General features: G+C 39.3%; 1 protein-coding gene and 3 long non-coding RNA genes across 14 annotated transcripts; 2 read left to right on the forward strand and 2 right to left on the reverse strand.

Annotated features, from left to right (window-relative positions):
• Nucleotides 1–8,380: 8,380 nt before the first annotated feature.
• Nucleotides 8,381–23,620, forward strand: LOC106038397 (uncharacterized). Of its 2 annotated transcripts, none has more exons than XR_010829664.1 (3): nucleotides 8,381–8,528; nucleotides 14,909–15,024; nucleotides 16,536–23,620. It is a non-coding gene; the product is annotated as an uncharacterized lncRNA (long non-coding RNA). The 2 variants fall into 2 exon arrangements; XR_007157709.2 differs by lacking the exon at nucleotides 8,381–8,528 and adding an exon at nucleotides 14,093–14,685.
• A 17,090-nt stretch (nucleotides 23,621–40,710) lies between these two features.
• On the reverse strand, nucleotides 40,711–230,673 carry NOL4 (nucleolar protein 4). Of its 6 annotated transcripts, none has more exons than XM_013184980.3 (12): nucleotides 230,291–230,673; nucleotides 197,809–197,958; nucleotides 187,445–187,556; nucleotides 186,821–186,933; nucleotides 182,678–182,810; nucleotides 124,736–125,019; nucleotides 91,588–91,767; nucleotides 90,644–90,835; nucleotides 78,443–78,556; nucleotides 53,856–54,036; nucleotides 49,686–49,766; nucleotides 40,711–41,359 (listed from the first exon to the last, which is right to left on the reverse strand). In XM_013184980.3, exons 1-12 carry the CDS (start codon nucleotides 230,498–230,500, stop codon nucleotides 41,166–41,168), a joined length of 1,944 nt encoding a protein of 647 aa, XP_013040434.2. In that variant the 5' UTR covers nucleotides 230,501–230,673; the 3' UTR covers nucleotides 40,711–41,165. The 6 variants fall into 6 exon arrangements, with proteins under 6 accessions (XP_013040434.2, XP_013040433.2, XP_047902530.1 ...); XM_013184979.3 differs by having other exon boundaries at nucleotides 230,234–230,673; XM_048046573.2 differs by lacking the exon at nucleotides 230,291–230,673 and adding an exon at nucleotides 229,377–229,643.
• LOC125179839 (uncharacterized) lies at nucleotides 115,885–117,034 on the reverse strand. Its single transcript, XR_007157696.2, has 3 exons — nucleotides 116,780–117,034; nucleotides 116,423–116,566; nucleotides 115,885–116,314 (listed from the first exon to the last, which is right to left on the reverse strand). It is a non-coding gene; the product is annotated as an uncharacterized lncRNA (long non-coding RNA).
• LOC106038388 (uncharacterized) lies at nucleotides 230,304–240,324 on the forward strand. 5 transcript variants are annotated; one of them, XR_010829666.1, is made up of 4 exons: nucleotides 230,304–230,440; nucleotides 231,573–231,796; nucleotides 236,213–236,377; nucleotides 237,044–240,319. It is a non-coding gene; the product is annotated as an uncharacterized lncRNA (long non-coding RNA). The 5 variants fall into 5 exon arrangements; XR_007157693.2 differs by lacking the exon at nucleotides 230,304–230,440 and adding an exon at nucleotides 230,821–231,103 and having other exon boundaries at nucleotides 231,475–231,796; XR_007157694.2 differs by lacking the exon at nucleotides 230,304–230,440 and adding an exon at nucleotides 230,821–231,103 and having other exon boundaries at nucleotides 231,535–231,796.
• The last annotated feature ends 3,469 nt before the right edge of the window (nucleotides 240,325–243,793 follow it).

Below are 243,793 nucleotides of genomic sequence, written 5' to 3' on the forward strand. Positions count from 1 at the left end.
GGCTTTGTCTCCACCACTCCTTCACTCTCTGCCCCTGCTCCCCGTGGGGTCCCTCCCACGGGATGCCGTCCTTCCCGAACTGAGCCTGCGGGGGCTGCCCACAGGCAGCAGCTCTTCAAGCACTGCTCCCACACGGCTCCGTACCACGGGGTCCATCCCCCAGGAGCAAACTGCTCCAGCACGGGTCCCCCACGGGCGGCAGCTCCCCCCAGACCCCTGCTCCTGCGTGGGCTCCTCTCCACGGGCTGCAGCTCCGGCCCGGGGCCTGCTCCTGCGGGGGCTCTCCATGGGCCGCAGCCTCCTCCAGGCCACATCCACCTGCTCCACCGGGGGCTCCTCCACGGGCTGCAGCGTGGAGATCTGCTCCGTGTGGGACCCATGGGCTGCAGGGGGACAGCCTGCTCCACCAGGGGCCTCTCCACAGGCCGCAGGGGAGCTTCTGCTGCGTGCCTGGAGCACCTCCTGACCTCGTGCTGCACTGACATTGGGGTCTGCAGGGCTGGCTCTCACCCCTCTCTCTCCCAGCTGCTGTTGCATAGAAGGTTTTTTTGTTTGTTTGTTTGTGGATATTTTTTGTTGTTGTTTTGTTTTGTTTTGTTTTCTCTTCCTTAAATCTGCTCTCCCAGAGGCCCAACCAGCATCATTCCCTGGCTTGGCTCTGTGCAGTGGCGGGTCCCTTTGGAGCCTGCTGGAGCTGGCTCTGATCTGACACGGGGCAGCTGCTGGGCTCTGCTCACAGAGGCCCTCCCTGCAGCCCCCCGCTACCAAACCCTAGCCATGTAAACACAATACAGGACTATCCTTTACTCTTGTGTTTATTTTGGACTCTTTACTGTATTCTGGTCTTTGAAAAGGATTCTTCAGTATATGACAACGTGTGTGAGCCCTGTACCAGCTTTGTTTGATCTGTTTATGCAATTTTGTGTCCTCAAAGCTGTCAGATGGAAAAATACATCAAAGAATTAAAAAAAAAATCATTTCCTTCTAACATTAAATTAAAATTTTATTACAATAAAGAAAATAGTATTATTCTTGTAGTTATTAGTAATTAATGATCGCTATATATAAGCAGAAATCTTACTAGTTATTAGTTCTCATTGTCTACCTTTCCTCCTGTTTTTCACTATTTAGCTTTTGAATATTCTTCTTCTGCTTGTTTCTCAATAAAAAATAAATAACATAAAAAATAATATAAAAAGCTGCATATGCAATCTCACATGTCCCAACAGAATAGTTATGCTTGACCTATGTGAACTATGTGCAAGCACATATTCACCATTTCTGCGAAAGGAACGTTCGGTGAAGAAAGAAAAAGAAAGCTTCCTTTGATGAACATACCATTTCTGGGTTTTCTTAGGACAGTTGCTCAAGTTACATATGGCAATAAATCTGCTCTCCTGGTCATTAAACAATCTGTCAATCTTGGTCAACAAATTTTACACCAAAATTACTGATTCCAGTGGTGCCCTGTCCGCATCCCGGTTCCATACTGGAGTCACATATTTGCCCTGCCTGTGATTCTTTTTTTTCATTGAAAGGAAATGTTGGTTTTCAAAAGGGTCAGAAACTACCACTTGGGCCTTTGAAAACACCTGGTTGTGAGGAGGATTCCAAGGTGTGATCAGTATGCTTAAGAGGTAACTATGGGTAGTGCTCAGGTGATATTTCTGGTAAAAATCATCAGTTTGAACACTGTATATACTGTATCAAAGAGAAGTAATCTGAATAATGCTTGTAAAATTGAGTTTGTTTAAGATTTTGTTGTTAAAATTGAAAATCCACAGGTCAGCGATCTGTAAATTTCAATAAAACTTGCTCTGAAGTAACAAAAAGGCACAGAACTTTAGGACTGAAATAATTTAACTTAAAATTCTGTTTGCATCACCGCATCACTGTGATTGTTAATAATTCCAAATCTGTCTCTCCTGAAGCACATTTCTGAATGAGGCTAACATCCTCATTATTTCTTCCTCTTTTTGATGCCTTGTCTTGGCTATGGGAGAGGCGGCTGGATTCCAAGAAATTATTTAATTGGAGGTGAAATATATAAAGCAATCTTGTCTGGATAATCACCTGGTTTTTTATGTTTGTTTTTCTGTTTTGTTTGGTTTTGTTTGTTTGTTTGTTTTTTCCAGTTCACTGTACATAATCTAACTTGGGCTTCCCGAGTTTATCAAGCCATTTGGAATTAAAATTTCAGAATAGAAATAACTTCTCAAAATCAGAGGTAATTCTGATGGAGTTCTGACCTTATCAATAAATATCCAAAGGGTGAGAGGTGTTTCATTACTTTACTAGATTTTATGCATTTCTTTTCATAACGGTAATGATCTGTACATACTTAACATAGCTAGTTTAATAGAAAATAAAAGTGGATGGGTTATTCTGGAAAGAAAATGTCAATTCTTCATATTTTGTTTGAAATATTTGTCTGCCTACATTTCCCCGTTATTAAACTTTAAGTGCATATTGCACTTAAATTAATATTGCACATTATTAACCCTGATTGTTTTTATCCTTTCTGAGAATCATACTGAACTCTCAAAAATATAACTTAACTTTCATGAACACCACAGTTTCACCACTGTTTGTGTACCTACACTATCTATGAATAAAAAAAAGGATTTTTTTTTTCTCCCTGAAAACTGAGTAACAGCACATCAGTTTAATACATATTGGTCCAAGGTAAAATTAGAAAGCACAAAGACTGAGTTAAAAAGGTTGTATTACCCTTCCATTAAATTTAATAGACTGAATTTAACAAATTATTGTCTCTTTTATTGGCAATAGACTGTCTTGTTTAGATTTAAATTGGAATGTAGAGATTGTATTATACCTTTAACTACTAAAACCCACCAAGTCTGGTGTCTGTAACTAATGAATAGCTCTGAAAAATTGGTGAGAAATTGCCAGGTAACTGTAGAATGATTAAAAATAGAAAACATAAAAAAAAAAAAAAAGACTCTGAAAGTTCATGGTATCTAAATACTGAAAGTAGTTAAAGAAGTGACTTGTACATGGATCATTAGGTCACGCTATTGGATGAAGGTGTAACAAAATCTAGTGGTTGGAAGCTAAATGGGGCAATTTAAAATACATATTTTTAACAATGTCAGGAAACTGATAAATGGTAAAGAGCTTCCTACCTGTCAAGAGTTGTGGTGGATTCACCACCAGCACAAATGTATAAGTCATAACTGACAGAACATTTCATTAGATCTTATCTATTTCAAAAACTACAAATGAAGAGGCAGGGGTGTCATGGGAAAAGCAGTCTCAACTGGGGGAAATTTTACTTGATTTAATACACTGCCAATTTACACCATCTTCAGATTCACATATTGGGGGGGGGGGGGTGGGGAGGACACATAGCTAGGCAAACAATATGGAAGTAACCCACTTTCCTTCCTTTTTCCTTACAGCAAAAAATCTTTGGTCTCTCCTTAATCTCAAATTACTTTTATTTTTTTATTACTATTTTTATTATTGTTATGCTCAGACCCTCCCTATTCCTTCCATGCTTATTGCTCCGATGAGGTTCACCCATGGCCACAGTCCCTCAGGGATGCCCCTCACCCCAGGCTGCAGTCCCTCGGGGTTGTCCATACTCTAGCATGGGTCACCTCCTGGCCCCAAAAATGTCTCCTTTCCTGTGGCTCACTCCCTGATTGTCTTCCCACGTGTCTCCTGCTCCCTTGTAGCTGCTTTTTTCTTACATTTCAGCAGAGACACCAAGTACTTCTTCGACATGGAAGTTTTGGTGGGTAATCGCTCACACCAATTTCAGTGCTGGATGGACCCAGCTGTTGCCTGACCAGGGCAACTCATGGCCTACTCCAGTGCAGGACACACTGCAGCCCCCTGCTACCAAAATGCAGTGAGTTGTGTTCAGTTCATCAGGTATGTGATTAGCTTTTATTTTTCATAGATAGAGTAGCTTAGGACCGTAGGCTTTGTAAGAAAACCCTTGCCCCCCCGTGCCTAGAGCAAGGCAGGCAGGGCAGATGACATCTTTAGAGCTCTCAAACAGCCCACATTATGTGACTTATGCTGCCAAATGCTTTCTGGTACCAGAGAATAAAGTCCTGTTTGGAAACACCAGGTTTTTATGATCTTAGGAGAATTATTTTCAGCTACTTTGTCAGCATGTTCTATAATGACAAGAAAGCATATCCCATTATATATGTTATGTATATATTTATATATATATAAAGCTTATTTTCTCTAAAATTGAAAGATACGTTTCCATTGACTTCAAACATTCCCTACTTGGCTTGATTTCAGGAATGTGCTAATTCAGAAACTCTTCACTCAATCTCAGTCTTTAAATACTCACTGATAAAGGCACCCACTTAAAATAAGTTCCTATTTCAGCAGGGTAGTTATGCCAGTATGTAAACATAAACACATGCATTTAAGTGGCTCATTTTTCTCAAAAACACAGTTGACCTTCTAAATTTGTAACTACAAAGTAGAAATTACATTCTCTAAGTTTCTGAAATAAACTCTTTTTTGAAACTCAGATGCTACACTTCTGCAATCAACACTGCCATTGAGTACCAGTAGGTGTCAAGATTTGCCCTTGAAACATAACCTTCTATCAGGTGCTAACTAACAGAAGTACAAGAACACTCTGAACACGGGAGAAAGAAACCTACTGGTGACATTTGTTACTGATGATGTGGGAACCTGATAGATGATTTAATTTGAGAGTGCAAATTCAATTCCTGACCCACATGTCACTACACAGAAGGTTTATGTAATTATCATTAGTGTGTTGTTATTTATCCATGTGTAGATCCTGCTGACTTTTTATTACTCGCTGCTAATGTTGTCATTAAAAATGCATGCCAATTAACATAATTTCAAATGGAGATGAAAAAAATCTGATTTTGCTTTACATTTCTTTTTTTTTTTTTTTTTCCCCCCCCCGGTATTTGTGAAACAACAGTCTAGATAGACAATGGCTAGAGAGATAGTAACCAAGTCTGGTAATTATCTTACCTCTGTAGGTAAAGATGGCAAGCTCCTTGTTTCATACGCTGTCACCACTACTTCACCAGTCAGTTCTTTTTTTTTTTCCTTTTTTTTTTTTTTTTGAAAAACAAACCCCAGCACAGATGGCATATCCTGTTGCAGCATTGCTGTTTCAGGCCCTTCATGAATCACTTGAGTAGGTAATAGAGCATCTGTCAATTTTATTATACTGGATTTATTGAAACCAGGGAATTAGTAAAATATAAGTATGCATTAGTCTCTATTTGACACTTTATTGTAAGTACTCATGTATCCAAGATGGCAAATTCAGATGTGTTTCCTAAAACTTTATATACACCTATTTTTTCCTATTTCACTTGACTGAAAAGACTTAATGCTCACAATTTTATGAGTCTCTGTTTCTTATGATAGGTAAAAGCTTTGACATTTCTTTTTAGATCAACTTTTCAGAACCTTATACAGAGCACAGTTTTCATGTAAGCTTTGAGATGAAAATGGCAAGTCAGGAGTGATCTTAGCAGGGAGCTGACCCTGTACCACCAATTTTAGCACTAGAAAACTCTCACTCTGCCCAGGAGAAACCCATTCCCTGGAACTGCTGCTGCCTGTCTTGTTCTGTGAGGCAGGCCCAGTCCCAAGGGCTCCCAGATGTCTGAAGGAGTTAAGGACCAAATGTCAGAAATGTTGAAATGAACTGGTTGGTGATTGGGTCCCCAAGGCAAGTCAGTAGGTTGTTCAAATCTCTGTTTCTTGCTAAACGACCGTATCTATAAACAGCTATTTCAGTAAAAACATTCACTCACACTTAGTGTGTATAGCACCTTTTCTTAATACTATCTTCTCTTTTTTTGCCTTCTTTTTTTGAGCAGAAGGGAAAACAGATCAAGCAAGGTCACATTTTATTTTTTTTTCCCAAAACTCACACTCTTGGTTCAATATAATATAAATATATATTAATTAATATAATAAATTAACAATAATATAAATAAAATTTAGGAATAAATGTGTTGACACTGTTTTCTTTGACTCTTTTGTTTGTATACTTACACACTGTAGGTAGTAAGTTTGCGATTACTGATTTGAAGAGAATAAAACAAATAACTTTCCTAATTTTGAGATGTACACCTTGTAGAAGGTACTCTGTCAGATCCAACAAACATCATTCCACCAAAATCTAATGTTTTATCTGGCCAGTTTGATCTCGTAAAACCCATTTCTGATATTGCCATCCGGTGAAATATCAGTCACCTTAAAGCTTTGCATTCCTTTGGTAGCATTTTTATTGCAAATGAATTATAAACTTCTTGGAAGTTAGATCGTAAGCATTTCAGTCTTTATCTTTTTCTAATTATTATTTCTTTTAAGTGTCCCTTTCACCAGTCACATCTGAAGAACCTTTCAGTGTTTTAATTTTCTTTCCTGATTTCAGTGGTGAAGCTGTCCCAGAACTGAAGCTAACTGATTGGGAGCAAGATACTGAAACATAACCTCAGCCATATGGAGCGCAAGTGAAACATGATATTGATGGAGATCATCTGAGTAACTGGGAAAAGGAAATGCTGCCACGGTGAATATTTTTTGCTTGTTTGTATGCATGTTAAGCTATTGAATGACTTTATAGGGAAGATTTGTCATGTATTTCAATACAAAAAGATTTCCAGTGTTGGAAATGAGCTTTTACAAATGTCATTGGAAAAAAGAAAATTCTTCTCATTAAGTGGATTCATAACAAGTATCTTCTCTAAGTGGAAGTTCCTGTACTTATAAAGGATGTGTATTAGCTGTAGACCTATAATGCTGACTGAAGCACAGTGACATTAGCCAAAGATGTATAACATCCTGTAGTGTATTATCTGATAGTAAATGTTGTAGTTCTTCTGATAGCAACACAGTCAGGGCTTTAAATCATTACTCTCCTCAGTATGAGGAAAGCTGATGCAATGATGAAGATGATATGGAAAATGTTCCATTACTGTGGTAGAAGAAGACCAGAAGACATTATTGTGTGGCTGGCATGTTCACACTGGAATGTTTAGGGGAAAAGAGTGGTTGTCTGCCAGCCAGAATTTAAGGACAGGAGAGTTAGAAGTTGATCAGAAGAAAGGACTGAAATGAGGTGCCCTGTGCAGACCAGTGAACCTTTGGTAATGTTTCAGGCTGGGAGGTCGAAGGAGCAACAGATGGGATTTGCAGCTACATAAAAAAAATAATTAGGATTTAACATATTTGTCCTCTAGAAATGTTTATAAATTCTTTGCCTGTGAAGGACCACCTGTTTCTTCCTATCTGGGACAGCAGCACCAGTATATAGGCTGTGCCTAGGAGAAAACATTCCTACCAAAAGTTCAATCAGTTTTAATGTTATTTTTATACTGCTTTTGATGAGGAGAACTAAATCACTTCAAAAAAAACTCATACCGATTACAATTTAATTGGACATATTTATTTTGGAATGCAAAGCATTTATCAGAAGTGGAACAACTGATATGTATGTACTGTGATCAATCAAATGCTAATTATAACTGCAGTAGCTTCCTATTTCAGAGGTCAAATACTAGAAAAAAAACTCGGTAGCTTTTATGAAATATATTCACTGATAGAGAAGTCTGGGATTTTTGGTGGTTTGTCTTGAGATTTGTTTTAATTCCCAGCTTTAAATAAAGATCAGATACAGCAGCTTCATAAGAGAGCTCTATGGGAGTAGGTTTATGTGTTAATTTACAAAATTATCCATGAATAATTTAGGACAAACATTAGATTAGGAGAAGTGGAGCTTTATCTTCTAATAATAAAATTAAAGAAAAATTAAGAAACAGGTAAGTTTATTTCTTGACTCAGCGAAGCAATTTTCATGTGACGGATTAGTCCTATTTAATCAGAACAGTGAGCAGCTGGATAAATCCTAGCTAGAAGAATATTAGGTCATTTGTTAGCCCTTCAGCCAATTACAGCTGCAGCTGCTCTATGGTATTTTTTTTTTTTTCTCATCATTGAGCTTCTTTTTTTTTTTTTTTTCTTCCTTGAAAATACTAGCTGATGAGCCCTCAATAGATAAAAATGTAGGGCACAGAGATCTTGCAGCATCAGGGTGCTGATGGATAAAACATGGTCCTTCCCATCACCAGTGCAGTGTCAGCGAAACCTGTTCATGGAACTGGAGAGCCGCTACTCTTAGTTCTTAATTCTTAGTTCTTCGATCTGAGGATTTATTTATTTATTTATTTATTTTTACCATTCGTACTGGCATTATAATGGTCATGTAGCTATTTTTTGTAGCTGCAGCACTAGTTTCTCCTCCCGGGCCGCCCCGCCTTGGCTGGCCGTGTTTTGTGCCCTGTCCTCCTGCCCTTCCTGCAGCTTACAGGGAGCTGCTGGTGCTAGTGCAAGAGCAGACCATTGCTGAGCCTCTGTGGCAGCAGCTGGAGTTTATGGGATATTTAGGTGGCAAATTATACCTTACGCTTTATTGACTAGTTCTGTCTAGTACGGCGCCTTTGTGCTACAGTACGTCCCCTGGGTTACTCCGCAAGGTAATAATAGTATGTGCTCTATCTTGTACATGTTAATTTTAAATTATGTTTACACAGTGTACGAACGTGAATCAATTGAAGCTTGACATTCCTATTTCAGGGTAGGAATAGCTAGTCAATATGAACTGATATTATGGATTGGGCTGTTTGCATGTCTGTTACGCAAACCGTACAGGTAATGAACATCAATATCCAGGAGGCTGCTCAAATGTTTTACAGTCAGAAGCATGGAGAGTTCACTGAATGTGGAAGGCAGTCTTCCATGCTGGAAGGCAGCTGCCAATATTTTGGTACAATAGAGTCATCTGTAATCTAAAGTATATATAAAAAAATGAAATGTGAAATACTCTGTCTTAACAGGAAAACATGAACATATGCTTAACGTTACACTTCTGACATGCGGTGTCTCACACTCCAAAGTGGCATTTTCTTCTTTTTCTTTTTCTTTTTTTTTTTTTCGTACATTGGATGCAGAGCTGGTGTTACACTTATGGGATTTATTTCAAGGCAGAAGCAAAGGCATGGTGGAGTGTCTGTTCTGGCTGTACTGCAGCTGTCTTGCACTGCCACCTCCTCTGACTCCAGTGGATGTTTTCCTGTCCTCAGTGGTCTGAGGTCCCAAGCGGTTGCTCCAGTTCTTGCCTTTAAAACTTGGTGTGAACAGGTATATGCTCCACGGAAATAATTAGGATTGGACAGCAATTAGGAATGGATAATATGTCATTATTCTAAATCAGGATTACTAAGCATTTACTTCACCTTAATTATAGTATTTGTAAAAGAAGAGACCAAATGTATGGCTAATAGGAGAAAATTAAGACTAATCATAAGCCAATTGTTAGCTTCGTAAACATGGCCTCTGAAGAAGACGTGGGGCACTGCTGGGCTGCCTGGGAGCTTAGCAGGGATGGAGCTGTGACTCTGAAAGCTGTCACAGGGCGCCGTGCTCGCCGAGGCATGGCGTACCAGCATTAGTTGGTGCTTTCTTACTAGTGGCAGACAGACTGCTGACGGGTGATTGCAGTGCAGGCACCAAGTCTGTTGTTTGCAACGAGTAAAGCCCTCTGTTTTCCTTCTCTTTTTCCCCCAGTCTGTGAAAATGTCTGCACATGCCCCGAGCAGACATGAGCTTTCTTCACTGATGCCATTTTACTGGAAGCTACATAGCCGTGTCAATGTCTTGCCAACCCAAAGCAACAAAAAAATCTGCTTCTCAGCAATGCCTGTTAGCTTGGGCCCACCATTTGCAAACCAGCATTTGCAAGCATGTCTAGCTTTCATTCTGAGCTTGCTTGCTTCTAGCCAATTCCAAATACAGGCAGAATAAGGTAATGACAGAACATAAAAAGCCGTGTAGACACAACCAATGATTTCCTCATGTTGTTTTTTGTTTGTTTGTTTTTTTGTTTAAAAAACAACAACAACAACAACAAAAAACCCATGATGTTCTTTTAACACATCAAATTCAGAGTGAGTGATTAAGTTAAAATCAAGCAAATGGATGAGTTGGCTCCCCCTGTTCACAACAGGAGTCCTCCCAGAAAGGCTGCTTGATTAGGGAACCTCGTACAAAATCCGTCATCCTCAGGCTATGGTTTTTCTGAATCTAAGATGGCAGTTTATGTTCTTGTGATGAACTTCCCATTGCTTGCAAATAGACAGGCTAATGTGGTTCCAGGGGCAGGATACCAGGAGACCGATTTTTGTTTTGGTGCCAGTATGCAAAGTATAATAATGAAGTGTTATATGCACACTAAGCTGCATAGTGGCTGTACCTCTGTATATGCTAGAAAACGGAGCTACCTACTTGGGAGCAAAAAGCTTTTTCCTCCATTCACAAGATGAGGAAACCCTGCGCCTGTGTAACATAGCTGGGGGTGCTGATGTAAAATAACCAGCATTTATTCTTGTCTTCCTTTAAATAAATTAAGTTAGAAATTCAGAATGGTGGTGTGAATATCTGAATTCATAGACACAAATGCTAATATTGTTCCACATTGCCTAACTTGGTTATTAATCTTTTTTGGAAGATTAGGGAAAAAGCATTTTGATTTTTATACAATGTGCTATGATGAACCTGAAGAATACCAAAGACATTTTGAATTCTCCCTTGACACAATTTCATCTAAATGAATCCTAGAGTTTTTATATTTAAAATCTGAACTCTGCTTTCTTTTCTACTTTCAAGCTGTCTCATGAATACAGTTAATTTGTCCTACCCTGTGAGTTTCTCGAAAGATTGTATTGTAGAATTATTAAATATAAATATGTTTGCCTTATCAGGCTTATCAAAATAGTGCAGGAGGAGGTTTTGATCTTTCCTGAAGAATAAGGAATTGCTGTTTGGAAGTTGAATAATTTTCTCAAGTTTAGGGATAAGTTTATTGGTTTTAGAGTGAGGTGGTATTTTAGTTAGTTAGCCACTGTTGTAGTGATTAGTTACTCTATACCAAACATATTTTCTTGTTTAGCACAGCTTAACTCTTTTTATCTGTATGTTAAAATAGTTTCTTCTCAAGTCCCCCCTCGCTACAAGAAGGACTTAGAGGTGCTCGAGAGAGTCCAGAGAAGGTCGACGAAGCTGGTGAGGGGTCTGGAGAACAAGTCTTACAAGGAGCGGCTGAGGGAGCTGGGATTGTTCAGTCTGGAAAGAGGAGGCTCAGGGGTGACCTTATCGCTCTCTATAGGTACATTAAAGGAGGCTGTAGCGAGGTGGGGGTTGGTCTATTTTCCCACATGCCTGCTGACAGGACAAGGGGGAATGGGCTAAAGTTGCACCAGGGGAGGTTTAGGTGGGATATTAGCAAAAACTTCTTTACTGAAAGGGTTGTTAGGCATTGGAATGGGCTGCCCAGGGAAATGATTGAGTCACCATCCCTGGAGGTCTTTAAAAGATGTTTAGATGTTGAACTTAGTGATATGGTTTAGTGAAGGACTTGTTAGTGTTAGGTCAGAGGTTGGACTAGATGATCTTGGAGGTTTCTTCCAGCCTAGATGATTCTGTGATTCTGTGATTCTGTGAAGTCACTGCACTTGAAAGGTGTTGGCTGCTTCAGCAAAATGCTCCCTACAGGCTTGATGTCCATGTTCCCTATTACCTGCAGGATCATCTCATCAGAAGACCCACAGTGGTTACAATAGTCTGGGGTGATTTCTTTTTCCAATACTTTACCAGACATTTCATTAGAAAACAGTACTAAGCTTTGAGCCACGTCTTTCTCAAAACATCAAAACCAAAATGAAGTTGCTAGCAATATTTTTAACACTTCTTCTTTTTTCCTTTCTTTTGGTGGCTTGAATGTGCTGGTGACAATTCCAAAATACTATATTTGTGCATTTCAAGCAATTCTGCACTTATGCAGTGTGACTTTGCCCAAGAATGTAAAAACAGATAAAAGGTGGCTTATGGCCTTTTGTGTAAAAATCTGGCATTTAGCAGGTTAAATTGAGTTTTGTATGCATCTGTTCCTTCACTGGACTGACAGAAAGGAATATTCTACAAGGTCCATAACTTGGGTAATAATCGCTTTGAGAAAGAGATCATAAGCTACGCAGTCTTACTATATATAAATTCACAGCTATGAGGAACCTCTTGTTTTTAATAATTGGGTTACAAAAAAAAGAGGTTAAGAGTTGCTAGATGTATACCAATCAATTCTCTCATACTTTGCATGAGATTCAGATCAGTAGTTCTATAACTACTTTTTGAAAAGGGCAAAAATGTATATCCACCAGTTCTGCTGCTTGGATGTTCAGGGAAGATGAGGATATATGTATATATATATACTGTCTTTGAACTGGCAGTTCCCCAAGAGTCGGCACTTGGAGTTGTGAATAGATGAAACAGTCTCAGATTTTGTGTGGTGTATTTGTGTGCTTAACTCATCTCTGTCATGTTTATCTCATGCAGATTGCACTGAAAGCAGTTGCTGCTCACGTATATGTTCCTTTTTTCCACCATTATGTATGCAATGTGTGCATGTGCTGAGTTTTGGAGAACAGGTGGGAATGACACAGCCATGTGTTACAAGTATATTCATAGATTTTGAAGCCAAGAGGGAGAACTACAAGAGTCTAATCTAGCCTCTTATATAATGCTTTTCTGTATATGCCTACAACATCCCATTTGGTTGATAACAACCCATTTTGACTTGAACATTTTTTTCCTTAGCTGTGTTAATCAGCAGTCCTCAACACTGAGGAACCGACCTTGTTTCTCCTGAGATAATAAACTGGTTGAAGCGGGGGAGGAGGGGGGATGAATTTTTTAAAGTTGTCCACCGCATCAGTTGCTGCGTTCCTCTCCAGGCCCAAGCAGTCTGTCACTGAACACTTGCTCCTTGTAGTCTGCACAGCTGTAGGTCTTTCCTTCAAATTTCTTGCCATTTTGTTTTCATTTTCTTCAGCACTCTAGTAACAGGCTTCCTACATTTCACTTACTGCCACATTTTCTTTTACCCTCTGAGCTGATGATCCAGTCTTTGTTCCTCTAAAGATTTTGCTTCTGCTTCAAATTTTCAGCTGCAACTCTGTTTCCTTTCCCTCTGTTCTTTGTGTCCAACCTCTGTTCCTGCCCCCCCACCCCAGCCTTAGTTTTATACATCAAAGGAGGAAAAAAATGTCTTCTGTATCTGTGTTTCTTTAAATAGTCCATATCTTTGGCCATTTTCATGTGGCTTCCTCTTTCAGTGATGTAGCTTAGTCAGTGTTTTCTTGCAGTTATGTCTAATTCCTCTTTTTGTAATGACTTTCCTTGCATTTGCAGATAAGCGTTTTAGGATGCACCCCTGCAGAGCACTTTCAGTTAATTGCCTTCCCAGGGAACTCTTCCTCCTGCAGATCTGGCTGGGCCGACTGCCCCACCTGGCTGCATCATCTCTCCTTCTCTCCTGCTTTCTGCTTTCCTTCATCTGCTGATAGATTCGATGCCCATTGTCACCCCACGTGCTAAAAAGGAGTTTACCCTGGCAGCTGGCCTCTTCCCCGAGCTCTCCTGCAGTTCCAGTCCTACTTCGTTCCACTGCATGGTGTTGCATGATCAGTATTTTGAAAGAAATTTCTTCACTCTTGATTTGTCTTTTCTTTCTTTCTCTCTGCTCATGCAGATGGAGAGGCAGGCCTGTCAGCACCATGAGATGATAAACTCATTGCTTTGTTACTGGTTGTGGAGAGCTAAAAACAGATGCAAAACATTTTTCCTAGAAGACACTCAAAATAAGCAGTAATGTGTGTCATTACAAAAATTACTGGTGATGGCACTTTCTTGCCTCCTAAGCAACACGGAGCATGAGACTTGTCAGAGAGTTGTTTCTTTACTAGGAGGAATGAAGAACATATTCCGCACCCTGGATGTGTTTGTGTTTCAGGGGCGGAAGAGCATCCTGAAACCTTCCTGGTATGAGGGTGCTGGGGCCAGCCACTAGAAGGCAACGTGATCACACAAACAGCCAAATGTTACACTCCCTCAGAACTAGTTAAGCTGAAGCCTGCACTTCTGCTCAATGAAATCGCTTTTTGTCACTCATATCTGTAGGGGTTCTATTAAAAACATGGAGTTTACTACTGCAGTGGTTGTGGCACCATGATGTTTGAGAGGCAGAGCATGAGAAAAGGCTGCGGCCACTGCTAGCATTCAGGCATTTCTGTGTTGTGCTTCAACAGCATTTACTGTATTTGTCAGCTGTGTTTGCAAACTGGGCTGATAGCAATTTATTGGAAAATAGTTAAATGCAAATAACAGTCTCTTGATAATCGCTACCGGTTTCTTAGACCTGAAGCTCCATATGACTGTGTGAAGGGGATTTGCTCTGCCAGCTTGCTTCTGTGGACGATTAGTAACAAACAACTTGTCTCTGTCAGGAATTTAATGCTGCCAAAGCACAGTTAATATATCCATATGTCTGGGTGGATACATGACTACAAAATAGATGCAGTGCTCCTGTTTCACCTTTTCCCTTTCATCTCTCTTGTAGCTGAAAGACCCAACAGATGGTCCTTTCTGTGTTTGTGTGTTAAAACTGGCATAAAGCTGTCTCTAAGTTTTTTCTGCCTTTTAATTCTAAGAAAACATCTAAATGGAGGAAGTTTGCTCTGTGGATCAAAAGAACGGAGCCCAATTAGCATGGCTTTCTGCTCTCGGAGTGCCGCCTCAAACTAAGTATCATACGTCTTTTAAATGGACCTTCTTGATCTTTTATCACCTGTTTTTTTCATTTGTTTGCTTGTTTTATTTGTTTTTTTTCCTAGCATTCACCTTGAATTCCACTCTTGTTGCTGTAATTATTTTGTTCTTACTCTGGCTTTTGTCTTACACGTGAATAACAAGCACCTTTGCATTTATTCCTTTTTACTTGCTCGTATTTTTTGTGCAACCTCTTCAGGCACCTGCCACCAGCTGAAGGCTGGAAGAGCAGCCACCACGTCGCTCCCAGCATGTCTTGCTCAACTGTGTGCAGGGGAGGGAAAGAAACCAGAGGGGGAAGAATTATGGCAGCAGGTAAGCGATACCCCATCCCCGGTAATCCTCCTGCTTTTGGTAAGTTTGCGGATCCAGACAAGTGTATTTAGTGCAGAATCTAATAAGGCACCAATATTTAATTAAACCTGATAGGAAGGGGAATGATAAAATAATCGTTTCCAGCTTTGAGAGTAGAACCTCACCTGTTACATCCAGGACACACAGTTCCCTTGACTTTGCTGACTGTACCTAACAAAAATCTGGCTTTTGCACAGTTTCAGCCTCTGGAGGACAAAAAGCCCTGTCCTACACTATGCCTTTGGCTCCTCAGAAATGACTCATTACTGTTCTGCACTATTTCAAAGTGCTCTACAAGGGACAGGCAGTTGGATGTTGTGCCGTAGTCATTTTTTCTCATTACCATTGTGCCTTTGTGTCTGGGGTTTCTGTGTGCATGTGACAAGAACCATCCATAAATCGGAAATCTAATTAGGGAGATTTCTACGTCTCCTGGCTCAGCAGCATGCTCTGGAGAGAGGGACAGGGCAAATCTTCCCAGCCAAAGGACAAAGTGGTGCTGGCACCCCTCTGCTAATCCCTGTGGCCAGGGTGGGCAGGGAAGGCAGGGTTACCTGTTCACCCACCGCCCAGCTGGGAGCCAGCTCAGGGCTTTGCTCAAGCAGGTGCAGAACCTGTTGTTTATTTAACAAGGCTGGCGGCAGCTGCTGCTACCGCTCCAGAGCAATCAAAGGATGTGTTGTTCGGTAGGAGGTTGCCAGGTGCCGGCTGTCCTATATGCTGTGACAAGCAGGGCAAAATTTCATGTAAACACCTGCCAGCATCCCAGGCAAACCTGTACTAACGGGCTATTATGTACCTGCCATTAAGCCATTTGTGGGTTTAGCTGACAGCAACATGTGCACACCAGCTATCGCAGCAAGCGCTCGAAGAGATAAGATATGGCCCCGTTTCCTTAACTCCAGCAGATGCAAGGCCAGGATGTTTGAAAAAGACCAACAGCCCCTCCAAACTTCACCCTCTTAAACACACAGCACCCAGTCCGTAGGTGGGCTGACTGGTGCTACTCTTGCTGACATCAGGAGAAAGGCATAAGACAGTCAACACGGTGCAGGCCTGCCAAACACTGCCTAATTTTTCCATGCTGTGTTGTTTTTCTCCCTGGGAATCTGGGTTTTGGATGGGCTATCTGGCCTCCATGTACATGGCAGGCATGCTTGTAGGTTGGGCACATAATTGATTTGCGTATATGATCTCTGTTCTTTTAACTGAGATTGGTACAATTAGTGTCATTAGTCACAAATGCCCCCCTGGAAAGAACAGGTGCTACTAGAGGAAAAATCAGGTCTTTGAAATATTTACAGGCGTATCTTATGATGATTAACACACTTCTGAGAATGTGTATGATGGCTAGTGTTACATTCGCTTTATGAGACACCCAGATATTCTGCTGCAGCAGTCCTCTTAGAGTGTAACTCAAGGAAAGGGGCCAAAAAGAGTTACAGGCTGTGCCTTCTTTGTGTGATTCACAGCATCACAGAATGATTGAGGTTGAAAGGGACCTCTGGAGGCCATCTGCTCCAACCCCCTGCTCAGGCAGGGCCACCCAGAGCAGGGTGCCCAGGACCACATCCAGGTGGCTTTTGAAGATCTCCAAGGAGGGACACTCAGCCAAAGATCAGAAGAAGTAGTCCCCCAGAGCTCCTCTGCACAGCGTCTGTCACCAACAGCCCTCAAGGGACCACTGACCAGCCAGAAGTAGCTGAAGCACGGCAGCACTCAATCATTCGTGCTGTAAGCCCGGCAGCAATGCTGGAGGAGTGGGTGGGAGGCCTGGGCACTGGCCTGGCTACTTGCATGCCCCTCAGCTTGCAGTGATGCAACCAATAATAACAGCGTTAATCACACCACAAGGAGGCTCTTCGCTTCACTGTCGTGCATTGTGCCTTAAGAGTTTATTTTTCCTGTCTGCTTAAGTATAAATGGGCGGTCAGCTTCATGAAGTTTGAGACAGTCACTGGGAACGACTCTTTCCTGAACTTGCTTTCCATATGCAGTGTATGTTTGCAAGAGCAGTTATTATATATGCATTTTTCTTCCTTATTGAAAGTAAAACCTGCAGTCTCTTGCCCCCTGCAGTTTTTAGTGAATATTGTACATAAATGATTTATTTCTTTCTTTAGAAAGGGCTTTGCTCTGCACGGCATCTGTCATCTTGGGATTTCCCCCTCCCCCTCTTGCAGAAACATAGCTTGAAGCTGTTTGGCTCAGTCTGAGCACAACTCAGTGTCGGCTGTATTAATTCCATCAAGCTTCATGTACTCCTTAACATTCTCTTTCATCTGTCTAGGACCTTCATTAATATGCACCATTTGTGATTAAGGTAGCACTTACAGGACTATCACAGGATAATTTGCAGATTACTACACTTCGGAAATACTGCCCTGTCATTCACCTATGAAATACAACTTTTGACAGATAAAGAATAACAATCAAACACCACATTAATTTCCTTTAAAATAATTTAAAAAGACTTTTTGAATCACTTCTTAGTTTTAATTAAGAAAAGTCATGCTAACGATTCCATTCTGATATATAATCTTTTTCATTTGCTGTGGCAGGGAAATTCCCCCTTGCCAAAGGTACAAGATTTCAACTGAAAGTCAAGGCAGGCAGTATGTAAATTAAAATGGGCCAAAAAAGCTGACCTATAAAAGTCAATAACTCAGTTGGAGGGTAAGGTTTCTTGCTGGTAGCCCTTCCTAAGGAGAGAAATATCTGTGTCACACTAGTAAGTACAGAGTTGCAAGTGTTAGTAAATGCTGTGAATTGTGATTATTATTTTCATTTTTTTTAAACAAAGTTCAAAGAAGTGTTCTGAAAAAGAGCCCCCGGGTGAATTTCTGTGTAAAGGCCAAGAAAATGCAGTTGCTGGCATGAGATAGAAGACAAAAATAATATGGGTAACAGGATAGAGAAACTTTGGAAGTAGATGGTGTATCAAAGAGAAGAACAACAGAGGTCGATAAGGAAGAAGATTAAAGTAGAATAGGAAAAGCAATCAGAGGAGGTCTCAAGTGAGAGCTGTTGGAGGGTGAACTACATAGCGCAGAGAGGAAAGTCTTTGAATCGTTAAATACACCTCAAAGTGCAGTCATGCCTTTTCTGACGGTCAAAACTGCACCCACTGAAGTGAGTACAAAGGTTTCAACTGATGCAGAACTGATCCTACAAAGACCCTCAGCAGCATCACTGTTGGAAATGGCAAGTGTCACCAGCTGGGGCTCTGCAGATGACAAAGACAAGCTGGAAAATGTTACCGACACAAAGCACATGCAGCTCAGCTGTGTGTGGCTCCCAGGAATACCCTTTTTTAGGAATGCTTTTACCAGAGGACCTATAGCCAACCACAGGGTGCTGGGACTCCTATGGGGGGATGAGGAGGTATGTGGGGCAGCTCATCACAAACATGTGAAATGCTTTGGTGTACAATCACATCTGGATGTCTTGCAGAGAGAGACATCAAAAAGAGTGGGAGGCTTATCAGCACATCAAAGTGGAAGGTGGTGGTAATATGCCTGCACTGAGTTTGGAAGCATGATCACTTGTTTAGTGAGCAGGAACACAGAGAAACCAAATTTATTTCAGCCTAAAATAGTATATATACATATTCTAGTTATTTAGCAATACAGTTCAATGATATGTGGAGGTCAGAGCAAAGTATGAGGGCTGGGATATGGGAGCACATTGATGAGAACAGAGTTTTCAGGCATGTGGTGGTAAGAATCACAGTTGAACCAAGAAACCAAGGAAAAAGGAGCTTCATACGAGGAGAAGATCCCTTGTTTACAGGATTATTTCTTTTTCTGCCTGTTATGCCTATCAAAGGATAACCCTGGCTTTACAGAATGGCCTTTCTCCTCTGCTGGAGGGTGGATGGCTGCAAGGTTGGGAGGAAGCATTAGCTCAGGACTCCCAAGGATGTTGAGACCTAGCCCTTGAACCAATCGGTGGGAAAGTTAAAACATATTGGACAGACAGACAAGTTCAAGGACACTGGGCTGGAGAAGAAAAGAGAACAAAACAAAACTGACCAAAAGGATGAGATTAGCTATGGACAATGGACAAAAGCGTGGCTCAGCTGGAATCCTGCAGGCCTGTGCTGAATTGCAATTTAAATGTCTTCTCCTGCATGTGGACAGGCAGGTGACTTCTCTCACTGCTGCTAGTGAGAGACGGGCTGGAGATGTGCTTTGTGCTGCGCCTGTGCACAGTGATGTATTGGGCAGGGACGTATTTGCAGGGGCCCAGCCTATGTGGCTGAGGGGTTAGGAGAAAGGAGGGAAAGCAAAACAAATATAACATGAGAAGTAGAAAAAGCAAGATGTTGAAAGTAAGGAAGAACAAAAGTAATGCAAATCCTCCTCTCAGACCAGTAATTCTTGGGGAATTACTTCTCCTGCCCTTAACCCCAAATGTGTGCACTTCTGTAAAATATCATTTATGGGGCAATTCCATCATTTTTATAAAGATGGTGTAATTTGCATATCACATTTGGATTATGTTACTTATTTGCATACCAATCCCACTTAGCTTCTCCTCCTGCATTTCAAAATTTCAGACGTTATCACTGTAAGCAAATATTGAACATTTAGTAACTACTGGCTTCTCTATTTAATCAAGGGACCACGTAGTATTTGTTAATGGCAAGAATATTAGCAAATAGTTAATGGATGTGCAGAAATAGCAGAAGACAACAGGTAATGTTTTCAGAGTGAAAGCTAGGCGTGGTTTTAGTCTTCAAAAAGAGTATAGTAGCCAGTAAGTGGTGCTGATGGAGAGAATTACGATATCGATAGGCCCCCACTTCAAAAGCTACTGGTTGGGAGAAGGAAGGGGGCAGAGAAGGAAGTGGATTTAAGAATTTGCTTTCCACAGGTAAAATGAGCATCTTGAAGGGGAACCAAGGAGTAGAGCAGGGTTATGAACGCTTATTTCTCTTTATGAGGATGATGACCAGCCCAAAGAGGGGAAGTGAGTATGTTGTCACAGATTCCTGTGTGGGAAAGGAGCACACCGCTGGGCTGCAGGGTCGGAGGGCCTCTGTGGAGCTTGAGACAGTAGGTAGGAACCGATCACGAATTGTATACTCTTGACTGTAGAATTGTGTATTCTTGTAGTATGAATTTATTTAATTTTCTCCTTCCTTGCTTCCTTCCTTGCTTCCTTCCTTCCTTCCTTCCTTCCTTCTTTCTCTTGCAGCATTGTTGAAAGCAGTATCCATTCTTAGGGTTGCTTTCTGCCTCAGAAAAGAAAGCATGTTGTAGAATGGAAGTAACACGGATGTCTCAGGTGGTTCTAGGCAGCTCCTCTGTGAATCACTCAATTTCCCACTCGGAACTGGGGCGTATGATGGCAAAGGATGATCTGATGAGAAATGTAGAGACACACCTTCACTCTTTTCCTATCAAATTCTTCTCTCATAAGCCTTCCCTTCCCTGTCCTCTTCTCTGGTTACTCTGTCATCTGTTTTATCCCCTTTTTTATTCCTAGCTCAGGTCTCATACATGAAGCCTCATCTTCTTCAGAATAGTAAAAAGGGATTAAAGAAGCAAGGGGGTTGAGGAAGCAAAATGCAAGCCAGAGATTGAAGGTGTGCCATATTGGTTGTCTTAAGTGTAGTGTTCTCATTCAATGAAATTAACTGTACATTCCCATAATTAATTATCTTTTCTTGCAGTTACATCAATTAGCATGTAACACAGATAAAAGGAAGAGGCAGTGGTTGGTTTTTTGCCTTCAGCAGCCGGCAGTGCAATATGTTAAACCATCAAGTGCTATATGTGCTGCAGATCATTTCTCCCTTTGAAAAAAATGTGCCTGCCATTAAGGCACTAGCAAAGAAAAACGAGCCAGGAGTTTAAGGCAAAGGGGCAGTGCTTCAAATGTACATTTTATGCTGCTAAAGAGATCCACAGTACTGTGACCAAAATCCCATTAAATGGAACACTTTCTATTTAAATCATCCCATGACATGTTTCTGGTATTACAGTACCAGAGAGGCACATAACTGTCAGGCTTAGAGACTGCTCTTCTTTTCTTCCCTGAATGGCTCTGCAGGCTCAGACTGTCACTTCCAGTTCAGGATCTCAGGCTAAGTACTAAACTTCTGGGCTGAACAATGCCTCGCCTCTGTCTGCCTTAACTTGCATACCCAGCAAGAAATTAACAACTTCCTTCTCAAGTGAGGAAACCCAAAACCGCTCAAGGGAAGCTGCCACACAGTTTCCCCTTCTATCAGCCCTGCTTTATGTCCCTCATGGGGTGGACACTAGCATGGTGTTACTGGGGGGGTGCATTGCCTGCCCTTCGTGGGCAGTGTTAACCTGGCCAGCAGTGAGTGATCAGGAATAACTCAGATGAGAAGCTGTTGGTTGCTGCTTTTGCAGTCACCCTCTGGGTGTTTGAGGCATGCTGTGGCTTCTGATGTGCACAAACAATAGTTTCTCACCACACAGGGCAGCAAACTGCAGCGAGTTACAATTAAAGTCAGTGCTCACCCGCTATTACCATCCGACATTATCTGAAATACCACACTTAGCTTTCTTTCAAGGGCTGATCTCAGCGTCTTGGATACACTTAATGCTGATTCACATTAAATGCTTGCTGTTAAATGCTTTTAATAGTCCCAAGTGCTGTGTGTAGAGAATGGAGAGTGCAGGACTTGGTTCAGAGGAACAGAGAAACAGATGTTTAACTAAATCTTAAAAAAACCTGTCATCCCAAGCTCCTCAATTATTGATGATGCTACAAACAATAAACTTGAAATGGTGAACTAATGTCCAGGAGTTTTATTCTGTTCACTGAGAAGCTAACATACTTTTTAATACATTCTTTATAGGAAGGACAGCCTTTTTTTCACCCAGTTCAAGTGCTTCGGTTAATCTTCACTTCTACAATGTAGACAGCTGTAACATTATTATCATATTCACCTAGATTATACATTTAGAATGTTTCTACATTTCTACAGTATGTAGAAAACTCATTAAAATGTGGGATTCCTTATAGAAACAGTTTATCTGAATAGCGGTAGCCAGTTGGTCAACCAGAGCTGTTGTTTTAATTAGAATATTTTTCATTTTTTATGTTGTCTTCAATTTTTTATGTCTTGCAGTTGGATATTGAACTTTTCTTTTGCTGCGCACTTGGTCAGCCACCCTAGCCCTGGTTTTCTTGCTTCATCCCAGAATATTAGCAGCACTACAGAAGGGAGTAACTTGGAGGTACCTATTCAGTCTCTAGCTAAAGAGATTTGACTCCCTTCCTGCACTTTACAGTGGACATCATGGTTACTCATTAAACTGGTATCCTTCTTGAAAGTCTCAGAAAGGACAAAGACCTGAAACATCAGGAAAATACTGGCTCCAAGGGTACTGATTTTCCAGGTCAGTCCTTAGGCACATTGACTGGGCAATTCAGAAGTCCAAATTAATGTTCCTCTGTTGTGTGTGTAAATATTATTCTAGCATCCTTCATAGTGCTTGCTATGTGAGAGGTAAATCTGGCAAAACTCTCTCCAAATACACAACCCAAAATAAATTCAGAGAAATAATATATTGAAAGGGAAGGGCATGTTAAAATATGATATCTGTCAGGTAATGGAGCCCATACTTTGTTGCAAATATTTTTTAAATAATTTTTCTGGCTAGTATTACTATTTATCAAAGCTCTCCTTTGCTTAAGTAAGGGCTTGCTGCCTCACAGCCTGTCTGCTTGGTCCTGCAGTGCAGCCATTATACTGAATTTATGACACAATGGTAATTAATGTGCCAAACCCAACCAGCTGATGTTAAAAAAAAAAAAAAAAAAAGGAAAGGAAAGAAAAAGAAAACAAAAAAAAACCAACCAAACCCAAGAAACAAAACCAGTGGCTTGTGCCTAACAATGCAGAATTAGATGGTAGAGAGGAACGGGGGACCTTTATTCAAGCTCTAATATTCACTGAACTGGCAGGGACACTGGAAATGAATGGCAGCGTAAGTAGCACGTTGAATAAATCTCTCCTCCAAGTTTGCTCTGTTGTAAGGACGCTTCTCAACGTATAGTGTCGCCCCAGCGTAAGGCACACAGAGAACCAAATGCTTACTCAGAGTGAACAAAAGCTCGTCTCCCGCTGCAGCTTAATGCTGTAACTTTTATTAGCAGCAAGTGACAGCAGTTTAGCCTCCCTTCCTTTTTCTAGATGATTACATTCTTAAGCCGATTGACTGTGTTGACTAAAGGCAGCTGTTGATCCACACTCTTTCCTCTTACACACACAATGGCACATGAAGAAAAGAAACACCAGATTTTGTGTGTTCAGGATAAGCTTCAGATTTTGATTGCCTGAACAGAAGTGAAAAATTGGTTGCTACATCTCAGGAGGCACTGTGTCCTCAGACCTGGCCAAAGCAGGGGAGCTGTCACGGGTCTGGGAGCCCAGAGCTGAGCCTCCCTCCCGAGGCCCCAGGCATGGGGCAGGGGAGCGTGGTTACGGTTTGGATCTGGCCAGATCTGGCACACTAAGTCACCAATGTAATACAGGGAAAATGTTGTCAAGAAAAGGGAGAATTTGGTGAGTCAGATGCATGAACAGCCTGCAGCCTTTATGCAGAGTTAAATGTAGATGTGTAAATGGAAATGATTTTCTTGTTTTCAGTAGAGGCTGTAAGTACCAAGTTCTATTTCCACCCCACAAGCCCCAGCAGGTCCTTTGCTCCATGCTCAGAGGACGCACAGGATGTCCAATGTGGCAGATAACTTTTTGCTAAGATACGGGGATGCGATGGCAGTGCATGAGGATGTGGATGGTGTGGAACTAACTCACTGCACTGAACTTGAAAGCAATCCTCTGAGCTTGTTTATAGCACTACTACAGGGCATGGCACTGGGAAAGTGTTTCTGTAACTGCTAAATAGCTGAAAAGCTGGTGCTTGTAGAGAAACTCCATTTTAAGTAACTTGTTTGTGTGAATAGGCACATAACTTTACCCAGGATTACAACAGTGACATGTCAGCTGTAATTACCCAATTAAGCTTTTTTTCAAGGAAAAGCATGTCTCAGATATCACCTTCTCTTGTGTAAATTAATGAGGAAAAAAAAAAAAAGACCTTCTGCAAGGATTTAGTAGATAAATTTTCTAGCTCAGAATCTGTAATGCATGGCAAATACATCAGATAAAGGTATCACAAGAGTCTGATCTCTCAAGAAGGCTCCTAACACTGTCTTATCTCAGGTGAGGGGCAATTTGCTGCTGAAAGGAACATCCGAAAGCAATTCCTCATTTGCAAAAAGAAAATACAAGTGAAGAAAAAGTGCTTTGTTGTTTGTTTCTTTGTTTTTGGCATGCACAAAGCAGTGAGGCAAGCTGGCTGCAGTAAAAGGGGACCACAAAACTCAGACAAAACTGACAAAACTGTTATTTGCTTAGGAGCCTCTCTAGCTAATACAAAACAAACACTTGTAGGTGAAATCCAACTGAAAGCAGCCAAATTGTGATCACAGGTTTTAAAGAGGTGGTTGTGTGGTAAAAAAATATTTTGACATTTCAAACTGGAGTTCTCAAAAATGGTTAAAGCAAAGGTACTTTTCTAGCTGGGAAACTATGCTATCTGTGTTACTGCTTTGGAACTTGCTGAAGGAAAACATCCCTTTTGTTATGCCCCTTATTACTAGGAGAGAGATAAAATAATAAGCGATGAATGCTGGCATCCTTACTATCCTTTTCTCCTCTCTCTATATGTATATCTAAGCTCCCATTCATATCTGTGTGACATAAGATGATTTATGCAGCTGAAGTAGTGCCCAGACATACCACTAGTAAACTGCTGGAAAAGCTGCTTGATTCTGCCTTGTGCAGTGTGAAAATGGATTTATGCACAGCGGAAGGACTTAACAGGGATGACAATTTGATAACTGACATTGCTACGGTAATTTAATAAGAGGAGAAAACCTAGACTAGATCTCAAAAGCTTGAGTAGACATAGATAATAGCTCACTGGTAAACCATATCCTGAGGAACAAAACTGCTGCTAGTGTGCTGTCAGATAGGGAAATTCTATTCAGTAATGAAACAAGACACATTAGTGAAGCAGATGGCTTTCAAGGTGGTGACAGAAATAGGAGTGTGTGTCTGTTAGAATAAAATGCTTGAAAGGGTCAGAGCCCAATGGAGTTTGCACTGAGAAATGGAAAGAGGCTTTATATTTTGTGATTATGTCAAAAAGTTTTTTGTTTCAGAAACATTTTGGAAAATTCTGCACCCATTGATGGAGTGGTGTGGTAAAATATAGCCTTTTAAGTTCAACCCACCAGTGCCTGCCTATTATTCACACCAGGTCTGCTTCCTGTATTTGTTTATATGAGTATTTTTGCCCCAACAAAGGACAGATGATATATGGTGAGAATGTCTGTAAGTCTAAACAATCCTGACGATGACAACCATATAAAAGGGCTTAAAGCTCAGTTCTACGTCTTCTCTTCACAGCACCTTCAGCCCATCCCTGGTGTCTTCCGGATAGTCCACCAGCTGTTTTTCTATCTCAATTAAAAAGAAAGTCAAGCTTACCTACAGTGGCCTGTGTAGAATATCTGTTCAAGCTGCTTCTCAATCACAGTTCAGGTGGAAACACTTAGAGACCTGCTGCTCCACCTGGACTGTCACAAGTCCATGGGACCAGATAGGATCCACCTGAGGTTGCTGAGGGAGTTGGTGGATGTGATTGCTGGGCTGCTTTCCATCATCTATCACTGGTCTTATTCATCTGGAGAGGTCTTCGATGACTGGAGACTTCTTAATGTGACGCGTATCTATAAGAAGGGTCATAAGGAGGACCCGGGGAACTACAGGCCTGTCAGCCTGACCTCAGTGCCAGGAAAGGTGATGGAACAGGTCATCTTGAATGCATTCACACAACGTATACGGGTCCACCAGGGGATCAGGCCCATGGGTTCATGAAAGGCAAGTCCTGCCTGACCAACCTCATCTCCTTCTATGACAAGGTGACCCAGATGGTGGATGAGGGAAAGGCTGTTGGTGTATTCTACCTAGACTTCAGCAAGGCATTTAACATGGTTTCCCACAGTATTCTCCTGGAGAAGCTGGCAGCCCATGGCTTGAACAGGTACACTCCTTGCTGGGTTAAAAATTGGCTGGACGGTCAGGCCCAGAGGGTGGTGGTGAATGGAGTGAAATCTAGCTGGCAGCCAGTCACCAGTGGTGTTCCCCAGGGGTCGGTGTTGGAGCCCATTCTCTTTAACATCTTTATTGATGATTTGGATGAAGGAATTGAGTGCACCCTCAGTAAGTTTGCAGATGACACCAAGTTGGGGGCAAGTGTCGATCTGCCAGAGGGTAGGAAGGCCCTACAGAGGGACCTGGACAGGTTGGGTCAATGGGCAGAGGCCAATGGGATGAGGTTCAACATGGCTAAGTGCCAGGTCCTGCACTTTGGCCACAACAACCGCACGCAATGCTACAGGCTTGGGCAGAGTGGCTGGAAAGCTGTGCAGAGAAAAAGGATCTGGGGGTGCTGATTGATTCTTGCCTGAACACGAGCCAGCAGTGTGCCCAGCTGGCCAAGAAGGCCAATGGCATCCTGGCTTGGATCAGGAATAGTATAGCCAGCAGGACCAGGGAGGTGATTGTCCCCCGGTACTCTGCACTGGTGAGGCCTCACCTTGAGTACTTTGTTCAGTTTTGGGCCCCTCAGTACAAGAAGGACATCAAGGCCCTGGAGCATGTCCAGAGAAGGGCTATGAAGCTGGTGAAGGGCCTGGAACACAAGTCTTCAAGAGGAGTGGCTAAGGGCACTGGGGTTGTTTAGTCTGGAGAAGAGGAGGCTCAAGGGAGACCTTATTGCTCTCTACAACTACCTGAACGGAAGGTGTGGGGAGCTGGGGTTCAGCCTCTTCTCGCAGGTAACTAGGGATAGGACTAGAGGGAATGGCCTCAAGTTGCGCCGGGGGAGGTTTATGTTGAAAATTAGGAGACACTTCTTCTCAGAAAGAGTAGTCAGGCATTGGAATGGGTTTCCCAGGGAGGTGGTGGAGTCACCTTCCCTCCAGGTGTTTAAGGAAAGTTTGAATGTGGTGCTTGGGGACATGGTTTAGTGGGTGACATTGGTGGTAGGGGGATGGTTGGACCAGATGATCTTGGAGGGTGTCTTACATGATTGCTCTGCTCTCTTAACTGCAACAAAAAAGAAATGAAATAGAGCTTCAACTGAAGCTAAATCCCAAAACAAAGTGACTTCTAAGGATGTCAAGGCACAGAAGCTGAGTGTGAAATGCTAACCTGAGACAGACTTACCTGGGCTGTACCTGCCCCTTGCAAACACTGTGGCACTGGATCAACCACTGTTCCTTTCCCCCAACCCCATTTCTAAGTCACAGTAATTGTGTTGTCTATATGTGGATGTACTATAATCACCTCAATGAGAAACAAAATCCCGGTTTAAACAAAAGTACCTATTTCATCATTCATAAAGAGCTGTATCTATTTATTTTGGTTATCTCTACCAGTAGGTGTCATGGTACAGCAACCTGTGAAAATTCTCGGTTTAGTAGGGGATGAAGTAGTTAAATAAACACTAACTGTTTTGAAATTTTATTTAACTTACTGCATGTCGGTGGTTAAAATGGTGGTTAATATTGTCAGATGGTATGACACAGACATTAGACCCCTTGTTTTTGGATTAAAGCCTTTGTCGTTACCCAAAAATTTCTTTTTGACACCTGTGTGATATACCCCTTTCCCTCATTCCAGAAGCCATACCTGCCATTCGGTGGGACACACAAATGATGAGGTGGGCAAGTAACTGAGGAGTACCCTCCGCTGAAGAAATTCATGATAACTTCTCCTTTGAAGAACAAAATTCAAAATGAATGCCACACACATTTGCTACATCTAAGAGCAAATTGTTTAGATATTTTTGTCACGTGCCAAGCCACACTCACAGCCCTGTCCATTTTTGCGATGATCCCCATCTCATCCTTCCAGGAAAACAAAACAAACAAACAGAAAAACCTGTCTGATGTGAGAAATTAATTAAAAGTAATGGTAGTGTGTCAGATGGGCAATAAGGTGTCTGGGCTAACTAGAATCATCCCCACTCAGTAACATTGTGGTGCTCCAATGGAGTAGCAGTTATAAATGTATGAACATCGTAGAAAAGTATGACTGTAAGTGGATGTCTCACTTTACCTCTGCTCTTTCCTCCTGCTAAGAGAATGATGAAACAAACAAACACCTTTAAATAAGTGAAGATCTTATTAATATCCACATTCCAGAGTGGGGTAAATGACCAGAAAGTGGGAGAAATGTTTTAGCATAGACACACCTGCATTCACTGAGATAAGCTGTGACAAATTACAGCCTGACACAATCATTCTTTCACCTTCAACACACGAGGCCTGAAGAGCAGTAGGCACTCTCAGCTCCCACAAACTTCCAAGTGAGCTGAGGGCAGGAATGCCAGATAGGGCGTTCAGTTTTCAAGGCTTTGCCTGTGCAGACATGTTGCATTTTCAGTGTAATAAAGTGTTTGATCAGATTGCTGACCTGATGACTTCTCCTGATTATGTCTCTTGCTACCAATAAAAACACGTTAAAATGTTGTTGTTTTGCATTTATTAGTCCATAAACATTGTGGTTAAAATAACAAACACATTACATGAAAGGGACTGTTACCCTTCAGCAAGGGAAGGAAAAAAAAACAGGAGCATAACATATTAGAAATTTATAAGCCCTCCTTCACCTATCCTTGTTTCATGTTCTCAGCAAAGTTCTTGCTGTAAGTTCCAGGAGTATGTGAATCCTTTTTAGGTATTTTAGATTATTTTTGCAGCCCATCGTCTGAAGCTACAACTGTGTTTTTAAGGTAGTTGTGTTTACAACTGAATTGAAAGGCTTAGTATGAGAAAATAAATGGAGTCTTAAAAAACTGATTCCTCAGAACAGATTAAAAAAAATAAAATAAAATAAAGCCTTTCTTTTTTTGAAAACCCTACCGAATATAGTAACGAAGCCAAACAAGAGTGTGAGAGCAAATATGCCATGAGGTTAAGTAGGCACCATGGAAGAGCACAAGGGTTAACCACTAGGAGCCTATGTCAAGCATAAGCCTATGTCAAGGGCCCTAGTTAACCACGAGGAGACTTCTAGTCAAGCAAGACTTGACTAAGATCTCTAGCTATAACTCACCAAGTGCTTACACAGAAACCCTTCTGCTCCTGGCTTGGAGAGGCTGATCACCTGAGGCAAGTGTGCACCTAAGACTTGCTTGAGTGTCAGATGTGACAGCACTGCAATAAGCACTGCCATCTACAGAACAGAATAAAAACTGCTTAATCTTCTTTAAAGATAAAACTTCTCTAGTTTGACAAGCGTGGGTTGTACATAGCACTCCTCCACTTTGTTTCATTGGCATTATTGAAGGAAAAGTAGCTAGACAAGATTGCTACATTATACTGGTATCATCTCAGATACTGCTTTGGGGGGAAGTCAGGTCTCTGTTGAAGTCCTACCATAAGGGTTAATTGTCTTTATTCTGAGAAAAGAGACAGAAGCCATTCTTGGAAGTATTTACCTTAAATCCTTGTCCTAACTACCCAAGTGTTTCTCAAAGATAGAGGAAAACAGCTACCCTCTTCTGGGTACCTTTCAGGGGACTGATTTTCAAAACTGCTGCTGCTTAGCAGCTTGCAAAAACTCACGTGTGGTTGTTCGGTGCCAGACTGGGCACATTTTTTCACATGTCTGTAGTGTGTCCTCAATTTCAAACCAATATTCTCACATCAATCAAAAGTGAAATATTCACAAGGAAAAGCCACCATAGCGTACCTTCTTGTCACAAATAACAACCACTTCAGTGCAGTTTACCATTTATTAGTGCTTGTGCTCAGTCTACTACTCAGCAACTAAATTTTGCAAGTGAATATTGGCAAAATAGATCGCAGGTATCAGTGGATGAATATAAGGTCTCTGGCTCCCAGACTAAATGTTTATCCTTTTTTGTACTGAAGGAGAATCAGAATAATGAAAGAACTTTTTCCCTTCATCTTAGAGCTGTCAGCTTCCTAGAAAGCAACACATATCAGGATATTTGGTACTGGCCTCCAGCTCATCTGTGATCACTGAAAGAACTGTTATAACATGGGAGAGGAGTAAGAGTAAAAGGAGATCAAAGAAAGAAATTGGACAGATACTTGGAGCGGATGGTCACCTAACAAGTAAGGAGAAGGTTAAGGCAGAGGCATTAAATGTCTTTTTTGCCTCAGTTTTTAATATTAATGATAGATCTTGGGCTGCCCACTCCTCTGAGTTGGAGTACCATGACTGGGGGAGCAATGATTTTTCCGCTCGTGGCCACCTAAATTGTAAGGGACCAGCTGCATCAGTTGAATGTTTGTAAGTCTATGGGGCCTGACAGGATTCACCCCAGAGTGCTGAAGGAGTTAGTGGATGTCACAGCTGGACCCCTCTCAACAATATACTGAATGTCTGGAGTCTGGGGAAGTCCCAGCTGACTGGAAGCTAGCCAGCGTTATACCCATCTACAAGAAGGGCATGAGAGTAGACCCAGGAACCTAGAGACCTGTCGGTCTAACCTCAATCCCTGGAAGAGTTATGGAGAAAATTATCCTGGGTGCTACTGAATGGCATTCAAAGAACAAAGCTGTTATTAGGCATAGTCAGCATGGGTTCATGAAGGGGAAGTCCTGCCTTAGTAATTTGATGTCTTTTTATGATAAGGTCACCTGCTTGGTGGATGAAGGGAAGATGGTAGATGTAATCTTTCTGGATTTTAGTAAGGTCCATGATACTGTCCCTCACAGCATCCTTCTGGAAATATCGTCCAACTGTGCATTGAACAGGTTCACACTACGTTGGGTGATAAACCCACTGAATGGTAGGACTCAAAGTTTGAGTAAATGGAGCTACCGCTGGGTAAATGGAGCTACCTCTGGCTGACACCTAGTCACTAGCAGTGTTCCCCAGGACTCAATTCTAGTGCTAGTTCAGTTCAACATGTTTATTAATGATCTGGATAATGGAGTTGACTTTACCTTTAACAAGTTTGCTGATATACTAATCTGGGAGGTGCTGTTGACTCCCTGGAGGAATGAAAGGCTTTTCAGAGGGATCTAAATACCTTGGAAAACTGGGCAAGCATTGATGGCATGAAGTGCAACAAAGGAAAATGTCAGGTTCTGCACCTGGGAGAGAGCAATGCCAGATACAGGTACAGCCTGGGAGTTGAGTGGCTGGGGAGCAGCTCAGCAGAAAGGGCTCTGCGGATGCTGGTGGCTGAAGGCTCAGCATGAGCCAGCAGTGTGCCCTGGCAGCCAAGAGGGCAAACCATGTTTTGGGGTGTATTAAACACAGCATGGCCAGATGGTCAGAAGAGGAAATTCTCCCACTATATTTAGTGTTGGTGTGACTTCGTCTTGAATATTGTGTGCAGTTCTGGGCTCCATGATATAAAAAAGATATACAGGCCCTTGAAAGTATCCAGAGGAGGGCAACAAAGATGGTAAAGGGGTTGAAAGACATGTCCTGTGAGGAGAAGCTGAGGACACTTGGGTTGTGTAGTCTGGAGGAAAGAAGGCTGAGAGGTGACCCCCCCTGCTCCTTGCAGCTTCCTGAGGAGGGGAAGCAGAGGGATGTGACTGCCTATGCTCCATGGTGACTGGTGTCAGGATGTGTGGGAATGGCACAGAGCTGCACTGGGGAGGTTCAGGCTGGACATTAGGAAAAATGTCCTTATCGTGAGGGTAGTCAAACACTGGAACAGGCTTCCTGGACTGGTGATTGATGCCCCATGCCTATCAGTGTTCAAGAGGCATTTGGACAATGCCCTCATTAATATGCTTTAACCTTTGTTTAGCCCTGAAATGGTCAGACAGTTGGACTAGATGTTCTTTGTAGGTCCCTTCCAACTGAACTATTCTATTGTATTCTATTCTATTCTATTCTATTCTATTCTATTCTATTCTATTCTATTCTATTCTATTCTATTCTATTCTATTCTATTCTATTCTATTCTATTCTATTCTATTCTATTCTATTCTATTCTATTCTATTCTATTCTACTCTACTCTACTCTACTATCTACTCTACTCTACTCTACTCTACTCTGCACTATTCAACAATCAATGCTGTATTTCATCCAGATAAATGATGTGATTTCCTTAGTTCAATATTTTCTTAATATTTTAGTTAATTTTATGACTGGAACTCCAACGAGTCATAAGGGCATCCTGTTCATGGGGCTTACCAAGTCTTAATCAGGTAAAGCTAGAAGACGTAGGTTACTGCTTCTCATGTTTATAAATATATTCTAAGCTTAGAGTTGCTCTCTGTTCAAGTGCCATCTCTTTTCCCAGTCAGGAGTGGCCCTGATCCATTGATGTTATTCATAGCCTGGGACTGGATCTGCAATATTTGAACTGTAGGTAATTCTTTCTAATAGCTGACCAACAGAAATTCAGTAAACAAAAGAGTGACAAATAGACTAAGTAGTGCCCACCCAAAATGTGTCAAGCTGAGTCATGACTCAAGTAACTGAAGGCAAACAGATCTGGATCTGAAGAGTGCTGTCCGGGCTTAGCTCTTATTGGGGCACCTAGTACCTACTGATCTTTCATTGTACTGTGTCATTCACACAGTATTACTATAACAATAACTTAATATTGGTGGGGAGCAATAAAGGTTAATAATAATAAAAAAAAGTATCCCTCAGTATCCTTATTCAGCTCTAAGAAGAAAAAAAGAAAGCCACCTTTATTAGTGACAAGGATGGGCAGTCTCTTTTTTAACCAGAGGAGACTCATTTTCACTTCTTTACATCATAAAAAATGTACCAAATAGAATGACGTGCATCCACCATTAATAATCACATTTCTCTCTCAATTTTTTGAAAATTGAATTCTCTTTCAAGTCCTAAAATATCAGTATGAAGTCTCACTGGCAGTGATGTAGGGACCTCTGCCTCTGGAAGATCTTCTAAAATATTACTGAAACATCCCCAGACTTCCCACAATACCTTAGCCACAGCATTTCATGGAAATTTTCCACAAACTCTTCAGCCCCAAAAATATTAGAAATGCAATGACTAGACAAAAAGAGATCAGGAAAGAAAGCTTTTCTATAGCAGCATACAGTGATCCTAACAGCATACTCTGACACATATTGGAATAATGGGTCGAGGTATTGATACTAGGATCTAAAGGATTTGATATTTAAGACACTAAACTTTAGTCAATAACTATGTGGTAGTTTTTGAATCGAGCTTGATTTCAAGCCCTTCATCAGCATAATGTTTGTAAGGTAACAGAGTGACAAAGCAATTGGCATGGACAGTAGACAGGCATGTGCTATCTTCTGTGACCCACTTGTCCATATTAAAAGGTGGACTTCCTCTGTACAGATTTGCCCACACAGCAGTAGAAATCTGGACTCCTTATACTGTAAAAAAACTCTCATCTGAACTGCTGAAGAGTTTCTTCCCTCCCCCCTATTTCTTCTTTCCTAAATTCCCTCGTCTTTTCTTCACTGTTTCTTCCTACTCCACTAATAATAATTTAAAAAGGAGCAATCATATGATTCTGTACTTCAGCACAGAGATTATTAAGGTTTTCTGAATGTGTACCACAACTATATGTAGGACATTAAAGACTGCTATTAGTCTGTAATTTATTTTTAATAGTTAAATGTTTTTATTGAAAAGTGTTTGAAAAAAAAAAAAGTTTTAAAAATTAGCCTGTGCTAATTATTAGAGAACAGATCTGCAAGTGAAGCTTGCTTTGTAGCTTGCAATTTTCAAGTATCAAGGGCAGCAAATGAATGCCAATAAAGCTTCCTGCTGGCTAGGGCAGTAAGAACTTTTCTCAGCTAGAAGCCATTCCTCCATATAACAAATCCTTCCCTCCCTGCTACAGAAGATGAGAGAAAATAAATAGGTCAAACTTGTGGCGCTACAGCACTCTGAATTTGCAAGCACAAATAAAATTCATTTTAAAAAGTCAAACAGAGATGTTGGAAATAATAATAATAATAATATAAAAAATGCTTATGCTTTATTAAATAAATAAATAAATAAAATCCTAGTGCTTTTCCTGCTATGAGTGTTTTGCTATGTTGTGACTGAAAAAAAAAAAAAAAAAAAACCAAGAACTGATTAGCAACCCTACAATAATAAAACAGCATCCTTGCAGGAAAAAGCAAAAATTTATGTGATTTAAGTTTCCAGGGAAGCTTTAAAAAAAGAACTTCAATTAAAAATATTTTCTACAAAACCTTGAAAACTCTAACACTGTTTCTTTTTTAATTAGCTCCTGTGATCCGTCCCCTCGCTGAGTCAGTGGTTACTTAGACTCTCAGGCAAAACATGGACAATCCTATCTACACACAATAGGTAGACCAGATCCTTCTCTCAACTCTCCTTACACCATAATTTTAAAGTCGGCTTACCACAGCAAAGCTATACTTACAAAATAAATTATATATGTAGTCACAATAATTAGAACTCTTTTCTATTGTGTTTCCAGACATTCGTTGTTAGAACCGGGAACAAAAAACTTTGCATAAAAAAATCTTTCTTCATACTCAGGGAAATTAACTGAATTAGGTGGTGCAACATAAAGTTTCTATTCATAAAGCAGCTGTTAATTTTACAGTCTTCCCAGCTCCTTTGTGCTCCATTTTTTTTCAGCAGTGTAAGAGAGATTTAAATGGGTTATTTGGTTTAGAGTATAAAACCATTTCTGCATCCTCTTCCCCAACATTTGATCCAGTCCTGAGGACAGCTTACTAGAAAAACAGAATTCAATCTTTGGACTTTACATTCTGTACTTGGCACATCTGGAACACTGCTTATTGGGACAGGATATTGGAAAGGAGTCAAGGGACCTGGCTCAGGCGTTCACAGATTGCATGGCCTCAAGCAACTCGCCTGCCTTTTCTGCCTGTTTTTTTCCTCCTACGCATTGGTATCCATGTAGATAGGAGTGCTTTCAGGCCAACATGATGTCTCACTATGTTTGGAAAGAGTATAGCACAATGGATTCCTGATTTTGGCCAATACTCTCATATTCCAAATGACGTAGACATCCTATGGGTCAGGAAGTTCATGAGCCTCTGTGCTGGGTCTGGCTGGGATGGAGTTAACTTTCCTTGGAGACCAACTTTTTACATGGGCAGCTAGTAATAGGACAAGGAGGAACGGTTTAAAACTAAAAGAGAGGAGATTTAGATTAGAGGTTAGGAGTAAATTCTGTACTATGAGGGTGGGTGAGGCACTGAACAGGTTGCCCAGAGAAGCTGTGGATGCCCCATCCCTGGATGTGTTCAAGGCCAGGCTGTATGGGGCTTTGAGCAACCTGGTCTGGGGGGAGATGTCCCTGCCCATAGTGGAGTGTGAGGGGTGGAATTATATGATCTTTAAGGTTCCTTCCAACCCATGATGTTCTGTTCTTCGCAGCAGCCCATATGGTGCTGTGCTTTGGATTTGTGGCTAAAAATGCATCAGATGTAGCATATGAACATTTTAGCTATTGCTGAACAGTGTCTAGAAAGCATCAAGACTTTCTCTGTTTCCCACTGTGACCCACCCACAGCAAGTAGGTGGGCAAGGGGTGGGCTGGGAGAGGACAACTGGGTCAGCTGAACTGTAGTGTCCAAAGAGATATTCCATACCATATAATGCCAATCTCAGCAATAAGACCAAGAGGAAGCTTTTCCAGAGTAGTCATCGCTCAGGGACTAGTCTGCTGATCAGAGGTGGTGAGTGATTTCCTTTCCATCATTTTTTTTTGTTCTTTTTTTTTCTTCAATTATTAAACACTACCCACTTTTTTTATTTTCTCTCTTTCTCTCTTTTTCTCTCTTTCTCTCTCTTTTTCTTTTTTCTTTTCTTTTCTTTTTCTTTTCTTTTCTTTTCTTTTCTTTTCTTTTCTTTTCTTTTCTTTTCTTTTCTTTTCTTTTCTTTTCTTTTCTTTTCTTTTCTTTTCTTTTCTTTTCTTTTCTTTTCTTTTCTTTTCTTTTCTTTTCTTTTCTTTTCTTTTCTTTTCTTCTTTTCTTTTCTTCTTTTCTCTTTCTTTTCTTTTCTTTTCTTTTCTTTTCTTTTCTTTTCTTTTCTTTTCTTTTCTTTTCTTTTCTTTTCTTTTCTTTTCTTTTCTTTTCTTTTCTTTTCTTTTCTTTTCTTTTCTTTTCTTTTCTTTTCTTTTCTTTTCTTTCTTTTCTTCTTTTCTTTTCTTCTTTTCTCTTTTCTTTCTTTTCTTTTCTTTTCTTTTCTTTTCTTTTCTTTTCTTTTCTTTTCTTTTCTTTTCTTTTCTTTTCTTTTCTTTTCTTTTCTTTTCTTTTCTTTTCTTTTCTTTTCTTTTCTTTTCTTTTCTTTTCTTTTCTTTTCTTTTCTTTTCTTTTCTTTTCTTTTCTTCTTTTCTTTTTTCTCTCTCGATTTTGCCCTTCTTATTCTTTCCCTCATCCTGCTGGGAGGAGTGAGAGAGCAACAAACAGGGTGGGATTATACCTGCAGCCAGGGACAACCTATGATAGCCTCAAATTGTTGAAGGTCATGGGCATATATTTAGAAGACATTTCTTTATGATTGCTCTGTTCTTCTGTATTGCTATTTTTGCTACATCTTTATGTGTTCTATTTATTGTCAGAGCCAGGATACAAGGGTAAGTGAAAGATCAGTCTTGTCCAGTGCAGCCATTTTATATTCTTCTATACTTACTCCAGTAACCAGTCAATTGCTTGATTTGTGCCATTATTTCACAATTCATTTTCATGTGCTGGTAACTGTTTTTCAATAGTGGTTGCTGTCGGGGCTAAATTCTGACTCCAGCCTCTATTTAGATCTGCTGTACATAGAAAAAAAAATATACATCTTCCCTATGAATGTCTGCAGAGCCTCTCAGAGTCAAATTGAGAGGTGTTTTAACAAGTTTATAGTAAGTTTTTAACACAGGGATAGGAACTTGAGAAAAACAAATTTTCTTCGTGTTTCAGTGTTTCACAAAACTTACCTCCCCTTAAAAGGTAGTCAGCAAGTACACAGATCATTACAACAAGAATATCTAATTCCTTCAGTATAGTTGCTTTCTGATTATTTTTATAGCTATGATCATGTACATGCTCATCTATTTTTCCTCGCTCAGAAGATTCTCCATAAGGGATGGACAGCTTTTGAACTGTCAAACACTTGCTTACCCATGCACTGGTTTTCTGGAGCTTCTGATACTCATGATCATCGTGACTGTTACGGTGGTGTTCTTTGATGACAAGGAGCAAGGTGCCAACCTGGAAGAATCCATTTGACCCCAGATCTCTTTTCATGAATTCTGGCTCCAGTTTCTCCGCTGACAATGTCAAATACAGTAAATAAATCCAGTAAGTTACCAAACTGGTGGGATTGTCTACTACCCACAACTTAAGGTTGTTTCTAAAACTGCTACCCACAGTTGCTTGTCCTATCAATGAAAACCACCCTTTCCAGAAACTCCCTGGAAGACTGAAGGTCTTACAGGACTGCTCCCAAGGAACCTGAAGGATAGCTGGGAAGATGTAAGGCCGTGTCAAGGCAGACCAACACCTACAGCCCGCACTGATGAGGTGTACTGAGGCATGCATTAATTGAAGGACTGGTACAATAATGATACTGAATGTAAGGATAATGCTTTTGTGAAGGCAGTCTTAGACAGGAATACTCAGGGATGTGCCTGTACTGGAAGGGATTGACCTTACCCTAACAGCAAAATTTATTTAGCCTGAGGTGAGTAGGCATTGGTTACAGAAGATGTGGATAGGGAAAAGAAATAACTCTGAATTTATTTCTGAATAGCTGACTCAGCCTGTGGCTCAAGAGAGTTCTTCCCCACCTGAGCCCTTTCTTCCTTAGGAGGCTCAAGGCAGGCAGAGAGTAGATGGCTCTGAGAGCTATATTAGATCCAAGAGGGCAAACTTAATTGTGATGTCTGGTTTATATCTGCACACACAGAAGTGGACTGAGATTTATTGTCTCTCCCTCACTGGATGGGATTGAATTTCAGTATACTCATAGAACAGAAAGTTAAAATTATAGCTGAATCCGTGATTGCTTTAAAGAGGAGATGAAAAAAAAATGTACTCAGAGGTGGAAGCAGCTATAGAGTAAAAATCCCATTAGCTTGCTGGAATATGGCACAGATAAACCACTTGAGGGCTGAAAGCTAAGTATCTCTTTGAGCATTTAGAGACAGATGTAAATTGCTCCTATAATTGAGGAAGGCCTTAAAATTTTCAAAGAAGACAGCCAGAAGAGGATGTGGTATAGAAGTCACACTTGGGGAACTATTAAGGTAAGTTAAGGGTGGAGCAGGAAAAAGGAAAGACTAGCAACAGGCATTGAAGGTCACATGGTGATCTGCAACTTTCTTACTTTTCTCTCAAGAGAAGGAAGGATTGGTGGAGAGGAAAGAGGAGTCAGATGGTAGAACACTGATCTAAATCTCTTACCCCCTCTTCCTCTAGCCTATTGTCCTTATCTAGATTTAGCAGGGTGGCTTAAAAAGCAGTGAGGCTGCCCAGCTGAGAAGCATTCCTGGCTGGCAAACAGCCTCTTGGAAAAAACTGCTGGTTGCTGCTTAACTGGCAGCTTGAGGCATACTGGCCCTGCAAAACAGAACTAAGGAAACTTGGAAACCTAAGCACAGTTTTCACCCTTCTTCTCTGAGGAAAATGTGTGCCAGAGCTGTTCTTTGGCTGAAGACAACACAGCAGCGTGGCACAAGGTACCTGCTTCATCCCCTCCTGACAAGCAAGAGACAGAATAAGATGTAGTTATCTGAACGTGGAAGAGAGGAAAAAGGCACTTGGTTCCTAAAAGACTTTTGAATGCCCGTAGAGACAGAAGTAGAGGGAACCACACTTCTGTGGTGTAGATGAGCTACAGGATTTCACAAGCATGGTGAGATCTAAGAAGCAAATGCATCTGTCAAATGATGGGTAACAGTTAATAAGAAATTGCAACAGCATTCTCATATCCAAGAATAAGTGCCTTTAAAAAGGCACCCAATAGATATTTAAACATAAATGCAGAGTAGCAAAATGGTGTTGCCTCCAGCCAACTTACTGCTATAAAATGTTAGTGACTCAGATCTCATGATTTATGGACCACACGCTTCTGCTCTTATTGAGGAAATTCCTCATTAAAACAAAGCTTCAGCTAGATAAGCCTACTGGATTTACTCAATAATTTTGAGAAATGAGCTTTGGCTGTCTGCATGAATTGGACTGGAAATCTCTTTTTCCTGTTTAAAGAGAATAATATTTACAGCTTTAAATGCTATGTCAATTTGAATGTTATAATGTTTCACAATCATGTATTTAAACACAGAAATCTGTTTATTTACCCAAACAAAACAGAGGAAATGATTCCAGCCCTCAGGTTTTGAATTCTCATTTAAATATGTGAACATCAGTCCACAACTTAGAGATGTTTGTGTATCTATGTACCTCCAAAATACTCATATTTCATAGGCTTTTTCACATTAATATTCACCAACAGTATCACAAAAGTTCTTTTTCTTTTACATAACTGTAAGCAACAGTAATTCTAGAAACACTAGAGAAAAAAAAGCATAGCAATGTCCACAGTTACAAGAAAAAGTGCACATTACTTGGTCACAATCACAGTCATTACTTGGAAAACTATATGTAACAAGTAGATATAAAATATCACTGATGCCTTAAACTCATTGTCAAAAATGGAATTACATAAAATTTTGTACATGAAATAAGGCAAATTTAGGAATGCACAAGAAACTTGTTATTCAACAAAAGCTAAACAACAGAACAGATAGTACAGTAAGCATAAACTAAAGTACCTCTTCTATATACTTAAAAATAAGCCTGCCGTAGTGCACAAAGAAAACACCATTAATGTGTAATCAATATTATAAAATAAGAAATAGAGGGGTTGGGAAGAGTGGGGGAGGGGAGAGAAAAGTTTTATTATAGTTGCAGCTGCATCCATTTACATTTTTGTACATTTTTTTAGCTAGGCCTGGGAATTATACAAATCATACCAGAAGTGTCAGTGACCTTCCTCCATTAGAATTTTGTTTAAATTAAGGAAAACAAAATAAATACACACGAGTGCAAATTTTCAGATTGTCACTTGCAACCTCTTAACATTCACCATCTACATCCAATCACAACTAGAGGGACTTGTATAGGACAGCAGCAGTGATCATGGAGTTAGATGAGCTCACCATAAGAAATCAATTTCTCTTTTTATTTTTTTCTCAATGATATGTCTTTTTTTTAAAAAACCCTCAACTCTTTATTAATTGCTAATAAAGCTGCAATATATTACAGAATGGAGTTGAGAATGGTATGAATGCAGGAAATGCATGCTTCCTTTGGAAGGTATTCCATAGATGACAATTTACAGTACATGGGGGAAGAATTATCCAGCATCAAGAGTTACTCGTTGTAGAAAGAATATGAAGTTGGGTAAAAGGGCACAGTCAGGGGTTCAAGAGAGGAAGGGGGGACTTACAATAGCTCCTCAAAACATTTTCAGGACCAGTGAAAAAGTTTACCAAAGTAAAAATGAAAAATCTTGAATGAAAACAAAAATCTTTTGTTTTGTTTTTTATAAAAATTACATTTTTTTAAAATACAAGATCCTTTTAATTGCAATTGTGCCCTGTAGCAACAGGACATTTGGCAACGTTTTGCCATATACTGCAGCTTTAAGTCCAATGAGTCAGTATCACATTCCACTAATATTGCACTTGGATCTTGAACTATTTTTTTAAAAACCATCACAGCATCTTCTGTTTCCTCCACTTGTTAGAACGAGTTAATTTCTAGCCACTTTTTCGATATTTATGCTGACACACTAAAACAAAAGCAATAGGCTGGACACAGTAAAGTACCTCAGAAATACCAGAGGTCGAAGTTCACTTGAAGCACCTTAACACATCACTTTATGGATCAAGAACAGTGTGGCATTATGGTAATTAACTCTCCTAAAAGACTGTGCAGTAACTGAAGTGTGTGCTCTGCGAAATCAAAATGTCATTAGTGGAAACTCTGAGATAAGACCAGGCCAGTGTGTAGTTCACATGACTCAGTTCTGCTGCAAAATAAGGTTTTCCAGTTCATCTGCAGAACGCAATAAAAATGCGGCTGATTCTCGATACCCTGCCACAAGCTGCCTCACTGCGTTTATCTCAGTCGGACTCAGCTGGGGTCTAGAGCTTGTACTACTGGAGGATCCAGAGCTGGTTGCTAACTGCCTCTTCATACTGAGATCTGTTGGACCTGCAGATAACAAAGGAAAAGATGAGAAGGTTCAGATCCCTCTGCCAAAGACATTTCACCGCCACAGGTTTGTAGATACAAAACCACAGCAGCAAAACCTGCTCTCAGCTGAGTGCCGGTAAGAAGCAGCACATATGAGCAACAACTGTTCAGTTACCATTCCCTTGACAGGAACCACAGTGATTTATTTTTACATACGACAGAAGCCCCTAAAATTCAGCTGACATAACACAAGTCCACTGCCAGCCTCTGAGGGGTATCCCAACAGTGTTATCTGTATGCCCCCCAAAACTGCCCGGGGATCTGATGCTGGTGAGCAGGCAGAAAGCTCATCTCCTGCGCACCCCCCAGCTCCAGCTGCCGTCATAGCCCTCATGGCAATCTGCACACTTTTTTTTTTTCTTTTTTTTTTTTTTATCCCAGAGTATCAAGCTTACGCTCTCTAGATATCTATTTTCACAGCTTTTTGAGCTTCAATTAGCACATGGCCAGATTGTGAATCACTTACTGAGGTAGATAAATGGTCTTTCACTTAAATAGTCCTTATGCCATGTGATCTTTTAAATAGCCCTTGTGATCTTTTATTTAAATCGTTATTTGTGAACGATAGGAGGTCAGTGGGAATCTGGTGGGTTTAGTAAGTAATACACTACCATTTTTTTTGTGGGCTGCATACAGCTGGCAATATTTTGCAAGGATCTTGTAAGGTCTGAACACTGACAAGAGAATCTGCAGCAATCACCATGTTGCATTGGCAGCTTCCTTGCTGTACCACTATGTCTAGCACTTCTCATCAAAGAATATTCTCCAGACCATGTATGCTGCCTGCAGAAGACAGAACTCCTGAGGGCAATCTGCAGATTACTGCCATTGACTAAACCACCTGCTATCTTGAAGTTCAGCTTTGTGGGGAATTTCCCTGGTAGCATGACCACAGTTATTATCTAAGACATACGGTGCTTTGATGAGGTGTTTGCATTTTCCACTTAACACAATACATTTTTTTCTGCCTGGAGATTTGGACAGGAAGAATTGGATTCAGGACTTTTTTAACATGGAAGGATACAGATGGTAAGTATACCTATGAAGCAGTTCATTATGTGGAAATCTGGAGGAACACTGTTTATTCATTTTGACAGCGTAGCAAATCTATACTTCTGGCAGGCAGAAGATCAGCCTGACCTGATCTTAATCTTAATACTCTCCTGAAAACTGGGATCAAGTTATCCCCAGCAATGTATTTTGCTTTCCTATGAGATAAATCTAACTGTTGACTTTCATCTGGAAAATGTGTTTCAGTGCCAAAAGTTTTCCCAGGATTGGCACCACTGTGGATAGACTTCCTAAAGAGACTGGGATAATTTTATAATTTAGCATATTCAACTACCAAACACACCAATTTATACTCCAGAGACCCTCCTAAATAATTCCATCAGAATCACAACATACAAAAACATTTGCTAGCTTAAGTGCTAGTGGAAAGAGTTGCACTGATTTCTAGAAGCTGAAAATCCGGTCATAAACATTACCTATTTTTCTTTTATGTTTATGCAACTATACATCTGAGACCACAAAGGATGTCAAGACTGCCATGTCCCCACATGCACTGAAGTTAATGAAAATCTCCCCCCCGAGTGAATGAAAGTAGAGCTGGATCTATGAAAAGAAACTACTCAAAGAGAAAGGGTCCTCTTAGATCTTCCTATTTCCCACTACGCAACTAGCATGAACACCACTTAGCCTTACAACTGTATTATCCAGTTTTACACTGGCGTAAATGAACAGACTTTAAATGACTTCCAGTGTACAAAGGATAAATAAAAGGACAATCATCCTACATGAATTTGTTTCAGTGTGACCACACACTGCTGGGAAATGATCACGGTGTGAAGAAGCTCAGAGGATGCTTCCAAATAAAACCTTAACCTGGCACAGGCAAGAGGGGTATACACATCATAAAGGCAGCTGGACTGAATGGTTGTAATAAGCCATTAAAGACTTTTATATTTATTGAGGCAGCAGTGGAAGAGCTACCACTGACATATTGAGGGCACTGTGCTCCAGGTGAACCTGCTTTAACTTTTATGCTCTTTCCTTGATTCTCATTCATGTCAGAGCCAAAAACACACACACAATATAGGGCACAACAGAGCTGCTGTGGCAGAGTGCATCTTTTTCTGAAAGGAAACTGTAGGGTTTTTTTTTTGTTTGTTTTTCCTTTGTAATCCATATTTTTAAGTGGTTGAACAGAATATTATTTCACTCATAATTTGAAAATGTATAGAAGCATTCTTGCTTACACTTGTGAGGTTTTCTTTATAAAAATAAAAGACACACAGTAAAAGCACCACTCTGAAAGGAAAACTAGGTGAAGACCAGATGTCCAGCATGCATAAGTCTGTGTGATTCCTCACAAGGCTATAGAGTCACACTGATGTACTCAAACTGAAAGACTGGCCCTCTATTCCTAGAAGTGGTGATTTAACTATCATGAAGAAAGTGTGGTTTTTTGTTTGTTTGTTTGTTTATTTTGTTTTCATCTCTTTGGAATATGTTTATTTGAATCTCTGAAGGAACTGGAAATAGTTTTGTGCAAGTGCAGCTAAGAATTGAGACAAATGTGTGGTTTGCATTCACAAAAAAAACATCAGGGCCCAAAACTTCTCTTGGTCTGGGAGACTTCTGTTGCATACTGAGCTCTTGTATACATAAGAAATGTGAAATCTCAGATTTTAACATAGCCCTTATACTTCAAACTATTTGTTATTTCTTTTATTTCTATATAGTAGGAAAATAGGATTTCATTCACTCTGCAACTCCTACCTTAAGTTCTTAACAAGTAACAGTGTTGTTCCCCTTCCCCTCAAAGAAAAGCCCCCTGAGCAATAAAGCAAAGAAATCCAGACATACAGAAATGTGTTCTTGGCTATGGCTTTAGGATAGTGAATATGCCAGTGCCTTCCCAGGCAGAGAAGCTGCATGGGCTGGCAGAAAGCTGAACAGAAAGAGGACAAGCCATGCTCGATGTGGGGATAAGGATTTCAGTTCTTTTAATTTTGTTACGTGACCCCTACGCCTCACCTCCAAAGCTTGTTTATGACAGGACAAGCTTTATATCTGGGACAATACCTTACTCAGAGACTCACCACATGATATATTATACTGAATTCAGCTTTTAATAGCTATGATAGACACTTACTGGCAATATTACTGATTATTAAAGGCTGCTTAGACTGCTTTCTACTAAAAATGCTTTAGCCTTATCTGTAGCTTCATCAGTCATACCTGGTCCTTCAGGAGATAAGGAATAAATGCATCTTATTCTTCTAGTATAGATTTCCCTGTTTTTGTGCAAATCAGCTATTGAAAGACATGAACCTAAAGCATACTAATAAATATCCACCACGTTTCTTTATCCAGGCAAATAAATCACAGCTATTCTGAATGCTTCTTAAAATAACTGGTTACTGTGGACACTTCATATACCTCTGTCTCCAGAAGCCATCACTACAGATGAATAAATCTGGAGAAAGCCGAACAGCTTATACCCTGTTTCTTTTAATGACTGTCCTTACTTTAAGCGGAAGTATTTTCTTCATATGTTTAACAGTATTTATTGAACAGCCAGTCTTCACAGGAACAAGCGAATGTATCTTTAAACAGAAGGAAAGCCTAATCCGATTTTTTGGCAATAAATTTTGCAGTGTTGGGTTCCTCCAAGGTGATACTGCATGACTTAATGTATTGTTTCCCATCCTAGAGTACTTCAGGACAATTAAAATCCTGAATGCAAACATTATCAGGTTCCACAGTGTTCAAGCAAAGATTAAGCGTACATTGCAAAGGTGAAGACAGAATATTTTTAATTATTTTTCTTCGTGCATACTGTTATAACTCATAAGTGTCACCTCCCAATTTTTATAGCTTCACAACGTTCTCTTAAACTGTGGATTAAACACATTCCTGAGACAGATCCTTTCTTTTATACTGTTTCTGAAGACTGAGGTACTGTTCCTCTGCCTCTTGGACAAGCCACCTGATTGATGCTTTAGCTCAGGAATACTTCACATTCACCACCTCTGTCCAGTAACATAGACCTAATTTCCCTTGTGAGGTGAAATGGTTCTTGTTGGAACCAAATCAAGCTGAACAGGAAAACTCTAAAAACCCACTCTCCGTGTGCTAGACAATCATTTATCAAATAAGCTGCTGGTAGTATCTGCCATTAAATACGCTGTGGCACAAATGGCTTTCCTGTAAATTGCAAGACTTAAATGGAGCTAGTTATAGTCTCACACACTACTCATTAGCAACATGATTTATATCAAATTCCAAAATATGGGTCAGACATGGATGTACTGTACTGATAGTTCAGACAGTACCAACTCTCTCAGCAAAAATCCCTTAAGAATTGTGTGTTGTCACTGGATAGCTACCAGTCTTATAATTAACAACTGCTGAAATAAATGAATAAGAAATATGCCAATGACTCTCAGAATGGTTACCACTATTGCATACAATAAATGAGAATAGAAAAAATATTTTTTAAGCTGTATGTGTTTAAGCATCTAACCTTTCTCTCAGCAAAGATATAAAAAAACATTGAAACCTATTTATAGCAAAATAGGAGCATAGAATCATTAAGGTTGGAAATGACTTCCAAGATCATCTGGTCCAATGATCCCCCAACCACCAATATCACCCACTAAACCATGTCCCCAAGCACCATGTTCAACCTTTCCTTAAACACCCGGAGGGAAGGTGACTCCACCACCTCTCTGGGAAACCCGTTTCAATGCCTGACTGCTCTTTCTGAGAAGAAATGTCTGCTAATTTCCAACATGAACCTCCCCTGGCACAACTTGAGGCCATTCCCTCTAGTCCTATCCCTAGTTACCTGCGAGAAGAGGTCAACACCCAGCTCCCCACACCTTTCTTTCAGTTAGCTGTAGAGAGCAATCAGGTCTCCCCTGAGCCTCCTCTTCTCTTAGGGACATAGTTTAGTGGGTGACATTGGTGTTAGGGTGATGGTCAGTCCAGATAATCTTGAAGGTCTTTTCCAACCTTAATGTTTCAATGATTCTGTGATTCTAGACTAAACAACCCCAGTTCCCTCAGCCGCTCCTCACAGGACTTGTGTTCGAGGCCCTTTACCAATTTCATAGCCCTTCTCTGGGCATGCTGCAGGGCCTCGATGCCCTTCTTGTACTGAGGGGCCCAAAGCTGAACGCAGTACTCGAGGTGCGATCTCACCAGAGCAGAGTACAGGGGAATGATCACCTCCCTGGTCCTGCTGGCTATACTATTCCTGATACAAGCCAGGATGCCGTTGGCCTTCTTGGCCAGCTGGGCACACTGCTGGCTCATGTTCAGGCAAGCATCAACCAGCACCCAGAGATCCTTTTCCTCTGCACAGCTTTCTAGCCACTCTGCCCCAAGCCTGTAGCATTGCATGGAAATACATTTGCCCGTGCTTTGAAATCTCTCATGCGTCTTTCTATGCCATCCATTCTCCTCTCCCCCCCTTTTTTTTTCCTATGAGTGGCTTTAGAAGAAGTGAATATTGTACTTGATTCTCATCTACTCCAATAAAATTAAGTAGAAACAACTATCAAAGCATGTTACTTTTCCCAAATCAGATGTATTTATTATTGCAGGAATGTTTTATTTTGATATTATGCATCTGTCAATGTTTCTTGTTCTTCTCCTGCCTCCAAACAGAACAGATGTGCCTAAAACTATTGTTTTATGTGCCAAGCGATCTCAGATCAAGTAAACAATGACTAATGAATTGGACCTTTTAAGCTTCTTTCTCCCTCCTACACCTTTCCCTCTGGGAAACACATTTTCAGCTAATTTAAATAGCAGAAATATGTGTACATATATATATAATATGTATATTGCCTGAGGAAAGAGATGTGAAAACACAGAAATGCCTATAGCCACTGAGCATCATGCATTTTCAACAATCAGCAAACACATTGCTTTTCAATGAAAGGATTACATGGCATACACCCATCTGGCTTGAATGACTGTCTACTGAACTTTGTGCTAAGGTAGAAAAGTAAGATATTGTCCAATTAAGCCACAGATATTTCATCCCAGTTCCTATGGTGGGAGCAGAATAATACTTGCGTATACCATGTGGCCAATAATTTGAAGAGGAGGAGGAGGAAGGGGGGACAGAAATGTGGGGATGATCTTAATAAAAAATTCAGCAAGTATTTCACAGAGGGAAACTACCACTTTTGCCACAACATAGGTCAAATCATTTAATTTCTCCCAACAACACATTTTGTTGTTTTTTGAAATGGGAATAACACACTCTGCCAGGTTCCTAACGCCATCAGTCTTGTTTTGTCTCTTCATGCTCCAGGCTCCACCTGTACTAGAAATAAGCTGTTTTGTCTTTTATTTCTATCTCCACTTTGATGTCTGCAGGATAGCACTGAGAACACAGAAAACTGTGCAGTAGTACAGTAGTATGAAAAGCTGGAGAGAGCAACCTCAAGGTAAATACTGTTCACCCCCTACATTAAGGCCATCCATGTCGTGGTGAATATGCAGCAGTTAAAGAATTAGCTGCATACTGGATATGCTCTGCTGGACTCTTTACTGTTTTTCTCCTACTTTATTGCCAAGAAGCCTCTACTGAATGTTCAAGATTTTACAGAAGGTTACAACTTCGCCAAATTTGAGCCCATTTTCTCAGAGCAGGAAAAGTCCCCAGATGCATGGCAGCTTCCCCTACCAAGCATGTTCCTGGGACATTTCACAGAGGTGCTGGAGCTCCTCATATACACATCGGATAAATGACATGCATTCCCAATAACCTTTGGTTAAATTGCTTTTAATGAAACAACTTCAGAAATATTCACCCTGCAGCTAACTTCTGGATGGAAAACTTCAATTCAAATAGTTAAAGCTTGTCAAAGTTATAAACAAGGAAAATAAGAATGCATAATGGGAAGATTGGAAAAGAAAAGACGTAACAGCAATTTTCTCTCGCATGCCTCATGTTACCATGAAGGTTGCATTATAAAACTGTCAAATTTGAGACATAGATGCCTGTGAATTCTCTCATCACTGTTACCAGCAACATCACCCTCTAAAAACTGTTACACCTGACCATCCCCTGCATTTCAGTACATGAATGCATACAGGCTTGGCGAGGCACACGGAAATTGCACCCTGCACCCAGATACTGTAACCTCACAAAAGAGAGTCTACATAACAATTTCAGCTGTGATAAGTACCCGCAATTCCTACACATGACTTCCCTGTTGCCTATACTAGTGTCAAACACACTCTCTTTGCATGTGTGCAAATGTAGTGTGGGTTAAAGGGAAGGAAGCAGGTGGGGCTTATACCCCTCAGCATTCTGTGAGCAATGCTTGGAACAGCACATGCTTCTGTATAACGTTATAGCTGATAAATTTAACAGCCCTGTTCGTCATGCACACAGTATGTTCTACTTTTATCTAACCTTTCAGCCCACCTAATGCACCTGTATCCCACTGAGCCGACAAGCCCTGTGGCAATTGCGTGCATCTCTGACCTAAACTGCACAAAAGAGCAGTGAAATAACTACTTTCTACTGTCATATGAAGAACTGGACTGAAGTGCTCAGCCTTGCTCTCCCTGCCCCAGAGCAGCACAGCCAGGCTGAACATTGAGGTTCAGCAGCCTTCATCCTAGGTCCTTTCCAACCTTGTGTTTCTATGACTCTATAATTCTTCATCTTCATTAGGGATGCACTGCACTGCTCAGAATGAACGTAGCTGCCCCGCTCATGCAGACCTCTGCTGGTCCAGTAGCTACACCACAGTAACTTCAGTTTTGGAGCACAACATGGTCTAGAAAGAATCGAGGGATCAGTGAGCAAAATTAACTGTGTGAACCAACATTTGTGCCAGGGATTGCAATTAATTAGACTGTTTATTAGTAACAAACAGTGACAGAGGTTAAGTTGGACTGTGTACAAGATATAGTGGGGGCTTCCCATTCTGCAAAAGTCCTGCAGCCTGGGCTAGTTGGTTGATGTGGTAGATTCTGCAGGATCCTGAAGAACCAGAAAGGCCCATTTGGACGTGGACGGAGTGGAGAATGGCCTCGGGACCAGAGTCCTCCTGGTGCAGCAGGGAGACGTGAGCAGTGTGACAGGAGTCCAGCAGCTACTGGCTGTGCAACAGGGATATGTTGTCCCCACAGGGACAGGCCACACTCTTCAGGCCTGCTTGTGGGAAAGGGGGCTACAAAAACAGCCTGTCAGGGCTCGGGATTTGCTTGCAGTGTGAATTTATTGGGACTCACTGGGAGGACTCACCTGAGTTGGAAGGGGACTGGACGTTTGTGGTGCCTGGGATGCAGTGCTGACTCGCGGCTGTGGTAGAGGGCGGCTGCAGATCTGTGTAGAGAAAAGGGGACAGAACAGCTGCTTTGTCATGTCATGATACAAGGGAGTGTCTGACAAGGCCAGTCTGCCATTCAGTCTGAAACACAATCTCTCTTTTTACACATACAAAGGGAAATGACTGACATTTCTGCCTAGAAAACCAGAGGACAACGCAGAAGGAACAGCCCACAGATCAGCTCCAGGAGGCCCTTCAAAGGCAGCAGAAACACACTGCACATCCTCTTACAGAAAATGGACCTCAGGAAACAAAGTAGCTGTGGAGAACCAGGCTCAGACAAGCCAGCCCTGACAGCTGGTAGTCACCAGGAGAGCGTGGACTATGACCTGTTAGACAGAAACACCTGGGGGGATCCCACTTCTGCCAGGAGAGGCTGAGGCAGCAGCAGGCAGGGACTCTGACGGCTCACGATGGCAACAAGAGATTTTGCTCCCAGCAGAGCAGTCTGTTGCCTGTACTCATCTTCCTGTCCCTGAGCTGGGCGTCCGTCCAGGCTCATGCCAGGTACGGTGGAATGGGGCCAGCTGAAGCCTTTGTGGCTGGCTGGGGGCTGGCAAGCAAATGTCATTTGCACTCACCCCACCCTTGGGCTTTTCTTTTCACCTCTGTAGCAGGAACTGCCTCAGCCTTAAAAAATTAGAGCCATGGAAATCCATGCTTCTCAATAAGCTGTTCTCCTTGAACGTCTACATCGTCAAGGGCTACTTGCCCAGAGGCCTCTCCTCAGCCTGTATACAGGCTGACAGAGGCTCTGTCAACCCATAGATTTCTTGCAGATGGGGTGAAGCTTTCAAGTTGAGCTGGCTAGGCCTAGATGTTTTAAACACAGGGGAAAAAGGACCTTAATGGTTAAAGACCAAGCCTTTTCCTGCCTTTTTTTTGTCTGTTTTTTGTTTGTTTGTTTGTTTGTTTTGTTTTTCCCCTGACTACAAGAAAGGAAGGGTCACTGTACAAGCTGTTGCATTCTGCTAGCTCATATTGAGCAGTTGCATGAAGGCTCACCCCATACAGTTGTGTAAGGAGATAATTATGGTTCTGTAATTGGCCATGTGGAAAGACAGACTGAGGAGGGAAGCACTGCAAGAGCAGGCACAGAGAGGTCCCTGAGCCAGACCTACAGAACCGTTGGGTGAGCAGATACCTAAGTATTTCAGATGGGAGCGGAGTAGAGATGAACTTTATAGGGGAGGAAATAACCAAAGTAAATGAGTCACAGCATTTAAAACACACACATCAGTTGGATTACTAGATAGGAGAGCTATTGGACATGGTCATTATATTACTGTGGGGAAATGTCCAGAAATAAAAATTCAAACAGCAAGATTTAGCTGTCTTTTGCAACTTCTCTTCCTTTTTCCTGTCTTAGCAGATATGTAAACCAGATTGTATTTGTTTATACACACATCCTGACTGAGGTGTATATTTATCTTTACACTAGGTGAATGTTTGTAAAGGTGATAAAAGCATTTGATGAGTTACTAAATTGAAGAGGAAATGCATTCTTAAAATCACTTCTTAGGTCCTGAAAACAATTCACAAAGAACTATCCTGTGTATGTTTGGAACGAGAGTCCCTGAAACATAATAATGACTGCAAACAACTACCCTGTGAGGTCCCTGTGAGGAGGGAAGTTGTTACCCCTCTCAACTGCAACTCCACCCACAAATGAAAAAACAAATATCCAGGGACATGTCAGAGATGATGGTCAAATCCCTAGGAACTGGCCCCCAAATCCTCCCATTTGTCCAATAGGGAAACCAGCTAATGGAGCCAGAGTACTTTACACTCAATAGCCCAGAGTAAATCAGTTTAGCTACTGGTTGCTTTTGTGTCAATGAGACTAAGAAATTGACGGAGTTCCCATTCCACAACTTCCGTAAGGAACTTCGTGAAATGGCAGGTGGGTCACAAATGAGTGGCCAGCTAGACTGTTAGCATCACCAACTGGTTTCCAAATGCTAGCACGTAGACTTTTGGCTTGTGCATCTCATGTGCTTTGGATCCTATGAGATCCCTATGGAGAAGACGTACACCTTTGCACAATGCTTCAACAATGCATAACCACATGGAAGAGGTGCAGTGATTTACTAGTCTCCCAAAGTAAAAAAAAAAAAAAAAAAAAAAGTACAGACAGGATTATTTTCCAGTGCAAGTAGGGAAAGGCAAGGAAGAAAAAATGTTTTGGCATACATCAGTATGCAAACCATCAGCATCCTCTGGTCCCTTCACCCCAGCGGTGCTATGCAGAGGAGTACAGTGCACTGCACTGTTACCTGGCTGCATTAGTTGTGCATCATCTGGTAGTTGTGGGATAACCACTGTTTGTCCTACAAAACCCGTCTTGAACTTTAATCATGACAAAAGCACTAGAGTCCTCTGCATTAAAGATATGAAGAAAATGTTGCTTCTAATCAGAAAGCAAAACTAATTTTTGATGTCAAATTTGTACCTCATTTTCAAAAATTGAAGTGCATATTGAAGAGACACAAAATACTTTTGTCTAAATCCTACAATCCACTGAAAAGTAGGAGTTACAAAAATGTGTCCTGTATAAAAGGTTTGAAGGGAAGAAGAAGGATTCAAAACAGTTGTGATTCCTTCACAGTTTAGGATTATGTAAAAAAGGGCAATTCTGATGGCTTCTGCTGACAAACAAGTCATATGGGAAGCTTAATCCTGCTCTTACTTGGATGAAAGAGCAAACACCAACTGTTTTCAGCAGGAACTGATTAGGACATTCTCTGACCACAGTGTAAAAGGCAATTTGAAAGTTCTTGTACATTTTCCCAGGAAAACAGATTTCCATGGCTGTCTTACTCTTATTAAAATGTTTGATCAGAGATCATATTCAATATCTCAGAAGTGTTTTTCATGCATGTAGAAACAACTGTAATCATCTCTTTAAGTCAAAGAATTTTGAAAACTAAAATATTATCTTTTTCTAAGCCTATAGAAAATTTTATGTAAGTCATTCACAGAGGTGAAGGTCGCCAGTACACCATACACCACTAACGCTTTGCAGGCTGCAACCCTGGTAGCATTCTGAAAATTGCTTAGCATGTTGAAAATTGAGGGTGTAGATGAACAATTATTGTCTTGCCAAAGCCAGTCCATGTACCTGAAGCATCACACTCCTCAACCAGTGAGGAATCAGCCAGGACAACAACCCAGGGATTTCTCTGTCCTCTGAGACACTTTTTAAATACTGTTCTTGGAGGCAAGAGGCCCTCAGTCTTCCAGAGCAATCACTTTTCTCTGACAGACAGACAATACTCTTCCTATCAGAGTGGGTAAACCATTTCCTTTGCTCTGAATTTGTATGAAATCAGTAACGGGCACCATTTCAAACAAATGATACAATTCACATACATTTGTTTGTTTGCTAATGTAAGAAAGGAATATTATTTAAACAAATGATCCTTTTTGTTTCTGAGGTGTTTATTGTTTTTTTTTTTGTTGCTGTTTTGTTTTGCTTTTTGTTTTGTTTATTTTGTTTTTCAGATGGGCATATAACCTCACGGTGACACATAATTACTTGCACCATTTTTAGCATAGTGTATAAATAGATGTGCTGATTTCTCATTTAACACTTGTCATGCGAGATCCTTATCTGGTGTAAATTAAAGCATCCAGAGAAACCACGTGAGAAATCCAGGCCAATTCATTTCCTTCACAAAATATGGAGCTCAGTGTTTTCAAACTCCAGTCACAAAGATACTAATGGCCTCCTTTTGTGATCAGTAAAGGAGAGGACAATAATAACAGGGTATGTCCCCATAAAGTCATGCAAATCTGCAGAAGATCTAACCCAGCTTTTTTTTTTTTTGATGTTCTGCTTTGTTAGGGACTTCAGGTTCAGTCTCACCCTATTGTGAATCAGTCCCTTGAAACCGAAATGAGACTAGCATGCAGTGAACAAGCATTTTGCTCAGCAGTCACTGTTTGCAGGATTGTGTCCCTGCTCATTATCTGATAATAGCCCATGGATATCGAACCCCTCGGACTAGCTTTCTGTACAGCAGGGGAAATGTACACATGAGCACATATACGCACAGGCATATTTTGTAAGGAAGGAAACTCACCACTGCTAGAAGCATCGTTGAGATTTAGCAGCCCACCTCCGAGCCCTCTGTAACTATGGTAACTGTAGGTCCCATTTCCATTGATGTACAACACCTCCTGTGTGCTGGAAACAGCTGATGTTGAGTAAGTGACCTGGGCTGGCTCCTGTTTGTACTGTTTGTCAGCTGAAGCAGCCTCATCCTGCAAAAACAATGAAAGGTTTTGAATTATTGTCACATTTTGTCTTGCATGAGAGGGTCTTTTCCCTTGTTAAGACTTCCCATCCATTGCTTTCATAAAATTTTAATACATGTCAATCAAGCACATATGTGTCTGTGATAGAATATCAGCTGAAAAAATACAAAGTAAAAACGCAAGAATACGTTTCCCATAAATTTGAGACCTTTTTTTTTTTTTTTTTTTTTTTTGTGCTCCACTAGCCAATAACGCTGTTTCTCAAAGAGGAAGAGGCATCCTCTCATACTGAAGAGCTCAGTCTCCCGCAAAATCCAACTCTGTGTAGATATAGCATGGAAAAGGATAGAAGGAAGCCGTTGTTTTCTGACTACGGGTGTGACCCTTCTGAGTCAAAGAACCATCTCTTTCTCAGTAAAACAAACCAATACAGAATGCACCAACTCCTTTTCTTCATGTACCAGCCTCAGAAATGACAGAAGGAAAAGAGGAACAGAATGCAACCACATTTCCCGTGTTTGCAGAAGGCTGAATGAGCAACCATCCACACAAGGATGGTACTTACCACACAAGTGGTAAGGATGCCTCTGCAAACATGGTTTGTAAGTATTTGTAGCCTCGTGTATAGGCAGTGACTGTACACTATGAGTTCCTCTCATGCTCCTTATTTACCTCGTAGATGATAGCAAAATATTGAACAGGATTTAGCACAACAGCCCCACAACTTTCCCCTACAGGAAATCCCATTTCAGAAGAAAGTGTATATTTCTCCATCTATGTTTGCTGTATCTACTGCTGAGAGCACCACACCTCCACTCATGATCACAGAATGCCCCAGTAGCAACTTTAGTTATGACACTGGTGGAAGGGTGGGGGGGGGAAGGGAAAAACATTAGAAAAAAAAAGATTTAATGTGTTTTAGTAGTTGGAAACAAGGAAAACAATCAGTGAATGACTGCTCAGCCCACTGAGGGATTTAAGCGTCAGAATTTCTGATTTAGCTTGCAATTGTATTTGAGCTTCTTTGTTTCTTTTTAACTTGTAGACTTTTTTTTTTTTTAATAAGCCTGACTCTACTCATTATGTGATGAAAATATATGTCAGTAGTTTCGAATAAAATGGTTGTATGGATCATCATATTTATAAAACACAGGTAAGATTTTTTTGAAGACATTTTCAGAGTATTCAACTGAACAACAATCTGTATCATCTCCCCCTTTTTGTAAGATTCTGTACTACCTCTTTATTGTTGCTAAATATACCAAAGTTACTAAAAATGATATAAAATATTACAAACCTTTATATATATATATATAATAACAATGTATATACCAACACAGAAGGATCAAATAGTTCAAACAGTGCCCAGATTGTGTCAAATTAAACATGTTTTGAAGTAATTTTCCCATTACCATTAGTCAGTTCCATCTCTCAAATAAGATGTCACCAACTTTTCTGAGATGAAGATATCCCTGTCTCTTTTATTGGCTAAAAAGACTTGGGCTCAAGTGAGATGACTCATGAAATGGAACATATATTATTAACATAAACTTTTAATATTTAATACAGAATACTGAACCATCACATAATTAATTCCATAAACAATCAGAATGGGGTCTATTGAGCACTAATATGAGTGGAGGCTAAGCTCTGCATTTTTTAGAGAGCTGGCCAAACTGGTCTCCTTTGTGTTTTCTTAAACAATAATAGACTTAAACAAAGAGCTAAAATTGCAATGCTTTTTTTTTTTTTTTTGGCCAGGAATTCAACTTTAATATCATATGCCTTTAATCTCCAAATGCCATTATAAAAGAAAAAGTATTATTTTCTATGAGAAAAAAATTATAAGCTCTACAGTAAAGTTCTGTCTTCACGACCAAGCTGAAATCTTCATCCAAATCCTTAACACTGTCAAGGCTGAGATGTCTTCTACCCTTATTTCTAAAACTAGATGACATTTCATGCCGTAGACTCACTCAGGGCCTCATTTTATTGTCATAAAGAGCAGCAAGGGATTTTCACCAAATTTATCAAGGACTGGACTGTGTTCAAAGGGTACAGTGCAAAGAGGACTAACTCCCAGAAGCTGCCAAAATATCTAACTGCACGTACACCATCTGACCCATCTTTAGCAAGAAATGTACTGATGTCTCCAGAAGAATCACTGTACAGCCACGTAGTGCCAGCCCATGGCTCAACAGAATATCTCAGGCCCTGTTTCTTTATCCAACTTTCTGGGACCCACAGATTTGCTGGGCTCCAGAGGCCCTCTAGCCATTCAAGTGAAAACACAGCAGTGAGTTTATTGCAGAGCTGGTGCACTGAGCTTATAGCTGAGCACAGCAGAGTCGGGCCAGAGGGCACAGCAAGGATGCAGCACATTGATGTGCACCAGCCTGGCTGCTGGAGCACGTGGCTGAGGTAGGAGACCTGAGTTCTGGCTTCTTGTGGCAAGACACAGTGAAGAGGAGTCAAATTTGGGATGCAAGGTCTTTGCTAGCTGTGGCAAGGAAGGGACCTGAACTCAGTGCTACCATCTCCTAGCAACCAGGCTAAAAGCGAAATTGCGGTGGGAGTCATAGCTGAAGCTGTGCCACTTGCCGAGTGCAAAGAAATGCACAATTCATGGGCAGAGAGTTAGCAAACAGAAAGGGAGCATGACTCAGTTCCCTTGCAGAGACGTGCTGCCTGGGGAGGCTTCCAGCCCTGCTCCCTTCCCTGTAAATACCTCTCATTCCGCATCTCCCTAGCACAAGATTCACAAGCTGCTCTGAGATTGGGAGCCCAGGACTTTGTATCAAACCAGTCACAGCCCTGTGAAACACCATGGCGTGCCCTGTGGTGGGGCTTGGGGTGTAATCCTGGGGAAGGAGCTCCCTAGGGCCATGAAATGGTTCGAGGAGAATGCTGAGCATGGGACTCTTGGTTCTGCGTATGAGCTCTGATTTCCTGCCCAATTACAAAAGATGCCTTCCTCTAAACATTGCATATATTTTTAAAGAGCATGCCAATCAGCTGTATTCAAACGATGAATAGGGCACCATACATTTCAGACCTGAAATCTGGACCTTTCCTAAGTGCTTAGCTCAGTGCTTCAGGACGTATAAATGTAGAAGCAGGGTAGGATTTTGGATGACCTTTTTCTGAGCAGGCTCAGGTGTTAGCCCTACCAGCAGGATGATGAACCATTAGCCTGGTAACAGGGGGGTTGGTTGTCACCTCTCATACACTCCTCTGGGATTTAGACATTTTTCAGGAATCTTTTGTACTTAAAAGGCAAAAGTTCATACTTTCGCCTTGTAGCCATGCTGAGGATAAAGAAGTCAAGCTCTCTTTCTCTTGGGTAGGGAGAACATGAATATCATGCTCATTTTTACATACCCAAGATTTATTCTGCACAGATTAATGCTCTTCTTTCTTTTCATCTTAATTGTTTTTGCTTTTAAATTGTTGTAGAAATCAAACTGTTGTTCCAGAACTGAGATTTTTCAATCATTCTGTGTTACTTGTTCAGCACTTTCTTTTGACAAATGCTTTCCCCTTACATTACATTTGTATTAGAAAGGCTTAATAATTGATTTTAAATTTGATTTTTAAAAAACATTTTAATTCCATAATAATCAGCGACAATTAACTAACCTTTTATTAATATGTTTAACTTATCTGGAACACATATTGTTGCAATTCATAACAATTTTTTAAAACTTTCCAAGTGTTAACTAACCATTTTAAAACTGTTTATAATTTACCTTTAATAAGGAGTATGAACAAGAAGAAGATAAAACATTTGTCCATCTAGAATTTGACTTATACCATCTTCATTTTGTATACGGCAATGGAAATAAGTCATCCTTCTAATAATATTTCTCTTCTGACTTTATTTTGGAGGAAAGGTAAGTTAGGTCTTGAGCATATCATCTGGAAAATGATGGAAATCACAGAAATGCAAGAATACCTTTTAGCTACCAAAGCATGCTAAAATGCAAAGTTATCTGTTCACTTGAAAAAGTGGCAGCATGAAGTACATACTGTGATCTACAACTTGGTATATATCAGTGATATCTACATTTTACTTTTACGCCCAAGTCTGTACCAGGAGAACACAATTCTTTTTTTTTTCCTTAAAAGATATAATAGATGTATTTATTTATTTATTCATTTATTTATCATGGTAGAGATTAAAAAAACTTCTAAAGACAGTAAATAATCAGAAACTATTTCATGAACTATTAACATAACCTGTATACCAAGGAAACCCTACTCTGACATATTCTGAGCAGCTAAGGAATAGTTTAAAGGAAAATACCGTCCACAGCAATGCAGATGCTAGTGCAGAACACCACATTTGTGCTACAAAGAGCAAGGCTCACTGGCAGCATCCCAGCCTCCCACTCTTCATGCCAAAGGAAGTACAGTATAGTCATTTCTTTTCAAGAAATCTGTTCGTTATGGAAGCAACTCTAACAATGCCAAAGCTCCTTTTTTTTGTTCCCTGTCTCCCTCACCACCAACAAAATAATAAAATAAAGTAATATCTTGTTAAAATAAGAAGCCCTGGCAAATCAATGCTACTCTGAATTTTGATCCCATAAATACAGAAACATCAGAAATTCTGTGCACTCCCATCAAGAACAAACACTGCTGTTGCTTTGGCTCTTGGTCCACTGTTATCAATAAGCACATAATCACATGGACAATGCTGGCTGACCAAAAAGGTAACAGAACTTCAAGAATATAAATGGTAATGTTCCAAATATGGCAGAGATGGTAACATGCATTTGACTTACTGCTTTCATGAAGTGCACTGTCTACCAGATCAATAGATTAACAGCTCTCAGAATACCAGCTTTTAACTGCCCTATGTCAAGGTGATTTTTTTTCCCCACTCAGTTAGAAAAGAGAGAAACAAGGAAACACATTTTTGCCTCATGTTGCCTGACATTTCCTTTCTGAATATGCTAAAATGCCTAACGTGGATTGCTTTTTGTTCTTCTCAATAAATACTGCTCTTACAAGACGAATTTGAGGCTAGAAAAACTCAAATGCAGATTAGTCTTCAAACAGATAGGCAAGTCAGGGACCCTGTATTTGCATACAGTCCTCCATTTTTTTCAGCATAGGAAAATCAATTTATTCACGTGAAAAAACAAAACATGCTTTCATGTGCTTTAATTTTTTTTCAGCCTCAATATCTTGTAATGTGGCTTTAGAAGAAAGTAGATAATGCTTCATATATTTTTCCCATTTGGGCCACACCAATTTATTCCTGTGATTTTTGATTCAAAAGTGAAATAAATAGAAATACATGATAAAACTGTGTAGCACTTTTCAAAGCATACCCAATTAATCCTCACAATACTCTTGTCAGATGGGACTTTTATCACTGTTTTTCAGATGGTGAGATTCTGGCAACAAAGGCAACCTTAAGCTAGCATTACTTAACATGGAAATGCTTGAGTTCTGTAACCATATCAATGTAAAGTGCTTCTCTTTGTGTAACTTACTTATTTTTTTTAATAATGTGAAGAAACTCCAAAGTTTAATCATGGGGACACCCTGCTGAATCTGCAGGAGCTGTGGGGCTGGGAGATTTCTGCATGCCTCAGCAGCTGCCAGGTGAAGAGGCCATGAGCATCCATCTGCATGGAGTAGGGCATTTGAAGGAGGGTAAGCCATGGAATTCCCATGCAGGGTCAGGAGGGTGGCCCCTTCTTGGAGACCCAGAAACAGCACCTGTTTTCCCTTCTCACGACATGATAACATATACCTTGTATGCTGTCTCTTCAAACTTCTTTCATACTGTGTCTTCCAAATGCCCTGACTCCTCATCCCATCCTCCTTGCTTCTCCAGTTTCATTTTCTACCCTCCATCTCAGTTTTAGTCTTCTTGTTTTATTAAACCCTAATCACACCTTTTCAAACAAATCTCTTGCTCCCTGATACCTGAGTAGCTTCACGTACTCAAGTCCTTTCATTTCCTAGTTTGTATTTCATCAGTGTCACATGCACCGATGGTCCCATCCAAAATTTTCCCTCTTTCCTGGGACTCAATTCAGTCTCCTAATCCTCTGTAGTGTCAAGACCAAACAGAGAGAGCCTTTTTATGAAATGGTAAACATATTTAAGAATCAAACTACCCTTAAAGGACAAATTTTTCCTCATTCTTGAAAATGGATGAAGTTTTCTCTGAAAGAGTTTAATAGATGGGACACATACAGAACAGTAAAAGTAACCCCTGGGAGCTGGAGGTCATGAAGTTATTGTCAAACTGCATACTTGGTACTATAATGGAAAGTGTCAGGTAATCTTAATAGATGATGATACTACCAACTGCTTTGATGACACACATTGTTCTGACTGAACACTGCACCTTTTATTAGCTTTAAATGCATTAAAATAATTCTCTAGGCTTTGACACACCTTTTAATTTTATGACCAATATCCTGGAAGCCCAGACACCTAAATACTATTTTGGCACATCACAGTAGAGTAAATTTTCCTTTAACATGGCAATAAGGCTGTGGACTCACTGTGCTTAGCAATGATGGAAATGGCATTTCCATAAATGATGGATGTGCGTGTTTCTTTTAGTTTTGGTTTCCACTGCACATTCTCCCCGCCCCAAGTTGTTAAGGTTTGTGTTGGGATTCCTGTCCACTACATAAAACCTGCTCAGGATTGGGGATCCCTAAACAAAATTTAAGACACACACAGTTCACTGAGTTTAAAATCCAAATGAAGCTTCATGGTAGTCCTTTTCATTGGCTGACCTTCATATTTAAGGTACTGAATACTTATAGTCCTTTAAAAGAACAACATTTTTTTTTTTTTTAACATGTAGGAGGTACTTTTACAACTGTGATCTAAGCATGGAGCCAAAGCACAGCTTGTAGAAATAGGTAACACCTTTTCCTAGACCAGGAGAAGAACTTCTATGCCCAAAAGATGATCTATTAAAAGATATTACCTTCCCCAGAAATCCTTATTTCTCTTAGAGCACAACAAGAAAAAGCCAGATGTTCAGTTGAAGACAGCACGGTTTCAGAATTTACAATAAGAAAATTGCTGGTACAGGTTTCTGTCCGCAGGCATCCCAATCAATTTGTGTGAAGAAAAGTTAATTTGTTTACTTTGTTGCATACCTCAAAACTATTTTGAATGAAGTCCTACAAAATTTCCAGTCCACATATTTAGGTATTATTAATCCAAAATTAACATCTACCTGAGATTTCAGCTTACCATAACAGACCTACAGCTGAAACCCGAAAATTGAATTGCCAGAATCTTTATAGTCTGTTTAGGAAAACATTTAAAACACACCATACATGTGTTTTATCTGAGGGGCAAAATTATTCAAGGCAGATACTTATGCTGAGTATTTCTCCACCTCTCAGGCTGGTCACAGTACTCTTTAAAATGATGAATCAACTGAGAGTCCTGTAACCTGTTGTCCAAAATCATCATGACAAATAGATTCAAAAAATAATTGCGCCTCTGGACAGATTCCTTCCACTTTAAATCTAGTCGTCCTTCATAAAAGACATTCCAGATCTTTGTCAGAGGATAAAGCAATAGAATTATGGATGAGGTCTAAGCACAGCCAGGAGAGAGACTCCTGTGTTTTTCCCCAGAAGTAGTGAGAATAAATTTATGGCTAAAATCAAACACAAAGACAAGTCCAAATAATCTCACAGGACTCATGCCAGATATTCTTTACACTGGGAAGTGTTTTGACAATTCAGCAGTGGACTTACCGGTGAAATCAAGAGGACTCTAAATACTGTTCTCGTGCATACACCCTATTTCTTCTCTTGAAAGGAACATATTTCTATTTCCATCCTCCGTATTCAAATCTAAACTATATTTTTCCTGACCATTCTCCCTGACCACTCATTTTCTTCACTTTTACATACTTAAGACAAGTATGTAAAAAACTTATGAAAAGGCTTGTTCTTAGGAAATATTCTGGCACAGACATAACATCATATGAAAAAGTGCTGGTAGCAAGCAGATGCAAGACTATCAAACACTACTGCCAGAAGTGTTACTAATGATTTTGCTATGAAGTCTGGTATCAAAATGATTTTCTGTGTTTTAGAGACAGAAATGATAAACGCTCTTTTCTTTTCAGATAGCGAGGAAATATTGCATTAGTCTACTTAAGCTAAATCAGCTGTAATACAGAGCCTGGTTATGTACTCAAACTCCTTGTAATAGGAATGGAGTCATGCGGGAACTTGAAAAGCATCTATCAAAATGCTGAGTTAGCTGCCAAAAGTTCAAGGATCTCCAAACTGTCCCCCTGACACAGGCTATAGTGCAAAGAAAGCAAAACACCATGCTACAGTTGCAGATTAGAAGGGCAGTAGGTTCCTTTTGCTTTTAGGTTATTAACACTGGAATGAACTGCCAGCATCAGTTCTGTCACCAGGCATCAAAACTGACACAAGACAGTGTCTGACAAGACATGAAAGCACGAGACTGACATGAAAAAAGAAGATCAAAATAAAAAGGTGCTATTGTGTGGAAAAATGAACCTTAGTCTCCTTATTTCTGACAGAATGACACATTATTTGTAGACTGGAATGGGTATGTTAACCTTAAATAACAGGTTAGTGTTTTCACACAGAAGCATTTGAGTCTGTTTTTTTCCACCACTGCCACTTCACCCGCAGAAAGAAAACTTTTGGAAGTGGTGCTCGGACTGTTACAAGGAACCGTCAGAGAATCACTTTTGTTGGAGTGATAGCAAAGCAGAGGGATCATTTTTCATGGCCTGTCAGCTTTAGCCAGTTCATTGTCTACTGCGATAGCAGAAGAGCAACGTGAGCTTTCAGAGGTCACCTGTGCTGCTGGTTGAGCGTGGAAGCACGGACAAGCTACTGTTATAGTTTAGATAACTGTGATGCAAAGCCACTGAGGAAAGAGAAACTGGGTTCTTCTAAAGGGCCAGGTCTCTCCCTGTTCAAACTGAGAAGAATAGCTTTTACCTTCTTCTGTGGTGCTTGAGGTAAACTCACTGTTCTTTAGCGAAGATCTAGATAGCTGATTTTTCCATATGCTTTCCCCTGGAAACCGTCATGCAAGTTTAATTTATCTATTGCCCCTGATGTTCTCGTCTTAGGCTGCAGTTACCCTTCTTCATAAGACATTTGAGTATTTCCTGATCTATTAAAGAGGGAAATCTGAAACTTGGACATGGCCATGCTTTTATTTGTCTAGTGTTTTAATGTACAAAAAAAAATAGCTAATGGTTTCTCAGCTAACAGTATTAATTGAAAATGGCTCAACATATAAAACAGGGGCGTAGTGCAAGACTGCATAGCACTGCAGTGTATGCACAGCATTGACTTCCTCAATGTAATTTTTAATAACATGTCCAGTGGTGGCTGGCACCAGATTATAAACATTTACAGGCATCTTAACAGGTGGAACTAGATTCAGCTTGATTATGTAAATTGTACTAATGCCTTTGAGTTTTGGCAGAACTCCTCTATGTCTGTGGTATATTTCACAAAATACATATGACATTTATCATGGAGGAAGTCCCCTTCGTTTCAGTTCAGACAAAGGTACCATGCAAAGAGCAGGAAAGCCCTCAGAACTACAATTTTCTGCTTTGTGGAAGAAGATGAGAGAAGTGGAGGCATGTGGGGCTTTTGCTCTATCCCCGTTGTACCAGCAGAGAGAAGAGATTTGATAGGGCCCAGGTCTCACAGATCTTTTTCTTCTCTTAGGACAGGCAGAAACAGAGGCAGATTTTTACTCTGACCTGAAGAACAGCACAGCATGGATCTTGCCTCAGGCCTTATGATAAATTGCCGATTTAGGATTTGTTTTAGCTGTTGACCTTGAGAATCACCATGTCCTTTATATGAATCTCTGCATCAATTCTCAGCCAACATTTTGCTGTAAAGTAAAAGCAGTTTTCTGTAGGAGACTCCATCACCAAGTCCTTCAGCCTGCCACAGAGGATAGGATTAGAAAGAATATGAAATTTGCCTTTCTTGGCCATCTCCCTCAATCTTGCATCCTAAGACAGCTCAAAACATGGGACCAAGGGAGCAAGGGATCAGGGCTTGCTGAGCAAGCTCCTAAGAGACCTCATTTGGTAAGTGCCTGATCCCAAATGTGAAGCACCATGGTCTAGGATGCCCCTGCTAAAATGAGATTAACTGAAAGTCTGAAGAAAATACAGGTAAAACTTCAGTGGAAATGAAGCACGGGTTTCTGACCATGGGGAAAAAATAAAAAAATATATATCTATGTGTCTGTGTATCTCTTAGAGTCCTTTCAAAGCCAACTCCTTTGCAGCAGCTAGCACCTAGAAGAAAATGGCTATGGATCATTTTTGCTTATTCTCATTGACAAGCAGTACAAACACAGAAGCCAGAATACCTGACCTTTCTTCAAAACAGAAACAACATAAACCGCATGAAAACAATGTTATCTTTTGCTATCCCATGAGCAGTTTTGCCTGCAGGTAATGGTGTTGAAGGAATCAATGTACTACTGAAACTGATGTATGATGACAAAGATGTAGCGGTACTTGCTGCTGACCCAGAAGGATGCAAACTGAGAGAAATCCCTCCTTTGCAGCAAACTCTTATTCAGAACAAGCCTAGCCATGCCTCAGGCAACTCCACTTTTATGATCACAATCAAGATTTTTTTTCCTGTGTTTTTCATACTTGTGTGTGCTGTCCTCAAGAAATTACCTCAGTGACACTCTCCTGTAACAAGAGACTTTTCCATTCCCCCTTGCTACCATGCCATTTTATGGTGATTATGATGGGCAACATGTTCAGCCAGGGTAGGTGAACATTACTTCACTGAGTGCAGGAGGACTGTGGCACCAGAGCACCAACAGAGAAAATTTTAAAACTCGTGAATCAAATGTTGAGGGAGGGGGAACAGGGAAAAGTGTGTGGGAGTAGTGGAGCAATGCTAGTGCCAGCTTTGCAGATTTATTACTACAATATCATCACGGTCAACATAATTAAACCTCCCACTATAGGTCTCCTTGTCTGGTGCATTACAACTGATATCACTCCCACCACTGACAGCATATTTTCTTGACACAAAACAGCTTTCCATACACCTGCTAGCTCTAGGGTATGGAAATGCAACTTCTCAAAAAGGTTTTATTGGAAAATTATGGAGTATGATTTGGACTTTTAGAGCTTTTTCCTATTTCTCTTCTGTCCTACACTTTCTTTTAATATTACATATATTAGTCTTTGTGACAGTGGGAACGGACCAAAGCACTTTCTATTAAATCCTAAATGAAATTCTTCTTCATTTAGAAACAGAAGATGATAGCCTAGACATGAAGAGCTTGAAGTCAACATTGAATTAAGTTCCTCAGTTTCACCTAATTAAAAATATCTCTGTGTTCTGCCTTGAAAAGAAAAACAACAAACAAAACCACCACCACCACCAAAAACCAACCCACCAACCAAAAAAAAAAAAAAAAGCCCTGGAGATTCCAGCATATTGCCATATTTACAGTACGGTGTCTCTTCCACAGGTAAATTCTCATGGAAGTTACAGATAGTTGTCTTACAAAAACTTTTTTTTTTTTTGTCTTAAAATAGAGAGTGAACAATTGCTTTCCTGTACGCATTTAATGACCGGTTCTTGTTTTCAACAGTAGGCTCAGATATTTTGAAGTGCTGTGCCCTGTGGTTCACACATTTGATTGGTAACTACTCCATTTCAAATCTTCCTTAAAACTTGTACCATGTTTTTGAAAACCAAAATTCTTTCTATTAATTGAGTACATGATGCCTGTTTTTAAACGCTGCCTCAGGTACATCTTGACTTTTACAGTTAAACAAAAACAACAACAAAGAAAATAGAAAATATATTTTAAAAATCAAAGGTATCTTAAAAAACAACAACAAAAAACGCCATCACTACCAAAAAACAACCGCCCCACCCTGTCTCGAACTATTTAGTAGCAGGAAAATGTTTTACTACTGAAGAAGACCTACTCTAAATTTTTGACTGAACTCGGTGCATATCCTTTGACTTTAGTTGTGTATTTTAAAAGAAGATTCAGTAGATAAGAAACGATGCTTTGGGGTACGGCCTTTGATTCCACAGTCATCAAACCACAGTCACATAAGCAGTAGGAAGAAACAAAGAAATGAACTTTGACCGGTCTTTGGAGGATGCACTGTCTGATTTGCTTCATTAATGGAGACAGTAAAACTGAAGCTTAATATGAAATACCATGAGTAATAAGCATGAAATTTGTGCACTGCAGTACAAATCTGTTCCCCAAATATTCTCATTTCAAGGGAGGATTCATCTGGCACAATGCCTGGGCTGCTGGCCACAGCCTGCCTGGCTGCCTTGCCCTGTGCCTAGCCTCTTTAGCATCTGGTGCTGCTCCCAGGCAATGCACTCAGTTCCTGCTCTCACAGTTGTTTTTTTTTAGTTTTTTTTTTCTTGGAAAAATATGTTTCTAAATATAGTTTAGGGACATCAAGCCCATTGTTGAATTACAAACAAGTTCCTGCTACCAAACAGAAGCAGTCTGTGCATATATTTCCACATACATTTTCTGTGTGAGGAATTGCAGTGTTCTGAGGCATACAACTGAATCTATTGTGCAACTGATGCTTTGAATTTAGGAGTAATTTGTCATTGTTTAAAGTCTTCTAAATCTACTAATTCATTAAGCAAAACCAAAACACACTACTCTTCCCTTGAAAAATAAGTGCTTGCACATGCACACTGGGTTTGCCCTGATTTCATTAAACTGGATCAAATTCTATATGATAACAAGGATTTACTTCCAGAAACATCATCTTCTCTCTCTGCTATAAACAGGAGGGTGTGTGCAGTGAATTCATTAGCTAAACATGGGAAAGGAAAGAAAAAAAAAAGAAAAAAAAAGGATTTTTTTTTTTATTATGTATTTATGCTAGAAACATCAGACAGACTAGAAAAAGCTTCACACTTAATGTCATCTTTTCATGTGAAAGGGAGGGATAATTAAAAATCTCTATATTCCTGGCTTTCAGCATGGGAACAGGAAGAACAAAAGGCCTGATTCCAATCCCTGCATCTTTGGGCCTGAAGAGGAAACATATCTACATTTCCACTGGCTTTTCCTCTTCTATCTGCTTGACAGGAGACAAATATAGAAGACACAGGGAAGACAACTGTTTTGGTCCCTGTTCATTTGCATTCCACCTGCAGTAGAAAAGGGGATAAGGTTGTTTTAAAGTCATTGTCCAAAAAACAACCTGACACTCCATTTCTGAGCCTTCAGATTTACCAGCCTCCAAAACAGTAAACTTACATTGGCATCAACTTTAATTCATACAGCAGCTCTGGGTGTTTAAAATGTTCTCTGAAGTCAGCAGCCTGAAATTCAACCATATATGCTAAGCACGAAGAGCCTGGAAAAATAAAGCTTTTTCTAATTTAACGATCTCTGTATCGAGGTGAAAAATTACGTGCTCACCTTAAGTCCTCAGTGTAAATCCAAGGCATGAAATTATTTGCAATTGCATGCCTTGCACATTATTCCTTTCCAATACATGTAGCAAATTTAACGTAGGTTGTGCTGGAGTGTGGCAGGAGGGGGTTGCCCTGTGATACTCAGCAGTCCCTTCCAGCTGCATCTGCTAATAGCACAACCCTATCCAGCACTGCTGAAATCAGGAATTTTGCCACTGACTTGAAAGGCAGCAGAATTTAAAATTACAATGCATACTGCTTATTTTCTTCCCCTTGACAATATGGCCAGTGCATTGTGGGTAGGAAGCCGAGTTTCCCAATACTGGTACATAATTTGATCTCTTGACAATAATTCACATGCAGCTAAATGGTGCCTGCATAACATTTTGTGCCTCAGTGGTTAAAGCATATCATTTGCAACCACAAAAGCAAACCATAGACCAACTCAGAAGTAAAATAATCATTAGGTGGGGAAATGATGGAAGTGCACCAGGCCTGAAATGCAGACTGGCATGTGAGTATCCAAGGACAGTAGTCTTCTTACCGATCATTTTGAACACAGATAAAATAAGTATTGAAGTACAGAAATTGGTCCAGTCCCTGTTAAATACCAAATCACAAGGAGATACCTGAACACACACAAAAAAACGTATTATTAATAAAGATTTCATATGAGTCATTGAACTCTGCAAGTTAAAGTGACTTTTGTCTTGTGCGGTTTTTAGGATGCCAGTTCCTATTTGGCTGCTTTATATTAAGTGAACCGTCTGTTTCCCTTTGCTCTTTTCTGTTATCTAAGACTCCACAAGCCTCCCATTCTGAAGCAAATATCACTTTGAGTTGGAATTTTTCAGGTCTTATGGAAATACACAGCAGAGAAAGGATGTGGCCCCATCCCTCATCCCTCTGCAGTGCTGACGTTTGTGGTCAGCATCGATGAAGCAACTTTTCTTTCCCATCCTCCAGAGCAACTTATGCTCCATGAAACCCTAGAGGAAGAGTACCCTACTCCACCTCTTAAAAGGATGTATAGCTGACGTGCTCTTCCTGCATACTGAAGAGCTGTGGCAAGGACTCAGTCTCCCTGAAACAAGACCACTTCCTCATGCTTGCTGAATTCGTGGCTTTCTGTCATAGAAGTGCTGCCTCAAAGGGCATTCTCCAGCTTTCCACTAGGAGACATTTCTGCATAACTCCCTTTTCTGTAACCAGTATTGTCCAAATTTGCCCTGGATATGAAAACAGACAACATAAATAACAGAATAAAGAGAGCGTTTAAGAGTCCTACTATTTGTTTCTTCCTTCCTCTTAGGAGCTGCAGTATTCATTGATCAGGAAGGAGAACAACACACAGTGACACAAATGTATATCCTTCTTCCTTCTTTCCTGCTGTCTGAATTGTAATACAGGAAATAACTGCTCAGCATCAAGATTTAAAAGCCGTGAATTAATGGCACAGCTGAAACAGAAATTCTGTCTTCAAATATAAAGGTTTAAAGGTCTTTTTTCCCCTCACTGCCAAAAACCAGGTAGAGTAATCCTGAAATGGAGGTCCATGCCCTCCCTGCAATTCAGATTTTTAATTAGTTTCTTCCAAAACAGTTTTACAATTCCCTGCAATTTGTCTACCAATAATTTCCTTCTCTCTTAATAGAGACACAAACTATTCCTGGTCTGCAACAGCCAGGCTTTTTTATTGTTGTTAATAAAACTGTGCTTGAAGAGTCTTTTGTTAGGTCAACCCCCTTGTTACATACAGAGAAACAACACCAGAAAATGCATGGAGGCAGATCATTAACATCTCCTTACAAACCTCAGTTTCTTTAAAAATGAACATTTAGTAATTAGACATAAATGGAAGGAAACACAGTAGCTGTGATCTCCAAGTGGCAGTATGTGTGTGCATTTATAAATATTCAGATGTATTGTATTAGCACAGAACCTGCATCCAGTCTGCAACTGGCACTTGTATCAAGCTGCTCTATTCAGGTTGCTGCTATGACAACTATCCAGAGGCAAATGTCAGGTCAGCTCCCAGCATATGTGTCTAGGCCATAATTGCATTGTCAGAAACCTAATAGCCACCTACTCTTACTCCTCTAACAGCTAAAAGCAATGTTGTTAAAATTACTAAATGTTGCAATAGTCTTAACCCCTTATTCATATGCTACTAAAGCATTGAAAAGTTTAGATTTGCCTCCCTTTTGTCCCCCAAACTAGAATAGGGGAGAAGAATGTGTTTTTAAAGGGCCTATTTGCAAATTTATGTTCGTTTACATTTCAGTGTAAACCTGGGATCGTTCCACTTTCTCTTCCTTGAGGACTAGGTATTATCTTTTGCTCCACCATGACCATTACAGATTATTGATATTTAATTTGCCTGACTATAAATCACAGTGGGGGGGATCATAGCTGCCCCCTTGCTGAGAAGTTTCTTCAAAACATATTCAATGTTTATCATGTTATCAGCTAAGTTCTAAAGAATTGCTTCATAACATCATAGTGCATCACAGTGACTTGCTCTTATCAACTTGAAAAGCTCAAATAATCAAAGATTCTTTTACTGAGTTCACCTTTTATAATTAAACAGGTAGCTTTCATAGGGCTCAGAAATATCACCACACATTTATCCTAATCTTACTTATCCTAATTTTAAATATCTTTTAACATAACTATATATATATATAATGTTTATATTGAGGGAACTTTTGGAGATACCTCATAGGGAGGGAAATAATGAAAGTGGAGATAAAGATGAAGAAAGTAATATTGCAAAGTTGTCTTGCAGCTATCTCCAAACATGATCTGATATGAAGAATTAAAGTCTGCATATAACTGGTTTGTTCAGTGGAAGGGAAATTGTTTCCCATGTGCACATGGAGTTGTACACATAGCTTAATAGCCTCATTGTATTACCTCTCATTTGCTTTGCAGGTAGTGATAAAGAATTGTTAAATTAAATCAAACTAAACCACTTGTGTGTTTTACAAGAAAAGTATTATTCCATTTGCTCTGTGCAGCAAAGGTATGAGGACATCACCTTTCATAGCCTATAAAGTTGTCTGACTTGTTATTTTCAGCTAGTGTCTGGAATGAAAGGAAACCATACATTCTTTACATTTAGTTTTTTAAAAATTAAAATGCAGTATTTTTTTTCTTATCATGTATGTTCTATAAAGTAATGACTGTCAAGCATTCTGTGGAGAGCCTACTATTTCAAAAAGCACAAGCTTCAGCTGAGAAATGCCTTTGTTAGGATGGGAGATATGTAAGATAGCTTTCATTTTCCTCTGAGCTTAAACTCTCTTTCATCTCAACTTGTAATTTGCTGTGTAACTATAAAAGAATCATACATCGCATATCCTATTACTTAGGGCGTAAGGATAGAAGAAGCGTGTGTAGCTTACTCCTTTAGATATCCAAAAAACTCTGCATGCTATGGTAACCTTTCCATGACACTATTCACTGAAATGGAGGTCAAAACTGCTAGAATAACATGGACCCTCCTCTTTGAGGAAAGAACCCAGTCCATTGGTTTTGCAGTCAAATGAGACCACTATTCTACCTACAAATATAATAATGAATTCTTAAGGGTCCACATTCCTAAGTAGCACAAATCACCAATGAAGCTACATCAATTTTCTAAATGATCTGGCTATCTATCTATAAAGTCTATAAAAAGGCTCATACACTTCTAGAGACATAATATTCTATGATTCAGTTGTTCTACTTTCTGCTATCTATCTTCCCTCCTTTCTCCCAGATGCTCAAATTTTGTCTTGATCCCCCAAACCTTATTTCAGTTAGAAGGAAAATGCTCATTCATAAATTTTGCATCATGACAGCATGTGAAAAGAATCAGTTCTAAGGGACAAAATAATGAAACATAAGGCGCTTGTAATAAAAAATAAAAATAAAAACACCATCCAACCACTTTGTCCCATAAAAGTAAAGACATTTTCTTCCTTGTATTGTTCTATTTGCTTTTCCAAAGGAGGATTTCAACTTTTCATCATCCCTAGGAAAATTAAAAGTGCAGGTGCTTCTCACATGCACATATCAATGTTAATAAACTCCTATTTGCTCGTAGATCTTCCCTTAAAGAATTTTCCTTGTTTTTTTTTTTTTAATTTCAGAAAGAATGGTAACAAGGCTAAACCACCTGCACTTTTTTTTTTTTCCACAGAGTATCTGAACTTTGTTTACATGGCAAAGGCTTAGTAGCAGGGTGCTGAAGAAGTGGCCTCTGTGACCAGAGCCATGCAGTTGCCCCATGACAGATCAGAGCCAGCTCCAGCTGGCTCCAAAGAGACCTGCCACTGGCCAGAGCTGAGCCAGAGAGCTACGCTGGGTGGGCCTCTGGGATTTAAGAAAGGGAAAGAAAATGCTGTGCAACAGCAGCTGGGAGAGAGAGGGGTGAGAGCCAGCCCTGCAGAACCCAGGAGATGCTCCAGGCAGGCAGCAGCAGTTCCCCTGCGGCCTGTGGAGAGGCCCCTGGTGGAGCAGGCTGTCCCCCTGCAGCCCATGGGTCCCACACGGAGCAGATCTCCACGCTGCAGCCCGTGGAGGAGCCCCCGGTGGAGCAGGTGGATGTGGCCTGGAGGAGGCTGCGGCCCATGGAGAGCCCCCGCAGGAGCAGGCCCCGGGCCGGAGCTGCAGCCCGTGGAGAGGAGCCCACGCAGGAGCAGGGGGTCTGGGGGGAGCTGCTGCCCATGTGGGGGACCCGTGCTGGAGCAGTTTGCTCCTGGGGGATGGACCCCGTGGTACGGAGCCGTGTGGGAGCAGTTCTTGAAGAGCTGCTGCCTGTGGGCAGCCCCAGCAGGATCAGTTCAGGAAGGACGGCATCCCGTGGGAGGGACCCCACGGGGAGCAGGGGCAGAGAGGGACCGTGAAGGAGCGGAGGAGATGAAGCGTCAGGGACTGACCCCAGCCCCCATTCCCCGTTCTCCTGAGCTGCTCAGGGGGAGGATGTAGAAGAGGGTGGATGGGGGAGGGAGGGTGGGGGTAGTAGTTTTAGTTTGCTTTTAGTTTCTCACTGCTCTAAACTGTTAGAAATAGGCAATTGATTTTATTAATCTCCCTGTGCTGAGTCTGTTTTGCCTGAGACGATAATTGTTGAGTGATCTCCCTGTCTTTATCTCAATCCTTGGGCCCCTTCCATTGTATTTTCTCCCACTTTCCCTTTGAGAAGGGCAAGTAAAAGAGCAGTTGTGTCAGAGCTCAGCTGCCCAGCAAGATAAAACCACCGTAGTACCCTAGCCCAACGCTGCTGCACACTGTTTTATGATGAGGTTTTATAACAACTACATCATGGAAATAACTTTTCTGAAGAAGCAGAGACTGACAAAGGTTAAACTCTTAAAACAAAACTTTCATTTCTGTGTCATGAAACAGAGCCACAGAGCTGAGGCCTCTGCAGCAGCAGCAGCACATAGAAGAGGCATCCCAATCTCAATTCACTGTCCAGGACAGCAATGTCAGGATGACTTTTTCCGGATTTTTCTGGAACCACTCTCCTTTTGCCCAACCAAGACAATATGGTTTGTAAAGTGAGGGATACAATAAAAGAAGTCATCCTCTTCATGATGTGTAATGAATGTATGTAAAGGGAGGTCTGTACTTTACTTCTACTTAATTTATTTCAAGACTCCCTTACTGATATTGTTCTAGAACCTTCACTGCAGACCAGAATCTTCACTTCAAAGCAACTGGTACATACTGAAAATTGCTAGAGTTGTAATGAGGATCTTGAAGGATTACCCCAAGGGAGCAACCCAAGACACCACTCAGAAGCACAAGAAACCATAAGGACTCAGATAATGCGTCTTCTATTTTTGATTGAAGCATGTAACAAAAGGTCAATCCACTTATTGTTTCTACATTTTTGATCAAATGTGATTAAAAAAAAAAGTCAGTCCTCAAAATTCAAGACTGGAGTTACTCTGTTTTAGAATCTGGACTCCACAGAGATGGTATGGAGAACAACACAAAAGCTCCCTGTTGCCTTTGCACCCTCATTCTTCATATGCACTGTGGAAAATCGACCAAACCCAGGCCAGTGTCTGTAGGCATTTCACATTTTGGCAGTAGTATGAGTAAACCTATACAAATTTCAATATATAAACCTATAAAATTTGTGCAATGGAATAACGTATTTTTAATATCAGGCAGAATTAAAAAGTGGAAGCAACAGAACTCTTCAGTCAGGTAACATATTTCAAATATATAACTTCCAGCACTTAAGCTACAGGCCAATCAACAGAGCTTGATTTCAAGATAATGAAAATGCACTGAAGCTGAAGAGATCACTTGAGTAATATCTAACACAGGCAGCCAAAACACTATCGTCCAAGCTGGTAAACACATTTATATTCCTTACCTAGAAGTCTCTTACCTAGAAGAAACTGACAATGTTTTTACTGTTAGTTTCAAAAACTATGGAAAGATACTATCTCCTTACAGACAATATTACATTGTTTCCAATTATGAAATAAATGGTTGTTATGAAAAAAAAATAATTTTGACAATAAGTAACTGATGCCAGTGAGACCAGCTTCCATAACTTATTTTCAAAATTGGATTTTTGCAGGCAGAATTTTTAAGCCCTTAAAATTTTCCATTATTTTGACTTTTAAGCTGGTTATTTTTGCTGAGCAATAATTGAGATTTTTTTTTAATCAAATCACTATTACTATAGGCAAAGCCATATTTAGTTTGGAAAGTCACATTATTTTACTGATGTACAGACTTGCCTTAGAGACCTACACACAGCATGCTCAGAACTTCCTGCTATGGGACCATGCTGTGCCAGGGAGAGGGGAAGAAACAGAGGAGAAGAAATAATAATAATAAGAAGAAAGAATAAGAGAAATAATAATAAAGAAAGAAAGGGATTTCAAGAAACTGATGAAGTTTTATCTTAATTTCAGGACTGGACATATGACTCATTGTGCTCATAACACAGAGACTCTAATCATCCTAGCACTGGCTAGGTGTCCCTGAGCTATCTGAGTGAGGCAAGGAACGCGAAAGTGGGCTGACACCAACCACATTTGCTAGTGGAGGTGGCTCTATTCAGTGAGGACACTGCAGCTCTTTAAAACACATACTATTCACTCCAGAGAACCTACAAGCCAGAGACAATATACCTGCGGCGGGCACTTTTCAGCAGCATAAATACATAGATATTTTCTGCATATCTGCAGGCAGGGACAGAGAATTAGAGAACGAACAAGTGTGAAAACAAGAGAGTGAACACACAAGGCAGTGTGGCCAGGACCTTCTGATATTCACCCTGGTTTTTAAAAGGATCTGACTGACTGAATTACTGAGTTTCCCTGAAAAGTCCTCCATACATATGCATTAGGTTTTCTATCTATATCTGTAAATGTACGTATGCCATATTCTGAAAAATATATTTCAGAATATTACCCATAAAATATGTATGTATGTTTGTATATCTTCTGAAAGATGGTGATGAGGTTTCAAATTACATCTTGATCTAAGACAGATCTACCCCTCTAGAGGAAAAATAAAAGGCAATCCTTCACTTTGCTGCATGCAATAAAGCATCTTTAATGCAATGCTTCCATTCATGTCTGAGGGGAAGTGCTGAATGAGTGCTCTCACCATACCCTCTTAACAATCTACTTTCCAGAACCATCAAATGTTTGTCCTCTGTTAGAAACTCTCTTGATAAAATTTATGAAGTGGTAATTTTCATTATCTACATCTTTTTTCCCCTTTTCTCCTCCCAAACTTCCACTGAAGGGTCCTTAAAGCCTGAGTCCACCCCATTTGTTTAATGCTCAATATTGAAAATTTACAATTACAAAGCAAAAGTAGAGCTATATTAAGAAGAAAACAAGTTTTCTGTTGGTATGGTTTGGTTTTTAAATTTGTTTTTGTTTTCAAAGCTATAGAACAGTGAAAAAAAAAAAGGAAAGAAAAAAGCAGGGTGAATTGAACCTTCTCGACCTTAGAATCATAGAATCATGGAATTATTAATGTTGGAAAAGACCTCCAAGATCATCTGGTCCAACCATCCCCCTACCATCAATGTCACCCACCACTAAATCATGTCCCTAAGTACCTCATCTACCCTTTCCTTAAACACCTCCAGGGATGGTGGTGAGTCCACCTCTTCCCTGGGCAACCTGTTCCAATGCCTGACTGCTCTTTCTGAGAAGAAATGTCTCCTAATTTCCAACACGAACCTCCCCTGGCACAACTTGAGGCCATTCCCTCTGGCTCTATCGCTAGTTATCTGCGAGAAGAGGCTGAACCCCAGCTCCCCACACCTTCCTTTCAGGAAGTTGTAGAGAGCAATAAGGTCTCCTCTGAGCCTCCTCTTCTCCAGACTAAACAACCCCAGTGCCCTTAGCCACTCCTCTTGAAGACTTGTGTTCCAGGCCCTTCACCAGCTTCATAGCCCTTCTCTGGACGTGCTCCAGGGCCTCGATGTCCTTCTTGTACTGAGGGGCCCAAAACTGAACACAGTACTCAAGGTGAGGCCTCACCAGAGCAGAGTACAGGGGAATGATCACTTCCCTGGTCCTGCTGGCTATACTATTCCTGATACAAGCCAGGATGCCGTTGGCCTTCTTGGCCACCTGGGCACACTGCTGGCTCACGTTCAGGCAAGCATCAACCAGCACCCCCAGATCCTTTTCCTCTGCACAGCTTTCTAGCCACTGTGCCCAAGCCTGTAGCATTGCATGGGGTTGTTGTAACCAAAGTGCAGGAACTTGCTCTATTTAAGAAATAAATCATTGAAAAACTTTCGTTTGGGATATATGTAAGAAAAGTGAATGAAATTTAAAATTAAATAAAAGATAAAAATAATAAAAGATGGATAGAGTCCTTTTTACCTGTAATGGACTGTCCCTGGATACAGGTCTACCTCCCATTTCAGCATGAGAACTGAACACAGTAGTTTGTTTCAAATACCCCAGTCAGATATATTCTGGAATGCTTTGTTCTCAATCTACTTTGTTAATATTATGTACTTGGAATAAATAATTACATTTCAATGGAATTGGGGCTAGAACCAAGGTTTTCTACTTCTTTAATGACAGTCTTAACTACTCCCCCCTTTAGGGTAAGTTTCTTACTGTAGGTTTAATGGAGCTAGCTAACACATTCACATTTTTTTCCAGACAAAGCTATTCAGCAAATTTATCCTGAATTCACAAATAGTTTTGCAAGTACCAAATCTACATCAACTGAGCTAATTTACTGTTTATTGAACCAAATAGCTGGGGCTATTTGCAACTGTCTCCACAATGTTCCTGGAGCTCACTGACAAAAAGAGGAGGGAGCTGAAGGAAGCAGACTCCAATGCCTCTTCTTGGTAGGCAACTTTGCTACTTTAACATCACCTCTGAAAGAAAGATGATCAGTTTGAAGCCATGCTACTGACAAGTTTTGAATTCTGTAAGTAAAAGTAAAGAAACACTTCACCCCTCAATGAAAATCATTACCAAATCCTTCAGTGATAGTAGCACCACAAATAAAAGTAAGAAAAATCCTATTAATATGCTTTCTGACCTCTGTCTACAGCTTTTTCAATGTGCTTGTTTCAACAGCTCTCTGACTCCTTGGAGAGTATTATGGGTTTCTTGTTTAAATCACTCAAAAATTCTGCTTTACCCTGTCTGCACTAAGGAGCCACTATTTTTGTAATTACTGAGGTCAGGTTAGTCTCCAGACAGTGCAATGAAAGTAACTGCTGTTTGGACAAGTCTTTTCTTAGTCTCCTTGGCTAAGGCAAGCACGTTGAGTTTGTAGTTTTCTTTTTTAATTGTTACTTGACAAATCAGAGAAAAATTGACAGCATGTAAAACCTGCACAACCTGAATGAGTACTAAGCCATACTTAACATTACAATGCTTTGACATGTTATTTTTAAATCTTAATGCAAATGTACAGCATTGATGAAAATATTTTTTAAAAAGTATAAAAGCAGAAAAAATATAGCAGTATTCCCTCTCAGATCCTAATTAACAATAATCCAAGTATGGTATTAAGTATCCTTTCTTTAGTTAGGGAAAGACCTGAAAGAAGTCAATGGACTATGTATAAAAAGAAAATGTTCTTTTAAACACTGCATTCCACAAAAAAAAAAAAAAAAAAAAAGGTTCATCTACCATGACTGAGGCATATCTAATGGAAATAAAGCGTAAAAGTTTTTTGCAGTAAAAATGTTAGACATTGACTGTATCCTCAGAGTAACTAAATAATCAAAGTGTAAAACAAGCTACCAGTTTGGCTTTAAAATACTGAAAGAAAACATGTGATTCTTAGCAATTTAAAAACAATGAAATCCTAACACACAATGTAACAGGTGCACAATCACATACAAAAATAAATAAATATTTATACGAGGTTAAAAATCTCACTAGTAAGTCACTTGACAACATTTATGTATAGATATATATATATCTATATCATAATAACTTTTCTTTTTTAGGCAAATAGGTATTTTCAGAAACGTACACAATTTCACCTTACGTTTACAAATACATACAAATATTTGAAAGAGATTATGTGCACAGCTAAACATTCTGACTCATGTATACATGCACATTTTCTGATATCTATGTAACATATATACTGCATGTTCTGTTACCTGTAAGACTAGTAGGCAGATTGCACACTACGTCCTCAAAATCTATAACCATTAAAAAGCAAATATGTAGCATTATCCAGCTGGACTTTAAAAATACACTAGGCACCCTCATACAGCTTATGTAAATATATGTAGACAAAGACATGCTGGCGTATCATTTAAAGAACTACAGCTTTTGTATTTGTCATTACCCTTGCTCGCAAGAAATGTATAAGGGATTGCACCACCCTTCTGCATGGTATCCAATGTAAATGAGTCCAGTGCATTTATAAATATGGATGTGGAAGACCCCCAAGCAAAACAGTACCTGTTGTCTATCCAACCGCATCCTTTTTGCAGCATTTCTGCTTTCACTCTCACAGGCGGAAGCCAGGATACTCTCTGCAACTGCTGAAGTAAGGTGTGAGGGAATAGGTCGTGACTATGAAAGAAAAAAGAAACAGAAATTATTTCTAGCATAATCCACGATATCCTTATCAAAGCACACAAATACCATCACCTAGGCAGGAAAGTCTGCTCATTGAAATGTAGCTTATAGCAACAAAACAGGGAAATGGAACTTGTAAAGATGAAAAATGAAACTAGTTAGATGTTAAAGCTGCAGCTGATCCGCGGATCCATGAGAAGCCCTTTCCCCCCACAGCTCTATTGTCCAGTGTGTTTAGTCTGGCTCATTACGCTGTACTTTGAACAGACAGTGGCATATTCTCTGCGTTCCAGCAGCACCCTGGCCGTCTGATTCTTGTTAAGAAAACTGAGAGGCTTTTTATCCCGTACAGCATGTGACAGAGATGACTATTGGTTTTTTATAGTCATAAAAAACAAACCAAAACAAAACAAAAAAAAAAACAAGTGATAGGACTGAAACATCACTCACAACATAACAGATTGTCAGAACATTTCAGAGGAGTCTCAATCTGTAGTATATGAACATTTGCATTTCTTGCTGCAAAATGACTGATGTGATTAAAATGACTTTTAAAAAATCTGTTTTTCTCTTGATAATGCCAGCCTTCCAACAATGTAGATATTTTGAGGTTCAACTAGATATGGTTCATTTTTCCCATACAAAACCTTTCATTACGAATTTCACAGCATTTACATGCTTTTGGTTAAAGGTGCAATGAATCACAAAAACAAAACAAAAAGAATATTTTATATATTATATGATATATTTTTTGATCTGCTGTCAGTTATGAATTCCAATATGATCTTCCCCACCCATTCATTGAGAAGACTGTTTACACATCTTTTTTCCTAATTACATACCAAACAATCTGGGAGGTGAGGTTCACAATATAAAACTAGTCTTATTCTTTAGTATAAAAAGATATATTAGAACTATCCAGAAAATAAAGAAAATCAGAACAACATCACAGATACAGTTATGTACACATATAATAGCGCACTCCAGAGACTGCAATTTATTAGACCACGTTCTGAACTTCCGTATATTTTCAAAGCTTCATTGACTCAAAAGAACTGTGTGACTTTACAGCTACTGAGGAACTGGCCATATGTGTAGTTTTTTTTTTCTTCTGTTGTTTTGTTTTTGACTGGGTGGGGCTGTGTGTGTGTGTGTGTGTCTGGTTATTTAGGGTTTGTTTGAGTTCCTTTTCTTATTCCCCAAAACATAGTTGTGAACCTGCTGAGAAATGTCATTGAGTTTTGGAAGCAGATTTTGAAGTATTCTGTTCAGCTCTTATACAACCTTAGAACAGATTCATTATATTGGCTCAACTGATTTTATGATTTTCATAATATTCCAGAAACTGTTAGGAGACCATTACTAATATTACATTTTTACCTTTAAAAATTAAAATCCATTTATGGACTTTGAATGTCCTCTGCAGAATGGCAATTGATTATCTCTTGCTGTACCTTCTCTAATGCATGGGACAGCAGTCTGGGACCAGAGGCTGAACTAGCTTTTAGAAATAGACATGGATTTATGGTCTCCATCTCTAGTGCTCTTGGCTTAATTCTCCCCACTCATACAAAACAAGCTCTCTAGCATCAGTAACAGCTGTGTAAGAAAGACAGTCACCAGCAATACTGCAATAAAACATGACATTTGGATTGATTTGACAGAACGAAACCTATTGAACTTGTTTACAGTTCGCACAGCAATGCATTTCCATGCACTTTTGAAAATAAATCATTCAAAAGGTGAAGGACACAGATGTTAAACCCTGGTGTCATTACAAAAGTTAACATTACAGTACATGCAGACACCTTTCTCAGATCTCCAGAGGAGGGAGTAAGCCTTTTAGGGAGGCTTTCACTGACAAAATTATTTTACTTCCCTAGAATGGTGACGTTCTGGTGATGATGATCTGAATATGTTATTGCATCACTTAGCCACGCTAGATTCCTCTCTATATTTGGTGGCCAAGCATCACTATAAATGCCACCATTTTATATATGTTTCAGGTACATCAACTGTTAGCTGCATGGAAGTCTCAGTGTGTTCCTCTAACAGTGGCCACACAATGACGGTCCAGAAAAATGGTGAGTATACACCTGGTTAATTTCTCCAGCTACAGTTACAGCTCAGAGCTACAACCATACATACATACCAGACACATAGAAGGCAATGTATGGGCCCAGAAAATAATGTAATGACAAAAAAGTAAAATGAACTCAATTCCCTAGATTATTTGCTTATGGGAGAGAATGAGTTTATTGAAGTGTTTATTAACATTAAAAATGAGTCACCATTATAACCAAACACTCGTTCCTCTCAAAAAGACTGTAGCAGTTATGTTTGCCACTGAAACATTGAACTCAAAAAATAATACCTGCAAAAATGAATTAAACTCCAAGTAATGGAGTATACTCCTCTTGAAATATGTGTTAACCTGTAATTTCTCACACATCACTGCAGCTGGCTGTTGATATGTTCATGTCAAGAATTATCTAGAATGAACCCTAGGGAGAATGTAATGAATGCATGGTTGAGTCACCTGGGGATTAAAATACTGTAACAATGCACAGGAGGAAAATCATCTGATTAAGGTTCATGCTCTATCAACTCAGCTCAGGCAGAGCCCTAGTCTGGCATTGATTGAGAAGATGAACAGTCTTCTGTCACTAATAGTAGAGCTGTTAAAAAGAAGATTTTCTGGTCCATGAAATGCCATATCTGTGATACGTCAAAAAGATCGATTTTGAAAAGCCTTGCCTAAGAGGGAAAAAACACTTTGAAATAATCTTTTTATTATTATTATTATGTATTTCTAAATAAATTGAAGTCACTGCCCCATCTTCTAAGCTCAAAGGCCCCTTCTGGCTTAGCTTAACTTCCTCATTTTCTATATTTCTGATTATTCATGACCCCTGTCATGACTACCAGCTATAAAGCCAACCCAGTCCCTGTGGGGTTCTGCACATTTCTAAACTCCCTATCCAAGGGTGAGACAGAAAAACCTAGGGAAATGTGACAAAAGCAACATCATTCAATTCTGCAGAAGGGAGCCTGCAGGTCTCAGGCAAACCAGTGTTTTTTAGGCTGCCAGGGTTCTTTCTGCTGATAGCAGAGCTTTGGTTCCTGCATGTTTGAGAGTACAGCAGGAAATGTGGGAGCCATGGAGTCCTTATTTCCAAGGGCTCACAGGCTCCACAAACAATCCCTGGATCCACAACCTGCCCACTGGTCTAGCAGGAAACCAGGTTTCATTTTACTGGACAAATTCATATTTCTTAAAGGGGAGGGGAAAAAAAATTAAAAAAAAATCCTGACCAGCTTTAACTGGCAGAACATACCTACTGTTGTTTGATACATAACATTCACAGCCCCAGCCCCAGACTTGTATTTCTGTCACCTCACAGTGATGTAAATCAGGACATAGCTCTACTGGAACTACCCATGTGTAAAAAAAAAAAAAAAATTATGAACCAAGCCTCTAATCTTTAGTCTATCATCAAAACAAAGAACTCACATGGCAAAATTGTAAGGCAGGATATCATTTTTGTCATTTTGAAACAATGACAGATAGAAAAGAGGCAAGTGGCAATTTTATAGTAATTTTCAGGTGAAGAGATGAATAAAACTTGGATGGAATCTTAAAAAACATCTTAACGCAGACCTTTGCAGAAGACTATACACTTTGGTCCATCACACAGCAGCAGTATACAAAACTCTTCCGTATTTGGAAATGAAACAATGCTTGTGTCTGCACTAAAACAACAGCCACATTTTGAACACATAGTTCTTTGTTTTTGTACTTCTTTTCGGCTGGCACCCAACTCATGTTCAACCCCTAACACAATGTAGGTGAAGAGCATTTTAACAAAACATGTAAGGAAAGTCTGCTAACTTTCATGTACGTGTGGATGCCTCTGTTTCTAACATCTTTTGAAAAGACTGGCATTCAGGAGCTGGTTGAAATTCCCTCAGTAACCCAAAGGAGATGACCAACCACCTCCAGTCCTCTCATATTTGAAACCGCCTTTCAAGGCAGTTTAAATCTGATTCTTGAGACCACCACAGAACCTTAAGATAATGATGATGATGATGACGACAAAGAAACAAGCACACTTAACCACCATACTGGACGGGACATTCTGCATGGTTTTAAGATAAATAATTTTTGTGCAAGTTAATATGAAAACTTCACACAATTAACCCCTTATGTCTTTCTGAAGAAAAAAAAAAAACTATTGGCAAATATATTTTAGCAAATTTCTTCAAGAAAAAACAAATTAGCTGATTTTCCTTTGAAGTCAAATAACCATTGGTCTGCTTTCAAAAACATTAAAACTAATCAAAATATTTCAGAGGAGGTGGTGGTGGTGGTTAGATCTGGCTCTCAATAATTAAAGCTCTTAAAACAAGATTTCTGGAGTGATGGAGTAGTTCTGCAAACTTGTTGATTTTTTCCATACTTGAAATCAGGAATCTTTGGCCAAGATCCTCTAAAAAATAACTCTATTAATATAATCTGTGGTTCCCTAACATAACAGAGGCTGGTACTTTTAATATGCTGAAAAATACCTATTTTGTGGCACACATCAACTATATGCAATATCACCAGGTCTGCTGTTTGAAGTGATGTGCCTTTTCAGTAATGTTATGGGAAACATAAAATGCCCTTTTTGCAATGTTCACATAATTTGTTTCTATATAGAATCAAAAAAAAAAAATAAAAAATAAAAGAAAGTCATTTTCTAATTTCAAATGTGCATTTGTAGTACAAGTCTACCAATTACAGATATAATACAGGGACTATTTTCAGTCTAAACCACTAACTAGGATCAGTGTATTCACCAGAAAGATGTTTCTAACCTGCTGTGTATGCTGTCCTGTGGTTACAAAACTGTTGCCTGTAAAGTTACTGCATTAGCATTTTCTGTTAGGTCTAGTATTTCCTTCTAAATAAAAGCCAAACTTTTCATACAGGAGCTTGGTCTAGGTACTCTGACACACTTTACACAGGTCTGACTCAGTTCTGAAAAAAATCAGCTATCAATTATTTCAAAAAACGGGCACACATGCACACCTGGTAAAACACAAAACTTTATATCCTGGCATTTGTGCATAAATACTCCCTTGTAGTTTAGGTCAATTAACACCGGAATGGAGAATCTTGGCGTATAAGACAGTTGCAAGCACGTAAACACGCAAGCTACTTTCTTTTGTTCATAGAGACTCTAACAACTAATATAAATGTGTGAATGAGGACATATTTTAACTATTACTCAAACATGAAAACAAATTTTCCAAAGCAATTGGCCATCCAAAGGTGAAGATGAATGCCTAAGATGTCTTGCTGGCAATTACTGAGTTTTTCCAGAGGCACCCAAGCAGTCTGCATTCCCCACACTGCAAAGCTCCCTACTGCTTTCCTGCATGTCAGCTTTTCCTTATGCATCATAAACCAGTTCATTGCCAAAATGAAATATTATGCCACAAACCTTTCATAATAACGTATCAAGATCTAAGACAATGTGTGAAAATCCCTAACATATATCTAATAACAGTGTGCAATCCTTAATTAGCAGCTTTTCACAGAAAATTTCCACAATACCTTCTAAGAAAGGGTATGGGTTATCTTCAATGAGATTTTTTTACTCAGTGTAATGCAGTTGTATGGCACAGAACCATCCTACACCGCACAGTTAAAAGGATTCTGAAAAAATTCTGCAGAGTATTTTTAAATTTACACAGTAAAGTATGGTACTGCAGTCTGTTGGATGTAATTTTGTAATTATTTAGAGAACTATGAAATATGAACAACCGGAGTGGCATTTTAACACTTGCAGCAACTGTTTCTGACTGGGTTTTGTTGTATTTTGCTCAGTCTTGCAGCCTGCAGTGAAGCTGCAATAAATACTCAATTGTAACACCTTCTAAGGAATTCAAAGAAACAACTAGAAGTATTTTTTTCCTAAGAGGTAGAGAAGGCTTTTTGAAATGTTCAGTTATAATCATACCACTTTTTAAAAGTTTTCAGCTTTAAAGCACATTTAATTGAAACATTGCATATTGCACATTGATTTGACAGCACCTAAATACCTAACAGATATATATAAACCAACATATCCATATTCCTGTGTTAAGGAATTCCCATAAGTTAAGCAACTGATATTTTTCAGCCAACTACTTTTCTCCTGTTGCTGCTGCCCCTACATATGGAGCCAAGTCCTGGTCCACTTACATAAGAAAGCATTTTCACTTGGGCTAGTGGAAATTTTAATTATTTTTTGTTAATAACAGAAATAAGATACATCTAACTTAATCTGCATAAAACCTGGGTATTTTCGTCCATACTAGTTATCTAGGCTCCTTTTTCATTTCTTTTAAAAGACAGGTATCTCCAGAAGTTGACTCTCAAGACAGCTGGGGATAGTTTCTCAGGAGAGTGTCATCTATGGACTTCACTGATTGCTGAGGGAGCCCCTCAACTAATTTTTCTATCACCTTAACTCTTAGCTAGTAAACATAGGTGAGATTACCTCTATCCTAAATATATATGGTATTTCAGAGTGAAAGAGAACCATAGAAATCATTGGGCTGAACTAACTCTGTTCAAGATAGGTTTGGTTTCAATAGATTGAACTGGGCGCTCTCTTGCAGCAAACAGTTTGGTCATAAAGTTCCAGAGGACCAGAAACAACTGAGTCTGATTTAACATTATTTCCTAATTCAAAACAGTGAACTGGGTCACCTACTCTTAAACTACTGACTGAAGGTAGCTCATCAAGTAACACTGTAGCAGGGGTCATAATATGTCAGAATTACAGTACGAGAGAAAACTGATATACTTAGTACTTTTTTTTTTTTTTCTTCCTGAATTCATTATTTCAATCTTCAATTTCAGTCAGGCTGAAAATGCTTTTTATCCCAGATTTTAATCTTTCCCTAAAATAGTTGTTGGGGAGAGGCAGTGGTGGTGGTGGTTCCTATTTCATAATTTATTGCAATTTTTCAGTAAGAGAGTGAAACAAATGGCAAAGTTACATTCCTGCCTTTTCCTCTCACAGAATGTATAATACCAATTAATATCAGGTTGCAAAGTATTTTTCACTTTTTAAGTTTTCATCCTTTTTTTTTTCCCGCTTATCATGCCTTTTTCCAAAGCTATCTTCTTCACATATACCAAAGTTACTGGAAACAGTGTAAATTCTTCTGCTAGCCATTCTGAAAATTGCTTATATTTGCATCAGTTACTAAAAAGCAAAAGGCATTTGAGATAGTCTTAAAATGTAGTTCTGAAAAATTACTTCAGTATTCATTTAAAAATTGTGGGGAGAGGGGAGGGGGAAGAGGATTATAAACTTTAAAGAAACTGTTTCTTGAAAATTTTCAGGATACGTGAGACCAAGTGCAAAAAGTCACAGTTTGCCAGAGAATAGTTTCTCCCTTTTTAAACAGCTTACTCGTCAGACTTGCATATGCTAACCACTGTTTCACATGGGAGAAACACTTAGAAAGCAAAGTGACAAATCAGGACAGTTTGGGATACAGTACAAAATAACAATTCTGTTACTATTTTTAGATACTCATGCAACTGTTCTTGTGATAATTTTCTTAATGCTTCTCTGCTTAATCAATCAGGATTAGGTTTGTGTACCTGGACCCACAGACCTTCATCTTCCTGAAAATGCTTATGACCTTTACAGTCAACAGAGGCCTGGAGGACTGAAAAGCCAAGTGACTGCAAGGGCAGCTGGACTACTCAAAACTAAATTACTGAAATGAAAACTTCCTCTCTGTAAAGCTAAAACCTACAAAGAGAGACATTTCCAAGAGGCAAATTTCAGAAGACATACCACCCTTTGAAAAGTCCCCACAGAAGTCACTCAATCACAATAAAAAAGCACTCCAACTCACTAGATGCATTTAAAACATCTTGGTCAGCATGTGCACAGTTGCAAATTGTTAAAACACCTCTTACAGCCAATTAGAACAAACAAAACACAGAAGCAGCAAAAGACATCAAGCTTGCTTATTTGTTATTGATAGATAACAATCAATAGGATAGATCCTGTTATTGTTCTCCTCAGCTCCTTCTTACTTAGGAACAGTCTTTAGTCATGGTGTGACTCCTTTCCTCATCGCTGACACATCCAAACATCTTCAGACAATGAAAGCCATTTGTAACTAGCCTTTTCTCTCCAATATATAACAGCAGTAACACTTGGTTCTTTGATAGTATTTCTTTGTATGACAGTAGTGCCTAGCAAGGAGGGTTTACTCTTGTTTAAACAAAACTTTTTATGTTTGAGAGTTTAAGCCTTGATACACACATGGGAAAAAGTGCATATCTGTGCAAAAGGCACTCTAAGGTGCGGTTTCAAATGAAATGCAGAAACTCAGTCTGATGATAGGAGATCCTGAAGATGGAAAGGAGCAGATAGTAGAAAGAAAATTGGATTAAGTTAATTCAACTCCATTTGATCATTTCAAACATTACAATTTTCTGGACTGTAACTAAGTAAGTAAATATCATGTGTACTCAGCAGCTGTCTATTACCTTTTTGATTTTGCCAGTTGGCATTTTTTCACAGATACATAGGCAGGGAAAAGTCTAAAGTACAAATTTTAAAAGATTAGTGATATAAGTCATTTGACTATTTCAGGGAGAAAACTCTTGTTTAGCATACACAGATCACAACCACTTAATGTATAGAAAGGGATTCTCATTAACATCAGTCCTTAAGAGGAGCAATAATTCATTTTTTCTTTTGCTTATGGTCAAATGATGAGAAAAACAAACATTTTCTTTAAGAAATTCTTAAAGTTCTGTGGCACAGCACAAGTGGAAGCATACCCAGAGATCCCATCCAAAATCCAGTGATTTCAGGACTAAACAAATTTCCTTCCCAATGGAAAATTATGAGCAAGATCACAGAATATAGTAAGAGAAGGTTCTCAATAGACCATAAGCAAGAGAGAATAGGAGGAGAAAAGTGATCTTGCAATTCATGAGAAAAACTTTGACAATGCCTTGTTGAGGGATATGGTTGTGCCAGAATGAAAATGCAAGTGGCACAATTACGAGCTGAAGATCAAATGAGGAAAGCATTTTCAATGCAGAAAGGGGATTCCTCAAAAGAATATTTGTAACAAGAATCTATTAAAGCTGTCTTGGATTCCAGACTCCAAGCTGTCATAAGTAGGAGAATAACTGTAAGCATCTCTTAAAAATATTAATAAGAAGAAATATTAGCTAACAACACAAACATTCATGAGACAGAACCTTTCCTATTGCCTCAGAGCTAGAACTAGCCTGTTATGCAGTGAGAACTGTCATTTGGATTACAGATGGCAAATAACTGACAGAAGCAGGCTTCAGGCATGCTTTTTCATCTTTACCATGCAGTCTTACACTAATTAAACTTAGTGTTTACATTTTCTCTTCACTTTGCAATATGATGCTGTAGATAGCTGCACCACTCCGCATAGTCTGAACTGTCACATGCCATCTATGAAATTAATTCTCTTTTTCTCCTGCAACTAGATGCTGGAAACATGGCATTCTGGCCCTGAACAAAATGAAAAACTTGTGTTTAATATCTCTATAGTAAAAGGCACCACCTGTGGAGATTATTATCTGATATCCTATTTTATATAACAACAGTAGCACTATTGCTCCTGAGGAGATCGTTATCCTGTTTTGCCATAGCTGTGTGTAGCACCTGATTCAAATCAACACCGACATGTCCTTTCATGATTGTTTTGAACAAACGTTGTTATCCAGACACAAAGTGATTCTTTTCCACTGTCAAAATGGTGAGTACATTCAAAATAATCATATAGTCAAGTGCCTCAGTCCACGATAGTATTTTTTTTTTCAAATGGCTTATAGTTATGAGCTACCAATAGAGTAATTTAGAAACTAGAAAATAATTAAAAACAAAAAATGGATATGTGTTACATTTCAGAATTATTCAAGACAAACATAAAACACTAGTATTTCTCTTAGGAAGTTAAAAGGGAGCTGCTCCAAAGACTTTGTCTCCTGTTCCTACCTGCGAACAGGGAAGCAGGACAGATTTCCCTTCTGGCCCATGAAAGCTGCAATCTTTGGCATGAACACCTGTGCCTTGTCACTTCTATTCATGGGCAGCAAAGTCAATATTTTAGAGGGTAATTTGTTTGTTTGAAAAGAAATAAAGCCCATCATAAAATGTAATATTATAAATATAGGGAATATTTCTGAGCTATAAAGGTTGCCTATTTGAATCACGTTCCTGGTAATCTCCACTCCTTTTCCCCTTCCAGGAATAAATTTGACCCTGCAACCCTTATTCATACGAAAATAACCTTTGCAAATATGCATAATCCACTAAAGTCAAACCAACCTAGCTTTTACGGGTCAGATTGTAAACCCCTTATTCATACTGAAAAGCAGTTGTGCAAATCTTTCAGATGATTTAAAAAAAAAAAAGTCAGTTTACATAACTGCTCATCAGCATGAGTAATGACAGTAATGACGCCATAAATCGGAACAGTGAGGAGACTTGCTAGCATCAGCTAATTTTATAAGTATTTTAATTTTAAAATACAGCAAAGCAAAAATATTTGGCACTATGAAAGCTGAACTTGATGTTGCTGAATTATTCTCAGCCAGAGTGAATGGATATAATTTGATTCTACTTACTATATCACGGAAAATATTTACTTTCTGTTTTTCCTTCTTTTATTTTGGAAGGCTATACAATTTGACATGTACATCACCAGTCAATCTTTGGCACTTTTATCAGTACAGATGCCCTTTATTCTAACTGTCTATTTTCATCTATGTTTCCATTGTTCAGAAACAACATTATCCCAGTGTTTCAAATAATAAAGCCACACAGTCACAAACACATATAAAATTTTAGTTCCTGCCTCTGCTGTTTGTGATATCCAGTAATGGTCTTACCCTACGATAAACTTGATATTTTGTTCTTTAAACTGTCAGCTACCATTTTAAAACAACATATGGACATAAGTATTCTGCATAGACTGCAGGAAAGAGAAAGACAGAGAGAAAGAGAGAAACAGTAAAATTCAGTCATGCCCAGTATTTTTATGTAATCAATGGGTTTGCAGATGATTCATTAAAATAAAAATGGTATGTTTGATCACTAAATGATATCTATTTGTAATGATGAGGTGATTTCATTGTCATCTAAAGGCCAGAGAGATAGCTAAGACACATCAAGCATAAGGTATGTAGATGCTATTTTTTTTTTTTTTTGCAGTTTTCCTGGGGTTTTGAAATATAAAAGTTATTTAGAGATAATAAATTTGCCAGTTGGTGAGAAGAGCTATCCTTTGCCCATTCTTAAGCTACTGGGTAATATTAAAATACTAATGTCTGAAAGCACTACCATTTGTATACTGTTTTCATGGTCTTTGGTTCAGTTACAATTACTAAAACAGATCAAAATGTAAACTTGATACCTGTGTTTTAAAATCACTGGATGTGTTTTGTATATCTATATATCAACTGAAAGATTTCAAAGGAGTAACCATTACTGATAGCTCGTAGGATAAAATGTGCAAGAAAGAAAAAACAAACCATTGCCAATGCAATGTTACTACACTGGGCATTTGCTTAGATATAGCATTTTTCTAGCAAAATCTATTTTTTATAGACTTCACACAAATGCAGTTAGCAGAGGCATTTTAAAGAAAAATCCATCTTACTTCAAGACTTTGCCAGGAAAAAATCTCTAAGTGTAATCTTGCATAGGAAATAAGTCACTATATAAGCCAGCGTTTGATTTCTCTCCTTATACCTTGTTTTGTTTTTCATTTCTTACAGATCCATACTAGTTTATCTTGTGAATTCTAGTGTCTCAAATAAGTTTTAAACCAGTGAAGAAGGGGAAAAATTTCAGGAAGAATGAAAAAGGGAAAAAAAACAACTCTGACCTGGTATTACCAAAAATAAATAAATAAACAAACCAAAAAAAAAAAAAAAAAGACACTAAGATGAAAACAAAATAGTGTCATGGATTTACATATGGGGTTTTGATGGAAACTAGGGCTGGGTTTTAAATCAAAACTCACCATCTCAAAACCACTTCTTTTCATCCGCCTGCAGGACTTGAGGTAAGTACGTATGCGCTTTCTGGCACGCTCTTGATACTCAGGGAATTGTCGCCTGCATGAGTCAATGATAGCTTGGATCTTTTCTTTTGGCTGCTTAGAGATTGGGACCATTCGGTCCAAGTTTTCATCTACAAACAGCCTGACAAACATCTGTTGGCAAGAGGGAGACAGAGGAGACGGGTTTGGAGGGCTGCTCTCTTCTCTTCCTAGCTTTCTGTCTTGATTACTGATAGGAAGACATTTTTTTCTATCCACGGAATAGCTTTGTAATGGGAAGCCAGAAATATTAAGCAAACAGTTCTTTAAAGGATTATTTGGGGTGTGGGGAGGAGCTAATTTAAGGAAAAAAAAATAAGAACAAGAAAAGAATAGTCTATAGGATACAGAACTTGTGAGATAAACCAGAACAGATTGTGAAAATAGGCACCACTTAAGTTTCATCATTAACAATAAGCTGTGATTGCTACATCATTTTATTGAAGTGAATCTCACTTTTCTTTGTTTGAACAATTGCTTGCGTTTTCATGCATAATTACATACACTGGGAAAGCAATAGCGAACAGCTGACCACTGGAATGGTCTTCTGATAAACTAGCTACAGCCCCTTTCCATCCACTGACTGAACATGCACATCCACACATCCACACACACAGGCACATATACACACACAAAACAAAGCTTTGTTTTCTCCACTGGTAAAGATGGCACTGTGCCTTAAATTCTAAATAAAACACAGTAAATCTGTTATCTGTTGGCAAGAGTTTAATGTGCATTAATATAATAACTGAAAAAGTTCCAACAAATTAAATTAATGTGCCTTTAATATTGTCAAACTTACCATAAATAGCCATGTAAAAGGAGGTAGTAGAGGTAAACAAAGCAACAAGTGCAAGAGGACTTACATTAAAAGCTTTCAGTCGCTCAGCTTCTACCCCATCTGACTCATTAACCTTCTCAGGATCTTCCTGCTCATCATGGTCATCCTCATCTTCATCTCCTCGATTCAAAGACAGATCTTCAGCACCTCTGCCTACACTCTCATTCTTGCCAGAGTCATAGCTTGAATAGCTATGTGCAGGGGACTGAAAATAGATTTAAAAAATAGATATGTATATATCTGCAAAAATTCACCATAGAAATAAGGTCTGCTCATCAAAAATGCTTTATAAACATTTAAATAATTCCATGATTTCTTTTTATTCTTTGTTCAACATTGTGTGCTCACGATCCTTGTAAGAGTAAACAAATCACAATAATATTCATTTCAATACTTTAAAAAAATAAAAAATGTGACCAGATGCAAATTCAGTAAATCAATTAGCAAATTAGCTATGATAATTACAGTTGAGGTACTTGCCATACAGACTCAAATACTATATACAGAAGCTTCTAGGAAATACTAACTTCTTTATATTAGCCAAGATGCAAATAAGGGGCAATAGATTTTCCACAAAACTCCAAAGTGTTAAAAATTACACATTTTAAGGCAAAGCAGATATAAGCAGGAAACGTTGATATTTATTCAATCAGTAAGAAATATTTTCAAGAGCCGCTATATGTTCAAAACATTCAAAATGTGCAGATGATCATGTTCTAGCTTTCACTTGGAAAACCCCAAACCAAATTAGAGATGTGTAGGTTGGTTAATATTATGAATGCTCTGATGAGAAATATGTAGCAAAACCCCTTTTTTCCCCTCATATCAGCATTCAGATTTTTCCCCTGAGCAGAATAGTCAGTTTATTGTATAAATCAGATGACCATCTCATTAAAGTGCTATCCACTTCTGAGACCAAAAAGTTTTCAGTTACCAAAAGAGTCAATACTGTGCATTTCTCTTTGAAATATCAAGACCTCATTTACCTGTTTCCTCAGCATACGCTTCAGACTGAAAAACCACAAAATGACATCAGTAATGAAAAGCTTTCTACAACATAACACTTTAAGATCAAAGCTTTGCACCAGCCACACAAAAGTATCACAGTATTTTCACCAGAGCCATCAGATTCACATTTAGGTAATTCAGAGCTCTATTTTACTTCTATAATATTTTAATCCCTTAATATTTCAAGATATTCCTCTCTTGCTTCAAAGTATACTGTAGTTTACTAACTTCAGAGAGTCCTGTATCAGGTGCTACACAATGAATTTCACATGTATCTCTATTTTTGGTGCCTCTTGTCTAAATGCCACCAACATATATATGTATATATAAAGAGCATAATGTGTCAATCAAGAATATATTTCAAATACACATGGTTAAAGTGATATCTTGATCTACATTCTGAGCCTCCTAAAACTGTCTTTTATTCAGTGTTGTTTTCATCAACCACAGAATGTGGCTGGGCAGTGAGGTAGGAGGGAAAGGCCTACAAAACTGCATTCATCTTTAAGGTATATTTCTTGCTTTATATTCTTACTCCAACTATTTTTTTCTTTTCTATTTTCATTTCCATCTCATCTTCGTCCTCTGTACACCACTGGTTTTGCAGTCACTCCCATTCATTTCCTTGCCTTGCCTTTCCAGCACTCATGCTCCAAGCCTTCCTTATCTATCCTCCCCAGACTATATTCTCACAGAACAAATCCCCTTGAGTTCCACTTTTTAATTTCTAATGCTTCTAACATCAGATCTTGCAGCTTCTCTCTCATCCCCCTTCTTAAGAGTCTCTTCACTCCCTAAACCCTTATAATAGACAAAGGGAGAATGAAAAAACATCAAAAGAAAACAGAAGAGCCAGCCTCTGGATAGAAATATCTTCAACAAGTAGTAAACTCAGCATCACCTCCTCTTCCTACAACTGCACAGTTACAAGGCAAAAAAATTACCAGTGATCCCAGTGTTCAGGATGACAGACATGAGGTGGTGTGGGAAGATGTTCTTGGAGAGCCAGAAAAAAAAAAATGTTCATTTTCTTCTTTGGCACACTGATGTTTTGTTTTCGGAAGATGATGAGTATCTACACTGCTGCCCATTCAGATCACTCTTCCTTGCAGGAGGTGTTGAATTCATTGAATAATTAGGCTTAAGAAGAATACAGTTCCATCCTGATAGGAGATGATGCTTATAACATATCAGGGTATCTAGCATATATGAGCAACAGTATTTAACTTTGCTATTGGCTACCAGAAGGCCAACAGCAGCAGCCTGGTAGCCTGTTATGAAGGAATGAGAGGACTGATTTAAAAAAAAAAAATAATTTTAAAAAATCACATTGTAATTATATACAAATGCTATGCAGTAGAAGATCTGACTTCAGACTGAGACTTGTTCTTTGGTACTTTTTTATTTCACCACTTACTACAGCTATACAGCATGCAGAGATCTCCTAGATAATTTAAAATCCATTTCCTGTGCTAGGCATCACATAAAGTTATAGCAAGCAGAAGCTACTGCCCTGAAGAACCCTACTGTCTGAAACCCTTGTTCTGCAAACACTTGATTTCATATGAGTCATTTCATCAGACTAAATCCAATTAGACTACTCATGTGCATATAGTTAAACAGATGCAAAACTGATTTCAACATGTACATATGTTTGGGCTGGATGCCAAGATCATAAATTATGCACCAGGATTGAGATTTACTTTTGTGAAGGAAAGAAATTCAGGACAAAATGTATTAGCTGTCTCTAGAAAATGCAATACCCTTTTTTTTTTTTTTTAAGAAAACATTGCATAGAGGGCCTTGTCCAATGTTTTCTCCAAAATGTTTATTTCAAGAACATCTTTAACATTTTAAATGAAAATTAGAGAATAGCATGCTCTGCAAAAGTTGCATGGCAGAAGTAGTTATTCACTGGGGATTTGATGACTGTGTGCATTAGCAGAAAAAGTCATGTTTTTGTCATGTTTTTTTTCCTCGCTGGTGGGTCAACAAACTAAGGTTACAAAAATTCAGTTAAGAATAAAACTTCTACATTTTTATATTTATACACAGATGAATATTTAGGCAGAGAAGGAAGAGAACGTTCCTCTCACTTGTGTTGACTCTGCAGTTGTGTGAAAAATGATAAGCATTTTCTTTTGCTACTCTACTAAGCAGCTGCAGTGGTAAACAGAGTAAGACAGCAGAGGCAGAGGACATCTTTTCCTTAGCACTTGTGGCTCTAAGTCTTAGAAGCCTGATGACTTAAGGTTCACAATTTTCAAAAAGGCTGCTCCCACTTTTGCCAGGTAGGTACCATCTCATTCATTTCTCTGCATCCCTCAATACATAAATTTTAAGTTCCTTCAGGGTACTAGACTAGAGAAGTGATCCTAGCTAAAAATCTTCTCCCCACCCCCTGCCCTTTTTTTTTTTTTTTTAAACTCCTTTTGCCAAAACTCCTTTTGCTAGTATGTTTAAGACTTGGTTCCTGTTCACCACCTGAAACTACAAACCTTTGGGTTTGGCAGGAGGGTGTGAGCATGTAGAGGATAGAGGGAATACACACATCTCTTGACAGCAATGCAAGATTAAAGTGATTATGGAGTGGAAGCATTAGATAGACACAAGATGTTCCACACATGAAATCTTTGTGTTTGACAAATGTAGGTAACAAAAGGAAGTGACAGAAAAGTAAAGAGAACTTATTCAAGGAGAACAAACAAGGCCAATGCTAAATCCAGGGTCACTGCCTCCCTGAAAATCATGAAGTTGTCTTAAAAATACTGAGATGTTGACAGATATACTCCGGTCATCTTGTCTTTGTCTTTTTCTGAAGGTTCCAAGTTCACTGTTTCAATTTCTTCTTTGCAATAATAAGCATCAGACTCTTCTACATTACAAAAATCAAAGGCTATTAAAGCCTAATAACCTGGTTTCAGGAGCTTGTAACATGAAATAACCAACATCCTTCTAATAAATAAATAAAGAGGTGATCAGAGGGCTGAACACTTCTCCCATGAAAATAGGTTGAGAGAGTGCAGATTGTTGTGTCTGGAGAAGAGAAGGTTCCAAGGAGACCTTATAGCAGTTTTCCAGTATCTAAAGAGAACCTACAAGAAAGTTCTTTGTCAGGAAGTGTAGTGATAGGACAAGGCTTTAAACTACAAAAGGGGAGATTTAGATTACATATTCAGAAGAAATTCTTCACTCACAGGGTGGTGAGGCACTGGAACAGGCTGCCCAGAAAAGTGGTGGATGCCCCATCCCTGGAAGTGTTCTAAGGCCAGGCCGGATGGTGCTTTGAGCAACCCAGTCTGGTGGGAGGTGTCCCCGCCCATGGTGGAAGGGTTGGAACTGGGTGATCTTTAAGGTCCCTTCCAACTCAAACCATTACATGATTCTATGAAATCACAAGTCAGTAACAATGTAACCTGAAGGAAGTTATCATACCATACAATAAAGACCTGGAAGGACATCACACTATAATCTAGGATATCTTGCTGCCACAGAATAAGGTCTGAACATCATTCCTGACCACCGTTTGTCTGGTAGTTATCTTAAGACTTCCAATGATGGAGTTAATACGCATCTATCTCCCAGATAATGTTAGGTTAATGTTTCACCATCCTCAGAAATACTAAGATATTCTTAACACTTACCTCAGACTTTCATAAACAGTACTAAGCCTGTTTCTTTTTCACCTATCCCATATGGCAATGGACAACATGTACCTGGAGAAAAGAGCATTCTCTTTCTTCCTTACAAGAATCTTTCCGATGTTTGAAGACTCTTATCATGTCCCCTCCCCTCAATCTTCACTTCCTAAAAATTCATTCATTCTCTGAAACTCATGTTTTCCAGATTCTTGACCATTCTTTCTCTTTGGCTGCTGTAAAAGCCCTGTATTCTGTCTGAATTTCTCAAGGAATAACTCCAAAACTCCATGTATTATTCCACGTGAGGCCTTTCTATGAAAAATATATTCATTTATTGCTTGAATAATTTCTATATGCTTGTAGCAGAAAGAACACGTCACTTTGTTTGCAAGATAAAAGAATACCCGATATATGCAATAGATAGTAATGCAGAAACCCAATGTTGCCAATAGAAGTTGTGTTATTAGTTTCAGAGAAATAACACATAAATAATTTAAAACATGAATAAAAGCAGTCTACCAATAGTCCCCCAGTGCCTGGTAGGCTCAGACCCTGGTGTATGGCCATCAGACATGATTTGATGGATGATATCACATGAATTCATTGCACGTGGCTTTTCTCAGCAACTGATATCAAGGGACTCTTGGCTTCTCTGCGTATCTCAGTGAGTGTACAGACAAGGTTGTGGATGACTGGACCAAATGCTACTCGGAGACAAAAAAAATAATCGATGTTGATTGTTATGACCACAAATTGGAAAAATCATGGCTTTGTGATTTTTGATGTTAAAAGGGAAAAAAAGACCCCACCCTTTCAGGGAAAAAGGTCTCTGAAGGAAACCTAGTGTGATTTAAAAAAAAAAAAAAATCTTCATTTTTTACATTTACAGTTTTACATTTAGTTGTATAGTGTGTAATTCTTTCAGTTGCTACATTATACATTCAAAAACTACAGAAATTTGAAGAGATGGCAGACATTAATGCAGGTTTTCATACTGCATGGAAAGGAGAAGCATGAAACAGTATTTACTGGTAGGTAGAGATGAAAACACTCTACTCTCTATACCTAATTCCTTTCTAGAAATCCGTCTCCATATCTGTAAGAATAAATAATAAAAAAATCATAAGTAAATAAAATTTTCATAATATAAAGCTAATGGAGTTCTGCTCATCCCGTCAGTTGGAGTTGTACCTCCAACTTTTTCTTACTTCTCTTTTTACATGTCAGTCTGTGCCACTGAATATACAAAAGACTACAATTTCAGAAAATGCTCTTGCAAATTAGGTGTGCTTTTGCAAATGCATTTTCACTTATGTTTCTGTGTATGCATATTTTCATAGAAATTATTCTACGATACAAAAAAGGATTAGAATATTCTGGTGACACCAGGTTTGATTGTTTTTAAGATTTTTTTTTCTAAAATTGTTAATTAAATTAGAATGTAATTTCAATTTTTCATTTAACTTTAACATTTTTTACTGATTTTATATATGGTGGGTTTTTGAGGAAAGTGACATACTGGTTTTCAGTGAACTCACTGAGTATGAATCATGCATTTTCTTTTTTTTATTTAAATGAAATTAAAAGTTTAAGTTTGTAAGGTTAAAGGAAAACTTATATCCTATGTTTTCCTCTTAAAATCATAATTGATGTGAACATTGGTGTCTTGGAGTTCAACTTCATATCCTACACAAACTGAATTTTGAATACTGCATGGAACTTGCTCACCGGAGTGTTTTTTTTTTGTTTGTTTGTTTTAACATTAAATCATACATACATAATAAATAACACATTAGAAAAAAAATGGTTTGGGCACATATGTGCCTTTTTGGTATTAAAAGAGATGAAATTATGAATCCAAACATTCCCATATTTTTCACCTTAAATCAAACAGGAAAGGAGGAGGCAGAACTGGAAAACTAATGCTCAGCTATTACCCTAAGTAATCCTCTTTGAATTTTTATAGATAGAAGTCCAGCTATGATTTTTCATTAATAATCCATTTTTTTCCAAACTCTTCTTAAAACCTATGCCTTCCTCTCTTCCAGACTTTACTGTTATTACCCTTTTTACATATTCCCTTTAAACCTTCATACTGTATATGTGTAGAACTTTACTGCCCATCATTTTTTTCTCATTACAGAAAAGACTGTGAAGTCTCAAACACAATTCCAATGACTCACCATTTATTTCAAGATCCAATTAACCTCATTTTCTTAAACTTGTCATACATTTGCTCATGTTACCCGTATCTTTGTATCTGACTATAACCATTTTGCTCCCCTTGTTACACCACAATCAGCCTTTCCAGCTTCTTCGTAAATTTCCACCCTTGATAATGGAAAGGCATCACCATATATAATTCTGACATATGTAGCATGAGGACAACAGCATTTTTCATGGAAGAACAGAGAGATGAAATCTTCATAGGTTTGACTCTATAAAACTGTTATTTTGACATGTAAAACGTTTTGGAGTACACTGTGTAAGACATCTTTACACAAAACCTGTATTACACTGAAACGTTAAAAGATTTTTTTCTGTTTGCAGAAAGAAAACAAGTTCCTATTGTAAATAACTGAAAAATAAATATATTTTTTTCCTCCTGGACTATCTTTGACATGGTCTTTGCTCCACACTTACTGTTTTTACAGTATTCACTGAGAGAATAGTAACTATTTCCAAGACCATTCTTCCTCAGTAATTGACCATACTATATCATATTATGTTTGCTATAAAATTTCTTTCAACAGAGGCACATTTATTAGCAAAAAGTAAACTCTCAATTATCAAGACACTTTCATTCCAGAAGGATATATCTGGACAGATAGAAGTTTGGATAAGAAATCTTATCTTTGGAAAGATAAGAAATAATTGAAAGACTCTGAAACAAATATTTCCCGTGGTTTTCTCTTTTAGCTAAAATATGGTCTGTCCTAGGTCTATCTGCACTGGTATTGACCAACATTATTGAAATATAACCCTATGCTCTAGTAGAAATAACCTCAGAAATTAAGTAGAGAGTAAAAACAGATGCAACTGAGAATTCTTACACAAGTAGAAGAATGAAGTATATTTAGAGGCAATAGTTGAAGGAGCTTCTTTCTAATTCATCCAGAACCAATCTCCTCCTACCTGACTCAGCACACTCAGGAAGACTCCTGCTTGGCAAAAAGATGTTTCCCCAGCCATTCTAGAGTAGCAGAATTCCTGGATGATCAGAACAAGGGCGTCAAAACCTCCCCAACCCACCGGTGTCGAGAGTACCAAGGCAGAGCTGATTTAACAGAGCAGGAGACTTGCCTATTTCTCAAAGCTCTTATTTTACAAACTTGTTTTATTAATGACTTCTAGAACTCCTGCTATTGATGCTGGAAGACAGGTATTTTCAGCCAAAAAAAAAAAAAGAAAAGCACTAGTTATATAACCCACAATAACTGGTCATGTTGTACGATGTGGCTGCTGTGTTTTTGGCAAAAATAAAATGTCATTTCTGGGAGTTAAAAAGTCAAAGCTAAATGGTGACAGACTCAAATAAAAGCCTAAATTATTTTTGGCATCATACACCACTATTCTGAAGCTTTAAAAGGATCTCACAGAGTTTCTGTGAATTTGAGAAACAGGGGCTGCCACACAAAAAAGCTCTATTAGAAGCTTCTGGATTTCTGCAAACCAGGAGGCCATACAGGATTTAAACATTCCCTACAGTACTCTCAGAATCAATCCAGAAGATCTAACTGTAGATGTTATACCCTTGTAAGATCCAACCTTACTGGGAAAAAAAAAAAAAAAGAAAAAAAAAAGTCTTGTTTTATTATCAAAGTGAGGAGACTTCATAAGTGGTGTCCTAAGAATAGCACTCGCATACTTTGCATAACATACTGTGAAGCCAAAAGCCTGGAAGCCCCCCCATGAGGTTCTTGTGCTTTTGTGAAAATGCAACAATCAAATATTTTTATTAGAAAACCAACATTTCAAAATTTTTGGTGAAATTTTGACTTTTTGCCAAGAACCTTTACAGTTTTCATTCTGACTCCACAGCCTTCCATTTGTCAGTTGTTGTTTCTGTTTGTTTGTTTTTATAATGAAATATCAACAACTTATATGCAGATAAAAGAAGCTTTTTCTTATGAAATATACTTAAGTGACTACCAAGTTTCACATTACAGGGAGACAGTGAGCATTTGTGACCACCAGTAAGTACTCAAACTTATCCATCATTCTTTGATCAATTGCTAGACAACTGGCTGCTAAAAGCTACAAACTATTTTGTAAAAAGACCAGGCTATTAATTCCTTCTCGTTCTAGATAACTTGACAGTGATCTGTATAATGTAGTCAAATGCATTTAGAAAGTAACTAGGATGGAGAGGAGCTATATAAATCTGAGTATCACCATGACAGTCATAACAATTCAAGCCTCAAGACTCACTCTTCTCTTTGCACCCTGTCCTAAGCTAAATTACAGAAGAATAAAACACAACCGAGTGCATCTGTAGGATTGCAACAGTCAAGGTTCACAGGAACTTTCTTACAGAAGACCATTAGAGCCCCTGAAAAACTCAATCTACCTTCAAAGAGACCTCTTGGTAGACAACAGCACTACTGTCAATGGTAAAAAAAAATATTTCAAACTGCTATGAGATTTCAAAGCAAAAGTACTTACTGCATATTACAGCTGCAGTCATGGCCTCTAAACTTGACCTAGGTATGAAGCTGTCATCAGCAAAAGCAGGAATTGAGATACAGAACTGAAATAATTTCTTGAGTAGCAGTTTATTTGCCCTAAGGTTGCTGTTTTTTTTCTAGGATTTTAGTTTTTAGAAGTACCTGCACACATAGAGATGAAGGAATCAGAAACACAGAAAAGCGGGACTTCATGTCAAAATGGCATCATTGGCTGCTCTTTTTCAGTCCTGAGCACATTGCTGCTGGAAAGCCTAAGTAGAAAAATTTCCTTCCTCACTGCTTACACCAAGGAATACAAACGACATGTAATTTGATGGCTTAGTCACGCGCCCTTTACCAAACATTTACAATGAACTAGAAAATTGCCACAATTTTTTGTTCTTTTTTTCTCCTTCTGTTCATGCCCTGTGATTCAACTTAGACCAGTTTTTCCAAGCTGGAAGGAATTCTCTAGGAATTCTCCAAGGATCTTTCATTCTTTTCTTTCTCTCTTTCGTTCTTATTGCTTTGTTTGCCTCTTGCACTGCTCTCTTCTTTTCCCTCATACTATTTCCCTCATATCTTCGTCCCTAAATTTCTCTCTGCTCCCTCTTGCCACAAAGTTATGTTGTGACATCAAAAGGGTTCAATAGCCCATTTTCTTCTTCAGTTACAAACATGAAACATAAGGTTATTTTCTCAAGCCTCAGAGAATCTACACTGGGAAATTATGTGCTTATTTGTGAATATCCCTTGACATCAAATCTAAGATGGTCAGCTACAAGCATAGCTCTTGCTAAGAGAACTACTGGTGTAGAGAATCTAAGAACTCTGTACCTTCCCCCTCACTCCACCACCTTTACTACGTTTCCTACTCTGCCATAGAAAAAGCTTGCATATGCCTGAGTTGCTATCTGCAGAACAAAATTCCCAAGGAACAAACATATTCAAAAGCGAAAGAGTTCAAATTATATCAGTAATACAGACGATAATATTTTTTTTCCTTGACACTTACTTTCATCCTGCTCTCCTTTTGCTTTCCTGTCCCTGTGTATCACAGGAAAGCTAGAGATGGAAACTATGAGAGGGGTAGGCACACAAAGTTTCAAAAGAAACTTCCAGAAAGTAGCAGCAGAGACAGATGTGGGGATAATAATAGGCAAGGACTGCAGGGCTCATGTGTCACAATAGTAGCAGCAGCAAAGGAGTGGAGCATTCATTTTCTCGAGGTAGAAAGAAAGAAAGCCACAAAGATGAAGGATGCATTTGCCCTTTTCTTCCCAGGACTTTGGCAAAAGAGGTGCTTTTTGAGGGTCAGGAGCTCAGCAACTCCCTATAAAGTCTGCCTAAGACTGCACAGCAGCTGGATGTGTTAAACATGTGATTATATGCTGAGCTGTGGACCTGTATTTTCCAATAAGGAAGGAGGAGCAGCACTTTTGAATTACATTTTTATCCTGATTCATATGAGCAAGAAGGACACAGTGCAGAGAGCAAAAGTATGATATAATGAGGGACTAAAATTGGTGATCAGGACCAGAGAGGAAAACGGTTTAACAATGGTACAAAAAAGGACCAAAAAAGGACCTTTCTTGGTGTGCTTTTGCCAGATTTATTTTAAGTTTTCCCCTTTGCTGGTTCCCCTTCCTACTTCACTCCTATATAGTGACATTTCAGATGTTCTCCCACCTTTCTCCTTTCCAGTCTGACCATGGTAGAGATACAAATGTTTGGGAAAGAGATTAAAAAACAGCTGGTGGACGCAGTGGAGGCAGGAACTCCAACTCACCTGTCTCCATCGTTTGAGACAAATTTAGGCTCTCCCTCCTTCAGTTTGGGCTGATCAGTCACTAGAATCATGTGCCAGAATAGGTTAGAGGAGACACTCCTTTCACTCCTCCTCTTCTGATTATGTGAGTCTGACCAACCATTTACATCTTGAGAAGTACAGATTAGAGGAAAAAAGACAGTAATGGTAACATATTGAGAGACATACTCAAAAATAATAATAATAAAAAATAAAAATCCAATTGATTAATAGCATGCATACAATCCAGTACTGAACAGCCATTTCAACCTGATCTAAGTAATCTTAAATATCTCTCTTTTGGGGAAAGCTAGGAACACAACAGGGACGTTACACAAACCTGTTGCACATGCAACAGAGTAGTATATTGCTTACAGAGGAGTATAGGGACACAATCAGAGAGAAAGAAAGGCTATCTTGTTCTTGCTTTTTGCCTTTATCTGTTTATAGCAGCAAACTTTTTATTCACTGAGCTTTATAAAGTGTCTCTGGAGGTAAATCAGCTGGATTGTATTAGCAACCAGCCCAGGGAGGCAGAGGCTAATTGCCTTAATTATTGCTTGAGAGCCAGGTGGGGAGATTAAGAACTTGAGACCAATCAAAGGGGACAAATGAAGACAGGGCTCCTGAACCAGTGGGAAGTGTTCCTGGTTTGTGATAGCCTGACTGACAGGAGAGCATCTGAGATGTCTGTAGCTGAAGCAGATGGAATAGATTACTGCTTAGTTCCCTACTTATCTGCTGCTCATAAATCTTTTGTCTGATTTATGTGTATGGCTTGTAGTTTGACTCTCCTTGTTTAGAGGAGAAATAAAGCATTTACTGTACCTTGCCAAAAGAAGCATTGTATTAGAGCAAGCCAGATCTATTGCTTGAGGTTAGCACATGACAGCAAGCATAAGAATATTGCAGGAAAACTCCTCATTAGGGCAGTCTCTAGCCTTCATTCCTCCAGGCCAACGTGTCCTTAGCAATTGAACAAAAAAAGCACCAAGAAACAGGAACAACAAAAGAACCTTTCAGTCCTAAAGCCACACTGGCTGTGTTTCTGATAAAAATATGTTCTGTCTTTTTGACAGTAGGGAATGAAGTAAAATGTTATTAAGAGTATTTCACATAACTCTCAAAAGAAAAGGTAATTCCTGATCAAACTGTTCAGGGAACCAATTTTAGCAAACAATATAGCTGTGTGGAAGAACAAATGCTCTTCCCCAGATGAATCAGAGACATCACAGTAGTCTTCTACATCCCTAATAATTAAGTATCTCTATTGGCTTGCATCTTCCGTGGTACCATCCTGAAGAAAACAGAAACTCTTACTGTAACCCATAATTTGGTCTGCTTGAAATAGTACAGCACTTTCTCATTTGTACAAAAATTAGTAAATACATAATACTAAAGCATGCTAAAGCTTTTGGGTGGCCTGATTGTAAAGGAGCCCTGAAAGCAGCCTCTTAAACTCTCAGGTCTGTGAGAATTGTCCTTCTTCCTCCAGGATAACATGACATCATGTAAGCTCCCATAGCATCTGCTGTTTGGAAAGAAAATTGCACACAGCTTTGTCCAGCACAGAAGAACGCTTCTGAACTTGACTCCTCACTCCACTATTCTCTGTGATTTCTTGTAGCTGCATAATCCTTTCTTACTGCAAAATGTTTGTGTCACATTAGTACTTTGAGCTCAGAGGGAACCATACAGCCATCAAGCAGCACAGAGTTTCCAACATGATCTAGTACAGCTGGTCTGCAAAAGCCTAAATTCATTTAGAACAAATAACATTTTTAGCTTCTATTAGTAGAGATATTTTGAGTTGTAAATTCTAGGGACCACCTTGTTACATGCATTCACTCAGTCTTACTAAGCCATTGCACAAGGCTCAACTCTTATCACCATCCAGCAATGGAAAATTCCCTTAGCAGACTAGAAAATCCTATTTGGCAGAACATTTCCTCCAAAAAACACATCCAATCCACAACGTATACAGAGGAAGATCACTGGGATGAAAAACAGCTAGAAGTATAGAAGAAAAATAAATAAATTTATAAATAAAAGACACAGAATAAACAAGAGCAATCAGTGCATATTCTTGTGTTCATATCACAACACAGCAAATGCCTAACTGTGGAACAGTGAATAGCTCTAAGAACTTCTGTGCATCTTGATCCAACCCAAATTATTTAAACTTTGTTCCTTCTCAGTTCAGGAAAAAGGGATTTGATCCTATACCAAGCCAGCTTATCACGTACGGAGAATTAGCTGAAAAGTTCACATCCAGATCTGAGCTGGCCTAAAGCTTTAAAAGTTCGTGTCCATTTCTATTTTTTTTCTTATATTATATGACTATTTCTTTGTCCCTGGCTTCCATAGATGAAACTGGAACAACAGAGAGGAAAACAAAATAGAATATAATTTTTAAAATAAAAATGTCATCCATACATCTAGTTTGAGAAAGTGGCACCCCTCTTATGGTGCAACTGCCTACACTGTGAGCTCACCCATTATCATCATTCACAGAAATCTACTTGAGTTCAACACACGCAGTGTTATGATCTTGTCAGGCTATAAGATCCTTTTGGAACACACATGGGAAACATAACCCTCATCTGTTGCATTTTACTAAACCCAGATACAAGATGCACAGAAAGTGAGAGACTGAGGAATTTTCTGTGAATACCCCTGTCATCATCACTGGAAGTGGCAATGACTCTGCTCTGTGGTGTTGCCAGGCCACAGAATAGGAAACCAGTAAGTAGGAATTAATTATAAACAGTTAAATAAAAGAGTAAGTTTAGTAAAGTTCCCCTCCCTAGTGAGTAACCAGATTTAATGAACCTAAGCAGAACGATGTCTTTTGCATGTGCACTATCTGGGAAACCTTTTCCATTGTGTGCCTGATCTGCCACACACATCCAGTGTGATCAGCTGGCGCTGGCATCCCTGCAGCTCTCTGAACACTCTCCTGAATAAAACTTGCTTTCTGCCTAGTGGGCTGCATCAGAGACAGCTCAGAGCTGACTATATTGAGCAGAAGGTCAGGAGGGATGAAAAAACACCTGTGTACCTGAAGCTGCTTTAGCTGCCAGGATCTATGTACCAAGAAGACATCAAGAGCTTTTACCACAAGATCTTTACTGGTTCCTTATGATTGATCAATTCAACAGTGTATGTGCTAAGGGTTAGGGTACAGTCTGAACTGTGTGGATTTAAAGATAGCTGCATGAAACAGAAAACCAACTCATATGCTCTTCTTGTTTTACTGTTTTTTTGAACACGAGAGTTTTTGAGACAAGTAGAAAACATCTAGTGCCATCTAAATAGGCACTGGACATTAGGAGCCAAGAGTCTCTAAATATAAGAAGTCCTCAATGAAACTGCGATTCCGCTTACCAGAAGGAATTTGTAGGGGGTCTAAAAAGGTTGCAGTGTGTTTATTTTGTAGCTAAGGGATTACAGACGGATTTTCTGAAATCCAAATGAAAACTTCATGGTTCATAAAATGGTCCCCAGATAGGAGGTTTCCTCAAACATGTATGTCTGTGCAGTTTTTAAAGGTATATATGTCATCAAGTTTTAAAATGCTAGAATTTATAAAATAACAAAGTCTACCTGTCTGAAAAGCAACATTTGTAATATTACTTTGTATATTTTGTTTTAATTTCCATATACTAAACTACCTGCTCATCCTCTAGTCAACAAAACAAATACAACAGGATTTCCTTTCACAGACCCTGGGTCTGTAACACCTTTAAACAGGACTCTGAACACAAGGATCTGTTCACATGTGGCATAGGACAATTATTATCCATAGATTCATGCCCAGTGCGCCCCACCAATAAGAACACAGAGTTGGAATCCACATGATGGTCTTAGTCATAGTACCTTTGTTTTCCTTTGCTAAAGTAACACCACACAGGCAATAATAGTATATAGAAATTGTTTTTCTCTCATAAATATGACTTCTTCAGTCTCATCAAGAAATTTGCAACTGCATATTTGTAAATGAGTGCAATGACGTGGGTTCAAGCTACTGATTTTCTTCTGTGCAGTAAAGTTCTTCCAACAATGCCATAACAACAAAGAAAATAGAGGGATTCTGTAGTCATTCTGGCAGTTGTAACTTGTCTCTATGAATCCCATAAAGGAGTAGCGTTTATATCCACTCACTCATTCCTATACCAAAATATCCAATATTATTATTATACTTAGATTAAACATGTTGATCTTCAAAAAGTAGAATGGAAGAAATTTGACATCCTATTGACCTAGACTCCCAAGTTTTCACCAGCATGCCTTCTCCATTTCATTCCATATCTCTCCTGCTTCTTACAGGGAGAGAGCTTGTGGCTTGTTGAGACCTAAGAGAGTACTGTTTGCCCAAGCAGCTTCTACGTCTTGAAATGAAAGACCCTCATGAATGTAGTGCCCTGGATCTTTCTACTTAAGCCAAATGCAGATTTTCATTGAATTTGTAGGAACTTAGCATGGCCAAGATTCCCACCTTATGAAATTAATTTGAAATCTGTCAATAGGTTCAAAGGTTAGGCAGAGACAGACAGACAGAGAGAGCTGAAAACATATCTTTAGAAAATGAAATCAAGGCAATTATCAGCACCCCAACAAACAGATCTTTTCACATTGATAGAATAAACAACACCATATGGGTAGCAAAACAGTATTTTTAGGGGGATAAAACTCCTCCTTGTAACCAAGTTGTAAAAAAATATTTCTTATTTGGGTCATGAGTAAAACAGGAACAGTCTGGCATAAAATTTCTAAAGAACACATCACATCCAAACATATTTTTATGGAAAGTCATGCTCTGAAAAGATCTAACAAGTATTTTGAATTTTTTTGCTCTAGGTAGAATGAATTTCAAAGTGGTGTGTGGGAGGTATCAATGAAGAATCCTATATTTATTAACCACTTCCATAGTGCTTTGAGCATGTATTATTATTTTTTGAGATATATGTATAAGTATTAATATATTATGTGGCATTATTACATAGTTCACTATACTGAAGAGGTCTGGGAGATAATCTTTATTTATTTATTTAACATAATTTAACTTCACAGTTTGATTGAAGGCAAGAAATGTGAAGCGATGGTTATACAAAATCTGTTGAAAGCATGAAATAACTTTCATGAAAATGATTTGATAAGGCGATATTTTTAAAAAGATCCAACTTTCCCAGTAGCTACTTTTATTTATCAAGCCTATGAGAGGTTAAGCAATATATGAAGCAATAAGTCTTCACACAGCCACATTCCCTTTAATGCATTGCCTTTCAATGCTTCTGGAGACATTACATGTGGCAAATGGACCATCCAGTAGTTTTTAATTGCTAATAAATTCTGTGTGATATACTTAATCAAAGTTCCACATGAGTTTTAGGACAGTCTTAGCTTTCTTTAAAAACACACACACACAAACCCAAACAGGTTTACAAGCTGAAAGCAAAAATTTCTACCATTTACCATTCAGCCTTTCGGAAGTCAGCAAAGAAACACAAAATACTCTCCTTAACATTGTTGTCAATGTGAGAAAACTGGAGAAGAGCTTACAACCCTGCTTGCCAAACCACCCCATTTTACTGCCTCAGAATTCTTGATTTGCAAAAAAATTTCCTGCAAGCCATCCTTCAGACAAACTCCAGAGGGAAGAAGAAGGAAGATATTTCTACACTAAATCTACCTCCTTTTACAATGCTTTGCCAAAAGCGGAATTACAAAAAATATCACTGCAATTTGGCAGGTCCACTCTCACCTTGCAAAACAGATGGAGTAAAATCATCCAGTTGTAAGACTTCAAAGACATGGAGTACCTTCTGTTCTGATCCATCACTAACTCCAGACGGTGTTCCTCACCAAGGGCCTCTCACTGAAATCTTGTCACAAGGAAATACTTCCCCTGCCAGCACTCCCAAAACATTTTCTAATATGCTCATGCTAATATCTTAAACAAACAAGTAATACGTATTTATCATCTTGTTATAATAAAGAATATATCATAATTGCACACAAACAATGAAAAGTGTTGAAGCTGAAAATGTCTCTTCTCAAGATGGAGCACTGCACAACTAGGTCTGTCTTTCTCTCTTCTCTTCTCCTCTCCCCTCCTCTCCTATCCTCTCTTCTCCTCTCCTCTCCCCTCCCCTCCCCTCCCCTCCCCTCCTCTCCTCTCCCCTCCTCTCCTCCCCTCCCCTTTCCAACTGCTGCTTAAAACCCTCTAACATTTCCTGTTATTAATCCCTATCCTTATCAGGACCATCGAGCCTTATTTGCCTTGACCACCTCTGCCAGGACCCCCATCCCACAACCTCTGCACAGGAGTCCCAGTGAAGCTCAAGTCTGAGCCCCGAGCTCCAGCTACACCATGGGCAGGTGGGGGTCAGTGTCATCCTGGCTGGTCCTGCCTTGCTGCTTGCCCTTCCCACGCTGAGCAGGAACCTGCCCATCCCCTCTTGCTTGTTGCTAGTTGCTGGGCTGTTGGTGGGACCTGCTATTGCCACCAGCCCTGCCCTACTGGCTGTGGGGTGCTGTGGGGCTGGGCTTGGCCCACAGGGCCCTTGTGCCACAGCCACCCTCAGCTCCCTGGTTGCCTTCCCTGATAGAGGAGCCTTGCTCTTGCTGTCCTCTGACAATGCTGATGTTCAAGTCTGCTCTAGGTACTGATGTGCCATTTGCAGAAATATTTCTCTTCAGTGTTCTGCTGCCAGTCTTGCTTTTGAACTGCTACACACAGGATCTTTTTTTTCCTTGTTCTTTACTTAGAAGAACGGTTGGAATAACTCCCTTAAAAATACCATGTGAAAATATTTTAACAATATAATTATATTTAATTAAAATTATACATTATTAAAATATAGTCTAGTCCCAGCTTCAACAAAATCTGTAGCAATTCTGGTCAGTGAAAATTCTATTAATTGCATTTTGGATGCTACTTACTAAATTAAAATCTCCATAATAGTACACCAGTTTCTCCACGGGTTAAGAATTTTGCGCCCTTTTGATATTTTTTCAAAGGTAAAGCAATGATCTAAAATGTGTGCTCCTGAGATCAGGTAGGAAATCTCCTCTATTCTTGCCAATCTCATCACTTGTTCTAGTCAATAAGTTCTCTTTCTGAACTTTTTTTTTTTTTTTCTGAAATGAACAATGACAAGAAAAGGTCACTGAGCTAAGGCAGTGATAAGATAAGACTTGGGCTGTGAACTGGGTTTAGAAAGGGCAGCTTTTCTGACTCTTCTGTTGGGTTTTGCTTTCATGTGCAGTAGCAGAGGCAACAGGGGAAACTTCTGCTTCTGGCACAAGCATAAGAAGTGATGCTGAAACTCATGAGAACGTCTGTTGGGATAATTCTATATGAAGAGAAGACCACCATACAAAGTGGATCGAGCTGAATTCTCTCAGTAAGTAATCATGCAGCAGATCATGAACTGAGGGAATAAAGGGCCTGCGTGGCAATGGAAATTTCACATCCTGATGACACAAAGCCATTTCAAAGAAGAAGGAAGGAAGCAGAGGTTCATTCTTGTCCTCAGCTCTGTACATTCTTAGTTATTTAAAGTAAAAAATAAAAATAATAATTTAAAAAGCTATTATTTTTCCAATCTTTTTATGTTTTCTATGTTATATGTTTCAGTTAACATTTGCCAAAAAAACAGTGAATGTTATACACAGTGCCCAGCCCCTGTAAAATGAATAAATGATATACACCGCTGCAGGATCTGTTGGTGCCAATATTAAATATGTGTCTGTAGTGGCTAAGTATGTAAGTTTAGAAAATGGTCTGCTGGAAAAAGAATCTGTAATTTAAAGGTGTGCATAAAGGCACACTGTCAAAAGCACTTGCCAGAAATACATGGAAAGTACATATGCTTATTAAGCAGGACATAAATTTAGCATCCTGGAGAGCACTTAGCCAAGCAAGCTATATATATACCTGCATCACGAAATAAAGATTGTATGGTAAGAAGTAATATTTAAGGAGGAAGTCAAACAATTTCTTAGATACAGGTACACACATGCACACGCACACTCATACTTTGTACATAAATTAAAAACCTAGATGTAAAGTCCAATGCTTCAGTAATTTGAACTATTATCTTCATTTTGTCCTTTTTTTTCATAATTAAGCAGAATTTACCTGTCAAATCACACTGCTATATAGCTTCAAACAATCATTGTGACACTTCTGCCATCTCATTATGCTGCAATTCTCTCAGTTTTGGCTGCTTACTCAAGTAATTACTTAGTTCAATCAATGATGCAATCAGCAAAATAATGGCAGTACCTTGTCCAAGTCTGTAAGGCCAGGGCCACTTCTGAAAAACATTTAAAGAAGTTCAGAGGCCAAATCTTCTGTCCTCAGGAATACATCTTAATATAAATATATATATATATATATACACACACACTGTGGCATCAAGGTAAATGGAATTAACTGCAGTTTGTACAAAAATACTCTGAACTCACACAGCTGCCAAGACAGAAGCCTAAAAGAGAAACAGATGACTGCCTTAAAGGCAACAGAGCCCCACTTCTGTTTTAAGATGGGATGAGAGTACTATACAGTGCTGGGAAATATGCCACGATGACAGTGTGAGACACACATCCTTCCAGAGAGGTGCGTGCTGGGCACAGGTTACTCTAGTGTCCCTACAAAGTTACTAAATGCCCGCGTCTATGCAACTGAATCCCATCCTGCCACCTAAACCAGGATGAACTGCCACAGCTGCTAACTTTTTTTATTACGTGAATACACCCTACAGGGAAGGTATATGAATACATTTAATATAAATATATAACTTGAAGGCAAGTAGGGTTTATTCACACAACTATCAATAATATGGTCCATAAAATCTCTTGTATATACATACATATGTTTTCATGATGAAGGCTAGACAGATTTTTCAAAGAATCAGTGAAATTGTCATCCTCACAGTTCTGGCAAAGCATAAATTAACAAATTTTTATTTAAAACTAATTTAAATTTTAGTCATGCTAACAAAACCAGAGGAACCTTTCCAACAACTATTCAATAGAAATTAACTCTGCCTCTACCAAAACTGAACAGCCAACTGTGTCCACCAAAACTGAACAGCAATGTCTGGAGATAAGTATTGGTACTGTGATTAATGTTCAGGAATTGCACACAGGTAACAAATTACTTTTCCAGCTTTCCTATGGATTCTGTTGGCTTTGTGAAAGTCAGTGAATTATGTTCATGCCTGTATTTACTAACGAATAGATGATGATGGAATATACCTGCTTCACAGGAGCAATCCAATATTAAGTTGATTTATTTTTATTGATGTTTTGAGAATACCATACATGTTATGTAAATGCAAAGAATTAAGATACAGGAACCCCTGGCAATTAATATATCAGTTAAGGTATAGATTTCTCATTACTGCTGTATAAAGTTATGCACAGAATTATCTTATTAGAAATAGTATACCCTAAAAATTAAAGTAATTGTATAAGTTATAGATTTTAAATGACAAAAGTAAAAAGTAACACTGTAGCATCATACAAAGGTTAAGGGACGTAATTCTCTACTAGCAAAAGACGATAAGAAGTGAAGCAAAAGTTCACTGACACTGCCTACCTCATATGGGCAGAACAGTTCAAGTAGAGATAACCAAGTGCCTCACAGTGAAATGGTAGATTCAAAAGCCTAAATTCATTTTTAATTTGCTATTTTAGCACATACAGACCTAGATATAAGTTGCTAGCACTGTAAACATCATTAGAGAGCGAGCATTAAATATGTTTAAAAAAATCTAACTATAGAAAAAGAGTGAAAGCAAAGCAGCATACTCCCTGTTAATTTCCTGTGGGAAAAATAAATAAATAAATAAATAAATAAATAAATAAATAAATAGGAAGAGAAAAATAAAGAAGATAAAAGGTGATATCAGCACAGTTTAGAGATAGTCTTAAAAACTACTTACCTCTTATACTAATAAGAATGATCATGGATTGGCATGGTGACTGCAGCAAAAATAAATATTCTGTCCTGGGTTTTATTTCATGGGTGCTGAATTTTATATTCAGCAGGGCAAAGATCTACCACGGTCTGTGAGATATTGACACTGAGACCAGGTTTTTCAAAACCTTATGCCAGGGAACTTGCAGTTTGAGAGACTAAAAGCCTTTTCAGCTTTTACACTTTTGCATATTCATGGATTTTAAGGCCAGAAGAGAAAGTCTGCACTGTATAACATCACCTGATAACTTTTTAACAGGAGGAAATACTTTTCACCCTTTTCCTACATGACAATCATGCCAAATGACTTGCACATGAAGTAGAATAAATGTTTATAAAAAGAACAACTGTCTTACACAGAATATTTTCATGTAATAATCATCTGCTTTCATAGGAATGGTTGTTTACAGTCATTGTAAAAATGGCTTATCTCAATTCCAACCTGATTAAAAAAATAAATGTTTCATCCATTGAGTCTTTTAGTAACTGTCTTCTAAAATAAAAGACAATCTACTAATTGGTAAGAACCAATGAGATCTGTGAAGTTGCCACTTTGCTTTATCTCTAGTAATGTAATTCCATCCTCGTGTAGCAAGTTTTTCAGCTCCTCAGTGTTTTATCACATATTCAAATCCACTATAGCTTCCAAAATCTTTTTTCAATATTATGTAAAGTTGTAAGTGTTTCCTGAAGGCAGAGTGGACATTTAATTGCATTATTGTGTAGAGAGGTGGATTTCAAAAAACATTTGATGAATTACATCACACAGAAACATCAGCCTTGCGAGACAGTCATTGTTAAGGCACATTAACACAAGAAGCATATTCCACAAGATGCCTGCATCTCATTCCTCTGTTCCTCCACCTCCTGTCTAAGACCAAAGGGTACAAGGTGGCACACATGCCCCAGAGTCCTCTGACTTTTTTTCCACTAAACACAGCTATTCCCTCTAAGCAACCACACTGAGGGAAACAGGAAGTTTTAAAACCTTTATTTTAATTGTTCAATACAACTTTTTATACAGGCCCTGTCCCACGGAGTTCCATCTGTAAAAGATTTTTTAAGAGCATATGACTAACTGTACAAAGATGGTGGGATGGGGGTGGGGGTGGACAAAAAAATAAATATCACTGATTCAGTACAAAAGGTCAAAAGAATAGCTATGTGGTCTTCTGAGCACTCGTGGAGCTCATAGTATAACAGACTGAGGACATGTCCAGACTGACGACATGCCATACTGGGGCCATTCATGTTAACCACTAAGGAAATCAACTCACCTTTCCCTGTTTAACTTGCAGATTCTCTTATTCAGCCTGAGTCACAGCACAGCACTGGAGCGCAAAGGCAGAGTGTACAGGGCAGAAATTCCAAAGAGTTCTGCAAAGGATCTTCCTGATGGAGTCAGACAACTCCCAAATGTCATGAGAAACATGAAAGGAGGAAACTATATCATGACCTCTACCCAAGCACTGAATATAAAATAGTCAGAAGCAACATACAAGATCACATTTTGGCTTTAAATAAAATGCAAAGGAAAGACAATCACACACTCTTGTCTACTGGAGCACCTGTACACAAAGGTAAGATGTGTGCCATGGCAGGTGCCTCAACAAGAGGTGTGAGAACATCGTATGCTTTTGATTCATCTGTTTGATGCCTTCATCTTCAAGTCATGGCCACTGGATAGGACTGTTCTCATCAAACAATGGGAAAAAAGGATATATAAATAAATATATATACACATATACATCGAAGTATATATATGTTTTTCTGTGTATGTATGTATATATGAACAGAACAGCATGTATTGTTACCCATCAGATCGAAGGAGTAGCTCATGGCATCTTCATGATGGGAAGAGCTAAGAAAACAGACTGAATAGGTGCAAAAGAACATCTATAATGACAATATGTGACCAAAACAGCTGAGCATATGTATTGGAAATACTTGGTTGTACCTTGTAAAGACCCAAGCAACAGCTGGAGTATACAGAAATACTGTGAGCTCCAAGAAGAAGCAGCTTAGTATGCTAACAGATGCATATAGAATTCATCCAATATTAAAACGTTTTATGTTATGTCACACTTCTACGTTTGGAATGAAAACTCACAACAGTTATAGACCCCTACCTTTGGCAGAATATTTTCATAATTGGTTGTGCTTTCATACTCTGTCATCAGTGCCCAGTGAAAAGTAAATGTCTGTTTATGTAGTTCTCAAATCCATTTTCCAGGATTTTTTTGTGCTTGCAAAAGAATACTGTTCATTAATCTACATAACAGCCAGTGGCTTATTTGTTGCCATGTGTTCTGAAAGATTATTTGATCAATGTCACTTAGTTGTGTTAAATTTACACAGCACACATTTCACAGCTTCCACTGCTTACCTGCAACACCATCCCCTCCCTGCCTCAGTAAATAATGTAGCTGCGTTTTGTCATGTATTTGAAGTATTCAAAATTGGTCACTGTTAGAGGTGAAATGTAAGACAGTATGTTTTGATGAAACGTAGGGCAGACGAAACTCTAAACAAAGTGATAGGGATTACCGGAGGTTGTTGGTTTTGATTCCCTCTTCTTTAGGAAATGAAAGGGACCATCTGGGAAATTCACCTAGCAAATCACTTGCTGCTGCAGGGATCTAGGGCATCAGCGACGACTTCAGTACCTCACTTTTTTCCTGTGGCATGTTACAGCTGCGCCACTGTTGTTTCTTATAAGGCTGAAGGTTATTAATGATAACTTCATGGATGTTGTGGCTTTTAGTGAGCTAAACTGTTGTGGACCCTCTTGGACTAAATGTCTATAACATAGGTTGCCATTTCCAGAGGAGGGGACTCGGTAACTCTGGTGATTCCTTGCAGTCCTCTTTTCTGGTAATTGATATTGTTATCTACATCTACTATTTTGTTCATAAGCACAAACTTTCAGCTAGGTCTTCCTTGGAAAATATAAGCAAGTGGAGGAGAATAGAGGATAATTAACAGAAAAAGGCAAAGCAGTGAAAGGATGGATACAAAACAAGCAACAAAAAGAAAGATAAAAGAGAGCAGAATGATTACATAGTTTTAAAGGTGAATTTTCCTTCTCCCTCTTTCCTTCTTCTATTATTAAAACCACTCTCATGTCACCTTGCAAATCCAGTTCCCTGAATAAGTGAGGATCTAAAAGAAGCATTGAGTGTTCTATTGTGCCTGATTATTCCCAGAAACTGCTATAGAGAGAAAATGAAGAGCACACAAAAGCACGGTATGTTTGAAGGTGTGTCAAATATGTGGCAAGACATTTGACTATTGGCATTTATTCAACAAAAATACAAGATTAGAAAGGGAGATGTCTGTAAGTGCTAATAACAAATATATTTATTTTAAAACCTCAGCAACATGTTGGTATAAAAGTCATTAAAGCAAAAAAAAAAAAAAAAAGGGAAAAAAAATCTTTGACTTCTTTCCTCAGCAGCTGACTTGATTTATAGAAAGGAATTCAATACCATAAGAAAAAATTAGGAATAGAGTTTGGGGATTATCAACTTTTTAAATAACAGTATAATTTTGGAGAAATGCAATGTATAGGAAGTGGCCAATTATCAAGCCATTCATCACAAATCAGTTTTGAGGATCAGTTCTTCAACCTCCGTTATCTGAAAAATAAAAAAGTGACAGTTCATCAGCTGTAAATAATATTAAGACTAAATAGAGTTGCAGTGGGTAGCAATTATTGCTGCCCCATTATATCTTGCTCAATTTACCATCAAAGAGTATTTAATCTTCCAAGAGCAAGATTTGCTCGCAGTCTTTCTCTAGTTGGTAGAGGAGCTGTGATAACAGAAGAAGAAAAAGCTGCTGTGAACCATTTGACCCGGTAGGACTTGAACACAAATTCAATTTCCTTCCTAAGAAAAGAGAAAAGACACACAAAAGCAAGAGTGAGGCACTGAAGATATTATTAATTGTAACAAGGCCCAGCCCTGAAGGTATCTGTCAGGAACAAACCCAAGTCAACAGGAATTTTCCTGAAAGGTACAGACATGGGTTCCCAGGCTGTTGAATTATAAAAAGTGCTTGGCCGTACACAGGGAAAAAAATAATAATTTCATACACCTTACCTCATTGATTGTTGCTGCACTTGATAGCTTTCTCACTTGTCTGAATGGATGTCCAGCCATTAAAAACAAGTTGGACAAAGTCCTGCATCCCCTCCAGGTACAACTGCTTCTGTTTCAGTATGAGGGACCAGTGGCTCCAAAGGTGAGTGAGAATGAAGACAGACAGCTGGATCTATGAGTAATACACATGCAATCTGGAATCAACAGCACCACTGTCTGCTACTTGACCAGAGTGCATTTTTTCCTTTAAAAAAAAAAAAAACTGAGAAAATTTATAAAAGGTCACATTAAAAATTATTGTCTTCCATTCCAGTTACACATTAGCTGGGATTTCATATGCATATGGAGCCAGATTGTATTCTCCATTACAGATATGTAAATCTGGAGTAACATCATCAACTTCAGTTTAATTGTTCTGGATTTACATCATTGTAATGAATGCCCTGCTGGAAACCAATTTCATTTTCAAGAGTTTTCACAGAACATGAAAAACAGCTACTAAATGTACTTCCAGTGGGAGGAATTAGACATAGAACCGATGTTATCATAGACAAAGAGCTTTGATGAATGTGACTGCTAGAGAATCCTAGAGCATTCATATTTTCTGACAAACACTGCACTAATTTTTGCATGCACCTGTAGTTGTTTCTCTTCATAATAATCTGCTTAGACATTTATTATCGGTAACCCCCAAACCAGAAGATTCAAGTCTGGAAAAGACTGTCTTATAAACTTCTTTTTTAAAGGAAAAGGATCCTTAAATTACATCAATTTTTTGGTACCAGAAAGCCTCCCAGTGGCATATAACAATTCTCCTATCAAAGAGCAGAAAAAAAAAAAAAAAGGACTTTTTTTTTTTTCATAGAACTATGTGGTTTTCTCCTATATATACATAGGTTTTTCTCCTATCTTTCAACCAATAAACTGACTTCTGGAGCTAGAAAATTGTGATTTTCTCAACTTTCTCATTTTCTAAATGTAGGGGAAAGGAAACCCACAGTGTCTGATAAAATAGTAAAGCAAAATATAAAAGACTCAGTCTTTACAATGAGACCAACCTATAGAAACCCTATGTATGTAGTACGAATCAATAAGAAAGAGAAAACAGGCTACTTTCTCTCACTCTTGTGTAGATGATTGGGTAGGAAACAATGAGGAGGCGACAAAACTCCTTGCATTCACATTTTGCAATTTTCATTAATTTGTTCCATATGCAGAATAAAAGGGGCCTGTTTCCATTGCAGTCTATCTCCCAAGCAACCGTGGAAAACATTAGTGTGCCTTCTACCTTTGTACAAATCCAAGCATAGCAAAGAAAGAACAATGTGCATAGTTCAACAGAACATTTCAGCCTGCCTTCACACACCAAAGATGTAAGATGCAAGCCAAAAGACATTGTAGTGACAGTGACTGTGCATGCCTCAGATACCCAATGTCAGATGTGATGATGTTCACTGGACATTAGAAATGACCTTTCATATTATTTTACTGACAAAACTGGAGAGAGAGAGAGAAAGAAAGAAACATGCTGAAATTCATTCTACCTCACTCTGGAGAGATGGAGTCTATCTACGGCTAAAGTCACATGCACTTCTGGAAACTGGATTCATGTAGTATCAGATTATAACAGGTTAATCTGTTTATTTTATTATTATTATTATTATTATTATTATTATTATTATTATTATTGTTATTATTATTATTATTTTATTTTATTATTATTATTTTCCCCAGTCAGACCACTTGGATTCATTATGTTTTCTTCAGTAATGGTAGGCCCTAGTAAAACGGATGTTGCAAGATGCTACAGGTGAACTAACCACCAGAGATGACTAAAGTTTTACCTAGAGTGACATGCAGGAACTTCAAATGACTCTTCACTCTGCATCTCACATGTGCTCTGACTTTCAGATCCCAGGCAAGGTTATAGGCTCTAAATGCCATCTTAGACTGGGACCTTTCTTACATATAGCCTGCCAGGCTAACCTGCAGCGGTGTAAATGCATCCAGTGCAATGATAGTTTGGTTTCAATAGCTGGAGACGAACAGCCCTTGGCAGTGGCCTATGACAACAATACTGTTATTCACATTAGGCCAAAGGGGAAAAAAAAAAAAAAAAAAAAAAAAAAAGCTTAAGAAACACTTTAAAAGTCTAGCATTAAAGGAGTAACAGAAAGTAAGAACTTCCATTTAGAAATTCCATGAAAGCTCTGCAGTGTTGTGAGCCACTGTAACTATAATGCTCTGCGCATTAGAATGCAGTATTATAATTGAAGGTCACTGCTTGCAGCAAACATTATTTACTGTTCTCTCCTTTAAAATTGGCTTTCTTTGCAGACTTAGAGAAAAATTACTAATCTTGTATACTTCTCCATGCAGCCAGTTGCACACTCGAGCAAATCATAACTATAACCATTTATTGCAGCTTTTCAATACTTAAAGGGGGATTATAAAAAGATGGACAGCAACTTTTTGCTCAGTCAGATAATGACAGGACATGGGGGGAATGGTTTTAAACTAAAAGAGGGGAGATTTAGATTAGATGTTAGGAGGAAATTCTTCATTCAGAGGGTGGTGAGGCAATGGAACACGCTGGCCAGAGAAGATGTGGATGCCCCACCACCAGAGGTGTTGAAGACCAAGTTGGAAGAGGCCCTGGGCAACCTGATCTAGTGGGTGGCATCCCTGCCTATGGCAGGAGGGGTTGGAACTAGATAATATTCAGATAATATTCAAGGCCCATTCCTACCAGAGCCATTCTATAATTCTGTGATAACGCATATTAACTTGGCCTACCATACATCCAAAGGGACAGAAGGCATCCAGTTTTACTATCACAGATTTTGTCTGAGAGAAAAAAAGAAGACAGCGGACTGCCCACAATTAGTAGGTATGTGGACAAAATGGACACATGGTGTGTGTCTCCTTGTTACCTCACTTTATTGTATCTCCTAGGCATTCATGACCAGTAGTACATGTTTCTATCTGGGAAATCCCAAACAGAAGTTTTACATGTGAGGAATGTCCTTTGCAATACACTCATGATGAAGTGTTTATTAATCTAGGTAGAATATACAGCATAATATAAGTATGGCGGGTTATCTCAAAAACCTATTTTCCCATACTATATCACAATAACTTTGTTATCCCAATGCAGAAAGAACAAAATCATTTAACAGGATTGGGCTTGCTATATTTCATGAAATAAATGATGTGGAAGAGATAAAGTTATATGAGTTTTCAAGATAAAATATATGGTGTAAGAAAAAACTAACACAAGAATCTGAAATCAAAAATCTCATTGCTTAACTATTTAAATTCAAAGAACTGCATTTGCAGAGCATTTACAGTGAGTAATTTTATAAGCCTTCTGCAGTACAGAGATTCAGTCTTGTAAAGATATATACATACCTATTTTTGCAACTAGGCAGTGTTTCACTGATTTCAGTATAGCCCTAAATGGTTGTAAGAAGTTATATTGCTGTGAACATCTGGGTCTTACTGGAGGATCACTTCCCTAATATCAGCTCAATAAAAACATATAAACATATATATACTCATAAATGTATACATACATACTTACATATACATATATATATATCGAAGACTGTGAAAATCCATTTCTTCCTTGTGTAACATTTTTTCAGTTAATGGTAAACATTCTGGACCAGATTTTAAGCTTATGTTACAATTTGGCAACCCTCTTCACCCCACAGAGAATGTGGTCCTTTTACACAAAGAAGTTACCACACATGCTCGCTGCCTGAAACTGAGGGTTCGAAGAGAAAGTTTAGATTGTCCTCTGAAGTATAATTCTTGTTTAAGGAGTATTGTCAACATCAGTTTTTAAAGTCATATTCTAAAGTGACTAAATAGAGCATTCTTCAGATAACAACCCTACTAGTTTTCAAAGTTGAATTAAAATTTGTTCACAGGATTATCTAATCTCCAGTTATTCATCAGAGTCTTTTCAGACAAGGAAACCTGATTTATTCCCCCCAAATATATATTCCTTACAAATCACTAATGATTTTCTCTGTGTACATTAGATAGCACTGATTTTAGGAAAATGTTAATTATCCCTGTTTCAGCATCTGGTACTCCATCACTCTTTCACAATGAGGCCTCTATCTAGAAAACTTTCTACATAGCATAAGCATATAACTGCTTAAAATGGGTATTGACAAGATGGATATTCTAAAATTCAGAGTTGCACAAAGAAGTAACCAATTTCATAAAACATTTGCTAATTACCTGTCAGATTTAGAAAGAAAATATGATGGAAACACTAACATTTTTTTTCTCCAAATAATACTGATCATATTTCTGCAGCATGTACAAAATAATCAGTCAGAACTGTATTGGTAAATGGTGGAGCCGACCACTACTTGTGAAAGAAAAATTCTTGAAAATAGTATTGTACAACCAAATACCTACAATACAGTGTAAGAAAACTGATTGTTTCCAGGAAAAAATAAGCTCAGACATCTGTGATTTGGTGGAGGAGGTAAAATGTGATGAAAAAAATAATTTGTGGTTTTTTTTTTGATTGGTTGATAGGTTGGGTTTTTTTTGTTTGTTTGTTTTTTGGCTCTGATGTGACAGTGTAAGTGACCTTTAAACCTAGAGACAGGCCTGAATTAATGCAAGTTGACCAGGAAAACTGGGGCTTCAAGTTAATTAAAACATAGATGTTGCAGTATCTAAAAAGGTGATTCAGACAGAGCAGGTAGGAAACACATCAGCCAAAAAATCTTCCCAGTTCCGTCCCTTTGCTTGTGGGTTTCACAGATATTTGGCCAGCTCAGGCAAGCAACATCTTCTGCAGGCTGAATAGGCCATTGTAGAAGCTGAAGGAAGCATAATGTATTACGACCTGCAATGCTAGCCCAATTATTTAAAATGTATTTCCCCTTATTAAGAAAACAGATATTTTCATCACTAGTTCCTCATGTAACTTTTCTCAGTTCATCCACATAAAGATAGGATAAGAATTCCACATTACAGTAAGTGGCATATCAATTTGATATTTGGTGAACACTACAGATGATTTTTCTCATGAAAACATGATTAGAGGTTATGCTAAACACATTTGCTCACCCATCACTACTAATGATGCCATTACTCAGGTCTAATCATGGCTGATAACAGTACAGCTGTGAATGGATGGAGGTCAGAAGCTGTGAGGGTGCTCTTAGATGCTGGGAGAACTCCTAGATGTATTCAACAAACACCCCATGTACTTGATATATTCTGGGTAAAAAGGGTAGTTGGCAGGTAGTAAATTATAATTTTGTCTTATTGTCAACCCTGCTTTTTTTTTTTTTTTCTATTGTTTTGTTTCCTTTTTGGCAGAAAATTATAAAATTCTGGCTAGTTCCTTGTGACTGCCTTGCTCAAGTGCATCATATGGGTACTGCAACCAACTAGGAGTCAGATTTTATACTTTGTTCAAAATGATTCAGCTCAATAACAGCCAGAACGCTCTTCTGGAGGAGCCCAGTATCCTGAATCACCAAGGGAGCACGAGAGGATCTCCTTGATCAGATCTAGGGCTTGTAAAACATTCTGTGACTCTTTGGCATATAAGATACTGCACAAGATAAACCAGTAGTAATGATTTATGTAAGTGTATATACATGTATATGAAACACTGAGGTGTCGTATAGCCCATTCTGTTCTAATACACGAATGATTGTTGTTACTTCTAAAAACATTCTGTAATTACTTTTAAATTTAAAAAGAGCAGAATATGTCTGTAAAATAAGAATGCAGCCACAAAAACATTCTTTTACTCTACAATTAGCTTACAAACCTCTAACATTATTATTTATTTTTTTAAATCCGGGGAGTGTTATTCCTGAAGTCTTCACTCCATATTTAATAATCTTTACTGCATACTTAATAAATCATACATTTAAATGAACTGTAAACATCAACATGAGTTTCACTAGGACAAAAAGGGGAGGTGAATTTGCATATTGTATAGAGTGGGTAGAATGACAGTGAGTGATGAAAGAGTATATAGATGTGGGGGATGATTCAGGCCTCTTAAAATTTGTAGAATAACAAAGAATGAGATAGCTTTGATTGTCATCTCAACTCATTACAAACAGATTTTTAACGCTTTTCAATAACATTTTTTTTTCATCTGAGTTGGAACTGATTAAAATTGGAAATGTAACATTAGGCTATATTCTTGTCTTAGCTACAAACGAGTCCCACATTAAAATTCCTCCCTTCCTTCACCAAGCTTATTTGTGTATTTACAGGAGTAATGGCAGAAGCAGTAATGTACCTCAGGCAAGAGAGCCTGTGTGTCTATCATTATTTGGGTGACTGGCTTATAGAAGGTTCACTGGAACAATGCGCCCTAGAGCAAATGAAAATACCATTCGTATACACCAATTTGGGACTCGCTGTGCAATAGTCAAGGTACTGAGTAAATCCAGCACTGGAGTGTATACACACTCTAAGACTACAGCTATTCAGAACATTTGTTCTAGAAATTTTAACCTTATTAAAAATGTTCTGAACAGCTGTAGTCTTAAATAAGCTTAAAGTCATAAGTCTTAAAATAAAACTTATTTAAGACTAAAGTTTTAAATAAGTTTAAAGTTGCTTAAATAAGTCATAAATAAGTTTTCATTAAAATTTGATGGAGAAATTTTGGGGATATATGATTTGCTCAACTAGAATGGCCAAGAAAGAGAATGATTAACAATCACCTATATGGTCTCCCTTTTTTATACCCACCAAAACCAGACACTTGAGTTAACATTTCAAGTTTTTATTTTTACTCCACAGGCAATGGAGACAGGAGTTAAAACTTTACTGTAAATAACTGTTGTTCTTCAGACATCAGTTATGTACAATCCCTTTCAGAATAAACTAGTAAAAGTGGTTTTCCATATCACTCCTATTTCAAAGCTCTGCAAAGAATGTGGCAGTTCAAAGTATATCTTGCCAGGTTATTTTGTAGTGTGCTACTGAAAGCTACTGACCAGCATTAATACTATTTGGATCCAGTACTAACATCCCATTACTGTCGCTGTAAGAGAGGTAATCCAGTTGGGAGTTAAACAAAACAAAACAAAACAAAAAATAAAAACAAAAAAAGCAGGAACTTGTCACCAATAAGAGCAGAGCAGATCAATGGATAATTTCTATGATACAGGCCATTTCTTCACCCTCCCTACAGTATGCCATCATGACAAATATCTTTTTATCAAGCTAGCTGTCTAGTCTATAGGATTTCTCTTTATTCACAATATAACCACCCTTGCTTCTCCTTACCCACATAATGGTAACTACAGAGAAAAGCCCTTAGGGGATTTCAGCTTCTTAAAGCAAACTTGTCAGTTTTCATTCAGGATAGGTGCCTGCATAATACAAACAATCAGGAAGGAACCAAATCAGTTCCTTTCAGATGTTGTTAATTCACATGCAGTAATTTGTTTGGGCATACACACTTAACATTCATGCAGATTCATTCTACGGATACATAATACATGTAATGAGATGGTCATCTATAAATATACATATAGATATGTATCTCAGTACATATACATATGTATATGTATTACATTACATACATATTTTAATATATATATATATTTAAAATGAATAATGTAGACAGTTCTCAGTAAATGAACTGACAAAATTTATGCCTGATGGAGAACTGCACTGATATTTTTTTCCAGGGTGAGCACATTATATATGCCTATATATCTATATATACACACCCATGTACACCCACACACACTTAATGTACTTATGCATCATATATGTGCAACAGAGCATACAAGTCTGTGTATAGCATTTGAGAAATGATGTGACAAACATTAGACACATTGCATAAATGCATAGCTGGGAATAACCTTCGGTTTGGCCTCACAAATCTTTTCCTTTTCTAAGCTACACACTTCATATCTGGAGCATGTGGAAGCATCTTACCTTGCTTCCATTTTCTCTTGCCTCCCGTTCCATCTTGAGATCAGAAATTAGGAGAGTCTTGTATTTGTTCTTTCCATTACTGTTGTGATCATCTAGTCTGTATTCTGAAGTCAGCTGAGCAGAGAGGGGACTGTCACTCAGGTTCAGAGGCTGCTCATCCTGCTCCAGATTTGTTTTGCCATTACTGTTGGTTTCTGCCATCTCCCTGCAGTGTGTTCCCCCTGAAGCATTGGAACTGTGTCCCACGGTCTCATTGCCATTAAAACTCTCTGCGGCTGAATCATCTATTAAAAAATATATATTTTCAGTCACATGCCACATCATCATCTCTGTCCAGTTCAAACATAGTTTATACGTTCACAATGTTTTTAAAAATAGAAGTAAAATGTTTTATATTACTAACGCCAGTACATTTCTGCAAAATGTGCACACACACTCCTCCATATTTTCAAGTGAAAACTTTAAGTAAATCCATAAAATATTACTAAGTTAAGGGAAATGATCTGGGCTGACACCTTAGTGTCACTGTGTACACAAAAGCTAAGTATCACACTGGATTTTTAGGGAAAAACTGACAAAGTCTGTCTTAATCCATCTGTTTGTCCATATGTCTATGGATCTATTTATTCTTATACCATGTTCACTACTGCAGTACTGCATATTTCTGAAGTGAACAGAGATGCACATGGTATTGAGAGAGACTCTAGCTCTCAGGTTTTAAGGGTGCAGAGCAGCATATGTCATATCCATAAACATCCTCTTACAAAGATACGATGTAAATATATCTGATGTATTCACTGCTGGCAGTAGCGATTATACTTGGAAAGTCAACTCCAGAAGCAGTGATGCTCTATTCATTTTGCCCATGTGTTCATTCATTTTGCTCATTTACTATGTGTCACAATACATTTTAAAATACTGCTTAATAAAGGTTTAAATTATCAATCAGCCTAAGAGTTACACATGAAAACTCTGGATGTGGTGTTGTTAGTATTAAGATTTTACAGCTAAATTGTCTGGTTAACATGTGTCTTGACATGCTTCTGGGTTTGTGTATCCGGTGTTTGTCAGCACTGGAATTTGCCAACTGTGCTAATTTCTCAGCCACTCTACTGCTAAACGGTCCTTTGGCTATTTAGTAAAACAATTCATCCTTCAGTGGATGAAACAGCTGCAGAATTTGGACCTCAGCTTGCTTACTTGTTCTCCAAAGCCCCTCTTGTGTGGCAACTTACATGGTTTAGCTAATGGTGCAAACTCCTGCCCAGGGCTCTACAAGCCTATGTTTATCACAGACAGTGAAGCTGGAATCAAAACTGGGGGGTTAGCAGCCAGGAATGTGTACAGACCGAAACTGGAGGTACAAGATGAAATGGACCTTAATATATTAGTACCTGAATGTAACAGCTGCTATTGTGACCTCCTAAACATCTTCCATGGAAAAGAAGCAAACACATTCATATACACATGGAGTTTAGAAAGACACAAGAATATATTCTTGATGTGCTCAAAAATACTCACACTTTAAATTACGATTGACCAAATTGTTGACTCTCCACAGTTAATATAGCATAAAACAACTATTCACAATTATTCAGATCAGAATTTAAAAAGTGAAGAAAATACTGAATTAATAGTTAATGTTCTAATTCAATTTAGTACTTAGAAAGCCATAGGTGAGCCATCATACATCAGTGTCTTGCTTGCTGTACTCATCCAACAGTACTATGTCATAAGATATAAATTCTGAAGATTTTGTTTTGTAAACCTGTAAAAAAAATCTAGTTTCATGAAAATATATAATAAAAAGCATACTGTATGTGCTTTTACTCTGGAACAGTTTTGGAGTTTACTAAATGTTTTAAAATTAATGCCTTAAAAAAAAAAAAAATGTCCTCTTTTGATATGTACCACTTTTACATTACCTTGCATGTAAATATAAATGTATATGCAGTAAAAGACACAGTGTTCCAAGAATAGGATTTTTAAATGCATACAACTTTATCTGCTAGGCGCCAACATAACTTGCAACAGATCATTGGAAACATTTTCATTTTAAGACGTGGGGCTACATGAAGACTTCAGTGACATAAATGAATAAGGTGAAGAGGTAGAAAGAGAAACTTTCTACCATGCCCTGTGACTTAAGTCTTACAGAGCCTTAATAATAATACATTAATAATAACACATTAATAATAACAATGTTTTAAAAAAGGTTAAATTTCTTAATGCAACTTCAAGAATAAATACAGAAATTTACAATTCAGGACTAGAAAATGACATTCTAATATGGGGGATTTTTTTTTTTTTAAACAAATAACTGTATTTATTACTCATTTTAAAAGCTCTGAAATATCAGGAAAAAATATTTATTTAAGAGAGAAATGCTTTGGTTACTGATGAGTCATATTTAGGACAGTTAACAGAAAATTGGCTTCTTGATTAGCAGTTTAACAAGTGACAGTTAGTTGCAAATTAATTAAACCAATTGCTGAATTGTTCACCAGGTAGGGGATGCTCCTCCCTCTGAAGAATTCAGAATATTCCTTATGGTTGGGAACAATAGGAAAAAAAAGTGAGTACCAGAGGATGCACAGACCCAACTAAAAGCTGGAGGCACTGCTTTCTCTGCAGCACTCAAATCTGATCCCCTAGGACACTTTTGTCTGCTGGCATCTGAGTGTCCTGGATCACACAGCACAGAGGAGACACTAAAAGGATACAGATGGCTAAATGAGAATGATGGAGTAGGAAGGGAGCTGTGTCTGGAGCCAGATCCAGCAACACTGAAGTCCAAAACAAGGCTGTTAGCTTTGGCTTGTAATCATAAACAATAAAGCTTTCTCTTTCCTTTTTTTTTTCTATAAGATGAATGGCTGACAACTAAAACTTGTATGTGTGACCATCACAATGTGACAGAAAAAAATAAACAGACCCTTTATACTTGTTCTAAAATACAACCATTGAAAAACTCCTATGCTGAATAAATATTGTCACGTATTATATTACTTTGAAATAATAATACAGTAGATACATGACTTTGGCTTTGCTTAGCAAATGTTTTGTTACTTGATGGTAAATCTCAGTCCTACTTTGAAGTCAAATAACTGGCTTTTACAGTCTTTTAACCTTGCTTGTTAGAAACAGGAAAGATTGTCAGGAAAATGTTCAGGAGCGTGGTTGCAATGGCTATAAAGCTCACTTTTGCAAATAAACATAAATATGTAAAAAAAAAAAAAAGGTCAAGAAAAAAATAGTGATTTTGTGCTGGTAGTTCCTTACAGATGTTACTGAGGTAAATAAGTTACAAGGTTTAGTGCGTTTGTCATTCCTGGGCAGGTGGTCTGTTTTGGCCAAGAACGAGGCTACTCTAAAGTTGGAGTTAATCAGTGCCTGAGGTACACAAACACAAACCACATCAGGACTAATTAGTTTGGGGAAAAAAGGCAAGGGGGGTTGGCCTGGGAGAGGAATAGCACATTCCCCAAGGCAGGGCTGCTCTCCTGACGGGGTCCCGACACCTACTGGGCCTGCAAGAGCACATGGCTGATGCATGGCCACCAAGGGGCAATGCAAGTTTGGTGGGAACTTGTCCCATGGACCTCTCTCACTGGTGGCCACCAACTCTCAAGGGGTCAAGAGGCAAGATCTCACCCTCTCGCTTCACCCTGCAGTGGCTTGCACGCAGGGTTTGCTTGCAGTTTGCTTGCCTTTATTGATCACCACAAAGCAGCAACAGTAAGCTGATGTGGAGAAAAGCCTGTTCCCTTTCCAAATATGTTTTATCACATTTTGCAGGGGCACAACAGCTATGGGCATGCAAGCTCAGGAAGGCTCAGGGAGCTGAGCCTTTGTTCAGCTATGGCTGCCCATGCGTGTTTCCCCAGAGTAGCTTGCCAATGGCTGTTGCTTCATGAAGGACACCACTAATTGCGGCCACCACAGGGGAGAAGCCAAAGGTGCATCCCCAGGGTGGTAGAGAGATGTGGGCAGAGAACATGGCGGCACCCCTGGGTCCTCCCATCACCATGGCAGCTGTTGGGGCCTGACTGGGCCTGGCCTCCAGCACGATCAGTCCACGCCTGGGTAGTGATCACACTGCTGATGCAAGGAGAACGTTTTCGAAATATGCCTTATGTTTATGGGAAGACCTTCAAGGAAGCAATCCACAGCTGCACACACCAGGAGCTGAAAGGAGAGGGGCAGAGGGTGTTGTGAAAGAGGCAGAGGGAAGAACTCACATCTTCATCTCCTCCCCAGGCCACCACCATCCACAGGCATCAGCCATGCTAGTGAATAATGGCTTCATCAAATACTGCTGCCCAAGGTGGGATGTCTCTTTAGGAACTCAGCAGTTTTCAAACCTGTACCCTAGCATACCGGAAGGCTGGAAGCCCATCTACAACCATTTTTATTAGTTATGCCTGAAAACGGAGAGTGTCTGCAAAACAGGTGTTTCACTTCTCAGAAACAGTCAGCGGGTGCCTCAGCTACACAGAGAGACCCCATCCAGGGATTAAAGAGCATCACTGCTCAGAGAAGGACTAATTGCAGAGGGAAGGTATCTTTGGACGGAATAGCACGCTGCTTCCTGCTGAACCAAAGAGCACTGTCCAGCCTTCAGCACAAACTTCTCTCTCACATACTGATAATTCTTAAACCTGCTGTTGCCAACATCTCCTGCTCCCGCCTTGCACAGAGTTCCACACTGATCCCCTGTTCTGACTAGCACCTCTGGGCATCATCATTCCGAGTACTCTTTGTTAGGAACAACTCTCAAAACAAAAACTGCAGCGATATTCCTACCTCATGTTAGTTTCTCATTATTCGTCACATTGCATCAGAGCTTCCAGTTCATCCTTCTATATTGTCATGAGGCCAACCAGACACAAAATAACACCAGCTTTGTTTTTGTATACTTCAAAAGCCCAGAGTCGTGCCTGAGAACTTTCCAAGTTCATTGCAGTCATCATTGTGTTAGATTCCTTCCCTGATTTCAAAGGAAACTTGAAAGATAAGACAATGCCAAGAAAGAAATCCCAAACAATACACTCAAACAGGTGCTCTGAATATGAGATTTGATTCTCAGAACTGTTGCATTCTTCACTCCAATTATCCACCACAAACATTCTCATTAGCATGGCCTAAACATTTGCCAAAACTCAGTTTCTCTGTATTTTACGCCTTGTATTCTGCAGGTGATTTCCATGACAGTTGACAGTTTAAGAACACTGATTTAGAGCAGGAAATCAGGTCTTAATTTAAAGGGTTATGTTCTCCTGCCAACAATGTGTAGATTTATGAATGGTCAAAACCCACATTTTACTAGAATTAGAGATTCTCCTGTTACATGTTAAAATACAATTCTTCCACCCAGAAAGAACTGTCTTTAGACCAGATATGTCAAATGCTCAACACTGTTCTCAGTAAGTGTTCTCTTAAAGGAAAGCAAGTTGAAGAGTGCATGAAATCTGACTAGAATAACAAGTCCCTCAAACACCAGTTTTCTGAGAGCACAAATTTAAGATCTGAACTCTGATATAAGCATCACTGAATTACTGTAAACCTCAAATGCATACAAGTGTTGCTTATTTCTTTGAGAGAAAAATCTACAGATGTTTTAAAGGATCTCTTGCATTGTTGTTAACAAACAATTTTGTACTATAATTCACCCAGACTTTTCATATTCCTTGCAGGTAACTCAAGGAGAGAGTCAACAAATCATTCTATATAAAGGCAGATCTCTGAATAAATCATCTCTCTTCCTCAAATTACTTGTCAAGCTGGAATTCAGTTAATATTTAGAGTGTGCTTGACTAGTTTCTATAATTGAGATTTGTAATGACAACTACCTGAAACTTACTGCTTATTTTACTAGTCAGAAATCCATAGTGTTGGCCTTCAGCTCTAACAGCAGCGGTGTGGCACAGTCCCACAACCATACATCACCCAGACACTCAGATCTTCTGAAAAATGGTGGTGGGTCAAGAAGCTAATCTGTCTCATTAATGCCAAGAATGAAATGAGAACCCCATGATACCAAAGCAGCTCTAACACAGCAAAGCAGATAGCTTATTTAGGAAGCAGACAAAAACAGAGGAAAAGGCAATTAACCTTACAGCAGCTTTGGCTCTTTTGAGGCAAATTTGACCATATGAGTGGGGGTCGTACAAGCTAGCACCATTTCTGACGGTAGTGAGCCTGATTAATCACACCAAATTAAGACAGCTATTGTTGGGGCCACTTTGCTTGTCTTGCTCTAAGAAGTGGAGATGGGATAAGGGCACATATGCAGCCCAAACACACCCTGATGCTTACAGACTCCAAGGTAGCATGCACACAAGGTTAAATGAACACTTTGAGTGGGTTGCCAGTTGACAGAGTATCTCTGAGAGCTACAGTTACTGTAAGGTGGGTAATGGTTCTTTCTAAAAGGAGGAGGTTGGATATGAGTGAGCTAAGTGGGAAGAGTGAGACTGAAGCCTGTGCAAGTGCAGGCTGTCTGTCATAAAAACCACTCACAGATTGCCTACCAAAGTCCTGTATGATGAAAGTTGCTTTAAACTCTGGGCTATATAGCAGCAGCCCAGGTCTTGGTAAACAACAGCTTACACCCTTAGCAATCTGGTTCATTTGAGCAGGACCATTTGCAACAGACAATATTGCAGACCAAAAAGTGACAGACTCCAGACTGGTTTTGAGTTACAATGCTGTTCTCTTTAAACCTTTGGCTTCATCATTGCACTTGCTTTAACTTTTTCAATGTTAAAATACAACTTTGATTAAAATAATATGCTACAAAAGCAAACATTTGAAACTAAGTTAGTTACATTCTTTCTGTAATTCCACAAACCCAAGTCACACTACCAATCCTTCAAAACTGGAGCTATTGAAAAAAACTCTCTACTAGTGGCAACCAATGGCAGGCAATTTTGGGAGAGGAACACAGTGAATCAGACAAAAGGTGGCATAGACTACTGACTCACAGAAACTTCTGTAGTACAAAATAATTACAGAGACTTTTCTAAAGGAACTAACAAAAAAGCGAGGTCACATTTCACTCCCACCACTTCTCACAATGACCATTTAATATCAATTTGTCACAGTTATGTATTCGGTTATGCTTCATTTATATCACAAGTCATGTTTCAAGCATGAGTTCAATACATAACTTAAAAGCCAGTCAAAATCAACTATATCTATTCATCTTCTCCATTCCCATTCATATTATGATAAAGAACAGCAGGTGAATTATTGGAGGTACAAAGGTGATTTCAGACCCTCTATTATTTCCTGTTTCAGAAAGTATAAGAATGGCCATAGCTGGTTAGATCAAAAATCCACTTAGTCCAACATCCTATCTCCAGAAGTGGTTATTAGGAGATGTTTAGGGAAGAGAATAAGGCAAGTGTATAGAATTCTTCCCCCTATGGCTTGCCCAGCCCCTCGTGATTTTCAGCTCAAGGTCTTCCTAAGCTGGAGGTGGTCTCTGTGAGCATACTGACACTCAACAGATTTATTTTCCGTGCAAATATCCAGTGTCTCTTTGAACCTGTGTAAATCGCAAGCACCCTTCTCTGCTACTCACAAAAGTTACTACCACTGTTTCCACTGAAATGTCAGTACTGTGGCAAGGAAACAAGGAGCTGGAATTAAGAGGTGGGCAAGGGCCTTTCAGATGACAGGAGTCGGATGATGTGCAAAGAACTCAGTCTCTTCATTCTCAGTGGGACTGCATTTGCTTCATTGCAGGAAAATGTATTAGTCATCCTCTTCAGCTAACATTACTAACGTTAACATTTTTTTTCCTCCTTTTGATACAGGTAGCTTTCCTGACACGGGTGGCTTTTGTGAATTCAACTATGGAACTTGCTGCACTTAAATTTGAGCCTGCAATTTCCATCAGTTTCAATGTGATGCCAATCAGTGAACTCCTCACTGCTGTTTTCAGTGGTGGCAGATTAGGTCAGGAATAACTTTTTGTGATCACTCACTGTATCAGTTTATGAAAAAGGTGAAGAAAAAAAAAATACAAAATTAATCCTTTGCCATTGTCAGTGAGGGTACAGTAAGTTAAGTTTTATAGGTTTGGTATACCACATGCACATACACTGTGGAATCAGCTTTCTCCAGGCTGTAAATCTTATTTTGTTATTAAACAAACAAACAAAACAGCAACAACAACAAAACCAGTAATTAACAAGTTTCCCATGGATAAATGTCTCTATTTTCTTGGTGCAGGCACAAAACAGGCAGATCATTTTATTCAATTATAACATTAAATAAGAGAACAGTGAACAACTGCCACTCCATGGCATCAGCAGCTATCAGCAAAATAATACTTCCCTGTCAGTCACAGCACTGATAAGTGTTAGAGAAGGGCTCATTTATAAATCTTGAGTGCTGCAAGCTTACTTTGCCTGCAGAGCTCTGTTCCTGCATACACACAAGGAGATGAAGCAGAATGGCTATTAGGAGGGTACTGCACATGTAAATAACCAATTGAATAGCTCACTGGGTGCACAGTAGTCTTATTATCACTATGCATCTAGTTCGTACTTGTGCTTTGGCATTTCCACATCAAAAGACATGGCCCACACTGCATCTGGGGAGAAAAATCTCTCATTTTCTCTTTATTCTGGAGAAACCTCTAGAGCACTGTTGTGGTGAAAGCTCTGTCAAGCAGTTCTTGATATAGAAAACCTGCAATTCTTCTAAAAGTTATTAGTCTGTATATCTGACATGCAAAATGTCATTTGGCATTGAAAATTGTAGCTTAGAGCTCCACCTCTGGACAAGCATTGCAGGAACAAGTTCTCAGCCTGACATTTGAGTGGTGCCAGACGTATGGACTTGTACTCGTCCTCAACAGGACTACAGGCTTAAAAAGTTTACTGATACAAAACTAGGAATTGGCAGAGGCTGGGAGACAGAGAGGCAAGCAGGGTTTGGGATAGATCATCCCTTAGTTCTGAGGGAAATTCCAACTACAGACATAATACATCTACAAAAAAAGGAAGTTTGAGACAGCAATGTGTTAAGAAAAAAAAAAAAAAAAATTTCCTTAAAGTGAAAAGAAAGTTGCCCATCCTGGAAGAGGCTTATGCTTCTCTAGCTAAAGGCAGCAGCAGCAGCAGCAGCCATTTACCACATCAAAAACAATGTGGTGTTGTGCCAGCAACAGACCAAAGAGTAACATGTAGGTTCAAGTTTGGTTCCTAAGCATCAACCCAAATGGGGCTGAAAGGAATTATGCTAAACTTATCTGCCACTTGTATCTAGTGCACATGTGCAGTGTCAGATTCTATTTTATCAGGATCTGCCAGAAGACAAAAGGAAAGACAAAATATCAAGTTGGAGTCAGTAGAGGAAATTCTCCACAGACTGCTTGCCCCAAATACTGGTGTTTTCAATAAAACCCTTAAAAATCTACAGTTCAGCTTGCCAGCTTTGGTGTGCTGAGTGGGTTCACACAGAGAGCAGTCTGCACTTCATTCTGGAAAGGTGAAGCCCTTAGCACAAGCTCAAGCAAGACCCGTGATTGCTTGACAGCTCTGCACCCCCTCAGCAAACCTCCACCTTCTTTTCTATAAAGGCAACAAGGCTGAACAACTAAGGCTCATTATAGACCACTCTGTGAGTAAAACTGGGAGAGAAAGAGGAGAGAAGCCTGGAGAGCAAACACAAATGGCTACTTTGAGCTTCATATAGCCTTAGCAACATTTAATCCAAACTCTTACTTGAGGCCCCAAACTTTACAGTATAAATTGCTGGATCTGCCTGTTTGCTTGTATTTCTAGTAGAAGTCTGAGCAGAAGTTTCCTCTTGAAATATGAATAAGTCATGTTTCTTAACATCCTCCCTGTCATTAGAAGATAACAAGTAAAACTAAGTCTTACATACCCAGTGAAAAAGAAGAGAATTCGGAAGAGATACCTGCACATGCCTGAACACAGGAGAACCAAGAGTACTGCTGAAGTTCAACAAATGCTGGGATTATATTTTAAGTTTTATTTTAGAAACATTCTAGAAAAGACTTGCAAAAAAAATTTTTTGCTTTATTTTTGTATTTTTACACAGTCTTAGTGGCTATAATGTAGCTATTTAGGTTAATAAAACCAAGCATAGTTCTAAGTTCAAAATGTCATTCTGACCCAATCAGACCTATATTTTGAGTCTCTCTATAATAAATTAAAGAGAGAGAGAGAGAGAGAGAGAGAGTTAATAGTATAGCTCTCAGGAAGAATATTTCTACAAATAATTTGGACTTACTGGACATATCACCATCAGGTTTGTACCTCTCAGGATTTCAAAATGTTAATTTTTGATGCTTTTACACAGGAAAGTACAGTTTAAAGACTTGTATCAAGTAAGCTAAAGATATTTTATTGTTATTCACAAGTGTACAATGAAAGTGAAGACAGAAAATGCTTAATTTCCTCCCATTTTGATATTTTTTCTCATTTTTATTTGATAATATTGGTAAAAGCAACCTGTTTTTTCTTCTTTTCTTTCAAAATATTTGCTTTTCGCTCTAGAATAATTCAGTCACATCCTTTCCAACCACATTAATATATAGGCTTCTCTCCACTTACGTTAATATATAGGCTTCCAGGAAAAAATTCTAACTCAGTAGACAGAGTAAAATAAGTGCCTCTAATATTCATATACTGAAATTCAGTTTAAAAAGAGGTAATTAATAGGTAATTGAGAAGAACTAGTGGAAAAGTATATGAAATGGGAAGTAGGAACGTACAGGCTTTCTAGTTCTAGCACCATCAACAAAGAAATAAAACTTCCTTGATATGTTAGGAAAGTGAGTGTTAGTGAATTGTTAGGGTTGCTTTTTTCTTATTAAACTACCATAATGTAATTAATGTTTTTGCCAAGACAGAGTCTCAGTGAGTCAAGTGCAGGATCCTGTTACAGACAAACTGCAGTTCAGAAACTTGATAAATAATTCCAGGGCTTGGGAAGCTGCTATTACAAACCTGAGTAAATAATCATGTTGGGGGGATATAGTGTCCCCCTTGAATTCAGTTTGCTTTTTATCCTGTCACTCCAAAATGTCCCTGGCACTATGTACATTACTGTTTCCTGATTTGAGCATGCCTTGGGAAACTACAGTGAGTGGTCTCCTCACTGCTTGAGTTAAAGCAGTATTCTGGTCACACAGGAGAACACTTAATACCAAACTTGATGGCCTCTCTCCAACTGAAATGCAATCATTTTTGAATGATGCATCCACTATGCCTTCTTAATTTTATTTTTTACTATATCTGACAAACACAAGTTAAAAATATTAAGCTTCTACAAGGTTAAAACACCAGCCCAAACATCAGCAAAACAATGCAAAAGGTGACAACAGTCATCAGTGCTATTGAAGCTCTACCTGAACACAAAAATATTGCCACTGAGAAAAATGACATAACCACACCAGGATTCTCACCAGCATGTTGATTACAATTATAAACATCAAGCAGAAAGAAGAAAAACAGTGCTTAGCCTATCTTTGATCAGTCTGAAAAACCTCTCTCATGTAGTGAATGCCAGAATTGCCTTGAGAGATGTACAGGCATTATATGACAGTGTACTTCTAGTATTTTTTCCTACTAGCCTAGCGTTTTCCAATGACATGTCTCAAGACAGTATAATCCCAAATCATATAATGTAACCTTCATTGAAAAACACCAGATTTGCAAACTATGTCCATAAATCCACATCCATGATTTGATGTCTATCACCAATTGGATGATACCAGATAGAAGACCATGGACTTTCCATAAGATGTTAATACTACAGCAAGGTCTTTTCTGCCTTCATTAAAGTCACCACTTTTAAATCCTGACTGCATCATACTACTGATACCGATAGACATGTTGGCTTCCAATCCAACTAGCAATATTAAAACATGCTCCTTCATTTTCAGAAAATATTTTCAGGAGAGATATCAAAGCCAATACATTCCTTACAATTCCTAAAGTATAGCAGAGCACTTGCTCATGCATCATCTACAAATCAACTAGAATAACAGGTATCTGAAGACAAAAGAGAATGATTTTGCTAGATAATCTGTCAGCATAATATCTCTGGTAAACCAAATTACTGTGATACAATGAGTAGAAAATTCAAAAGCCCAAAGGCTCTGACAAATAGCTCTGGTACATCCACTGCTATTCCTCTCTAGAGCTGCAGACTTAAAAATTTTAACTTTTGAGCCACCTGAGTAAAGTTTTTAAACCTTTACTTCCCCTGGACTCTGCAATGCAGTGGACTGCACTTGGGTGGGAAACAGAACAAGCATAAGAGAGTGCCTTGAACAAAAGTGTAAATGAAAGATGGCAAACCTGAAAACTTTTACATGAAGATTAAGAAGATTACCTTCTTGAGGAGCTAATGCCAGCAGAAACACTCCTATGTGTTCTTGGATATAATACTATTTCAGTAACTTTCAAAACTTTCCTTCCTTTTAAAAGTAGCCAGTTTGCCCTTGCTGAAATATCATCGTGACCTAGACTCAAAACCAAAATAAACAACAATGCCAGGAAGTAGAGCAAAACCACCGTTCTTCCATGAGAATCCATGAACGGTTTTGCAGTTCTTTGCAGACTGGGGAGATTTCTTATGAAAGAAACTAACTGGACCCCATTTCTACTTCATTTAAAGGCTTCTGGTGTCACTGCAGGATTCAGCTGTGGGGGAGTCCACTCAGGTATTTGTAGCACCTGCTTTTCCTGCACTTTACAGTATTGGTGAGGAACCATTACCAAAGAAAACAGAGTATTTGAGAAAGTTTTAATCACAGTGAATCAGTGTTGTTCTCACTAAAATTTTAACTATTTATGTACAAGTTAAAGCTCAAAGCACTAGAAAAGAAAATGATAAAGCCATACCCAACCACAATACCCACTCGGCCTCATTATAATATGGGATTGGGTAAGAATGAAGGACAGCATACAATTGTGAGAAATGACCATTTGTTGAGCTGGCCCAACTACTCTGTCTGTGGAAAGTGGCAGGCTGCTGCTGGTAAACAAAGCGTTCTGAGCGCAATGATGTTCTCTGTTGTCAAGCTAGCTAGGAGAGGAAAGGGGAACTTGGGTCAAGAGCACTCATGGAAATGCCTGGTGTTATTTTAAAACACAAAGTAGAGGACAATGATATTGCAAAATCCTCTATATAATTTGTTTTCTCTTTAAAATTTTTTTTGCAAACAAGATTGGTTGGCCCACAACACACTTTGCATCTTGAAGGGGTCATCCTTGTATGGCTACTTCAATCTAACTCAAATGCACATTAGGAACAGAAACAGCACTGTTTTTATTAGCGTATGACAAACCTGTTCCCAAGCTTCCAGAAAAATTGGACAATATAGAGTGTTTGCAAAACCAATGAAAACAATGAGTAACACTTGCTTTCTCTTCCTTAAATAAGATAAAAATGTCCATCAAAACACCAGGGTTCCTGGGAAGTTCTTTCAAATTCCAGATCATTGCTATGCAATTCTATCATCGCCTTCATAAACAGATCTCCTTCCTTCCTAAATAACAATGTACCAATTCTGAAGGAATTGTGTTTAACAGAAGCTTAGCTAAAATATTTAGAAGCAGAACATGGATCTGAAATGGGTTTGAGAATAGAATGAGCTCATTAATTCTGTGTGGAAGTTATTATCATTGGGTTAAGCAGAAAAGTTACCCATGCTGCAAAGTAGAACACATGGTATCAATCTTGATCATGAATAGAATGTTATTTACAATAACTATTACAATCTGGGTGGGCTCTTATTTTTGTATTTAGTGCAAAAGCAAACACTAATACTGATACTCAACAGCATGAAATGCCTAGAGTGTCCTCTTACACAGAACAGATTTTTCCTTTTCTGCAATTGTAAATAACTGCCATAAGAAGAAATAATACAACCAACGCAACAAAAAGTATAATCTAAGGTAAAGCTGGCAACAGTAAAAGTACTCCAATCAAATCTGTTACTTCCATTTCAAATACAAATTAGGGTGGAAAAGCTTGTTGGTGATGTTACCCAGAGGTGCTCCAGGTGTGGCAGCTTCTGAGATTGTTTCATTTTGGAATCACAAGAAGGCCTCAAGGCTAGATGCTGAATTGATTCAAAAATTGCAGATCAATCTGGGGAAAGCATAATTTTATTACCCCTGATTAAATGAGTGCAAGTCTCCAACATACAGTAAAATATTTACACAAAATGACCAATCATACTGCATACGTCAGTCCAAATACTTAAAAAAGTTTCAGCTGTCTAAGCAAAGAAGTAGTTGCCATCTTTGATCCTCCAACACATGAACAAAGACATGTTGGAAGACTCAAACGGCAGCCTTCCTAAAAGAAAACACCTCTCTTTATTAGCCTGTGTCAACTATAGCAGCTTCAATAGAGAAGCATTTAGAAAGCATTCTAAGAATATTGTCTTCCTCTTCAGAAAAGTTTGTAATACTTCAAAGTTATTCTTGGCATTGCTCTTTCTGCAAAGAGCTAAGTATAGTAGTTTGGTTCCTGTCTCCCCAAAATTAGATGAAGCCCTAGAACAGCAGGATACAAAGTCAGTGCTTGTCTCCTGTACAACGAATATGCTGTTGTAAACACATCAACAGAGCAAAGATGAGAAAAATCCATATAGATGGAGATAGAGCAATTATCAGTGATGCAGAAAATACCTAAATTCCAGTTGCTGCACAACTTGATTCAGATAAGAGGTTTGAACTTTCATCTCTCAACCCTAGCTAAAATGTCCTGGAATGCTTTTGGGCTTTTGGTCCAAAAGCTTTCAGGCTGAACTTGAGAAGCCTTTCAAGATCAAAATTTTGTGAGAGCTGCTTTAATTTCAATGTTATCTTCTTTTGTTGAAGAACACCTGGGACAGCCATAATTTAACATATTTCTAACAAAGGGTAAGAAACACTTGATAATTGTATTGAAAATCATGGACGTGGAAGTCCTTTTTCTGTAGAAGTTACAACCAGATTCTCAAACAGTCTGTTTTTGCAAAATGCATGTCTTTCTAACATCACAATGAAATCTGCAGTGCCTGGAGTTTCCTACACTACAAGTACCTGCTAAGCTCAACAACACAGCTGCTGCTGCTGCAGGAAATTAAGATGAAATACAGGGAGTAGAGGCTTAGCTTTTGTAGTGGAAGTAGAGGCATGCTGACAGCACGTTTGCAGATAGAAAAAGGACTGGTACTGCTAATCCAATCTCTGTGTCATGTGATAACCACAATATGAGCCATTAAAAACAATCTTCAGTAGTTTACATAGCAATGAAGAGCAGAACGGAATTATATTAGTGAATATCATGGCACTCTTGCTCTTGGACCTGAATTTCCAAAACACAGTTTTGATCAGATCCCATTTAGTTTGCCTCTGGCTGAAAGCATTCACAAATCACAGATGATTTCAGGACTGCTGATGATGTTGTCATCAACCCACACAAACAGCAGTCTTGCAAGGGCCAAACATCTCAGGTGGCTTATGTCTAACTTCAGCTCAACTACTCACATACACAAAACATATTTTGAAAATAAGAAAGTGATAAAGCAATGGAAACCTGAAGTAAATAAACGGCTTATAGAACATAGGGATAGTAACTATTCTTAACGATAATGTATTTATGGTGTTGATAGAATCCCACCATGAAGGGATATTGTCTGAAATATAGGGAAAAAGAACCTTGGACTTAAAAAGTTGACTCACACACAATGTTTTATTATTATTTTTATTTTTTGTACATAAACAATGAAACACCTAACTTACAATAAAACAAAAACAATTGTCTTATCTTCCTCTACTCAGCATGTTTCAGAAAACACTTCCAACCATAATGAGCAGAGAAAGACAAACACAAAATTACTTATCCACCTATACACAGACTATTAAAGGGGTCCACACTAGAATACACCAATAACTAATATATTGTCAAGAATAAATGTGCAATGAGAAATTAAAACGCACTACATGTGAAAAGACTGATCACTCAAATCTTGGGCTCACACTATTCTCCTAAGTCCTGTAAAATTCCAGGTGGATGATTCTGGTAAAAGAACAAGAGAAACTCCAGATTACCATTGTATAAATTTCTACCTCAACTGCAATTTTCTTATTATTTATACTAGTGTTTTACATTTTAATATTCTGCCAGTAAAATAAACCTTTGTATTCCTCAATAAGGAGCTTGTATGCCCCTCATGCTCCTGGTAGACCCTTGCTGTCACGGTCTCACAAATGACCTCTAGAGAAGGCTGAAAAATTCAGTTTGCTATAGCTAGCAGCGTACAAAATTACAAGAATACTGGGGTCGCAACAACAATTCCACTTGCATTAGTATTAGGGTTGTCATCCCAGACAACATATGGTATTTCAACTACCAGTAGAAACAGAATTTGCCCAGGAAATCTTGTTTCCTCACCCTTTGTATTTGGCCTTGCTGAAAATTAGCATTGCTATTTTGCCCAGTTCTTCAGCTGATATAAAATACTTATTACACCAAAGCCAGAAGCACAGCACTGAGAAAACACTTTTTAATTAACTGCTACAAAACTGGCCAGAAGAACACCATACACATGGCTGAAATCTACCTTTGGATATATATGTTCTTAATCTCACTAGAGTCAACAGCAGCCAGTGTTCATTGCCTGGGAAATAATTCAGTCCATTAAATTAATCAATCTACATACAACTACTGGCTTCAGAGTTTTACTCTGGGGAAGAAAAGAAAGATAAAAGAGACTTAAAATATCCAAAATATTGCCATGTGGCTATTACTTTTTTGAATTAAGTCAAATTCAACTCAAAAATATTTTTAAATCCTTGATTTGTTTAATAAAAATAAATAAAGAATAAAAATCAAAAGATCTGAGCTTATGTTTAAAGACAAATAAAATCCCACTAGATTTAAACTTCCTGTTTCAGCTGAAGATACTTTTCTTTCATTGACGGCCACTTTCGCTACCTTCAAACTATTTATGGTCTCTTTAGAAATATGAGACATGTACATATATTTTAAAAGAATTAAAGAGACAAATAAGCCCCAGGAAACAGAACACCTTGCAACCAAGAAAAAATAGCATCACTATTGCTGTTTTCTTATTAAAATGTGATGAATAAAACTCTAATATGGAGAGACACATACATTGTATGTAAAGACGCAATGTAGCCTGAAGTTTGTATGTAGTATAAATTTATGATTTCTGTTACTGGTTTAATGAGAATACCAGCAGCAAGATTCCTGCCGGGGTAGAATAGAGTTTGTGATTTTAGCATATTTTTGGATATTAACAGACGGCCAGGTTCTGTGAGGTGCAACGTACTACCTGGGAAGTGCTGAACGTCTTACCTCTACTTCCCTGAATTAGTACCTGAATGAGAAAGAGACAATTTTTTAGCCATGAATTCCAAATGGAGGAAGATCTCAGGTTGTAGGCAGGGGCTGTGCTTTATAAATAATTTATTATTATTATTATTGTTATTATATTTTTAATTTTGGCAATAGTGAAAAATGTTTCAAGGAAAGAGAGCAACACACTAATAACAATATTTTTCTGATTGGTGTCATAATTCTCAACTTTGACCTGGTGATCCAGTATATACATTACATCATACTACTTTTATGCATGTAAAAGACACATCAGAGAGCACGATGTTAGTCAGTTCAACATCTAGCCAGCAGACAGCCTGAATACTAGGACAGGGTGGCACAGGGAGGAGGCAGTTCAGGCAGAGGGCAGTACCTGCAGGGAGCAGGAATGAAGGCAAGAGGCTGGGCAGAGGAGTAACCTGCTGCAGTAAGGAAGCAAAGAGTTCTCACAGCAGGAAAAGTCCAGATGATGAAACCTGGTAGAAGAGGCTACATCTGTAATTTTTAGGAGTTTAGGGACTCTGATTAAATTATATATTTGTTTATTTTTGTATACAATAATCAGACATTCCTCTGTTTCTTAGTTTCTGGCAACTCTAGGAAATGAATTACCTTTAATCAAAGGACAGGATTATATAGGAACTCCCTCAAGTTTGGAGGCCTAACCTCCTGAGTCTGAGCTGTCTCTACTGCTTGGATCTGCCCTTGTGTGTGATACACTCACACTGTTACAAGTATGCTCAGCCTTTTCTTAGAAGAGAATGCAACACAGGTAATGGGTTTAGGTGCATGCTTTCAACCTTATTGCAGTTTCTCACATGTAAGTAGTCCTGTTTACTGTGTTAGTGCTTAAAGTTGTCTAAAAATACAGATAAGGAGTTCAAGTCCCTTTATGAAAATTCAGCCTTAATAAAACTTGGACCAACTTCCTAAAATCCCACATTTTGCAGAAGACAAAAAAAGTTGAGGCAATGTTTGACCAGCCAACCTTACACAATACAGAAATTAAACATTAGGGGAAAAAAAAAAAAAAAAAAAAAGGTATCAAAACATGACCTTGAGAGAAAAAAATCCAACATCTTGGTTAATTTAAGAAAATGACACACAAGGTAGAAAATTTGTGTAATTAAACATTTACAGTTTTTAAAAAGGTATAGATAGCTATGTTAAAAAGTGTAACTATAAAATAGCCTCACAGAGGTTGTGAAAATACACAATGAATTATCTGGCAAACGTATGTTATTTTATCACAGAAGAGACTTTTAAAACCAATATTTTAACTGGAAGGATAATGAAGAATAATTTCTGAGTGCTTTCTCAGTTTGCTTAGCAGTTGTGTGGATTCCCTGTCACCCATATGTCTCCCACAGATTCAAGGGCCAGCTTGAATAATGGCATAAAGCTTCTGTACATTTTGTGCTTATTTATATAGTCTTCTACATAATAAGTATACACTGGCTACTGATTTTGTCATCTACAGAGAAGACAGACATTCTCTTTGATTATCAATGCTCTTACTATTTGGCAAATGAGACCAAAAAAAAAAAAAAAAGTTTTCTGAGATCACTCATATTAACCAATCTGGAGCTTATGTGTGACTCTTTCTGAGCTGCCCTGGGAGGGAATAAAAGAAAACAAATGCCCCTTCACTACCCATTTCATAGACCCAGGTCACTGGAATGGCAACACAGTGTTCTTTCATCATATCAGTCAAGATGATTTCCCTTTTTACTCTACAGGCACACAGAGAACCATACATATGCTGTTTCTTTAAGCAGACTGAGTGTGTTTATTAGGTTTTTGCAACAAGAAAGGTTTTAGATATGCGAAAATTGCCTATTCTTCAAAGTGAAAACAGGTCTTTTACTTCCCCAGTGATATATAATCATGAATCACTAACGGGCCTCATTAAAACAAAGACCTCATTTGTCTGCATATATATATGCATGTATGTATTGCAGAAACACACACACACACGCATACATTTTATACATGTAAAACATATGCATAAATAGATCTAAATTAGACAGTATTTGTATATATTAATCATGAAGTTACTTTTTTACTTAAAAACTCAACAGGAAAAATATACATACTAACATTGTAAAAATACATAGGCTGAACATATAAACTCTGTTAAAAATAATAATTTTAGGAAAAGCTGACAGTAATAAAAAACAGACAGTTCAAACCTTATTGCAAATCATCTAGTTAAAAGCTGGGAGACTTGAGCATCTATTAAAGTGAAATACAGGACCATATCAAAGACAGCTAGAGCATTAAAATAACCAGAAATTGAATAGCTAGAATACTCTCTGTTTAACTACTACAAGCAATAAAACAGACACACATTTCACATGCTGCATCATGTCACACACCATCTTAATTTAGCTACATTAAAATGAGTTTTCCTCAAATAAAAGCTTGTATCATGACTATACCTTTAAAAAGCTCATGTTCCCTCTGTTTGGGTTTTAATATGAAGAAAAAACCACTGTTGAATCAGAGTTGTACGTTTTCATGCTTAATATTGATAGTTCAGCACTTTTTCAGTTGACTTTGCAGCACACACAAATCACACTTTCCCGCTTATTTTTCAGCACACAGGAATTCTTAAGCACGCCGCACAGTGCATACACAATTTGTAAGTCACGCTCATCATCGCTTGTTCAGCGTTATGCACCGAATGAGACATGCTCCAGGTTCCTAGGTGCGCGTCTCACGGTGATGTTTTAAAATTTTATCACCTAGTTTCCAGGGAACTAAGGCTCTAAATCTGTATTTGAAATATCACCTAAACGGGTGAAACGTATTGGTATTCCACACACAGCCTCCTGCTGTCATTCCACTGTTGGCATGGGACAGTCTTCGGCAAGACTTAGAAAACCTCATTCAATATTCCTCTCTGGAGGATCTGACACTTACTGTGAATTCTGCTCTTCAACTTAAATACCAGTGTCTGTGGCAGGCCAATTCTATCATTGCAGATACAGCATCCCTCAGGCGAGGTCCAACCTTTCTCTCGCAGTGCACCCAGGGATTAGCTTGACTTCCCCTAAATTCTCTCCAGTGCACAGTACGAGCTAATCTTTCCTGTAGGAAGCAGGAGATGGGGTTGCCATGACAACAGAGCACATTCTAGCAGTGGGACCACTGAGATGAGCTGAAAAGACGACAGTGAAACATGCACTCAGCCTTCCTCCGGGGCTACGGGCTCCTTCCTCCAGGATTTAATTCCCCTGCAAGTTTACTGGCAGGCTAGGAGGTTGATTATCTATGTATTTTGCTACGGGGAGATTACTAGTTAAGAATATGGTTGAGAGATCATAGCGTTATTTAATGAAACTGCCATCCCTGCTTACGTTAAATTGCTGATTTTCTAAGCAGCGTGGCTGCTATTAAACACTACTCATTCATACACATTAGTCCTACGCTTAGTCCACGCTAACATCTCACCGTAATAAAGAAATGAAGTCTCAAGCCAAGTCCTGAGCTTCAGCTTTGGTTTTCCAGCGTATTAGCCACAGCCTTTCTCTCCCCGTTTTACACTCGTAGACATGCATGCACACAAAGAGCACGGTACAACATCTGTGTTTGAGGCGCGGGGGTTTATGCTGAGGGGGGAGGGGATGCTGACAAAAGCAAATCACAGCGGCCACGTGTCTCATATAAACGAGAAAACAGCCACAATAAGCTCTGGGAGCCCTGTTCATCAGGCTAAAGAAAAACGAGTAATCCATACTGTAAATACCAGCTATTTGCTGCCCCAGAATAATGTCTGGATCCTATGCTTTAAGCATTTTTTCTCAATGAGAATAATAGAAAGCTTTATAGTCACTTCAATTATTTATGCATTTTTAATTGTTCAATCAAATTTTCATGCAAAAGTTTTTTCTTTGTGCTTTTTTTTTTTTTTTTTTTTTTTTTTTTTACAACACCACACAACAATTATGGTAAATTCCTGGAGGCTGGAGCATGACTGTGCCTTCTTGTGTTATTTCAGACACAAGCACATCTCAGTGAGCTGTCACATTAAAGAAGCAGTAGCTGAGAACGTAATGCCAGTCTTTAATCATGCTTTTAACCGTCCATTTGCACAGAACTGATTCCTTACTCTTTTGTGCCTTCTCTCTTGAGCATGCGATGTGTGTGGCTACACACACAACACAGCATCAGCAGATAGGACACACAAGCCCCTCAGCCCCAGAAATGTCTTGCTGCATCTGAGTACTAAAAGAGCTGTAGATGAGTCAAATCTACACTATCTGAATCCATTTCTCTCTCTGGAAATTTTAAAAGCAAGGAGCCTCCACTATGCTTTCTGACACGTGAAAGAGAAAGAGCCCACAAGCTGCACATGAGCCAGATCTCCTACTGGGGAGGGGAGGGGAGCAAAACAGTGTGCAGAGATATAACAGCTTTCCCTGTACAGCAAGTCATACAGGACAGCTGGCAGGTTAGTCCCAACTTAACTTGGTCTCAGCAGACCTGGTATGGCCAGGAATAAGGCTTTGGCTGGGGAGGGAAGGAACCCTCTTCTTACAGGCACCTCACTGCCTGGGATGGGTAAGGAAATTTTGGGGAAGTCTGGGGGAATGGGGGCATGAGGATGGTCAGGTCAAGATCTTCTTGGGCAGACTTATAATCAAATGGCCATCTTTTTCAGCTGCTACCCTGGTTGCATTTACAGTGAAGAGTGAACAGACAAAACCCAACAAAAAGCATTACATTTATTTTCCATGGCTAGACAGAATTGCACTTCTTGAATTTTGAAAAATATCTGTTACACAACCCCTTCAGTTTTACCTTAATTTGGATCTTAGCGTGTATCGAGAATATACATGCCTATGTACAAAATAGTATCACTCAGCATCTGCTGTCTCTGACTCATCCCACAGCTTGCTGTGAAGATGAATTACACTACACAGTATAGCACCTGTATTTATTAACATCTAATTAGTGTTAGTTTCCTTTTTTTTTCTTTTTTTTTTTTTTACACCACTTTCCACTCATGTTCTATACAACTGGAGAAATTCCAAATCGTGTAAATGACATATGGTTTTGCTTTTGAAATCATCCAGCCAGAATTCCCAAATACTGAAGAATCTTTGGCTAAATGATTTTGAGCTCGAGAGACAATATTTTACACCTTCAATTCCACTGGGAAATGCTGATATTTGTAGGCATGCAAATTGGCTTTGAGGAAAAAAAATCAGATGTTGAATGATGTTACAGATTTTTCCTGTCATACGCTGTCTTCTCACAATGTGAAAGAAATAGTTATCAGCAAGATTAATGCAGTGAAAATAGCTAAACTACTATAATGTCTAATGAAAGTGAAGTTCTGTTTCTTTTTTGTTTCACAAACTATAACTGTAGAAATCGGTAAATATTGCCCCTAGAATGCAAACATGCATTTCTTAATGCTCATGTACAGAACTTACATTTGATAATACTGAGTCTTGTTCTTCTGGAAATTCAGTCTTTTGACCAAACACAAAATATAAGTACTGTATTCCTTTAGTAATTGAGTAGCAAATGCATTCCCCTGCCAGCACCCTAAACTCGCAGTACACACTTACTAAACTGGGTCCGAATTTGCCCTGAACATCTTTCCCATTTCAGGCTGAAACTTCTTGGACTTTATTTCTGGTGGATACCCGTATCATTCCCTCAGCAGGAATGCACCCTCTCACACATGTGGAGAACCAGTGGCACTTTAACTCTGCAAAGTTCAGAGATCTCCTGGAACATCCAAGAACTCACAGCTATCTCTATTACATATGTATATGCATATACGTATACCCAGGGAAAGTCAACTGTTTTAATAAAACCAGGTAGAAGTTGCCAGAACAAGGAATGAGATAAAATTAAAGATGATGAGACATATTTAAGCAATCTAGTCTGACTAGGGAGCAACACGTACCTGTAACATACTAGGAGAAAAGAAACATGTTGGTAAGGCTCGAAAGTATATGTCAGCTCTCGGTCCTTAGCAGAAATAAGCTCCTACCACTGCTCTACCTTTTTCAAAGGCAGTCTACCCTTTAATGAGGGTGGAGTCTGAAATTTGCCCTCTGTCTACCCTGTTGTTTGGGAAGGGGATGAGAGGTGAATATGCAGCAAGCACTTTTCCTCTCAACAAGACACCCACAGTTTAAGGAAAAGATGTGGGAGCTCAAAAGATGCATCCTGTCCTTCGTTTCTGCACGAATTCACAGCTTTGGTCACAAATGAGGAGTCTGAGGGTGTTATGTTGAAAATAAACAAGAAAGAAGAAAGGAATATAAAGCTAATATGTGAGTCCAACATGAAAAGTTGACACAAGAAAGTGAAGGTTTCTGTTTTGATTTCCTTTCTATTTCTTTACTATGCTTAACTGAGAAATCACCATTGAATTCTCATTTTTATTGTATAGTTTCTGTACATATATCTATTCACAGAGTGCTTGAAATCTGTGGGTGAAAGGGAATATCAATCTTCTTTTTAAGAACTGTTAATTTGAAATTAAACAATGCTACATACTGGGGCTGAACAAAAGCACATGTAAGTCTTGCTGGAACAGAGCTACTGTGCCCAGTACTTTGCAGAATCAAACCCTTGATTTGGGGTTTTAAAACCCTTAATTCCCTATCTGTTCCTTTCTCTCTTTAAAAACATCTTGGTAACTCAGATTCTGCATTTGTCAGGTGAATTCCTGATATGAAACACTGAGTGCATTTCAGTTCTAATGTAGTGATAAATCAAGAATGAGAAGTCTACACCAGTGCAAGCTGTACAACCACCTTGTGATAGCAAACATCAGTTTTAATATTCTAAACACAAAACTAAAGGAGCAAAATAAATGATCAGAATAAATCTAAATATATAAATTTAAAAGAATTATTTTGCTTTTGCACTTCATGAAGGTAACAAAACTATTCTTAAACACAATATCATTTTTGGAAACGTATCATACAATTTAGCATTTGCCTCCTGTAATTCCATCCATTGGTTCATTTAAGCAATCAGGATCTATTTCCTGTACCACTTACACTGTTTTTTTACGTCTCTGGTTCCTCTCAATTCACTGACTTTACTCAAGGTTTGCAAATAGCAGTAGGTATTAACAGAATTACAGTCAGGTTTGAATCAAGTGATATTGTAAATGATGACACATTTCAAGAGATGATCTTTGAATATGCAAAAATCATTGTGATTTCATTCAAATTGCCAAAGTAATTTATACACAAAAATAAAATAAAATAAAATAAAACAGCCTGCACTTAAAAAAATAACAATAATATCATTTTATCTTCTTAAAACAATGCTTTGCATTTGGGGAATGTAGTGCCAAATGTAGAAGTACTTACTGGAAGGACAAGATACCCTATTGTGAGACATGGGCAACATTTAACAACATTAAACAAAATTATTTCTCCGTTGAAATCATAAACGCAACACAAGGTCAGAAGTTAAGATACAGCAAGATGTTCTTTCTTCTAGGCCTGTAGGATTAATTCATCAGACTGGGAGTGGTGGAGAGGCATAGCAAAGATAAATATGCGCTTTCAAATGTCTGTTGACTATATGTCTTCTAAAAATTAGTTTCCTCAGTTTCTTAATCAGGCAATGGGGTTGGACGAGGCAATTTCCAGAGGTCCATTCCAGACTCAAAGATTCTGCAGTTCTGTTAACTACACAGGCTAGTCTGAGGCAGTACAAACTCCGATGAGTGAGACCAAAAATAAAAGATTACATCACACTTATGCCTGATAGACAGTCTTATTCAAAAAGAGGTTAGAAATAAACACTGGCTTTAAAATACAAGCTGTAATTTCCAGCAATGAGCCCTTACCACTCTCCTAAAAGAGCGTAAGAACAGACAATTTCCTGGCCCTAACACCAGGCACGAGCTAGAGACTAGACACAAGAGTGAGAACAGAGCAAGCATGCCTCCTTATCTTACCCTTCTACCACCTTTAGGTCAGACAGCTCCCAAACCCAACCTAATATACTTTGGCTACATTTTTAGCCAAATTGTCCATTCCCTGTGGACCTCCCCAGGAAGTGAGCTCTGTCCTTTGGGCCAGCTACAGCAGACTGACTTGTGTCCATGCTAGACCAGTTTCGTACACACTGCATAACGCTGAAACCCTCTCATCTGCATGGTAAGCCCAAGTTAACCAAATGGTGATAACAATCCTCCATAGTGCTTGTTGTAAAAAGCACACTAATGACATTGCATCGTGGTGTCCAAATCCTCAGAGGGACTTGGCTGACTTATTCCCAAGAGAAGCCTGAATGTGAACTTCATGGACAGGATGTGGATGATCTACAGATCAGATCTGCATCTAAAAAATGCAAAAATTATTTTAAAGACTCTGCTCTTCAAGGATTTTCTCTCTATTATTTTTTTATTTGTTCTTTGACCCTGTATAAGCATTTGGCATCTACAACCTCCATTTGTGATGCACAAAAAAACTGTCTTGTTTTATTTATTCTGGTCATGACCTCTGGTAATTTCATCATACATTTTTTATTATGAAAGACAACAAATAAACAGTCCTTCTTAATCTTCTCCTTGCCACCTGTGACTTTACAGACGTCAGTCATGTCCTCTTAAGTCATCCTTTTTCTGGGTTAAAGTGTCTTAGTGTGTAGTCCAGTCTCTCATGCAGACTATTTCATTTGTTTGATTTTCCTTGTCACCTTTCCCTGTACCTTTTCTTCAACACCCTTTTTTTGAAAGGGAGGGTGGAATGGCACTGTAGGTACATAAATTTATACAGGGATGTGGCATGAGTATAAGAATTGCTATGCTGGGTCAGACGAAGTCTATTTAGCCCAACGTTCTTTCTTTGATGGTGGTGAAAAAGCAGATGCTACTGTTCACTGTTTTGTTGCCTATTTCTCTCCTGCTGGATCCCATTGTTCTTCATCTGTATTAAGCTCTTTAGTCCGTTCCTTCTATCCCCAACTTCATCAAGATTTGTATACAAAAAAGTTTGTCTACTTTCTCCAACTGCACTAGCTGATTTAACATCTAACTACAAACCCTGTTTAACCCATACCTTTAGTGCTGTTGCTAACAATTCATACCAACATGTTTGTCAACCACTACTGAGCAATGAGCTGATGCTTACATAGACCTATTTACTATCCCCCAAAGATGTTATTCCAAAATGGTAACAGCCAGCTGACAGCCAGTGTGAACTGTATATAAATTTAGAATCATATTTCTTCACTATTATTACTTTACATCTACTACAGGTGATTTTCTTTTGCTATTTTATCACCTAGTACCATGAGATTCTTCTGTAACTCCTTTCAATCGGGATTAGTTTTTTGACCCTGAGTAACTTAGCCTTGTCAACAACAACTGTCACCTTTTTCTAAACTAATTATGAATATTTTGGACAATAAGTGTCCTGCTGCAAATCCACTTAGACTCCGTTGATGGCCTCTTTCCACTGAGAAAAATAAATATTTATTCATATTCTCCATTTCTGATTTTTCAGCCACTGGGACACTACAGAACCTTTAGGAGAGGCCTTCTTAAAAGCCTTGAGGAAGCCCATGTGGATTATGCTTTCATCCCCATTGTTGAGGGATACTCTCACGTACAACAGATTCACATTGGAGCAAGCAAGCTGAAATGGCCCAACACAGGTCTTGAAGAGAGCTAACAATTAAACTGAGTGAACGTTTGGGCATTCTAGTGCTCAGACTTGTAGCCCTGACTATTTTCTTTTCAGCAGATAGATGTACCTTACAACAGCCACAGGCTCAGCGGCTCTTTCACATACTAATAATTTGGGCTCTTAATGTGTTTGAGCTCTTGACTCTTCCTCTGTACATTGTATTTATACACTGCATTATTATGTACTTCTGCATAGTAACCCTGTTCTTCAGGCTAGTTTCTACCAACGTGACCTGCAAAGACCTCTGAGTTTTTCATGTGCAGTTCCCTGGATACCAGCTGTAACACTGAAAAATTCACATTTCCTATCTTCCCTCTCAATGCAAGATGTTTTGAAGGTCAGATCATTTGTATCTACCTAAACATAAGTGTGAACTTTAAATTGTACATTCCCGAACAGAAAAATCTAGGCGTGGATATTTAAAATATTTAAATTAAATGTCATCTAGGTAATATCACAAAAAGTCTCGTTTAGCATCATGTAAATTTAGACAGGAAAACCTATTCACATTCTGAAATAAGAGAGTCCATTTCCAAATCTGGTTTCCAAGTTCAGTGCTATTATCTTTATTTATACACTGTTAAAATGCACTCTCTGAAATAATTTCTTTTCTGTATGTATTACTTCAAATATTTACATTTAACTCTATTAAAGAAGCTCATTGATTTCTGTTTAGCTTTATTCATGTGAATTTTGCTCTACAACCTGTCTTTGTGCATAATCTACCCAAACAGCTAGCATCAGGCCGGGCTTGTCAGAAAATAAATAAATAAATAAATAAAATTTCATGATGACCAATGTATTTATTTCTTTCTTCTTTTAATGCTCATAACTGTGGTCAGAAAGGAGCATCTCTGTGTTAAAATGGACACAATATCCATTCTGGCTTTATCAGCTAATTTTAAATATCCAAGCATTTTTTAAAAAGCCAAGTATTAGGCATTGAAAACAAAAATCAAGTAGTACAATTAGTTAAGAAAAAAAAATAAATTAAACTTAATTAGCTTTGTAAAAGTAATTTCTGGATAAATTTTAAGGATTTAAAAAAAAAAAAAAGTGCTCCACTCTTCAGTGCATATTTCTCCAATATTTCCTTTCCAGCAGCCAAAATAGCTGTACTGGAGCATGCATTCTAAATGCATAAATTCTTTTCCATTACTTCAAAAAAAAAATCCCACAGCATAATGCAATTGCAATAGGTATTATCAGTATGGTAGATGCTTTTTATAGTCTTTACGGTTTCAAATGAAATTAATTTTAGAAGCTGCATCAAATTTTCTTCCTGGTACTTCAAGTCATGTCACTACAGTGCTTTGGATGACCGACCTGCTGTGCATTTCTATGTTTGAATGGGCTTAGGTCTGTTTTCAACATAACAAGAAGTCTGCTTTTCCCTCATATAATATTGGATCTTTTAGGAAAATTTAGTTTCTTCTCCCATTTATCAATTTAAGCTACAGTTCAGGATAAAGACACTGATGTTAAAAATAAGCTGGAAATAGGATCCAACAACATAGTGAGATGACTGAAAGTTCTGTAAACAAATAGCTTTGAAAGACCAAAAAATGCCAATTTCCCAGTCATGCCAGGCAAGAAGTTATATTTAATGCTCCCTGAATAGCTTTATGAATTCAGAACTGGAGAAAAAATATTTTAAGTAATTCCTGTCTTAAAGATCACAGAAAATAACAATTTTTACATATACCACATTGGCTGATGATGTTTCCCCAAGAGCTGCCATTTATGACAGACACACAGAGGAATCAAGATGAGGGAAAAATAAGAAAAGTGGTACCATGTTAATGGCCCAGCAAAGTGACAAAAATCATCTGAGTTATCTCTAAAATTCTGTGGATGAATATTTGGTGTAAGACCAAGAGTACCAAAATCAAAAGAGAAGCAATTTATGTTTCATTGCATAACTACAAAAAGTGACAAGAAATCTATGCCAGCCAGTTCTGGCTTGACAAAACATCATAATCAAGGAACTTATAGTACAGGAAAAGTGTTGAATGCTCAAATTTTTATTCTGGTTCAGTGTATGTCATCACATTTGTAAGAAATGTACCCATAATATCACATGACTGCTTGAATGAAAATTGGGGAAGAGAATAAAACGGAGCTAAAGAACATGCAAGCTGTAAGACAGATGCTTTTCATACATTCAGTTACACAGTCAGATCTAAGACTCTTAAAGTACCAAGATCTGTACCAAAATACCTTCAGTTCTCCACTTTGCTACAAGGTGCATCACAGGAAGACTTGTATGAGATGCTGAAGCAACAGCACATTAAGAGGACATGAAGAAGATTATGAAGAAAAATTTACTTCCTCTCACTGTTTCCACCTTTGTCCAAAGCTCTGTTAAGTTTCACTGGCAGGCATGTAAAGAATAATTCTTTGGGCCTGGTAGGAGCAACAGCTAAACTCAGTTTCCAGAATGGGAATCTCAGACAGGAATTATGAGACCATCCCTTAAATTTTTATTTTACATTCTCAACAGAAGAGGCGAATCCAATATTTCACCTGGCATTAGACTCAAAGAATTAGATGAAGAAATTATTGAAGGGACACCAATCCTTCAATAAATGGTTTATGTATTGCATATAAGAAAAATAAATAAACAAAAATTGAGACGTGAGAGCATTGCCTGGGCCATAACCTTGGCTGCTTATTACATCTGCTATCTAATTCTCAGAGACAGACATAAAAGTTGAGGAACCGTTAACAGGGACAGAATGGATACGGTAAAGTAAAACTGATCTAAGAGTACACACTGTAAAGGAGAAAAGTGGGGAAAAATTGATACACAGGGTATTCTAATGCTCAAAGCAAAGCACACTACATGCATACAGTAAGGTAGCAGAAAAAAAATCATAAATATCATGTTAAGACAATGATTGATATCTTTTTCCCCTTTCCTGCTTTGAGAAAAACAAACATTCGAATAGTGAATTTGTGAAAGCCAATTTCCAATAGGTTGCACAATAGGGGGAAACAGCACTACCTGAATGAACTTCTATGGACTGTCCACCCTAAGACGTCAAATAAAAAGTATAAATGTAGTCCTTAATTCTCAGATCACGTGAAAACTTTCCTTATTGCTTATTCCCTAAGACCAAATACAGCTGGTCTGCAGTACATTATGAGATTAAGCACTACATTTATAATGGGGAAAATTCCTATGACAAATTCATTTAAAGTCTGTGAGAATTATTGTACATATTTAACAATCTTTTCATAGAGTGCATCTTGCAACATCCAGGTTTTAACTGGTAATACTTTGCTCACCACAAAAAAGGCAAAGATACACATTTAATTGTATTCTCTAGTCATGACTACATAAATATATTCTGCATATGAGATCTCAGAATACCTTGATTAACTTTTGTTTAATAAAGATCTAGTCTGGTACTCACTGATGTCATGCAGACTTGCATCAGGGTCTGGCTGCTTCAGATACAGAGGGGCAGATGCTATGACATTCACTATAAAGGATAGCTGGACTGAGATTTACAACCTGGGCTAAGACATTTAGACGAACAATAAAACAATTGCTCAAAACCTAGCTAAGTAGTGACAAAACCATTTTGAGGTCCCATGGTGCAAAACTGATTTCAGTGAGTTGTGGATGGCCAGGACTAGGGGCTGGAATCCCAGTCATGCACAGAGGCTTATGTGGGTCCTGCATAATTTAATTTGTCTCCACTGGGTGACTTAAGTGATATTGTGACCTTCTAATTTAAGAAATGAAAAATATTCAACGTTATACTAAATGCATCATAGGGTGGGGTAGCCAAATCTTGAGGAATTTAAGTGCTACTTCTTTCCCAGTCCTCCATCCCATGGCTGGTAGCTCTAAAATAGAAATGCTAACAAGCCTAATATTCCCCTATATGAGTCAAAATTGGTGAGGCTAACACTGAGAGCTAGTCTTGGCACCAGCCTAGCCCCAGCCATGCAGAGAAGTGGTGAGATGTGTGGGGTTTTGCTAGCTCCCATCTGGGCATCCCAATCTCCCACTAGGAAACATGATTCAGGAGGACGGTTACCCACCAACACTCAGATTCAATTACATCAAAATGAGAACGGCAACATTTTCCCTCCACATCTCAAGCTTAAAACTGAAAACTATTTTCACTGAAAAAAAAAAAAAAGTCTATTTTATTTTATTTTTTAATGCTTTTCCACATTTCCTGAAACCATATCACTAAAAGGTCATGGATGCTCTGCTTCCTAGAGCCAGCGTGTGCTAGAGGGTACTGGTCCCCCCACAAGAAGGATGGCTGTGTGTTTCTGATTTGTTTTTGCAAAGCTGGCACGCTGGTTTGACGCTGCCAGTAGGCATGCCTTGCAGGGCTGCCCGTGACACCTGCGTCTCACTGAGCTCTGCCTCCAAGGCATGTACGAGTGTGTCACTCTTCGCAGCACAGAAGAGGGAGACGAGGGTGGCACGAGCAGCCAAGCTGGTGGGACCAGCTGCAGCGCAGAGCAGCCATCAAGCAGCGCTCTAGTTACCACCCAAGTGCGTGCTCGGAGGAGGAGGCACACTCAGTTCAGGCAGTGATTCCCTCACAGTTTACTTTTTCTTTTAAAGTATGCCATCAAACAGAGGGAAGCTTTTGTTTTTACGCCGCCTTCTTGCCATCTGAGAAAGGTTAAGGAAAAGAAAGTGAGAGAATGGCAGCAGAGTACAAGAAAGAAAGAGAGAAAAAAGGGCAGAAATGAATAGCTAAGGACTTCCCCATGTATTTATTTTTTTTTCTCAAGTAGTTTTTTTATTGGTTGGCTATTTTTTTTTAAGTATTTCTGTTTAACATATGCACACATGTAAGAAAGCACATCAGTGTTTGCATGCCCTGACTGCTGTCAGGTCACCATTTTGCCAGCTTTGCACATACGCATCGTAAGAAACTCCCTGGCCCAGAAGCTTACTGTTAAATCAAACAAGACAGAAAATAAAGGGATTTAAAGGAATATTATCGCCTTCACTCTCCAGACAGGAAATGAGACAAAGAGAAATTAAGAGACCAGGGCAGACGTAACTAGGAAACATACACAAATCCAATGGACCCCAGTTCTGCATCCCCTCCTCTCAATACTGGGTCACTTCCCACTGGTCACTTCCATAGTGGCTGCTTAGACATTTTCTCCTACCATCCCATAAAGATTAATTTTTCAGTGGTATTTCATTTCTGTCTGACCTCTTTTTTTTTTTTCCTTTTTTTTTTTTTTCCTGCAATCACTAGTGCAGGGGAAAGGGAAGGGGAAAGAGCAAACTGTCAACAGTAACAAACTCCAAAAGACATTAGGATGGCAGAATTAAATATTTTTCTACATAATTATCAGATGCTTTTCAGTGAAGAATTCTACTTATTCTATTTCTATTCTATTTAGTATACTAAACAATTGGGGGTGGTAAAACAGAGATTCAGGTAACTTTCAGCCTTATGATGGTTCGTTATGATAATTAACACAACATATGCACAAAATCAAAGAGCAGGCTCATAATACTGCAAGCAACTGAGCACTGCCTTTTCTTCCTGTTTGGCTACAGATTCTCTCTCTACTGATCTGTTAGGGGAATCAAATCCTCTCACTGCCCGTATCTGCAGGACTTTTTTTTGATTCTTTGATACTATGCTGCATGTGCTATCAAGGATTTAACATACAGAGGCGATGCCTGGATATCTAAAAGCAAGCACAAATAATCACAGTGGGTCGAGCAGATTCATTTTACTAAGTATCCCAATACTAAGCAGATGTTAAGACCATACAAACAATAAAATGTATGATAATCCTTCTTCTGGTCCATCCTTGCAGCTTCGAGCTATCAATCCTTCATGAGCTTCTAAGATTTTCAGAAGCTGTGCTGAGTAGTCATCAGTGGATCTATGCTTCAGGACTACACTCCATTTTTGAGCTGTTCATATTTTTGTCTTCTGAAACATTCTGTGACAGTAAATACCACAACTTAATGATGTCCTGAGTCTGAAACCATCTTTTGATTCTTATGATCTCACTGCCTGCTCATTTTATGAACTGCCCCAATTTTTACAGTATAAGAAAATGTGGAATAATACCATGCTTATCTCTATACAACCCTTACAATTGTACAAATCCCTGTCATACCTCTTTCACAGACAACTTTTTTTTTTCAGACTGAAGAGCCCAAGAAATTATTTGATGTCTCTTTATTCCACACTACCTTCCATTCTAGTCTTTCTTCATTGTGTCTCCTCTAAGCCCAGAGCATCTTGTGCCAGTTTTTATTTTCTAACATCAGTTTTCAAGGTGTAGCAATGCAGTAAAGTTCAAGGAAAGGCATGAAGCATAATATGGTAATGAATTCTTATTCCGTATCAAACATTTCTGTAGTGTTTAAGCAGAGTTTGAAGAAGCAACTAAGACTTTTAGCTAACATTTCTTCATAAGTATACAAAAGTGAGATCAGTTTATGTATAAAAGATTCAGAAGCTGTAGACTTGAAAGTTCAAATCTGCTACTCTTCTTTATAAAACTATCAACACAAAGGCTTTTTATGAAATTTCTACTGCAGAAGAGTTTTATCTATACAGAGCCAGAGAACTCTGGACATTTGTCCATTCTGGACTGCCAAACTGTTGGAAACCAACATACTCTGGCACACATAGTGAACCCAACATGTTTAGAAGGCATCATTCAAACTGGATAAGCACGGCAGTGATAACTGGTTTGCACATAGGTGAAAAAATTCATTTCATGCTTTCTGGCATAATTTGTTATGCATATATCAATTGTGCAGCAGTGTGCAAAAAGAGTAGTTTTGCCAGAGCACACTGAACTTACTGCTCAATGTCTGCTGTATTAACAACAAACTTGGTGTACTCGGGTTGTATCCCACTTACTGCGAACACACAAACTGTTTGTGAAGCTCGCTTCAGTAGTACTGATGGACTAGACTCATACTACAGGCCACACATATATATTTCCAGCTAAGAAATCTCACATAGGAATACAGTAGTATACCTTAACCTCCTCCCTCCCCTGTTTAGTATATAACTCTAAGAAATTTCAGAAAACACATCATAGATGACTCTAGCTTTTGTATAGCAAATAAGTAGAACAAAAGTCCCTAAGGAAGTTCATTCCCAAACAATACAAAATATGTACAAATTAAGTTACACATAGAAACAGATAGGAAGCCAATGCTATTCAGCCAGTAAGTAATAAAGCATCAAAAAGGGAATGCATCTTAACTGTGCCTTCATATTAAATATGCTGTAGTTCAGCTTTTTAGATTTTGACTTGTAGATGCTGGCACTCACAGTGTGGTTACTATTCCAAAAGATCCCCAGGAGATGGTATTTATTTAGATAGAAAACAGTTTCTCAGGATAGCCTTATGGGAGGGAGATTCAGTACATCTCTTCCTGAGGTTCCCAAGGGGATGGAAGTCAAACAACCTCACTTCAGCATCCTGCAGTACAATAGAAACAACATCATGCCGGACACTCACTCAGGACAAGCAGGCAGACACTTTCAGTGGCTCATTAGGCTGTCACGGGAAGTAAAGGCTTCAAATGCAGCAATATTAATATTCCAGACACTGCATCCATGGTATATATGAAAGCCATTTTTCTCCCTGCACATATTTGTATGTATATTACTCAATACCATGGGGAAACTCTTTCCAAGACTTGCTTTCACCCAGCTTGCAGCGCACAAACCCAACTCCTGTCTCTAAGTCACAGGCCTGAGGGCTTTCTATCTATAGACACCCTACCCTTAAGTCAAATATACAGTACACTGATTCAGTTAATAAAACCAACACCATAGACGGCTTTCACCAGCATGTTATCCATATCCAGTTCACTGAATCTCTGATATTTAATTAATGTGGTTAATGTGAACACAATATTTAGAAACTTTAAGTTGCCAGGATTTCTGGTCTCACACATAAAGTGAAAAAAACTCCAGAAACTTTTATCTATAAGTTTCACTCTCATGGTAACTAGTCCCCAAATTAGAAGCCCAGAATTCTCAAAATCATTACTAAATTATACTTATATATGTACATATGGGTATATCTTGAAAGCTGTATTTTGTTTACCAAACTGGATTTTTGCATTTCATTTAGGTGTTTCTTTGGGTCTTGCTTGAATAATTATTTCTGCTTACAGTTCTCTTAAAACCAACCACATTTTCTGGAAAACTGAAACAAAATAAATGAAAGCTAAAAAAATAAATCCTTTAAGGTCCTCAGGATGCTTTCATTGTGATTTCAGTCAAATCTGTTGGGTTTATCTGTGAGTTTGAGGAAGGGCTGGGAATCTTGCAGTGAACAATATTCCTCTCATTTACTCCTAATGCTTGAATCATGTTTCTGGCTGAGGTCCCAGCCTGAGACAGGGGTGAGCATAGCTAGTGCTAATAAACTGTCATTTGACTTCTCATCTTTTCCTCACAGGGAAAGGAAGGCAGAGAGTGGAAAATTTGCCACATTTTACCCAAGGGAAGGAGAAATAAGTTGCCCTTTCCTTTTTCCCTCAAGCATACTAAACAACAACAACAAAAGCTGTGGAGGTGCTCACATATTGTTGGCATAGATACAGGGAATAAAGCTTTGAAAAGGTGAATCACCAGTTCTGGGGCAAGGATAACTAGGAATTCAAACATCTGGAAAAAATGCCATACTGGCTCCACCCCTTCTGCCATATAAGTCCATTTAAACACTACATTTTATAGCTAAAAAGAAAAAAATGTTTCCATTAGTTTTGCTACATTGAAACTCTGGAAGCAATGCCCCATTAGCCTCATATAGTTTACATCTGTTTTTATTTAAATATGAAAAACATAATGGCCCATGCCCATGATATATCTTTTACCTTTTCTCTCCCTCACACTAATCATTTTCAGCATTCATTCCTCTCAAGTATGGGATGCTTAGAGAAAGTCAGACAATTCCAGTATTTTTCCCACTGCCCAGGGCTCAAAGAACTGCTTAGGGTTGTACGAAGCTATGGTCATCACAAATTCTGTATGGGGGACCTAGCACCACAAAAATGCCTGGCCACTATGGAAAGAGAGATACTACTAATAATACAAACACAGTAATAATAATAATCTCCAGCTTCCGGTACTAGATGAAAATAGATCAAACCATTCAGAAGCTGAGCTAGGAAGTGGTGAATGGATGATAATGACTAGGAGAGACAATGGCTGGAGAGCATACCCTTTGTCCTCATGCATCCCAGCTACTCTGCCATATCTCTTTTGCTCCATCCAGCCTCACTGGCAAGACTCCTTTGGAGCCCTGACAGCAACTTGAAATTACCCTTCCCCCATAACATAAGGGAGGGCATAGCAGCTCCACCACCTGCTCCCCCAAGAGAGGAATCCCTGCCGGGGTGCTGGGTCTGGACGGGTGCAGTGAGACGTGATTGCACCTCCCAGCACTGCCTCGAATAAATCTGCTCGTCTGCCTTCTGCAAAAAACGACCTGGCTGGTTCTCTCCCTGTTCAATGAGGAAAGCGAGGATATTCTCAAAAGAACTCATTTCACAGGTCTTTCTTCAGGTAGGGAAAAGCATTGCCCTCTTCATGTAGTATTTTCACTCTAAAGTGAAGAGGGAGAAAAATGAAATATTTCCGTAAAGGGCAATAAGTGAGAACTGCCTCGGGCATGACTGATGTATACAGTGGCCATTTATACAAGGGTTTTACAAATCCCATAGTAAGAAGATTTCCTCTAAGTCGTTCTGCTGTCACACTCATGTCTTCCCGTCCTATTAAAGTGATATTCTCACACCAAGCACTCTGACCCAGGAGGAGGAATGTGTGGACACCTTCATAAACATGGACTGACAGATGTGGCCATCAGATTTTTTTGTTATAATAAATAGTCTGAAAGAAAGGCAGATTTTATAGGCTTTTCTTTAGCTGCCAGCCACCTGCCACTGCCTTAGACAGCTAATTGAATTCAACACACAGTTACAGCCTTCATCCTTCAGTGAGGGATGAAAACTATGCATGTTATCTGTGCATTAACAAGTTGAGGCAAACGGGCTGCTGTTTTGTGGCTGGAATAGGCCATGACAGAGAGGATGTAAAAACATTTTGCTGATCAGGAACAAATAAAGTCATGTTTAATTCTATGCGTCAATCAGGTCTCTTATGGGTCTTCTCATGCCCTGGACAGATTCCCTACAAACTCTAGGTAAGGAGCTCAGGAATCACAGGGCAGCTATGATCTACCTTTTTGTTGTTGTTTGGTTTGTTGTTGTGTTTTGTTGGTTTTTTTTGGTGTTTTTTTTTTTTTTTTGGCTGAGAAGCAATATTTGTCACCTGATTTCAGAGAAGTCTCTAGAGGAAAGTCATTAATGTAATGCATCAACCCTTTTGTTCCAACGAATACATTCCTGTTCTTGTGATGAATAACTAGGCCTACAGGAAATACAGTAATTTAATTCCCACTTGTTGTTAGAAATTTAAAAAGCATCATATTAAGATCATTTAAAAGAGAGTTTGAAGATTCTTTTACTTTTTGAAATATAAATATAATCCTCCAAGGCAGATGGAAACCAATAATGCCATAAAAAGCCATTAGCTGTAGAACAATTTCATTAAAACACTGTTTGCTGCAAGGTTAACCACTAAGAAATATTCTGCCCAGTGATTTACATTATAATATACTCACTTGGTAAACATACTTGGGGATCTTTTTAGTCTCAGTTTCCTTTCAGTTGTAGGTTTTACACTGCAATTCTTCCCTACTTCAGCAAAATACTGCTTGATTAAAAACAGCACCAAGAGGTTAAGTATTCAAAAAATTAAATGATACACCTCACAAAGCAAACAACTAATGCTTAATGAGAAGCACTTTCTTTTGGATGAAGAATTTTTAATACTTGCAGAAATAATTGATGTTGGCAGAATTTTGATATCAGTAGACCTCTAGTGGTTATTACAGTAATTGGTGATTACATGACTTTTTTTTCCTAATATTTTCTTCAGAAATTAATACAGAAAAAACTAAGGAGCAAAACTGCAGCAAAATTTTATTAAAGTAGAAAAAACATAATAAATATTTTATTTCACAACTGTTATTCAGCAAGCATTTGGAGGTCTTGTTCTAATTGGTTTTAATAAAATTACACAGCTAAATACCTTTACAAATCTAGTCATCAAAACCAAAATCTGAGTTGAGTCAGCAGTGGACATTTTAAAATTTCCTGAGATTAAATGAAAAATATTTGCCAAACACTCTAAGAGAGATGCTTACAGGTTGAGTCTCAAAAGGGACATGAAAGCACTTCCACCCTCCCCAGTCTGGGCACGTGTCCCAGCTGCACATACACTATTCCTCCTCACTTTGCTCACTGGTGGAAAGAAACCTAGACCTGCAAGTCAGAAATCATCTTCAGATGGCTTGGGACAGGTCCCTAGTTTGGAGAAAGAACTGAGGGACAGGACGAAGTTGTCATGTGCTACAGCTAGCTGTGACTCTAAGCTAGCCATAACTAGAGTCACACAGCTGGTATTTGGTAAAAAAAAAAAAAAAAAAAAAAAAAAGAAAGAAGATAATAATTTTAGCTATTCATTTATTCATTTTGGCATAGTTATCACACTGCAGTGCCTGTAAGTATATGTAAAACAGATAGGATTCCCTTCAATGGTTTGTAGTAAAGGAACTAGTAAATGACAAGTCCCAGTGACCTTTGAAAAATCAGGCTTCATTAGCTTAACACAATTTCAAAGACATAGATTTGATACCTGAATATAAGACTCTCAAGCCTAAAAGTTTAAGACTTTGTTTATTCAATCTGCCTATTTAGAACTGTTGGCATGACATGAAATTTCCCTACATTATCTGACCAGGTGGTTCAGATAAACAGAGGCCTGGCTACACATTTACAATTTTTATTTTTCTCACATTTCTCAAAATGAAAGGTTCAGGCTTTCAGCAAGACACAGAAAGGCAAAGAGATGAAGAGAAAAATCTGTGTATCCAGACATTGGCTATCGTGCTCCTCTCATGTGACAAGTTAAAAGGCTTTGGTGATATTTAGGCTTAACATTTAACTGCTCATTTAGATGTTATTAACTACCTTTTTCTCTCTTGGAATCCAAAGGGATTTTGTTTCCTAAGCAGATACACTTGGCATCTTGCAGCATCAGTTAGAAAGTGGTATGAAATTTAAAATTTTCATTGCCAGAGTGCCTCCCATTTTACCCATTTAAGAGGCTCCACTTTAGTTGGTTTCCACATACTACTTTTTTCAGATATATTTCAGATTCAGAATACCTATCATTTTGTTTTCTTCACAATGTTGTATCTTCAAGAAAATACCAAATCAAAAAAACTCATCTAAGTAAAAACTGTTAATTGGGTTCAACAGATTTTTGGTGGGATCTCGTTAATATGCTGGTGAAGAACTGATACGTACAATCAGAAATGTTGAATCTTGTTTAAAGAACACTCCTGGCATCTATGCATGAAACCAACTGCCTTTTGATGGACCTTTGTGCCAAGTTGACTTTCATCACCTAAAATGATCAGAAAAATGTAATTCTGCACCATGTATTTAGTTTTAGAACCTAAGCAGTATCTAGAAAATATCTCCTATGTATAACGTTACACATCTTAATGTACACAAAGACAGAAAATACAACACCTAAAATGTTAAACCTTTACCATGCCACAAGATTTTTAAAAAGAATTTAAGGCATTTATAATCAAAAATAGATCATCTTAATGAATGAAACACTGTGAAATGAGTCCAAAGAGATCTGAGCACACACAGGGAAGCACAATGTTTTAAAATGTGTGCCAGAGTCAAAATCTCTCCCTTGAGGAAGAACTTCCAATACACACTCATTGAAGCTATTTTTGACTGATTATTGTAGGCTGAGCAGTTCAAAAAGAGAGCGTTTAAAACATTTGCAGCTAAGCATTCATAGTTTCAAAGAGTTCAGCAGATGATCTCTTGGCAGTCTGTGTCCAATAGCTGTCTATTCAGATAGAATGACGGCTATTCATTATCAAATCATCTCTTTGCCTAAGGGTGTTGCCAAACTTGTTAATGATAAGTTTGGCTGAGCAACCTGGATAACACTGGAAGCAATATTACTCTGCAGAAACTGTGTTTTGTGCCAGCAGTGATAACCTGCTCTTGTGAGGCTGTTTGAGTCATGAAAAAAGGAGAAGAAAAAAAAAAAAAGATACGTATCTTCTATTTTAAATGGAAAGAGTCACACGTGATTTGGTTATTTTATTTACAAGGATTCTTTGCATTTCTGAATGTATATGCAGCTACAAATTGGAAACTTTAAGAAATATCCTAGTTCCTAGTATTTAACACTTCTCAGGATCTGAACATACCTTGGATGTGCACCATTTATTATTCTTTATTCTCTATTCAAATAGCATTTTCCTTTGGCAGTGTACCAGCCAGATCCTCCAAACCCAGGAAGAATGCTGTCTGTAAATGAGATGAATTTGCAGCTCTGGTGATTCTTGACACACCCTGCCAAGACAAACCTTCATCTAAACAGTTCAAATTCCTGTTCCTTACTCTGCTGCTCTGGAGCTTTCTCAGAGCCAAAAGCTGGGAAGAACCAGCCTTTGGACAACCTTCAGCTCTTTCTGTATGTTCCTGGTTATGGAGTCTTTGGAAACAGAACAGTAAAAAGGCACACAGTAGGGAACAGCTTCATTTAACTGAGGTCCTCTCATTGGCACTAAGCACAGGAGTGCATCTACCTCAGTGTAATATAAATAGAATTGCAGAGCAGCCCAGGTTGGAATGGGCTTCAGAAGATCATCAGGTACAACCTTTAATGGGAAAGGAAGCCTAGGTGAGATTATCTAGCACCCTGTCCAATCACATCCTGAAAATCTCCATTGATGGGTACTCTACAACATTCCTGGGGAGGTTGTTCCAGTAATTGATTGTCCTCACTATAAGAAATTTCTTTCTTATATCAAGATGAAACCTCTGTTGTTGCAGCTTGTATCTCTTGCCCATGGTCTTCTCCATGTGGCTCCATGTGAAAAGGGAGCATCTGTCCTCTTTGTAACCACGCTTTAAGTACTGGAAAACTGTGATGAGGTCTCCCTGAGCCTTCTCTTCTCCAGGGTGAAAAAACCTACCTCCTCACAGTGCAGATTCTCTAGCCCTTTGATCATCTTTGTGGTACTCGTTTAGAGCCTCTGTCTGCATCTTTTTTGAATTGTGGAGCCTAGAATTAGCCATTGTACTCCAGGTGAGGCTTGAAAACAACTGAGTAGCATGGGATGATCACATGTGCTAGTAATGAAGTTACAAGCTCAATCTAAGTTTGAACTCTCTTATGTACTTCTTTGAATGTTCCTGGAATGGAACAAGAATGGTAAGAGTGTCAGCAACTCTCATTTGAAAGCTAGTAGTAAAAAGCTATGAGAGGAATATTCTGAGCTCCAATGATTCTGAGAGGACATCAGCCCAAGGTAAACCTTGTTACAGACCGAAGATCTGGAATCAGAATAACCAGTGAAACTATCCATCTATTTATTCTCATCTTCTTTGTGTTGCAGGGTACATTGGTACACTTCAACTATATAAAACTCATTTGGGTGAAACATGTGAATGTACGATCTGTGAGACTCTAACAATAGCTAATAAAGACCTAGGACCTGATTTCAAACCTAAACATCACAGACATTTATTTTTTTTAATGAGGACTCCAAAGGTTTTATCAATGACTGTGCTTAAAACAAAGAACAAAGGAACTCACTTGTGTTTTGTGTTTATAGTCAACACTTCTTTGCACAGGATCTAGTTAGATATAAGGAGAAAAATGTCATGACTCAAAATGCAAAAGCAAGGCCTAAGCCCTACCTTGAAGACACTAGCATCTAACAGCTTCCATATGGCTTTTTATGTAACCGTGTCATACAACAAGCAGAGGAAGTTTCTGGCCTATCTTCACAGCTATGCTCTTCTTTCCTGTGTGAATGTGTCACTAAAAGTGCCTATCATGCTTCAGGCTGAACTGAGCTGTAGCATGCAGAAAGAAAAGGCTCCTACTTCAGATACCTTTGGCCAATCCATATGTTCCACCCATTCTCATATTTGACATGTTTACAGAATCTAATTTAGAGTAGTAAAGACTATCTCATAAGATGTAGGTGGATCTTAAAATGCCATTCACATTTCCAGCTTAGTCTGAAAGCTGCTCCTCAATAATATCAGAGGAGTGGATTTGTCAAAAGAAAAGAAAAATCTATATATAGTCAGTGCTGAATCAGTGTGAACATCCAGAAAAAAAATGAATACAATTTATTTGCAGTTTTCAGGGCCAAAAAACATCCCTTCTTCCGAAAGCTTGTCAAATTTCATTAAAGAGTAACGCAGATTTAACATAGGGTAGAACTTTTTCCACTGACTCTGTAGCTCCCTCCTATTAGAGATTATAGATGTCAAAAAAACTCCAACACCTCCATTCACTCTCATGTGATCAATATGATAGTAACGTCCTCCTTCTTCTTTACCCATTCACCAGGGTCCTTGGGCACATTTCTCAAAGCGTCAATAAATTCCAGCATCCCCAAACTGATAACTCAGTTTATAATCTGAAATGTATCCTTTTGAGTATTGTCTTTAAATTATTTTGCAGCTAAGTTTGTTTATTTGTTTGTTTTTAATTTCTGCAATCTATGTTCTGGCCTTCAGTCGTATTAGTGGCAATTTCTGATACCTTCAGGTTCTAAAAGATATATAGTGCTGTGACTCAAGGCAACGGACATTTTTCTAAATCTCATCCTTGCTTCATTTCCTCAGCTCCATTGGCCTTCAGATTTAACTAGGGAGATAGAAGAGTAACCTTTCTAAGCTTTGCTATCCCTGCTAATAGCTCTAAAAATTCTGGATTAATGCCGCTCTGAGTCATTGGAAATTGCTGCCACTCTTGTTGTATGGATGGGTACATTTGACAAAGATGGTAATATTCCCCCAAATGTTCCCAACTGAAAACACTTCCTTTAGTATTACTACTTAGAACAATAAAACTACTGAATCAGGGCATCAATTTAAATGCACAGGCAAACACCCTCAGATTGCTTTGAAAAGATATTCCACATGTACAGGGTGGGTGGAAGAGGTGACAGCATCTCTTCTGGAATTTAGACAACATAATACAGCATGCCATTTATGCCATGTTACTGACTAGCTGACATTCTCGAACAGTTTTTGTTGTACTGAAATCAAGCAAGCATTTACCACAAACATCTATTTGGTTTCTTCACCATTTGAAGACCAGAAGTGATAGCAAGTGGACTTCAGCAGATTTTTGTATAATCACTGTATATTGGACTTATAAAATGTGCCTAATAATTAAGGAGGTTAACATTACATTTTTCATACTTACAGGGATGTAAGGACAACTATCAGCTATCACAGAAATCAACGTTGTGGACAGAAAATAACATCTGTTTTTAAACAAGGTTGGAACCTCATTTGCTCTAAAGCAATGTAGGCCCACTGAGAATATGATGCAAGACATTTGCCTGCACTGACATTTTCCTTTCACACACTGACAAGTAATACACTTTTAAACAGCTTCTTCATGGAGTCACTGTAAGAGAACTTGCAAACCTTCACCAAGAGCAGCACTTTCAAAGGCACGAATGGCAGAAAAGTGCTCTCTCTCCTGCTACATCTCTGCAGGAGTTAGATGTCTAACTACCAGTTATGCCTCTGCCAGCCCCTCACTACTGCCTCTCTTCCTATCTTCTAGACGACTCTTTGGAAAACTGTTTTTGCTTGCTTCTAAAACTGCCTTTCCCTTCTCACACTCGGAATCCCAGCCAGAAATCAGCACGAAGAGAGCTTAACTTTTCATTTGCTCTACCCCATCCTGTTCTCATGTCTTACAACCACCAGCCCCCATCCTTTACTACCATTCATCTTTGATATTACAGAGTTACAGCTGGCAAATAACCAAATATGCAGTACTGAGGAGAAATATTTCAGAACTTCCTTAGACTGTGAGCTAAGGATTGTTTTGAAAATTATTTCTTCGATAAGTCTTGCCCTGGAGACAAAAAAAACATCGGAGCTCTTTACCAATAACTACAGGAAGCTATGAAAAAAAAAAAAAAGTTTTTTATCCTCCTGACACTAATGCAAAAAGTTTTTCAGTCCCCAGTCCATCTCTCTCCCTATCTGTCTTGATGCTTACATGACAGAAAAAATGGCCTTCAAAAAATGAAGGTGAACAAATGAAAGGTGATAGGAGGAAGGAATTTTTTCCTGATGGTCTCCCTGTAACAAGAAGATCCAACTTTAAATTACTCAACCCAGTCTAAATTTTAGGACCTTTCAAAATGCTAGGTTAGTGGCTGCCCACTTGGGCACTTTGCCACAGCAGCAAAAATAAACAAATAATCTTTCACTTGTAATGAGCCAGAAATCACCTTTCCTTTTTGGCACAGGCCTTAAAAGCTATGGAGTTTATGAGTCCTTGCCTTGATTACAGCTATCATCATCGGGCACTGGAACAGGCTCCCCGGGGCAGTGGTCACAGCGCATAGCCTGTGGAGTTCAAGAAGCTCAGGATGTTTTATGGTTCTATGATCATACTGAAGAACAAAAACACCTAAAGAATTGCCCTGGCTAAACCTCAGGAGACCATTTACTCACCAGTACCAATTATCAAGTACACACCATCTTTGTGTTCTCCATGCCACTTCTGACTTGACCTGCAAAGCACCTCCAGAAATGGTTCCAAGAGGAAGCCCCTAAGATGGGCACTGTCCTATATTAGGAAAGAATTTTGGGGGAAGCAAAGAGTTTCACTATAGATTTCATATATACGTAGATAGGTTTCACATAGGCTTCACTATGGAACCTTCTTCTACAAGACAGTCATCCAAATTTATTTTTGACATTTCTTCCCTGGAGGAAGAATACACTGTTAAGCTGTTGTAGCTACAGCTGCCTCTCAGGTACTACCTGCAATATTGTGATCTGAGCTTCAGATGCTGACAGCCACTATTTCTTGCTGTTGTTTCTGTTGAACAGGAAAACACAAGCTGGCTGAGATGGCACACACTTTGTGACTTTTCTGAAAATGCATTCAATCAAAAGCTTTTCCACCCACATCAGAACAACAAGAAAGTAAGATATCTTACTTTTTTTTTTTTTTTTTTTGTCTTGGAAATTCAAGAAGCGTTTGGCTCTGATTTGATTTGGCATTCACAGAATTGACCCTTCCAGAAATGCAAGTCTATGGTATTTCTGAACTCTCTGAGATGGTCTCTAGAGCACAGAAAAATGTAACATCTGCTTAATAACAGATTCCCATGTCATAAAGCTCTCTCTCTTTTCAATGATCATTTCATTTTGTTGAAATAGATGAGTACAGAAAGAGATATATATTTGGTAATAGAAATACAGATTTATAAATAGAGTTATACAATATATAAACATAAAATCTATTCATAGAAATTGATACTTCTGTGTATATTTGAATTAGTTTTGTGCTTGTTCCATATTGTGTAATGGAATATACAAGAGGGCCAGAGGTTCCATAATTCGATGCTAACTTTATTTTTAATAAATACTGCTGGAAAAATAACCTTGTCAAGTTGGCAACTCAATTTCTGCCACTCCCTAAGCAGTCTTTTCAACCCTTTCCTCTCTGGATTTTTCCTCAGAACTGATTCCTCTTCACACCTGTGCATTCTGCCTGACTGTAACAAATGAGAAGGCATCCAGCATACACTTACATAGGATAGTAGAATAAGTAACTTTTTACTGCCTTGAAAGGCGCTGAAGGAGGACAGTTTTCAGTCTGAGCAGAAATAATGGGGGGGGGGGGGGGGAGGGGAGGCGGGAAGATATTGGTACCACTAACACCCACTCCCTCCATCATGCTTGATGATCAGGTAAGTTTGGGGTCTTACTAGCCAGTGTGTTCACTCCCAGGGGATAGCCAACCTTTGTGCTACACAAGATCCTACAACCTACATCAACTAAGAAGCAATGGGCTTTATTTCTATTATAGCATGCTTTTTTGGTGGGACACGTGTCAGATTTGGAACCCCTTGCTGTCCTCCCTTCTCAAGTGTTATCACAGCATAATCTTCTACTAACAGAGGATCATACTAAGCACCAACAGAAACAGCAGAAGACAGAGAAATGAAATCCAGCCTGAATAGATTGAACAGCACCACCCCCCAGACTGCCAACCACAATACTCAAAACCAGAAACAGAAAAGACTAATAATCTACTCCTACCCATTCAAGTAAATTATCTATGCAGTAGAAGCTCTTCTTAACAGAACCTTGTTCTTCTGTGTGGCCAAAGCAGTGTCTGACCTGCCTGTGAAAGGCTGGAAGGTGAGGGATATATACGGTTTCCTAGCTGGTGAAGAGTTATTTCTCAGAAAAATATTTGTTTTACCATGTCCACCCTCTCCTTTGCAAAGCTACATTTAAGTAAGCTTCTATTGAAATCAACACTCTACAATGCCAACAGAAAAAATTATGTTCAAAAATCACCACAGAACCCTCTTTTTTAAATCAGTGGGGAGAACTTGACCAGGCTGTCATCTTGTTTTTCAAAATCTACCCGTAGCACATGCTTTTTAATGCTTTCACCACCATTTCCCCATTTCTTTGGGTAAGCTATCTAAGGTCCTTTTTTTTTTTTTCCAGGGAATGGATGGAAGCATGCTGCCGAGTAGCTGATTCAGAGAACAGAAAAATATTTGTCCTTGTTAACAGGCTTTACAACATCCATGCTTTTAATTAAAATAGAGCCTATTTGCAAGACATATAACAATATGTGCAACTACAAGCCTGTGATTACAGTTGTAGCAGGGATTATAGTCCGAGCCAGGAATCTAAGCAGTTGCATAGTTCCTAGAGAGCACACATAACAGCTAGCACTGAATTGCAGAAATGTGGCAGAAAGAAAAAAGGAAGATAGAGGAACACAGACAGAGCCTGGCTAACTCACTAAATATCATCTCAAGCTTATCATCTCCACATAAACTGCACTGATGGTTTAATTAAAGAACCATTGACAATTTCGTCATCCACATTAACTACTGCAGGATAAGTTCAACTGCTTGAGACCTATTATGAAAATGTGGAAAATGAAAGCTTGTCTGCAGTGGACTTTGTAGAAATTCTTATTGTTGACTTAAGTAAGGTTTTAGTTGCACCCTTATTTTTTGGGCATGATCATGCAGGATGCAGTTTCCAAATGTCATGTCACTAGAGGTGAAAGTTCTTTTGAACATTTCATTAAAATATGGTCCTTGGACAGTTAACTCAGAGGGTTATTTAGAAAAAGTTACCAGTTTTCAGACCAGTTTTATTTTTTTAGACAGATAGAAATCCTTGATCAAGAAGATGGGTATAGACCCGTAGAGTATTCAATATTATTTATAGATTCTTTATACACAAACAAGGAGTCTTTTTAAAAGACACTTCACAACATTTTTTGCTTACATTTACTCTCAGCCTCTCTAGACCATCTGGCTGCTCTCACTATTTGCATCACCTCTTGAAGAGGGTCTATTTTCCCCATTGCAGGTAATTCACATTGAGAGTCCTCACATCTTGTAGTTCTGTCTCTTCATCCTCTTCTTTGATAGGCTGCAGCTTCAGCTGCCTTCAGGATAATCATCCAAGAGACACTTAAATAGTGCAACGTAGCAAACCCACTGCGTGTCTCTGCCAATTAAGTCATTAAAATTTTTAGTACAGTTCTTATTTTGGTTCTTCTTGGAAGAATAACTACATGTAACTGAAATGACATTGCTCTATTTTGTTGTCTTTGCAAAGAAAAAATAAAAATATTCCCTGCTCTATCTCCTATTTTCCCATCTAACCAATAATAGCAATTATTGTTACTAAGAATTCAAACCAGTCCATTGATATCACAGCTTTATCACAGTGTTTCTCAAATCACAGAATCAAATTTTCTAATCAATTATCACCCCTAAGTACTTGTTACTCTTGTCTTATTTAAAAGCTGCTAATGAACCACATCATTTTTCCTTGCTTATGATCTCATTCAAATATCCTTGTCCATGTCTATAGCGACGTGAAATTCAAGTTTCAGAGTATATAAAGCTAAACAGAGAGGTCTGAACTGCACCTTCCAGTCAGACATAATTATTGCTTTGTACACAAGTTTAACCTTTTGTTTACAGCAGGGACCTGGAATAGTTACTAACAGGAATCACTCTACCTTCTTCTTAAGGAAAAACACCACCCAGTAAAGGACATGGGACATCAGGACTGCTAGAAGCTTGGTAGATGCCATCACTAGTTCTCTCAGACATGCGTTAAGCTGACTTCTTGACCAATTCACAAGGAAGTAGGTTTCTAAAAACTGAAATGAAACTGAAGATCTGAGGAAGGACGTAAGAGGTAAAGATGCAAATATGCCTATGACCAAGGATTTCTGCAGTAGAGATCTCGGGGAAATGCTTCTGCTGGAGAGCCATGCTCTAGTTGCAAGGCAAGTGCACTAATGAGTTGGTTTCTGATGGAAATGAAGAAAAGTTTCTTGGAGCTGACCTAATGCATTAATTTCCCTTCCTTTCTGTGCACCTAAGTTTGAAAATTGTAGATAACATAAATTTGGATACTTCCTTTATGTTACCTTTTATCTGAACATATTCTAATGGGAATGCCGACCCTTAAAGTTGAGGCCCTGGATTGGTTTCTCAACATCACTTACAGTACAATTCACAAAACACACAAACAAGGTGTTTATCTCCACAACATTTCCCCAAGTGGGTTGAGTAGCTAATGAAGTCTGTCTGTCTGTCTGGGTGTTCCACCAGTGCCCACCTGGCATGCAGCACTGAAGAGTCTGCTTGAGCCTTGAGCTTCCCCCAGCAAGCTGCGAGCCAGTCACCAACTGCTAAATAAACTTGTAACAGAGTCTGTCTGCATTTGAATCTGTCTTGATGTTGTCTAATTATTTGTGTATTTTTCTGTCTCCAGTCAACCTGCAAACTCTCGCTTCTAGCTTTCCCACAATAACCAGGCCATTAGAATTTACGAATACTTGGAGGAAATCGTTGAAGTTCAGCCTATCCTGAAAATTCTGGAAAGATTATATATTTTTTCATTCCTGTTATTAAGAAGTGTTAGAAATAGGTTGTCTCTCTGCCTCAGAATAATGAATATGGTTACTATTTGGCAAGATGACATCAATTATTTGAAAACACTGCTTCACAGATCTCAGGAAAGTTTATGTATCTACTTCCTCTGTGTTAAATATTGCAAAGCTCTGTAGTGCTGAGAAAATACTGCTCTCTTTTTGCAGATGAAGTATTTGTGTTTAGTCAGCAAATGACTTCTAATTTTTAAACTTTCAGCGTGAAAAAAAAAAATCAAGTGAGATGCGTTTTAAAGAAATTTCCATTAAAAAAATTGCAAGATAACCCAGTGTCTTCAGGGAATTTCCTGTTCAGAAAAAAAAAAAAAAAAAAAAAAAAAAAGGAACTTTCTTAATTAAAATATAACTAAGTAAAGAAATAATGGCTATATTTAATCCTCTTTAAAGTACATTACTTTTACTGAAATTAAAATATTTCTCTACATTAAATGTAATAGGAAAAAAAAATGTGGAATCAATGTCTGCCATATATTTTAACCATAATTATCAAAAAAACTCTACCTATACTGTAATGAAGCAAACCAAATTCAATCAAGCCATCTCTGAACATAGCTCATGCTAAAGTCAACTGCTACCTACAAAAGGATAAATTGGAAAGCTAAATTAAACCCATATGCCAGAATGCCCCTCCTTAATTTTGAGGTTACAGAGAAATGGGAAGGAAAAGTCTGAGGAATGGTAAGATAAGGAAAAAAAGAAACGAAGAAAATCAACCAAATCCAAACCAACATTTTCAGAAATCCTTCTAAGCTTAGTTACAAGGAGTTGTGTAATGAAATTAAATGCAAATTGTCTCCTTTCAGTACTTGTGTAAGGAAGAGTGAGCTTGATGGGTTAGCACTATTGCCAAAGTGAAACATCTATTAACAGAGGATTTGTACAACACTGATGCAACCTGCAGACATGTTTTGAAGATGTAAAAGGATACAAGTCTGAGGCGAGCCTTTTACACAGGAGTAGGCTTCACTTAACACTAGATTGCTCATGTTAAAAAAAAAAAAAAATGGCTGTGAATAGAGTGAATGGTCTGCAAGCATTTTAGCATTATTTATGAGAAGATAATTCTCATTTCAGAACTATTATTGGCTGAAAGTATTCCCTTATGTAATTATGGAATAATAGCTGAGAACTTGATTGTAACCAACAGTTAGTAGTTTGTTGCTAACAAGCCAAACATGACAAACAATTTTGAGGCAATTATTGTCATTACAAGCCACACTCAATTGTTCAAGGCAAGCGTAATGGAAAGTGACAGTTGTACAGCTGGGAGGGTGGTGCGGGAAATAGGATTTTTCCCTGCTTGCAACAGACCACTCACACTGTAGCTGAGATTCTATGAAATGCATAATGCACATTTAATAATATTTTAGTCTCTGAAACTAATTACAGTATAAGATTTTAAAAAGTGTCAAAAAAAAAAAACCACAAGTTATTAAAAAAGATAAGAAAAGAGAGAATTAAAATGTACAAGGAAAGACATTCAGCCCAACCAACTCACAAGATGATTGTGAAGTTGCAATCAGCAAATGAATGTACTGTAGCTTTTCATATGAAAAAAATTCAACTATAAAAGTAATCTATGTGCTACACTTCAGTGAGATGGGTTTTCACGCCCAAATTCTGGTGTGAGAGCTCTTTCTGATTAGGCAGATCCACCCAGTTATTGAAGTTCTGGTCTTAGCCATGTATTCATTTAACATTAATCTGCACGGAGAAACACTGTTGCTAAATAGTTAACATATATAGTTGTACAAAGAGTCAAAGGAAGGTTTTTATCTGTCAGACTGTTGAAGAGCCTATCTGCTCAGCCCTCTGATGACAGTCCAAGTATCAGCTGCTTTGTAATAAGTAGCCAGTACATTAAAATACTTGATTTGCTGAAAAGTCCACCCAGTACTCCAGAGAATCCTTAATAATCCCAAGGACTGAAAGTTTCTAATACAGCAGGGCCAACATTTCAAGCTATGGCACAGGCTCAGTACAATGCATTATTACTGACATCGTAACAGCATTCAAGAGTCCTTTCAGTGTCACTCGTAGCGCCTTTCACACTGATAACATATCATCTCTAAAGAAGTCATTAAAGCAAAAGTGGAATGAGATTTGTACAATTGTCTGGCTTTCTGTTCTGGTTTCAGCTTTTTTTTTTTTCTTTACCTCCCTCTTACATGTATTTGTGCAAATCAAGTTACATCAAAGCAAATCTGATGGGCCAAATCACCCCAGGTGTAGCTCCACTGAAGCAAAATAATAGTATTATTGTATGCCAAGTTCTCAGGTCCACTTTAACTCTGTTTAGGTGAAAATGATATTAATTTTCTCAAACAGAGCAATGTATTATACCTAATTCCCTGTGTAAAGAAACCCCTGTAATTTTGACAAGAGTAAGATAACACTTCAGCGCAGCCCAAAGACTTATTCAGCAACATGCATATGTGATTCTGCTATCCCGTGCTTTATTCGGTAATGAAGCTGGTGCTTGTGAGAGGCGGCAGATTGACAACTGCAGAGACAGGAGACTTTTCCTTATCCTCAGAACAGATTGCCGGGCAGCAGAAGCAGAGACCTTCCTCATTCCCTCTTGCCAGTTTGTCACAGCCCTCGTCTTTGGGAAGTGCCTGTTGCCCTCTTTCAGCCTCTGCTGCATCTGCTCAACCTCCCAGAATAAGGGAAAGATAAAACCTGTCCATACAGGTGGGTTTTCCTCTCCAGGGAAATTAGAGCAAGACCACAAAACATTGTGCATAAGTTACTATATTATCAGCACTGCTTTGATGCTATGTGTCTCTTCTTTTCCATTGCTGTGAGACAGATATTGTTTCATCCTTACTCATATGAATAGAGATTGTTGCCCAAAATGTCACAAGTTTCACTGGCTTGAGCAAGACCAGAAAGTCTGGATATATCACAAAATTAAGAAGTTCTCCTGGCCCCAACATGAATGCAATTTTAAACGCTCTACCATTTTGGGAAAAAAAAAAGTAAAGTAGCAGTTGTTTTTCTATGCTCTTTATAAGCTAACAGTGCTACATCCTCCATTCTTAATCAGCCCAAACCCACACTATTAAGCAAAAATTACCTTTTGCTTTAGAGTAAAATGCTTATTAACCTAATGTCCTGTATAAAGTACAAGCGTAATAAGCAACTTTTATAGCATTATAGCTGTGTTGGTATGATCTACAAATTGCAAATAAAACCAGTCAAGCCACAGATAATCCCCCACATTAAAAAGCTTTCTACAAGTACATGAGGTTGTATGAAGGAAAACTAGCAGGCTGCTTTTCATTTTATGTTTAATAGCACAAGTTATTACAACTTTATGACATTGTGTGTTAATTTCAGTCCACCCCATACACTAGAGAAATGTCAGGTGCGTTGTTTGGAAGACTAAAGAAGTCAAGATTTTAAGTAAAAGACAAGCAAATCCTACAAACATTTGGGCTAATCTTTTGTGGGTCGTTGCTGAAATCAAGCACAACTAGACCTCATACACAACAAGCCTATCTGCAAAACCTTTCAGTACTTGAACAGAAGTTAAAGGCACAATCCCCCTTAATGTAAAATAATTTTGTACGTTAATTTAAAATAGCATTTCCACAAAGACTTTTTAATTAGCAGCAAAAAGATTGCAACGGGTTTAGTGCTGAGAATCTCCTGCTCTCGTGTTGGCTTTGTTACCATTTGATTTACTCTACATCACTAGCACAGTCAAAACATAGGCAACAGCAGGGAGGATTTACTCCAATATACTCCTTTGCCAATCTGTCTTCACTTTGGCCTGAACCCATGCATCTCACTTGGTGTTTGAACCCATGCATCTCACTTAAATTACATTGTGGAAAAAGAAAAGTCAGTATTGTAAGACAGAGTCCAGGTTTTAGTGGAACAACGATAAAAGCAGAAAGAACTACTACAGTACAACCAATTCAGAATGGAAAGACGGATTAAAAACTTGGCTTGGGCTCAGTTCAGAGAGAAAAAAACAATGGCAAGCATGGTTCTAGTAAACTCCACACCCTTGCACAGAGGCACAGATTTAACTACTTAATCAGCTACTGTTACTTGTTTCAGGTGAAGCTGCTGATTAATGATTACATCTTCGATGTAGAAAACAGGTATTTAGATGATCCTAAACTTCCATTTACCACAAACACCATATGAGAGAAAGGGATGGTTCAAGTGAACCTTAAACACCTCCTAAATGTACACTGTGGAAAGCCTGGCAACTTAAGCATGCTACGGAAAAAGAATCGGCACCATCCAAATGACCACAAGCTACTTGAAGGAATAGTCCTCCACTACATTACAGTACTATTGCCCAACTTTCTGTAAATTGAAAACAAAAAATGGGAAAAGCTTATTACTAATCTCCAGGTCTAAGATTATATCACAACCCCTGTCAAAGGTTGAATCATGACACGTTTTTTCATATCTAGCCTCTATAAGCACAGTCTCCACACAATGTCTGTGAGGGGTATTTCTATATAAATATATATACATACATAACTATAATTTTCTACAAACTGGACTGAAGTGAACATAAATCCCTCCACCCAAACTCAAACAAAGCATTAAAATGTTTTGCTGTACCTTGGTAGAGTGAGAAAAACTGCAAACAGGAGAATTCTCCATCTTGCACTGATTTACAAACAAATAGCCTCATCTCTGATTTTTATTTGATAGTTCACATGGTGAGGTATCAAATTTAGCCCCTTGTTTCTTCTAGGGACAGAGCTGTGCGTGTTCTACATTTCGTCCAATTAGAGCCCCCCTGCTCTGCTCCTGTGCCTTGGTCACCAATGAACCACCAAGGCAAGTGAGCAAAACACACTCAGCTGTTCTGCACAGAGCTTCAGCTAACAGGCAAAGGCAACCAGACTCCTATTTTGCCTCTGGGCAAAAGATCTTGTTGCCCCTCAAACAGACCTGTCTAGAGGTCCTTTTTTTTTTGCTACAGAAATCATTTTGTACAGGTTGAAGCACTGAATTCCTAATTTAAAAAAAAAAAAAAAGACTATCTCCTTTATTTCAGACTCAGTTGGCAAACCTTGCCTGCTGCCTGCAGTCTGAGACAAGAGCAAAAGGTTTTGATCCACTCGCATCCAAGTCCCTAGAGCATTATTAGAAAAAAGGAGAATCAAAGACAGCTGTCATGTGGGAGCTTTGCCTGCAGATGAGCAGCGTGCAGCACTCACCCCAAGAACCAGCTTAGGACAAGTGAGCTGTAGCACATATATGTATAAGGAAGCAGACAAGACTCCCAGAATAGGTAAGCAAAAAAACAGGGGTAAGCAAGGGGGGGGAGTGCAAAAGAGAAAGGAACACTTTGGCAATTTGCAGCCCTATTATCCAGCTTGCTGCTAGGGAAAGCAGCTCCCAGGGACTGGTAACCAGATAGCCCTACCCCATTCCCAGCTGGGGGAACAAACCGATTGCATATTAGAGCTGCTTTCCTTTTCTAACTCCCCAGGGAAGAGCAGCAGCTCTTTTCCAACTCCTCCCCCATAGTTGCAGCAGCCCTGCAGGTGCTCACGATGCTATTTTCAGCCATCCACCAGCAGGTGTGACTCAAGGCCCTGTTATTTAAAAGCACACAAAGGCTAATTTAAAGTGGAAACTGTCCTTCACAGTATTGTGGCAGTTTCACTACTATGGGTAGAATTCACCAGCTCTCTCTACTTTTCATTTTTTCCTCAGTTCTTCATTCCTTTCAATCTAATATTCTTTATACAGGGAATCATACAAAGCCTTGGCGCATTTGCAGAGCCCTGGACTTTTGTGCAGTATCAACGCCCATCCGTTACAAGCAAACACACACCTTCCCTCTCTGTGTCCTCCTTCTCAGCACATTTCTACTGACCATGGTATTCCTGGATGAAGAAGTCAATTGCTTTCAGCCAATACTGTGGGTTGCTCTCATACTTGCCTTAATTCTATTCAGGTTCAAATGACCTAACCACGAGAAACAGAGAACACAGAGTACTAGACTAGAAGATGTTGAGAAACCACAGGTCAAATTTTCTAGTATGATCTCTGCAATAGGGTTCCAAAGGCAAATACCTGATTGAATATGATGCAGGTATAGCTACAGGTAAAAGGGCATGAAACCATCTTGTTCTCTTGACATAGTGTCAGCATTCCACGGTGCTCTGACAAACTGAAATGGAAGAAGGGTCCCCATCTATCCCTCATTGGTGTGGCCAGACCCACCACTGGATTCCTCTAGGGTACACTGATTATATTGTACTATTAATCAGTTGAAATCCATGGGAAAAGAATGCTAGATGTCCCAAAATATTCTTACACCACCTTGTATGGAAGGCCACGCTAATGCCCAGTGGCAGAACACACCAATTCTGGATCTGTCACTAATCCAACCCAGGCAGCAGTGAGTCCTGTTAGCAAACAATTCCCATTAGCAAATCATTCTACCAGTGAGGGCACGTTTGCGGCAGCTGTCCCATTCCACCACAGGCACCTTTCCCAACCATGCGTGCATGGGCAATCACACACAGCAGTAAGTTTCCACCTGCCAAAACGCAGCAAACACATTCCACATAAGCCACATGTCAGGTGTCTTTGTCAGTAGACTGTATGTGGTGGCCGACAAAAACTCTCGTGGACATATAAAATAGTTCAAGGGAAAGGAGAAGGAATCACTTCAGACACACTCTATGCTTAAGTGATAATTTGGGTGGGCATACACTATAATTAAGTATTAAATTTGTGAAATTTTACAGTAGAAGCTGTGACAGCAAAAGGAATGCTACTGTTAGGTTCACTTAAGTTCCCCTTTGTCTTCCTTCCTTCCTGTCCCGCTTCTTATGTTCCATGTTCATTCATTTCCTTCAGTTTCTTTTTTCTTTCCACCCCTGCCCTCTCCTATCATTCTTCTTTCCTTCCCCTTCTCTGATGTCTTCCAGTTTCTCCTTCAGCCTCTTCTCCAATATCTTGAAACACAGTATTGCTGTAACTGGCCACACTCAGGTTTGCTACCTGACAGCATCTAACACAGGAAAACCATGAGGCAGGCAAAGCTCTTATTTCAGATCTCTCTATCAGCTGATGCTTTAGCCAGAAGAATCAACAAAAAATAGTATTGCCTTAAGAAGGTGAGCAAGTGCCATCTGGGAGGAGGCGAAGAAAAGCAGAGAGATTTAAAACAACTCTGTAAGATCACACTACCTGTAGTTCAAAGACCACAGTGCATTTATTTGCCACAGATTTTAAATAGCAAGTGACAGCTCTGCAGCATTTTATCATTCGTACGTATGCTCTACTATAATCAGATGTGGAGCATTACTCTGGCTGCAGAATGTATTATGACATGTATGACAGGCATTTCTCCAGGTTATGGCACTGAGCTGTGATTTTTACTTCAGAGTTACACATGCACACAATTACTATTAGGAAATACTTCATATGTGAAATAGATTGAGTATACATGTAAATGATAACCTCTAAAGCACAGTTTTCACTGAGTGCCAGACACGTAAAACTGGCACCTTCCAAAGAATCCCTGAAAACTCTGAGTTAGCAGTATTATTACATACTAGCCCTGAAAAGTCAGACTTAGCAGGAAAGTGAACTGGCTTCCCCTGCTTTTTGTTCAGAATTGCCTAGCAAATTATCTTTAACATCCTCCTCCTTTATTTGTCTAGAGAGCAACACAGCAGAAGGTCCTGCCCATAGCCAGATCCTATCAGTCACTGTGCAACACACACGCTTTCTAACCTACATAACCTTACAAGGTAACAACTGACGATGATGCAAAAAGTGGAAAGAATCCAGCTTAACTGTCAAATTCCATATATATAGTGTTCAGGAGAAATATAAGAAGCCCTTCTGAATTGGCACACATGTTCAGGAAATTACACAGTAACATGTACAGAATACCAATAGGTTGTATTTGATAGCAACAGAACACACCTGCACTTTGGGTGTTTCTCATTCATGTGCCACCCATGAGCCACCATAACAGTCTGTATAGGACAGGCTGTGCATGAGCTCCACACCCAAGGAGAAATTTAACTTAAAACCAGGCCTATCTAACTCATTCTGTAACAAGGGCTGAAATCAGAATACTCATTTTTGCTCTTTCTATGCAAAGTAAGACTTCCATCTCTTTCACCAACAAATTAGCTGTACGTTGCAACTAACCCAGAAATAATTAATGTTCAGAGTTACAAGGCTGCTGGTCGTATTTTCTCATCTTTTATCTCTATTTCTCTGTTGGAGTTTGTCTTTTTCATCCTTTTTTCTGAATATCGCATCCTGTTCCTTGCTCCCAAACAACTACACTTCTGTTACATATTTCTCCCTTCTCCCTCACTTCAACCACCAAAAACAATTTTCTCAGCCTTCTGGATTGCCTTGGAAAGGTTTGAGTTTCATTTCCTTTTATGCCTGTGTATGGTCACATTTCATATATAAAAATAATAAAATAATAACACTTAACATATAGTGATCTAAGCACTCACCTGTTGCCTAAGCAACAAGTAAATTAACTTAAAAAAAAAAAAGGAAAAGAAAAAAACACAACCAGCTTCTTCCTCTTCACACTGATACAAAGGGAACATACATTTCAAATTACCTAACGAAACTCGCTATGAAGAAAAGGACACAGCAGGTACTAAATGAAGGCACAGAATGGGAGAGAGACAAGACAATACCACATTTTCTATGTGAAAGGAGAACCTTACCATCCTGCTGGCCCTGGAGATTCTGAGGACTTTGCATTCTCTCTTCGAGATTTGAGCTGAGGTCGGAGTTCACAGCTGACATCCTAGTAGAGTCACTCATATCAAACTCATCACTTTCTATAGAGCTTTCATCCTGCAAATTGAAAGTTTCAGAGACATGTCAGAAAACATTGCATGCTGTTCACATTATATGTGGAGCTCACCCACCCTTATTCATTCCACTCATACCTGGCATGGAACACATTCACATAGTAATACTTCATGTATATAAGCAAACAAGCAAAGCACATAAAGAACAAGGAACATGCAGCATTTGTGTGATATGATAGTCTGACAAATGCAGTTTGATCAACTATGATGATACTGCATTACCACACTCATAACTGTTTCCATAGCATTTTGTAAAACAGGGCTGTAACTAGAGACCCCATGCAAAGTCCTTGTTACTCAGGCATAGCTGGGGAGAGCTCTCCACATTCTGTACCTGAATTTTCCACCTTTCTCAAGCAAAGCAAGTAACCCTGTGCATACCACTTACAGTAAAATATTTCTAAATGGAAACTTGACCTAATGAGAAACCACAACCAAATTCTCTTAACATGGCATCACCTTTACGTTGCCATTGTGTTTACAGATGCATCTATGAAAATGATGAATATTGTTTATCATGCTCAAATGAAAGTAAATGGCAAACCAAAGTAATATAATCACATGAAAATTACTTGGAATTTATTCTAACTCATACATCTTTAATATGACTTATCCATCAAGTCCAATTACAGAGACTCTTCTAAGGATGATAATAGAGTGCAAAAAGTCCCAATCAGAAAGTTTGTCCTCAGTTACACAAGCAAAACAGTTTTGGATCTAGTCCCACAAGCGTTCACATACGTGTTTAATATGTGTATAATATGTGTTTAATTTCACTTGTTTCAGTCCCACTGAAGTTCATGCAACCACTTATGGATTAAAAATTTAGCATTCACAAGTCTTATTCTGTAAGCTGTGGAGGCAACACACAAACCTACAGTGCTATATTTTCAGTAACAATTTTTCTGAGATAATTACTCTTGTGAAGAAAAGCAATTTCAAGTGCATACAGAAAAATAAGGCAAATAACTTTGTATCCCTTAAAGATTAGCTTAAAATACTTTTCCAGTCAACATAAGTCTTTTTTAAAAAAAAAAAAATTTAAAACTTTGTTTTAACAAAAAACAGACTGTTGTTTTCTGGATCACTTACCAGAAGTTACCTAGAAAAACAGCAAAGTTTACAATTTGATTTACCGTGTATTTATTGTGAACTGGTTTCTACAGGTGCTAACTTTTTCTTTCTTCTTTCTGAGCATTTGGCCCTTAGATCAATTCCTGTCTTGGATCTTGGTGTTGTTTCCAGCTTGCGTGGGTGTTTCTTGTTGAACCAGGATGGCACTACCAAATGCCATCCAGGATTGAGAGAGGAACAGCATGCAAGGTGATGCTGTTCTGCACCATCACACCAGGACAACGTCACGTAATGGCACAAACACAGCTTGTTCTCAAAGTTTTATTTAAATAAAAATAAAAATAAAAATATAATGAAAAAGAAGAGTGAGGGCTTCTCTAGTGGGTACCTTTCTACCTTGCCCAGACAGGGCGAGAAGCAAATAAAAGAGTCATGCCCTTGCGTGAGCTGGGCACGGGGAGCTGGTGTCCACCAGCCTTGTGCTCCAGACAGATGGGGCCAAGATGCACAACAAACTGGTTCTGAGATGTAGAGAAAATGCATGCTGCTTTCTCATAAAGCAAGTCAGGACACAAATTCTCCAAGATCTTCCAGAACATTGTGCTAGTGTTAAGGCACAGTGGTATTTCTCATTGATCCCTGCAGGGATCAGCAAGCAGCAGCTTACATTTTCTATTTCTGAGGCTGGGCAACCTGTATGGGCTCCCAATAACGCAATTCTGGCTATCTGCTACCTGCATAGGTATAAAAAAACAACTCCAAACATGGGCAGCCTGTGTTTGCCTGTGTAGAACATCTCCACCTCACTGTACAAATCATGTAAAACTTTTCTCTGAATTTGGGTGTACCCACAGGCAAGGGGAGCACAGCTGGTAGCCACTGGCCTTTGTACCAGTTAACAGCACAGATGTAAGTTCCCTTATGTGGATGAGTTCTCCTATTAGATCAAGCTTGTTTCCCTTTCATCGATGGCCTCAAATGACAAATGATGAACTGAGGATGAGAGAACTTGGAGGCTTTCAAACGCCACGCTAGCTAGTTGTGGCATCTCAGTTCACTCCTGTCTCAATTCCACCCCCTCCATAAGAACACAGATAGGACTGATGAAACCTTGGAAACAGAACCTTCTTACAAACCCAAGCATGTTTTTAAGTGCACGACATAATCTGAATGTATGCACCAGGAATCTTCCTGCTTTGTACTGTAACATTTCACTGTCTTTTTTTTTTTTTTTTCTCAGTGTAAGAAATGTACAGCCTGGATTAAAAAAGAACTTCTTAGCCATGTTGCTTTGAGAAACAATGCGAAGATTATCTTGAGAACTCTCCTTGTATCCATTCTGCCCTGGCAAACACGTTATGACTAAAACATGTCAAAAACTACTTTTCTTTTTATAAATCCAGCACTGCAGACATTTCATACACAGTAACATCAGAGTTACAAAACTGAGCAGGGCACAGAGATACCAAGCAATGCTGCTTCCTGCTATCCCTGTATTGTTGCCACTGGTTCATCCAGATGAAAAAAATGGCTTAATGAAAATATCAGTCATCAGACCAGAAGGACAACACCAAAACATTCAGGCTATAGAGACACTGTGGCAGATGGCCCTGATCCATCATGAGTGCCTGACCCTACTGTGGGATGAGTAATTCTGAAAGAGGGGAAGTGGGGAAACCAGAGAGTCCTTTAACTCCTAAGACTAGTGCAGGGATAAAGCCTCTTACCTCCTGCTGCTTGAAATCCTGCTGTCAGATTTCTAAAAAGGGCCAGCACATACTAGGCTGCATTTGCGTGTGTGAAGAACACAGAGTTGGGGATCTCTCCCCACACCCTCCCCAATAAAAATAAATAAATATTAAAAAAAATATATCAGGCAAAAGTGAAACTAGGATCCTGACATTTCTACAACAGTGACAAAATCCTCATTCTATGGGGTGTTGAATAATTCATATATCTCCAGCACTAGCCCATAGCTACTTATTATGAAACCAAATCTGGCTGACTCCACAAAAGTCAAGAGTCAGTCAGGGTCTTTGGCATAATCCAGCTGCTAAGGCTGTTTTTGGAGGTTTTCTTTATAAAAAAAAAATAATAATAAAAAATCTTGTAGTCAGGCAGAAGGACACAGCATGCAGGACTGCTTTTTGGCTGGCACATGGCTGGGCTTCTAAGTATTTGACAGTTCAAATGGTCAATGAACATATTTCTAGGAAAATTAGTTTATTGCAAATAATTTGGATAACTCCAATTGACAAAGTACTTCTTAATATCTGAGAAAAATCTAAATAAATCACAAAAATAATTTTTGAAATGAATTCAAAGCAATTCAACTCCAGTTCTCTCTAAGAAGCTTGATTCTCAGCCTACGTCTCCTCCTTTTTTTGTTCACTGTCTTTTTATTTGAAGTTTCAAAAGAAACCCCTACTCTTATTTATCAAGCTTTTTGCCTTATAGATATCAGCTGATGTTGCTAAGGTTTCCATCTATCTCACTGTAATGTGTTGCATCCTGGCTACTAACCTTGAGAACATCGTGGCATTCATTTCAGCTCTTGATGGTATTGCTCTCTAGACATGGACAATGAAAGTCACTGCTGAGCATAGCTCTAAGTCTGAGGCAAACATGCTGCCCCCCTTATCGTTTCCAGTGGTTCAGACAGTAAGAGGGCACCTTCGGGTTCTTTGAAGAGGTACAACATATTACCCCCAACCATGGAAGGGCATTAAGTCATGACATTTTCTCTCAAACTGATTACTTGCACACGGCCTTGGTCTGATTTCAGAGTTACTATTCTAGCAATGAATTATAAAGATGGGATCCACATCAATCTTCAGTTCTGTTACTTGGCTACCACAAAGACAAGCACCAAAGTATACAAGACAACAAAAAACAAATTTAAAAGGTTTCAGTTTGTACCTCATCTTGCTGTGAATTTAGTAGCTGCAGCTTCATGTGTTTCATATAGGCCATGGTAATTGGCATATTGTAATCAATCATACTGGTCACCAAAGTTGGAGGTTTTCCATTATCTGTAATAAAAACATTTATTATGCATTATATGTTAGTTGTGGAGGTTACTTCAGCCTACTCTGCAGTCAAAGTCAGACAGTTATGTCATTTAGTTCTAACTTTGGCATTTTCAATTGCTTGTAGGCTGTGCAGATGGAAATCTCCTGAAGAAAAATGAAAATCAAGTTTGAAACCTGAAAAGTGATGAGTACGTCTATCCCAAACGACTACAGCACATGCGGTCTATCTATTCCTTATGTTTAAGCCTCCATATAAACATTTCCCTAGCAAAATAAATGATTTCCTCTAGATAAAATCATCTTTCTATCGAGGGTGCATATGGCATTACACTTCATCCTTAAGCGAAAGCAGAAGATTCACTACCTTCCAGCTTAAGTAAATGAGATGATCTGACTTATTGAACTGTTCCAGTCTACCAAATTTTTATGAACCCTCACTTAAGCTAGGCAAATATAAATGGGTATTAGAAATAAAATTACTTTACATCCCACTATTTGACACTAAAACTACCTTTATGATCTGCTCCATCTGGGTTTAAATGCATTCTTTTCTGGCACTCTGAGCAGCTCATTAGAAATCGTGTCACCGCTTCTCTCGGTAGGAAGGCATAGGTCTCTGAAATCTGAAATGAATAACAAAATATAGGTGTTATTATATAAGATGATTGAACATGACTTAACAGAACTGATCGTTATATTTCCAAATAAGGCATATTTTCATATAATGCCAGGAAGCACAATGAAAGAGTGTTCTGCATACTATACAGAATTTCAAGAAACATCTATCCAGTCTGCCTACTTCTCATCTAGTGGCTAATAGTAGATACTGAACAAAATTTCACTCATATCAATAGGGGCTTCATTTTCCGTTTATAGTTTTTTTCAATTCCTTTCAACAAAAAGATTCATACATAACTGGCTTCCTGCTGAGGGGCTGGTTTTTTTGTTTTGTTTTGTTTTATTTTTTAGAAAAAAAAAAAACATTGAAAAGCAATCTTTTTCTTATAATCAATACAAAAAAAAAAGGCTTGGCTTATATGCTGTATTTGTTTTGATTGTGACAATATGTAGACAGGTACAGGATTCAGTGCATTAGCAGTGATGACAGTTTCCTTGCTATTCTAACTTTGTATTTGAATGTTCGTGAAGATATTCTTGGAAAGCTTGTGATTTAATATTGCAGGGCAGGTAAATTATTTTTATTAACAGTTATAGAATTTGGAAGTCACTCAATTTTAGAGATTGTGCATCACCTGGAGATGCATTGAAAGAATAGATTTTGGTTGTCTCCTTCTTTCAATATAATCATTCTCTCCAACCACATACTCACACGTCAGAGGGTCAGAGGAATTTTTTTTTTTTTTTTGGAAAAAGAGAAAGGAGAGGAGGAAGGACTTGGAAGTCCTTCCTTATTGCTGTTTTGAAAGATTGCATTTTTCCCCCTTTCTCTCTAGGGATGCATATATCTTTATAGACATTTTTGCCTTGCTGAAAAGGACTTGGAGTTGATGGTTGGTGCCAAGTTGAAAATGAGCCAACAGCAAACTCTGATCACAGATAAAACAAATTTCATACTGGCTACATTAAGCATATGGCCAACAGATCAAGAAAAGTTATTATACCTCTCTACTCAGTGCTGGTAAGGCAGCAGCTGGAACATTGTGTCTGGTTTGCCCCTCCACAGTTCAAGAAGATGGCTCAGAAGCAGAAGGCGGCCCTGTGGCAGGCCACCACGGCAGCTGGAGCCCAGAGCAACTGACTTGGACTTGATTTGAGGGGGTTGGGTTTGTTTTGTGACAAAGAGTAAGTTATGAGGCAGGGAAAGATCTAATTGCAGCCCACAACTACCTGAAGGGGAGTTACAAGAACTGTGGAGAGAAAACCTTCAGAGTTTCAGCCACCAACTTCAGCAACAACAGCCACCAACTGTGGCTTGGGACATTCAGACAGGACATCAGGAAAAACTTTTCCACTAGCAGGCTAGGATACAGGTTTATCAGATGGGTGAAAGAATCTCCAAACTTGGATGTTTTCAAGACATTGCCAGGCAAAGCCATGGCTTTTTTGTGATTCTATTATACACTCCCATGTTTACAGGACATATATATATATATATATACAGAACAATGCAAGCTTTTTGAAGAATCTCTAGCCCTTCTTTTCCCAACCAAAGTGACTCTTTTGCAATAGAGATGTTCCCCGAAAAAAAAGACAAAGTCCCAGCAATAGAGATTAAAGGAAGAATCAGCTGATATCCACTTGTATTCCCTTACTGTAAAACCTGCAGCAGGATTCAATTTCCTATCAAGAGGCTATGTTGATCCAAGTCTACGTAGGAAGTGCAGAAAGATGGAGGTGGGGTGTATGAAAGTGTGCATACAGAAAGGACAAGATACCTTCCTTTAACTAGATGTAAATGGGATTAAATATTGTACAAATAGCTTGTGCTCCTCACAAGGATGCTAAGAGCAGGGAGAATTACCTGCTTTATCCCTCTCACACTCTTCTTGGCTTGTTTGTCACCTACTTAACCTGTGTCGAAAGTCACATTTCCTGAAACCCTGTGGACCAAAATCATCAGTGACATTGTATTTTGGAATATAGGTGGAATTTATATTAGTGCTTCTTGATGTGACATGAGTTTGGTCTGGAAATACATGGGAAATTATGCACTATAGAATAAGAATTATTCCATCCTGTTCATGGAATTGTTGTTCAGGCTGTATATTGCCTTTTCCTGTTTGTTTGTTTGTTTTCTTTTTTAAAATATATAACAGAAATCTTCATAGAATTATAGAACCATATGATATCCTGATTCAGAAAGGGACCCACAAGGATCATTAAGTCAAACTCCTTGCTCCACACAGGACCACCCCAAGATCAGACCATGTGTCTGAGAGCATTGTCCAAACGCTTCTTGAACTCCATCAGGCTCGGTGCTGTGACCACTGCACTGGGGAGCCTGTCCCAGTGCCCGACCACCCTCTGGGTGCAGAACCTTTCCCTAACACCCAGCCTGACCCTCCCCTGTCCCAGCTCCATGCTGTTCCCTCGGGTCCTGTTGCTGGTCACCACATGTGATGGTGCATGATATTATTTGGGGGGGAGAGAAGGGGATTAGTGTAAAAGCAAACATTCTTCTGTGAGAAGAACTGGCATAGCTTGTCCCTGGGCCCAAAACAATTTATCTGAAAATGCAGGAACTAAATGAAATCCCTTTTGAGTGGGAGATCCTACCAAATATATTTCAGATCATTTTACTTGTTTTTTTGTACCACTGAACAGATGCCTATTTACCTTTCCAGGTTTGAAAACATTGGTTTTACTCAGACTTTATGGAATATGAAATGACAGAAAATAAGATGGAACTTAGCATTAAGAAAATTGCTAAGTGCGTATATGCAGCAAGCTCTCTCTCATAACATTTAACACATTTAACACTGTATTGAAATTAATGGAGCTTACCCATGGATTCATTAGTTGCCTGCATTTGATAGGAATGCTCCATTTATTCTAATCAAACATCTCTGTCAAAATTCCATTTCTGCTCAGAAAAGATGAAAATCCTCCATGGAAAGCAAGTGAGCTAAGTCCCAGATTTGATAGGTATGCTCCACTGACTATAAGGGAACCGGGTTTTATAACTAAATTTTCCACACAGCAGATGCCTGTGTCTCCAACCTCCCACTGCAACACAGTTTTAAGGATGCCCTTCCCTAAATAACATCAGTTTTCACCAACTTCTTCCCGTGTTTACTTTGTAATTTATATCAATCACTTACAGGCCAAGACTTCAGCTTGTGTAAATTGGCATAACACAATAGGTATCAAGTTAAAAGAGATATGTAGAGGACATGACCCACAACTTTCCTTAATCTTGCTGCTTGAATATATCTAAAAAATCTCTTTTCAATTTTCAGTGGCAGAAAGTTTAAAAAAAAAAGTCTCACACCCCCCAGCAATGCAGACTCCTATTTGCTTTTCTCATTGAAGAAGGGCACATCTACTTTTTGAGATGGAGATAGCAGCTTGCTAGCTCTGGCTGTGCTCTGAACCAGCTGGCCTAGCACCAGCAGTAGACTAGAAGATCTCTAACAAAATCAACACAAGGTTGAATACAAAATATTGTATTTTACCTCTAAGTGGAGTTTATCAGCTTGAGCTCAAGGTTGGACTGATGAAGTTCATGGAGATGGCTTGCGTGTTTTTCAGAGCAAAATGTGGAGGCCTATGACACTTTGTAAGTAACTACACAGAAATACCTTAGTGGTCTGACTTCATCAGAAAAAAAAAAAAAAATGTTTCTAACCTCCATTCTATCTGAAAGAAAGCAATAATGACTCAGTCCTCACTGATGCAGTATATTCTCACTGCCTTCAGTAGTACTGTTCCTAGTTCTCTTCTCAAGGCCGTTAGCTAACTAAAAAAAAATATAGCCAGACCATCTCATTCAATGATGCCCTGCAATAAAATAATATTATTATATATAAATAATATTATTGCAATTCTTAAAAAAAAATGAGAAAAAAAAGACAGAAAATTGAATTAAATTGGGAGATATTACATTGTTTACATCCACACAATCATGATGCAGACAGGCATATATTTGGTATCATTTACAGGAAACTGGTCATGCACGTGTCTCTACCAACCAGAGAACAAGCAGAGCTGATTTATCATACTGATATAATATCCCAGATTGCATCCGATTTACCATATTGATAAAGTATCCCAGAGTGCATCCAAAGAGGGAAATATGACTTCAATTGCTTTAAAAACAAATTATACACATGCTTTCTTCAAATGTGATGCTTCAGAAGTAGCTTTATATAATTCCTTATTCTTACTGGAGGTTTTATTGCACATTAGTATATCTTCTGTTCCTTTGTAGAAATGCACTATCATGTATCCCACGTCATGGACAATCCAGAAAATATGCAGATTCTAGCAGGTCGATGTTTAGGTGTTGTGTGCTAGGTATAGCTATTACAGCTGAATGCTGTTAATATTGTAAAGGGAAAAAATATGAAGAAGAAACTAGACATCTGGAGCATTAAGCAAAGAGTGCCAAAATAATAAGTGTTTAGTTTAGCCCCAAAAGTTACAGGTTAAGAAGCAAAACATTCCCTAACAATACAGTCCATGCAGGCGTACGTATATTTTGTTTTAACTCTGAACACAAAGGAAAATAAAAACATAGCTGACATCAGTGGCATAAGAGTCAAAACTTTTATGAATTTATTCCACTGTTCATAAGAAGTCTACAACATAACATATTTTGACATATATTAACCCTTCCAAAACTTCACCCAGCAAAAAAGGCCTTCTAAATTTGGAATTGGTCTATGTGCTATCTATTGGATCCTATGCAGAACACAACTACTATGAGGGAAGTAATCCAGTACCTGATCATGTAATCTGTTTTACACTGGAGCTAAGTGAAGTATGCCCTGTCTATGAGAACCATATTGCCTTCCCATTGTGTTACTGCGGGCAGAGAAAACGGGCAAAATTGACTTTTTGCTCCCCAACGTCCAGATGATTTAATTGCAGGATGTTCTGATGATGTAGCTTTCAGAGCTACATTTATTTGGAAAAGTTTTATTTGGAAAATTAATGAACACTAAACTGAAAGGCAGATTTTTAGGACACATATGGCATAGTAGGAAAGACAAGTGTGAGGAAAGAGAGTGAAATTTTACAAGTGAACCTATTAACCCCTAAAGCATTAACATGGAGAATGTATGTGTAGTCTGGATGATACGATGTGTCAGAACAGAGAGAATTTTTGGTGTGCGTGTATATTTTTTTAATTAAGGGTAATGAGGGGAGGGGAGATGACTCAAAGAAGAATTCAAAGAGGAGAGAGAGACAGAGAGAGAGAGAGAGGATGAAAATCTCTCCTGGGCCCACAGCCATCAAACCAGGTGGCAGAAATGGGTTTCTTGATGACAGGAGGGCAAACCAGACAAGGAAAGTCCTCTCCTTTCCTCAGCAAGAGGTCAGAATAGAAGACTGATGTAAGAAAGCAGATATACTACTGCTGGGGGTTTTATCAAGAGCTCACTACCCTGCTATATTGTGAAAAATGCTGTTCTCTCTCATACTCAACTTCTCCTTCACAGCTCCGCTCCCTCCCCATGTAACAGGGCCATCTTTCTGAGAGGAAGGCAATAGGGAGCACCTGTTAGCTGGTTCCTTGCCAGGACACTCAAAGATTGCCCTTTGCAAGAAAGCAGGAACAAGTCAGAAGAAAAAAAGTGAACGGGGCTTAAATGTTTCACCTTGCACAAAGGAATAGTGTGGATACAAGTACTTTAGTGTATTAAGGCCCTGCACAAACCTCATACTCTTCTGGTTTCCCAAGTATAACGTTTGCTCTGGATGGAGACCAGCTAGGGCACAAACATGCTTTAACCCTGTTTGATCAAGGGAAGGAAGGACTGGAAGGGAATGCAACCTGTGTTTTTTTAATTTTTTTTCCTCCAAAGAAGACATGTTCAGTGTGGTGCTTAGAAGGCACTCACAAGCACATTCTTAGTTTGAGAGTGGAAAAATGTCATGTAATGTTTCACAGTTTGAAGGTTTTTCTTAGGCTGACAGAAAAATATTCATTACTGCAAGAGCTGGATGGAGAACAGGACCCCAGATATTGCCCCACACCTAATAGACTCCTGTTACTCCTCAGATGTTGTATATTTATGTACTACCTTTCTGATCAGAGTCTTGCCTCTAGCTACGTTCCCTTGACACATCAATATCTCCCACATGTTTTGCATGCCTACTTCCTTTCCAGCTCATCATCTTAGTGCTCTTTTTTCATTCATGGACTGGGAATTTTATTAACCGATCCATTTCCCCTGCTCAGACTTCACAACCCATTCACAACTCAAGTTCACTGCTGCAATGTTTCAAGGCTTTGCACTGTGGCTATGCCGGCTCAACAGGCAGATATCAGATTCACAGGTAAAAGTATTCAAGTGCATAGAATTTCAGGTGTTTAAGGTGGCTGCAAGACTTACACTATCTATTCTCAGGTAGACATCTCACTTAGTGATGGAAGCTTTCTCCAGATGTAATACACTAAGGAGGTGAGGAACTTACTCTTCATAGTTTATTGTTTAAATAACATAAAAATCTAAAGTGTTTGTGTGTTTGTTTGTTTGTTTGTTTTCAGAATACTACAGGAAAGTAAAATCTACTCTTAAAAACAGTTCTTGACCACGAAGTCTGGCCTAACTGTACTCAGAGCTGGACCTGGGAGGAGGCAGAGATGTTTCCCTTCTTCAGACCAGAGACCACTCTCCTTTCAGCTCCCTAGTCACTTGTCCTCCTGCTGAGCCACAGACTTGGCCTGGCCTTGTGTCTCATATCCTGCATTTGTGAGGGAATCATCTCCCAGTCAAGGCCTTCCTATTTGTAAACTTCCCTGGGAACCATGGAACTAACCAAAATTATAAATGCCTTATTAAGTACTCCTTCCGTTTGATGAATGTCAATATTGCAACACTCTGGATATAATTTAAAAGCATAACAACTCTTGATTTCATTTTACATATCAAAGTCAGGTCTTCTTTTTTGCTGGTGTAAGTCTACCTACAAGTACACTTATGCTGGCAAGGAACATAGCCCATCAATTTTATATTGTATACAAGTCAAGCACTTGAAATGAGCATGAAACCTGCTAGCTAAATGGGAAGCTCACCCTTTTTCGTATATTTTCAAGGTTACTCTACCACATCATCCACACAGAATATGTACAATTCCCTTCTCTTGTGTTAGTGTTCAGAGAAGAAAAAAATGGGACCTTATTCTAATCTTAAATATTGAATAACCAATGCTTAAATATTGAATAACCAATTTGTGCCAAGAAATCCTAAAGTTTGAGTTTGGTACACCGCTGTACCATGAAAATTTTAAAAGCTCCCTTCCAATATGCTGCTCCTTTAGAGGTACCAAGCACCACAACATATTTACCTTCCTGTGCAGCACCACTGTAGGAAGTCACACAGAAATAAGTTGCAAAAACACCATTCATTTCCACACAGTTAATATAAACAAGTCACTATAGAATACAGATTTGTAATTGAGCCTGTAGCTGTTCTGAACATGTTTTCAGAGAGAAATACTGATGTATTTGAGTACTCCAGCATCTGGGGTGACAGTTTATCAAAAGAGAAAAGACACTACAAATTCCAAATTTGTTATTCCATATAAATGCAGTGGTTAATTAAGTTACCTTTGACAATTTCATTACCTTTCTAATCATGCTTGAGTACTATTCAAAATTTTGAATGGAGGAGGTTCACAATTGAAAATAGAGATTCATACATATATAAGCAAATTAATTACTTGAAATTACTATGTTGCAACTCTTAGGGCTGTGCCATCTATTTTTTTTAGAAATATTCAGGTACTGAAAATCCATGACAGTATTTATGAATTTCAAAAGTTTAGCAATTTGTACAAAATGTGGGGTGGCTTTCTCCCAGTTGTTTTTCTGATAAAACATTCCAGTCGTCATCACATGCCAGGAATTATGAATAACAAATAGCAGTTGTAGTATACAGTTGCAAACAACCCTTCCTGTAAAAATTGTTCACTCAAACTGCTTGGTGAATGCTTATGCATGTTATATACATTTACAGATGTCAACATTTACAGACGACTCACTTTTGACTTGTGAGTAAAGAAACAAGACTAAATTAATCTTGTTTCCAATTCACTTAATAAAATTAAACCCCGCCAAAGTACTTCAGTTTGATTTATAAAGCTCTTAGGGTACAATTTCTGTAAGAGAGTTGCCCAAGACAATACCTCTTTCCTGCAGCATCATCACAGAAGGAGATACTACATGGCATTCTGGAGTCATTTTACCTTCTTTTTTTCAATCTATGGAAATGTTTTAAAATTATATGTGTGAATCCTATCTTTGGGAAATATGACTCAATGCCCTTAGCAAACAAATAAGCAATAAAATGAATACAAAAATATTACAGACTTTGGTAATGATATAGAAATTTACATTTGGGCACCTTGATTATCTGCTCATAGCAATGTAGTAAACCCATGTCTCAATTACAATAAAAGTTAACATCAAATGAAAAGTACTGTGTAGGCTATTGAATCTGCACAAATTGTTCTCACGGAAATGACACTAGTTGTCTTTCATGCTGTTCACAATAAACAAATTTCTTATCTGACCTGGAATCACGAGACTCTTATAGCAGTAAATATTATACTTAGTATACGTTATACAGTAGTAAATATTATTTATAAATATCTGTAATAGTAAATATTATACATGTCCTATGCATTTGTGGGATTATGACTTGAAGCACTCTGTTTATACTTGGCAACATTCTTTATGCTTATATATTATTCTACAAAGTTTGAGATCTATACCTTTGAACAGCTTACTGAAGTAAAACAAAATAGAAAGATAAAGGTCAATGAAAATATTACTTTTCTAATGCTTTCTAAAACACAATGCCAAGTATAAAAATGGCTGAGGTGTTAGATGAAAATTAATTTAGACAGTTTGTGTTTGTTCATCCTGAAATATCACTCCAAGCCTTACAAAGCACACCCAGATGACTGGTGTCTTCCTTCATACATCTACTTTCAGGTCAATACTGCTGGGAACAAATTATAAGGAGCCTTGCCAAGAGCTTATCACACAACAAACTGTCTGAAATAGCCTATAAATAAAATATTTGTAAAGGGATTCAGAGATACATAGTAAAGATTGTTATATACCTGCGGGGTGGCGGGGAACAGTAGTGGAAAGAAAGCTATTTCTTCTGGCTAAAATTTGAGATATGTGTAGAAAAACCTGGAGTGCCCACATATTTTGGTTGCCTTTCTCTAAAAATAGTTGGCATGACTGCAGGTTGATTTTAAGGTTAAGAACACTGTATTCAGGGTGACAGATCACCTTAGGACCCCATGCACAGTCCCCTGCCAGCTCCATCCCTCTGGGGCCATGCAGAAAGGTCCAGCAGCTGGGCAGGTGGACCAGGTTCAACCATTCTGTGTTCCTGGCACTATCACATCACTGTGTATGGAAACTTGGCCATCGGAGTCTAAGGAAGCACATACATCCCAAGCACCATGGGAAAGTGTAGTACATGTTTTGTCAGTTCTCCACAAGCAAAGAAAGTGTTATATTTGTGCCACTAAACACAAAAGCTACTTACCATTATTTTAAGGCAGTGGCCAAACAGTTTAGTTCAAGCAATAAAACACAATTAAAAATCTTAGAAATAATATTTTTTTTCTCCTCAGCCAGTGTATACAGATTTGGCAGCTGCCCTCTCAACACTCCTCTCATTGTACCTAGTAGCTGTCTGGCCTTTTCAATTTCAGCAAGTTACAAGTTTTCATACCATTAAGCCAAAAACAATACTTAGTCAGCAGCAAGAAACTATAAGGAAACTTCATTCATATGCTGAAGTACAGCACCTCATTTAGCAAAGTTGTGACAATACCTTATAAGTCTTCTTTCAGACTACATCCTATTAATAGCAATGAATTAATACCGAGCTATTAGAGAAATTGTCAAACCATTATAGAAAGAATAAAATCTCTGCTTGTACCAGTAAGAACATCTCTACTGAAGCCAATGGATCTGGCCCTTATGGCACAGGAAGCATGGCCCTCCTTATTTGTAAACTGTATGTTGTTATGCACTACTGAAAGATCTCAGACATAAACTTGCGGGTGAAGGCTGCTGTACTAATCCAGCTGGAAGAAAGAAATAAAGCAAAAACCAGAAAACACAATTGTATGCCATGTGACTAAGCCCAAATAATTCACACTTTTAGAGACTGTTGTTTACTTTTAGTTGGTTGGTTGTTGTCTTTTTTTACTTACTGCTTTATATGTTCTCTTTTGTCCAGCATGTTTTCTGATTTGTTCTCCATTAGGCCCAGTTTCAACATGCATGGAATAGATAATGTCAAAGAAATCTTCTACCACGGCTACCCGCCGTAAAGACAGCTTCTCATCTACACCTACTCCATCCTGAAAAGAAAAAAAAAGAGAAAGGAAAAAGTAAGGAGGAGAGGAGGAATAAGTAAGTGGTGATAATCATGAGACACATTCTCCTCTTTCAGCAAGGAGTTAAAGACCCTTCCTCTGAGATCTGAAGGTCACCCAGACATGTCTGTGAATGACAGAAATAGTAAGGTAAAAATGTTGTATGATCAGAAGGATCATATGGCACTATCCCTTGCAAACAGTCCATTTTGCCAAGGCAGGGCATTTGGTTTCTTGACAGAAAGTGATCTTCCATTATTTCAAAAATGATACAAGTATCCATGCTTGTTTCTCCAAATGCACAAACAACATTCAAAGGCAGAAGCAGTCCCAGTCGTGGCATAGAAATGCATTATGTGGCTGCTAATAAGAATGCAACAGCTCTTTCATCCTCTTATTCCCCTCCCAGTAAATCTGTACCTAGCATTTCATAAAGGTATTTAATAAAAGGTTTTAATTCACAGGTGACAGAGCTGACTGTAATTATGAATACAAAGGAAGTTGTTATAAACAATTTACCCCCAGAAAACCTGCTTGAAAATATACTGCCTGAAGACATACCACAATAAGAGGAGAAGAAAGAGATATTTCTAAAATTTGTGCTTTTGTACACAAATGTCAGATTGGAATGAGTGACAGAAAAGTGAGGACATCTACCAACTGATTTCCATAACTGACAGTGCCGTGGTAGCTAAAGACTTCTAAATAGAAAGAGTCCCCAGTGGCCTGGAAATTAATCAGCACAGTTCAATTTGGACCATCCATATGAGGGTTTTTTGTTTTACAGCTGTCTATGGATTCAATTCTAATGAAGGGGAAAGAATTGGGAATCTTGTTTTTCCAGGGCAAGCAGCTATGAAGCAGGCTGTGTTTCGCAGTACAAAATGAGTTTGTGAGGAATAAAGTGAGAATGGCCAATTCATTTGCAATCCAACTCAGTCTTTGAATTTAGACCTCAGGAAGCAACAGTATCACCTAGCCTTCATGGAGAGGCTCCCATCCCATGAGCAGTCCCTAAAATTTCATTAACCATCTGCATGAAAATTCTGTGGCATCATGGCATGTTCAGGTATTAGCATCAGTAAGAATTTGTTTGGTATTACCCATTGCTGTTGTGTATTACATAAAAAAAAAAAAAAATCTTTAGAGATGGGGCAACAGATTTTTGCAGTTTTAACCTTTAGGGAAATTCACACATGATCTCTGCAGGGGGACCCATCCTCAATCATTATTCTCTCACCACCCAAACGGCTCGGTAGGATCCCTAATGATTTCAAACGCTCTTATTATGACGACAGTGTTATCTCTCGCCACTCTCAGAACACTCAGAAGTTTATAGTGTTGATTAACTGATAAAGATTTAATCTGTTTATTACTAATGAGTTTTGTTTTAGGAAATTTCCTACGGGGGAGCTCTCTTTTTTAATTAAAGAGAAATGCATTACAACGATATTAATTTAAAACCTGAGATGCCACATCAGCAGAACTGACACATACAAACATTAAGAACACATTCAAAGAAGAACCTCAAAAAGAAAACTCTTTTTGCTGCTATTGGTGGCCATACTGTGCAGTGCTCTTTTTTCGTAGTCCCATCTGTCCCCTCACTGGACACTGAGATCCAAAGGCAGGTAGACATGATGTGGCTGTGTTCTTCAAGTTGTGTGTTCTCCTTTCAGCTGAATAAAATAATAAGCATGACTACTACTTTCAAAAATACAAGGAAATAAAATTTGCACAACCTTATGTCATGCCTTCTAATTGAAATGCCAGAAAATGAATAAAAACTTTCAAAATCTTGTCAGTTAAAGAGGGTAGGAAAAAATGATGTACACTGAGTGGAAACTCCTTCAGGGTAAGACAGAATTATTACTTAGCAACTATACTCCTAACTTCACCATAAGTATATCTGGTTGGGCCTGGGCAATGAGTAGGTCAGGCTTCACTCCACGTGGTGCTGCATAAGGTGATGAGGTAGACCCTGTTTCAGAAAACAGCGTTTAAAAGGTGCTGAACTGCTGCAAGTAAGCTGTGAAGTACATCTGGCACAATGCAATGGTCTGCAGAGACTTAAGCTTTAACTGCAGAAGCAATACACCAGATGAGTAACTTGAATGAGAATGAGATAGCTATTTACTAAGACTTTTGATATCCCAGTACTGACATCCCAGCAAAGAAAAAGCTGGGCAAATGATACAACCCCAAATCTCCATTTAAACTATAATGTCTCTGAAGTGGATGCAGTTGTATTACTTTCCTACCACGTGCCATTACACTACACTTTTATCCTGAAATTGCTATTTGATAAAGGCATTAACAAAGCAGTTCTACTTTATAAGCTGGCTTTGGGTAAAATTTTCACAGTGCCTAAGGGGACATTTTTTTTAGCCTCAACTAAGTCTAAAAAGAGATGAATGAGGGAATACATGATAATGCTATTCAGATGTCTGAAAGGCTATGAAATGTCCACAAGGGACAGGACAAGTAATAGGCTTAGACCACGGCAAGGGAGATTTACATTACACATTAAGAAAAACTTACTATAAAAGCGGATAGTCAAGTACAGTAACAGTTTGCCTGGGGAGGTTGTGGGATCTCTGTCACAGGAGAATTTTGAGACCAGGTTAGACAAGTATCTGTCAGGGATAGTTTGAGTAAATCCTCTCTTGGATAGACCAGATATTAATTGAGTCCCTTCTTGACAACTCCATGACAGAGAAGCTCAAAGACCATGTTCAAAGCAACTTGGCTACTAACATCTCTAAGAGCGCAAGAAGGATATTTATAAATCACTGGGGTATTCTAAGGCATTTTTTTCATCATGGTAAGAGCCCAAGTCCCACTTTAAAAAATGACTTAAGGATAGAATCCTCACTGAATGTTTCTCTTCAAAAATTGGTCTCAGACTCTTAAATCTTTTAGGTTGACTGTCATCGCATTTGTTTTAGCCATCACAGAGGTATGCCCCTATTCTAAGTCAGTTTCCAAAGATTTCTCTTTGGTTATCAGTGTAGCAGGCACTGCCAAAATGCAACTCATCCTTGTAAGAGCTAGAATGCTTTCAGTATCTGCCAGTGAAAGTTACTTTATTTTACTCTTTGCATTGCAGGTTTTCCTTGTTTTTATTTTTATTCATTCATCTTCTTATGTGCTTAGGATACAAATAAATAGATGTTTCTTTTCCTTTTCAGCCCTAAAAATTGCATTTGCACTCTGAGATTAAAGTTGTTCGTTTGTTTCTAGTTATCGACATAAAGAATACATTTCTGGACAGAACTGAGCTTTACTGACAGTTGTTCACCTCTCACAAACTGCTAAGGATCCCTTTGAACAATGATGCTTGAGGAGAGAGTCAATTTCCTTTACTGAGGTGGAACCTGCAGGGCTAGCAAGAGTAAAGAAGAAAAAAAAGCTTGCCAGTGATGCAAATATATAAAACTCTGACTGCAAACTACAAAAACATCTATTAAATAAAAGGCCGTCATTTGGGCAGTTACTTTGCAGAGGATTTAACACAAGCCTTTAAAATTAAAGTCACCAAAACAAAAGTGCTTGTAGTTTCTTGCTTGAGAATACCTGGCACCATCTCATGTTGAAATTTTGTGGGGGAAATAGGTCTCATAAAACATCCTCTTGTTTCATGAATGAATATAACTATTGGCATCTTTACAGTGTTTGAAAAATCTTCCTATAAACACATGATAAAAGGAAATGGAAAATAAAAGTAAAGGCTTGGTTGGTGGTTCTATAAAAACGTGCAGATCTATAAAAACCTCTTGTAAAAACATCAAAGTCAGAAGCATCTACAAATCATTAAGGGTAGATGGAAATAACAATCAAGCTAAATATTTAATTACATTACGTAAATCACATACAAATGTAAGACTCCTTTGAATGCTGCAATATTTGTGTAACATTTTTCTGACACATACCGCTTTAGATTACAGAAGAGTTAAAGCACAACCATGCCATCACACCTCTGCTGCCTAGTATCACGTTTTTCTGTCTTTCATATGCATTTTCACTGTACCCTGAGTGCACTATACATCCTTACAAAAAGTTCTGCATATAACACAGCCTCCTTGTTAGCCTATACATAATGAACTCCTGACATGATTTTATGCAGGTATTTCATTCCTTTTGGATGGAACACAGAAAAATTTTGTATCATAAGCATTAGCAGGAACCAGTAGTTTATGTATAACATAATCCTTATATATCTGTCTGCAGAAATAAGTTAAATGATCACACTGAAAATCCCATTATTTGTTACTGCCTTTATCTGCTTGCTCAGTAACTGTAAAAATATTAATATTTAAGAAGAGTGATGACCATTTAAGAATGTCTCTTGCTCCCATAGAAACGAACAAATCTATTTTCATCAGCACACTGATTTGAATTCTCAGGTTATTAGTATATCCATTCGAATATCTAACTCTCCTGTCAATGCAGCATAAATCTACAATAGATCAAAAATATTAGCACTTGCTAGCTGTTATTAAGTGGTGTAAAAATAAATAAATTGATCATTTCTATCCAGTTCCTAATGGAAGGTGTCTATAAGAGCAAAAGGGGCATTTATTATTTGAAATGTATTGTTTCTGCTACTCGTTATATGATCCATTTGAACAGCTAGTCTCATCTTCTACCAGCAGATGGAGACAAGAAAAATCAAAGTTACATTAAGGCAGATGTACACTATTTCCACCTGACAAATCCTCTATCTGGAACTTTTAGAGCAATAAACCCCACAAAGAATAAGCCTAAAAGCTTGGATGTGACATTATGAAGTCAAACTTCACAGTGGAAATAAATATTAGAAATTAAAAGAATCAAGTGAAAAATGGCAAATTAATATATCATTTGAGACAAGAGACTAAACTAAACAATAGACACAAAGTTTACAATTTTCTTCTGAACAGAAATTTTATGGAAGCTTTAGGTGAAAAAAAAAAGTCTTCTGCTGTCCTGATGGGGAAGCTTAAGAGACCCAATAAACAGTAACAGACCGAATCAATTCTGAGCAGAAGTCCCTTACTCCTTTGTCTCTCGGACTGGTCCAGATGATGGGAAAACACCAAAGCAAAATCTCTGTCAACAGACCATAACACAGGAAATGCTGAGTGCCAAATGAATGTAAAAGATCTCACTTGAAAGGACTGTCCTACTGAGAAGTTTTAGGTGAGGTCATCTTTTTGATATGAATCATTAGCTCTATTAAATTAAGCTCTAGCAATTACAGATAATGGATTGTGAAAAGCAGCTTGCCAAACAGCAAAAGGAAGGTCTGTCACCTTTATTTCCTTGAAATGTAGTAACATGGGAAAGGCAATGATTTCATGACAGACAAAGTACCTCCAGAGGTATCTTCAGAAGCCCCTTTGGCATGAACAGGATAATAACCTGCCTAATGTCTCTGAGATAAATATTTAAAGCTCTTTCCATATTGGAGATGGACAGAAACTTTTCTTTTTCCTCTGCCTTGGGAGAGTTATGGATGTACAAGCAGACACAGGTTACGCTGCAGACTACTCTTCATAGTTAAGAGATACTTCTTAACTAAAGTCTGGACGTTGTTTTGCCTCAGCACACTAACACTTGATTTTTTTATTTCTTCTTAGACTTTTAAACATTCACACCATTCTGAACAAAAATGAGTCACAAGACAGGCCACATTTGACTATTTGTTAAGTCTGTTGATCCAGGCTAACCAAACACCATGAGCGATATCTATACAAGCAAGCAGAGCAGCACAAGAGGAGCAGATCTGTAAAGCAAAGCAGTTAGAGAAGCAGATCTGTAAAGCAAAGCAGTTGATACCAAGGAGCTGATTCCATCCTGCGTGTATTTCAGGCTAGCTTTAGTCTGGTCCCTGGCTTTGGACACCCACCTCTGGTTGAAATCCAGTAGGTGCCCATGTGTTAAAAATGCCAGTTTTCTTTCACTGAAAGTATCCAGTTCATGCACTGAAAAAGCACTGGAGGTGAAACAAAGCACAGCAAGCGAGTGTGGTCAGGAGATCTGTTTCAAGTGCATGTTCCTTTTCCAAAGCAAAACGCCAGTGCAGACGCAGCCACAGCTTTGTTAATATAACTAGCATTTTTCACACGTGCACACTGTGATGAACACTACCCAAATAGATGAGGAAGACATTTACATATCTTACTCAGGGCACACACTGCCCTGGTGTGACTGGGGAGAGCAGAAGAAAGGAAGAAACTGAACAAACACATATTCTGACATGGAGGCCGTATTTGCCACGTTACTCCATCTACCTGCCTCCTATCCAGCAAATTCCTGTCTGCTTAGCCTGCTGAAATGACAGGTGATGCCTTCGGCACTAGATGCAGCCTTATTACAGCTTGCTTCTTTTGCTTTTCTTTGTTTTCTGACAGAGAAAGCAATTTAATGCTGTATTCGGTCTACAGAACTATCTGGAGTTGGTATATTTAATATAGGCACAATAAACCAATATGCATCATTTTTAGTGAAAAGTATGGAAAATTTCCAATGAAACCAAAGCTAGAACTATACAGAAGGAAAGGAAGAGCACATACAACACCTCCAGGAAGACTGCAGTTTGGACTTTGGGTTATTCCTAACACCGGGAGAACAAATTAACTCAGCAAATTGCATTTTTTTGTGATTAATTTGAATTTAGCTATAATTCACCAATGAATTCTTCATTTTAAAAAAGCTTATAGAAGGGAATTCCTGATCTTACATTGCTTCCAAATAGTTTGTCCAGAAGTCTATATTTAAAATGGCAAAGTGACAACTATTTCTTTTTTTTTTTTAATATATAATATTTACCAGATTGTATTATTTCCTGTTCTTTGAAGGATGCTGTCCGTTTCCTAGGGGGTTAGTTTTCTATTAGAGCTAATTAAGTTTTGTCTTTGAATTTATTTATTTATTTATTTATTTATTTAATATTCATTACAGTTCGGGAAATATTCAGTAGATTTCACTTGCCCTTTTGAAACCCGCTGTTTTGTAAGCAGCTGAGAGGTAGTACACTTAACTAGGACAGTAAGGATAACCAAAGAGAGGAGGAGTGTAACATAGCCAAATATCATCTGAACTTTTTGCTTGAGCTCACATTCATGATCAAAGATTTAATGCACTTATTCCCTCTTGGTGATTCATTAGAGGACTAATGAGGAACAGAATTTTCTATAATTGTGTGATTTCTAAGAAATGGCACTTTTTAAGCTTAAAAAACAGCCAAGACTTCAGTTGTACCATCTAACATGATGAAAGTGTGTGAAAATTTGTCCTCTTACAATAATCTGTCATTCTTTGACTGAAAGTAAAACTGAACATAGAGGTAATTATTAGGATAGCTATAAAATATGATTTCTCCTTACAAAGCAACACCAAAAAAAAGTTCAAATAAGTTACTCTGAGTGGTAATTTTTTTGTATCTCTTCAGTTGTACTAAAAAAAAAATGTAAATATATCATCAGGTTAAAGCCCCAAAACAGAAGGACAGCAAGTCAGCAAAGCAGAAGTGACCGTGAGTTGTACAAATGCTGAAATGACAGTCTCTTTAAACACTTTTTCATGTTCTTGTGCTCTTCACAAATTTTATGTAATAATCATATCAGCCAAACTATAAACAGTGACTTCAAGACTTTTACAGAGGAGATAGCAATGCTAAGCTACAAGCTTAACAAGGTAACTGCCTTCTCAGTCCTACAGGTAAGCTGGAAGGGTCAGCTGCTACTGGTGGATATTTTGAAGACAGGGGACTTCAGCTCTCCAGTCTAACAGTTCAGCACATTGCATACTAATTTCCATGAAACTTTGTTTCTAAAAGTTACTAGAAATGGCAATACATGCAAAATTTAGTTTTATTTTTGTCTTGAAGCAGTTCTTTGCATCTATATAGCACTTCTGTGAAAATTATAACAATTGTTTGTCCCAGATAAGTTTACCAGGATCACATAAAACAACTAATTCTCTTCTAATATTTTTTTGACTTTAGGGGATATTAAAATTAATGGGGTTTGGTCCTAGATTGGTCCTGTTTGATATGTTTTGTTTTTATTTTTCTAGACTACAATCTCTGGCATTGTCATCAGCTCAGCAAAAATAAATGGTAAAGCTACTAACTGAATATTAACTCTTAACATTCCTTTGATGTTTCCAAAATTGCATAATTGTATTTTAAAATGTGCTACAGGTATTCAAGCAGTAGGGGAATGCAATGTAGATCTATAATGCCACCTTTTTTCAGACTGATGAAATGCAACTAGTGTATGCCAAAAGTAACCTAACACTGAAGTGAAGTTTAAATGGTGAGAACTCATTACCCAAAAGTGCTGGCTCTGAAATTAAATGTGTGTTTTTGAATTATATTCCAAATACTCACAATTGTGTGACACATGGATGTTCCTGGGGGAGCTTTTTTAATAAATAATGTGATATATATGTGCCAAGAGTTACATACTGTAATCAGGTTTCAGGAGGATACCACACCACAGATCAACATTGCTTAGTGACAAAACTCAAAATAATAATAATAATAAAGTGCTTTAAAAGCCTGGCTAATTTGTAAAATAGTCAAAAAAGTCAGGGGAATGAGATGGATCAGAAGACTGCTAATAGGATATAGTGTTATTGTGTCTGGACCTCTGGGTTCAACTCCAGCAAGGGCTTTTGTCCCTTAAACTTGCTTCCACCTGCTATGTACTGCAAGGAATAACCCTGGGGTGGCAGGGAGATGAAGTGTGTGACCTAATCTCTCCCATCTATGTTTCTGCAACAGCTGTTCACTTGCTTATACAAAATGAGTTCATGGTCTCAGCACAGCTCCCAGAGGACAGCTGTCTCCATCACCAAAACCACTGCTACAACAGACCATTAGGTGCCATTAATTGGTAACCTCATTAGCAACATCAGTAAAGGCACTGGGGATCAGATTTTCAGCTGCACTGGTGCTGCACAGGCAGCTTATGGTAGGGATGGATGAGAAAACATTAGCGGCTTTGCATCACCCACACAAAACCTAGGTTCTGGTACAACCCAGGTGCCGATTCAGCACGTTCATTCGCAAGGCACAGCACAGAATAAAGAGAGCTGTCCCCAGCCCCAGTGCCTAAGGGGACAGGAGCCTCCAGCATACATCGTGCTCCACAAAGGGGCTGTTGCTCTGTTTGCATTGCCAGTACACTGCCCACACTGGGAGAAAGCTGCTTGCTGGTGGGGAGCACAGAGATATTTCTGAGGTGGGAATTTCCTGGAGTACAAGCTAACAGTCTCTACTGGAGGTGCCTCTAGATTTCTGCAAGGACTAATGGACAGGGATTACAAATGGCTTGCTGTGATTGCGCAGGTAACGTTACCTGATCAGGGATACAGGCCTTTGCTCACTCAGCTGTCAGGTTAGTGCAAAACTGAATTCACAGGGCTGTGCATGACACCCTATTTCTGTCTGCACACAGTTTTAGCAGTACTGATGTTACAGCCCTGATGAGCTAGGAGCACAAGCAAGGAACTGTAGGGAGAATTAGGCTCCCACCAGGTCTGAAACAGAAGTAGCAAATGTCATGTCAGATATTGGCAATAAGTCTTCAGTGTAGCCAGCAAATGTCGTGAACAAATATCTAACAATGATTTTCAGGAAAATTCATTATGAGGGTTGCAAAAGTTATCGCTCCAAAAATGGATTTATAAAACTCTACTCCTACGTCAGACCCGAGGGAGGGCTTGTGCACTCAAAAGTGCACATCAAACTAAATTAGTTGGTAAACAGACAATATTGCTTTTTTTATAATAGTTGTTAATGCGTGTGCATTTGTGTGTGCAGATCAGATTTTACAAAATGAAATGACCTCAGCAGACTTATATAGGGCTCTATAACAACTTATTTGTAGGCTTGATCTTCAATTAAATTACTTTTGCCTAATTCTATGTTTTTTTCACTCTTACAACAGTATTTTTCTCTCCTGGGTAACCTAGGCAAGAGCAGGTGCCAGATGCAAACCTTACATTTCTATGAGGAAGCACTGCTGCAGACAGATCATTTACACCAATTTTTCTCCTTTTTTTCCTCCTCCATTCCCTAACTGTAAACAAAACCTACAGCATGAAGAGGCCAATCCTTGCCAGCAGAAGCAAGTTTTGAAAAACACTGCGCAGCCATATGTTCAGCCCTGACCAGCACGATCGTTAGGAGGCTGACATCTGCAGATGGAGGGTTCATATCACCATTCAGCAGAAACATGCTGCTACTGTACACTGAAGTCAATGTTAGCCAGACTTTGCTCAGGATAAATGCTCAGCACTGGCCTGCAATATCACCGTGCTGATTAATTTTTGCTACAGCGACACACACAAAATATGCATCTAAACAGAATCTAAGGAAAAATGGTGGCAGTGACTGAAAATTGGAGCCTTTACAACCCCTTTTGGTAATCCTCTTTATAAAGAACATTCTTCTGTATCAAATGCTATCTTGAAGCTGTTTTTGTGATAGAAAACACTTGCCAATGATGAACCTTCACGAAAGCCCACCAAATTCTCTTTGGCTGGTAGCGTTATGCACTAGAATACAACCACGTAAAACGGTCTCCCGAACTTCTTTCAGGACTCAGCAGACTTAATTTTTCTCCATATAAACTCTTTCAACCATTTTTTCAATAATCACTTTAAGAATATAAATCTTCCTCGCCTTACTTAATGCCCTTCAGAAAGCAGTGAGATTACTTAATGTTTGTGGGAGTGATATTGGTTCTTCTTAGAGAAGCAGTAACATAAAGTGCATTTTCCCCACTACTTTTTGCTGTTTCTCCCCCTTGTTCTTCTCTTAGTCTAGCTGCAGCTCCTCATGCACTCCAAACACTATTTTTCAGGGCTTAAACAGATTTATGGTCAGCAATTTCCACAGGGACTGTGTGCATGTTCTCTCAGGCATGCTCAGGCACCACTCATCGGAGGGCCAGGAATCAAAAGCTGTGTCTGTTCTGCCACTGGCAATGAAATTCAGTGGGTTCGTGCTTGCTGTGTCCTTCCTTTGGGCCTTTACTCCAATCCAGTCCCCTTCTTCGAAAGCCTAGACTTGAAACGACATTCCTCTATATGAATTGTCCTGCGTATATTTTGCAACCTTATCTAATATGCACAAATATCATCAATTGTAAAAATAGGAGATTGACTGGAACTATTTTTCTTTATTTCCTTTGATTCTGAAATGAACATACATCTCTGAACTGCAAATTCCTAGTGGAAAGGAATTCAGTTACATGAATTTTACCCAGAACATTCCCTGCATCGAATCTGGAGCAACCCTAAACAGCAAACAGTTCAAAACATCAGTAATTGCAAATTGAAACCTTGAATTTGTAAATGCTGTTTTACTGAGTAAAGAGTAGTTTTTTTCCTCTCATTTTTTTTTTAGTGAAGACGAGGTACTCTCCAAATCTGATCACTAATAATGTTGAGCACCATCCCTTTTCTTTTTTTAAGAGAATGAAAGAAACACATAGATAATGAAAGAAAACATTACTTCTTCAACAGTACTTCAAAAATAGATGTTTTGAACGAGTAGGTAACCAGATTTCCCCAACATTTGATGCATGATAGAAGATAGGAAATTGGACTATTTGCAAGTTAAAGACTCCCTATTAATCAAACGCTTGCAAGTCTCTGCCCTAATCTACGCATGCCCACAAATTTACTACCATAAGTATTGCTTTGCATGCTAATGTTAGTATACGTAAAGCACACTTGATGAAAGAAAAGGAAAGATGCAGATGAAATAGTCTGCTCTGTATAATTAAAGTTCATGATTATTCTTTCAAATCTGTAACAGTTAATATGCAAACTATAAGGATCTTCATAATTATTAGTACTACTCTGTGCTACAAAACACAAACCCAGCACTATATTAACATTTTTTTCTTTGAGCATGTATCCATAACTGCACTTGCTCTCTTTATACAAAAAGAATAAAGTTATCAATTTCTCAGCTCTTTACCAGAACAGGAAGAAAAAGTTGAAACATAGCATTAGAATTCAATTATGTATTAAATACAGTATAATGATTATATTATTCATCAGGTTCACTAGAATTCAGTGCTCTGTCTCCTAATATCTTAGTTTAAGCTAGCCTGTTCAAACTGAAGCAAAACCATAATTCACCAATATTAAGTAACTTGCCCATTTTCTCGCTCCTCTGTGTATACTGGCTGTCTTAAGATAATGGGATACAGCTCTCGGATGTGTTCAATAATAATAATGATAATAATGTTTCTCTTCCTCTCATTATGTACACATGTTGTGTACAGCCTGACTGATTGATACGGCCATCCCCCCTAGAGCCGGCTGTAATTCGTGGCTTAGCTTGCAATGTGCTATGGGATTTCTTGAATTGAATAGTACTATACAAACTCAGGGATATTACAGATGAAAGAAAAATCATCTGGTCACTTAGCCCATTCCCCTACAGTATAGGGATTGTCTCCTACTGTTTACAATCTACTTTCTTCAGTTGTTTTTTAAATGTCTTTTCGGAGGTAACATTCATCACTTCATATGAGGGGCAGTCTTACAGACCAGCAGAGGTAAATGCAGAATTGTTGGCTGAGCCTACAACAGCAGCCTGCTACAAAATGTTTGCAAACTGCTGTGCCACTGTCCCTTAGTTATGTTCACCTGGAAGACAGACACTATATGAACACTCTCTAGGATTCATTCAGGGGAAGTCTCTGTGCCATACAAGATCACATCCACCAAGAAAGTCAGCAAGGGCCTCTCAGTGGCAGTGAGAAATCAGTGATCACCTCCCCAGGGCTCTGCCACAGCTCCTAATCCCTGCTGTGCCCCTGCAGCGGGGAAAAAAAAAAAAAAAATCTTCCTTTGTAAAGGATCCAGAAAATTATTTCTTCTAGAATAATAACATTATTCAAAATCCCATTGAAGACTCACATTGATTTTAATATACTATGACTCAAGCTCCCAAGTTGTTCTATTCTTTCTAAAATCTTGCTCTGTCTGCAAAGGACTAGGGACACGCTGTCAGCACTTTCAGCCTCTCAGCAAAGCTGATACAAATAAAGAGATCACAGTTTCACACCCATGCTAGAGGTGGCAAAGGGTTTAAGGCTTCAAATCTACATTACAAGGAGAGCCATCATTTATTTTCGTCTTGGTGACAACATGAACGATAACATTTTTTTTTCTGTAGAGCAAAATGTTATCAAGAACGGAATTTGAAAGTGAAACCTTTTGTTTCTTTCTGCATCAATTCAACATTAAACTTCATGTTCTGAGACACTGCTTTGCCTACAGAAAGCTGTAGCTTGCTTTCCTCAAACCTTCACCTTCTCCTTCCATCAGGCTTGCTTCTTCCTGGACTACGTTTCCCAAGACACACTGCAGAAGGAGATCATGTGTATCCTGAAACATTTAGTAAAATCAAGGATGCCAACGTAGTAGGAAATTTTGTATCACATCCCTCTCTTTGTAAATACATCGCGCCCACTCATTTGCTCGCACTTTATTGCAGTCACTAACTTCAAATATCCTAACAGGCTTTGCAGCACTTGCACCAACAGATGGAGTCAGCTGTGCGGACTGAATATGTACTGTATCTACATCACTTATGCCCTGTCTGCTCGAAGAAATACACTGTTACGTTACTGATGAATCACACCTGCTACCCAGGCCACATACAAGACCATTTCGCCCTCACTAAGAGGACTAAATGCAAAATCCTACATCTACAGTGGCCAAAGAAGCACGGGTCACCAAAAAGATGTTAAAAGACCACACAGACAAGCCCTGCTCTGCTCTTGCAAATAGCCTATTATGGTACTACATGTTGATTGCTACAGATTTTAAAAGGAAATGACACAGTAATTTCCCATCAAATCAAATCATTTCCAGCATAACTTTTCATTGGGGGTATTCTGCATGTATCCTGGCATTTGTTTTCTGGGGAGACATCAGGCACAGCTGCATGTCTGGTAAATATGTGTATTTGTTTTTTATCTATGCGTGTGTGTGAAATTAAATTCAATCTGATTCAATAATATGTTACTGGCATGGCAGGCTGCCTGTCCATTGCCTAAGAAAAGCGAACAGACCCTTGAGGTAGCTGTCAGCAGCTGGTACAATGCATTTAGGATGGGGTTTCATTCTGTATCTGGGATTTTATCCCTTCTATCTATTTGCCAACATTTCCAATCCTGCTCAGTCATTTTTAACAGGAACCTGCCATCTGAAAGTACTTCACAACACAATGCCATCATTGCACTTTCTTTCTCCCAGGGTCAGGAATGCTTTCCCATCAGCTTTTTGACAAATATATTTTATGATTTCTGATATTTAAAAAAAAATCTTTCTGAAACTCCCTCACGTTTTGGATGATGAAGCAAAAAGGGCTGCTTCATTTAATTTTCTCCTGTTAGATCTTCTGCTCAGCTGCTCCTTTTTCTATTTTTCTATTTGTTGTTGTTGTTTTGTTTTGTTTTGTTTTTTGATTGGTTGGTTGGTTGGTTAGTTTGCTTTGCTTTTTTCATTTTTGTTTTGTCTTTTTTTTTTTTTTGTCTCCTTGTGTTTCCGCTTCTATGTCATGGTCATTCGTTTTCCACTCAGCATACCTGCCTCTGCTCTGATTATTCACCAAAATAAAATAAATAAATAAAACTATTAAGATGATACAGCATCCAGTCTAGTACCCTATTGTTTGTCTTCATCCTTTCTAGACATCTGTTATATTGGATTTCGTGAGTTATTAGAGAAAAAAAAAAAAAACATTATATTCATCTTGACTCTAATACCACGTATAACTCAAGCTGCATAAATTCTCTGAATTAATTCTTGTGTGCTATTGATGATGTAGGTATTGTAGCAATTTATTTGGATTTTTTGGTCCCTCACAAGTCAAGCTATTAGAACTACAGAGCCCAAGAAGTAAAGCAATGATGTTACTTTCATATTTAATCCTCCCATGCTCCCAGGGTTGCAGCAGAAGTAATTTGGTTGAGATGGCACCTGGGAAGTACGCTCTTCAACAAGTCATTTAGCACAGTGCTCTCCTTTTCCAGAGCCTTTCTGGATGCAGCAGCATAGTCAAGCAACTTTTTTCAAATAATGCTTTTACAATCTGATTTGTAAACTTCAAAATCTGAAGCTTCTAGACTCCCCTATTATGAAGCTGAGCTTTATATAATTTAAGATGCATTCAGTGTTCCTATCTATGTAATTAAATTTTAGACTGTTTTTGTTAATTCGAACACCTTCTGAATTTTTTTTCAAAGAGCTTACTAAGCATTATGTTGAAAGAATTTGACTGAAGTTATATCCTTTGTTTTCTCATCTTTCATGCTGATGGCCTTTGTTTTAAGAATAATTAACTTGTATTTGAAGCATTAAAAATTATTGAAATAGGGTAAGGAAAATCCTGAAATTGGTCTGAAAAATATTCTGATTTAGGAAACAAACTGTTGGTTTCTAAGTTTACAGGGTCCACTTGGGACTTTTGCAGACTTTAAAGTCAAATTTCCCTAACAGCAGCCTGCTGACCATTCATGGTTTACAAAGCAACAGTATCAGTTTCTACTGATACCACAGTATCAGTAGAATTCTGGAACCACACTAACCACTAGCAGGTTATACACTCACCAGTGAAAAGACTGATAATGAAATACCCAGGGTCCTTGAGAGATTTTGAGAACTGACAGGAAGCTGTTGCTAAGATTGACAATCTCTTCTATACAGCTAGGAGGATTACTAAAAGATTTTTGCCTGTTTTCCTTTTTTCCTTTTTTTTTTTTTCCTTTTTAACACAAAAGTAGAATTTTCACACGAGCATTTGACTGTAGATGGGATTTTTCAAAAAAAAAATGACAAACACCATGGGACTCACAAAGAAATTGTAACAGTTGATAACACTCCTTTTTTAAGCTATTTTAACAACTATAAAGGAAGAGAAAGCTTCCTGCTCTTTTGTACATGAACATCTTTAGGATACAGATGGGGTTCTGTGGTTAGTTTCTCACAAAGGAATTCAATGTTATTTTCACGGGTAATGCTGTTATTGGTCAGGTGCTTTACTATCCTTTTAGGTCTCAGCTGTGCTCCATTGAAGACAATGGGAGTCCTCCAGCTGTATTTGATGACACACAAACCACCATTTATTGAAGCTGATAAAAAATAGTTTTTGTATACTACTGCTGGAAGAGAAACCGCTCTGGTACCCAGGGCTACGGCCATTCCTGCTACCCATCTCCTCTGGGCTGCCATCCAGCTGCGTGGAGAAAGAGACTTGCAGAGGGGCAGACCTCACTTCAAACTGGTTAATAACTGCACGTCAGAGGCTTGAGATCACATTTTCACATCTCAACCACACGCAAGCATTTTTATTGCCCGTAACAGCCCATTTAGCACCTCGAGGGCCATAAGTTCAGCAACGCTACCCTCCAGCAATAGGTGTAACTCCATACTGCACTATACGCCATATGGCTACGTACACACTGTAAAAGACCACCAGGGTTTGTAGGCAAGAGGTGTCCCGAGTGCTGGTTTCGGGCAAAAGCAGCAAGCGAGGGCAAACACCAGCAGCGACAGCGGTGGAAGATTGTCACTCCCTGCACCTCTAGCCATGCCAACCACGGCACGTCACTGCTGACAGCGTGTATTTGTAGCTGCCGCGCCGCTGGGCAGCCCGACATCTGCCAGCAAGGTCTCATGCGGCATCGCGCCACGGTACGGTGGATTTACTAGGGGATGCGGGCCTTGTCGCCAAAGACAAGGGCTTCCCGAAATCAAACCGGGGGCCAACCCTGGATGTCTGGGGGTGCGAGGAGGAGAACCAGAGAACCCCCAGGGTCCCTCAGAACAGCCGTCTGAGCTATTTTCCCTCAACCGCTCGGCTGCTGGCAGCCGGCCCCGCAGCTAACAGGCCCTTGGCTCTGGGGGATGGCGGTCGGGGCCCCGCTGGCACCCCACAGCACCCCACCGTCCCTAAGGAGCCCGGGGGGGGGGGGGGGGGCCGGCAGGCCGCGCTGCGGGCCCGGCGGGGGGGACGAGAGGCCGGCCAGGTGCAGCCGCAGCCCCGTCGCCATGGGAACGGCGGGGAACGGGAGGGAGGGAGATGGCGGAGGGCGCCGCGGCCGTGCCCGCTGCTCCCCCCGCTGCTTGCCGCGAGTGGGCGTGAGGGGCGGGTGTGCGTGAGTGTGTGCGAGTGTGTGTGTGTGTGTCCCGGAGGTATTGCACTGTTACTATAGGAACCGGCGGGGAGAGGGGGGAGCGGTGGCGGGGCGGCCGCGCCCTCCCCCTGCTCCCCCTCCCCGTGCCCTCGATGCCAGCCCCGGCCCTGGATCCAGTCACGGAGCCGCGGAGGCACCGGGCCGGGGCGGGAGGGGGGGGGGGGGGGGGGTGTAGGAAGGAGGAGGAGACGACGACGACGACGAAGAGGAGGAAGAAAATGCCTCGCCCCAGCCCCGAGGGGCACCCGGGGTGGGGAGGGTGGGGGAGAAGAAGAAAAAAATAAATAATAAAATAATAATAATAAAAAAAAACACACCCTGTGGTGGTTGTTTACTGTACCATATGGCTGCAGGGGGAGGGGTGGAGGAAATGTCTGCCGGTTGCTGAACCGGTGCACTCATTATGTCCGATGGAGTCAGAGTCACCCGCGTCGCGCCTCGCCTCGCCGGCACAAAATATCAGAGCTTTCCCCCCAGTTTCCCCCAGCACACCAGCCCCGATTTGGGGCATGGTAACTCCTCCTCTCAGCCACCACCAGAGACAGATTCTGGGGTACAGTGTGCCCCAAAGCCCCAGAGGCTCTGCTTTGAGCATCACTGCGAGCGGCAGGGCCTCGCCAGGAGTGAGACACAGAGAGCTGGAGGCTCCCGGAGAGCGGGCACGCCAGGGGTACAAATGCTATCCCTTCCCCAAAGCCTGTGCCTCTCTCTGCCAAAACCCGTGCAGATCTTTTCTTTGTGTGATGCATGAGCTGCAGCTCGGTTTTGAATCCACGCTGCCATACATGAAACGTAAAAGGAAAATTTAAAAAAAAAAATAAAATGCTGCCGGTATTTTTTTTCATTTTGTTTCGAGATGAAAAGCTGATCCATCTCAGGGCGTTGCGGAGGAGTGGGATGGGTCACAATGAGAAGTTCCTGCCATCAGTGCCACAGAGAGACCTGTGCTGATGTACACTGTTTCTCTCCTGAGGTAGCAGTTCGTTTCGGAGGCACACTGGGTGCATCCTGTCTCTGGAGAGCTTTCTCGGCCAGTGTCAGTGGAAAGGCTTTGAAACGGCTTGTGCCTTTCCTCTCCGTGATTCATAAGATAGGTGCTGAACCTCTGTATTATTAGAGAGATAAAATCCACAAACTACGGTGTCTGAGAATAGGCAACTATACTGCTATCCATATTACCGTGTGAAATTGAAGTATTGATTTTTTTAAAGCATGGTTTGCTACTTAAAAGACCGATCCCGTTACTATTGTAGTCAGTGGGATTTTGATACTAATAGGAATAGTTTTTGCCTTTAAAATGGTCTATTTCACATTATTATGGTAATGTCATTCAGTAATTCTTAAAATCAGTCTTCCTGGTCTTGGACATTTGAAAACATTAAGGTACAAATTATTTCAGCTCAACTTATTCACCACATTTCTGCTCATGTCATGTCCAAAGTTTTGTTTAGATAAATAAGATAGATAACTTATTGCTCCAGATGGTTGTGGGTGGATTGAACCTAATAGGTTCTCCAGTTACATGTTTTTGAGTTCGTTGTTTTTTTTTATATATTTATTTTTTAATTCTGATTTTACAGAAGCCTACATTTAGAAACCCATTTGTAGATCTCCTCTTGTGCACAGCTTAGACTGCATTTGGTTGCTCACCAAAATAGCGTGCCTTCCAAAGAAAGATTAAAAATATTAAAATGCAGCCAGCACAGTGAGTGGTTCAGTTCAGCTGATGTTACACAAATGTGCTGATCCTACTGCCCATAGATAATATACATTTGAATCTTGGCACCTGCCATCGGATTGGAATTCAGAATGAGAAACAGCAGGCCTTGACGTCTGGAAATAAAGGCAACATAAGGAAAAAAACTGTTCTGTGCCTATTAGTAAATAATAGTCTCCAGCAGCAAAGGCAAATGACAAGGATTGAAGAAAATGTGTAGCTCTGCACACATCAGATAGATATTGGGCCTATTGTACAATGGTGAACATATTCACACTAACATTGCGAGGAATAGCCAGCACCTATTCATTATTTGCCTATTTGTATAAAGACAAGCTTTTTAGAGTCTAGCAACATTCTGTTTAGCTACTTTCTGCTATATCATTTCTGTGATACTCATTAAATTAAATGTTGACTAACATGATCCAATTTGAAATGAATACTGGGAAGGATACACAGAATTTGTTTTAAATTCTGCTGAAATGAAATTTCAGTGAAAAATGCAATAAAAAAAAAAAAGTAATCTGTTCATCTTCCTCACATTTTCCAGGTAGTTTGAATTGTTAGGCGATTAGTATCTTAAGGTTGTTCTGTATTTATAGGTGGCCAACAGGTATGCTTAGTTGCATAAATACTGGCTTTAAAGATCAATAGTTGTCTTATTACCATATTAACAGGAAGCATCGTCCTTATTTTACCTGGTTTATTTCATTAGTTTTATTATTGTTATTGTGAAATTTGTAATATGCATTTTCCAGGCTGACTTTACTTTCCCCAGCCTCCACCTCTCCCAAAGCTGACTTACTTTCATTAAGATGAGCTCACAGGGAGCTATTAAGTGAAAGTTTGTTTATCCGCTATTTGCTTTAACACTTTACCACATTTGTTCTCTCATCTCGCTTTTCTTTCAGTCTTATTAGAAGCAGCTCTTCTCTAATGTAAATATAGTTCAAAGAGACACAGAAAAGGGAAAGAGATCTGAATTCTCCCCATAGTACATGTCCTAATGCAAAATCCATAGAAACGGGAGAATATTTAAAAACAAGAAAACAAACTACCTCAGAAGCGTGACTGAAGATAAGCATATGGGTTGCATATGTTTAGTTGGGGAGGGGAAAAGATGAGAGATACACAGTTGTAATGTACTTAAATATATGGAGAGTTTGAAGGACTAAGATCAGGCTCCCTCCCTGAACAGTCAGAATATGAGGATTTCTGCAGTGGAGAACTGTCTGGGGTGATGAGCACAGCCCCAGCATTGCAGCAGGCTGTATCACAACCAAGGAGGTGGGGGCAGCTTGCTTCTACCAGTATTTACAGCTGGCATTGACCTTGCTGGAAATAAGCTTTTCTATGTACTTTTATAAGCTTTATAAACACATTTATACGTTTATCAAGCACTGGTCTATGATGTTGGAATATGTTATAGCATAAAGAGCTAGCAGGTATAGGTAAATTATTCTTTACAAGTGGAGGAAGTTTATTTGAGCATATCCTATTGCAAACCCAGCCACTGTCACCCAGTCAAGCGGTATGGACTGGCCAGGGCATTGAGCACTAAGGGCAGGTGCTTTTGGGGTGGGTTCCTTCCCTGGGTACCAGCCATTATAAAGCCTAAGCATCACTGAAGGACTGCATTGTGCCTTTGAAACAGGGACATCATCTTTGTGCCAAAAAATATGTTTCACAGGCCTTCTGCTTGTCAGTTCCCACAAGGGGATTTTATCCCGTGCCATTTAGGATGACAGAATTGGTCCTTCATAGCTCTTGGATTTCACCAGCCTGACTCCTTCTAGCTTCCTACATCTACAGTTTTTCAGCACTTTTGTAGGTCTGGTAGGTCACTCTTTGGATCCACCAGACAAATTGCTAATTCACTTTGAATATTTTCATATAGCCTTCTACTCTGAGCATTGTTTATTTGCCTGCTTTCAAATTACAGCAAACATGATAAAAGCAAATTTGTCAAAATTTTTCAGGTTTGTATATCTGAAAATTTTCCTGACTTAACATTTATTAAGAATCAAATTTATAAAAAAAATAAATAAATATCAGGCAATTACCTGTACATTTATTAACGTTCAAAGGTAAATAGCAGAGAAGGCACAGTTCATTGGAATTCTGTTAATTAACATGTTCTACTTACTGCTACTAATAAAATTTGACCTGCTTTCTCCTATTTAAGAATGCTTTTTGTTTATTTGTTTTAATACAGTTTTTGAAAGCAGCTCTTTTGGTTCAAGTTGAAAAAGTAGGATTCAAGTAGGAATATAGGCTAAAGAATATTTTCATTTCCACTGTTTCCTCAATGTCCACTATATCTCACCAAAATTGGGTTGATTTGAAGAGAATAACATTAGAATTTGCTATATATTTGCTATATAGAAGGGCAACAAAAAAAGAAAGGAAGTAGTTTTATTTTAACCAGCTTTGGTTCTAGAACTAGCTTAATTTCTATTGTTTTATTATTTGCTTTGGCGTAAACATAACTCCCTGACAGCTCGCCGTATGCTAAACCTATTTCTCAGTTACACCAAAACAATGATAGCCAGGCGTTTTGCACTGGTGGAACAAAGTGGAGGATTTGTGTAGGTTTTCCAAAAAAAGTGTCACAGTCCAATGAGTTTCCAATATACATCTCTTTGAGAAGTTCTGGTTTTTGCTGATGCATCCATGCAGAACTTACTACTCTGTCTCCTTGTAGGATAGTCCCAAATTGAGACAAAAAGGGGCAACTAGAACAGGGTCTGTCTGAACTACGGGTTTTAAATGGATGCCTGGCATTGGAATAGAGTATTCAGTAAAAGATGGCTGAGCTGTTTGCTCACTCCAGAGAGAGTTCTTCAGTATTATGGCAACCGTGGCTTTGGGGCTTTACTGAACTCTCAGGATATAAAAAGATAAAGGTTATCAAAAGTTGTCATTAATATATATATATATATATATGACTGTGTAGATTAAGGGAGAAGAGAATGAGTTACATACTTTATTTGCTTCCACAGTTGCATCTTGAGACTTGCAGTGGGACGAGTCACCTAATTAGATTTTTGCCATTCTTACTGGTCAGGCCGGTCAAAAGAAAAATCTTTCAGAAATTTTATTCACCTGAATGAGCCAATTCCTCTCATATTTGCAATTAATTCTCTAATAATTCTGCTTTTTTTTTTTGCTTCCCTTTTTCTTCCCACCACAGTAAGAGTTTGCTAATAATTGCAACAAGAACCAAAAAAAAATGCTTGCACAAGTAGGCAAAAATATGGAGGTGAAATCAGCATGTTCCTTCTAATCACAAGTAGAGTAAATGGGAAAATGGAGGTGGTTGATTGTAAACTTTCCATGTAAATCACTGCAATCTCATGCACTGATCCACACAGGATAGTGCTGGAGCTCTGAAACTTGACCATCTCCTTCCTTCTTCCAGGATAGTAATATCCCTACAGCAACGAGCCATAGAAAATGCTACTGTCAAAGTGACCAACAAACCATCTAGTCCCAGTCTCCGAGGGAGTCCGTAAAAGATGTTTCAGAGTAATCAGCAAATAAACAAATAAATCCCTAAGCAAAATATGATACATCTAATTGCATTGTACAATAATAATAAACAAATTATTTTCCTCTGCTAGCGTCAACGAACATAAGAAAACGTACCTAAAACTTCCTAATACAGCTAGACATGAAGTAAGAGCAGAAAGGTTGAGACCACCAGCAATACTAAAATTCAATACAAAGGGGAAGGGCATGGGAAAATTCTGGGATTTCACCGCACTCTACGGGTCTTTCCTTGTGTTGACCGTATGGGCTGGAATGTGACTAACCCCAATAAACTCTGTATGGGACCGTGCACAGAGAGCTGCTGCAAAAATAACACCAGGTAACTGCAAGGTGCTTTGCTGCAGGTAAGTGTCATCAGCAGTGCCGGTGCTCCCAGGGGAACAGAGGAAGAAGGGCAGGAACATGACCTTGTCCTCACTTCTGCTGCGGTCAGCAAAGCTGAACGGACATAAAGAGCATACTGCACCCTTACAAGAATCATGGAGCTATCACTCTCTTGTAAAATCCTTGGAAGAGATTTTGGCTGAAGCGGTCAGAGTTTCTCCTGAGGCTGCAATGACCTTCCAACCCCAATACTAAAAGCTATAAAACAATGGCCTAGCCTTGAATTTCCCTTTTAAGATAGTTGTCAAAAAATCTTACTAGAATGGAATAGGATTAAAAATGGTGGGTGCAGACTTTTCTTTCTGTTGTTCATCAGTGTTTACACCACACCACTTCTCTCAACTTTTCTCTACCTTTTTGTATCTTTTCTGTTTCTTATTGTGCATTTTCTCTTACTGTTCATCTTTCTGTGTGGTATAACCAATTAAAATGTATTTCATTTAAAAGTACCCCTTTTCTTTAATTAGCTCAGTTACCTTCCCTGGACCTTTCATCTGTCTTGACCTTTTGGAGATGAGGCAAATGAACTAAGCATGTTATTAAAGGCAAGGACATATCATTTAATTAATGAGATGAATAAGTTTTCAATATCATTCTCTATACTTTTCCCAGTGCTGATTTTCATTGCCCCTGCTATGCTTATTGAAGATATTCGCTTATTGATTTGTTTGAAATTATTCCTAAATATTTCCCTCGAGATGTTATGCTAAATCTATATATTTTAAATGTGATTGAAAAGCTTGAAATCTTCCACTCCTTTCAAAAAGCTAGTGTTACAATGGCATAAAATGTAAATTATCTGGCAATGGTCTGCAGGGAGTTCTGCCTGCCATGATTTCTCCTTTTGTCCTTCGTTATGATATTTCTATTTTCCTTCCCAATCCTTCCTTGACTTGCTTAACCTAATTAATTTGCATCTATATCCAGTGTTGAAACCTTTTTATTTGTCTGGGTTTTATCTGTATACTTCATATATATCTCTCTGTGTGTGTATGCACACTGGACTGCATTTATATAGCTCTCAAGTCACTTCCTATGTTTTCCCAACTTTTCCCAACTTTTCACCAGTTTTAGATTGTCATCACAGCCAAAGTTTCAATCTAGCTCTAGTAAAGTCAGTATCAGATTTTTTTCATTTCAGAAAGAAACCAGAAGTAAATTTTCACCTGAAAATTACCTTCAGATGACTTCTGAATATGACAGGTAAGAGGAACATAACTGACCCTTCCAAAATCTAAACTAGTTGCATCAACCAGGTACAGTTCATATTGTCACTTAACAACTCTATTTTTAATGATTTTCTTAATGATTTTTTTTTTTTTAGTGTTGAAATATGGTTCACTGGTCTGTTATTTTGTACCAACTATCTTCACCACCTTTTTTTTTCCTCTTTCTAATAGATTTTTCTAATTATTCCAGTATCGTCACCATGTATAGTGGAAAATGATATATTTTGATAATATTTTGGTTACTTCATTCTTGAATTCTCCAGTTTTCTTGGATTTGCATTAATCCTGGTGATGTACTGCGATTTAATATCTCAATTCACCACCACCTCTTTCTTTATTTCTCTATTTCTGACACTCCTTCAGTTTCATCATCTGAGAAATGTATACCCAGAATAGGCTTTTCCTCATTACCCACCACAGAGAAGATATCAACTGAAAAAATGAAATTCTGCAAAAACTTTTCATCCTATTTGATTGTCTTTCCTGTCTGCTGAAACCTTTGGCCATACTTTAGCTGTTCTTCTCTTGATGTATCAAATAATTGTGTAATTACTTGCTTGTTATTTATCTATCAGGTCAGGACAGCAATCATTAGTTAATTCAAAAGTCTGACTTCTCATGTGCCAAGACAATGCTGCTTTACCCTACAGATAGGTCATGATTTAGTGGCAGACACTTCAGCTCTGAGTCTGCCTTAAACAAAAGTTTTGTACAAAATCCACTTCACTGTATTGCTAGAGCTATGCCTAAGTCTGTAGGAATCAATGAAAGAGTTATTAATTTAAAATTTGTATGGTGAGTTAGAGCTGTAAGTTATTCAAGTACAAGTGATCTCATCCGCATTTTTTTTCTTTTTTTTTTTTCAAAATATTATAGTATCCATCCCTTGTTGTATTAAAAATTTTGGGGTAACAAAATTTACAAAACCTTCAAACACACAGGCCTTATTGGAATATAAGATATATAACCTCTCATTTCCTAGAGGAGCCTAATTACAGCTTCTCAAGTCAAAAAGGCTGAATGAGTTTCATCCTAGGCTCAAGTAGGTCATTTAATAAAAATTGCCCTTCTGAGTCTATACAGAATATTTATTTCTTAAAAATAAATAAATAAATAGTTAAAAAAAAAAAAAAAGTCTTTGCTTGAGGTTAAGTCTGCCATAGATCAGATTTATTGTGTAAAATGTTCACTACAAATAGCTCCTTAAGTTGACAAGCATCCACAGATACAACTAAATGGTCCAGATCCTACAATTCAATTTCAGCAACTAGCTCTAATCCCTGCACATGCACACAGTAAATGTGAGGTTTTGCAGGTTGCAAAATTATTGAATAAACAGTTATAAGCCTGAACAACTACCTTTGCTTAAGGTGATCGTCTGTAAGGAAGCCCATTGCATCTGGAAGAATGTCCAATGCTTGTAGCAAGTCTTTCTTGCCTACCAGGATATTTTATGTTTACAAGCCATTAAAATATACCTTGCTAGTGGAAATGTAAGGTTGTTTGGCTCATCTATTTAAACAGAACAGAAAGGTAATTTAAGAAAGCTACACGAATCACATTCACTGCTTCAGCAGGGCAATGCCAACAACTCCCATGCTCCAGCAAATATCATCTCCTCACGTGTTTTTAAAGCCAGAGAGGCTTCTGGCAGGTCAGAAATGACATATACATGAGCAAAACATCTTTTATGTCCTATAAAGCTCTACTCATTTTGGGCGCTGTGTTGACCAGGGTCACCTACTCAACAAAGAAAAAAGGACTCCTGTGATGCTCTGCAGTGCACAGGAGGCTGCAGAATCTGGTAGGATCTGCCCAGAGATCCATGTTTTCTGGCATGCTATCTCATGATCTTTCTCCAGATTTACCTCATTTATATCTCTCTTCAACATTTGCCATGCTTGTTTTGTTCCTCTTTTAGCAACAAACTCTCAACAGCTTTACCGTGTGTACTGGGAAAGGTCGGGACCCAAATCGCTTCCATTAGACCAAAACCAACAGCCGCTAGTTGCCTCCTCCAACAGCAGACCAAACCTCATGGTTTGGTGTGAGCCCATTTTAATTTATTTCCATAGTGTAAAATTAAGTTTGAATCATTAACTCTGACATAGCCTTCTTCCCATGGTCATGATAAGCGCTCTCTACACGGAGTCTTTCTGAGTATTTATGTGTAGTCTCCAGATCACATCTCCTTTCTGTCTAGAGCACTGAACAAGGACAATAGTGAACACCACGAAAGTTAGGGGAAGAAAAAAACCTATCAGCATTAAAAGATCAGGCAATGTACCATTATGTTTTACCGATGCCTCTCAGCCCATTTGAGCAGTAGCCTGCTGAAAAATGCCTTCCTACCTCTCAGTGATCACATAGCCATGCAGCTACAGAAACAATACTTGCTACCTTTGAAGACAATCAGCACGCAAGTGTCTGAAACAGAGTCACTACCACGTTGCATCATGGCTGAATCCAATGCAAGCGGCTATGGCAAGAGGCTATGGAAGGACAGCAAAGATGCAAGTCCATTGTCATCTCAGTCTTCTCAGCAAGGTTTCACAGCAGCATGAACATTAAACTGGAAGTGTTTATTCTGGATCACTAGGGAGACTTGGGCTTTCACGCTACAACCCTGGCCATTACCAGGTGATAGCACCGAATCCGTTGTCCTCTCTCTCACTGTATGCATTACCGTACGGGGTGGATATATCAGTAGCAGTTTTTGTTATGGTATTTACTACTGTTACAGAAGCACTTCAAAATAATCTCTTTTTAAAATTTTGCTCTCTTTGGCTCATGTTTCTTTGGAAAATTCTATCTCAACATTGTTACTACAAAATCTCAAATCCTCCTCTCCCATTGCCTCTCTGTCACACGCACACATGCGTGTGGGGATAGCACCTTACATATGGCCACTAACATTTTTTTCGGTTTCAGGACGGAGCTATTCTCCTTATTCAGGAACACTGAGCTGAATGCCTACATTAAGAGTTGCCAACTAAACCGGTTTTGTTCCATCTGCTATGACCATTTTCCAGCACTATCTGTCTGATTCACCAACCTCCTTCCCCACGGAGTCCATTGGGAGGTCTGAAAACGACACAACGGAGGCTATGGGTAACCGGGGGAGGCAAAGCTCTGCAGACCTGAACTGGGAAAATGCGTCTGGCAGATAAACGGGACAGATACTGCAGGACTTGAATACAGCTGCTGAGCCTGGAAGGTGCATTTAACAGGACTGTAAACTACTGCAGAACCGTACCCTGGGATGAATTACTGCTCACCCTCAGCATCACCTTTCTGTGGTGCTTGCTCCCATTATGCATTGGCAGTTCAGCAGGCTACAGAACTACCAATACATATTTGAGAAACCTTTTTATTCATTTTTGATATTGATGGCTACAAAACCAGAGAGAAATGCAATGAAGCAAAGCTTTGTATTTTCAGATTGCTATAAAATGCCCCCAAATAATGAACATAATTTAAAATGCAAGATAATTTAAAGCACCATATTTTGACATATAGCTATTTTATAGAGTGATCTGTTTCTTATATTTTATTGTTCATAAGCAATTTATATAAAATCAAATGAACCATAAACTCATACGCCCATCCACTATTCTTCACCACTAACAGAACAAGAGATGGGCTGGGATACACCCTGTTCCTCAGAACTGACTGGCCTATAATTTGTAAGCCCTAAATCCTGTAATCAGATTGAGTAGTACAGCCCTACATGCGCGGAGAGCCTCCCTGTTCTGCTTGCGGCTATCCAGGAGGTACCAGATCCTGCTGGAGGATCTGAAGATTGAACTAAACTGAACAAAATTTGGTTTCTGAATGAAAGTCCATTCCACGTTTGTAGTTGGAAAATATAAAAGAAGACACAGGAAAATTCATACATTAGGCTTGGGATTTCATTAAAGTCTGCGGAGTCATTCCAAATTAAAAACGACATAAAACCTACCTAAGTCTGGCGTTTGAGGTTATATTCTGCTAGTTTGCTAATCGCACGTTCTTTATCAGAGCAGCATCTCACAATCATTTTAGCCCTTCTTCTTTAAAGAAAAGTTCTGCCTAGAACCTGCTGATACAGCCTGGGCCATTATTTTGTAACTTATGTCTAAGTCAAGCTTGATTTTAGGAGCCGTATTGAGGTCTATGAAAGACATAAAGCGGGAGAAAGAGCAGTGGTGAAAATAAATTTGTTTTCCAATTGCCAATCAAAAAATAATTCCAGTTTAAGAACTATGCAGAAAATGCACACACACAAAAAAAAAAATCCACCATAAGAATCATGTACACAGTTTGAAAAAATACTATACTGGTAATATTAGCTCCACACCTCCTTATGGGTTGTGAGTACCAACCATCAAAACTCGATAGCAATTGCTGTCAGCCATTTGGCATATTTGTTGGCTTAGCACGTTTATACAGCGTGTCTAGGCTAAGCATCATCTCACGATTCACATAAAGCGCAGCTTGGGCGTAAAGAAAGAAAACGCGTGACGGTAACGGTAGAGATCTGAAAAGTTGCAGAAGGGAGATGTTCACCGAGTTGCACATACAAATAACGTGCTGTGTGCTGTCCCACTCTGGACCTAAAATGGCTGTTTTGCAGGGGATGTTGTTGCTTGGTGACCAACAGTGCATCTCCTAGGCCACAGAGGGATGTGAACATTCAGAAATTGATTTGTTCCTGTTGCTCTTGAGGAGACCATACCCAAAAATAGATTAAGCCGACACATAATCATCTATGCATTCTCCTTGCTGGTGTGCTTAAACTTGATATTTAAAGCAGGCCTGTGATTTTGAGCTACTTACCAACCAGGCAAGGAAAAAGCAGAACAAAACCTAGCGTGGTACTGTCCGCAGAACAGGAAAGTAGACCAAGCCTCAGCTAGTGTGAGGATGCAAGATACCCTTGCTTCAATTAAGTCTGTGTTGTACATCTAGCCTGTTCCGGTGCAACCTCCCAGTTGCTATCAGGCTCTCTTCCTTTCATTAGAATCAAGTAGTTAATTAGCCCCAGCCTGTCCTCTCTCCTTCTCTCTTTCCCTTTAACGCAGCAGTAATGATGTCTAATTACCAGCAGCAGTGGATTACAGCACCATCAGGAGCAAATCTCTCTGGCTGACAGCAAAGCTGAGCAGCAAATCTTAAAGCTTCAAGGAGAGAATAATTCCTAACAAAGTATTTGAATATTATTTGCTTGTTTTTGACCAGCTTGTGACTTTAGAGTCCAACTTGTAATTTCATCCATCCCGTTATTGCAGAGGGAGATCTCATGTTGCCAGCAGTGATTAATTTTAAATTGAAATTACTTTTACCTCTATGGTGAGATCAAGTGATGCACAGAAGAGGGAGAGGACAAGGGAGGGAATCACAATTTGGGGACCTGTTACAAGTTGTGTCTCTCTCCAGACAAGCTCAACAGTATTTGATAACAGTAAGAAAAAAATAATAATCACAGTACATGGGGATGTCTCTAAATGATCATAAATTAATAAACTCTTAAGTAGTTAGTAAGAGTCAAAGAAATGAGAGAACGGGCTTTAAAGGCTTACCAACAGTTGCTGTCCGGTGAAAAGCTAGTGTTTCCCCCAGTAACACCATTTCTGTCCGGGTGAAATCCCAGCCCTGTTTAAGTCAATAGGAGCTTTGCCACTGGGAGAGGGGCTGCGTCCCTGCTCCGTACCATGGGGCGTTTCGGAGCACCTGGCACTGGGTACACACTGCCCCTGCCCTAGCAGCAGCTCACACATGTAATTGCCACACTACAGGTCTATAGAAATACCTCCTCTGCCTGGTGCGGTAGGATAGTAACACTAGCTTCATGTTTTTAGGTGGACATTTGTTTCTCAGAGCTGCCTGCGGTGTAAGAGTGCTGAGTACAGCCTCTTCTCATTTCTGCTGGACAATGAATCTGTGCTGGACAGCAGAAGGAAAGAGGGATTTTTTTCCTAAGTGCAAGACCGTTTCCATAAGGGGTTTTATGTCCTTGTTCAACTAATGTGCAGATATTCTGAAATTGCTTACGAATATTTCATGCTAACTTTCCTTCCTTGCTTTATTATGATGCCTGCTTAGTTGCTTTAAATATCTAAAGATAGTTATTTCTATACAAATCTGAATACATATATGCATTTATAGGGACATTCACTAGTATTCACAGTTGAGGGTATGATCCTCCAAATGAACAAAGGTAGGACCAGCAAGGCGCTCGACCTCTCACTGAAATCTCTGATGGAAAAAAAAAGAAGAAAAAAAAAAAAAGAAAAAAAAAGAATATTTGACCTGAAAATAAAATAGAAGAAGGGATGCAAGGAGGTACTCCAAGCTCTCATGGCCAGGCAAAGGTGGGAGAAAATAAACAAGTTGATCATCAGTGAATCTTGTGTCTCAGAGACCCAGAAGAGCCCTTAATTTTTAAATTCCACCTCATAAAAGTAACGATAGCCTTTTTATTTAGCAGGGTAGTCAGTGTAATTTCACTCATAAAAGCAGTGAATTTGCTTACAGTTTTGAACTTGCAGTGAAAAGGATAGTCTTAGGAATAACAGGTCTTGCCTGCTGGCTCTTTGCAATTATTATCCCAGTAAGCAGAGGAGATATTAAAAAATTCCAACCTAAATGGAGACTTTTGTTTTGGACAACTTTTATGTGACTTCCGTTTGCTGCCAAATTACACGGAAAAATAAATTTGGTCTACAGTACCTGCTGGGGTCCGAGATTAACCATCAGTCACCTAACTGTCCGACAGACATCCGCCAAATCGCCCAGCTCTATAGGCACACCTAGAACGCCTTGGTGAATAAAAGCCACGGAGGGGGGGACAAGCTCCCTCCAGCGCTTCCCCTTCGCTCTCGGTCTTCATATCCATAACCTCCTCCAAAGGGACCCCCCCACCTCAGCCTGCCCGTGGCCAGGAGGCCACGCTGGCGATGGGGCCCATCTCGCCAGGCCTTGGGAATGCCCAGCTCGGTGCCCTGGGCGAAGCAGGCAGCGGCAGATTTCCCCAGCAGCCTACGTCATGGCCAGGCCCAGAACGCTTTCGCGAGCAGCCCCCTTCGCTGCGCCACCCACCAGCCTCCCCAGCGGGTCAGGATAAGCTGCCACTGCAAATAAAAAAGAGAACGGTGCTCACCCGAGCCCAGTGCCCAAGCCGGAATATTTTTAATTGCCGGGTTTCCTTTCCCAGCTGCCCCCCCCCCTCCGCCGCCACCCCAGACGCAGACAAAAGAAGCTTAGCTTGCGTGACCCGGAGCACAAGAAGTAAGAATAACGAGTTCAATAGGCAAAACCTACTTGGAGCCACCAGTTCCCATCTTCTCACATAGGAAAATCTGTAGCCTCTGCCACCGCCGAGCATAATAACCCTGCCGCCGCCAGACCCGCGCCGGGCTCCGCGGCTCCGGAGCCTGCCGGGGGATGCCACGCTACCGTACGGCATCAGCGGAGTTTGGGCTTTATGGCTGCGAGACTCGCGCAATCCCAGGAAGAGTAACAAAACAGAGCGAGCGGTCATGTGCGAGCCCATCTCCCTTTGTTGAGCATCCTCTCCCCGCCGCCGCCGCCGCCAGCATCCGAGCCGCGCTCCGGAGCCGGCGAGGCGCGTTCCCCCTGCTCGCCGCCTCGAGGGCTGCGGTCTAACAATAAATAAATTATATATATATATATATATATATATATATATATATAAAGGGGGAAAAAAAAATAAAAAAGCAGGCGAAAGCCCCGCTCTCCCGGGGAAACCCCCCCGGAGCAGGCAGAGGGGCTTTGTGCCAGCTGCCTGCCCCGCACAATGGCCGGGGCCGGCGGCGGGACAAAAGCCGGGGCCGGGCCCGCAGCCCCGACCCGCACGGCCACCGGGGGCACCGGGGACACCGGGGGCACCGGGCACCGGGCACCGGGCACCGGGCACCGCGGACGCCGGGCACCGGCGGCGAGGCGGCGGGGTGTGTTTGGTGCGCGCTCGCTTTAAATCAAAGGACCACAAAGAGCTCGGCGGTGTCTAATGTGACAGGCAAACGCAACATGGTGATGATGACTTGGGGGAAGAGGGAGGAAGGAGCCAACTGTGGCTGCGGCTCCCCCTTTGCCTCTCGCTCCCGGAGCGGGCTGCAGCGGCCGACATAGAACAAGGAAGACAATTCTCTACTAACCGTGGTTTTGACTGGCACGTACAGCACTTGCTTCCCTCCTCCAGCACCACCACTGACCTCGTCCGAGTTGCCGAGCTGGAAGCCTTTAGATTTGACCCAGAATTTGAATTTGGCGTTATCCGTCGAGCTCGACTCGGAGCCGTTCAGGAGCTGGACGATCCGCTCGTATTTTTTACGGGTCACCGTCTTGGTTTTCCCCGAGTCCCCGTAAGTCCTGAGGCACCAGTCCTGAAACTGCCGGTACATGTCCCGCTCGCCGCTCTCCATCGTCTCCCGGTGCCCGCGCGCGCCCCCGCGCACCCCCGCGGACACGCGCGCCCCCCGCGGGCCGGGCCCGGCCGCGCTCGGCACCTGTGTGCGCCCCGCAGCGCGCAGCCCCCGCCGGGGGAGGGACGGCACCGAGGTCCCGGCGCAGGCAGGCAGAGCCCGGCTGCTTGTTTTTTGTGTCTGTGTGTGTGTGTGTGTGTGTGGCGTGGGGCTGCTCCGGGCGGGGGGGGGCCGGGGGGGGCCGGGAGGGGGGTGGGGGGCAGCGGTCTGCTCGGTGGAGTGGCGAGGTTCTCCTCTTTTTTTGTGGTTTTTTTTTTTTTGGATTTTATTATTATTATTATTATTATTGGACTGGAGCGGGGCTGGCTGGTGGAGGCTCCTCTTCTCCTTCCTCCCCCGGTACGTGCTCAGTCCCTTCAATAATCGCGCGAGGCAGGACTATCCCGCTGGCTCCGGCAGCCTCTCCTCGCCCGGAGAGGGTTCGGGCGGATAAATAATTAAAATCCCATCCCTCGGCTCAGCGAAGAGAAAAGGAAATATTGACTCGGGTCCTTCTTCTTCTCCACGCATCAGCTGCGCCCGGATTCACCCTGGATAGCGCAGGTGAATGGGAAAAAAAATAAAATATAGATATATATATAAAAAAAAAAAAAAGCGAGAAGAAAAAAAATCCCACCCTCCTCCTCCAGCCCGGCAGCCTTCTCGAAGGCTTTCTGTCTCTGTCCTGGCGGGCTGTGCCTCTCCCTAAAGCAGCCCCGCCGCGCAGGATGGAGGCAGCACTGAAGGGCAAGCTGCTCTCCTCGCTCCCCCTTTATTCCAGGGCTGGGCGGTTTTGCCTTACATCTCCCTGCTCCGGGCATGAAGGTGCTGGAAAGAAAGAAAGTTCTTACCTGCTGTTTTCTAAGCCTAATACATCCGATCCGCGTTTTAAATATTTCTATTTTTAATTTTTTTTTAATTATTTTTTTTGTAAGGGTCTGTGAGCATCTCACTTCCTCCCGTTCAGTCCCATTGAATTTTCGATGCCTTTTTAGGAATTTTCCTCAATTTATTTACTCTGCCATCCCGGCAGATGGAGGAGGAAGAAAAAAAAAAAAAAAAAGGAAAAACAAACAGCCAGATATCTAGGAGATAGGCTCTCGGGTGTCGGACCGGAGGAGAGCGAGCTCAGTCCCAGGAGGATGCTGAAGGCAAGGAGGCGGCTCTCGGGTGCTGTGCCAGGGCAGTGATGGTGCTCCCATGCAGGACTCCTCGGCTGCGGGGGATCCTCTGCTCTCCGTGCTGCGAGGCATCCAAGTAAGTTTGCGTGCGGATGCAGAGCAGACCCCCCTTTTTATTATTATTATTTAAAGAGGGAGGGGGGGAGGACGAAGAAAAAAAAAAAAAATCTCGTTTTTTTTTTTTTTTTTTTTTCTCCCCTTTTTGCCACAGTTTCAGCTCACGCCGGGCAGGACATCCCCTGCGCTTCCTCGCCGCGTCGCCTCTCCGCGGCCGCGCCCGCCCGAGCCTCCTGCATCCAGGGCCGGGCCGGGCCGGGCCGGGCTGATCCGGGCTGCTCCGAGCCGGGCTGCTCCGAGCCGGGCTGATCCCAGCCGGGCTGCTCCGAGCCGGGCCGGTGCCTCCTCGCCGCTCCGCTCCGCGCCGTGCTCCGCGGCGGCGCCGCACCGGGCCGTGCCCCGCGGGGCTCCGCGCCCCCCCCGCGCCCCCCCCGCGCCCCCCCCGCGCCCTGATTGGCCGCCGGGACAAAAGTTTCGGTGGCGACGGCGGCGGCGGGCGGCGGGCGGCGCTGTCCCGGGCCGGGACGGAGACGGGAGACCCCCCCCCGGCCGGCGGAGGGGGGTGGGGGGAGGATGGGGAAGGGGGGGGTGGAAGGAGGGGGGAGCGTTTCCATGGCGATGCCGTGTCCCGGCCCCCCCCCCCCCCCTTCACCGCACCGCCACCCCCTTTCTCCGCGCGCACCCGGCTCAGCTGACACATCATTAGGCAAGGAGCTAATTAGCGCTTATTGGAGCACGGCGCCGCGGCGGGGGGCTCGAGGCTTCCGCGACCCCGGCGGGAGACCCCCCCCCCCCCCCATACACGCACCCCCCACCCAGTACCCCCCCTCCCCACCGCCGCCGGGCGCGGGGGACGAGGAGGAGGAGGAGGAGGAGGAGGAAGAAGAGGAGGAGGAGGAGGAGGAGGAGGAGGAGGCACCGCGCTCTTTGCGTCCGGGCATCCCCGCGGGGGCGTCCCCGGGTCCCCCCCTCCCGGTCCCCCCCCCCCGGTCCCCGCCCGCAGCGCCCCCTGCTCGCCCCGGCGGCTCCCGTGCAGGTGCACGGCGGTCCCCCCCCCGTCCCCCCCCCGGCCAGCCCCCGGGACCGGCCCCCCCGGGGGGAGCCGAGGCTTTGTATGGCCGGGAAATGAGCGCGGCGGCCCCGACCCGGCGCTGGAGGAGCGGGGGGCGCTCACAAAGGATGCGGTGTGCGGGGGGAGGTGGGGGGGAGGGGACCCCCCACCCCCGGCCACCCGCCCAGGAGGTTCTGTGGGCTGGGGGGGTTACTTCAGGGTGCTGTTATATTTGGGAAGGGGTCGCGGCACTGATAGGGTGCGCTGCTGAAAGGGTCTGGCGTGCAATGGTGCTCATCCCAGCCACCGGGGGGGCTCCCGGCAACTTCCATTCTGGCAGACCCGGAATCCAAATCCGATCCCCCCACAAACCGGGGGGGGAAGGAGGGAGACACACACCCCAAGTGGTGATACACACGGTTATAGCATGCATGGGCTGCTGGAAACAGGCAGGAGCACCCTGGCACATCAGAAAATAATTCCATATCCAGGAGTGCTGCTCTGGATCACGTGAAGAGCCTCATCCCCTTCCCAGCAGACACAAATTCCTGAATTCAGTCGGGCTTGGATCATGCCTTAATAAAACCAGGAACCCTCGTTATTTTTTTGAAACTGGTAAATGATGGGAGTGGGAACAAGTAAAAGCAGATGGAAACCAACTGTGGAGTGGATCAGGGACAGAGAGTAGAAGCTAGCATAATACTCAGCTCGTCTGAATTTATTTCTTTGTTTTACAATTTGGGGGTTTGATTCACGGTGAAAGGTGCGGATGTTTTATGAGTGGTTCCATCAATTAGCTGGGCAGAAGTCCCAGGAGCATCCTGGAACTCCACCATCCCAGGCAGTACACCAGCACAGGACTCAAAAGTGATGCCTTTCATAAAAAAAAATGGTGATCTGAATGAAGTCAAGTGTGTGGTATATGACTTCACTTTCATCCAAAAGTTCTTTGTAGAATATATTTACATAGCATCCATAACCTTCTGCAGAAGGCCCACTGCGTCCTGGGCTGCACAGGTTGGCCAGCAGGGCAAGGGAGGTGATTGTGCCCCTCTGCTCTGCCCTTGTGAGGCCCCACCTGGAGTGCTGCATCCAGGTCTGGGGCCCCCAGTGCAAGAAGGATGTGGGGCTGTTGGAGTGGGTCCGGAGGTGCGCCGTGAAGATGATCAGGGGGCTGGAGCACCTCTCCTATGGAGAAAGGCTGAGAGAATGGGGGTCATTCAGCCTGGAGAAAAGAAGGCTCCGCAGAGACCTTTATAGCAGCCTTCCAGTACAAAAAGTGGCTTATAAAAAAGATGGAGAACAACTTTTTAGATAGGCAGATAGTGATAGGACAAGGGGGAATGGCTATAAACTAAAAGAGGGGAGACACAGATTAGATATGAGGAAGAAATTCTTCACTCAGAGGGTGGTGAGGCCCTGGCACAGGCTGCCCAGAGAAGCTGTGGATGCCCCATCCCTGGAGGTGTTCAAGGCCAGGCTGGACGGGGCTTTGGGCAACCTGGTCTGGTGGGAGGTGTCCCTGCCCAGGGCAGGGGGTTGGAACTAGGGGATCTTTAAGGTCCCTTCCACCCCAAACCATTCTGTGGTTCTATGAACCTATAGGCATTATGTAGGAGCCTAAATATACAGTAATTTCAGCAGAATTTATTTGGTGAGTTTATAATACAGAATCTTTTATGTCTGATTTTTAAATCATCCAAGAATCTGAAATCGAAAATATAAGTTTAAACAAGGGAAAATGACATGGGGTTAGGTTCACTTTTTTTTTTTTTTTTTTTTTTGGTATCAGAACTGACAGGGTTTAATAATACAGATGGGACTCTGCTGGCAATGAAAGGAGCTGACATAGATTCTCCTTCTGTCAAGACTTCTAGCGACACCCCGTTATTAATCAGCTGAACTTCAGGGAATCCCCTGAGCATCCTTGGGGAATGGAGCTGCGTTGGTCCTTCGAAGCCATGGACTGAGGCTCTTTTGCCATGTTCTGCAGAACTTGCTTCCCTTTGTCAGGAAAGGAAAGCTTCTGTCCTCTGGTTTGGAGACAGCCTGCGCACAGCAAATCAGTGCACTGCTGTATTGTTTGCTCTGCCGGCAGCCTGAAACAATGCAACACCAACAGATGTGTGAACTTTTCCATTCATTGTAATGAAGTGTTAGTTGCAAAACAGAGTTTTGGTGATTTAAATTGCCTCGTATGCATCAGACTGTGAAAGAGGTTTAAAATAAATCATGAATAAGTTATAAATATTGTATTTTTGGAATTATCAGCTCTAACAAGTCCACTAGCAATAGAAAGTGAAGACTTAGGCAGAATGAGGCCTGATGTCTCTCATTAAAGTTACCAGTGTTTCAAGATGAAATTACAGTGTTATGGTGACGTAGCTCTGATTCCACAGAAAAGGCTGAGAAGATACTTTCAAATTTTTAAAACTTGCTAAAAAAAAAAAAAAAAAAAGAAAGAAAAAGAAAGAAAAAGAAAAAAGAGAGAGAGAGAGAAGGCTTTTGGCTGAAAATTATCATCCACGTTCTGCCAAGGAAGAGTGTTTTGAAACCATTCACCGTAATATCCCAGCAGGTTGTGCATGATGTGGAGTTACTGGATGGTTAAGTGTAGTCTTTGAGAGTAAGAATTTTCTCTCTTTTGTGTTTTTTCTTTCTAATTCATGGACATAGAAAAATTATTTTAACACATCTAGCTTGCCATGTGCATGAGTTCCAGTGGAAAGCCTGCTTTCTGTGCAGGCTGCGCGTCTTCCTTGTAGAACTGTGAGACGATATTTTTAGGAATAAAGAAACTGCAACTCCAAACGATTTACCTTTAACTGCATGTCTGCTAGTGCCTTTCCTCTCTGGAGGGAATTTCTGTGGAGGTATATTGTTGCGTCTCTTACAGCCCGGTGATCGCAGTAACAATGAGCGCTGGCAGCCCTAGCTTCTGTGGAGGCAGAAGTCATTGTTCACGCACCGCCTGGGTTTGCCTCTGCTGTCTTGCTTTGCTCTCAGGTATATGGCAGCATCCCCTACAGTTAGGTAATCCAGCACGGCGGTATATCGGGGGAGGCAGGACCCCGCTGCTGTTAGTGTCCACGAGGAGGAATTGCCACCGTTCCACCTGCTGGCATCACTGGCGTTCGTAATAAATGTAGGTGATCCACATCATTGGCTGCTGAGAAGATCAGAAACTAGACGGGTGGATTCTTGGTAGTATTACTGTACGAAAACTGCAAGCAAATGAATGCCTCCGGGTGTTTGATCTATCAATCAGGGGACCCTACGGTGAAGCCAAGCCTAAACTATTAAAGCCTTATTGTTGAATGTAAATGTTTCCTAACCATTTTGTATTGTTTCCAAATCCAATACTTGTCTCTATTTTTTCAATAGGTTTTGTTCAGTTATTCCCAAGTTTGGAAGATAAAGAGTAGGTAGACCAAGGCAATGACTCAGAGATGGATTAGAAGAACAAACTCGATTGCTAAGTCTCTGGGGGAAGAAGACTGTATGTTCCTGGGCTTGTATAGAAACCAGGAGACCGGTGCCATAATTCTGGTAAGGATTTTTTCATATAGAGTGATGTTGATGATGCTGATGAGAATAATATTGAGATATATTCAGTATTTGCCTTTTAACAATCTCGTTTGGAGACATTTGGAATCTCTTATGGAAAATACACAAACTCCCTTTCCCTTACTGCAGTTAGAAAAATTCATACTCGACTTCATTCTACAAAGCTACTTTGCTTTAAATAGCAGTTCTGCAAAACATAACTTCACATATACCTTTTACTCCATGCTTTATTACTAAGAATATTTGCATGAAAACAGGGTCTTTGTTTAAAAGTTACTGCTTCTTATTCATCACAGCTCTTTGGGTTGGAAGCAATTACAGTACTCTCTACAGAAGGCTCCGATCCCTTCAGAGGAGGAAAATACAGGCAGGAATAGACAAACTTTTAAGAACCTAAGCCTTTGTTTTCATGCAAATGTCCTCATTTCCTTAGTAATAAAGGATAAAGGGAGGAAAAGGGAGTAAATATGTGACATGCTGAAAAAAAAAAAAGAGAGTTTCAAATGTGTTGAGTTTTCTATGTGGGCATCAAATGTTCTTTAACGTTATAATGATGCCTTACGTTCAACTTTGCTTGCTTTTATGCTAAAGGAGAAGGTGTGCTCAGAGAATTAAGAGTGGTTTTTTTTTGTTTTTGTTTTTGTGTAGGGTTTTTTATTCTTTCCATGGGTGATGTATCTTTCTCAGCAAGAGCAATATTGATATAAACCAGCTACTGGAGTATCACCTACTGTGATGTCTAAACCAAGCCGGGACTAACAATGCAGTGCTGAAAATGCTAGCAGCCTCTCTCTATTAGCATTCTCGACTTTCTTACTGTGGAAGAAGATGTGATCACTGGAAATTTTGCCAAAAAGTTTCAGATATGGTTACACAGAGACTGTTTCAGGCACTACTAGGCAAAGCCAACCATAGGGTGGAGCGTGATTAACCAGCTGGCACTCTGCACCTTACAGCAGGAGGAAACTGTGGAGGAAGGAGAAAGAAGAAGAGAATTACTCAATCTGAAATATCTGGCAGAACACAACATTAATCCCTCCCCAGGGTAAAATATCATCCAAATTTCACTTTTGCATCTGATGTGGAAGAGAGTGTGAGCAGCATGGGGTCCTCCTGCCGCTTCATGACATTGAAGGGTTTGCGAGCTAAAGACCAAAGCAGAGAAACGAGCGTCACTTCTCATTGCAAATATTGCTTCCTTCACTAGTCTGTGGTTTTCAGCTCCTTGATCTAATTGGTCTTTCTTCACAGCTGAAATCTGCTCAAAGTTGTCCCAGATTTGTGCCGCTGAAGCCTTAATATAAGGTGCCCATGTTTTTAAACTAAAACACCATGGACAGGGTCACAGAACGGTCCTAAAAAAGTGCCCTTTCAGAAACTGTCAGTTCTGCTAGATTTTGACTCAGTAATGTGTATGTGCTGTTTTAATGTCCTGAATAAAGCTATCATCAACACACTGAATCAATGCTGTTAACACCAACTTTGAGCAACAGAAGAGTATAAATAGTGTGTGCCCTCATGTGACTTTCCCCTGCTCACCAAATGCAGCTCATCTCTTGCACACTTGTTATGCTGGTCTCCTTGTTCCTGTTAAAATACTGAATAAATTTTACTCAATATAACCCCCATTCCAAACAATAACAACAAAAGATCATTAATTAAAAAGAAAAAAAAAAAGAAAAAAAAGAAACAAAAACAATGCAATTGATTAAATAAAAAAGTATTCTCAGAATATCTGTGGGTTTATATATTAAAGTGGGGTGCAAATCTCAATTTACCAAAAATAAAAGTGGTTCAGATGCAAGAAGAAATTTTTGTTTGCTTTGGAGGGTTCTCTTGGTTGTTTGCTTGTTGGTTGGCCTGCTATTTGTGTGTACTCTGACAGGGTTATCCTGACAAAAGCAGGTGTTACAGATGCCATTGCACCAACGAACTATGATTCTTATTGCAGTTACTCAGGGAAGAGAACAGCCTGGAATAAACTATTGCAGCAAAAGCACAGGTTTTCTGGTTGTAAATGTCATCAGAACTGAAGGTATAGATACAACTAGTACCCCTAAATTGCTATATGACTGTAACTGTTAGCAAAGTTCAGATACTTACATTGTCTCCTAATGTAACATCCTCCAACTGCTCAGTAGTTGCACTGCTGGCCTTATTATTTCGCTGTGGACTGAGGCACAGCCTGCAAGGCATACATGGCCAAAACTTCCCAGGTGGCATCAGCTGTAGAGGAGGGGGCTGTAATAAAGGTTAACACATCCTGCTGCTGCTCCTTGTGCCATTTCAGAGGACCTCTGACCAAGGTAGGTCCCTGTCACCTGTAGGGGAGCAGGACACTGCCACAAATCAAAGGCAGTGGAGAATTTTGATTCATTATTTGGGGAAGATGCCCAGGATTGGGTGTGGGAGGTAATCATTGTTATATCCTGCAGATCTCCCAGTTTAGGAATACAGTTCTGGAGAAGACCTCCTCTCAGGTCCTATCTAGTGTAAGTAGTCAAGGAGGGGCTGCAAAACTCCTACTTCACATTTTCCCATCACTACAGGACTCTCCCAACACCTTATGTCACTCTGGAAACCTGCAGAAAGAGACTGAAATCTGCAATAGTTTGCAACAACAGGGAAATTGTCGCGGCTCTCTGATTTCTAACCAGCTGTGCCCCTCACTAAGCAGTGCAGCAAGGAGGCACTAACTGTGAAAGACGACAGCACTCAGGAATTAAACGACGTATGAGCTGAGGACTGTCCCTCTGTGCTCTGTCTCCGGAGTTCTGCCAGAATCACCGCATTTATCTATACCAAGACCTTGAGGGATATTTGTTATAAGAAGCAGGTTTATTTAGACCCTGGAATGACAGTATGTTTCCTCAATCCCATACTCAGAGTACATAGAGCAAAGGCCAAAATCAAAGTCATCTGACAGTGAAGCTTTAGATATGATGGAACCAGGCATCACCATGACCACTCTGCCTGTGCACCTCTTTGATACAGCCCCTCACTGTGAGCTAGTATATGGAAAGAGAAATAAGAGAGAGAAAGAGCAGCAAAAATGCCCATGTTGTTTCAGGAAAGACTTCTCTTTTAAGAGCAGTGAGATTTCTCCACTTGCTATCCACTACCATTTATTGACCCCACTCTAAAATATAAGAAACGCAAAACCAGTTTTTCCAAAATGATCCCGATGTCTTATCTTTCAGATGCTAACCCAAGGCAAGTCTCCAAAGTACTTCTGAGGCTTGACCATTGTTGCTAAAGACTGAGCGATTCACCTGAACCAGCATGTTCTCTTGTATCACTTTGATTTCTCTCTCCCCAAAGGAAAGACCATCTGAAAAATAAATAAATAAATAAATAAATAAGTAGCTCATTGGACAGCGCTTCAAGGCCCTACAACTGAAAAACTGCCTAACGAAAAACCTCAATAATGGCAGCAGTATGCCTGAAATTTGAAGGATCGCATGAGTATTTGTATTTATCACCACTAACCTATAGAGAACAATGCTGCCTTAGCAAAGTCCACACTCTGTTTAACACATACTGAACTTTGCATTGTTAAGCTCTATATATTTCATGTTTTTCCTATTGAACTTTGCATAAGGGTTTTTATGGAAGAAAGTAAAATCGGAGCTCTTTGTACTTCACACAGCCATCTTTTAAACTGGAGGTGTACTTTGTTTTCTGAAATTGATATCCCCTTTCAAACAAATATGCAATAAAAAATGTGTTCATGTGTGAAAAAGCCATATGCAGTGTTGAAATTCTGGCCAACTTGTTATACAGATACTACATGCTGGAGAAATGATGACTCAGTGGGGGAATTTTACTCATCGTTTTATGCGCTAAACTCCAGAAGCAAAATCTTGCCTTCGCTGCTCTTGGTCATGCCAGAGACCAGGAAGAAGTAGAGATGTGCATGGGCATACATGGGAGAGCTTAGAAAGCCATTCTAATGGTTTTACTGGGTTGTTTTTAATTTGATGTTGTTGTTGGGGGGGGGGAACACATTAAAATTACATTTACTTTTTCTGTAAGATCAGGTAGTGTCATGGTGTTCCCAGTCTCTAATGGGAAGGAAAATACCATTTTGGCCTTTGCCTCCAAACTTGCAAGAAGCCCAGATCTGTGACAACTCACTCTGTCATTGTACATAACATAGGCAGAAAGAAACCTGCTGTCAAATTACTGACTTTCTATTTTTCGTATTAATTTTTTTAACCAATCAACAAGATGTAACAGATAAAGTATACACACAGTAGAGTCAAAATTTTTCCATCATACAGTTAGCTCATGCAGGCTGACCCAATTGTTCACCTTGCTCTTTTCTATCATCTTTATATATTTATCTTGATAGCACATCACTTGCTACAGGCCTCTGAGAATGAATGAAAATACAATTGCACCAGTGGATGCAATATGCACAGAAAACAAGGAGCTGGTTTACAGACATACCGCAGGAAATAATCATGGTGTGCTGAAGACAAATTGTATCACTTCTTTTCTGCTCTCAAAACCATCCCAAAGCAAAGATCCAACACTAAATGTTCCCTCCTCAGGCCACTTTAAAAGGTGAGCTTGAAATACATCCTAAAGGATAACTACAGGGAAAAGGCCTTTCCAGATATCTCTCTGTCTTTATTTCTCTGACATTGCTGGTTGTCCTGGCTATGGTAGGTACCATTCCCAAAAAAAAACGGAAGGGGACACATCCAAGGAAACTACCTGTGGCTTTGTAGAAAAATCCAGATACCTTAATTCTGGCCAGAAAAACAAGCAATGATCGCAAGATCTTGGAGCACACATAAAATAAAATCTGTTTATTAAAGGGCTTGTTGCATTTTCTTCTCCCTCTCCTAGGCACAATTTAGAGAGAAATGGAGTAGGCACAATTCTAGAGAAGTAGCTGACGTGTTCTTCAAATAAATCCAGTTCTCTGTTGCACACCACTCCTGCCAGATCCACCCCCTTTCAGACTGAACACAGCTACGCTCAGGATCTCCAGGCTCATTTCAGGGCTTGGTATATATATTTATGGTATTGGGATTTTGTCTGTACATATAAAGGCTCTCTAAATATATAGAAATATTTAAAAAGTAACAATAAATAATCTGCTAAACCTCAATGCAAGGATGTGTCAGTGCCCCGTACCTGCTGAAGCATACCTCTAGGTAAAGCCGTGTTGCCCCTGTACTTGCAGGGGAGCAGCTCTGACTGAAGCAGTGCTCAGTTCTGGTGTCCTCCATCAGGGACTGGTGGGGAACAGAGAGGGGTTCACAGGCGGGCTACAAGAGGGGAAGGGAGATATCTCAGTGGGAGACTTCAGTAGATCGATCTATTCAGCTTAACACAGACAAGGTTAAGGGGAGAGTCGGTTATAGCTTATAAATTTCCACTCTCCCTGTAGTCATGGAGTAGAGGACCAGGGATTTGATAATATATGTCATTTCAGTCAAGTGGAAAACTGTCTGACAAGAACCAGTGAAATCTGAAACTAGACATTTTAACATGGAAGGTAATTAATTATTAGAACAATTTACCGAGGACTGTAATAGATTCCCCATGCCTAGACATTTGAAGTTGAAGTTAATTGATTTTCTCAGAGAAATTCTCCAGTTCATACAGGAGTTAATTCAAGAATGTCCTGTACCCTGTGTAATACAGAAGACTAAAAATAAAAATAAAAATAATAAAAATAAAAATAAAAATAAAAATAAAAATAAAAATAAAAATAAAAATAAAAATAAAAATAAAAATAAAAATAAAAATAAAAATAAAAATAAAAATAAAAATAAAAATAAAAATAAAAATAAAAATAAAAATAAAAATAAAGTAGATGATCACAAATAGTCTTTCCAGCTTTGTGATCTATGAATTTGCACCAAGTATCTAATGCATAGCTGCCTATGTCTTATATTCTCCTAGTAAACTAGTAAGTATGATTCAAACATTTTGTCTTTATTAATATTTGCTTGGGAAACATACAGTGAAGGACTGTAATGTAAACTACATGCTTACTGTCTATGTAGGATATTTTGTCTGACATATGGATTCAAAAATTTTAAGGCACCATCTAGCCTGTATACCTCTGGCACAGAGCACAACATTTCTCTCCACAGTTCATTCGGTACACGAGGAGCTGATGCCCAATTGATACCTTCCAACAGGTATGTGGCTACAGTCCACCATGGGCAAACGGGAGAAAGCTGGATGCGCCACTGCACACCCATCTCAGTTGAATTTGACCCCAATTTTTATGTTTGTTTGTTTGTTTGTTTGTTTGTTTTTAAATGAGGTTTTGCCACTGCTGAAGCCGCCAACCACCTTGACTTGGATTTCAGTGAATTCCACTGGATGAGCCAAAACGATGCAGTATTTGCAATAATGAATATACCCATGAGTTCAATTAATAACTCACTATGGATTTTGTTATGCAAAACTAAATGTTAAATAAGATGCCAGTAGACCCGTCTGACCAGGACTTCTCTATTCCTGATCAACTTTCACTTAGGTGTGTGAAATAAGAAGCAAGGTCTTCCCAGCCACTGCGCCGAACCAGACTGCCCAAACCCAGCAGTGTGTTTGTCTTGGAGCAATGCAGTGCTCAATACAAATGTTACTTGACCTAGAAAATGACTGCTCACAAGGAAAAGGAGAAGCTTTTCAATATTTTGATGGTAAGTCATGGAGACCAACTTGACAGAGAACTGTAAATAAACATTGCTTAAAAGCATAGCTCGGGGCAGTTATGCACAGCTCATATGAAGCCATTACAACACACATAGCAATATAAAAGAGTCAAGGTAGTGGAGGGAGTGTCTTTTATTACGGCTGGAAAAAAATGAATACAATTGTTCTAATCAAAGAGGTTAATTACTTTTTCCTGCAAACTTTGTCTCTCATGTCTTTGAACTACTGTGGCTACAATGCTGCTGGTCTTTCTGCATACAGTGTTGTTGACAGAACTGATTTTACAGACAGCACAATGTACTTGAGCTGAAAAATAAAACAAAAGTAATGATTGTACACAGTTAAACATGCACTTTAAGGCAAAGGTGAGAAAACCAATTGATCTTCTCCCTGTTTGTTCAATAGATTTTGTTGTTTTGTTTTGTTTTGTTTTTTTTTTAACAAAGTGAAATGACATATTTGCTTTATAAAAATAATGCCCTCTCCCTCCACATTAGGTCCAGAAGTTCAAATGTTGCAGAAGTAAAAAAAAAATAGAAATTAAAAAAAAAAATAAAGACTTAAAGAATCCACAGGCTGAACTATTCATGTCAGTTTCTCATTTCATAGAAGACATCCTTTTATGACTTTTTATCCATGATCAAGTGATTTTTATCCATGATCAGGTCATTATGAGTTGATCTTTCTTCAGAAAGAGATGGTACATGATTA

The sequence above is a fragment of the Anser cygnoides genome, chromosome 2 (assembly GCF_040182565.1).
Source record: "Anser cygnoides isolate HZ-2024a breed goose chromosome 2, Taihu_goose_T2T_genome, whole genome shotgun sequence".
In the NCBI taxonomy this organism is placed as follows: Eukaryota; Metazoa; Chordata; class Aves; order Anseriformes; family Anatidae; genus Anser; species Anser cygnoides.

Coding starts and splice junctions, on each gene's coding strand:
- NOL4 (XM_013184979.3), bottom strand. CDS start 230,500: ATGGAGAGCGGCGAGCGGGACATGTACCGGCAGTTTCAGGACTGGTGC. Junction 187,557..197,808: donor AAAAGAGAACATATAAAGCA/GTAAGTAAAAAA, acceptor TATTCATTTCAG/ATTTCAGAGACCTATGCCTT. Junction 49,767..53,855: donor CAACGATGCTTCTAGCAGTG/GTGAGTTTCCTT, acceptor TTCTCTACACAG/ATCTGCAGCCGCCCTCTACC.